Source organism: Trachypithecus francoisi, unplaced genomic scaffold, assembly GCF_009764315.1.
Source record: "Trachypithecus francoisi isolate TF-2019V2 unplaced genomic scaffold, Tfra_2.0 Lachesis_group20, whole genome shotgun sequence".
Taxonomy (NCBI): Eukaryota; Metazoa; Chordata; class Mammalia; order Primates; family Cercopithecidae; genus Trachypithecus; species Trachypithecus francoisi.
This window is the reverse complement of record NW_022681466.1, coordinates 3,695,499-3,954,039: the sequence shown is the minus strand read 5'-3', so window position 1 is coordinate 3,954,039 and position 258,541 is coordinate 3,695,499. Positions and strand designations below refer to the sequence as shown.

The 258,541-nt window shown below is 47.8% G+C and overlaps 1 long non-coding RNA gene across 1 annotated transcript; it reads left to right on the top strand.

Annotated features, from left to right (window-relative positions):
* Nucleotides 1-15,208: 15,208 nt before the first annotated feature.
* LOC117066611 lies at nt 15,209-203,990 on the top strand. The gene is made up of 3 exons (XR_004430410.1): nt 15,209-15,849; nt 179,029-179,091; nt 202,484-203,990. It is a non-coding gene; the product is annotated as an uncharacterized LOC117066611 (long non-coding RNA).
* The last annotated feature ends 54,551 nt before the right edge of the window (nt 203,991-258,541 follow it).

The window sequence follows — 258,541 nt, the reverse complement described above, 5'->3', positions numbered from 1 at the left end:
ATGTGATTTTTGTCCTTTGTTCAATTAATATGGTGTGTCACATTGATTTTTCTACATTAAACCATCTTTGCATTCCTGAGATAAATTTCACTTGGTCACAGTGTCTGCTCTTTTTATATGTTGCTAGATTTAGTTTGACAATAGTTTGTTGAGCATTTTTGCATCTACTTATAAGGAATATTGGTCTATATTTTTCTTTTCTTGTGGTGTCTTTGTCTTGTCTTTGTCTTGTATCAAGGTAATAATACTGGCCTCATAGAATGAATTGGGAAGTTATCCCTCCTCTTTTATTTTTTTGGAAGAGCTTGTAAGGGATTAGAGTTAATTCCTCTTTAAATGTTTCGTAGCACTCATCCATGAAGCCATCTGGTCCTAGGCTCCCCTTCATGTGGTTTTGTTTTGTTTTAACAGCTTCAGTCTCTTTTTACTTGTTATGGGTCTGTTTAGATATTCTATTTCTTCTTGACTCAAATACTTTTTGAAAATAGGTAGGTTTAAAGTCAACTTGTCAAAGTAATTGAAGAGTTGTCCTTTTCATTTGAAATGATTGTTGTTAGTAACGTTGAACTTCCAGTGTGGTTTCGAGTGGTAAAACCATGGAATGAGAGCCCCCTGCACTTCAGGGCCTGGCATGATGCTCCTCATTAATATCATGCTAGAAAGCTCACTGTCTGTCTCTGAATCCCAGTTTCCTCATCTGCAAGATGGGCTTAATCACATCATCCTTAAAGGGTGTCAAGGGGATCAGGTGGAGACATCCATCTCATGCCTAGCATACAGTAGACCCTCAATAATGATGATCTGTTTTCTCTAGCAATATATATCTGATACTCACCCACTGGGTGCTGGGGACCCTTCTAGGGACTAAGGGTATGGAGGTAAGCAAAAGCAGAGACTCTAGTGGTTACATTCTAATGGAGGAGAGATCAAAATAAACAAACACATAGAAAGGGTCTAAGGAGGTCTCTGCTTGATTTTAAGCCAACAGAGACGTGGGCACAGCAGTTAGGCAGGTGTAGCTTCCATGTGTGATTTTTAATGGTCAGAGCTAGGCTGGAGGACCTGACTGACCTGGGACCAGGTGGACTTGCCTGAGCTCTTGGTTCCCCTTTCAGTCTAGCTCTAGGGATAGTCTTCTGAGGCCAAGATAGGATCTGTAGAGCAGGACTACTTCTGAGACTCAGTGTCCAGTCCTTACAGACTTTAGATGAATTATTAGCTGACTCCAGAAATCTGGGCCCGTGGTTCTTGCCCACCAGTCAGTGGCTTGTTCTCAGGACAAGGTGGGGAAAGTGGCCAAGAGCATGACTTTGTTGGGGGCTTTTCCTGTGCTCAGTGGGGGCCTCTTCCCCTATTCGGGAAGGGGCTCTTATAATCAGTGGGGGGCTCTTCCTATACTCAGTGAGGTTCTTCCCCTTTTCAGTGGGGGCCTCTTCCCCTATTCAGTAGAGATTTCTTCTCACACTTGGTGACGGGGGTGGAGGGGCAGGTTCTTCCCATAGTCAGTGTAGGGCTCGTCCCATGGTCAGTGGGGGGCTCTTCCCGTAGTCAGTGGGGGGCTCTTCCCGTAGTCAGTGGGGGGCTCTCCCGATAGTCAGTGGGGGGCTCTTCCCATAGTCAGTTGGGGGCTCTTCTCATAGTCAAAGGGAGGCTCTTCCCATATTCACTGAGGGGCTCTTCCCATAGTCAGTGGGGCCTCTTCCTATATTCACTGGGGGGCTCTTCCCAAAGTCAGTGGGAGGCTCTCCCCATATTCACTGGGGGGCTCTTCCCGTAGTCAGTGGGGGCTCTTCCTATATTCAGTGGGGGCCTCTTCCCATGGTCAGAGGGAGGCTCTTCACATAGTCAGTGGGGGGCTCTTTCTATGGTCCCTGGGGAGCTCTTCCCATGGTCAGTGGGGGATTCTTCCCCTTTTCAGTGAGGGTTTCTTTCTCTCTTCAGTGGAGGTCTCTTCCTATACGCAGTGGGGGGCTCTTCTCCTGTTTCTCCTCTACCCCAGTTCACAGGGCACTGCATTAGAAGGTGACAGGGAAGTGGGAGGCACTTTTTACAGCATTCTGGGAGAAGGCTCTTCTAGGGAGGTGACATTGGGCAGAGAACTGAGTGGTAGGAGTGAGCCAGACATGCAAAGCTCCTGGGCACAGGAGGATGTCCCAGGCAGAAGTGACTGCCTCATTGGTACATATGAGAAGCAGAAATGGCCTTTTCTGCCTCCTTTTCTCCCTCCCTGTGTCTTTTTTGTTTGTTTTTGAGACGGAGGCCTACTCTGTCACCCAGGCTGGAGTACAGTGGTGCTATCCCAGCTCACTGCAAACTCAGCCTCCCGGGCTCAAGTGATTTCCTGCCTCAGTCTCCTGGGTAGCTGGGATTACAGGTGCCCTCCATCCCACCTGGCTAGTTTTTGTATTTTAGTAGAGACAGGGTTTCACCATGTTGGCCAGGCTGGTTTTGAACTCCAGACCTCAAGTGATCCACCTGCCTCAGCCTCCCAAAGTACTGGGATTACAGGGGTGAGCCACCCTGCCCGGCCTCTCCCTGTGTCTTTTTACTCAACCTTTCTAAATCTCATGCAGACTCCATCTTCCTTAGAGCCTGCTGGTGCTGGGAGAAACAAAACGGCCTGTGCTTTCCAGCCTGTGGCTCCTTAGAGACAAAATCTCTTAGTCAGGTGTGAAGCCCCGAGTCCTGGAGCTCCACTGCCGGTTGTCCAAGACAAAAAGCTTTAGAGGCATCAAAGACCACTTCTTTGCTGAGATAGATCAGAATTGGCCTGAAAACCTATTTGCCTTTCCAGAGAGTTTTCTTTTTGGTTTGTTTAGTGGCTAGCAGCAGTCTCTCCAATGGAAACCACTGGATTTATTAATGAGAAAATGAAGGCTTGTGTTTAAGCCTAGTCTCTGGTAAGTTGCGTGATGCTGAGGGTCAGATGTTTACAGTGGTTCCTCGGGGGTGCAGGCCTTGCCCTGGCAGGTGGCTGGGTTTCTGCCACGCTATGGTCCTGGGTTTCTGCCATGCTACGGTCCTATGCTCACCTGCCATGTCCTCTGAGGTCATCAGATGTGGCTTAACCTCAGCTTTCAAGGACAGAAGGCAACTCTTCTAGCACCTGCCATGACCCTGATATTTCCTGCTTCCCGGAATCTTCTGTGCTTCTTTACCAGAAGAGCTGTCTACCCAGGGACATGTCAGCCAGGTGGAGGGGTCAGGCAGCACTCTGCAGGGCAAGAGGGTTAGTCCCTGGGATATCAGGTCCTATTCCTGGATAATCCAACTAAAGTCTTATTTTCTTTGGATGCAAAAATCTCACCTGGGCTAGGACAGATTAGCTTGAAGATCTGTGGAGGTGCAGCTTCTGGCACAAGAACTTTAGATGCTGGATGACTATTGACAGGGACTTAGTGTGGAGGGAGGCGTGTTATCTTTAATGCTGGGCTTAGGACCTGGGCTCACTAAAGTGAGGGCTTCAGCAACAAATTGGGCTCGTCATCTCTGTAGGACATCTCCTGCAGGGTGACTGATTTCTGTCAAAAGATCAGTGACTGATTCCTCTTCCCAGGGAGACCCGCAGTGGGGCCCCGTAAGCAGGTTTTGGCTTCCTGGCTTAGTTGATTTAGAATAGGTCTATTAGATTGAACTGAATGACGTGTCCTACCTTCTTCGGATAGCCTGGGCTGCTGACAGGCCCACTGTCAGGCAGGCTACCCTATGTCTTGGTGGTTGCTGCTGCCTTGCTGTGTGACCTTGGGTGAGTTACTTTCCCTCTCTGGGCTTCACTTTATACCTCTGTAAAATGAAGGGTTGAATAGACTTCCTAAGAATGTGCCTTTCACTTCTAGGCTGAAGGATCAGATCCTTATTATTTCTCCCTGCCCTGGGCCTGACACCTAGAAACCTCTCAATAAATATTTCATTGAATGAGTGAATGAATAAATGAATAACAATGTGGTGGTTTGTTATTTTTTTTCATCAGCTGTGTTTTTCTACAGAGCCCATGGAAAAGACTTACGGCGTATGACCTCATCGGAGACTTGTACATGGGGCCAACCCCTCATTTTCCCACAGGAAACCCACACTCTAATTAAGGGCTGACCCTGAACTTGAATCTGAGTTTCCTTTTTCTTTCCACCTGAGATTTCTTCAACAGAGAGCCATCTCTCCAGCCCGGCTGGCAAGGAGACAGGTGATGTTACAGGAAAAATACACAGCTTGTGCCCTTGGAATTACCGGAGTTCAAAGCCTGTTCAGCGTCTACCCACCATCTGACCCGGGTCAAATTCTTCAGTTTCTCTAAGCCAATTTTCTCATCTGTAAGATGGGGAAGTGTGACCAGTTCTGAACCTACATGTACCTCACTGGGCTTGAACAGCCCTGAATAGGCATGTGGGGCTTAACTAGCTACCCATCCTTTCTGCCGCTCTCCCCCATTCTCCTTCTAGCCCCCAAAGTCCTTGGTGGAGGAGGAAGTGGAGACAGAACCTTTGGTGTTGGGTGAGGTACGTGAGGAGGCTGATTTCAGAACCTCCAGGAAACAAAGCTTTAGTGTTCCAAGGGCAGTGCCCGCCTGTGCCTCCTCCTCACGGGGGGTAGTAGGAGAGGGGTGGGGCCGAGGCATTTCCCAGCACAGCTCAATCACATCTCCCGCGCCTGCCCTTGTGACCTGCTCCCTGGAAAGGAAGAAATGACCCAGGAAGAAGGGAGGGCTTTTGAGATGAGTACCTGAACTGATGGCTTAGGGAATATTTGCATGACAAAGCTTCTTGCAAAATCTGGGTGGGACTTCCAGTTAACCCCCTGCAGGAGGCTTGGGGAAGCGGTGCTCTGAACCCATACATACTAGGTCCCCTTTCTGTTTTGCCCTATTTGTTTTTGCTAGTTCTGCCACAGGGAGAAGGTGTCCTCTGGATAGGTCCTCTCCCTCTGTCACCTGATGCCGGCACTTCTGGGTGTCTGGGTCTTTCTGAAGCCATTTCATTCACGTTTCCCCTGGATGTGAGACTGTGTTGCGTTTGTTCTGACCGTCCTCTTGTAGAAGAGAGGGTAGCTTTGCTTTTCTCTCCATCATACCTCTGGAATGCACTTTTTTTCCACACTCCAGCCTTTGACTCAGTCACCTCCACATCACCCTTTCACCAAACTTCTCTGTCTGCTTTTAAAGCCAAAGTCAACTTCACTAGACCCTTTGCTCACACTGCCATTTGCTGAACTAGCTTTGAATTCCAGTTATTCCAAGGCACAACCTGTGGATTTTCCTTTTCTTTTTTTCTTTTTGTGATACAGAGTCTCTCTTTGTCATCCAGGCTGGAGTGCAGTGGCACCATCATGGCTCACCGCAGCCTCGACCGCCTGGGCCCAAGCAATCCTCCCGCCTCAGCCTCCCAAGTAGCTGGGACTACAGGCACGTGCCACCATGCCCAGCTAATTTTTGTATTTTTTTTTGGTAGACACGGGGTTTTGCCAGGTTACCCAGGTTGGCCTCAAATGCCTGGGCTCAAGCGATCTGCCCTTCTTGGCCTCCCAAAGTGCTGGGATTACAGGCGTGAGCCACCACGTCTGGCCAGACTTTCCTTTAACATCACCTGCCTCTCCATCACTGATCTGGGTGTGATGGGTGTGTATGTACCAGTGCTGGATGATCTAGTTTTGATCAGTTTCATAACTTATCCCTTCTTCAAGAAGCCTCTTTTCCCTCTAATATAACATAGGTTTGTGTCTTCCCTTGTTTTTATCACACTCTGTAAGAATTTAATTTAGTTGTTCACTTATTTATTCCATCTCCCCACAAAAAAGGGACTTTGACTGTCACCTTCGTTATTATATCCCCAGCGCCTAGCACAGTACCTGGAGCTTACCAGGTGCTAAATAGACGTTTGTTGAACGAATGAATGAATGGTCACCACTGCTTAATCTAAAGACAGAAAGCTACCAATTCACATTCTTCCTAGCGCCTCTAGGACAGGCACTTTCCTTTTTATACCACAGACCATCAAGAGTATTGACGGGTAGAATGATGTTGGCGCGTAGGTGCAGGCTAATTAATTCCACCAGCTTGGGCGGCTTGCTGTAATACCAGGCTTTTGCTTAGGGCTTTGTGGGTGAGCTGTCTGGAAATTGATTCAGCACAGTTTGGGGAAGGAGTCCGTCTGCCCACCTTCAAGAGCACTGTTTACCTGCATTTACTTTGTTGGCAGTTTAACATTATCCATCAAATTAAACCAGCCAATGTTGACTGAGCCCCTGTTGAGAGGACTGAAAAATAAAAAAAAGCAAGAAAGCATGTGATATACTCCTTGATCCCAGAACACTTAAAATTAATGGGAGGAGCCAGAAATGTACACATCTTAATAACCACTGGTGAAAGACAGTATGTCTCAGTGTCAGATGAGTGGAGTGCATGATAATGTAAGGAAAGTTTTGAGAAGACAGCCATCGCGGGGATGGGGTGGGAGGGAAGGTCATCCCAGGAGCCTGAAGTAATTGCCTGGCACAAGGCAGGGCACACAAGAGGCGCTCTGCAAGGACAAGCCCAGCAAAGTCCAAAGAGCATTTCTGGCAGATGGGATGGTGTGAGCAATGGTGGTGGTGGTGGGGTCATCACAGTGCGAGGTTGTAAGGACCTGGACCAGGCTGGGAAGAATGGAATAATGGAAATATTAGACATTTGAAAGCCATGAGTCACAAACACTCAGAGGGGTAAATGGGACAGAGCAAAAGAATAAAAGATGTGTCTAAGCTTTGAACCCTGATGTCTAGGAGACAGAAAAATCACAGGCCTCAGCAAAGAATCCAGCAGGAAAAAAATGATTTGTGCTTGGTATTTTATTTTGGATTCTTCTCAAGGCAGAGAAGTGTTTGTGTACAACCGGATTTGTGAGTTTATCTTTAGAAGCACAAAGAGTGAATTGGGAGGGAAAAAAGTCATTAAGTGGTAGCGAATGAGAAGTTATGCTGTGGGCATATGGGGCTGAATCTCACTGGGGACCCTCTGGACAACTCAATAAAATAAACTTCAGAACTGCCAAATCAGGCCAGGTGCAGTGGCTCACACCTGTAATCCCAGCACTTTGAGAGGTTGAGCTGGGAAGATCCCCTGAAGCCAGGGGTTAGAGACCAACCTGGGCAACATAGCAAGACCTCATCTCTACAAGACAAATTTTGAAGTTAGCCAAGTGTGGTGGCATGTGCCTGTAGTCACTGGTCCTACTACTTGGGAGACTGAGGTGGGAGGATCACTTGAGCCCAGAAATTCAAGGTTTCAGTGAGCTAAGATTGCACCACTGCACTCCAGCCTGGGTGATGGGTGACAGAGACCCTGTCTCAAAACGAAAACAAAAGCAAAAACAAAATTGCCCAATCAAAGGATGAAAAAGATGGAATATTTATCTAATAACTCCCTTCCTTGAGGGTTGTCCTTAGAGAGGGTAAATCCCTGGCACTTCTGAGATGCTTCTGCAAAGAACTAAACAAGCCCAAAGAACAGCAAGAAAAATAAAAGAAAGAAAAAAACAAGAGTCACAGGTGGCTGAAGCAGGAGGTGGCCACTTGCTAGAATTGTCCACTGTGGCTGCAGGGCAATTTGGCAGCAAGGGGCGGTTGGGTGGGGCGTCATCAGTGGGTGGTTATAGATGCTTGTTCTTAGACAGCCTGGGGTTCAGCTGATGTAGACATATCTAATGGGCAGGCAGGAAGGCAGACCTGGAATCGAGCCAACCACTTCGTTGGCAGGATTGGGTATGAGAGGGAGCAAGGTACTGAAGAAAGGAGACCAGGGGACAGCTCAGAACTAGAGCCTGGGATGCATCCTACAGGTAGGGGGTGGGAAGTGAGCGTAGTCAGTGGGCAGAGACCTTGTGCGTGGCACACGATGGCAAAAGCCAAGGGAAAAGGGGATTCCAAGAAAAGAAGCTGCAGAGAGGGCAAAACTAAGAAGGCTAGTACCAGCACCCTGGATTCGGTGGTTAGTGGCTAGCAGGTTCCTGGGGCCCTGGAGAAGACACTGTTTTTTGTTTTGTTTTGTTTTATTTTTGACATGGAGGCTCGCTCTGTCACCCAGGCTGGAGTGCAATGGTACCATCTCAGCTTACTGCAACCTCTGCCTCCCGGATTTAAGTGATTCTTCTGCCTCAGCCTCCCAAGTAGCTGGGACTATAGACATGCACCACCATGCCCAGCTAATTGTTGTATTTTTAGTAGAGACTGGGTTTCATCATGTTGACCAGGCTGGTCTCAAACTCCTGACCTCAAGTGATCCACCCTCCTCAGCCTCCTAAAGTGTTGGGATTACAGGCGTGAGCCACTGTGCCCAGCCGAGAGGACACTTTTAAGGGCATGGTAGAGATAAGAGTCAGAATGTAGGGACTCAAGAGATGAGATGTCCCCCGGAGGCAAAGAAGGATGAGTTCATTTGGTGAAGCCAGGAGGAAGGAAGGAGGAAGATGGTGGAAAGGGCTACGTGACCCTGTGCAAGTTACTCTGAGCCTCTGCTGTCTCGTCTGTAACACAGCAATAATCGTATTTCCTGTCTCTTAGGGTTTCAGTGAGTGTTAAAGGTTTATAAGTGCTTAGCACAGAGATGGACATTTAGTAAGTGCTCAGTGAATGCTTTTTATCATTTATTATTGAGGGGAGAAGAAGAGGATGGAGAAAAAACTGGAGCATCTCGTGACATGGAAAGAAAGGTCTGAGCTCTGACGATCCCCTCACGTGATAATATGCATGAGGACTCACTCTTCCAATTGTTTGAAAATTGAATGGACTGGCTCACACCTGCTGAAATTTCTTGGTAACCCTGGAGTAGTCATTCCGTTAAAGAATAGCGTGTTATTGGCTGAAATCTGTGACTGCTTGTTTTTGAGTTATTTTAATCTCTGTGTCAAGCATGAAAACCTTAGCAGCCTGGGATTTAGAATTAGATCCCACTGGCACGCCCTCTCACCTCTCAAACATGCCACAGTGCTTTGATTCTCTCCTTGTGCAAACCTCCCTTTGATATTTTTGGATATCGATACCAAGTGTATCTGCATATTTTAACCAACTGTAGATATCTGCATATCCTGTGATCTGAGGCATTCGCTCAATGTGGGGCATCAGGCCAGCCATGAACTTCCTTTAAAATTTCCTTTGTGTCAAATGATTCCCTAATACTATAGCTCCCCTGAACTGCTAGATTTATGAAAATTCTGCACAACATACAGCTCACAGAAAAAAAAAGAATATTGCAAGACCAGATATAGGATATCATTTGATTTATTTAAAACACTCTGTCCAAGGGGTTTTGACTTGCTAATTTAAAAATAATCCTAAAATTATGTACAGTTGACGCTTAATATCCATGGGTGATTGGTTCCAGGACCCCCTGAGGATGCCAGAATCCAAGGATGCTCAAGTCCCTGACATAAAATGGCTTAGTGTTTGCATATGACCTACTCACTTCTTCCCATATACTTTAAATCATCTCTAGATTACTTATAATACCTAACACAATGCTTGTGCATCACTTTATTCGTGTGGATTCAATGTAGTACTTGGTGCGAAGAAAATTTAAGTTTTGCTTTTTGGAACTTTGTGGATTTTTTTTTCTGGAATATTTTTGATCTGCAGTTGGTTGAATCCACAGGTGCGGAACCATGGACACAGGGGGCTGACTATGCATATTTATATCCACTTGCAAAATTAAGAATAAAAATAAGGCACATCAGCGGTGCAGATTCTGATGTTCGGTGAACAGTATGAAATCTTCCATTTTTAATGAAGTCTCAGGTGATGCTGATGTTGCAGCCCTGTCCAATAGAATGTTCCATGATGGGCCGGGCACGGTGGCTCAAGCCTGTAATCCCAGCACTTTGGGAGGCCGAGACGGGCGGATCACGAGGTCAGGAGATCGAAACCATCCTGGCTAACACGGTGAAACCCCGTCTCTACTAAAAAATATGAAAAACTAGCCGGGCGAGGTGGCGGGCGCCTGTAGTCCCAGCTACTCGGGAGGCTGAGGCAGGAGAATGGCATGAACCCGGGAGGCGGAGCTTGCAGTGAGCCGAGATCGCCCACTGCACTCCAGCCTGGGCGACAGAGCGAGACTCTGTCTCAAAAAAAAAAAAAAAGAATGTTCCACGATGGTGGAAAGATTCTCTATCTGCTCTGTCCAATACGTAAGCCACACCTTTCAAACAAGGGGGAGTGGGATGGGCAATGGAAGAGCCCAGGCAGAGTAGGGAGGGGGCAGAAGGAAGGACAACAGAACAGGTAGGCTCATTAAGATCTCTAACATTTATTTAGTGCTTGTAATGGGCAAGGCAGTGTGCTGGGTGCTTTACACCTGTTCAGTCACATTATTACATCAGCTTGTGCAGAGCATCTACTCTTCTTGGAAAGATCCTCAGTGCAGCGGGTACAACGATGTAAAAAGATCCAGTCCTTGCTGCTGGGAAATGTACAGACACATTATCTGAAACTATGGAGGAGGGTGAAGTTTCTGAGAGAGGAGTCTACATTTGAACCCTGGCCCTTCTATTTTCTCTGCAACATTAAGCAAGGTGCTTCATTGCTCTCAGTTTTGATTTCTTTGTTTCTAAAATAGGGTTAATCATGGCACCTACTGTTGGCTTCTTGGAGATTACATGATGGGATACATTGTAAAGGTTCAGGACAGTGTCTGGCACCCAGCAAGCTCTCTGACAAGACCAGCGCCTATGATGGTGTTGGTCCTACCGGTGAAGACAAGTGTATGCTGGCACCAAGAACTCTGATCCAAGCGCCACAGTTAATTTCCAAATACCTAATAAGCCTCAACTATGTGCAGTACTTTAAATGGTGGGGACAGGAGGATCATGACAAAGAGGAATAAAATGCAAGACCTCAAGAAACTCAGTTTAGAAAGGGACTCAAAGTGCTTGGTGGTTTAATGGCGTTCTCTCAGTTACTGGGGATCTGGGAAGACTGCACGGAAGAGGTGATGTGTGAGCTGCCTTCAAAAAGCAGGTGGAAGAAGAGTACAAAGCTCCAAAAGCAGAAGCAAAGGGTCTTCTTGGTAGAGGAGGCTCTAGAAGCCACAGTAAGGACTAGAGAAGTTGAGGTCTTTTTGGAAATATTAAAGATTCCAGTTTTCCTGGAGCATGGGACACGGGTTATTGGGGAGCACAGGAGAAAAGACTGAAAAAGTAGATTAAGGTTAGGCCGTGGAAGGCATTGATGCCAGGCTGTTGAGTTTACATGTGAATTTGTGGGCAACGAGGGGCTTCTGAAGTTTTTCCTCTGCAGTTTTCATTTATTTTCACCTAAAATGTAATATGCTAATTCTAAATTTCATTGTAAATGCAGAGGTCTAAGAATAGTCAAAAACTCTTGAAGAATACAAAGTGAGAGAAGTTCAAAATTAAAATTAAGGGGTGAGAAATAAAGGGGCATTGCACGGCAGCTCACACCTGTAATCCCAGCACTTTGGGATGCCAAGGTGGGTGGATCACCTGAGGTCAGGAGTTCCAGACCAGCCTGGCCAACATGGCAAAACCCCATCTCTACTAAAAATATAAATATTAGCCAGGCACAGTGGCACGCATCTGTAGTCCCAGCTATTCGGGAGGCTGAGGCAGGAGAATTGCTTGAGCCTGAGAGGCAGAGGTTTCAGTGAACTGAGATTGCGGCACTGCACTGCAGCCTGGGGGACAGAGTGAGATTCTATCAAAAAAAAAAAAAAAAGAAAAAAAAACAAAGAAAACAAGGTATTATTAGAATTAAGACATCATGATAATGGAGTTAGAAAAACTGACCAGTGGAACAGAATAGAGAGCCATGAATCTACTCAAAAAAGGACAAAATTTGATACACGAGAGAGAGTTGATATTGCAGTTGTTTTTATCACCATATATCCATATATATGCATATTTATATTAAATACATATGTAACTTTTAAAATAACATCTCAATTTTAGAATAGATTTACAGAACCATTGCAAAGATAGTACAGAGAGTTCCCATATACCCACTGATATGGTCTGGCTGTGTCCCCACCCACATCTCATCTTGAACTGTAGCTCCCATAATTCCCATGTGTTGTGGGAGGGACCCAGTGGGAGATAATTGAATCATGGGGGTGGTTCCCCCATACTGTCCTCCTGGTGGTGAATAAGTCTCTGATGGTTTTATAAGGGGTTTCCTCTTCCACTTGGCTCTCATTTTTTCTTGCCTGCTGCCATGTAAGATGTGACCTTGCTCTTCCTTTGCCTTCCACCATGATTGTGAGGCCTCCCCAGCCACCTGGAACTGTGAGTCCATTAAACTTTGTTTTCTTTATAAATTACCCAGTCTTGGGTATGTCTTGATGAGCAGCATGAGAACAAATTAATACTAATACAACCACACTCAATTTCCCTTATTATTATATCTTACATTAACATGGCACATTTGTAACAATTATGAATCAATATTGGTACATTACTATTGACTAAAGTCCACACTTTATCAGATTTCCTTAGTTTTACCTAATGTCCCTTTTCTGGTCCAGGATTCCATCCAGAAGACCACATTCAGTCATCAAGCCACCTCAGCCTTCTCTGAGCTGTGGCAGTTTCTCAGACTCTCCTGGGTTTTGGTGAACTTGACAGTTTTGAGGGTTATTGATCAGGCGTTTTGTAGACCATCCCTCAGTTGGTCACTGTGTCCAGCCATCGCTTAAGAAGTGGGGAGTTATACTCCACTTCCTGGAGGGCAGAGTATTTACATACATTTTTTGAAATTCTTCTGCACAGATTTCTTTTCCCCTGTGTATTTATTTATCCAATCACCTAATTATGTCAATACGAACTCAGGAATTTTTTTAATACTTTGGTTATAATTTGATACCACTTTACTTCAATTGTTGCTCAAATGTTTCCCCCACTTTGGCAATTAAGAGCTCTTTCAGTTGGTTTCTGTGTCCCTCTGTCATGGCCCCACCATTCTGTGGTGTGTGTGCTTGTGTGTCAGTGTGTTTTAGCACTTTCTTACTTTCTGACACTACAAGGTGCTCCAGGCTCATCTTGCGTATTTCCTGCTCCAGTCCTAGAATCAACTGTTTCTCTAATGAGCTCTGGTTCCTTCTGTTGGACAACGGTATAAGAAACAAACCTAGGTGCTAAATGATTGCTTCTGGACCCTCTCAGCAGAGAGAGAAAGGAAATATATGTGTGTATGCTAATGCATGTACATATACATTTCTTATTTTTACCTCTATCTAGCTATGTATGTATGTATGTTCGTATCTGTCATCTCTATGTTAAGCTAAACCTGAGTTTATACCTCTCTGGATGTTTTAGGAGCAAGGAAGAGACATGATTCCAGCTTTACCTGGGGAAAATCAATCTCACAGCAATGAGAAGAAAGAAATGACTAGTTAAAATTAATTTCTGTATTTTTCTAATTATTCAAGTGGCTAATGTTTGCTGTGCAGAAATTTAAGAAGATTGAAGACTAGAATGAAGTACAATGCAGGAGAAAACAATAACCATGCAGAGTCAGCGATAGGCACCCAGACCATTTTGAGACAGCTGGATACCCTTTTGCATGCTAGGAACATGCATGTTCTGGGAAGTGGGGAGAAGGTCAGGCAACTCCTAGCAGCAAAGCTGCTTTATCCTCAACATCCTGTAGGGGAGGGTTTAGGGAGGTCGGATATCCCTGCCTTTGACGTTCACCTTGGCCTCAGTTTTTCTCTTACCTGGAAGCGGGAGAGGAGTTGATTTTGAGTTCAGAGTGGAAATGGTGGCCAATCCAGACCCTGCACTGCCACTGACTCTCCGGGAATGTCAGCACCAGTGAAAGCCAGGATTCCAGGGCCAGACCTGAGCTTGCCTGTAGCCTGGGACTTGAATGGGGGAAAACTTGGGCACAGTGGCAAGTGAAAAATCAAGTCTGTGCTTCAGGAGCATCTAGAAACGCCCTGTCTACCTTCTACCCTCCCCAACCCCATTTACCCAGGTGCCTCCTGTTACTTCCAATACTAATGACTTCTTTTATTTTTTTTGAGACAGAGTCTCACTCTGTTGCCCAGGCTGGAGTGCAGTGACACGATCTCGGCTCACTGCAACCTCTGCCTCCCGAGTCCAAGCAATTCTCATACCTCCCCTCCCTAGTAGCTGGGACTACAGGTGTGCACCACCACACCCACCTATTTGTTTGTATTTTCAGTAGAGATGGGGTTTTGCCATGTTGGCCAGTCTGGTCTCGAACTCCTGACCTCAGCGGTGGGATTACAGGCATGAGCCACCACGCCCAACCTGATGCCTTCTTTTTTTGACAATTTCCTCTCCAGCAATCCCACGGTGGCCACAGGGAAACCTGGCCCAGGAGATTCCAATGTTCTTGGCTTCCTCTCCTGTCACAGCCTCAGTGATTTTGTGATTTCACCTTGCTTCTCAGGGCTTGTTTTTATCAAAAGGGTTGGTTAGTCACAATAGCTGTTAACAGGTGCAACAAGGCATAGAAGACCTGTTAAGGGTTGAATTGTTCCACCCCCCCCAACTCCAGAATATTAATATGTTGCAGTCCTAATCTTCAGGACTTCCAAGAACATAACCTTATTTGGAAATAGGGTTGTTGAAGATGTCATTGGTTAAGATGAGGTCGTACTGGATCAGGGTGGGCCCCTTATCCAATATGACTGGCATCCTTGTGGAAACACCACAGTGTGAAGAGACAGAGATTCACGCAGAGGGAAAACTATGTGAAAAGATACACGGAGAAGACCGTGTAAAAGGTGGAGGATGAAGGTAAGGCAGCTGCAAGCCAAGGAACACCTAAGACAGCCAGTGACAACCAGGTCTCAGAGAGGCACGGGGCAGATTCTCCCTCACGGCCCCTAGAAGCAAGCAACCCTGCTGACCCCTTGATTTCGGACCTCTCGTCTCCAGAACTGGGGCCCAGCTGGGATAGCCTGACTCTAGGGCTACCAAGGTTTGCCATCCTGGGCGGCATGCAGGGCTGGTGTGACCCACCTTATGCACAAAGGCCAGAATAGACCTAGCGGCACTGACAATAGGAGCGGAATGTCAGCTTTGTCTGTGAAGGAAGGGTGCAAGGGAGGACAGCTGTGGTGGGCAAACCCCCACCGTTTCCATTCTTGTTTAACTTTTGTCCTGACTACGACAGGACTACGTAGCGGAACTACGACTCCCAGGAAGCCGTTCGGCCTCCCCCGCCCCCTCCCTACGCACCCCGCTCCGCCCCGCCCCGTCGCGGGTCCGCCTGGTATATAAAGGCCGAATGGCCAGGCCGGCTACAGAGCGCGCAGCCGGCGCGGGTGCGCGGTGCGGAGCGGGTAGCCTGAGGACCGGGCCACCGAGGCTGGCATTTCTTGTTCTGCGCTTCTGCCTAAGGACCCTATGCTAGGCAGGCGCCCACCGTAAGCCTCCCAGGCCTTGTGAACCTGCAAACCCAAGTCCGAGAGACGATCCGCCTTCGGCGCTTTCCAGCTTGGCAGAGGGGTTTTCCTGGCGGGGATCTTTGGTTTGCGCTGGCGATGCGTGGGGAAGGCGAGGAGCGGCGTCCAGGCTGGGTGCTGTCCCAGCGCAAGGAGGCGGGATGCGCTCGCGGGGTCCGCGGGGCGCCTGGTCCCCGCCGGCGTCGCGCGCCCACCCTTGGGGAAGAGAATGCGGCCGCTTGGGGACCCCCGCCCGCGACCTCCTCGAGTCTGGAGCGCACAGGACAGGGTCTGGACCAGGCGCTTTGGCCTTGGATGGAAAGTGGGGAATTGGGTGGGGGGCTGCGGATCCCTTAACGTGGATTACTTGGTGTGTATCAGCTGGGCTCAGAAGACCCACGACCTCCTCTCCGTCCGTGGATTGATTGGTTCTACTTAACAGCTGGGTCGCCAAGCTGGAGGTAAGTTTCCCTGCGGTTCGGGGAAGGGATCTGATTTACTTTCTTTTCTTTCTTTTTTTCCTCCGCGTCGTTTTCCGAAGGTCCGGAGATTCTGGGTTTAAATTTTTGTTCTTGCAATTGACATCTTCTTGGAGGTCATTTTAGTCATCCCCCTGCCTCCAAGCGGAGCTGATTTGCCTGGGACACGGTGGTCAGCGACCACCCCATCCTGGGCGTTCTCGGCCGTCGTCCTTCTGCCTCTAGCGCTGCCGAGCCTTGGCTGCCTGGAGGGACCGAACCTCAGTTGGGGGAGACGCCCGCGCGTCCTCGGCGAACCCGCTCGGCCCCTTGTACTTGCCTTAAAGCCTGGGCACCCTCCGGGCTCCGTTACTTCGGGAGCGGTGCCGCCTCCGTGAGCTCCTGGCGTCCGCCCACTGGCAACCGGGGACGCTGCTGGGGCGCAGCGCTTGGAGAACGCGACGCGGCCAAGCCCTTCTCACCGTTGGGGCTGGGGGGTGAGCGGGGCATTTGGCGAGCAGCTTTCGGGCGAGGACTGGGCCACCCGTCAGGCGGACGCGGGGATGCATCTGGCCAGGGTGTGAACGGGCTTTCTGAATAAGTGGGAGGTGGCAGGAATTCAGTCCAGTGAGCCCACTCGCCACCTCCCCTTTCTGGCGCAACTTGCTAGTGGAAGTGGTTTCTTGGCCAATGTGGGGAGAGGGCTTACGTCTTGAGTCCGGAACTGAAAGCACACCGCTTCTGTATCCATAGCTTCCTCCTGCCCTTATTCTTTTGTGTCTGCCCTGTTTGGGGGCAGTGCGGTGCCTGTCACTGAGTGGGCATTGAATAGATGTTTGTTGAATGAATGAATGAGTGACTCCGCCCTTGGCGTGCAGATTAACCAGGGTCCTCCTTTTCCTTCTCCCTCCTTGGTACTTGTCCTCACCTCCAGGACCTATCCAGGGTTCCTGAGGATGCTTTCCCAGAGGTGGGATTCCCTCCTCCGCCCCTCAATCCTCTCCTGTAGCCTGTAGGTTCTCATTTAGAACCTGTCGGTGATCCATTTCCCAGCCAGTCCCTTCTGCATAGAAATCTAGACGCTGTCAGGGATCGCTCTTGGTCATCGCTCAGGGTCCCAGTGTCTCCAGTGAGCACTGCTCCAGGAGCAAGAGAAGGTAAAGCAGCACTGGAAGAAGAAAAGGCAGTGCATAGTGGCACGACCTCCTACCCGGGGAGCTGGGGCCCTCAGTGCCCCTGGCCCCATGCAGGTCCTGGAACTGCCCAGGTTGACGCAGCACCTTCCCTGCGGCCCTTCCCCACCCTCTGCTCCCACCCCAGTTCTGTGCTCAGACTGACCAGGGAGAGGAAAAGTTGAAACCTTCAGGCAAACTGATAATCAACCCCACCACCCCTCCTCCCTGTCTGATTTTAAAAAGTAATCTATGCTCTTTCTCTTTCTTTTATAGAAAACTACACAAAAGTGCCCAAAGCAGGAAAAACATCTAATTCACACTGTAATGCTGGCAATTTGATCTGTTTCCTCACTGGTGAAATCCTGCAAGATATACAACGTTTTCTCCTCCTCTTTTTTTGTGTAATTTTATTTGAACATTTCCCCCATGTCATGACGGCATGGTAACTGTATTCTGCTGCAGGCATTGCCTCATACTTTGCTTGACAATTTCCCTATTGTTGGACACTAAGTTGTTTCCAAATTTTTACCCTTAGAAGTAATACAGTGAGCATTTTTTGTACATAAAGATTTGTCCACATTTCGTATTATCTTCTTTGGAAAATTCCCAGAAATTGCTATATTTGCTTTAAGCTAGAGTTATGTCTAAAGCAAAGGAATAACTCTATTTCTGGACATTGTTGAGATGGGCTTGGATGAAAAGATGCCACTTACCCATCAGATAATACGGCATCTTGGAGCGGGGACGCAGAAGCGGCACAGAGTGACTGGCTGCTGAGCAAATGTTTTGTTTTGTTTCTTTTTGTATCAAAGAATTGATCAGCATTGGTATGAGAATAACTTAAAATTTGCCGTCGGGATTATGATGTACATTTTTTTAAGCAATACCATAAAGTAAGATATATCAGGCAGCTAGATTTAACATGCTGTCTTTTTTAAAAAATTAACTTTTGATTCTGACATAAATCTAGATTTGCAGGAGTTACAAAAATAATGCCAAAGGCTCCACTATATCCTTTACCCCGCTTCCCCAAATGCTAACGTCTGATATATCCATGGTGCAATGATCAGACCTGGGACACTGACATTGACACACACTTTCAACTAATCTACAGGCCTTATTCAGATTTCTCCGTTTGTCCCACTCATGTCTTTTTTCTGGTCCAGGATCCAATTTGGGATCCTATAATGGGACCTTGTAAAAAGCGGGAACCTAGAGTGGGACAGAAGACAGGCTTTGTTCAGGAGGAGGTTTGAAATTGGGATGTCATTTCCATTTTCCTCCCCAAGTGAATTTGCCCTTCCTCTACTGACGGTAGCAGAGCTGTATCAGGCTTCCAGGGCCTATGGGAGCCTGCCCGTAAGTGGGGAAAGCATCTCTGTGTACCCTCTCCCTCCTTTCCTCTCCCCAAACCTATAGCGGGAATATGTGTGTCATTGAGTGAAATTGGGTTATTACCCAGTCTGCCCTGACACGTCTTCTGGGGGGTAGACAGTTGCCATCCGGTGTGCGTGAGAGCAAGCTGCTGAGCCGCTGAATCCGTAGTTGACAAGTACACCGTGCAATGCCTGTGTGGGTGACTCATGCCGGCTGCAGTAGCAGGTGTGTCGGGAGCTAAACGTGCAGACCCAGCAGGTACAGCATTTCCTGATTATCTGAACAGATTGGAAGCAACACGTATTTCTGCTCTGAACTCAGAACAGATTTAGGGTATTGTTAGGCAATTTTGGGCTAGGAAGTGATTCTCCTTTTCTTTAAGGGACTTTCTTCCAGGAGAAGATTTGGGGTGAGGAGAGCTAGCCCGAAGGGATTTTTGGAGGTGGCTGATATGGATGGAGGCTAGCCCAGGTTCTTTGCGTAAGAGTCCACTTGTGTGAATTTGAAGAAACCCAGGAAAGGGTCCCTTCTCCTGTCCTTACAATAAAGCGACCGCGTGGTCAGCCAGGAACGCATGCGTGAATTGAGGCTGTCTGCTTTGAGTATCACTGTCTGTTTTCTGACTTGGAATGGTTGCCTGCGTTGAGCGAAGGCGATGTTTGTTTGGGATAAGGAAATTTTGCTGTTGCTTAAATCTCAACAAAACATTTCTGTTTTCTAGACAGAGTTTCTGTGTTGATGTTAGGGTCTGGTTGCCGAGACTCGATTTTTCTTTTCCTTTTTGAAATACTCCCAGCCTTCCTACCGTAGCTTGTAAACTGAAGGATACCCATGTCTTTCTCGCTCCTTGTGAACTGGTACAGACGTTTTCTGTAACTAGCCAGCTCCAATGAGGATCATAACAAGAAGGCTCGCGGGGAGAGGGGTTGTGGGTGTTGTGACTAAACAGTTCTGGAAGGCACCTCTGTCTACACCTGCCTGTCCCTGTCCTCAGCGTCTCCTGGTAGGTCCTCCCTATTCAGACGCTGCAGCTTTTCTAGAATCTACTCCAGTGCAGTACAGACTGTTCATGTTGAGATTGCCCCACCTATCCCCTGGTGTTCAAATTGTGGTTTGAATAAGAATGAATTGAGGCCGGGCGCGGTGGCTCAAGCCTGTAATCCCAGAACTTTGGGAGGCCGAGACGGGTGGATCACGAGGTCAGGAGATCGAGACCATCCTGGCTAACACGGTGAAACCCCGTCTCTACTAAAAAATACAAAAAAAAAAAAAAAAAAAAACTTGGCGGGTGCCTGTAGTCCCAGCTACTCTGGAGGCTGAGGCAGGAGAATGGCGTAAACCCGGGAGGCGGAGCTTGCAGTGAGCTGAGATCCGGCCACTGCACTCCAGCCTGGGCCACAGAGCCAGACTCCATCTCAAAAAAAAAAAAAAAAAAAAAAAATGAATTGTTTGTGGAACGTGTTAAAAATGAATATTCTTAGCACCCACCCCTGTCCGGCCCCTCACCTTTAGTGCTTAGGAGTTTGCATTTTCAACAAGCCACCCAGGCCATTCTGACACGAACACTTTAAGAAACAGGAAGTTGACTGACTTCTTGGCCAGATAAAGCCTTAATTGAACCTCTTCCCACTGAAGCTTACCCAACTACAGTGTTTTCTTCTTTCTCCTCCTCCTCCTCCAGGAAGCCCTTCTGGTTTACCTCCACTGGTCTGGGCCCCCGCATGTACTTATTTGGTTTGCTGGTACAGGTTTTTACACAGGAGCCTTGAAATCAGATGCCCTTTATACTTGGTTAAGACAGGAGTGGCTGCATTTGGGTGAATGATAAAGGAACTACAGCTCTGGACGTTTTCTCCTGTCAGGTAGGCAAGGTCTTTGGGAGCTTGGAACGTGCCCCTGACCAGGCAGCATCCTGGCACATTTGTTTGTGTACCCACACAGACCACTGCCGCTTCTGTCTGTGGCCACCATTGTTCTAGACAATGTCACTGTCATCAAGGAGCTGGTTGGGGTCCTCCACACCAAGTTAGCATCCCCTGTTCACGTGATTGATGCACCCAGCTCACTTCACAAGAGGACGGGAATGATCCTGGATGAATTCTTTTCAACTATGCCATTGGCAAAAGACCTCCTGTTCAAAGTCAGCTGGGTGTTCCTGCTTTACAGACGAGGTCTGTGCCTGGAAAAACATTTATACAAAACCAATCTTGGTTGATCACATGATATCCAAAAGGCCCGAAGGAATCGTGCAACCTAGAAGAATGCTGAAGTGGCAAGTTTCTGCCCAAGAATTCTTTTTGTAATGTGAATCATCATCATCTCCTCCCATATTTGGTTTGTTGGTACAGGTTTTTGCATGGACGTCTGGAAACCAGGTGCCTTTGTATGTGATTAAACAGACGTGGCTTCATTTAGGGGTATGATCAAGAGACTGCAGTTCTGGAGCTGCAGAAATCAACCAGACCTTCCGACTCCCAGGTCTGTGAGGCTCCCCCGTAGTTTGGAAGATGCCGATTGTTAGGGTCCAGTTTTAACGATTTACAGACTTACCTCGTTTGCTTCAAAAGTGGTCATTTTACTTTAGCAATTTACTTTTTTTTTGTTGTTTACTGGACTGGGAAGTCCCAGTAGGACAGGCCAGGAAAGACCATGCCTGCCGCCCAGCAGTGCCTTCTGATGATTGAGTTGGGATTTCAGGGCATGCTTTTTGAGCTAGCCATGGAGTATTCCTTCTCTAATGATAGGTATATTTCAAATCATTTACCTATGGACTTCCTCTTACCTTAATTCTACAAATATTGAGTGCCTGCTGGATGCTTTTTTAGGCATTGGTGCAACCTCTTTGGTTCTTCAGCATGTGGGCTCTGGTGGTCTTAGGGCCCCATCGGAAGCTGACTTGAAGATTTAGCAGCCTGTGTGGAAGCGGGGGTTCTATTGCGCTTTACAAAGTGAAAGGAAGGTGTCTGAGGTGCTGGTCTTTGGGGACAATTTCACTATGTGAGAAAAACCTTTACTGAGCTTTAAGTGACAATGATGGTTTCTGCAGTTATGCCTTCTTCACTTAACTACTTGAAAACTTTTAAACCATTTTTACTTTTCTCTTTTTTTTTTTTTTTTTTTTTTTTGAGATAGGGCCTTGCTATGTTGCCTAGACTGGAGTGCAGTGTTATGATCTCAGCTCACTGCAACCTCCGTCTCCCGGGTTTAAGCCATCCTCCCACTTCAGCCTCCTGAGTAGCTGGGACTACATGCATCCACCACCATGCCCAGCTAATTTTTGTATTTTTTGTAGACATGAGGTTTTGCCATGTCTCCTAGGCTGGTCTTGAACTCCTGAGCTCCAGCAATCCACCAGCCTCAGCCTCCCAAAGAACTGGGATTATAGGCATGAGCCACTGCACCTGGCCCACCATTTTTATTATGATAAAATATACACGACATAAAAGTTACCATCTTAACCACTTTAACGTACACAGTTCTATGGTATTTGGTACATTCACATTGTTCTGCAACCATCACCACCTATTTCCAGAAAGTTTTTCTTCCCAAACTAAAACTCTGTACCCGTTAAATACAAACTCCCCATTCCCCGATTCCTCCCAGCCCCGGTCAACCACTGTTCTACTTTCTGTCTCTATGAATTTGGCTACTCTGGGTATCGGATAGAAGTGGATCATACAGTATTTGTCCTTTTGTGCCTGGCTCATTTCTTTAGCCTACTTTCTTCAAGGCTCATCCATGTTATAGCATATGTCAGAATTTTCTTTTTAAGGCTAATAATATTGCATTGTATATTTATATTGCATTTTGTTTAACCCCATCTCTACTAAAAATACAAGTGTCTGTGGACACTTGGGTAGCTTCTACATTTTGGCCATTGTGAATAATGTTGCTAGGAACACAGGTGTGCAGTGATCTGTTCAGGTCTCTGTTTTCAGTGCTTTTAGGGATATACCTAGAAGTGAAATTGTTGGACCATATGGTAATTCTATTTTTCATATTTCAAAGAACAACCATACTGTCTTTTTTTTTAATTTTTAATTTTAACTTAAAAAATTTTTTTGGCTGGGCGCGGTGGCTCAAGCCTGTAATCCCAGCACTTTGGGAGGCCAAGACGGGCGGATCACGAGGTCAGGAGATCAAGACTATCCTGGCTAACCCGGTGAAACCCCGTCTCTACTAAAAAATACACAAAAAAAACTAGCCGGGCGAGGTGGCGGGCGCCTGTAGTTCCAGCTACTCGGGAGGCTGAGGCAGGAGAATGGCGTAAACCCGGGAGGTGGAGCTTGCAGTGAGCCAAGATCCGGTCACTGCACTCCAGCCTGGGCGACAAAGTGAGACTCCGTCTCAAAAAAAAAAAAAAAAAAAAAAAAAAAATTTCTCAGCTCACTGCAACCTCTGCCTCCTGGATTCAAGTGATTCTCCTGCCTCAGCCTCCCGAGTAGCTGGGATTACAGGTGACTGCCATCACACCCGGCTAATTTTTGTATTTTTAGTAGAGATGGGGTTTCACCATGTTGGTCAGGCTGGTCTTGAACTCCTGACCTTAGGTGATCCACCTGCCTTTGCCTCCCAAGGTGCTGGGATTACAGGTGTGAGCCACTGCGCCAAGCCTGCCGTACTCTCTTCTATAGCATCTGTATCATTTCACATCCCCACTAATGGTACACAAAGTTTCCATTTTCTTGCCAAGACTTGTTTTCTTATTCTATTATTATTATTATTATATTATTATTTTTAAGAATAGCCATCCTAATGTGTGTGAAGTGCTTTTTGCTTTAAGAAAGCCATCTTCATGAAGACTGAAGTGCCCGGGAAAGTGAGGAGCAGTGGGGGTGGTGCCCAGCTCTGGATCTGCCACAGTTATTCTTTCTAAATGAAAAGGTTTGATGACCCAGCACGTTCCTTAGGCCCTGATTCTTTGAACTGGAGTTTTCCAATTGCTTTTGTGCCCATATCCCATCTGATAGTACCTTCGACCTGGTGAAATGATCAGGTGTCATCCTGTTTTACAGGAGGGGCATTAAAGCACCAGTCAGTGAAATGATGTGGATAGATACTGACCCTGCGGACCAGCCCTCACACTGTAACTCCTGATCTGGCACACATGGTGAAAAGCGAGTGTTTTGGAAGTGTTGGTGTGGAGACGAAGGGCCTGGAGGATAGAGACTGGACTCACTGTTTAGGAGAATTCTAGAGTGAATCCTCTCTGCTGCTTGCCCTGCGGAGTCACGCTTTCATATGTATTTGCTGGAAGTGGACTTTTTTTTTTTTTTTTAAAGTAGAGAACACTTTTCTGCACAGTTTGAGCTGCTTAAGAAGTGCCTTTTGAGGTTGGGTGCGGTGGCTCACTCCTGTAATCCCAGCACTTTGGGAGGTGGAGGCCGGCGGATCAGGAGGTCAGGAGATCGAGACCATCCTGACTAACACGGTGAAACCCCGTCTCTACTAAAAGTACAAAAAATTAGCAGGGCGTGGTGGCGGGTGCCTGTAATCCCAGCTATTCAGGAAACTGAGGCAGGAGAATGGCGTGAACCTGGGAGGCAGAGCTTGCAGTGAGCAGAGATTGCACCACTGCACTCCAGCCTGGGCCACAGAGCGAGACTCCATCTCAAAAAAAAAAAAAAGTGCCTTTTGAGCATCATGGTGGATGTCTGTGGTTTATTCCCCAGGCTAAGTCTGAGCCCCCAAGGCTCCTGTGGGTTCTGGTTTGTGATTGGCTCCTCCATGCCCCATGCGCATGTCCAGCCACCAGGTGGATTAGGCGTTTGTAGTAAGTGATTTCACTGACCCTGGGGGACAGATGGTAGACAATGTTTGATCCCAGCCTTTGCAGGGTTCTACCCCCTCGCAGCCTCAGCACCTTCTCTGCATGGGACGAGAAAGTGGCCTTGTCACCCCAGAGCCACCAAAAATGTGGCTGTTTTCCATTTTAACTTTTTGACGGTGATATTTCCTTTTATTTTTAAAAATTAAGCAGTGGCTGGGCGTGGTGGTTTGCTCCTGTAATCCCAGCACTTTGGGAGGCCAAGGTGGGAGGATCGCTTGAGCCTAGGAGGTCTAGACTGTGGTGAGCTATGATTATCCCACTGCCCTCCAGCCTGGGTGACAGAGCAAGACCCTGTCTCTGAAAAAAAAAAAAAAAAAAAAGAATAAAAAAAATTAAACGTCAAGAAGCAAAGCTGTTGTTCCTGAAGTTGGGGTGACAGAGCAGGGTCGCCCCTGCCTGGAGGCTTTCTTCTCTCTGGGAGGGGTGGGGGTGTCCCCCCAGGACCCATTCTCCATGACCCCAGAACATGATGTCTTCTCTGTGATTCCTGACTGTGACCCCTCCTCCTTTGGTTTCAGACTAAACTTCTTTAGAGGACCCAGGACTAAGCTGAGGGAGGTTTTTCTGAACCTCAGGGAATCTGTGGCCACTGGCAAGCCAGCGGGAAATTCAGGTGTTTGGGTTTTTAATTAAATTTCTAAGTGGAGACCAGGAATGCGGTTAACCAAGGAGCTGAGGTGGTCTGGGTGTCTCATTCCACCCTGACTGCTGGGCTGTTTGGGCTTTCTTGGAATTGCTTTCCTCATCACCTTCGCTGCCTTCTTTTTCTGCTGTCCCCCCATTCCTTGCTCGCACCGTTGTGATTGAACCTGAATGGTTTCCTCAAACCTTTCTGTGGGGTCTTATCATCCTGGGCATCTGTTTGTCAGGTACCAACTTGCGGGGAGGATGCCCATATGCCTGCAGTCAAGGTTCACCGCTCAAACTGGCCATTGGGTGATGCTGCTTGTCATCCAAATAATGACCCGGCCCAGTGGCCCAATTCCTTGTACCAACCCTGTGTAAGGATTCAACAGATATGATCCCTGTATTAGTCCATTCTTATGCTGTTAATAAATACATACCTGGGACTGAGTAATTTATAAAGAAAAGAGGTTTAATTGACTCACAGTTCCACATGGCTGGGGAGGCCTCACAATCATGGCGGAAGGCAAAGGAGGAACAAGTCACGTCTTACATGGCGGCAGGAAAGACAGAACTTGTGCAGGGGAACTCTTCTTTATAAAATCATCAGATCTTCTGAGATGTATTCACTATCATGAGAACAGCATGGGAAAGACCTGCCCCCATGATTCAATTACCTTTCACTTGGTCCCTCCCACGACATGTGGGAATTGTGAGAGCTACAGTTCAAGATGAGATTTGGGTGAGGACACAGCCAAACCCTATCAGTTTCCAACCAGCCCCTGCTGCCTGTCAGCAGGGCAATGTCCAGAAAGAGAGGCAGCCTTGCGGCAGGCTCAGAGAACGTGGTTCCAGAGTCTTTACTTCCCTTAATCCTCAGAGCCCTGGGATGTTATGATCTCTGGCATTTGAGGCTTAGAGGCATGAAGGAATATCCTTAAGGTCTCATAGCTTTGAAGGATGGAGCCACAGTTCAAAATCAGGTCTTGGCCCAGGCCCATCACTGGACCCCTGTCCTGCGCCAGTGCCAAGTGTCTGTATGACTTTGCACACATCCCTGGGCCTCTGTCTGTGGGCCCAATTCCTCATCCACAAAAGGAAGAGTATTTTTAGGTTGGTCATTTTTGTTGGAGGTTACAGAGAAACCAACTGTATCCAATTTAAAACAATGGATGTTTTGGTTGTTCACATAACTGAGAAGTGTGGGGTTGTGCTTTTGGGGTGATTTGTAGGCTCGGTCTCTCTCTCTTTTCATTCTCTCCCCCTCTGTATACAGTTTCATTCTCAGGTTTACTTTTCTCATCTGGGCAGGCCTCCTGACTCTACAGATCCAGAGGGAGAGAATGGCATTGTGGTGGCCTTCCTGAGAGCTGACCCTGTAGCAACGCTCACCCCTAGACCCACACCTCTGGCCAGGAGCTGGGGTCGGGGGGACACATTGATTGACTCTCCCCTGGTCATGTGCGTCACATCTAGCTCTGTCGCGAGGTTCCCCAGAGCCGCCAAGATTCTCCATTTTGTTTATCCACTCATTTGTCTGTGGACACTTGGGTAGCTTCTACCTTTTGGCTATTGTGAATAATGTTGCTAGGAACACGTATGTGCAATGATCTGTTCAAGTCTCTGCTTTCAGTGCTTTTAGGGATATACCTAGAAGTAGAATTGTTGGAACATATGGTAATTCTGTTTTTCATATGGCCTTTGGGAAGCACAGGTATATGCAGGGCAACACCACCAATTGTTCACTATGAATGAATTGGACTCCTGGGATAATAAACCAGAATGTGTGCTTTGCGGGGCAGGGAATTAGTTTTGCTTACCTCTGTATACCTGGTATCTTAGGAGGGTGCTGGGGGCATATTAATACTTAGTAAAAGTTAACAAATGAAGGGACCTCAAAAGTTCTTTCCTCTTCTGAAACTCTGAACCCCAGGGTCTATTTTTGCATGGGACATCATCTTGTTCCAACAGGGAGCTGGCTCCTGGGTCGCTAAATCCAGCCTTGCAGTTGATCACCCATGACTGGGTTCTCGTTGACCTGCATGAAGAGTTGCTACGGGAATAAAAATTGGGTGCTTAGAATGGCACCTGCTGCCTGATATTTCATCACAGAAAGGGAAAGCCTTTCCCTACTTCTGAGCATCTCTAGACTAATGGTGTTGCTCCCAGTCTACCTTGGGAGGCAAGTTCTGTTCTTCTGGTATGAAAAGCCTGACGATATGAGCTAGGGGCAATGGATTTGTGCAGACTTCTCACCAGGCTCCTGTGTTTGGCAGCCCAGTGGGGAAGACTGAGAATACAGGGAGGCCAGACAGAGAGCTTGTCCAGAAGCAGCCACACAAGTGGATTTATGTAGAGGGCTCCATTGTGTTCACACATTCATGTGCCAACTTGGAAGCAGATCTTCTGGGTGCTCCATGTTCGAGAGACAGCTTTGATCTCCAGGCTGTTGAGCTCAAGGTGGGAGACTCTGTTTTGCTTACTTTGTTCGCACGTTACACAGGTAGGCTTTGTTTGAGGAGCAGTGACTCACGCTCATGGGTTGTGTGAGCTTTGAAAAGAAGCCATGCGGCCCTGGCAGGTGCTCCCAGCTGTCCTCGTTTGCCATTGTCAGAAAAAAATCTTATTGTCATGGCAACAGATTTTTTTTTCTACCTATGGCTTGAGTATGAATAGCCTTTTTTGGTAGGTGATGAAATGAGAGGAGAGGGGGTGGGTATCATGTATTAAAGGTGCCGTATGTCCTGTGGAAGTGTAGTTGTTGTTACCCCCACTTAACAGACAAGGATGCTGAGGCTCTCAGAGCTTATGTCGGTTGTCCAAAGTTACCCTGCTGGTCTAAGGCAGAGCTGGAACTTGATCTGCTTCCAACTGGGCACGTGACTGCATCCATCCAGCCTTTAGCTGCAAGCTGGATCCCATTTCTCTTGGAAAGTGCTAGAAGTCACAAATCAAATAGTTTTCACATTACATATTTATTTTGAGACAGAGTCTTACTCTGTTACCCAGGTTGGAGGGCAGTGGCTTGATTGTGGCTCACTGCAGCCTCAACCTCTGGGGTTCAAGCTATCCTCCTTTATCAGCCTCCTGAGTGGCTGAGACTATAGGCATGCACTACCACACCTGGCTAATTTAAAAATTTTTTTTGTAGTGACAAGGTCTCACTATGTTACCCCGGCTGGTTCATGAAGTCCTGGGCTCAAGCAATCCTCCCGCCTCCACCTCCCAAAGTGCTGGGGTCATAGGCGTGAGCCACCGTGCCTGGCCTCATAATGCTTCTATTGCTATGATTCATCCTTCACTTCTTCCTCCTAGTAACCCACTGACAGCTTTAAAACAGTGCGTCTCCTTCCCTCTGCTGATAGAGGTGAGATCTGCATCCTTTTAGGAGTGTAGCTGGAAATAGACTCCATCCTTCCCTACAGATGGCACAGTGAAATCAATGTTAAGGTTATTAATACTAAGACCAACTGAGAGGTTGGTTGACTAGTTTTCCCTGATGAGAAACTCTCATGCAGTGCTCCCCAGGTTCCAGGCTTTTCCTCCAGCTCTGCCTGTTCTCTCTTGCTGTCCTCAGGTTTCTCTTTGCAGACGTAAAATCTGGTTTGGAGAGCTAGAAATGATGGCACATTTCCCAACAGGCAAGCAGGAGGGCCAGGGTCCAGATGCAGTTCTGTTCGTCCTTAAAACCAGTACATTTGCCCACAGTACCATCCTGACTGTATTTGTTTAGGAGATATGCATGTCCAAAGCATGCATCAGCATCACGGATTCCCCTATTGTTGAAATCCCATGATAGATGCTGAGGCCAGGGCATGCTCAGTTGAATTTCTATCACATTTTCCACCTGTGATCGTTGGTGTTTAGAGGGATGATTCTGGGGGGCAGGGGGAAGGGGTGTCCCAGCATCCTTGATGAAGAAGGTATGTGAGGTTGGCTGCACAGTGGGACAATGGAACAGGAGATGGATCCATTATCAAGGCATTCACTGGAAGTGTTGCGCTCGAGGGCTCTAACTTTCGGTTGACCAGGACATTGTTGTGTATACCTTATTCCTTGAGCTCAAAGTTGAGTTTTCAGAGCAGACCTATTGGTAGGCTCACTCTTCGGTTGTTATGCTTGGAAAGCGGGAGTGCTGCCCGGGGCTGTACCTACATCACCTTCCAGTGGGGTAGGGAGCCCTGTGAGAAAGCCTTGCCCCATCTGAGCTGCATGCCCATCAGCTGCCATGCACTCTGTCCTTTGCACAAAGAACCTCTTAATTGACATGATTGGGAGGGTAGAGAATAGAGCCTCTGTGTGGCCTTGAGGTTGGGGGGATGGGAGGATGGGAGCTGGTATATGTCTCATTCACTGGACTAGGTACAGTGAATCTTTCATTCCTCCTTCCACATACTTCCCTCCCTTTCTTGGCTTACATCTTGTGTCTCTCTTAAAGAAATGGACTGGCTCCTTGGTTCTGTGTGTGTAGGCTGTGGTTGCATCTCTGCTTTGATGTTGCTGGATTTAATTATGGAAGGTCCAATTCCCTTTTAACTTTTTTCTCGGAAGTATAGAACTTGGGCTATGGTTTCCATTGGTTTAAGTGAGATGACTTATGTGAAAGCGGTCATATACTGTGCAATGCAAATCTAAGGAATAATCAGCCTAGGAATCTCTGTTAGCTTGAGTGGGCAGACAGGAGAGGAGTCGGGGCAGAGTGGAGGAGAGGAGTGGCAGCAAGGAGGTGCCTCCTCAGTGCTTCCTCCCTGGGGTCTAGAATGGGCTTTGGTCTCAACTGGTTTTTCCCTGTGACCTGCTGAGCACTCCTTTCCTCCTGGGCTGTGTCCTCCTCCTTTCCTTTCCTTACTCTCCCAATACATGGTTAGGGATATCTGACTTGCAGGTGACATGGAATCCAGTATTAGTGTCCAGTGCTTGCCCAGGTTATGCCTGAATAAACTCATCAGTGGGTTGGGTGCTAACTCTGTTTTTGCAAACTTTTGTTTTTCATCCAATTTTTCTCTTCCTTAAACTTCCATAATCCTGACAACTATAATATCATATACTGCCATGATGGTTTCACATACCTGGATCTTTGTTCTTCTGTTTAGTCATAGGTGTGCACTCTGATTTCATAGCACCTGGCCTCATGCTGATGCTAGTAAAGACTTAAGACAGTGGACCCTTGAACAATGCAAGGGTTGGGGTGCTGGCCCTCCATGCAGCTGAAAATCCACACGTAGCTTTCGACTTCCCTATAATTTAACTGCTACTAGCCTCCTGTTGACTAGTAGTCTTACCAATAACATAAACAGTCAATCAACACAAACACATATTTGGTATGTTATATGTATTATGTATTGATACAGTAGATATGTATTATAATACTATACTCTTGCAATAAAGTGAGCTAGAGAAAACGATATTAAGAAAATCATAAGGAAGAGAAAATAGATTTACTGTTCACTAACTCGAAGTGGATCATCATAAAGGTCTTCCCCCTCGTCGTCTTCAGCGAGTAGGCTTGCAGGGAGGAAGAGGAGGGGTTGGTCTTGCTGTCTCATGGGTGGCAGAGGTAGAAGAAAAACCACGTATCGGTCGATCCACACAGTTCAAACCTTGTTCAAGACTCCACTGTGTATACATGGCGACTCGGTGGGTTGAAGGCCCACACTGGTCTGCCATTTGATGTGGCTGTGGTGACAGTGGTGTCTGGTCAATGGGTTCTGGCTTAGTAGCCTAAACATACGGCATTGTAGAAGCAGCTTTCAGAAGGTGGTATTGGTCTTTGCTTGGAGTGGTCCTGAGAATTGCACATTGCACGCTTCTATCCCCTGTGGGTGGTTTTCTGTCCCTAGGAGTCCTGTTTTTTTTCCTAGTCTTGGCCTCCTAATTTGCCTCATGGCTTTGGGCTCGTTACACCACATATTGGGGCCTCAGTTTCCTCTCTGTGTATCTCAGAACTACGTGATATCTTGATTACTTTGAGCAGGGAGGGTGTCTTTTTGTTTTGTTCACTGTGTTCCATAGGTGACCTTGAGGAAGGCAGGTAAGGAGAGATGCCAAGTTGTTCTCAGTGGACACACGGCTTCCAGTTCTTGTTGCAATACAACTCGACTTCTTGGAGAAGAACTCTATTCAACATAAATGAAATAAAAATAGAAAACAGTCTTGCTGAGCAATCTTTAGAGAACATCATTTGTGATAGCTATAGCTGGGAATATCTGTTTTGTTGTGACCTTGCACCCAAATAAATTAGAGGAGTAAATGATCCTTTTTCTCCCTGAAGTTTGAGATCATTTTATTTATTTAAGTGCTTTAGGGCACTCTGCTTGCCCTTTTCCAGAGGGGGACGGTTGGATTCAAACTGCCTTCACAGGATCGATCTTTTAGGGCACTGTGACACAGGCCCCTCACTTAGGTAAAAGTGAGATTCTTTTCTGCATGCTGGTGGGCTCCCATCCTGGATTTGGGAGCTGCAAAGCACACGTCGGTGGGAGATCCGGCTGGGAGGAGAATTCCGCTCTGCGGGGCTGCTCACCGGCTTGTCATTCACTTGCTGTTAAGGCATAGAGACGCCTTGTTGTAACTGGAATTGTTCTGGGGAATGAGGAGTCCTCGCCACTCCCCCTTCTCCTTCCCGCCCTAACCTCCCTCCCCTCCCCTTAGGGGGAAAAAAAAATTCCTTCCCCCTTTCAGCATCTGTGTCTTTAAGAATTCCCTCCACTGTAGCCTCAGGACAGAGACACTTCTGTGAGAGTGTGCTGGAGGCCTGTCCTCAGTGACACCCCGCCCCCCATATTAAAAGACCATCGGAACAAGCTCCCCATTCTCCTCTGGAGAGGGTCCCTCTGTCCCAGGCCAAGCGACTCTTAAGGGAGCGTTTATCCTGGGACACTCAGTTTACAAAGACTGCTGCAGCGTTAGATAAACTCACTCAGCCCTGCAGGGGGGAGGGGGGAGGAGAAGAACAAAGCCCCCTTTATTTTCACCCCTGCAGGAAGACCAATAAGGACTTTGTGCTGGAGAGCGGGGGTCTGAGCAAACAGAAGAGGGGGGTCTGTGTGGTACTGATTTGGGGAGAGCATTATGAGTTGTTATTATCTTATCATTTTATTTCTCGGGGAAACCTTAGCATGAGGGAGTGACTCCCGCATGAGTAAATGGTCCCAAATGACCTCCTCTCTCTGCTGGCCACCGAGATGCTGTATGGCAAGTTTGTCTTGATTTGCCAGAGAGAAGTCAGTCCCTGGTATTTTTTTTTTTTTTTTTTTTTTCCTACCACCTATTTGGATAGGGAAATACTCACCCACTCTGCGGACTGGACTCCAACGGCGTGTGTGTGTTTGATTATTTTTAGTCTAAGGGACTTTGGGTTGGCTCTGCTTCATGGGATGCATTTGGCCATCTGCGTGTGTGCCCCTTTGGAGGGGGGTGTGGGGGACCCTTCTGCCTCCTTATCACTGTCTGGAGCACCCTTTACTGTGAATGGCCTCAAGTTGCCGTAGGTCATGTAAACCAGAGATGCCCTGTGCTTGGCCATTGGTGGGAGGAGGGATGGATGAATGTGGCTCAGTGCAATGAGGTGTGTCAACATCTCATTTAATCCTATGAGGTCTTTGAGAAGGTAAATAGTCTCATCTTACCTGGAATGCAAGGCTCAGAGAGGGAAAGTGAGTTACCTAATGTCTCCCAGAGGTGGGATGCTTGAAGTACCAGCCCGGGGGTGTCTGATTCTAAAGGTCCTGCCTGCTGCAGAGCTGGAGGCCAGGTCAGGGAGCCCAGGGTGGCTAAAGTGGGTGGGCTGGGCTGAGGGGTTGAGGTTACAGCAAGATGAAAGGCATTGCCAGGCCCTTGCCTTCCAGCAGCTGATTAGGGTTTTGTCCTTACACCCTTGCCTTTCCCCTGGGCGCTGCTGGGGCTCTGCCACTCAGGTTCCAGTGAGGGATGGTGTGTGCTTCTGCTGGCCCGTGTCCCTTCTGGTTGTGTGTCTTTGGAGGGCTCAGCGCTCACCTCCAGGGAGGAGATGGCAGAAAGAGGCCGGAGTTTGTAGAGCCCTTCGCTCTGGGCTGGAAGGGAGGTGCCTGGCTGCTTCGGCAAATAAGCAAGATTTAGAAACCTGGCTGGAGCTGTGGTCAAGGGGGACCCTTCCCTGCTGGTGTCCTGGAGAGAGAGGAACCCTGATAAGGTTCCCAGATGCTAATTCCTGACCCTTCTCCCATTTTCTTTCTCCCTGAAGGAGTGTTGGGCCATGGGGATTGATCTGTGTGTGTGTTGGGGCAGGAGACTGGAGACGGACTGGCCCTTGGGTCCCATCTCTGTGCAGCCCAGCTCTTCCTACCCCAGTTGCAAGTGTAAGAGGCCTGGAGAAGGGAGGGTGGGGGGTCTGTGCTGTGGCAGGCGAGAAGGGCCTCCCCAGGCCAGCTTTACCGCTGAGTTCAGAGTCCTTGTTCACAGAGCACAGCTGTGGGGGCTGTTAGGGGCATGGACTCCCTCGATGGGCAGGATGATCTGGGCCTTTCCCCAGCCTGGCTGAGCCCACCTTATCCCATTGGAGGACCTGAGGTCCTTCCAATAAGGCTCTGCCTAGAGTGTGAACCGGGACCATCTGAGGGGTCGGTGAGATTCGTCCTAAAACAATAGAGAGTGGTGGAGGAGAGATGTTGGTGAAACTTGACCTCGTGCAGAAAGGGGAAGATTCTGGGCTCTGTACATGGACAGCCTGCAGGAGGAAGGGGGAACCAGTCTCTGAAGCACAGTGCATTACTTAGAAAAGATGCTTACCTGCCCGTGCAGGCGCCTGGGTGCAGCAGAACAGGCGGAGGAAGAGTGGTTTGGGGAATTCAGGATGCAGCTTAAAGGGGGCTGAGTGGGAAATAAGGCGTGTTGCATTCCACAGTTACATGCAGCCACAGGCACCAGTTACATGGCACAAAGGAGGGTTAGGCTGGAAGGTTCTGGGGGACAGGGCAGAGCAAAAGAGAGAAGCCAGAGGTCTCGATGCCTTGGTGTGGGGGAGGCAGCGGAGGGCAGTGGGAATGGGAACGTGGGATGGGGGTGGTGACGCTAGATTTCTTGGAGAAACAGCAGCAGCCCCATCTCTGACAGTTAGAGGGTGGGCTCCTGGACTGGACCAAGAGAAGGAGAATGACTCTGTCGAGGTCCCTGCCAAGCATGGGATCCGGAATAATCCCTATGGACACTTAGAGCAGATGACGTCCACCCAATGGGGCCGACAGCAGATGGGATGGATGGGGAGGGTTCTCACTGCCAGTTCTCCCTGGAGTCCCTCCACTCCCAGCCACTGCTGGCAGGTGGCTGCCTCTACAGGTGTGTGCTGGCCATTTCCATACCTTTCCATCCTGAGAACCCTCATTTCCTACGGTGAGTGTTTAGGACCCACTTATTGCGTTCTGTAGAGGTTCAGTACTGTTAGTAGTAGATTGGTGATGCACAGGAGGAGGATGAGAAGGCACTGGATCCGGAGTCAGAGAATTTGGGTCTCAGTCATAGCCTATTATTTCCCAGAACAGTGATTACTCACTTACTTATTAAGAATTAATTTATTTTAGAGACAGGGTCTCACCCTGTTGCCCAGGCTGGAGTGCAGTGGTATGATCTCCACTCACTGCAGCCTTGACCTACTGGGGTCAAGTGGTCCTCCCACCTCAGCCTCCTGAGTAGCTGGGGCCACAGGCATGCACCATCATGCCCGACTAATTTTTATTTTTACTTTTTGTAGAGATAGGATCTCTCTCTGCTGCCCAGGCCGGCCTCAAACTTGTGGGCTCAAGTGATCCTCCCACCTTGGCCTCTTGGGATTATAGGCATGAGCCACTGCACCTGACTGAAGATCTTGAGCAAGTTTCTCTACTTCTCTGTGCCTATGTTTATTTCATAGGCAAAATACCAGGGATGAGTATTCTGAGGTGCTCTCCGGCTCTGTAAATGAACAACCATGTGCTGTAGGATGTACATGCCTGTGTCCTTATGAGGGTTTGGGGAGGCACGTGGACTTGTCTCCTGGTTCTTCATTTGTACCTCCCTGTGGCTCAGCTCAATACCCACCTCGTTGTAAGTCATCCTGACTCTTTGCCCTTGCCTGGAGGAGGATGAGACTCTTGCAGCAGTGGCAGTGAAAACTTGGAGAGCCTGTTGCCCCTTACAGCCTCATCGAGGGCAGCATGGGACAGGCAGTCAGACTGGGTTCAGAAGTCATGAGGCCCAGAGGTGGCTGCTTCCCCCCTACACCAGCCCCAAGGGGTGGCTCGTGAGCTGCAGTGCTGAAGGCGAGGTCTGGGCTTGGATCAGTTGGTTGGCGCAGAGGTTGGTGGCTGCTGTCTGTTTCTGGTTTATTTCACCCTGACAAAAGCTAGAGGCTCTGGGGATACTGTTTTGCGATTCACAAGCTCTGGAAGGTCAGAGCAATGCACGAGTCCCTGTTTGGACAGGATGACACGCGTCTCTTGTTGCTCCCGCACACGGGTGCATCTGCATCCCACATCCAAATACTTCAGCAGAGCAAGCCCTTCTTACGGGTGATCAGCCTTCTCAGGTGCCAGCAGTCCCCTCCCGGAGCACATCTGAAGAACCTCATCAACTTGACCAGTGGGAAAAATTCGAACTTTCCAGGCTTAACCCATTTATGCCTGAGGTTGCCATTTTTTTGAATTTGAAAAATCAGACCTTGGTGATGACCTTAAGCAGTAGGACATAAATAACACCCACATGCTTAGCGTTCCAATAATGGAACACTAGGCGTAAATGGCTACTCCCTTTTCTACCCCTTTCATCATTGACTTTTTCAAGGGTTGAGGAGAAACCTTGTTGATGAAAGATGTGTTTTGAGAAACTTACTGAACATCCTTCTGTTTTATCATCAGCACTGTTAATCGCCACCTTGGTACGTTCCCTTCAATTCCAGACCTGAGCCAGAGGAAGAGGCTGGGATTGTTTAAATTGGCCACCTATGATGCTGCCTCTCACTGGATGGAATCTTCACCTGATAACATGCGGAGGGGGAGGCCCCTTCAGACAGACAGGTTTCTCTCTCACCTGTTCTTTCATAGGGAAGGGGGGTGCTTAACACAAGGGAGACTTTAGATGATCCTGGGGGGCTGGGAGGGCTAGTGAGTTAGTGGCAGGAGGTGGGGAGCGATGTCATTTATTAGGTCTATGAAAACAATACAGGGTTTGTCTCCTGGGTACGGTGGTGCCTGGGGGGGCAAAGCCAAGATGGGGCTGAGTAGAAAGAAAACAAGCACAGGTCTGACGAAAATGTAGTGACCTCGAGGAGCTAGGGAAAAAAGCACCTTTGTTTAGGGGGGTCAGGGCAAGCAGAGGCATTTGAGAAGGATTCTGGGAGATTTGCTGCCTCTATTCTGGGAACCTGGGCCCCAAAAAGAGGCTTGAGAAGACCAAGGAACTGAGGCTGATGGAAGTTTCCAGGGTGGCTGATCCAGCTGCCGTGGATTTCTGGGGCAGGTTTAAGGTTTAGAGGAGCCACTTCCTTATCAGCCCTGTTCCTTGAGGATGGCCCAAGAGAGGATCATATTGGAGTGTCCCAGGGGATGGGGAGGGAGGATGATGGAGGGGTCTGTTCTGATGTGGGGGTTCCTCGTGGGCTGTGGTTTTGCTTTCTGCTCAGCCTGCCTGGATGATCTGGCCCTGGGGCAGGAAAGGCCCCAGAGCCTTGAGTCAGGCCCCATGAGATCTGCAGAGAAGGCATTCATGGGGTGTGGTACCCAGGAGCCCCTCCCCTGGTCACACTGTATCCATCGGTGAAGGCATTCACAGGTGTGGTGCCCAGGAGCCTTCCCCTGGTCACCACGGACCCTGCAAGTGAGTGGAGGCTGCATGAGGAGGCAGACACCTTCCTGCTGGAGTGCTTCCTTCCTGAGACCTTCAGAGACCACCTCCTGAAAACACCCCACATTTTCACTTGGACCCTGCTGTCCTCTGTGGATGTGCATCCCCAAACCCAGGGACTCACTTTTACTTCTTTTTACCAGAAGGGCTTATAGATGCATATGTGTATGTGTGCTGTGTGTGCTGGGATGGTGCTTGGAACACGGAATGTGCCCATTGGTGTCTGCCACTTGTCTCTTTTTTTTTTTTTTTTTTTTGAGACGGAGTTTCGCTCTTGTCACCTAGACTGGAGTACAATGGCATTACCTCCACTCACTGTAACCCCCACCTCCCGGGTTCAAATGAATCTCCTGCCTCAGCCTCCCGAGTAGCTGGGATTACAGGTGCCCGCCACCATGCCCAGCTAATTTTTTTGTATTTTTAGTGGAGACGAGGTTTCACCATGTTGGCCAGGCTGGTCTCGAACTCCTGACCTCAGGTGATCCACTTGCCTCGGCCTCCCAAAGTGCTGGGATTACAGGCGTGAGTCACCGTGCCCAGCCTACTTGTCTCTTTTTGGCAGAAGCACTGCCCTCGTTGGCCCAAGTCTGGAGTCCTTGGTGAATTTTTCCTTGGTCACGTGATATACACTGATAAGGATTGTGCCAGGCATGGCACCCCAGGGAAGAGTGGCGCCCCCACCTTCGGTGAGGTTCTCCATGCAGGACAGCGCCCTGAGTGGTGTAGGAGGCCCTGTACCGGGTGAGCCTGCCAGCAGGAGCCATCAGACAATGTGGTTGCTGGGTGTGGCTGCTCAGCTCCAACCAACTCCGCGAACCTGTGTGGTCAGAATCACACAGAACAAACCAGGGGCCTGTTTAGCCCCTTCAGGCTGCCTCTGATGGGAGAGAGGCTGGATGCATATTCTGAGAAAGTGGTTCTGTGTTATTGAGGTTGTTATGACCTTGGCTACAGTTGAAAGTCAACTCTAAGCACTACAGTAGTATTTGCTAATCACAGTATTGCTAACAGAGTAGCCCATTCTGTCTTCCAAGCACCATCCCATCATGGCTCACGTACATACCTACTCGTATGTTTAGTCAGACACACACACACACATAAAACACTCTTTTTTTTTTCTTTTTTTTGAGATTGAGTCTCACTCTATCACCCAGGCTGGAGTGCAGTGGCGTGATCTGGGCTCACTACAACCTCCGCCTCTTGGGTTCAAATGATTCTCATGTCTCAGCCTCCCAAGTAGCTGGGATTAGAGACGCCTGCCACCATGCTCAGCTAGTTTTTGTGTTTTTAGTAGAGACGAGATTTTACCGTATTGGCCAGGCTGGTCTTGAACTCCTGACCTCAAGTGATCCACCCGCTTCGGCCTCTCAAAGTGCTGGGATTACAGGCGTGAACCACGGTGCCCGGCCCTACAACACTCATTTATTCCTCACGAGGACCCTAAGAGGTAGGCATTATTACTATCTCTGATTTACAGATGAGGAAACAGAGAGGGAAAATGACCTGTCACAGAACACGCAGCTATTGAATGGGCCACTGAGCCCCAAACCCAAGCCCTTGGCTCCAAGCTGTGCTCTCAGCCTCATGGTCATGTTGCCTGTGACCATGCAGGGCTGCTCTGGGCCCTGCGTTCCGTGGTCTTGCAGGCGTTCCGTGCCTGCCAGGGGTCGCTGTTGGGATCCTGTTTCACAGTGACAGAGGGGAGGCCTACAGAGTCAAATGACTTGGCTCAAGGTCACTCTCTGACTGACTTGGCTGCATCAGCTCTGCAGCCTGGGACTCCTTTCCACAGCCTAGCGGTGTGGTCCCTGCTACCTGTAAAGGGACAGTCTTGCCAGAGTTTCTGGACCATTCGAGTTGCATTTTGTTGCATTTGCAGGAGAGCCTGGAGAAGTCAGTAGATCCATCCTCATTTCCCAGCCCAGAGGGTGATGGTGGAAGGAGGCTGTTCTTCCCAGGCTGGGGAGGGGGCTCTGTGCGCTGCTGCTTCTCCCCTCTCCCGGGCGGTTCAGGCCCCAAGGCCTCCCTCCCCAGCTGGCCGTGTTGACTCTGGCCGCCCGCCAGCCCCGCCTCCCAGGCATTGTACCACAGGCTGATGTGATTTTCCTTTTCCTTTTTTCCCCTTTTGGTCCTACCTCATTGTTCATGTATGATGACCCTGCAGGTTTGTTTTCAACATCAGGCTCATGAAGACAGCCCACTTAGGCTAAGACAGATTCCAGTGGGACCTTTTTCTTCCCTGAAGGAAACGGCCCTTATCTTCCCTATTAACTGTTTGGGGTCTGCGTCCCTAGCTGGGGCCTCCCGCATTGTTTCCAAGGGGGACTCAGAGCTGAGGAGGGAGGAAGGAGAGTAGGTGTTGCTCTGGGCTAGGCTTGCCATCTTGAGCTGTGGAATCTGGGAGGTTTTCCTTTTCCTTTTCCTTTTTTTTTCTTTTGAGACAGAGTTTCACTCTTGTTGCCCAGGCTGGAGTACAATATCACGATCTCGGCTCACTGCAGCCTCTGCGTCCCGGGTTCAAGCGATTCTCCTGCCTCAGCCTCCTGTGTATCTGAGATTATAGGAACCCACCACCACGTCCAGCTATTTTTTATTTTTATTTTTAGTAGAGACGGGGTTTCGCCACGTTGGCCAGGCTGGTTTCGAACTCCTGGCCTCAGGTGATCCACCTGCTTCGGCCTCCCAAAGTGCTGGGATTACAGGCATCAGCCACCGCGCCCGGCCAGGAGGTTTTCTTAGGGAGATGGAAACATTATCTGCCAGGAGGTCTCTTCAGGCCCCTCTGCGGTCAGTGTTCCTTCTGCGATGCACACTTTGCTTTTTGTTAGGAGTGTTCTCCATCCTGAATGCTCTTCCTCTTCCTCTTGCCCACCTATGCGTGGCTCCACCTCCTCAGGGAGGCCATCACCTAAGGGTGACTGAGTACCTGCTGTGCACCAGCCTCTGTGACACTCGGAAGTTCAAGATTAGCCTGGGCAACTTGGTGAAACCCCATCTCTACTAAAAATTAGCCCAGGCTGGTCTTGAACTTCTGACCTCGGGTGATTGGCCCACCTCGGCCTCCCAAAGTGCTGGGATTACAGGCGTGAGCCACCACCCCCGGCCTGATGTCCTTTCTGTCTCTATAAATGTGTCCTTTCTGGAGATTCCCTAGAAATGGAATCATACGTCTAGTCTTTTGCGTCTGACTTCTTTCGCTTTAGTATAATGCTTCTGAGAAAGTGACCATCACCAGCTTTTTTCATGGAGCCTCCTCTGTGTGTCCAGACTGTTGCATTCTTGGTGGTGAATGGGTTAACCGGAAACAAAGGTGAAGCTCCCGTGTGTGTGTGTGTGTGTGTGTGTGTGTGTGTGTGTGCATGCGTGTGGCGAGGGGCCTGTGGGGGTCTTCAGCCCTTCCTGCCCAGACCCCTGACCAGGCTTTTCACTCTGCCTGCTAGTTTTGAAGGACCTGGCCTCCTCCTTCCTGCTGTTGTAGCTTAATTAAGTCATAATGACAGACAGAGAAGGGTTGTTTTCTGGCAATTAAAGTAAGTGGAAGGTTGGAACCTGGTCCAGCCCTCCTCCCAGCCAGGAAGGACTGGACTCTCCACTCTCATTGTTCCTACCCATGCCGCCCCCGCTAGATGGGTTCTGGGGTCTGTGTCGGGCAGTGTTGGGAAGTTCCCTCCCCTCCCCAAGGCTCCCCATGCTGTGGCTGATTTTTCTCTTCCCCAGCTGATTTTTTAGGCTGTTGGTTATTAAAAATGAGATATGCATGCATCTTATTTTGAGTCTTCCTCCTGACCATCCTAACCTCAGTCGAAGGAGATAGGAAGGGAGAAGCCACTTATTCATTCAGCAAACCAGTGTTGAAGGTCTGATGTAGGCAGAGGAGGAGAAAGTGAAATTGACATAGCCCCAGGCATCCAGGGGCTCACAGCCGGGAGTTGGGAGAGAAGGCATGAGGTAAACAATCTGATTCACTAAGGAGAACAGAATGAATGGACCACAGCTCCCAGACAGGGGAGACCATGGTGGTGCATGAGATGATCAAGAAGGTGGACATGGAACCTTGAGGCACAGCTGTGGGGAGGGAGGAGGGGAGCCTCAGAAGAGAGGACTAAGGCTTGGGCAGACGAGTGCACAAGGGTTGCTGGGGGCCAGTGCAGGACTGCAGCCACGGTGTGGCCAGAGAAGCTGGAAAGCTCAGCTCTGGGGCAGGCAGTATTCAGATCACCTATCAGGAGGCTGCAGGGGCTTTGCCTGCTCCTAACCCATGGTCAGGGGCAGGAGGAACATGGCGGGAGATGCTTATTCCATCTAGGTTGATTTGATGATGGGGCTTTGGTTAAGCAGGCTGGACCTTTGAACATGGAGATGCAACGATGTTCTCTGCTGCCATCCTCTGAGGTCCTCTGGGAGGTTTCTCTTTCGATTTTATGTTACTACTGGAGGCATATTTGTTACTCCAAACAACTTTGCATTTAAAAATGCCTGTTGTGCATTTACACATTTGATGATCGCTTTTATCCCTGGTCTGTATTTGAGTTTTGCAGAGTCAAGATCTTAGTTTGCAGTTTGATTCCCAGCTTTTTTTTTGTTTTGTTTTGAGACAGAGTCTCGCTCTGTTGCCCAGGCTGGAGTGCAGTGGCACAGTCTTGGCTTGCTGCAAGCTCTACCTCCCGGGTTCACACCATTCTCCTGCCTCAGCCTCCGGAGTAGCTGGGACTACAGGCACCCACCACCATGCCTGACTAATTTTTTTTTTGTATTTTTAGTAGAGACGAGTTTCACCGTGTCAGCCAGGATGGTCTCAATCTCCTGACCTTGTGATCTGCCCACCTAGGCCTCCCAAAGTGCTGGAATTACAGGCATGAGCCACTGCACCCGACTGATTCCCACCTTTTAACTTAACCTTTTGTTTTTGTTTTTCCACGTGCTTGTGTGCTTGTTTTTGTGTTGATTTTGAATGCCTGTACAATATGCTGCAAAGCAAATATAATTTGCTTAAGATTGCTATTGAGGAGTAGGAGAATGTTGACTTTTAGTTTAATCTTATGTAAGCAATACCATGAAAGTTCTTTTTCCCTTCCATTTTATCTTTTGGCCAAACCGGGGGTTTTTGTAACAGGATAAAAGCCATACTGGCCAGTGGTGTAGCAAGTGAATTCTTTAGCCAATGATTCTCAAGGGTGGCTGGGGCGCCTAACTTATAGGGTAGCAGGGCTTGGCAACAAAACTGTCCTGGTGCAAGGAACTGGTGCTGTGCTGGTGAATTCCTGGCCTCTGATCTCTTCTCTTCCTCCACTGTCAAACTCCACATCCTGGAAATCCTTGAAGACTTTTCTATTCTGCTCTTGGACCTGCCTGGCACACGGCTGCTGCCTACAGATTTGTTCCCTTGAGTGGACTTTCAGGCTGGAGTTCCAGTGAAGAATTTTTGGGAGATACTCAAAGGAAAAACGAATCTCTAGGCTTGCCCAGTGGCCCTGGGGCACCCTCTTTCCATGCCGTCCTCCATCCCCAGTGATGCCTGGCTCTAGTCCATCTTGCTCTTCTCTGCCCCTGCCTTTCCATCCCAGGAGGACCACTGGGTACAAGGAACGTCGGAAACCAGGGAGCAGTCTGCGTTGGGATTCCTTGCAGATACTGAGAGCTGAGAAGTCGTCCTCTTTTCCTAACCTTGCTCAGGCTCAGGAGGTCTCAGTGTTAAGCAAACAGCCCTTGAAAGAGAAAAGCCACATTGTCCTCCCCATGCTGATGGCCTGGCCTCAAGAGCCACCGATTGCTCTGACTTGAGAATGGCTAAGTGGAACTGCAGAGTGTGTGTGTGTGCGTGTGTGCACACGAACACACGTGTGGTGGATGACCCAGCTCTTATTCCAAGAGCTCTTCTTTTTTTTTTTTTTTGAGATGGAGTCTCTCGCTCTGTCACTCAGACTGGAGTGCAGTGGCACGATCTCGGCTCACTGCAACCTCCACCTCCCGGGTTGAAGTGATTCTTCTGCCTCAGCCTCCCGAGTAGGTGGGATTACAGGTGCCCGCCTCCACGCCCAGCTAATTTTTTGTATTTTTAGTACAGATGGGGTTTCACCATGTTGGCCAGGCTGGTCTTGAACTCCTGACCTCAAGTGACCCGCCCACCTCGGCCTCCCAAAGTGCTGGGATTACAGGCGTGAGCCACTGTGCCTGGCCCAAGAGACCTCTTCCAAGTAATTGCTTCTGTAAAGGGAAAGAGGGGATGGGAGATGTCAGGGAGGTGCGCAAGTTGCAAATGCGTAATTCTAAGGCTGTTATGGTGGTCTTGGTGTTAAAACAGTGGTAGAAAATTTGAAAAGTTGACAGAGGCCTAGAGATGAAATACATTTGCTATCTTCTTGAAGCTCTGAACCAGATGTTCATATCACGTTGACAGGATAGAACCATTCCATGGATATTGTATGTATCTTCCTTCTTTCACTTTATGATAAGACCGATGTTCTATGTTGCAGCGTACACTGATAATTATCTTCAGTGGTGCTTGTGGGCCAGTGAGTCAGAGGGCCACTGTTTCCTTAGCCAGTCCTTCAGTCTTGGCCTTTGGGTTCCAGTTTTTCACCACAGATTGCAATAAACATCTTTGTACTTCTGTGCCTTTTTTATTAAAAAAAAAAAAAGAAAGAAACATGTGAAGTGACTTGAGTCTCTGATCTGGCAGCAATAACATAACCCTTATCCCATTCCTTGAGCTCTGGAGGTTGGGAGAAGGGGAAGAACAACAACAACTGTGCTGTCCATCCTGGGTCCTCTTGGCCAGGGGTGTTGAGGCTGGGGAGTGAAGGGTATCTATGGGATTGGTCAGTGGGCAGCTGCTTCCAGCTGCGGCGAGGGAGGTGTCAGCTTGCTGCTCTTGCTGTGGGTCTCACACTCTTCCTTCATCCATCCCCCTGAGCTTCAAAGAAGAGCTCTCATGATTAAAGCTGTCCTTAAAAAGCTCTCTGCTTCTTGAGCATTGAGGAGTGGGCCCAAGCGGGCCATCTTCTCCCTACCTTCTCCCTCTCTGTTCTCTCCCATCTGTGTCTTAGTCTTTCCTTCTTCTTTCCCTACCCGCCCTTCCTGGGTTGTTTACCCCCGTTTCTCACCCTTTCTCATGAAGGAGGGGGAAGCGCCCAGCAGCTGGCGTTTGCCAGAGCAGCAGGTAAAAGGGACCAGGTTAACACCAAGACAGGAGAGACCGGGCTTTCTGGGTGGCGTCTGGATCCCCTGGTCTAAGTGCTGAGTCAGCACTCGTCTCCCTGGGACCCTGAATGATGGAAGAGAGGGAGACAATTAGGGCTGATGCCAGAGAGAATGCACGCTTGCAGGTGGATCTGACTTCGTGTGTTTTGTGGTTTAAAAATGTGCTTGCCTCCTGTCATCGCAGCACTTTGGGAGGCCAAGGTGGGAGGATCATTTGAGATCAGGAGTTTGAGACCAGCCTGGCCAACATGGTGAAACCCCATCTCTACTAAAAATATGAAAAAAATAGCCAGACATGCATGCATACTCATGTGCTCACATACACACACCCCTCACCTTGCCTTTTACAGAGCCACGAGGCAGCAGATTCAACCGCATGCCACGCAGCATGTGCCACAGACGTGTATGGGAATGTTTACGAATGTTCGCCTATAATCACAGCTACTTGGGAGGCTGAGGCAGGAGAATCACTTGAACCTGGGAGGCAGAGGTTGCAGTGAGCCGAGATTGCACTACTGTGCTCCAGCCTGGGTGGTGGAGTGAGACTCTGTCTCGAAATAAATAAATTAATAGGTGGGGCGCAGTGGCTCATGCCTGTAATCCCAGCACTCTGGGAGGCCAAGGCGGGCGGATCGCAAGGTCAGGAGTTCAAGACCAGCTTGGCCAATATGATGAACTCCCCCCTCCCCACCGTTGTCTCTACTAAAAATACAAAAATCACCCAGACATGGTGGTGAGCGCCTGTAATTCCAGCTACTTGGTAGGCTGAGGCAGAAGAATCACCGGAACCCGGGAGGCAGAGGTCACAGTGAGCCGAGATGGTGCCAGCTGTACTCCAATCTGGTTACAGAGTGAGATTCCGTTGCAAAAAAACAAAACAAAAATAAATAATAAAAAAGCACGTGCCTGCTCATTTTCAGTTCTTGGGACCCACATCTCTTACCTAGGTGAGCGCTTGGAGCTAAGTTTTTTTAACATAAGTCGTACAGGCTCCAGCTTTCTTTTATTAGTGCTTTCATGCCCCTAAGGGGAGAAAAACCAATGGAAGTAGTAGGCAGTGGGGCATTATTCAGTCATAGAAAGGACCAAAGCACACGGACATGTACTATCAACATGGAGGAACCTTGAAAACCTGAGGCTGAGAGGAGCCAGACGCATAAGGCCTCCTGTTGCACGATTCCATTGCTATGAAATGTCCAAGACAGGCAAACCCACAGAGATAGGAAGGAGCTTAGTGGTTGGCAGGGGCTGGGCTGGGGTCAGGGAGTGGACAGTGGCTGATGAATGGGGTGGAGTTTCCTTCCAGAGGGGCTGACAGTGCTCTGGAACTAGATCGTGGTGATGCTGACACTGTGCATGTGCTGTCATTGTACACTTGAAACAGGTTAAAATGCCAAGTTGCGTGGTATGTACATATTACCATGGTCAATAGAAATGGAAGGAGACCCAGTGGAGCCTTGCACTAGGTTTTGTCTTAGGAGAATGGGGAGGGTTGCATCTTCCTGGTTTTCTGCTGTTACCCAGCCCTCCACGCCCACTCCTGCCTGGCTCCGGGGTTGGATAAAAATCTTTCCTAAGTGGATACAGTTCTTAGAGTCTCATTGCAGCTGGAAGCACCTTGGGCAATGTAGTTGTGCTTTGGCAGGTGCAGTAGCTCCCCTCTCAGGGCCCATGAGAAGGGACATCTGGCTTTGAGGGGCTGTCTGTGGTGCGGTTGTCAATGGACCTCAGCTGTCCTAGCTCAGGGGTTCTGGAAACTTCTTCCCAGGCCACTTTGGCCATTCTGACTTTTGCAGGTACTGGGCAACTTTGCCCTCTTGGATCCCTTCCTACTTAAAAAATATATAAAAATGTCAAATATTATGATATATTAAAACATTTTCTTTTACCTAAAAGCACGTGTTCTATTTTTTTCCTGATTTTAAAAGAAGTAAAAACATTTTCACGGACCCTTCAAAATATGGCGGGTTCTGGTTTGTGCCTCACGGGTGGTCTGGTGGGGACATCAGCTTGGGGCTATGTTGTCTCAGATCTGTGTGTCCCAAGAACCTCCTCCTGGTTGATTCCATATTTGTGGGCCTCCCTGACCTTCCTCCAAAACAGCTGCAGGGTGGCAGAATCTGCCCTGGTCACCAAGACTGAGCCCTTCAGTCTGAGATAAAAAGTCTCCAAATAATGTTACAGCTCACCCTCAGGAGCTCAGCCCCAGGAGCCCTCTCTCCACCACCATACCCAGTGGGTCTCATGAAGACACCCATGCAAGTGGTCGTGGGAAAGAGGAGTCTCCCCCACACCCTGCTCCAGCACCGGCCCTGCTCAGTCAGATTTTCGATTGAGACAGATGTTCTTCTCTGCAGCAAATAATATCATTCTCTGTATTCCGTATACATCGTTTGAGACTTAAATAGGTTTCAACAGATCCATTCTTCTTGTAGATGTAGGAAAGTTTGACATATGATTGTTCTCTGCCAAATTACCATGTTTGCGGGATTCTTTTTGATGGAGATTATTTATTAGGACAAAAAGGGAATAACAGCAAAAAACTAGAGCAAGACTATAGACAAAAAAAAAAAAAAAAATTGACTGCCCCTGTGGTGCCATTTTTGGATGATGGCTGCATCCAGGGAGTCAGGTTGGGTGTCTGGGAGAGCCACGACACCCTGTGAGCCTGGAGTTTCCTTCCTGATGTCACCCTCTAAGTGTCGTGGATTTGTGCACGTGACCTTGTCTCTCCCTGGCATTTTTCCGGTGGGTCTGGGGCAGGACACTGCTGGGCTGGGGGCAGGGGTAGAGGACTGGCCACTGTGGCCAGAACGAGGTGCGGGGAGGACAGGCAGGTCCCTCGTAGCCCATGGTGCCTCTAGGGGGGTGGGAGCATAAATGCACATACATGTGTACATACACATGTGCATGCATACTCATGCACACACATACGTACAGCACCCCCCCCCACCTTGCCTTTTATAGAGCCACGAAGAAGCAGATGCAACCGAATACTGTGCTGCATGAGCCACAGACGTTTACGGGAAGAACTGGCAGGAGGTGCTGGGAGGCTAAAGGGCTCCAGCTCTCTGAGTGGTGGCTTTGCCCTTGAGGCTGTGCGAGCTCAGCCTCCTGGAAACCCGCCCTGAGCTTGGTTAGCAGCATTCACTCCTGGCTTAGCCCAGCTCCGGGTTATCGCGGGCAGGACTCCTGAGAACAGGTTCATGTTTGCCTTTTGGGAGGTGCTGGGCTAAAGTGGAAAACCACGCTGGGCCGAGTGGGACCTCCCCAGCTGGGCCGCTGCTAGCCAGCCAGGACGTCTGACCCTGAGAAGTCACTGTGCACTCTTGGGACTCATATTTCTCATCGCCGGGATGGCGTGATGGAGCTGGCCTTATTGGGTGCTGGGGATGATATAAAGAGGGGGCGTGTGCATGTGTGTATATCTGTGTGTGGTCGAACATGTTTGGTAAGTGATAGGCTCTGCACACGTGCAGCGGCACCATCATGGTTCCCTCCCTGCAGCACTTGGCACGCAGTGGGGGCTCGGAGCACATGTAGACTGATGGCCTGGGGTTGCAGCCCTGCTCCGTGTGTCTCTGGGTACTTGCTTACTGACCACCCCACAGGTGAACACGGGCAGGTGAGTGTTTGGAGGTGTGAGGCTGAGGAGGGTCTGGATCTCGCAGATCTTGCAGCCTGGATAGTTATGGGGTCTGGAGGGCGGCTTTTACTGTGCCTGGTGCTTCCTGCTCAGGGCCAGGTCTGGGACTGCCTGACTCTTGGGCTCTGGTGTCTTCTAGTGTTCAGGTTATATTATTGCAAGCGCATGTTCACATTTACCAGCAGCCTAACTGGGTCTCCCTTCTTTCACCACAATCAGACATGGATGGATATGGCTTTAGAAAAGTCACATGTCTTTGGCAGACTATTGAACATACCTGGCCTATCGCCAAAAGGATTTAAGGCATTTTATTAAAAATGTTATTTTCATAAGTAAAGGCAATAAAGGCCAGGCGTGGTGGCTCATGGCTGTAATTCCAGCACGTTGGGAGGCCCAGGTAGGAGGATCACTTGAGCCCAGAAGTTTGAGACCAGCCTGGGCAGCATAGTGAGACCCTATCTTAAAAAAAAACAAATTAGCTGGCATGATGGTCCTGGCTACTTCAGAGACTGAACTGGGAGTTTGAAGTTACAGTGAGCTGCGATCACACCACTGCACTCTAGCCTGGGTGACAGAGCAAGACTCTGTATCTAAAAAAATAAAAATAAAGAAAGGAAAAATAGGGAAAAATAACATAAAAGCCACAGGCAAAGCTGGGATAAAATATTCTGCTCTAATCCCTATATAATTAGTGGCTAGGGGTGGCAGGGCTATGGTCCAGTATCGTCTAGCACTTTCTGAGTCAGCTCTGTCAATTCTCATTAGGAGACGCTCTCCACATGCTGCCACTGTGCAGAGAGATGCCTGGGGTCCTCAGGAATGCTCTGTGGTGGAGGCATCCTCTTCCTACAGGAAGTTCTGAGCCTCAAGGATCTTCTAGGTCCTTTCCACTTTCTATTAAGGAGGCCTGTGACATAAATACCAAAGTGCAGGTCTGGGCTGGGTGCGGTGGCTCACGCCTGTAATCCCAGCACTTTGGGAGGCTGAGGTGGGAGGAACTCCTGAGGTCAGAAGTTCTCGACCAACCTGGCCAACATGGTGAAACCCTGTCTCAACTAAAAATAAAAAAAAAATTAGCTGGGTGTGGTGGCAGGCCCTGTAATCCCAGCTACTCAGGATGTTGAGGCAGGAGAATCGCTTGAACCCAGGAGGTGGAGGTTGAATTGAGCCGAGATCGCGCCATTGCACTCCAGCCTCAGCAATGAGAGTGAAACTCTGTCTCAAAAAAACAAAAAACCAACAAAAATCCCAGAGCAGGTCTGTAAAGTTCACTCTGAGAGAGGCCGGAACAGTGCAGTGGCTGCTGGGTGTGATAAACCGCACTCCTCCGAGTATCTGGGGCGGTGCTTCTTCAGCTTGAGCTCCTCTGAGCTCCCTGGGGGGCTGTTAGGACACAGATGTCTGGTCCCACCCACAGTGTTCCGATTCAGTTGCTGTGGTGCAGGGCCTGAGAATTTGTGTTTCTCGTAAGCTCCCTGGCGATGCAGATGCTGCTGGTCGCGGGACTCTTGCTGTAGCCTCCTGGGACCCCTGCTCTAGGACCCCTGCTTTCTGGACCCCCGGTCTAGAAAGAACAGATGGAACTCCCATTTTTCTCTCTCCCTCCATGAAGTGCGTGTTTCCCTCCATGAACCATGTGTTGGCAGTGGAGCTTTTGGTGACGATGAGCTGGCACAATGGGTCGGGGGCGAGGAGTTCTGCTCTGCCAGTCCCCTGGAATGCATCTCTTCTGCACAGGTGGTAAAGGGGAAATCCGGGGACTCATGGGCGCCACCCTTTCCTGGGAGGCTCCATCACCCTGCTCTGCTCCAACGTGACTGTTTCCAGAAAATATTTGAGTCTGTCTCATATAAACACTCGAGGGCCTACAGGAATAGCAGGCTCAGCGCTGGAGTGTGCAAGTCCTCTGTCATTATAGGGCTGTTGCATTTTAGCTTAGAGAAGGTTTTTAACGCAGTTGATCCTAAACATTCACTTTGACCATCAGAAAAACCAAACTCTCAGAAAACATTGCAGCTTTGCCCACGTGACTTTCCTAGCGCATCCTTCAAGGTCTGGGTGCCCTCAAGTCCTCCCTGGGTAACAAGATGGTCCACTATGGTGGATTCTTGGAAACCGGTTAGAGGTGGAGAGCATCTCCCATAAATTGAGTTTGCAGTTTGGAGGAATCTCGAGTCTTTTCTTTCAGAGACTGAGTAGACAGCAGAGCACTTGTTCATTAGGATTCTCTTCTAGGCTTGTCATGCTAAGCCTGTGTTGTCTTCATATACAAGAAGTGTATTCTGTGGAATACAGAGGACTGGGGGTGGGGTAAATACACTCCTTCAAGTGGTAGAAACAACAGCAAAAGGTGCCATTGATGAGGCTCTGATTTAAGTGACTTTCAGCTATACATGAAAAAATCCAGCGGGCTCAGCCCTGCTTCTGTCTCTAGGCCCTAGGTGGGGAAAGTGAGGACCACAGCTAAGCCACCTGCCCAAGGTCACATAAATGGGAAGTGACAGAGCTGGGATTCAAACGCAGGCAGCGGGGATTACAGGCAGGATCCCTCCCAGGAGTGTGTGTCTGAGTGTGCGTATCTGGTGTATCTGACTGTATGTCTGTGTATGAGTGTGTGTTTGGGTGTGTATGTATCTTGGTGTATGAGTGTGTCTGTGTGTGTGTATATGAGTGAGTGTGCATAAGTGTGTGTCTGGGTGTGTGTATGATTGTGTCTGGGTTTGTGCCTGTATGTGTGTTTGAGTCTTGAGGTTTGTGCCTGTATGTGTGTCTGGGTGTGTGTTGTGTGCATGTCTGGGTGTGTGTGTTGTGTGTCTGTGTCTGGGTGTGTGTTGTGTGCATTTCTGGGGTGTGTGTGAGTGGGTGTGAATGTGTGTGAATGAGTGTGTGTGGTGTGTGCATGTCGGGGTGTGTGTGTTGTGTGGGTGTTTGGGTGTGTGGTATGTGTGTCTGGGTGTGTGTGTGTCTGGGTGTGTGTCTGAGTGTGTGTGTGTTGTGTGCGTGCCTGGGGGTGTGGTCCTATGTAAAGAGCTCTGCCGGTTTCTGCCAAAGGCCGGCGAAGGCACAGTCTGCGTTGTTCCTAATGGATGGACCTCCAGAGTTACAACAGTGCTTGAGGGAAGTCGCTCGCTTCTGTCCTCACAAAATTAACTCCTTATAACCAGCTGTGCCCAGCAGGGAAGTCAGGCCAAGAGCAGCACCCGAGCTGAGGCAGCTCCTCTGGGCTTGCTGGCATCCCTCCTTGACATTGCTGGGGCCTGTCGCCACCTCGTGGTTATTCCCTGTATCGGCTTTCAAAAGAACCTCTCACTCCAGCATCTGGGACCGTGGACCCGTAGACAGAGGCCTCCGTGTCTTGAAAGGCGCTGGGGCATGATAGGAAGAGGTGGTCGTTCTCCACGGTTCCGGTCTCGGAGGGGCACAGTGGAGCGTGTGGAAAAGAACATGGGCTTTGGAGCCAGCGCCGGATCAGGTGCACACATGACTGTGACTGTCAAGCGACTGAAGCTCTCTCACTGCCGGCTTTCCATTCACAGGGAGGCTGATCATGGCGGTTTGTGAATTAGCAACATTAAAGCACCTGGTATCTGGTAGCTGCTCTTATTCTAAAAATTAGGGGCAGGATCCAGCTGCCTATCGCCCGTGAAACTGTTACACAGCTTTGTGACAACATCCCATCGTATGACTCAGGTTGCTTTATTGAAGATTTCTACAAATTATGCACTTTCTGAAATAATTTTGGATTTACGGAAAAGTTTACAGAAAATATGTTTACAGAAAATAAGTTTCTATATACCTCTCACTCAGTTTCTCTCAGTATTAACAGCTTCATACTATGTTATGTACATACAACAAGCATGTCAACATCATCACAGTGCATTTGTCAATGCTAAGAAATTAACATTGGAACCATACTATTAACTAAACCATAGAGTTGGTCTCTATTGACTAATTTTTCCACTAATATCATTTTTCTTTTCTCTTCTTTTTTTTTTGAGACAGAGTCTCACTCTGTCACCCAGGCTGGAGTGCAGTGGCACGATCTCAGCTCACTGAAACCTCTGCCTCCCGGGTTCAAGTGATTCTCCTGCCTCAGCCTCCCGAGTAGCTGGGACTACAGGCATGTACCACTACGCCCAGCTAATTTTTTGCATTTTTTGTAGAGACAGGGTTTTGACATGTCGGCGAAGATGGTCTTGATCTCCCAACCTCGTGATCTACCCACCTCGGCCTCCCAAAGTACTGGGATTACAGGTGTGAGCCACCGCGCCTGGCCTAATATCCTTTTTACTGTTTGAGGAACCAGTCTGGATTCTACATTGTATTTAGTCTTTTCTCCTCTGTGATGTTTCTCTCAGTCTTTTCTTGTTTTTTAGTAACGTTGGCAATTTTGGAGAGGGCTAGTCATGTATTTTGAAGGATGTTCTTCCATTTGGTTTTGTCTGACGTTTTCTCATAATAAACCGGGGTTTCGGGGAGCATACAGTGGCAAAGTGTTCTCATTGCATCAGATCAGTGGGTATGTGGTGTCAGCAGGTTCATCACTGGTGACCTTGACCTTGATCACTTGTATAAGGTGGTGTTCGCCAGTTTTCTTCACTATCTATTTGCTGTTTTTCCCTTTCTGTACCCTTCATTAGAAGAGAGTCACCAAGTCCAGCCCCTTTACATGAATGGGAGGGGACATAAGCTCAATTTCCTGGAGGATGAAGTGTCCAAATACACTATTTGGAGTTCTCTCATCAGGAAATTTCGTTCCTTCTCCCTCGCTTATTTATTTGTTCATTCACTCACTCCTTTATATCATTATGGGCTCGTGGATATTATGAAAGTGCACTTTCCTTGTCTTGGTCCTGGAACAATTTCTTTCATGCTTGGAAAGATACCTCCTAGTTTGGGTTTGAGGTGTTGAGTGAATAGTCCTTTGTCATTTCTTTTGGCTCTGCACTCTTGGAGCCTGTAACAATGAGTATGTTGCATTGCTCACCTGGGTTTGGGCTAGCTGGGGGTCTTGGGTATAGTGAGAACTAGGTTTTGTGGTGGGGCTGCACCAGGGCCGTGTCTGTGGTCGGCCACAGTGGTACCTGTGAGCACTTGTCACTGTCTCCTTTGGGAGAAGCAGCCGGGCTTGGCCTCCACTCTGGCGTGGAAATCCTGGTGCTGCCACCCTCAGTGTTCCTTTGGGTGAATCACTGGCCCCGCCCCCAGCTTCATCATCTATAAAGTATTGATTGTCACCTTGACAAGGTGGAGGTCATGCGTGTATTCTCCCCAGCAGAGGTCTTTATCAGTACTTAGCCGTCAGAACGATCTGTAAGGTGGATACAGACACTGGTCTCTTCAACTGCTCAGTACCGTCTCAAGGCCATGGCCAGGATATGGTGGGTTTGGATCTTGGCCATCTGGACCTCACACGGTTCAGCCCAAATGATTTCTGTGGTGTCTGTAGTCGTGGTGTCTTGTGAGAACTGATGACCCCAGATGTGCAGGGCCACCCTCATCCCTTCCCCTCTTCTTCCCCTGTCTTCTCAGCACCCCCAGGGTTATGTGGCGGTTGGGCTGAGAGGCAGGGGTGACAGGATGGGGTGGGAGAGCACCAGAAGGGTCAGAGACCTCACTCTAGTGACTGTCATTCTCCAGGGTCTGGGAATTGGTTTTGGAGGTGCTGACTCATCAGAATTGGAGATGCCCAGGCTCTCTGATGTCAGATGGCTCTGGAGGAGCACAGGAAGGGGTGCGCCCATCAGACATTGATGTGTCTTTCGAGCCGTCCTTCTTCAAGGGGGTACTGCCGGGAGCCTCTGGCTGAGGCACCTGCCTCCCGGTTTCAAGGCATCCAGGGGGCCACTTGATGATATGGGCTCATAGATGATATGAGCTCATAGAAAATGAGCTCCTCTCTGCCGTATGCACATATGCCTGGTGAGTGTGGGATGTGAGGTTAGAGGAGGTGGCTCTGGTCTCTGAGTGTCAGCCCCTTCCTCCTGGATGGAGCTGACTGCACACCGCCCAGGGCTGCTCTCGGAATCGGGGGCGAGTGTGAGGGTGTGTGTATGTGTGTATGTGTGCCCAGGTGTATGAGCGTGAGGATGGGTGCACATATGGAATGTGTACATGAAAGGTGTGCACGTGTGTGTGTATGTGTGCCTAGGTGTATGAGTGTGTGGACGTGTGTGTGGGGGTGTGTGCACGGGTGTGTGCGCTTGTGTGTGTGCATGTGTGACCAGGCATAGGAGTGTGTGAATGGGTGTGTGTGGGATATGTGCTCGTGTGTGTATGTGTGACCAGGTATATGAGTGTGTGGCTAGGTGCACGTGTGGGGCATGTGCATATGTGTGAGTGTGTGCCCAGGTGTATGAGTGTGTGGATGGGTGTGGGGGTGTGTGTGCATGGGGTGTGTGTGCATGTGTGTGTGTATGTATGCCCAGGTATATGAGTGTGTGAATGGGTGTGTGTGGGATATGTGCTCATGTGTGTATGTGTGCCCAGGTATGAGTGTGTGGCTAGGTGCACGTGTGGGATGTGTGCATGGAGTATCTACACATGTGTGACTGTGCGTGTGTGTGCCCGGGCATATGAGTGGGTGGATGTGTGTGGGATGTGTGCATGGGGTGTGTGCACATGTGGGAGTGCATGTGTGCCCAGGTGTAAGAGTGTGTGGATAGGTACACGTGTGGGATGTGTGCATGAAATGTGTGCACATGCATGTGTGCATGTGTGCCAAGGTGTATGAATGTGTGGATAGGTGCATGTGTAGGATGTGTGCACATGTGTGTGTGCATGTGTGTGTGTATGTATGCCCAGGTATATGAATGTGTTGATGGGTATATGGGAATGTGTACATGTAATATGTGCACGTGTGTGTGCATGTGCACCCAGGTGTATGACTGTGTGGATAAATGTGTGGGATCTGTGCACATGTGTGTGTGCATGTGTGCCAAGGTGTATGAATGTGTGGATAGGTGCATGTGTAGGATGTGTGCACATGTGTGTGTGCATGTGTGCCCAGGTATGAGTGTGTGGCTAGGTGCACGTGTGGGATGTGTGCATGGGGTGTGTGTGCATGGGGTGTGTGTGCATGGGGTGTGTGTGCATGTGTGTGTGTATGTGTGACCAGGTATATGAGTGTGTGACTAGGTGCACGTGTGGGGCATGTGCATATGTGTGAGTGTGTGCCCAGGTGTATGAGTGTGTGGATGGGTGTGGGGGGTGTGTGCATGGGGTGTGTGTGCATGTCTGTGTGTATGTATGCCCAGGTATATGAGTGTGTGAATGGGTGTGTGTGGGATATGTGCTCATGTGTGTATGTGTGCCCAGGTATGAGTGTGTGGCTAGGTGCACTTGTGGGATGTGTGCATGGAGTATCTACACATGTGTGACTGTGAGTGTGTGTGCCCAGGCATATGAGTGGGTGGATGTGTGTGGGATGTGTGCATGGGGTGTGTGCACATGTGGGAGTGCATGTGTGCCCGGGTGTAAGAGTGTGCGGATAGGTACACGTGTGGGATGTGTGCATGAAATGTGTGCACATGCATGTGTGCATGTGTGCCAAGGTGTATGAATGTGTGGATAGGTGCATGTGTAGGATGTGTGCACATGTGTGAATGTGTGTGTGCCCAGGTATATGAATATGTTGATGGGTATATGGGAATGTGTACATGTAATATGTGCACGTGTGTGTGCATGTGCACCCAGGTGTATGACTGTGTGGATAAATGTGTGGGATCTGTGCACAGGGTGTGTGCACATGTGTGTGTGCATGTGTGCCCAGGTAAATGAGTGTGTGGCTAGGTGCACGTGTGGGGCATGTGCACATGTGTGAGTGTGTGCCCAGGTGTATGAGTGTGTGGATGGGTGTGTGGGGGTGTGTGCATGGGGTGTGTGTGCATGTGTGTGTGTATGTGTGCCCAGGTATCTGAGTGTGTGGATGTGTGCACGTGTGGGATGTATGCATGGGGTGTGTGCACATGTGTGTGTGTATGTGTGCCCAGGTTTACAGTGTGTGGATAGGTACACGTGTGGGATGTGTGCACGGAGTGTCTGCACGTGTGTGTGTGTGCGCGAGGTGTATGAGTGTGTGGATGGGTGTGTGCATGGGGTGTGTGCACGTGTGACTGTGTGCCCAGGTGTATGAGTGTGTGGATGGGTGTGTGTGTGGGATGTGTGCATGGGGTGTGTGCACATGTGTAACTAGATGTATGAGTGTGTACATGTGCACATGTGTGCATGCATGCATCCACATTTGTGAGTGTGCGTGTGAGTTGTGTGCACAGAGGCTACTGCCTCCACGGGTGTCTTTTTCAGATGCGTCAGCATGACCTGCTAAGACTCACAGTCCCACGCATCTGGGGGAGGGACTTTCTGTCTTTATCTGCTGGTGTAATGAGTTTGACTCCTTATAAGGAACACATTTTCTTATTTTTTTCAAGTGTTTGGTTGGGCATCTGCTGTGACCCCCCCAGGGGTCACTTACACCAAGGTCGACCCTCCCCGTCTTCCCCTCCATGTTTCGCCATGGCTAAGATTTCACTCCACTCAGCACAGATACGAAAGCTGCTCCTGTTTCTTGCGATTGAGTCATAAGTTGGGGGTGAAAAGGAGACAATTTTGACTGGAGTTGAATCTGAGGAGGTGAGGGGAGAACTGGGTTAAGAGGGGGCTTTAGCCATGGAAAGGAGATTCCCTTTTCCTAGGGGTTTCCATGACAACCTGCCCAGAGGTTTATGGGATGGCTGGGTTGATGATGCTGTGGACACGTGGTTGTGCTCTTGGAAGGTTTACTGACACTCACCTCAGGACTTCAGGAATTCTCTGAGAGAAGGGACTTAACCTCACTCAGCAAGGAGGAAAGAAGGAGAAGTGAGCAGTTTACATGTGGGAGTTTTTATGCAGCTGGTGGGAGGGGGAATTGAGGCATGGCTCATTGGTTTATTTAAAAGAAGCTGGCTGGGCGTGGTGGCTCATGCTTGTAATCCCAGCACTTTGGGAGGTCAAGGCGGATGGATCACCTGAGGAGTTCGAGACCAGTCTGACCAACATGATGAAACCCCCCTCTACTAAAAATACAAAAATTAGTTGGGCGTGGTGGCAGGTACCTATAATCCCAGCTACTCAGGAGATTAAAGCAGGAGAATCGCTGGAACTCAGGAGGTGGAGGTTGCAGTGAGTGGAGATCTCACCATTTCACTGCAGTCTGGGTGATAGAGCAAGACTCCATCTCATTAAAAAAAAAAAAAGTTTGTGCACAGGTGGGACTGTGGGAGTGGACCTTAGGGATGGATATCATAGCATCCCATAAGGCTACTTCTCCAGGGTGACACATGAACGTCTGGGCTGAGGAGGTTAGGAGAGTGTTTAGGGATGGATCAGGGCTTGGCTGACAGTGGAAACGCCTCGGGGGGGCCTGCTGGACAAAATGGCATGGAGCCACCTCTCAGATGTCAGTAAGGAATTGCCCTCCTTGTCTCAGTGGGACAAGGCTTGAAGCTAATTGGAGGAGGTGGAGAGAAATTTAGAGGGGGTCCTGGTTAGGGTGCCCATAAAAATAGAGGCCCTTAGGATGTTCTGAGCAGAGGAGCCAGAATGCAGAGAACAGGGCCACAGCCCTAGCTAGCGGGGGAGTTTGAGATGCAGGCTGGGGGTGCCCTGCCTAATTTCAGAGACTTAAGGGCCAGTGTCAGTGACAGGGTCAGGAGGGGTGGGCGAGAGTCTGCTAAGCCAAGGGGAAGAGTGACACTTAGAATCTACACAGCCATATGGTAGTTTATGGGGGGAAGATTTGGTGTACAAAGTAGATTCTTAGGCTCAGCTTCTGCTTAAGGCTAGGCAGGGATTGGGGGTGGTGTTGGGAGGGCCCTCCATGCTGAGTTATGGTTTTGGCTTCGATGTTGCTGGTTTTAGGAGGCACCAAGAAAGCTCTGGACAGGAGGATTCGGGGGAGATTTACTTACCCATGGTATGTAAGAGAAGATTGGGGATGAGGAGTGAAGAGAAGGCTGGAGACCAGTTAGAGGCTACCGTAGCTGAGTAGCGAGGCTGAAAATCTAACTAGGTTGGAAGCAGCCAGGCAGGCTGGTCCTAATGTTGGGAGTTGTTCAGATCTGGTGGAGTGGTCATTACTTATAGAATTGTTAATTTGTTCCCCACCTTAATTGCAAAGAGATTCAAAGCAGTAAGTCATCACTTTAGAATTTAATGTTCTGGGCTGGGCGTGGTGGCTTACACCTATAATCCCAGCACTTTGGGTGGCTGAGGCAGGTGGATCACGAGGTCAGGAGATCGGGACCATCCTGGCTAACACAGAGAAACCCCATCTTTGCTAAAAATACAAAAATTAGCTGGGCATGGTGGTGGGTGCCTGTAGTCCTAGCTACTTGGGAGGCTGAGGCAGGAGAATGGCATGAACCCGGGAGGCGGAGCTTGCAGTGAGCCGATATTGCGCCGCTGCATTCCAGCCTGCGCAACAGAGCGAGACTCTGTCTCAAAAAAAAAAAAAAGAGTTTAATGTTCTGTTTTCCTTTTCATTTACTCGTTCAGTAGCTATTGTAATGCCTGCTGTGTGCCAAGTGCTGTTCTTTGTACTTTACTTGTATGTGTTATCTAATGCTGTGTAACTAATTACTCTCAAACTTAGCAACTCACAACAACATTCTGTGGAGCAGGGATCTAGATGTGGCTTAGTTGGGGTCACTGGCCTGGGGTCTCTCCTAAGGCTGCGGTGAAGGTGGTGGCTGGGCCTGCAGTCATCTGAAGGCTCGAGTGGGGCAGGATCCACTTCCAGGCTCACTCGATGGCTGCTGGCTAGGTTTAGTTCTTTGCAGTCTATTGGATTGGGGCCCCAGTTCCTGACATATGGCCTCTCTATAGGGCAGGTCACCTTGTGGCAGTAGGCACCATCAAAGTCAGTGAGAGAGGGAGAAAGAGGGGCCAGCAAGATGGAAATCACAGCCTTTTATAAGCCAGTCTTGAAAGTGGTAGCTCATCACATTTGTCCTACTCTGTGTGTTACATGTGAATTTCTAAGTCCAGCCCACACTCCAGGGGAGAGGAGGACTATACAAGGCGTGAATGTGTGGTGACCAGTAGAGTCCTCTTAGAAGGCTGCCAGTTACATTTGTATTGACTCATCGAATTCTTGCAACAATGTTAAAAGTGAAGAATATCAGCCCCATTTTACAGAGGAAGAAATTGAGGTAGAGAGGAGTTGAATCAGCTCTCAAGGCCACAGCACCAATGAGTAGCGGAGCTGGGATTCAAACCCAGGCTCCTGGCTCCAGGATTCTACCGTTAGCCATGACCTGAACACTTGTCTGTGGGCCCTTATAAGTCATACTGTGGACCACCTCACTCCTTGAGGCCAGAGCCAATTGAATAGATGGCTCTTGGTGCCTGCGTTCCTGGAATGCTTTGTAGCCAGACTGGATATTGAAGGTTCACCTTTTGATGGCTTTAAATTTATTTTTATTATTTTATTTTTCTTGAGACAGGGTCTTGCTTTGCCTCCCAGGCTGGAGTGCAGTGGTGCAGTCATACCTCACTGCAGCCTCGACCTTCCAGGCTCAAGTGATCATCCAGCCTCAGCCTCCCAAAGTGTTGGGATTACAAGTGTGAGCCACTGTACCTGGCCTGTTTGTTTTTAAATAGGAGTAATTAGTATTTGCCATATAATAAACGTGGCTTGAGCAAGGTGTACTTTCTGAGTGACCCTGGGCAAATTATGTAAGTCATCCATGAAATGGAAAAAATAACACCTATTTCTTAGGGGGGACTAAATAAAAACGCTCTCTTCTGATGCTGTGGTGCTAAAATCCTCTACGTTAGCTCATTGGATCCTCATGTGTAAAGGTACTTAGAATGGACGGTTGTCATAATGAATATGTGGTAAATATTTAATTCCCCTCTAGAGTGATGTGCTGGGCCTTGGGAGGCAGAGATGAATCAAAAGGGAATCCCATGTCTCAGGCTCAGCTCCTGCTGGTGGGGGAGGCAGATATTTTCCTGGATTATTACATTCGAAGGGTGATATGGTTTGGCTGTGTCCCCACCCAAATCTCATCTCAAATTGTAGCTCCCATAATTCCCCTGTGTTGTGGGAGGGACCCAGTTGGAGATAATTGAATCATGGGGGTGGTTTCCCCCATATTGTTCTTAGGGTAGTGAATAAATCTCACGAGATCTGATAGTTTTATAAGGGGAAACCCCTTTCACTTGGCTCTCATTGTCTTCTCTTATCTGCCACCATGTGAGACGTGCCTTTAGCCTTCCACCGTGATTGTGAGTCCTCCCTAGCCACGTGGAACTGTGAATCTAGTAAACCTCTTTCTTTTGTAAATTGCCCAGTCTTGGGTGTGTCTTTAAAATCAGCTGCCTGGAAATGGACTAATACAGTGGGTGCGGGTTAAGACTCAGCTTGGCGTAAGGAATGGGGAGTGCCCAGAGGTGGGAGGGACCAAAACAAAGCCGCCATCCTCAGGACGGTCCCAAATGCAGGGAGATGGCTTGCAGCCTGCGGGGTGCATGGGTGCTCTCTGTCCTGAGAGTCTTGGTCTGAAGAATAAATAGGGCTGCAGCCTCTGGGACCTGCAAGGCTTTTGTAGGGCTTGTGGCTTTCCACTTTGCGGAACAGAAGGAGGACATAGGTTGAAAGACCTATCTTCCTTCTATAAAAATCCTGCCTTACAGGTGAGAACCTCATGTTCTTATCCACGAGTGGTCTTACCCAGGCAGGGTGCAGTGCCCAAGCCCACAACACTTAAAGGCCTATGAAAATTTTTTATTTCCTTTAAAATCAGAAGAAAAAATGAATATAATAATAAAGAATATATAATAATGTATCCAACCCAGATTCTCACTATATTGTCTAAACCAACGCAGTCATAAAATATAATTAAAAAATATTTTTATGAAGGCAGGAGCCCAAAAAGGCAAACGTGTGTCCACAAGCATCAAATGCAGTTCTGTGAATGCATCCTAAGCCATGATATAGTTCCAGCAAGTTTAGAAATTGACAAATTCCAAAATATCGAGAAAGAAGATTCAGACCAATGAGTAGTGGAGCTGGGATTCAAACCCAGGCCCCACTGGCACCCTCAGGGAGGGTCTCGGGGAAGATTTCTCTTTTGGGCTGTTTGGACTGTTACAGCAAAGTCCCTGGGTGGCTTATACATAACAGGAATTTATTTCTTGGCTGGGTGCAGTGGCTCACACCTGTAATCCCAGCCCTTTGGGAGGCCAAGGCGGGAAGATCACTTGAGGTCAGGAGTTCGAGACCAACCTGGCCTACATGGTGAAACCCCATCTCTACTAAAAAATACAAAAATTAGCCAGGCATGGTGGTGCACACTTGTGGTCGCAGCTACTAGGGAGGCTGAGGTGGGAGGATCACCTGAACCTGGGAGGGGGAGGTTGCAGTGAGCTGAGATCGCACCAATGCACTCCAGCCTGGGTGACAGAGCGAGACCCTATCTCAAGAAAAAAAAAAAAAAAAAAAAAAAGGCCCGGGTGCAGTGACTTCTGCCTGCAATCCCAGCACTTTGGGAGGCCAAGGTGGGCAGATCATGAGGTCAGGAGATCGAGACCATCCTCGCCAACATGGTGAAGCCCCATCTCTACTAAAAATACAAAAATCAGCTGGGTGTGGTGGTGCATGCCTGTAGTCCCAGCTACTCAGAAGGCTGAGAATCACTTGAACCAGGGAGTTGGAGGTTTCAGTGAGCCGAGATCACACCACTGCACTCCAGCCGGGGTAACAGAGCAAGACGGTGAGACTCTGTCTCAAAAAAAAAGCAACCTCAGCAAACGGGAAAGGTGCGTGGTGCAGAGTCTGGAGCAGACCAGGTGCACGTCCTGAAAGTCTTTTCCCAGGAGAGTCACACCTCACACACTGTTCAGTACGGCAGCCACAAGCCACACGTGGTCTGAGAGCATTTATTTTAGAAGTGGCTGCTGTGAATCGAGATGCGTTACAAGCATAAAATGCACAGTGGGTTTCAAAGACTTAGTATGAAAACATAACACAGAATAGCTCATGAATAATTTTAAATATATTGGTTGCATGTTGAAATGATGAACAGTGGAATCTATTGGGTTAAATCGACTCTATGATTCAAATTAATTTCAGCTGTTTCTTTTTAACTTTTTTATGTGGCTGTGAGAACACTGAAAACGGCTTTTGGGGCTCACATTAAGCCTCTCTTGGTCAGCGCTGGCTCATGTCAGGCAGTGGACTAAGTTATTTGTTCTCTCTACCCCTCCAAGGGAGATCCCATCATTATCCCATGGTACAGATAAGAAAGTGGAGACACCCAGACGTGATGTAACTTCACCCACAGCTGGTAAAGGATAAATCGATCTGGGATTTGTGCCCAGGGTGTCTGGATCCAGAACCCACTCTTCAGGCCACTGCACATTATTGCTTTTCAAGATATCTGCACTCTCAAAGAGCGCACCACTTAGCCTGGGAGACAGGAAAATAAATAATAATGTCATAGCGTTCAAATAGTGCGGTGACTGGAGTACTCACAGGATGCATAGAGAATTGATCCTGAACCTTGAGGGGACATCCTGGAGGGCTTCCAAGAGGAGGTGACATTTATACTAGCCATTGGAAGTGGTTAGCAGAGAAATGGGTGAGTGTTCCAGGTGGCGGAACATCATTTGTACAGGGGACATGGAAGGGAGAGGGTGCCTAGTGCCATGTTTTGAGGAATGTCTGAGCGGATCCTGCAGGGGGTTGTAGGGGAGATGAGATGGGTGCATGGGCAGCAGGGGTCTGATGACCCCGAGCTTTGTGGCATGGTTTGAACTTCATACCCAGGGAAAGGGGAAGACATCACAGGGTTTTAAGTGGAGAAACTGCATGATCTGAGATGTGTCTGAGGAGCTCACTCTTTTGGCGAGAAGGATGGATTGGGGGCAGTGGGCAGGCGGGGCCGGGATAGACACCCAGAATTTAGGAGGCTGTTCAGGGGCCCAAGAGTGAGATCAGGAACTCCCGGACCCATGTGGGAGAGGAGGGTGTGTGTGGTCTGAGGGAGACTCAGGGGATGATGGATTCCAGGGCCATGTTTCCTGCAGGGAAGGCTGGATTCAGAATGAATCCTGGATGTCTCGATGCTGAACTGCCAGCGGTATCATTCAGAAACTGCCAAAAAAAGGGAGGAAGGCAGGCTTGAGGGTGGTAGGAAGGGCACTCTCAGACAAGATGTGTTCCTCAGAGCGACCCTGGTTGTTCTGATCCTGCAGACAGTGAAGTATTAATCTAGCGTGCAGGACAGACTGATGGATCGGTGCTCAAGGCTGACAGTGACCCTCAGCAGTGATCCGGGAGCCCTGCTCTGGGGCGGGCATCCTATTAAACATACTAAGCACAGGATATCATTTAATCTTCTAAATAACTTCTGATGTATGACCCCAATTACATGGAAGAGAAAAATGGGCTCCGAGAGGGTGACCCGTTTGCTGATGGTTACACGGCTGTTAACCGGGATTCTGGGATCAAACCTTGGGTCTGGCTGGCTGAGAGGCTACGCTCTTTCCTGTTCTGTGCTCACCTGGGGGTTTTAGGAGCAGGCCACAGAAGATCCACTGATGAGGAACACAGAAAAAGAGGGGCTGGATGGTAGGAGGGAAGCCAGGGGATTGTGGTGCTCTGGATGCTGGGAGACGAGGTTTCCAGAAGGCAAATGTCAGGGCTGCAAATTCCTCCTGGAGGGAAACGCTGAGAGCACTCATTGTACTTGGCAGTTGGGCTCTCATTGAGTGACCTTGAGTCAAAGCAGTTTCAGGGACAAGTTGGGCGTGGAAGTCAGTCGCAGAAGCCAGAGAAATGGCTGTGAGGGGCAATGCGGAGGAGCGTTTCCAGAAAGCCAGCTCCTGGGCAGGGGCTGTCTAAACAGCAGGGGTGGATCTACCCTGGAGATGAGGCAGAGCCCCTCCCCTACACAGCCCCCCATGACTGGCCTCAGCTGTGTATTTACAACTTCATGATCTTAAAGAGGCTGCCTCTCCCTCTAGAAAACGTGTATGTTTCAGGTCCCACAAAACCTGGATCCACCCATGGCTGGGGGTTGGGGGATGGATGGTAAGATGGGATCAAGGAAGGTAAGTGAAGGAGCTGGCTCTCAGGCTCTGACTGCAGGCCAGGCAACCTTGAGTGAGTTATTGAACCTCTGGGTGCTCTGTTTCCTTTTCTGTAAAAACAAAACAAACAAACAAAAAACTAAAATCATAAAACAACTCATGTCCTAAGGTGGCGGTAAAGGTTAAAGAAGATAAAGTACAGAAGGAATTCGCACAGAGCAAACGCTCTATGCTTTTCCTATAATTTCCTGTTATAGTGTTCTTATTAATATGTATTTCTTGTTACAGTGTTCTTATTAACATGTATTTCCTGTTACAGTGTTCTTATTAATATGTATATTCCTGGTTGGTGCTCTGAGAACTTTCCTGTTGCTTTGTTGGGTTCCTCCAGTGGTTTGTGGATGGAGATCATGGGATGTGTTAGTCTATTTGCATTGCTATAAAGGACTATCTGAGACTGGGTACTTTGTGATGAAAAGAGGTTTATTTGGCTCAGGGTTCAGCAGGCTGTACAGGAAGCACAGCCCTGGCGTCTGCCTGGCTTCCGGTGAGGCCGCAGGAAGCTTCCAATCATGGCAGAAGGTAAAGGGGAACCAGCATGTCACATGGCAAGAGGGAAAGCAAGAGATGGGGGAAGGTACCAGGCCCTTTTAAACAATCACATCTCACATGAACTCTTTTCTTCTTTTCTTTTCCTTTCGTTCTTTCTTTTCTTCCTTCTTTTTTTTTATTTTTTTGAGATGGGGTCTTGCTGTGTCACCTAGGCTGGAGTGCAGTGGTACAATCTTGGCTCACTGCAACCTCTACCTCCCAAGTTCAACCAATTCTTCTGCCTCAAGCCTCCCATGTAGCTGGGACTACAGGTGCGCACCACCATGCCCAACTAATTTTTTTGTATTTTTAATAGAGATGGGGTTTCACTATGTTGGCCAGGCTGGTTTCGAACTTCTGACCTCCAGTGATCCACCTGACTTGGCCTCCCAAAGTACTGGGATTACAGGTGTGAGCCACCACACCTGGCTCACATGAACTGTTCAAGTGAGAACTCACTCATTACTGTGAAGACAGCACCAAACCATTCATGAGATATCCACCCCATGACTCAAGCACCTCCCACTAGGCCCACCTCCGACACCGGAGATCACATTGCAGGCTGAGATTTGGAGGGGACAAATAGCCAAACCATATCACGTGCTCTCTTCTTGAATCACCCCATAGTTTGTGCCTAAAGACCAGGAGGCCCATGGGATGATGTGCCGTTTCCAGGAGAGATGTGTTGCAGGTTTGTGGGCCTTGAAGGGCTGTGGGCAGTGAGCCCGCCCAGATTCTCTGGACACATGCACCAATGGTGTCCGCTCACAGACATGGACCGCAGACCTGCGCCATCCCCTGCAGGATGCCCCAGAGCAGCGAGATGCCCCCTTTGCTCTGGCTCCACTCTGAGAACCAGACCTTTTAAACTTTGAGCAAGTTGCTAGAGGAGAGAGTGGGCCTGGAATTGCAAAAGTAACTCCTCTTCCAAAGGAGGCGGCAGGATTCCCAAACATCCTCTGGAGCAGTCCTGGGTGGTGGAGTGCGCCTGGACAGCTGGTGTCCGTCTGCACGCTTCTGCCTTAGGCCCTGGAGTGGCAGCTTGGCAGGTCCAGACCCTTCCCCAGGGACAGTTGAGGCTGGGAACCCTGGACCTCTTCCCTGGGCCTGAACCGCTTCCCTGTGCGGCCGTTCGCTGAGTGGCCACTTGATGGCGCTGTGGCTCCACCGGGCGAGGGCGCGGGCGGCGCGGCGTGTCTGCTTCCAGCCGCCGGGCCGGTGCTGCCGCGGTCACCCCCGGTGCCTGGCTGTGCCCGGCGCGTCCGCCCGCCCGGCGCGCGGCTGGTGGGGCGCAGCCCCCGCGGCCAGTTCTGCCCGAAGCACAAAGCCGCTGCTCAGAGCCAGCACCTCCTGCTTGCAGCTCCCCTAGTGAAAGAAGTTTGGGTCCTTGGTGGTGTTTTTTTCTCCCTGGCCTGGATGGCCCTGCAGAGGCCCTTGGCCACCTAATGACTTTATTCTTCTTAAAACATGTTTCTTTCTTTCTTTGCTTCTTGTTTTTGTTTTGATTTGTTTATTGGCCTGTACTCCGTTTCTGCCATCTTACCAATAGCTCCTGACCAAGCCCCGGGCCTGCTAGAGAACTGCAGTTTAATTTAACCTCCACCGGCCAGGCTGGTCTGTTTCCTCTTTTCAAGCTTCCCTGCGGTTCTAACTTTGCTCCAGAAGATTCCTCATGGAGCTTTTGCTTGGGAGAGAAAGGTGTTTGAACGCAGAGTTCAGGCGAGCTGGCCAAAATGGAATGCAAAAGAAGAAAATTTAAGAGAAAAGAAGAAGGCTTCTCAGAAATGAACTTTTCATCTGATTCCAGATACTCTGCAGTGCAGTTTTGTAAAAATACCGGAAAACACAAAGAAGGAAATAAAAAGCATCCATGATTTTGCGTCTAGAAATGGCTTTTGTATTTTAATGTCTTTCCATGATTTATTGTCATTGCACAGATATACGTTCCTTTTCATCACCCGGGTTGGGTCAGTTTACTCAGTTTAGCTGGGTCGCCTGCTTTTTCATTGAATGCACTGGGAGCGCTTTTCCTTGGCAGGCTGGTTTCTGCAAGTTTCCCTCAAGTAGGTCCGCTCTTGAAGTTTCACATGCAGGTCACGCCCAGCCAGGTTGCTGTGTGAGATAGCCTTGCTGTGTGAGATAGCCTCACTGAAGGTGGGATTTGGACATTTGGAGGACAATGACTGAATTGAGCTTCCAGGCAGGGCAGAATTGTGAGCTCTTTCTGGAAGACCAGAGTTGCCCGTATTTGTTTTGCAAAGCGAGCAGGCCCCACTTCAAGTCAGCCGTTCTCAAAGAGCCTGAGCAGGGTGCTGAATTCAGGCCTCTGAGCTTTGAGCGCCCCTCCCGGAACCCCTAGGCATCTGAATGTAGGTCGGAGGCTTCCCAGGCTCCCCAGAGTCTGGGGACTGAGAGGCAGGGCTCAGGGGTCACTAAATCAGGCCCTTCCTTGTCCCTCTGGAGGACCCCAGGATAAATGCAAAAGGCGTGTGTGTGTGTGTGTGTGTGTGTGTGTGAGTGTGTGTGAGTGTGTGTGTGTGGTGGGGGCATTCGGAGGTGGAGAAGGCAGGTCAGGCCGCTTCTCCTAGGTCTGTCTTCCCTTTGGGACAGGAGCCAGTCAGCCAGAGCTGACCGCCTTCCTGCAGCTCCGAGCGTGCAGAGCTCGGCAAGCTTGTGCCTCCACCTAGAGCTGCAAAGGGCAGCGGGCAGAAACTGGGCTGGGGCTGGCATTAGCTTTCCCTCCTCCTCTTCCTTTCCTTCTCTCCAGCGCAGCAGGGCACCTCTGGCCCGGAAAAAGAAAAGTTTCTTTCTCTTCTCTCTGTTTTCTGCTGCTGCTAATCTCCTGAAGGGTTGTGTGGCTTCTTGGGACTGTGGAAAGACACTGCAGGGGAGAAGGACAAAGGAAACAGCTACTGTAGTCACTGCAGCTATGCAGGCACTGTGCTAGCCCAGGAAAGGCCTGGACGTTCCGGTCTGCTGTGCCAGGGGTGGGCCCCGGAACAGAGCGGTGGGCCCGTCTCTCTGCGGCCACAGCCGTCCGGGCTCAAACCTTGGCTCTTCCCTTACCTGGCTTCGTGATCTTGGGGGATGCACAGGACACTCTGTGCCTCAGTTTTCTTATCTGTAAAATGGCGCAAATACCTGCCAAGTCATAGGGTTGATGTGAATTCCAGTTGAGATAATGGAGGGTAATTTCCTTTTTTTTTCCCTTATGCTTACATTTTGGATCCATTTTGTGTTGATTTTCATATATTGGGTGGTAATTTCTTAGAAGCTAGAAAGTTATGAAATGCTGCTTATGAGCCAAATACTGTGCCAAGGGCTCTGTCCAGATCATTCCAGTTAATCCACCCAAGACCCCAACAGCACAGGTGTTGCTGTATTTCCATGGTGAGGAACTGAGACCCAGGGAAGTCATTGTACTTTGCCCAAAGTCGCCCCAATGTCAAGCGTTAGAGCAAGAATTTGAACCCCAGAACTTAACTCTTAACCATTTTGCTAACTGGCTGTCTCTCCAGGCCCCCATCACCCTTTCCGTCACCGTCTCCTGCCCTGTGGGCATCCTGTCAAATGGTAGTTCCCCGCCCACTTGCCTCAGCATCTCCAGTTTAGAGCTTCATGGGTCTCTTCCTCTTGAAGTCTTGGGATGGATTTCCCATCTCAGAAACTGCACGAGAAACAAACTTGGAGTTTTGAACAAAGGATATTCAAGGAGTATTCAAGAATGAATCCAAGCCTGTAATCCCAGCACTTTGGGAGGCCGAGACGGGCGGATCACGAGGTCAGGAGATCGAGACCATCCTGGCTAACACGGTGAAACCCCGTCTCTACTAAAAATACAAAAAACTAGCCGGGCGAGGTGGCGGGCGCCTGTAGTCCCAGCTACTCCGGAGGCTGAGGCAGGAGAATGGCGTAAAACCCGGGAGGCGGAGCTTGCAGTGAGCTGAGATCCGGCCACTGCACTCCAGCCCGGACGAAAGAGCAAGACTCCGTCTCAAAAAAAAAAAAAAAAAAAAAAAAAAAAGAATGAATCTTCATAGTCATGGTCATGAGACATGAGAAAAAAAGGTGTCTACCACGTCTTGTCTCTTACTTATAAAGAACATTGGCTGGGTGCAGTGGCTCACACCTGTAATCCCAGCACTTTGGGAGGGCTAGGTGGGCAGATCACCTGACATCAGAAGTTCGAGACCAGCCTGGCCAACATGACAAAACCCTGTCTCTATAAAAACACAAAAATTAGCTGGGTGTGGTGGCGGGTGCCTGTAATCCCAGCTACTTGGGAGGCCGAGGCAGGAGAATTGCTCGAACCTGGGAGGCGGAGGTTGCAGTGAGCCAAGATCACACCACTGCACTCCAGCCTGGGGTACAAAGGGAGGCTCTGTCAAAAAACAAACAAACAACAACAACAACAAAAAGAACATTCCTTTGAAGGATGTGTGTTTTGCGGGTGCTCGTGTGTGCACATATGTGTGCACATGTGTGTAGAATCCTCACTAGTGGAGGTGAAGAGAACACAGGAGCTAGAAGATACGACTCAGGGCATCTGATGGGGATGATACAGAAGACAGTACCCTCCAGGAAGGCGGGGCTGGGGATGGAGTGGAGAGAAAAGGAGGAGACAGCTGCTGAGGCAGGTGGAAAGATCTGGGGTGACTTCTGAGGCCCCCCACCTAAGTGCCTCTGTCTGGATGCCTCTTCAGTTCCCCAGATTCCTTTAAAGAAGAAAAAAGCCTTTCACTGGACTCCTGGGGGGGGGGGCGAGGCTTAGCAGGGCAATGGCTGAGGTGACACTTCGGTGAGAATGAGTTTCAATGAAAGTCTCATCCATCAGCCGGGGAGCAGCAGGGATCCTCGGGTCCTTTCCATGTCAAAGAGGGTGAAGATGGTGATAAAGGCTTGCTGCCGGGTGGCGTGGCGGCAACGGGAAGGCTGTCACGCAGCAAACTTGGGAACTGATTTTGCTATGGTGACAGCATTTACTTTCTGCTGGGCCTGATGTCTGTAGGGAGGGACTTTGTGATGGACAGCTGTCAGCCGTCAGCCATCTATTTCCTCTTTAAGTCTGGCTGACTTCATTGCAGGGCTGCTGTCCCTAGGATTTGCTCACCGAGATATCTTTCTAGTCTGTATGACAAAGTGTGACAACACAATTTTGGAAGACTTTACACATACACACACACACGCGCACACAGAAGTTGTTAAGGAGTAGACCTCCAGTCGAGATGGGTGCCAGTCATAGCCTGCGAAAGCCAGTAGTGACCCCAGGCAGATGGAGATGACCCGTGTTCCATCCAAGGTGAAGTTATCTGGAAATCTCACAGACCCTGTCCTCCCTCGACGTCCCCACAGATGATCTGTCCCCAGCAAGTGGTGGTATTACCCTAAGTCTTATGATGCTGGTGGCTGGCTTGTGTATTTACTGCCAGGACAGGAGACACCGGCCCTTCATTGAGCTCTAAAAATAACTCCGTAGGGATATTGATATGACATATTTCATCAAGGGGAAGCTTGATGAAAATGGTCCTGGGAGAACCTTGGCGTGTATTGATGTATCGGGGCAATGACCGTCTCGGGTGAGGCTGAGCGACAGGCTGCGTGAGCTCCACCGTCACAGGCAGGCGTCTGTGCTGAGACTTCCGTGCATGCTTGGAAGTGTGCCGTCATATGTGCATCCTGCCTGCAGACAGGGCAAAGTATTCCTGATCATCCTGTTTGTGACAAGCCTGTGCTGAGAACAGCCCTTCACAGGGAACCACGGAAGACTCTGCCTTCGAAGCGTATCGTGGGAATACACAGTGTACACACTAGTTTCCATGTATTGAGTACCTACTATGCCCAGACAGTATTCTGCACGTGTGTTCAGCACCTTCCACGATTCTGGAAGGGAGGTTTCATTTATACTTATGAATGAAGAAACATGTTCAGAGAGGTTAAGCTACATGGCTGAAGTCACACAGCTTATTTACTGGTAGCAAAGCTGGCGACCTGACCAGGTCTGCCTGCCTCCCCAGCTAGTGAGTGCCCTTCCACGTGACACCAAGCTCTGGAGGCATAAAAACCCGCCACTCAGGGGAAGGGTAGGATAGCACGCAGGCATGTCTCAACGAAACCAAAGGACTGACTTGCTCTCTGCCCTCTTGTGAGCCTGACCCAGCTGAAGATGCCCCATTGGAGTGGCAGAGACAGCCTACCTGCCCTGCTCCCTGAGGCTGCCTGAGGATACCCCGGGTTTGAGGATGCCCCGGTTTGAAGAGCTCTCTAGACAGAGAGGCTGGAGGAGATCATAGCTTTCTTCTGAGATTTGACCTCTATTGTCTGGCAGTTTTTGAAGAATCAGCTGGACAAGGTTGTTGTGCTGTGGACAGACCCCTCTGAGGTTTCTGCATCCCCAGTAGGGTTTCCAAGCAGAAGGGCATCCAGGTGACCACACCCTGACCACAGGATGACAGCCACATGCACGCTCCTGTTCATTTATCTCTGGATGGAGCAAGCAAGAGGAGTTCACTGTCCTTGGTTTGAACACACTTAGCCCTTCTTCTCCCACCCTGTTGGCTTGGCCTGGGGTTGTTATTATATTATGCAGACAGTCGATTTTTCTCCTGATTGGGAAGCAGCTGAGGAATCTTTCCTTGGATTGATGGACAAAAGACCAAGATGAACCTGCTTGGGCTTGGGCCTAAGCCTTGGGTGAACATAGTTAGGCCTGCACCCCTGCCTTTTTCTGAGCTTTTTAAAAACTCACTTTCTGAAAATAGAGAAGCAAAATAGTTGTTTGCTTGCGTGGGCAAAAAGGACAGTGGATACATTTGCTTAAGTAAATTGTGGGCTGAACATTTGTTCCCTCCAGCTGCCCTGTGGTTGAGATGTGTGTCTTCTACTTGTAAACATCTGTACCTGAAATAAGTTTTGATACATGTGTATAGTGTTTTTATTTAAGACCTCTTATCTGTATATCTTCATGGGAGAAATTTGTTCATTTGCTCATTTATTCAACAAATATTTGTGTAGCATGTGCTGTTAACCTGGCACTGTCCTCTGTGCTGGGGATGAAAAGATTCAGGTAGCTGAATGCCCTCACCGACAGTTCCCATACAGTAAGCAGATAGACTTGTCAACAAGTAATTATAATAGTATGTGATCCATGGCTGAAGAGAAGTTGACTCTTAGGGATACCCTGGGGGATGTATGGCTCAGTCTGTCTGAGGCTGGTAGGGAGGCTTCGTGAGAGACATTCAATGGCTGTTGAAGGATGAGGGGTTCAAAGAGTGTTGCAGGGTGGGAGAGTAGGGAAGGGCATCCCAGGGAGAGGGAACAGCATGTGCAGAGGCACAGAGGTGTGACAGGATCAATCTGTATAGGAATCTTGGAAGGTGGTGTCTGCTGGAACAGTGGCTTTTTTATGTCAAGGACAAGTTAAGAAGGATCTTGAATAGAGTGTTAAAAGATGTCAGCCTTGTTTTAATGAGAGAAGGAATGGAAAAAGAAATTTCTCTCCAGGGTCTTAGATAGTGAATCTATTAGTCAGGATAGGCTAAGCTATGCTGCAGTAACAAACATCCCCAAATGTCAGTGGCTTAAAGCAAAGGTTGCTTCCTTATTCGTGTTATATGAATAATAATATGGGTTATGGACGTGGGAGGCTGTGCTTCAGGAAATTACGATGACAGTGGCTCCACCATTTTATACCACCTCCATCTGAACCTATGATTTAGGGTCATCGCAGCCGGGAGAGACGGGAGAACTGCTCACAGCCCATTGTCCACAACGTGCTGGGTGTATGACCTTGTCATCCAAGAGGGCCAGGAAGCACAGGTGTTCATGTGGACTATTTGGTTTGCATGGCTGTCACTGCCTGTTTGTGATAGGATAAACTTTTGCAGGGGATGGAAGTGGAAAGGGCCAAAGAGTTAGGTTTCTGGGTCTAAACAGCTTATTTTCTCCTTTCTAGTAGGGAAGCTGCAGTTGTAGCTGGGGAGCTCTGTGTGGTGCTTGCTGGGAGTGGCCAGGGGAGCCTCTGGTCTTAGGCATGTACTGTCGACCATTTGCTCATGGTGAGGATGTGCGCTGACCTTGGATATAACTGAATTTGTGCCTTCTTAGGGCATTCTACATGTAGTTTTTTTTTTTTTTTTTTTTTTTTTGAGATGGAGTCTCGCTCTGTCGCCCAGGCTGGAGTGCAGTGGCTGGATCTCAGCTCACTGCAAGTTCCGCCTCCCGGGTTCACGCCATTCTCCTGCCTCAGCCTCCCAAGTAGCTGGGACTACAGGCGCCCGGCAACTCGCCCGGCTAGTTTTTTGTATTTTTTAGTAGAGACGGGGTTTCGCCGTGTTAGCTAGGTTGGTCTCGATCTCCTGACCTCGCGATCCACCCGTCTCGGCCTCCCAAAGTGCTGGGATTACAGGCTTGAGCCACTGCGCCCGGCCTCTACATGTAGTTTTATTGCCCTTCAAAATGGGGATTTTTTTGTTTGTGTTTTTTTGTTTTTTTTTGTTTTTTGTTTGTTTGTTTGTTTTTGAAACAGTCTTGCTCTGTCGCCAGGCTGGAGTGCAGTGGCGCAATCTTGGCTCAATGCAACCTCCACCTCCTGGGTTCAAGTGATTCTCCTGCCTCAGCCTCTGGAGTAGCTGGGATTACAGGCAAGTACCACCACACCCAGCAAATTTTTGTATTTTTAGTGGAGACGGGGTTTCACCATGTTGGCCAGAATGATCTCCATCTCTTGACCTCATGATCTGCCCACCTCGGCTTCCCAAAGTGCTGGCATTACAGGCGTAAGCCACTGCGCCTGGCCCAAAGCGGGAGATTTTGATAGACCTCTTTTCTGCTGGGCTATTGGGTTATGTATTTGGCGGGCATCGAGTAGCCCCAGGATGGTCCCACAGAAAGCTTTCCTGCAGAATCCAGTAGCGTATTGTACAGTGGATATTTGTGGAGGACTTCAATTCTTTAAGCAGAATTGTTCAAGAATTGGCCTTCAGACCCTCCTGTTTTCTTCCTGTGCAGATAATTTTTCAGCTTCTTCTCTCCAGGCCAAAGGGAGGAGAAAGCTGCCTTGGCCTTGTCAGGTGAGACCTGTCCAGTGCCTCCTTCAGACCACTCCCAAGGAGAAAGGACTGTTTTGGGCCTCTTCTGTTGGGCTTTTCTGCTTGCTAAAGGCTGGGATGTGATTGGGATTGGAGAAATCCTGGCATTGGAAGCTAAGCACTGTGTCCCAGGACATCGGATGAGAAGGCCGTCAAGTTATGGGGTGATGTTAGGGCTTGCCTGTGTCACAATCTATCTCAGAGGCAAAAGTATACTTTTTTTTTTTTTTTTTTGACACAGAGTCTTGCTCTGTCCCAGGCTGGAGTGCAGTGGCATGATCTCAGCGTGGTGCAACCTCTGCCTCCCGGGTTCAAGCTATTCTCCTACCTCAGCCTCCCGAATAGCTGGGATTACAGGTGCACACCACCACACCTGGCTAATTTTTGTATTTTTTGTAGAGATGGGGTTTCACCATGTTGGCCAGACTGGTTTTGAAGAGGCAAAAGTATACTTTTGATTTGCTTTCAGGCCAGTTGGTAGGAGAACTTCCCAAAAGGGTTAAAACTTGAATGTTATAGGTGGATTTGTTTTGGTACATGGGTTTGGGAAAGGCTTGTGGGTACCATTAAATGCCTAGTAGCTGTCCCTGCCTGCGGGCCCATGGTTCTTGAGTTTAGTAGTTCTGAAACCAAATTACTGCCCATCTTCTTCAAACCTATGTTCCTGTTACCAATTTCTATACAGCAGTCCAAACATAATTGTCTTGGCTGGGCGTGGTGGCTCATGCCTGTAATCCCAGCACTTTGGGAGGCCGAGGTGGGTGGATCACTTGAGATCAGGAGTTCGAGACCAGCCTGGTCAACATGGTAAAACCCCGCCTCTATTAAAAATACCAAAATTAGCTGGGCATGTTGGTACACACCTGTAGTCCCAGCTTCTCGGGAGGCTGAGGCAGGAGAATTGCTTGAACCCGGGAGGCAGAGGTTGCAGTGGGCCGAGATCACGCCACTGCACTCCAGCCTGGGTGACAAAGTAAGACTCCATCTCAAAAAATAAACCCCAAAATAAAACAACAACAACAACAACATAATTGTCTTAACTCTCGGCTTTCTCTCATCCCCTGCATTTAAATTCTGTTCAGTCCTGTCATCTGCAACTTCCTTAGCTTCGATCAGATGATTTATTTCTTAGGCTGTTGTAATCGGTCTCTCTTAATCTCTTCTGTTTTATTTATTTCACCTTCCATGCTGACACTGGGATTATTTCACTGTTAAGAACCTCAGTTTCCTCATCTGTAAGATGGGCCTGGCTATATATCCCTCACAGGCTGTGGGGGAAGGGGATATGAGATAGCGGGTGTCAAATGCATAGCTCAGTGTCAGGAAGTAGCACTCAAAAAAGTGTTAGCTCTTACTATCTTTCTGATTACCAATAACGTCACTTCCCTCTTCTCCCCGGCCAGAATGTTCCTTTTTTTCATTTCATATCTTTAATTCCGTATTTCTTCGTGATAAAATGAGAAACTCTATGATGACAATCGTCAAAGGAAAACCTGACCTCAGCATTGTTTTGGTAAAACTTTGGATATTATTGTGGACATACATAATTGTTACTTTGAACTGATATGATATGTTTCCAGAGTGATTGTCACTTAGTGTGGATTGAATTGATGGCTGGAATTTGAGTTTTGGAGATACGGAATTATTAGAATAACCAGTGTGTTTGGTGTTAGAAGGGTACTTGTTTTTTTTTTTTTAATTACTTTTCGTGCCTTCTGTGTTTTTATGTATTCTGCGTTTAAGCTAATGACCCTTCAGAAGGAATTTGGCTACATATCTGGGAGCCTATAGGGGTTGCTTTATTGGGAATGGTGTTGAGGATGGGGGAGGCCAGGGTGGGTGACTCTTAAAGGGGAGGCTGAGGGTGATATTTCTAACCAAGATGCCTACGTCATTGTCTCCCTTTAAGTGCTCTTCAAATTTTAACATAGAACATCCTCTGAGGATGGTTTGTTTTTGTTTTTGAGACGGAGTCTTGCTCTGTTGCCCAGGCTGGAGTGCGGTGGTGCGATCTCGGCTCACTGCAACCTCCACCTCCCGAATTCAAGCCATTCTACTGCCTCAGCCTCCCGAGTAGCTGGGACTACAGGCGTGTACCACCACACCTGGCTCATTTTTGTATTTTCAGTAGAGACGGGGTTTCACTATGTTGGCCAGGCTGATCTTGAACTCCTGACCTCATGATCTGCCTGCTTCAGCCTCCCAAAGTACTAGGATTACAGGCTTGAGCCACCGTGTCCTGGCTGGGGACAGTTTTGACACAGAAGTGAGCTGATACTCCTGAGAGCTCTAGAGCTTTGGCCTGTGCATTTCTTCCCAGCCTGGGAATTTCTTGGAAGTCTCCTTTATTACTACTCAAAATTCCTGGGAATGCTGCAGCCTCTTCCGCCATGAAACGGCAGCATTGCAGACTCTTGCTTCACTGCCCTCTTGTTCTAAACTCAAATATCCCTCCAGAAATTACAAAGCATACTCCCTTTGATGGCTTCCCCTCTGTTAAGCTGTGGGTACAGACATAAACCCTTGCCAGCCAGATGGCATTTTGCATTTTCTCTTTCTCCCAGTTGGCCCCTGTGTGCTCAACAGACATGTTCCCACCCTTTGGATAAAGCATGGGCTGCAACCTGCAACATTATTGCAGGCTTTGTTCTTAGATTGTGTGCCCCAGATAGCTCCAGCCGGGGATTTTTTCATAAAGTGGGTATGTGGGCAGAAGGAGAAGACTTGTGTTTCTTTTGTGAGGACAGAGATAGGAAGAAGGGAGGTGATGTACTGGAAGATCATCAAAATGAAGAAAGAGACAAATATGTGGAGAGACAGTTCCTTGAATATCACATCCATGGTGATTGTTTTCTGTGGATTTTCTCTGGGCGGGCAGGGAGGTGGTATTTTAAAGTACAGAGGATCATCTAACCTGGTGCATCTCTTGGCATATTCTGATGCCTCTGGGTCTACAGCAATAAATCCATCATATCATTAGGAATATTTTCTCTGTCCCTCATCCCCACTCCTGTGAGGTTATCTGAACAAGATGCACGGCCTAACAAGTGGCTACATTTCCTCTTAATGGGTTGCATAGATTGCAGGTGATTCCTAAATAACAGAGCAGAGACCAAGAGAGATATTGTCATGGTTTTAGAGACAGGCTGCTTCGGGAACCAATTTTTGAGGCTAGATGTTCTCGTTTTCCCTCCATTTTCCAAATTCTTAGGTTAATTAAGAGCAAAGGAGTAAGCTATTAGAATTTTTACTATCCACACTAATTTGTGTGACTTTGAAAGTCGATTGAGTTGACGAGCGGTTTATTTTTAGAGTGGTTTTGGAATTGAAAATGTGAAGCTTAATTTTTGTTTTTATTTTAGGGACTGTGAATGGACTTATCTTTAACTGGGCTGTATGTATGTACAAATAAATCCTGATTTTCTGAGAGAGAGAGAGTATGTGTGTGTTTGTGTGTACGTGTGTACCTGGACCTGCACTTCCTGGCTGGTGTATCTATGTGTGCACAAATATATGCAGGACTATAAATAAAAACCACAAATGAATGCCTTAGACTGAAACATGAGGGCTGCTCTTTCTATTTTGTGCAGCAAATGAGGCATGCAGATCTCCTTTGGAGACCAAGTTTTTAGGAGAAATAGCAGCTCCGGGAAGAGCCTGGCACCTTTGCTCTCTGGGTTTCTACACCATGCCATCTTTTGGTTACCAGGGGAGACAGGGCGTTAGGCCTGGGGATATCCTGGTCCCAGCTCCAGGGCTACCCCTGGGCCTCCCTTTCCCCAGTGGGTATCTTTTCCTTGTGCTAACTTTAAGGATAAACCCTGATTTTGATGTTCCAAGGTAATGTGGTATCGGCCTCAAAGACAGACTATTGATCTTTTTTTTTTTTTTGAGACGGAGTCTCGCTCTGCCACCCAGGCTGGAGTGCAGTGGCCGGGTCTCAGCTCACTGTAAGCTCCGCCTCCCGGGTTTATGCCATTCTCCTGCCTCAGCCTCCCAAGTAGCTGGGACTACAGGCGCCCGCTGGGACTACAGGCGCCCGCCACGTCGCCCGGCTAGTTTTTTGTATTTTTTAGTAGAGACGGGGTTTCACCATGTTAGCCAGGATGGTCTCGATCTCCTGACCTCGTGATCCGCCCGTCTCGGCCTCCCAAAGTGCTGGGATTACAGGCTTGAGCCACCGCACCCGGCCGACTATTGATCTTTTTATGTCATTTCCTTATGGATGATACTTGTCGGTTTTTAAGGCCAGCGGAAGGCCTGTGTGTGTGTGTGGGGAAGGCGGATGGAGTTGGGAGTGAGCTTGGTGAGCAGGTATGGCGATACCAGGACAAACTGAGAGGTGGGCCACATCATCACCATTTACAATAGGCTTCTAGGAGAGTGAAAAAGTCATCAGTGTTACCTAGACTGAAACAGAGCCAGGGGTAATAACACAGGATGGTACACTGCAAGCCTACATCTATCCATTGTTCTTTTCCATCCTTCAAGCAAGAATATATACTAGAAGAGAAGTCAAATGAATGCTGATAGAATGAGTGAAATATTATAGAAGATACCTGGAAAAGTCAGAAGACACATACACCCACACCCACACACACATGCACTGTACTCCTCAAGGAGTTGACCATCTAGGCATTTAGCCATGTGTCTTTAGGCAAGTTACTGAACCTCTCTGTGCCTCAGTTTCCTCATCTGTAGAATGGGTAGACTAAAAATAATGAGCACATACACCGGAGAGGATTAAATGAGTTAAGAATTATTAGATGCTCGTGACAGTGTCTGGTACTTCTGTGCGCTCAGGGTATATCAGCTATTATTGGGATGATGGTTGTGATGGGGGCAGAGTAGAAGCCTCTAGGTAGTGCTGGGAGAGACAGCATGCAGTGTGAGTCAAGAATGGCCCCGGGGGATGCTATGGGCATACAAGGAGGGCGTCACCAGCTGATGGGTGGCTGGTGTGGACTGCATCAGGTCTCCAAGGAGGAAGGATGATGCAAGTGACCCATGGGGCCAGGGACAACATGAGGAGGTGACAGGAAGAGATTGGCCTTGACAGAAAGGTCCAGGTGGTAGCCTCCAGGAGAGTGGCCACCCCGGGAATGGGGGACTTGAGATGGCTGCTTCTCCATGAGTTGTCCGGGATGGTGCCAGCCAGGAAAGCATTTGAAAACTTCACTGGGGTTGAGGGTGGCACGCAGGGAAGAGGCAGCAGAGAAGACCAGATAAACATCTCTGAGTTGAAGAGGCAGAGAATGAATGAATAGCATTATAGGTGGTGAGGGGCAGTCAGAGATGACGATAAAACGGAGTGCGGCATGAGGAGAGCTTGGTAGGAACCCACGTCCTGGAGCACTGAGCTTGGTGCCTTCCACGGAAGTGGACATGGGGTGGGAGAAACGCGGAGATGGGAGCACCCTACAGGTTAGAATGGCGAGTCAAGCTGACCAGTGAGACCTGGCAGCCTCTAACAGCAGTGCCAGCCCTAGTGTGCGTTTCCTCTCGGTGCCTACTCACAGCACCAACTCTGAACCTCATCCCAGACTCTGACCCTGTCAGTCACAAGCCAGACCTGGGAATCTGTATCAGACACAAGCTTGCAATGACCCAAGGGCAGGGTTGACCCACCCCAAGGATGATGACTCCATAAATGAAAGTATTAAATTCCTTAGAGGAGGAAGGAACAGGACCAGTGGGGACTAGGGGAAGAAGGGAGGAGGAGAGTGGACAAGACTGAAAAGACACTTCCTAATTGAGTGGCAGGAGGATGGTGGTGACATTGATGGGATGGAGAAGGGGTATCCGCTTACCTTGCTCACACTTTTTTTTCTTTTCTTTCTTTTTTTTTTTTTGAGACGAGTTTCATTCTTGTTGACCAGGCTAGAGTGCAATGGCGTGATCTCGGCTCACTGCAACCTCTGCCTCCCGGGTTCAAGTGATTCTCTTGCCTCAGCCTCCTGAGTAGCTGGGATTACTGACATGCACCATCAGGCCTGGCTAATTTTTTGTATTTTTAGGGGAGAGGGGGTTTCTCCATATTGGTCAGGCTGGTCTCAAACTCCTGACCTTAGGTGATCTGCCCGCCTCAGCCTCCCAAAGTGCTGGGATTAAAGGCATGAGCCACCGCACCCAGCCGTTCACACTTAATGGTTCTTTACAGTGCTATGGTCTGAATGTTTATGTCTCCCCCAAAACTCATGCCTTACAACCTAATCCCCAATGTGATGGTATAAGGAGGTGGGGCCTCCAGGAGGTCATGGGTCATGAGGGTGGTGTCTTCACGAATGCAACAGTGTCCTTATAACAAAGGGCATATTTGGAGCCAGGACAGTGAGACGGTCTGAAAACCCTATGTAGAAATAGTTGTCAGATTTGGTAAATCTTGTATGTCGAATGAATGAATAGCCTGGATGAGAGGTGACTGAGAATATCAACTAATTTCGGTGTCTGAAAGGCTGCCATGGTAAGCGAATGTTTGTTCCATGTTATTCTATAATGCAAGAATGAGACACCCTCATAGAAGCTCTTGAGTGACAGATTTCAGCATGATTCAGGGAGAGCTTGATTGGCAAGAATCTCAGTTACTTCTGTCATTAGTTTCAATCTGCTGCCTTGCAAAACCCCTCCAAACGGGACATAAGCTCCTTGGACTGAGTTTCCATTATTCTCCTTTTTCCAGAGGGCTCGTTGGTGGAGCCAGCTTGGATAACCTTGTGGCGGATTAAGAGGGGAGGCGGGAGTGCAGGTGAATGAACTAACTGTGATCGGGGCCCCTTTTTACAACCAACTTGGCTCCAGCTGGGCACAAAATAAACCTGTGGTAATTTAAAAATTATGTATGTATGTATATATGTATGTATGTGTGTGTGCGTGCACTTTTTGCTGAAGAATAATGTGTATAAAGTACACAAATCTTAGGGACAGCTCAATGAATTGTTATATATGTATACATCCATGTAACCACCATCCAAACCAGGATATTATTGAACATTGCTGTCAGTCTGGAAGGTGCCATCTTGTCACCTGTCAGTCAGCAGTTCCCTCCCGCCACCTTCCCCAGGTAACCACAATATGGAGATGGCTGATGTTGTAAAGGGAAGGTTGACTCTCTCATAGCCAAGGGTCAAAGATAAGCCCATGTGAAAAGAAAATAAGGGATATTTGCTTGTGGAGGTTTTTCTAGGTTTGGTTTGAGTTAAAAACACTGGGCGGGAGTGGTGGTTGACGCGTGTAATCCCAGCACTTTGGGAGGCTGAGGCAGGTGGATCACTTGAGGCAAGGAGTTCAAGATCAACCTGGCCAACATGGTGAAACCCTGTCTCTACTAAAAATACAGGCATGATGGCACATGCCTGTAATCCAAGCTGCTTGGGAGGCTGAGGCAGGAGAATCGCTTGAACTGAGGAGGCAGAGGTTGCAGTGAGCTGAGATCGTGCTACTGCACTCCAGTCTAGGCAACAGAGTGAGACTCTTTCTCAAAAAAAAAAAAAAAAAAAGAAAAAGAAAAACCAACTTGGTAGATCCTAAGATCTTTTTCTCACTGAAATATTTAAGCACTGCATTTTAAGAAAACTTCTTATTCATTCGTAGACTTTTATCTGGCCAGATTTCCACTCTGAGGGCTTTTCTTTCTAGTTATCTGACAAACCATAAATTTTATTTCCTTTAAGGGCAAAACCAACCTCCAAGCACATTTATAGCCCAAGTTTTAAGAGCTGGCCGCCCTTTCTATCCTGTATCTCTGGTTAAACGTGTTTTCTTTTTCTTGGAGCACATTTTTCAAAGAGGGGCTAAAGCTGTTTGTTCCTCTGGAGAGAACTCCTGCCTGCCCAGCAGCAAAGAACATGCCAGAGAAGCCTCTGACTTGGGTTCTGCCCCTGGTAGCCAGGTCTCAGGCTAGAAGCCTTCTTCTTGGTTGCGTTGGAGTCCTTCTCTACCTCACGTTTGTTGTTTCTTCCTTCTTGGTTTTTATGTATTCTCTTCTGCCTCCTTTAAAAGGTGGCAACTTTTTGGACTTTGGACAATTCCTGTGTAGCAATCTGGGCTGATTTTAGAGAGTCCCTCTGCTTCCTGCTTTCCAGTGAGCTGATTGGTTGGTGAATTGATTTTATTTACCTCCCCCTGGAGGAAGTAGAGTCCCAGGATGCTGGGGAGGCCCCCTGGAGACCCCCGAATACCCTTTATGTTGACTTCTTGTCTTTTTGTTTGGGTTCCTGGGGATATGGACTGAGAGGCAGCACAACTTTGAAATGATATCTGTTGAAGGAATCTCTTTCCGCTTCTCATCATATTGAGAAGAAGGTGGATTAAAAACATATTTATTTACTTTTAATTGTGGTAAAATATACATAACATAAAATTTACCATTTTAACTTTTTTTTTTTTTTTTTTCTGAGATGAACTGTAGTTCTATTGCCCAGGCTGGAGTGCAGTGGCACAATCTTGGCTCACTGCAACCTCTCCCTCCCCAGGTTCAAGCAATTCTCCTGCCTCAGCCTCCCGAGTAGCTGGGACTACAGGCGTGCACCACTACACCCGGCGAATTTTTGTATTTTTAGTAGAGACAGGGTTTCACCATGTTGGCCAGGATGGTCTTGATCTCCTGACCTTGTGATCCACTTGCCTCAGCCTCTGAAAGTGCTGGGATTATAGGCATGAGCCACCGCGCCTGGCCTTTTTAAAAATTTTTTTTAAGAGTTAGGGTCTCACCATGTTGCCTAGGCTAGTCTTGAACTCCTGGGCTCAGACAATTCTCCTGCCTAGGCCTCCTCAAGTGCTGGGATGACTGGTGTGAACCACCATTCCTGGCCCCCATGTTAACTATGTTTAAGTGTACAGTTCAGTGGCATAAAGCACATTTACACTGTTGTACAACCATCGTCACTATCCATCCACAAAACTTTTTTTTATCTTGCAAAACTGCAACTCTATCCCCATGAAACAATCATTTCCCATTCTTTTCTCCCCAGCCCCTGGCAACCATCATTCTGCTTTTCATCTCTACAACTCTGACTGTTGTGTGTTCCTCATAGGAAAGATATTATATAGTATTTGTCTTTCGTGACTGACTTATTTCACTTCGTTTAACATCCTCAAGGTTCATCCACATTGTAGCATGTATCAGAATTTCCACCTTTTTTTTTTTTTTTGAAATGGAGTCTCGCTCTGTTGCCCAGGCTGGAGTGCAGTAGTGCGATCTCGGCTTCCTGCAAGCTCCGCCTCCTGGGTTCACATCATTCTCCTCCTGCCTCAGCCTCCCGATGAGCTGGGACTACAGGTGCCCACCACCACGCCTGGCTAATTTATTTTATTTTATTTTTTTTAGTAGAGACGGGGTTTCACCGTGTTAGCCAGGATGATCTTGATCTCCTGACCTCGTGATCCGCCCATCTTGGCCTCCCAAAGTGCTAGAATTACAGGCGTGAGCCCCTGTGCCTGGCCAGGAATTTCCATCCTTTTTAAGGCTGAATAATATTCCACTGTATGAATGGACCACATGCAGAGAGCACAGTTTTTAATGCATGTGTATCATAGACCCTAAGTCTTCTATATTTCACACGTATTGGGCACCTCCTATGTTCCTGGCCAGGGACCTGTTGTCTTGTCTGGGAACTTCCAGGTGTAGTTTGTATTTTAGATGGGGAATTATGAGGGTGGATTCTTTAAGCAGGTAATCTCATACAGTTCCTTATTTCTAGTGTTCACTGCACAGAAAGCTTTGAGGCGTGGTCTAATACTTCAGTGCTTTTGGCAGCCACCATTCCTAGATTTCCAGAAATGTGATTATGATTGTTTAGCCAGGGTTTAAGGCCATGAATGGTGACGTGGTTTAGACATCAGCTTTTGGCAAGGCTGAGGGGACATGGGATGATTTCATTGTCTCCTAAGTTAGCATCTGAAGGCTTTCAGTGCAATGTGTAAGATATATTTTTCGAGAGATTTAAAGCCTTAAAAAACTATCTTAAGAGAAGAGAAAATATCAAATAAGAGAAACAGACTGAGTGCTCGTCTCAGCTTTTCTGTTCATTCATTGCAGACTCTGGAATAGCTTCTCATTATCTCATTTCCTTGGTTTTCTTCTTGGTAACGTGGACAAACCGCCCCCACCTCCACAACACATCACAGAAGTCTTTGTCAGGAAAGATGGTTCAAAGCCTGGAAACGCTTTCACATTTTTATTGTTTTTATTATTATTATTTAAGATGGAGTTTTGCTCTTGTCGCCCAGGCTGGAGTGTGATGGCGTGATCTCGGCTTACTGCAACCTCCGCTTCCCAGGTTCAAGTGATTCTCCTGCCTCAGCCTCCTGAGTAGCTGGGATTACAGGTGCCCATCATCACACTGGGCTAATTTTTTGTGTTTTTAGTAGAGACAGGGTTTTGCCATGTTGGGCAGGCTGGTCTTGAACTCCTGACCTCAGGTGATCCACCTGTCTCGGCTTCCAAAAGTGCTGGGATTACAGGCATGAGTCACCGTGCCTGGCTTATTGTTTTTATTTTTTTGAGGTAAGGTCTTAGCCTGTTTCCCAGGCTGGAGTGCAGTGGTGCGATCTCAGCTCACTGCAACCTCTTGCCTCCTGGGCTCAAGCCATCCTCCCACCTCAGCCTCCTGAGTAGCTGGGACTACAGGCCTGGCTAATTTTTGTATTTTTTTTTTTTTTTTGTAGCGATAGGGTTTTGCCATGTTTCCCAGGCTGAACTAAAGTGATCTGCCCACCTCGGCCTCCCAAAGTGCTGGGGTTACAGGCATGAACCGCTGCGCTCAGCCAAACCTGAAAACTTTTAAAATGAGGTTCCCATCGGTGAGAATGGGATTCCCAACCCATCCCCCATCTCTTGTTTCACATAACAAAGTATGTGCTTATTTTATAGGCATTTACCCATCTACTAGCTTCTTTTAAAAGGCTTGCCTTCCAGATTCATCCCTTTATTTATCAGGTGCTTATTGACTCCTTTCCCTGTGCTAGGTCTTGAATTAAGGTCCTAATTCAGACATGAAATGCATGCTGATCACACTTATTTGGGGGAAAAAGGAGGATTCTGTAAAATCATACCCACATACACAAAAAAAGAAGTAAAGAAAAAAAAAACATTGAGTTTGATTGTTAACAACTTTTCATTGCTCCTGGATGAATTTCTGGCATGTTTTTGGCATTCACAGGCATCCACCTCAAGGTGTTGGACACAAATAACCTTCCTTTGTATCCATATTTTCCTCTGTTGAAGAAGAGGGTCAATGAGCTATTGATACCCAGGGCATGGTGGGTGGTGATGGTGGGAGGGAGGATGGCTTTTGGTAGATCTGATCCAGGGGTTCCTGCTTTCTGAGGAAGAGACTGCCTGAACCCACACATTCCAAGTTCATTTTGCACTTTCCCTGCACGACCAAAACTGTGACAACCACAGGTATTCCTAAACCACCAGTCCCATACTAGGTGAGACTCACATGATGGATAACCAACAGGTAGTCAGAAAAGATGCACTTTTCAAGGCTGAGTCTGGTGGCTCATGCCTATAATCCCAGCACTTTGAGAGGCCAAGGTAGGAGGATTGCTTGAAGCCAAGAGTTCAAGACCAGCCTGGGCAACATAGTGACACCCCCCCCCCTTTTTTTTTTTTTTTGAGATGGTACCTTGCTCTTGCTGCCCAGACTGGAGTGCAGTGGCGCAATCTTGGCTCACTGCAACTTCCACCTCCTGGATTCAAGCAATTCTCCTGCTTCAGCCTTCCACGTGCTGGGATTACAGGCATGCACCACCATGCCGGGCTAATTTTGTATTTTTAGTAGAGATGGGGTTTCACCATGTTGGCCAGGCTGGTCTAAAACTCCTGACCTCAGGTGATCCACCTGCCTTGGCCTCCCAAAGTTGTGGGATTACAGGCATAAGTCACTGCACCCGCTTAGACCCCATCTCTTAAAAAAAAAAATGTACTTTTCTGAGTAGGAAGAATGATTGAATCCTGAAAGTAAAGAAGAAGGGCAGGGATTTATGTAGAGGAACCCTTCCATGAGGTGATTTCTGGACTGAGTGAGTAGGATACAAACCTTATTGATGTGCTACTCATAGAATAAGAAGACCTGATGGGCCTCACAGTGTAACTCAGAGAGTCCTGAATGAAGCTGTGGGGAGACCTGCCTCTTGTCATCTTTCACCGTGGCTGTCTGTACATCTGAGGCAAGTCTCCAACCTCCGTGGGCCTCTGCTTCCCCATTGGTGAAATGAAGGAGGTTGACCAGGTGCCCCGTGATTCCTTGCACGAGCCTCAGTCCCACTTCCTGCTTTTGGCAGTGTTTGCCAGCTCAGCTCTTGGGTGTACCACCCCAGGCCTGTTGCTAGGTCCCTGGTACAAGCCTTTGGGACCAGTTTCAAGAGAGTGTTTAATACACAACCCTGCAGACTCTCACAGACCTTTCTGGGTAACACTTACTTCATTGCACTTTTAAAAATGAAAACGAAAGAAAATGCAGCTTAGCAGACTCACAGTAATCAGGGCTGACAGATGTCACTCAGAATTTTATTATTTAAAGCCACAATGATTTTCCAAATAACCTAAAAATATATAATCCAACCTCAAAATAGTGTCCTGTAACAGAGGCCAGGGAACCCTATAGGAAATGAAGTCAAAATCTTGGCACCTCGTGCTTGCTGGTTCCAGGGCTTTGAACACTTTTATGTCCTCTGAGAAATATAGGAACATGGAACCATATCAAGTTGCTTAGTGAGGCTGCCAAGGTCTCAGAGAGCTGGGGGTGTCTCGGGTGCTTCTCCTGGTACCTAAGCCAGCATGACACCTCTTCTGGTCCCAACAGCATTTCCTCCTCATTCTATGAGACCATGGGTGGAGATATAATAGCCTTCATGTATTTTAAAAATTAAGCATCTTCCTGTCAGTAGGTTGTTCTACTATATTCAGAAGATCACATTCTAAATCTGGCCACGTGCGTGGTAAACACAGTTGCCTAAGGAAACTGAAGTTTATTGAGTAGATATTAGCATCCAGACACCGTGCTAACCCCTCATTTATTTATTCCTTATAATTATTCATTAAATACAGATACTTCTCTACTTACAATGGGATCATGTCTTGATATACCCATCACAAGATGAAAATACTGTAAGTCAAAAATGCAGTTAAGACACTGCACTTAACAAACACTGTAGCTTAGCCTAATGCACCTTAAACATGAGTAGAACACTTACTTTAGCCCACAGTTGGGCAAATCATGTAACACAAAGCCTGTTTTATAATAAAATCTTTTTTTTTTTTTTTTTTTTTTTTGAGGCAGAGTTTCACTCTTGTCACCCCGGCTGGAGTGCAATGGCACAATCTCAGCTCACTGCAACCTCCGTCTTCTGGGTTCAAGTGATTTTCCTGCCTTAGCCTCCTGAGTAGCTCGGACCATAGGCGTGCATCACTATGCCAAGCTAATTTTTTTTTTTTTTTTGTATTTTTAGCAGAGACAGGGTTTCACCATTTTGGCCAGGCTAGTCTCGAACTCCTCACCTCAGATGATCTGCCTGCCTCAGCCTCCCAAAGTGCTGGGATTACAGGCATGAGCCACCACCCGGCCTATAATAAAATCTTGAATATGTCATATAATTTATTGCATTTTTTTTTAGTATCCTGAAAGTGAAAAACAGAATGGTTGTATGGGTATTTGAAGTGTGGTTTTGGTTGAATTTGTTTGCTCTCACACCATCATAAAGCAGGAAAATTGTATGTTGGGGACTATTTGCATTATTTATACTTATATCAATGACATTAACAGATAATTAATAATCAGTGATATATGAATTAAAGAAGCTTGTGAAATTTACTACCCCATTTTACAGATGAGGAAGTTGAGGCCCCGAGAGGCTAAGGAACTTGCCCAGTGTATGAGAGCTAAGAGATGGCAGATCACATTGGGTTTGCATCTGGGTGGGTGGATTGGGGTTTGGGAGCTGGCATGAATTTCATTGCTGGCGAAAGATCCGGAGCCAGCAGCCCCTGGACCAGTGGGTGGAACCAGCAAGGCTGTCTTCCTAGGACTGAGGATCGGAGAACTGGTCTGCCTCAACGTGGGAGGGAAGAGGGCACACTTTGGCCTTGGTGCCCATGCCCCACCTTTTCCGAGGAACTGTCAGATGCTAGGCCCTGTGTTCCCAGTTGGAGGCCCAGCAAGGTACCCGCTGCAAGTTTTATCTCTCCACATCGGCCTCCAGGAAGCATCTCCGTGTGGCTTCCGAGCTGGGGGAGCTGCAGGCCGGGCTGCCAGCATCTGACTGGCTGTTATTTGGTTTTCTCTGACTAGATCTTTGTTTCTGTGAAACCCTTAGCTGCTGAGGCTCTCGTGCCGCGGCTTAATCAGGGCTGCATGGAGTGCTAGCCTGGTTAAGTAAACACCGTTGGAATATTACCTGTCTGTTAACCTGTCAAAATTGCTTTACAGCCCCCTTTTATCTTCCCCCCGACGGAATTTCCCCTGGAGTTTTCTGCCTCCTCTCTGGTTCCTTTCCTCGCCTGCCCTCCTTCTCCTGCAAAGCTTCCCCACCCCCGGAGTCATTAAATATTGTCAGAGTTCCGCCACTTACGGCTGCCTTGTTTGCTCAGTTCAGATAAATTGTTGTTGACTCTGTGATGCAGACCAAGGGCACTGGGCTCCCAGCCCCAAGGAAGGAAGCATGAGGCCTGCCAGGTGGGAAGAGGCGAGGGGGGCTGGGGGAGGATGCACGGGAGGGGGCCCTGTCTCCCTGGCTGCACCTCGCTCCCCCAGGTCTCCTTAGAAGGAGCCAGTGCTCGCTCTGGCCTGGCTGCTTCGCAGGCCTTCTTCCTTCCCTCATTGCCGGCACCACCCTCTCTCTAAACACTGAGTTTATGAATTTGAGGGTCTTAGGGGAACGTCCAGTTCTAACCCTCACAGTCCTTAGAAGCTGAGCCTCAACTCTGTGTTTTGGTTTCATGCTTGATTGGATGAGTTCTAGGATTCTTTGCAGATTCCACCTTAAAAAAACTGTGGTAAAATACATATAACAATATAACATAATTTACCGTTTTAACCAACTTAAAGTATACGGTTCAGTGAGATGAAGAGCATTTACAGTGTTGCGCAATCATCACCACTATTTGTATTCAGAACTTTTTTCCAAGGCCCTGAAAAATCTTTATTGAGTGACAATTGGTATGCATAAATTGCACATTTTGAAGAGTCTGGACATATGCATACACCACCCCAAAAGGAAAGCCTGCGCTCATTAGGCGGTCATGCTCCATTCTCCCCTCCCTCCAGCCCCTGCCAAACATTAGTCTACTTTCTGGCTCTACGGATTTGTCTATTCTGAATATTCTACGTAAACAGAACCTCACAATATGTGGCCTTTCGTGTCTGGCTTCTTTCACAGGGCATGATAGCTTCAAGGTTCTGGAGATCCACTTTTGTCTTCTGCTTAGAGGGTGGAGACTGATCTAAGAAACGAGGGGCAACCACTGGAGACCTGTGGGGTGGTCTTAACTTATTTCTGGCAGCAGTTCCTTGTTCTTGGCAGCCTTGAGCCTCTGATCTCTCCAGCAGTGGCCTGGTACCTGGAGACTTTCTGCTGCATACTTGGGGAGGTCATTTTGACTTTCACTGAAACTGCCAGTCCCTCCCTCTTCCCTGGGCCTCTGCCACCTCCCTGATCCAGTCAGATGCTTCTGTCCTGCCATCTCTGGGTCAGAAATCTGACAACTCATGAAAACAGTTCATCTTTGGGCACTTGGGCTCAGCGCACTGGGTAGAAAAGCCCCTCACTTTTAATCAGAGTCGGGATGGACAAAGTTGGGGTGTGTGTTTTGGGGTTAGCTGGGGGTTTGAGTCTCAGCTCTGCCATCACCTAGCTGTGTGTCCTCAGTGCTCCCACCTGTAAAACAGAAGTGGCAGTGCCCATCTTTTCGGACTATGATAATTGAATGCACTGATAACCGTAAGTTACTTTGTGCAGTGCCTGGTGTTTAGGATTTATATGGTAATTGGTGATTGTTAATGAAATCTAGGTTAAAAAAATAATCAGTGCAATGTCCCATCCTCCTACCACCCTATCAACCTTTGCCATTCTAGAGTTTTTGGCAACTTTTAGAAACTGCACAGGACTTTAGTGCAGCTTGTCACTAGATGCATTTGCTAGTTTTCAGGGTTCTAGAAGGCTCCAAACTCAGATCATGGTTTGGTCTGTGACAAGCAGAAAACCTTGGTTATATGCAAGACCGTAACAAAATTTCCCCATTCCTTCTCTTTTTTTCCTTTTTTTTTTTTAACCCCACCATTTTTGGAATTTCTTATAGTCTAAAATAATTCTTACTATACTCATGTTTCTGTCTCACCAAACCTTGGGGACAGGGAAGCCTGTGAATCCAGTGAGATCCAAATGGACTCTAGAAAGCATGAAAGAGTTAATGTGTCCCTGAGTGCTCAATTTCCTACAGGATTAGGGGAAAAATGACTTTATTTTTATTTGTGGCCCAACTCAAGCTCAGTGTAATTCCACAAACTGTTGAATACCTTCTGCGGGAGTTTACAGGCAGGCCGTGGGGATGGTCACGGGCACGTGATGTCAGGGTCTGTTTTTGGCTGTCTTGAGTGATTAGTGAGTTGCGTAACCTCTTTGTTCATCAGGTCCCTGTCTGGGAATCATTTGCCCTCATCCTGTGTGTTTCTTGTGGGGCGAGAGAGGGAGTGCGCTGCTCACTGCCCTGCACCCGCTGCCCGGCTCTGCTTTCCACTCTTGGCTGGTGCCCCGTGGACCTTTCAGGCAAGCTGGGCGGAAGTAGGTCAGGGACCTTCCAGCTGTGGGATCCTCAGTGGGGTGAGTCCATTGCTTTGCTTGGCTGTTGGAGCTGAACCCACTTTTGTTTCCTAAAGGAGTAGCCTTTTATTTTTAATTGAAAAAGCAAGCACCGTACTTCTGTCAAGCAAAAAGACGTAAATTTCCTTCTCTTTTTTCTTTCTCCCTGATATTATATGTGTATTTTTTCTTTAGGAAGGGTGAGCCTGTGGATTTTCTTCCTAAAGTCAGTTTTATTGAGGAATAATTTACGTACAATAAAATTCACCCTTTTTTACTGTTCAGTGGACTCCATTTTTTTTTTTTTTGAGACAGGATCTTACTCTGTCGTCTAGACTGGAGTACAGTGGTGCCATCAGAGCTCACTGCAGCCTTGATCGCCGAGGCTGAAGCTATCCTCCTGCCTCAGCCTCCAGAGTAAATGAGACCACAGGCATGTACTACCATGCCCAGCTAATTTTTTTCATTTTTTATTTTTTGTAGAGACAGAGGTCTCACTGTGTTGCCCACGGTGATCTTGACCTCCTGGCCTCAAGTGATCCTCCCATCTCGGCCTCCCAAAGTGCTGGGATTACTGGCATGAGCCACCGTGCCTGGCTAGGATTTTAGTTTTTAATGCAAAAGGCTCTCTTCCTAAAATATCCCCATAATCAGATTTGGAGTGCTGTGGCTCCATCCAGGCATGCAGAGTTGAGTACCTGAGAAGGCAGTGCTTGATGTACGGCCCTTGAGAGGAAATGGATTCAGGCGTACTGAGAAAGTGGTACAAGGGAGACACATTAACACGAGTGAAGGGAAAGTTTTTACCCCTCCTTTGTGAGCGTTGAATGACAATTGCTAGACATTTGCCTATGTAGTTTTAGAAAGATTCTAACTGGAGCAATGCTTAGCTGGCGGAGGTCAATTGTATGTCTGCGGAAAGGGTTCAGACAGACTTGTCATCATTTCCTGGCGCTGACCCTGGCTCTTACCTGGAAAGCCCCTAACCCACCCACCCCAGGGATCCATGGCGCAGGGAAGGTGGCCATGCAGAAAACAACCTCTAGTGAGTTGCTCGGCCTCAGGCCCTCTGTAGGTGACCTTGTCTCGCCTCCAAAAGACGGGACCTCCTTTTCTTCTTCAGTGGTAAAAGAAGTTTCTTGGGGCCACTGTGGGCTCTGGGCAGAGACTGTGCCTTCCTCCCTTTTGTGTCTGAGTCGCCCCGCATGCTTTGGTGCAGGGAGTTTGGGCTGGAGCGATCTCCAGGCCCTTCCAGTTCACTGGCTCTGTGATAAGGTTCCTGGGGATTTTGTGTCACGTTGCTTGGAAACCAGATGGAAATAGGCCAATTACCATCGAAGTGGGGCGGCTCCTGAATGTTCCAGGACCAGGAGATTTGAGCGAGGCTTGGGACCTTCTCTTTGCTGGGTCTCTCCCTGGTACTGCCTCCTAAGAAAGAGAAAACAAGCAAATACTCTGTCTGCACTCAGATTAGCTGCCTTACATGAGAGCAAGGGAGCAGGAGGAAACTACTTAGCTGCCTCATTTTCCTCCTGGAGTGGAGGTGGACGATTGTCTTGCCTGCAAACTCTTTAAGAGACTGAAGCCAGTCTCTGACCACCTTGGGGATGGTGCTGGACCCGCTATGTGCCTGTCAGTAGAAGGGAGATTTCGAAGGCTGAAGAGAACAGCTTTGTCTCTTCGCAGCAGCCTGCGGGCTCCCAGCCATATCCTGGCTGAGCGATAGCACATCCAGCTTGCTTGGGGCCAGGGCTGAATCACCATGAATCCCCCACAGCTTGGCAGTGGCTGCTTAAAGAGATCCAGGGCTGAAATAACAGGGGAGGTTAGAGGCTCTCGCTGGAATCAGGCTAAATGAGGGAATGGCAAAGATGAGGGAATCTATCAGAATCTACTAAGATTTAGGGATAGGCCAGGCTTGTCTGCCAGGGAAGAGATGGGTGTGGGCATTGGATCATTGCTATGGAAAGCCCAGGGGCCGACTCTGTGGGCTTAAGCTTGATGCCTTCATTCCAAGAGGCCCTTCTACTAACACAAGTTAACATGTGTTGAGAGTTTTCACTTTGCTAAAGACCTTTGAAGACCTTCCCACGGTTAAGCCTACCCATAGTCACATATATATTGGCCCATTTTACAGATGAGAAAGAGAGGCTTAGAAGGATTAAGTAACTACCCAAAGTCAAGAGCAGATGAGGCCGGGCGCGGTGGCTCAAGCCTGTAATCCCAGCACTTTGGGAGGCCGAGACGGGTGGATCACGAGGTCAGGAGATCGAGACCATCCTGGCTAACACGGTGAAACCCCGTCTCTACTAAAAATACAAAAAATTAGCCGGGCAAGGTGGCGGATGCCTGTAGTCCCAGCTACTTGGTGAGGCTGAGGCAGGAGAATGGTGTAAACCCGGGAGGCGGAGCTTGCAGTGAGCTGAGATCCGGCCACTGCACTCCAGCCTGAGAGACAGAGCCAGACTCCGTCTCAAAAAAAAAAAAAAAAAAAAAAAAAAAAGAGCAGATGAATTATTTCTCCCTCAGGTTGTGTCGCCACCCTTCCAGGCCAATCCTTTGTTAGCTTGCTCGCACAATGGGGTTCCCAAGCATGGAAGAGCCAACCTTTATCTGCAGTCATAGACTCATTTGTGCTTGATTAATGTTGGTCCTGTGTTCGTCTGTTGTCACACTGCTATGAAGAAATACCCGAGACTGGGTAATTTATCAAGAAAAAGAGGTTTCATGGACTCACAATTCCACATGGCTGGGGAGGCCTCACAGTCATGGTGGAAGGAGAAGCAAAGGCACATCTTACATGGTGGTGGCCAAGAGAGTGTGTGCAGGGGAACTGCCCTTTATAAAATCATCCGATCTCATGAGACTTATTCACTATCACGGGAATAGCATAGGAAAACCCCTCCCCATGATTCAGTTACCTCCCACCAGGTCCCTCCCATGACATGTGGGGATTATGGGAGCTACAATTCAAGATGAGATTTGGGTAGGGACACAGCCAAACCCTATCAGGTCCCCTTCCACTGGACGGGGAAGCTGGATGGTTTTACTTGGCAAATTAGGTTCTTTAATTGTTGAATGTGGCCAGGCACAGTGGCTCATGCCTGTAATCTCTGAACTTTGGGAGCCTGAGGTGGGAGGATCGCTTGAGTCCAGGAGTTCGAGACCAGCCTGGGAAATATAGGGAGACCCCATCTCTACAAAAAAAAAAAAAATTGGCCAAGCATGGTGGTGCACACCTGTGATCCTAGCTACTCAAGAGGCTGAGGTGGGAGGATTGCTTGAGCCCAGGAGGTCATAGCTGCTGTGAGCTGAGATTGTGCCACTGCCCTCCAGCCTGGGAGACAGAGTGAGATTCTGTCTCAAAAAAAAAAAAAAGTTGAAGGTGTGAATGAATGAATGACTCCCAAACTCTTATGGCTAACCTTTTTGCCACCTAGTAGACTCCAGCTGCTGCTAGGCTGGGTGTGTGTAGAATAAGGCCCTGTGAACACAGGCATCCCTCTTGGGATGTGGCACAAGAGCTGAGCAGTGCACTTTGCAATCCCCGGGTGGCCCACACCATCTGTTTGCTGCAGCAGGATGGCTTGGGTGGTCCATTCAGGGCCCTGCCCAGAGTCTCCTGGGGCCAAGGCTTTCCCATCCTGTCCCTCTCACTGCCCACCTCCATCTCTAGGTACAGTAAGGAGGGGCTGGCAGGAATGACCCAGGAGTGAAATCAATCCTCCTGTCTTCTGGTGGTAGGATGGAGGGGCCGGGGCAAACCGTGAACCAGCCTTTGGATGGGGTGCCCACCCACTTCGGTGACTCTCCTTGCCCCTCTCTGCTGGGTTCTTTAGGGAGCATCTAGCTCTCATGTTACTTTAGGGGTTGAGGCCGCCCCTGGATTTCCCTCCCGAAGTGTCCCGTGTTGCAAATGGCTCTTTGTTCTTCCTTCTCTAGGGTATGGGAAATGTGGTGGCTGCCCCAGGTCTATGCAGCAGGGGAACCTGAGAGCCTCCTAAGGGAGGAGGGGCAGAGTTTGCTGGAAGCTGGTGTTCGTGTAAATAACCCTGGGTGCTTCTGTGATTGGTCCCAGCTAGGAAAGTAGACCAGACAAACCAGCCCAATCGAGTTGTGAGAAATTGAAAGCACTCCAGCTTTCTTACAGATTTTTTGTGTGTGTGTGGGGCGGGAGGCGGGGGGCAGATGGTGTCTCGCTCTATCGCCCAGGCTGGAGTGCAGTGGCTCGATCTGGGTCCACTGCAACCTCCACCTCCCAGGTTCAAGCAATTCTTCTGTCTCAGCCTCCCAAGTAGCTGGGATTACAGGCGCATGCCACCATGCATGGTTAATTTTTGTATTTTTAGTAGAGGCGTGGTTTCACCATGTTGGCCAGGCTGGTCTCAAACTCCTTACCTCAAGTGATCTGCCCACCCTGGCCTCCCAAAGTGCTGGGATTACAGGCGTGAGCCACTGTGCCTGGCTGATATTTTCTTTAAAATGAAATAAATATATAATTGGATGGCCTTACAGGTGATGTGAGGGCAGCAAGGCAGCTTGTGGTTTTTAAAGGAGGAGGAGTGTGGCTGTCCCTCAGTGACTCCTATAAGTTCAATGACCTGGAGACCAAGAGAAGAGGACATTTGAGGATGTCGACCTTGTCCTTCCAGCAGGTGCTCCCAAGCCACCTCCGGGCCTAAGAATAGGCATCACAGGACTCTGTTTAATCCTCTGACACAGCACAGAGTGGTATTCTGGATCCACAGTGCCTGCCTTTGAGCCCTGGCTGAAGCCTTTCTGTTTCAGCCTCCGGAGGGACTTCCAGGGACTTTGCTACTTTCCTTGGTCCCCTTTCGCCTTCCACTATCTGCCCCCAGAGGTGTGGCTTGAGTCACCTCCTTAGGAAGTTTGTCTTTTATGCTGAATTTCTATGTAGCTCAATTACACCATGGTTATTCCTAAATGTCAGGCTTAATTTGTTGCAAGTTTTACTTGATCCCAACAGCGTGTTTTATTTACAGTAGGGAGATCTATTCGTATAACCTCTCTCTTTTACAGTTTGTGCTTACAGAGTATGCATAACTATTCACAGTTAAAAGAAAACAAACACACACAACACTGTTGGAATATGGCTTACAGCGTGGGGCTTTGGTAAAGGACCACATCAGTGTGGTACCTTTTCTCAAATTCTGCTGCATGACAAAGCCCACATACGTACACTCAGACACTCCTTCAGAACCCTACAGTCTGATCTTGTAATGGCTTGGGTTTCAATGTAAGGTTGGTAGGTTGAATCACCTTAATTTTAGAGAGCTCCAAATAGGCCTAAAAAGGCTCCCGTTTATAGAAATGTGCTTGCTTCACCCTAGAAGATACACGCGGAAGTAATAGTGCTTTGGTTTTTAAGGCTTTACTTTCTCTTTGCGGTAACTTGCTCCTCCTGTACTTAAGCAATACTCCATCAGCTAACAAGAGAAAGCATCTCTTTTGTTTTTCTGTCTCTGCAGTTTTATAGAGGTACAGCTGACAAATAAAAATTGTATTTATATATTCATGGTATGCAACATGATGATTTGATATACATTGTGAAATGAGTTTTACAACTAAATTAATTACAATCAAATTAATCAGTGTATTCACCACCCCACATAATTACCATGTATGTGGGGTTGGGGGTGTAAGGACACTTAAGATCTACTCTCTTGGCAAATTTCAAGCAAGCCATGTTGTATTATTGACTGTTGTCACTATGCTGTGCTTTAGATCCCCAGAACAAATTCATCTTGTAACTGAAAGTAATCAGGTTCTATATGTGGTCCCTGGACTGAAGTCCTCTCCTCCCTGGTGGCCGGGAAACCATGTAGGACAAAGGGCATGAATGTCTTCTGGGCAGATGCTAAGTCCCTGTAACCAATTAGATTTTTCTCTTCTGTGGACTGATCCTCCTGTGGTTTCTGGGTAGAATTCAAAGTGAAATGGGTTCTACTAGCCACTCAACCAGACCACAGAGGCCCCAGGGAGGCAGCAAGCTCGGGATGGGTCCTGGGCATTGTTTTGCTTGGGAAAGTGAAACTGGCATCCTTCGCTTCAAAGGCTTCGTCCCTCCTGACTTAAAGGTGTGGCCTTGACCAGAGTGACAAGATTGCAAACACTGGGGTGAAGAAAATGTCTCAGGTTGCAGCCTTTTTCCTTCCAGAATATTCCCAACTTCCTGCTGCTTTTTCAAATCAGTTACATTTTCAGAAGAGACTCTTAGTTTAAAGCAGTGCCCCTCTTTAAGAGCTTGTGTTGTGTATTAATTCAAGCTGAGCTTGGCATGGAAGAGCATTCCCTCTGACCAGTAGCTTGTTTTTTTCTTTCTTTCTTTTTTTTCTTTTTCTTTTTGCAAGCCAGAATGGCGCTGAAGAATTCCCCAGCATGGGGTAGGGCTCAATTTCTCGAAACCTTCCAAGCCGCCTTTTTTTCCCAGTTATCCTAAATATATAGCGTTTTATAGTGTTTCTAAGCATGGGGACAAAGTGTTTTGCACCAAAGAACAGGAGTCTCAAAATAAAATATGGGCTTCCTTTGGATGAGGCACCATGGCCACAGTTAGCATGCTGGGCAGGTTCCTGGTTCAAGCTCAATTTGAACTATTTCTAGATATGCAAGCAGTTTTATAATCTCCTTCCCCCATTCCTTTCACCATTAAAAAAAAAAAAAAAGGCGTAGTATAACTTTGCTGACTATCAAATCCTTTGTTCTTCCTGTTGCATGCATTACTACAGGAGCCTGCTCAAAGCTTTTCCTTTAGGGAGTTTCAGTAGACACTACAGAGAGATGAGAAGGAAATTAAACTCGGTAGGGGTTGCCCCCGTACCCCGAAAGTAATTCCATGATTGAAATGCTGAAAGCCCGAAGATCTCTTTCGCTGTCAGAACCAGAGAGGAGAGTGAGACAAACTTGAATTGACGAGAATGGAACTTTAACTTCTGGATGGTTCTTCGAAATCATCAGTCTGGTTTTGGGGAACATGACTGTCTCGAAAGTCCTTTAACTCTTTCCACTCCCATAGTTTTTTCTTTCTAGGGTAGTGGACAAGTTAGTTTACCAGAGAAGTCACTTATTGTCCAAAATGAATTTAAGTTAAAGCTACTCATTTATTGGTGGTAAGGCAAATGGGTTCAGGCTTTCTGGAGGAGAAAAGCCAAATGAATGAAAAGCCTTGAATGGCATATTCTTGACATGCTATCAGTGCATTTCTAGAAATTTCTTCTGAGGACACCGTTGATAAGTTTGCCCATCCTGTGTTTATGAGACAGTGAAAAATGCACACCATGGAAACGCCCTTCAGGAGCAGGGTATCCCCATCCATAGAGTGGAATATTAGGGAGCTATTGAAAGTGGTGCTATAGGCCGGGCATGGTGGCTCATGCCTGTAATCCCAGCACTTTGGGATGCTGAGGTGGGCAGATCACCTGAGGTTGGGAGTTTGAGACTAGCCTGACCAACATGGAGAAACCCTACCTCTACTAAAAATACAAAATTAGCCGGGCATGGTGGCGCACACCTGTAGTCCCAGCTACTTGGGAGGCTGAGGCGGGAGAATGGCTTGAACCCAGGAGATGAAGGTTGTGGTGAGCCGAGATTGCGCTATTGCACTCCAGCCTGGGCAACAAGAGCGAAACTCCATCTCACAAAAAAGAAAAAAAAAATGAAAAGAAAAAAAAAATGACAGAAGGTGGTACGTGATGATATAGACTTGTATTGGTTGATAAAGAAATATGTCCATGATATATTGTTGCGTACAATCAATTTGTTTTAAAACCATATGAGTGGCTTACAGTGTGGTATCCTGGAACAGAAAAAAGACATTGGTGGAAAAACAGGAGTACTCTGAATAAAATCTGTAGTTTAGTTAAAAGTAATGTACCAATGTTAATTGCTTAATTTTGACAGATGTGCTGTGGTTATGTAAAATGTTCACATTAGGCGAAGCTGGGTGAAGGAACTCTTTGTACTATCTTTGTCAATTTTCTGTAAATCCAAAATGGTTATAAAATAAATTTTTTTCCGAAAGGCATAAACACATTTAAGACTTTTGGAAGGATTTTAAACAAAAGATTAACAGGTTACCTCTGAATGCTGGGATTATGGGTGATCTTAATTTTGTAGTTTTCAATGATAATTTTGTTAACAAAAGCCAGTAAAGTTCATTTGTTCTGTGAAAAGAAAGTAGCCTATAATTTTGTTGTTCGGATACTAGAGCCCATCGCTCCATCACAATTCACAGGTGTTCTGGGTTGAAGTCTGCCCTTCTGGGTACAGCCAGGCATGGAAGAGAGGTTATGATTAGAACAGGGACTTTGGAATTGGAGAGACCTGGGTTTGAATCCATCACTTGCCAGCTGTGATTTTGGTTAGTTACTTTGTCTGTGGCCATTAAAAAAAAAAAATCCTTAAACTGTGTTTAATGACTCTGATCTCACAAGGCCATTGCAAGAATTAAATGAAGCAATTTAGTGTTACTAATAATGAATGCTTCCGTCACTTACGGGAAGAGCCTGGAGAACTCTGTCGCCAGCAGATTCTGGTGTTGAATGTATCTCACCCTGAACACATCTTTTCTGAAAACTTGTATGCCAGTCGTTACCACTTTTGTGATAGAGGAGAGTGTGAATTCTATTTATTTGTTAATGCACTGAATTATGGGCTGTTAGGGGCTGTTACTGAAACATGGAGTATTTGAGAATCATTTTTATGCCCTTCCTATTCCCATCTCACTATTTCATGCCCTGTGCCCCAAATAATCTTGGTGCAATGTGTTTGTATAGGTTATGTCTAAATTAGGCCAGTGAAGAGAAAATGCTTCATACGTGTTTTTGTTTTTTGTTTTGTTTTGTTTTCTCAGTCCACGTCCTCACATAGAGGTCCATTGACCTCACATATCTTTGCTCTCCTGGATCGCTGAGTACTTGAGAAGTCTGGCGAGTATCCCTGGGGAGATGGTCACTGTCATCATCCCTGATGGATGGTGACTGATAAAATATGTTTCTATAAGCTCTCTTGCGTAGGAAGGGTAGCCCTGGGGTCCTTAACTCAGAGCTAAAGCCCATCGCTTTCCTGCCCAGGGTAGAACATTCTACACGTGGACCTAGAATCCAGGCCGCCTGCATTCTGATCCCAGCTGGGCCACTGCTTACCTCGAGAGAGGTCACTAAAGCCCATCTGAGCCTCCCTCCTCCTTGGTAGCAGAGAGGATGCTTAGGCTTCCTGGGTCTACTGTTGCAATTTCAGAACATTTGGCAAGAAAAAGCGTCATCCTCACTCACCCTTTCGAACACAAAACAAGACAAAACAAAAAATCCCAAACCAACATCAGAGGCCTAAAGGCTTTGAACATACCATTAACAAAAAATGTTTATTTAATATTGGATAAAAATATACTGCCTTACCTTTGAAAAAAATAATTAAATAACTAGTAAGGCTTCAAAGCATTTCCTCTTCCCTCTGCTTTCCAGGAGGAGAAATATTTTTCAAAGTCATTTGAATATTAAAGAGCTGGGCCCAGAAGCCCTCCGTGTCTGGGATGGAGATCCGCAAGTCAATCAAGTATTTTTTAAACGTTGGTTTTATGCACAGTTTGAAGCGGAGACCCTTTCCCTCCCGCCCCATGGTGCCTCCTTCCCCGTTTCTTTTATTTTTGTGTGTGTGTCAATTACGTGTGTATGCTGAGAAACTTAATCCATTTGTTTCTGATTCATTTACACTTAACTCATCAAAATGCTATTTAGTGAGAGGTGTTTCAAATTCGAGGGGCGCTTCATCTCGTGGAACAGGAAATTGCATCTTGCTGTGGGTAACAGAATGCAGACCCAGGCCGCTCTGACTTTGGCCTTAGCTCAGACCCCAAGTGCATCTCTACATCAGGTGGCTTTAAATCCAACCCCAAGTGCCCCAAAGGCCTTCTCTTCCCTTCCTCTCTCCTGACTCCCCTTGATTTATACACCAAGGCTTTGTGTAAACCCCTCTGAAAACTCCGCATGTCAGTGTTCTTTTCACACAATGTTGTTTGGGATGTTCTTTCCTCCTTCCACCCCCAATATATAATTTACAAATATACAGAAAATGGAAAGCATTAGACGCCAGCACCCACATACCCGTCATGTAGATTCTATGGTTGACCTTTTTTTTTTTTTTTTTTTTGAGATTTTTTTTTTGAGATTTTGAGACAGAGCTTCTTTGCTCTGTTGCCCAGACTGGAGTACAGTGGCACCATCTCGGCTCACTGCAAGTTCCGCCTCCCGGGTTCACGCCATTCTCCTGCCTCAGCCTCCCGATTAGCTGGGACTAAAGGTGCCCATCACCACACCCGGCTAATTTTTTGTGTTTTTAGTAGAGATGGGGTTTCACCGTGTTAGCCAGGATGGTCTTGATCTCCTGACCTTGTGATCCACCTGCCTCGGCCTCCCAAAGTTCTGGGATTACAGGTGTGAGCCACTGCACCCAGCCTTTTTTTTTTTTTTTTGAGGCAGAGTCTCGCTCTTGTCCCACAGGCTGGAGTGCAATGGTGCGATCTTGGCTCACTGAAATCTCCACCTCCCAGGTTCAAGCAATTCTCCTGCCTCAGCCTCCCCCCAGTAGCTGGGATTACAGGCATGCGCCACCACACCCGGCTAATTTTTGTATTTTTAGTAGAGATGGTATTTCCTCACGTTGGTCAGGCTGCTCTCAAACTCCTCAGGTGATCCACCCACCTCCGCCTCCCAAAGAGCTGGAATTACAGGCATGAGTCACCGCGTCTGGCCCACAGTTGACTTTTGTGTTCCACAGTTGACTTGCGTTATCATTTACCTGCTCTTCAGGCCCCTTTCTGTCCCATGTTCTTTGATCCATTCCAAGTAAGTTGAGGACTTTAGTATTCTTCTCTCCAAATACTACAGGGTTCAGATCATTCACTAGAGTTTAATATTTGATGGCAGATATTTTTTCTTTTAAAGTAAAATTTGCATGCACTGTACTGCAACAAATCTGAAAAGTACCATAGGTATAGAATAATACCAGTGCCCTACAAAGTGCCTACATGGTCTTTGCCAGTTCACCCTCACCCTTAGACCCTCCATGATGGCAGAATAGTATGGTTTGGCTGTGTCCCCACCCAAATCTCATCTTGAAGTGTAGCTCCCATAATTCCCACGTGTCATGGGAGGGACCCTGTGGGGGGTAATTGAATCATGGGGACAGTTGCCCTCATACTGTTCTCATGGTAGTGAGTAAGCCTCATGAGATCTGATGGTTTAATAAATGGGAGTTCCCCTGCACAAGCTCTCTTCTTGCCTGCTGCCATGTAAGACGTGCCTTTCTCCTCCTTTGCCTTCTGCCATGACTGTGAGGCCTCCCCAGCCACGTGGAACTGTGTGTCCATTAAACCTTTTTCTTTATAATTACCCAGTCTCGGGTATGTGTTTATTAGCCGTGTGAGAACAGACTAATACATCTCCATAGCAACTCTTCTGATGTCTTTCTGCCTAGTCTAATTTTGCCGTTCTAGGAGAACTTCCTATAAATGGAGTCACACGTGATGTGCTCTTTTGCCTAGTTCCTCTTTCACTCAGCATACTGTTTTTGAGATTCCTCTGTGTTACTGCTTGTATCAGAGCTTTGCTCCTCCTGACTGTGCAGCAGTGTTCTATTATGTGACCGTCCCACAGCTGTGTGTCCATTTCTCCTCTAGCTGGGTGCCTGCCCTGCCTCCAGGTTTTGGCTGCTTTGCATAAAGTTGCTATGAGCATTCTTGAGCAAAGCTTCTGGTGGACACATGTTTTCATGTCTCTTGGGTAAATAACTTGGAGTGGAATTGCTGGGTCATAGAGTAGGTATATGTTTAATTTTATAAGAAACTGCCAGACCTTTTCCAAAGTGGCTGTACCTGCTTACACTCCCACCAGCAATGTCTGAGAGTTCCAGTTGCTCCAGTCCTCATGGAGGAGGTGCTGCCACTTTGTAAAACTACAGTCATTCTGCTGGGTATGTAATGGTATCTCACTGTGTCCTTACCATATGTGTGTTACCTCTGTCACTGCTGAGACCCAGAGTCACATAAAATGGCAGGAGAGGAATTCTCACATAAAGTAGGATGTACTGTGCCAAGTTAGCTCGGTTTGACCTCTTTTTTTTTTTTTGGAGTCAGGGTCTTGCTCTGTCACCCAGGCTGGAGGGCAGTGGTGTGATCGTAGCTCACTCAGCCCTGACCTCCTAGGCTCAAATGATCCTCCTGTCTCATCCTTGTGAGTAGCTGGGACCACAGACGTGCGCCACCATGCCTGGCTAATTATTTTATTTTATTTTATTTTTGCAGAGGTTTTCTTTTCTCCCGTATGTTGCCCAGGTTTGGCCTCCCCAAGTGCTGGGCTTACAGGTGTGAGCCACTGCGCCCAGCTAGTTTGACCTCTCAAGGACTTTAGAAACCTCCCTTTCCTTTAGAGTATTAGAGATTTTTAATTCCATGTTTTTCCCTCTCTTGTGGATGTGTTCTCCCCTCAGAGGATAAACAACTCCACGGCAGAGCCTGCTTCATGGTCATGTCCCCAGTGCCTGGTTCTGAAGGGAGCACGTGAGTGCTTTGCAGGGATTGATGTGGGTGTAGCTTGTTTCTGTGACTCTGGGATCAGCCTCACTAGACTTGGCCCATGAGGCCAGGACCTCTGATTGACCACCCGGGTCCCATGTCCAGCAGAGTGAGAGACGTATAGTAGGTGCTCAATAAATATTTGAACAAAGGGATAAGTAGAGTTTCCCTTTTTCTTTCTTACAAGTCATTTATTCAATAAGCGTTGTCTCAAGGTTATACCGTGCAAAGGAAGGCGCTCAGAGCACTTTGGGAGCTCTGATAGAGACGGAAGGTGAATACAAGCTTGATTGCCAGGTAGGAAGAAGGTGGTAAGTGCCGTAAGAGACACAAGGGGATGACATGCACCCTGAATCAAGGTCTGCACGCTGTCACTTCGCAGCTGTAGGACCTGGTCATGTTGCTTGTGCCCTAGGCCTCCATGTGCCCATCTGTGCAGTGGGATAGTAGTGGTTTGCACTGTACAAGGTGGTTGTAGAAGTGAGAGCCTCTGCCTAGAAAGCCCTTAGTATAGTGCCTGGTTCGTAATGACCGCTCAAGGAGGGGGAGTTTTTAGTTACAAGCATGTACAATCTGAAGAAACTAAAGGCATTGAACTTCGGTGGGTAAATTGGGTCTTTTCCAGCCAAGGTATAAATCCTTAAAAGCTAAGATCATATTATCTGATTTATCTGGGCTCTCCGCTGGATATGGTGCCAGGTCCATAAATGTTTCCTCATGGACACTCCATGTTAAATGGAGATTAATGTGTAAGAGCTGGTTTTTTGTTTTGTTTTGTTTTTTTGTTTTTTTTAATTTGGAAAGGAAGCATAAAGACCACAATGGGTGTGGCATTGGCTCGACCCACAGATCTGCTTCGTCGCAGACAGGCGCTTTGAACCAGTCTTTTAAAATTGTGTTACAACAACTGGTGCTTCATAAGGATTTGATGATATTCTTGGACATAGGATGTGGAGTTCTCTTCCAGTCCGGCCTTAGGCTATGAGGACTAACCCCGCTAAGTCTGATCTTTTCTTAGGAAAGTCAGGAAGATTGTAACTAATCACTATGAAATGCTGCAGGGGACTAGCCTGTATAAAAGAGAGCGTCAGAGTCTTATTTCTAAGAATAGGAATGAGGAGGGAAATGGTGAGTGGATGTGATCTAGAAAGGTCACCTGGCAGTCACCTCGTTCTTCCTAGAATGTCCAGTTCATGTTTGTATCGCCTCTGAGGGCTGCGTGGATCCGAATCACCCAACACTGGATCCTCACTTACCTGGCCAAACCAGTCCTGACTTTCCTTCTTGTTCAGGGACCCACAGCACAATGCTAACAGCTGGACCTGATGTCAGAGGCGGAGAACTGTCTGGATTTCCCTCCCAGCCTCCTCCTCCAACGCCCTTTTGATCCAAGATTGAGTAAGAGACATTGGCAAACGCCGAGAAGGACAACTCAATTGTTTTAACTTGCAGGCTGAGGGGGGAGATGGGTTCCAATCTGCACATGACTCATGCGCACAATCCCCCTGCCTCACCCTGACTTAGAAAATTCCAAACCGACTACAAGACCAGAAACAAACCACATGCAAGTCGCCCCCTTGTCTGTATGCGCATGTGGAGTTCAGAGCCACCTTTGGAGACAGGCCGCTCAGGCTCGGCTCCCTGTGGGCTTTCTAGATCTAGCTCTGTTCAGGAGAGTTCTTATCCCGTTTTCATGGGTTGCTGCTGTTTGGATGCAGGGCGTGATTCTTAGACGTTAGGGACAGGGCCACCCTGGTAAAAGCCAGGTTAATGGGACAGTCTTCCATGAAGTTTGGTCTCCTCCATTCCCCTGTAGCTCCTCGCTCAGCCGCACTCTGAGAACAGCTTTTGCTCTGTTTCCTGGACTCTGAATGCAGTAGCTGTGTCCCCGGCCTGCAACGAGGGCATATCGTGTAACTCCTCCCGGCTTCATTCCTATGCAGGACAGGTAGGCTGCAGGCTCTAACAAGCCGCCAGCCAGGCTCCACTGAGGCCTCGGCACCGGTGGAAATTAAAAAAAAAAAAAAAAGCCAGCGGAGGGGAGTAAGCGAGTGAGCGAGAGAGGGATTATTTTGTTTCAACGTGTTTGAAAGCGGGATCTGTGGCCAGTTGGGTTTTTTTTTCCTCCCCCCTTATTTACACAGTCTGTTCGGAGACACACTAGGGCCTGTTTGGATTGGGTGTTTGCTCCGGAGACAGGCCAAGTATTTCAGCACTGCGCGTTGGCACTGCCACCTCGGCGGCACCAGGAGGCCCAGTCGGTCACAAGACCTCACGGGGCCTCCTTGCTCTCTGCTTATCCTCCTTTCACCTCCTCTCCCTTCCTCACCGCTGATCCCAGCCACCTTGGGCAGCTGGGGAGCAAGGCTGACCGCTAAGTGGATCTGACCTTCAGAATGAGGACTTTCTGAGGCAAGGGCAGGGAGGGGTGTGGCACATGGAAGACAGAAGGGTTGGGGTAGGGACCCAGGGTTAGATCTCTAGAAGGGTCTGGATTCCCTGGGGGCCTGTGATGAAACGTGCAGTCTGTGGAATAGTTCCAGGGTTGAGGAGGTAAGCAGAGGCCAGACTGCCCTGGAAGTCTGCATAAAGGCTGTTCTGGGGGTGCTGAGCTGGGAGAAGTCTTGCCTGGGGAGGTGGTGGGGCCAGAGCTAGCCAGAGCTGTGCTGCAGGTCCCTGCCATGCTGAGGGTGATGCAACACCAGCATCTCTTGCTAGAAATGCAGACTCTCTAGCCCCAGCCAGACCTGTGGCATCGGAATCTGCATTTTAACAAGGGTCCCAGGTATTGCATGTGTACGTTAAAGTTTGAGAAGCACTGCCTTGGGCCCATGTTTCCCACAGGCAGTTAGTTTCCTGGCATCCTCATGATGCCTTGAGATGCTTTTGGACAGAGGGATTCTGCAGGCCACGATGTTTGGAGAATGTTACAAAATGCACCACCCCCTACCTTGGAAATTGATTTCCTTATGCTTGCTGGTGAAGTCTGTGAGAAGTTCCACAGGAAGAAATCCATCTAGTTTAGTTTAATTCAGTGTTTCCCACGTTTAACATTTATTTATTTATTTATTTTTCTTTTTTATTTGAGACGGAGTCTCACACTGTCACCCAGGCTGGAGTGTCACCCAGTGTCACGATCTCAGCTCACTGTAACCTCCGCCTCCTGGTTCAAGTGATTCTCCTACCTCACCCTCCCAAGTAGCTGGGATTACAGGTGTGCACCACCATGCCTGGCTAATTTTTTTTTTTGTATTTTTAGTAGAGATGGGGTTTCGCCATGTTGGCCACACTGATCTCAAACTCATGACCTCAGGTGATCCACCTATCTTGGCCTCCCAAAGTGCTGGGATTACAGATGTGAACCAATCTGCCCAACTCTTATTTATTTATTTTTAAATGGACACATAATAATTGTAGATAAATATATGGGGTACCTAGTGATGTTTTGATATATACAATATATATTGATCAGATCAGGGTAATTAGCATATCCATCATCTCAAATGTTTATCCTTTGTCCGTGTTGGGAACATTGAATATTCTCTCTTGTAGCTATTTGAAAATATATATCATTGTTAACTGTAGTCATCCTACAGTGGTATAGAACACTAGAACACATTTCTCCTATCCATCTGTAATTTTATAGCCTTTAACAAATCTTTCTCTATCCTTCTTTTCCCCCTACCCTTTCCATCCTTGAATAACCTCTGTTCTACTCTTGACTTCCTCTGAGATCCACTTTTTTAGCTTCCACGTGAGTGAGAACAAGAGGTGTTTAGCTCTCTGTTCCCAGATTTGACTGAAATCGTCTCCTACCATTTGCCCCCACCCAGTATGCGTTGGTGTTCTCTAGGACTGGTGGTGTGTGGCTTCTGCCTTTTTTTTTTTGGGACGGAGTCTCATTCTGTCCTCCAGGCTGGAGTGCAGTAGTAGCGCGATCTCAGCTCACTGCAAGCTCCACCTCCCGGGTTCATGCCATTCTCCTGCCTCAGCCTCCCAAGTAGCTGGGACTACAGGCGCCCACCACCATGCCTGGCTAATTTTTTTGTATTTTAAATAGGGACGGGGTTTCACCATGTTAGCCAGGATGGTCTTGATCTCCTGATCTCGTGATCCACCTGCCTCGGCCTCCCAAAGTGCTGGGATTGCAGGTGTGAGCCACCGCCCCCGGCCGGCTTCTGCTTTGAAAAGCACTGTTTCTGTCAATCAGTTTTACCCTTGGGATTTTCCAGGGAGCTTATCTTCACTTTAGATAAGATGTCGACAACATAATAGTTAACAGGTGGATTCTGGAAATAAACGCACTGGCCTCTGACCCTTTCTCAGCCCCTTAGTAGGGATGTGACTTTTGCCAAGTTATTTAGCTGCTTTGTGCCTCAGTTTCCCCTCTATAAATTTGGACTTATGATAGCACTTACTAGATGAAATTGTAGTGAAGTTTAAATCGTATGATATGAGGCTGGGCGCAGTGGCTCACGCCTGTAATCCCAGGACTTTGGGAGGCCGAGGCAGGCGGATCACCTGAAGTCAGGAGTTCAAGACCAGTCTGGCCAACATGGTGAAACTTCATCTCTACAAAATACAAAAATTAGCCGGGTGGAGGCTGAGGCAGGAGAAATGCTTGAACCTGGGAGGCGAAGGTTGGGGTGAGCCGAGATCACGCCATTGCACTCCAGCCTGGGCAACAGGAGCAAGACTGTGTCTCAAAAAAAAAAAAAAAAAAAAAAAAAAAAAATCATATGCATTTAAATCAGAATAGTGGCTGGAGCATAGAACCCCCTTAATAAATAAATACTAGTGAGCTAATATTTTTGAGTCTTACTCTCATGGGGTCAGTGCCTCTCTTGTGTTCTAGATGAATAATTTCAAACCCACTGGGCATCAGAATCACCCGTGGAGCTCCTGGGAAAACACACCGTCCCAGGGCCACAGACCAGGTCTATTGAGTCAGTCTCCAGCAGGAAAGCCTGTGAATCTGCATTTTGAGAAGCTTCTTGGATGGTTCCAAGGCAGCCAGCCTGACTTTAGATGGCAAGGGAGCAGCTGCTCTAGAGCCACTCCAACTGAAAAACATCTGCCCTGATTTCCCACACTGCTTTCAGTCACATAACTCAGAAGCGTCTGTGCAATCAGGCCCAGGGCTCTGATGGTGGTGGTAGAGCCTCCCTCACTCTGCACTTCAGGCTCCTCATCTGTAAAATGAGGCAGCCATGCAAAGTGTAGTCCTTGGACCAGCGACATCAGCATCATTTGGGAACTTGTTAGATGGCACAGTCTCTGGCTCCAGGCCAGACCTAGAGAGTCACAGTCTACAGTGTAACAAGATCCCCAGGAGGTTCTTGTTAAACAGAAATAGCACCTCTCTAGAAAAAGTTGAAGAGAATCAAGTTTGCAAGGAAGCAAAGGCCTTAGCCTTCTTTCTGGATGAGAGGAGAACTCAGCAAGGCGGAGGAAGGTGCAGCGTCGGTGGATATTGGAATAGTGACCAGCTGTTCTCCATTCATACTGGACAAGAGGAAATGAGCTTCAGGAGCCTCAGGGAGTATGGTCAGATTTATGAGAACATTTCCTGACATTGAAGGTTACAAGTTTCTGGGAAGGTTTGCGGGAATAAGTAAGCTTTGGATACGCTTCTCTAGAGTCCATTAAAATCAGATGGATTGCTCTGCATCCATTTTACAAATGTTTATTTAGGTGCCAACTATGTGCCAAACTTGGGCACCAGTAGCTTGAGAGAGCACTTGCAGATGGCGGTGGCTCTGTATGGCTTCTCTTTATGTTCATACTACCCATCACCAAGGAAAGACATGTATATTTGCCTGTGCACAGAGCTTTGCATGATCTGATTGTTGGCGTGGACCACCAGAGCACTCCAGCACAACCCATGGCCTGGTGGAAGTGTATCAGTTATTTGTGACTGAGTGACAAACCATCCCAAAACATGGTGGCGTAAAACAGCAACTGTGATATTTGTCCAGGATTCTGGGGTTTGGGTTAGGCCTGGCTGGGTGGTTATTCTGCTAGTCTGGTCAGTGGTTACTCAGAAGGCTTCATTCTGCTGGAGAATTGGTTGGGGACTGGGCTCCGCTGGGCCACTAGGACACTAGACCTTTCTCTCTTTTTCATATCATTTAAGGGCTTCTCTTTCTCCACGTGGTCTCTCAAGCTATCCCAGAGGATAGCTTGCCCTTTTTTTTTTTTTTTTTTTTTGAGATGGGGTCTTGCTCTGTTGCCTAAGCTGGAGTGCAGTGGCGTGATCTCGGCTCACTGCAAGCTCTGCCTCCCGGGTTCATGCCATTCTCCTGCCTCAGCCTCCCAAGTAGCTGGGACTACAGGTGCCCGCCACCATGCGCGGCTAATTTTTTGTGTTTTTAGTAGTGACGGGGTTTCATTGTGTTAGCCAGGGTGGTCTCGATTTCCTGACCCCGTGATCTGCCCACCTTGGCCTCCCAAAGTGCTGGGATTACAGGCGTGAGCCACCGTGCGCGGCCTAGCTTGACTTCTTAGATAGCTGCCAGACAGACTTGATATGGTTTGGCTGTGTCCCCACCCAAATCTCATCTGGAATTGTGGCTCCCATAATTCCCACATGTTGTGGGAGGGACCCAGTGGGAGATGATTGAATCATGGGGGTGGTTTCCTCCATACTGTTCTCGTGGTAATGAATAAGTCTCAGGAGATCTGATGGTTTTATAAGGGAAAACCCCTTTCACTTGGTTTTCATTCTGTCTCTTGACTGCCACCATGTAAGACGTCCCTTTGCTTTTTCTTTGTCTTCTGCTATCATTGTGAGGCCTCCCCAGCGATGTGGAACTGTGAGTCCATTAAACCTCTTTCCTTTACAAATTACCCAATCACAGGTATGTCTTTATTAGCAGCATGAGAACAGACTAATACACAGCAGAAGGCTTAGGCCTAGAACTGACACAGCATCACTTTCTGCCACATTCTGTTGACTGAAACGTGTCACTGGGCCAGCCTAAATTCAAGGGTAGGGGATTAAATGAAGACAGGGATCTCGGGACGTGAGTTTCACTGGGAGCCACCAACATAGCAGATTACCATATGAAGTTGCTACTGCTGCATCTCCTGAAACCTGGCTGATGGGAGGGGTTTTTTTTTGTGTCTGAGAATGTCCAGGTTGTCTGCAGACCACAACACTGATTTCCCGTTAGCAGTTACTATTTCCTGGCCATTTCTTCCTGAAGGTTCTGTGGTTAAATTCCCTGTCCTCAATATTTTATCAGCAGTAGGGCCATCATTCTTCTGGTTATCAGCCTCTACATTATGAAGTAAGGTTCAACCCCTCCCCTTTTCTCAGGTCCCCAAAACGGTTCCTATTCCAATCGAACACAAAAACGGGTATTGAGAAGGAATTGGCAGGGTTCAGTGGCTGTTTCCGTTGCTCCTCACCTCATGGAGACTCTTACTCATGCTGGATTTACTGAGAGAACTTCTAACTGACCACTCACCCCCACCCACTCTTGTGCAGTCTGTTCATTCCTGAAAACACCACTTTCATCCCTCCTGCACTCAACCCGTGAGGGATTCCCACTTCCTACAAGATAGATCGGAATTCCTTGGATCGAGATAAAATCCTTCCTCAATCCTGTGCAAATACCTTTTGAGATTTACCCCATCTGCTATGAAACGGACTCTGTGTTTTACCCAGGGTGGTCCCCTCGGTGCCCCTCAGGCTTGGCAAGCTGATTTCTTACCTCTGCACTCCTGATTTTAATTGTCTTTCTTTCCCTCCTTTCCTGCTGATGGGAGTCAATTCCAGCTTTTGAAACCTAGTTGAAGTCCTCCCTTCTGTATGAAGCCTGCTCTGAACACTTGCATCATGGTGCTGAAATCGTTGAACATGTACTATTTTTTTTTTTTTTTTGGACAGAGTCTCGCTCTGTTGCCCAGGCTGGAGTGCAGTGGTGCAATCTTGGCTTGCTGCAGCCTCCACCTCCTGGCTTCAAGTGATTCTCCAGCCTCAGCCTCCCTAGTAACTGGAACTACAGGCACGGTCCACCATGCCCAGCTAATATTTGTATTGTTGGGTTTCACCATGTTGGCCAGGTTGGTCTCGAACTCCTGACCTCAGGTGATCTGCCCGCCTTGGCTTCCCAAGGTGCTGGGATTACAGGCCTAAGCCACTGTGCCCAGCCACTTATATGATCTTTACTAGGCGTTTGGTGCTACTCACAGTCTGCATTATTCTTTTCCTTTCCTTTTTCTTCTACGAAATTGCAGCCTTTGAAGCAATGTCTCTGTCTTGAAAAAGAAAGAAGCTCTTTCTCACAACACTGAGTTCAGCACTTTGCTTTATATATGGAAGTTACATCTTAAGTATATTTTGCAAGGCTGGGCACGGTGGCTCACACCTGTAATCCCAGCACTTTGGGAGGCCGAGGTGGGCGGATCACGAGGTCAAGTGTTCGAGACCATCCTGGCCAATATGGTGAAACCCTGTCTCCACTAAAAACACAAAAATTGGCTTGGCATGGTGGCGCGTGTCTACTTGGGAGGCTGAGGCAGGAGAATCGCTTGAACCAGGGAGGCAGAGGTTGCAGTGAGCTGAGATTGCGCCACTGCACTCCAGCCTGATGACAGAGTGAGATTCTGTCTAAAAAAAAAAAAAAAACTATGAATATTTTGCTCTGTTGGGGAGAGAACAGATTTTTGTTCTAGATCTGGATCTGTTCTCTAGATTCTGAAGTTTCCATAAGATGTTACTGAAAGGGCAGTTAGTTGTTCTACCATGAAGTAGCTTATGTGACATTAATGGCTTTGAAGCCTCAGAATGGGATGGTAAGGAAGGACAGGGGCTGTTGAGGCAGACTTGCTTGTAGGCAGGTGCATCCTGGCTCTGCGCTTGCTTAAAAACCAGTGTTTCTCAACTGGGCTGCTGATGGCATTTGGGTGGGAAAAGACCTGAGTGATGCAGACCTCTGGCTTCCCTGCCCCCTGCCTACTGAATTTCAGCAGTCACCTGTGTGTTGTGACAACCCCAGATGTTCCCTCGCCTTATTCCTCCACGTTCTCCCTTGGGAACCTCTGAGATTAACTTGATAAACTCCTTGGGCAAGCTCTTTATCCTAAGATTCCTCAGTGAGCCTTGTAGAATTGCTGCAAGAATGACATTTGTGCAAGATGTCAAGTGTCTGGTATGTAGCTAATGCTTATTGAACACAGTAATTTATTGAATAATTGTCATGATCACTGGATGAGATGTAGCCACTGTGGAGGTAGGCATACCAGGGTTTTAGAGGCTTCGGATCTTGCAACAGGATTTTCCTCTTGCCTCTCCAAACTACCCTTTGCCCAGATGGCTTCAGCATCTTTTTGCGTCCCTGTGTCCTTGTCTGGTAAATGCTTGTCTCGACCTGTCTGCAGGGTGTGGTGAGATTCTACATCCTTGGTAAGCCCTCATGTGACTCCAAAACAGCTGTTTGACTCTAATAGCACACGTGAGGTCTTGCAAATTTGTCTGAGGAACTACAGGACATTGGAGAGATATTTATCAAACACCACTACATGCCTGATACTTAACTAGGAGCTAGAAAGTGGGTGGTGAGGACAAGTGGAAGTAAATGCAAACCTGTTCCCATATATGTTTGTTGCTACATTGTTCCTACCAATTTGCTCTTAGAACTGATGAATGGACGTGTGTGTGCGCGTGTGTAAGTGGAGTGTGTATGCGTGTGTGGTATTCTGAGGGCAGTCAGGTAGAGGGAAGGAGGGCAGAGGCAGAGAAATAGTATTTGTGATTACGGGTTGGGGAAGAAGTAGAAAGGAAAAATTAAGTAGCCCATTGACATTCATGTGATTGCAGCCAACTTTGCTGAGTAAAATGTTGAAAACTCAAGCATGGAGACTGTGCTGATTGGAAACAAGGTCTGATTTGCTAAAGAGAGTGTCTTCTCATTGATGACTTCTTGGTGGGTAAATCGTTCTTCAAGTTCTGCTTAACTGCTCCAGGTGTCGTCAACTCAAATGGATTCTGCCTTGAGAAATGAGGACTGGGGGCAGAGCCAGTGACCTGCGGTCATTATAGGACACATAATGGCCAGATGCAAAGGAAAAACAAAAAAAAAGACTCAGTTTTCTTCAAGTGTGAGACACCTTGTCTGAGGTGTTCATGATCTGAAGGGCTCTTTATTTAATGATGAAGTCATCGAGGTAACAAAGCAGGTCATAGTTATGGAGGGAGTTTCTCCATGTAAGAGAGAGAGGGGATTTGGAATAGACTCCAAACATCTGTGCTCTCCAGAGTTGGTGTTCAGTTGCTTTCTTTCATGTGTGCTCTGTGCAGTCGTAGAAGACGTCTCCTTTGAGCCTGAAATGCTGTGTCCTTCCAGATTGGAGATGATCAACCAGTGGTTCCTGGGCCAGATCTGATCCATAGATGTGTTTCATCTGGTTAACAGTAGTCCATGTTTACGTTCTTAAAATTAGTTGCCAACAACACAAATTGCAATATCTTATTTAAAAAACAAAAACAAAAGCAGTTTTCTAGCCTCCCTTGAAAAGCCAGAAAATCTGGCAATAATGGCCTCTTTTTTCCCATCTGGCAAAAATCAACAACCTGAGTGATAAATGTCTCCTTAAGACTGGACATTCACTCTCAATTTATTCAAATCTCCACCAATCCCCACCTCATCCCCTCCACACCTGGCCCTCTTGGCCTAATTTAAGTGACTGCTGATTCTGGAGGCCCATGATAGGACCCCAAATGTAAGCCATCCCCTCTCAGATGCTGGAGAAAGTGGTGATACCGGGTGAGATGCTAGTGTTGGCTGCTGACTCCCTGGGGCTAGTGGTGCTGGCAAAAATGTGTGATTCTCTGCTGCTGGGTCAGAAGGCCAAGAGTTCAAATGTCTTGTCCCAGCTGTGCCCTTGACTTTCACAATGACCTGTCAGCAATTATTTAACCCAGGTCAAGCCGAGTGGCAAAATGCCAAATACCAGGGTCTTTATACATCTTAATACCTCTGCAGTAAAGGGGGGAAATGCCTCCATATGAAGTTTTACCTACATTCATCTCCTTACACTTCTTATTCTTTCCCAGTGTCATGCCTTTGGGGTAAAAATTGTTTTTTCAATTAAAAATTATTGTTGTCAGTTGCTGTAGCTCATGCCTGTAGTCTCAGCACTTTGGGAGGCCAAGGTGGGAGGATCACTTGAGCCAGGGCAACATAGTGAGACCCTATCTCTACCAAAAAAAAGAAAAAATAGCCAGGTGTGGTGATGTGTACCTGTAGTCCTGGCTACTCAGCAGGCTAAAGTGGGATGACAGACTGAGCTCGAGAAGTGAAGGCTACAGTGAGTCATAATGGTGCCACTGCATTCCAACCTGGGTGGCAGAGTGAGACCCTGTCTTAGACAAAGAAACAAATCATGCTAATATATATGGCAGTCTCTGCTAAAGTTGAACATATGCATACTTTAAGAGCATTGATATATACCCAACACAAATGTGTTCATATTTCACCAAAAGATATGTACTAGAATGTTTATAGCAGCATTTTTTAATAGTAGCTCCAAATTAGAGAGTACCCAAATGACTACCAGCAGTAGAATGGATAAATGAACTGTGGTGTATTCCTTTAACAGAATATTATACAGCAATGAAAATAAATAGCTATAGCTACACAAAACAGTATAGAGGAATCTCTCAAACATAATGTTGAGTGACAGATAAACAGATAACAAAGATCACACCTAGACCGGATAAAGACTATATACTGTATAACTATATTTATATAAAGTTCAAAAAATAGGTAAAGTTACTCTGTGATGTCAGAAGTTGGGAGAGTGGTTGTCCTTGTTTGGTGGTAAAGACAAAGTGAGCAGGAGATGGACTTCTGAGTGGATTGGTAATATGTTTCTTGATGTGAGTACCTGTTACATGGTTGTGTGTATTTCATGAAAATTCGATGACCTGTACTGTCATGAAATGTGCATTTTTCTGTTACGTATGTTATTGCCCAACAAGTTAATAACATCAAAACCACACAAAAACAAAGCTGAACAGACGTAGTGCTGTATAACTTCCAAGCACCAGTGCCAGGGTTTTTGTACAGAATCCTTTATCCATCAGGGTTCTTGTTTGCAAGCAACAGAAATCACCTTTGGCTAATTTAAAGCAAAGGGGGGTTTATTATAAGCAGATTGTGGCTGGGTGTGGTGGCTCACACCTGTAATCCCAGCACTTTGGGAGGCTGAGCTGGGAAGATTGCTTAAGGCCAGGAGTTCAAGATCAGCCTAGTCAACATAGTGAGACACCATCTCTTAAAAAAAATGCAGATTGTATAGCTCAGCATCTCCATGACGATAAGGATGCCAGGTTTGGAGGTTCTGCTGCCAAGAACATGTCTTAAGCACAGAAAAGCTGGTCTGATGATGATATCATTCCTACTGCTGGGCTCACCCATAGTAGCCTACACCACAGGCACTGGGTGCAGGAGGCTTCACTGGAATCCCTATCTTAGAGAGAGCAGACCGTGGCTTAGAGAGACACCACTGCTTTGCCAGACTTCCTGTACATCACAGCTCCTGCCACCAGTGTTCTATGAGCTAGAATGTTCATAGTAGCACTTTTTGTAATAGCCTCAAATTAGAAAGTACTCAAATACCTTCTGCTGTTACCCCCACCCTCACCAGAGTGGATCTTTCAGGGCTTCTGCTGATTCTAGCTCAAAGTTGGGCATAGTTGTGACTGACTAGGGGAACCTAAGTCTGGTGTTCTTGCCTTAGATGCAAGGGAGGCTGAGAATAGAAGGGCCTGGCATTGTCAGCCTTTGTAGCAGGTGTCAGCATCTGTTTCATGAGGTGGGGCATTCCCCAAACTCAGGAGGTTGACAAATGTGTGCAAGAGACATGATCTATCTGGTAATGGCTAACTGGTTCTCCTGGATGCTGGTAGGAGAAGCATTTAGTGTGATGATCAGAATTTTGCTGGTCTTTCCTAGACCAGAGGGAAAGTATGCCAACAAAGAGAATCTATAGGATAAATTCTCTTCTTTCCTTGCTGCAGCCCCCAAATTCTCAGCCAGTATGAAAGAGGACATTCAATCTGAGTGTCATGAAGCAGTAGAATGTGAATGGAGATGTTGCTAATGTAAAGCTCATGCCAAAACTTCTCCCCCAAATTTTAGGGGCAGCGGGTGGATTCCAGTGTCAAAGCCGTCAGTTCACCAAAGAGATGTGTTGGCAGGGTTCTTGACAGTCACCTCCCTCAGCCTTCTACCCACTGCAGGAATTTTCTGTGTTTATTTGATCACATTTCATTGTGCCAAAACTTTTCCTGTTGTTTTAAAAATAAATATATGGGTCCCCAATCTTATTTATAGAGAAAAAAGAAGAATATTTCTTCAGTGGTCCTAATTAATCTGCTCTGTATTTTTTTTTTTTAAGACATAGTCTCGCTCTCACTCAGGCTGGAGTGCAGTGGTGCGATCTTGGCTCACTGCAAGCTCTGCCTCCTGGGTTCACACCATTCTCCTGCCTCAGCCTCCCGAGTAGCTGGGACCACAGGTGACCACCACCATACCCGGCTAATTTTTTGTATTTTTAGTAGAGATGGGGTTTCACTGTGTTAGCCAGGATGGTCTCGATCTCCTGACCTTGTGATCCGCCCGTTTCGGCCTCCCAAAGTGCTGGGATTACAGGCGTGAGCCACCACGCCTGGCCTAATCTGCTCTGTATTTGCAGTATCTCTGTTCTAGTGAGTTGAAGTTTGATGTGGTTGGTTTTTTTTGTATTTGTGCTTTATTTTGGCTCATGTAATGGATTCCTTGGGCAAAATAACACACTCTAAGCATCCTTTTCCTCATCTATAAACCGAGTATGATAAGAGTGTTGAGAGAATGAACATGATGAAGCTTGGATGACTGTGAACACTGTGCAACATGGTGCATATTCAAATTAGGGGTGATAATAACTGGATTAATGATCTAGACCTTGGAGAGTCTGAAGATAAAATGAGAGCATGTATTAAAGCATTGGGTATGGATTGTAGTAAACAAATACATTGGGATAACAATAACTGTTATTATTCACAGATGCAGAATACAACTGTCTGATCTGAGTGACAGGGTAATAGAGTCATGGATCAGTGAATGTCAACCCTGACAGACTGGGAGAACATGCCTTCATCCCAAGACTCCTGCCAGCCGAAGGCATATTATACAGATGAGGAAACCTAGGTTTTCAAAAATCTAGTAGCCATGGAGCTAAAACTTGAGATGCAAAATAAATGAACCCACTGAGCTATGTCACAGAGGCCAGGCAAGTAAAACCAAAGCCTCTGACCATTGCAACGTGTGCCTTTCCAGGAGTGTCGCTTTGCAAGCCCTATCTAACCAGAGCAACAGAAGACGAGCAGTTCTGTAGTTTGGTTTCAGGAAATGCATTGACTGTATACTAATTTACATGTGCATAACTTAAAGTCCAAAGTTTGGAAATTGCCCGATTACCCTCTAGCTCTCTAGTAACTGTCCTGACTCTTTCACGTTGGGCAGAGCTGGAGAAGCACCTGGCTGGGCATTACATCTGCACAGCCAGCTCTGCTGGCTGGAAGGATCACTGGAGAGCAGAAGCCTGTGGGTCTTATGGCCACAGTATAAACAGGATGGAAGGCAGGGTGCTTGGGGAATGTGATGTGGTGCTGCTGTTCCTTTCTGTCCCCTCCCTTCGTCTCCTGTCCTGTGGCTTATGCCACACTCCAGACAGGATGACAGCCTCCTGTTTCCAAGGCTGGGCTCCTGGACAGGAAGATGCCTAACTGGAAGAAAAGGCTTTGCCAGCAGTCCTGTACACCTGAGCTGGGCCCAGCAGGGAAAGCTCTGTGACTGCAAGAGGTTAAAACTTGCCCGTGTTTACTTTTGTTGGCTGCCACACTGCATAATAATCTGTCAGCACGTCAGGTGCGGATTTATTTGTGCATTAAAAATTGCCTAGAGCGGGCGGATGCAGACGCTCTACAGCACGCTGGAAAATGTGCCTCCAGCACAAAAACAGCCTCTCCAAATATTTCACCCTTTTAATAAGTGCATTTAATTAAAGTCATATAACTTTTTATTTTGTTATATTTAAAAAAGCCCTTTGCCTGCTGAAGCTGCAAGTAAACTTTCGAACACAGGAGAGGGAATGCTTCGCTCGTCCCTATTCTTTAAAATGGAAAACTCATCAACTCCTGTGTGCTCTCCTGCCCTTTCCAGGTCGACTTGAAGAGGACGTCATGATGGTGTGGGTGGGGAGGAGGAGGCTGTCAGTGTGGTCTAGGGGAGTGTCCCCAGTTAGCACGGAGACAGGTACAGATGGTGTTTGGTTGTACGTTTAATGTTGCTTGTTGAACTTGACTGCATTCACCTGTAGGTTAACTGCCCATGCACCTATACAAAGGAGGAGGCTGTGGCCTCAGCCCTGTAGGCATAGACAGAGCTATTTTTCATGTGTATTTTGAGGACAGCCCTACCCAAAGACAGAGGGACAGACGAAATGACCTCTTAAAACTTTACCTTCTACTAGTGGGATTTGTGATTGTTGCAGGGGCAGGGAGAATGGCGTGGGATGGAGAGGACAGGATCTAGATGATAGACACAGATTTAGTTTGAGCTCTCTGCATTTTCCTTTTTCCCACCATAGCTTGCAAAGTCTCTAAATGAGTTGAGACTAAGTTTGGCTCCGAGGTGGTGACAGCAGGGTTCTGTGGACTTGCTGTGCGTTTGCCAGAGGATTAGGAAACGTGTCAATGTGAGGGATGGCGGCAGCTCTGGAGCCGCCGTGTGGGGACCCACAGTGGGTGAGGTGCGGCTGGGGGAAGAAAGGGTGGGGACGTGTGTGGACTGGCGGTGGAGGTGGCGCCGGTGGGGAGGGGGCTGCAGGGCTGTGTTTGGAGCGGGCAACCACAACCACATGGCGACTCGAATCCTGCTAATTATGCAGCCTAAGGGAGCAATGTCGACCTGCCAGAGCCGCCCGGAGAGGTGGCATGGAAAACCTCAGAAGGGGTCTTGTGTATGCCTTGGGTCTGACCAGGAAATAGCCTCAGGGGCCGTGATGCTGGGCCCCAGGGCTGGGGGAAACAGGACTGGCTGCTCTGCATGTCAACAAGAATGGTTTTCAAAACTGGCCTCCCAGAGGTTCGCCATGCAGGAGGGAGCAGAGATTCAGAATCATTCCTCCTGGGTGTCAGGCTGGAGGTCTCTGGAGCTTCTGAAAGCCAGGATGCCCATTCCAGAAATTCTTCCGAACCAACCACCTTGGTCTTTAGCATTCTGGCGCTCGTTGGCCCCCTGGAAATGCTCATTAGCTTATTTTTACGGCTGCAGAAACAGAAATCTCAGAGTTGGCTACTCAAGGCCACCCAGCACGAACAAGGTGACCAAAGACCAGGCAGTTTCTTTTTTTTTTAAATCATTCTTTTCTTAGCATCTTCTAATGATATGGGAGCATTGCTATTAATGATTATTTTTCCTGTTCGCAGAAAGTAAACAAATTCAAGCTTCCGTTCTCAACCTTCTCTTGGATGTTAGGACTCCTCACCTCCAACCCAGGTTGAGTTTTATGACTTTCCCAGCATCTCCCATGGTTTAAAAAAGAAATGTTTTGGCCGGGCGCGGTGGCTCAAGCCTGTAATCCCAGCACTTTGGGAGGCCGAGGCGGGCGGATCACGGGGTCAGGAGATCGAGACCATCCTGGCTAACACAGTGAAACCCCGTCTCTACTAAAAAAAATACAAAAAACTAGCCAGGCGAGGTGGCGGGCGCCTGTAGTCCCAGCTACTCAGGAGGCTGAGGCAGGAGAATGGTGGGAACCCGGGAGGCGGAGCTTGCAGTGAGCTGAGATCCGGCCACTGCACTCCAGCCTGGGCGATAGAGCGAGACTCCGTCTTAAAAAAAAAAAAAAAAAGAAATGTTTTAATTGAAATCATCGTACGTTATTGTTGTTTGAGAATTTAGTAGCTCCTCCACTTCCCAGAAGAAAATAGATTTTTAGGAATCAGGTTATTCTACATTGAAGCCTAAGTGTACTGTAAATGGTGTTCTTTGCATGGTGGAAAATGATATTAAATATAAGGGTTGATTAAATGCTATATTTGTGTAGGTGATATATATTACATACTTTAAGAGATATATATATATTTTATGCTCAGAAATATATATGCATGTATATTTTAAAGTATGAGGCTTTTTGTTAAGCAAAGAAACCTCCCTCCAGCATGACAGGGAGATGACACTAATGTGAAGCCAATTAGTCATTGCCTGTGTGTGAAAAAATATTTTAGGCCGCCTGAAAGAGCTAAAAGCACCTACTATGTGTTAGGTACTGTCTACAGACTTCGTGAGAGAGTCTAAGTGGGGAAAGACCTGAAATAATTTTGAAAGCGTTTCTTTACTATTCACCTATGCATTGTGTATTCTGGAAAATTAGAAACAGAGGAACCCCCCCCACCCCAAAACATGAAATAAAATCACCTGTATTTGCCAGAGTCTTTTACAGTCTGACTTTCCCCTACTTAGCAATGTCCTGTGGGTATTTCCTCTTGTTGTTAAATATTCTTCTACAATGGTGATTCTGAAACGTTTGGTCTCAGGACTCATTTGCATTTTTTAATTAGAGCCCCAAAGAGCTTTTTTTTTTTTTTTTAATGTTGGTCAGGACTATTCATTTTTACTATATTAGAAATTCAAATTGAAAAATTTTTAAAAAGTTTATTTTAAAATGATAAATCCATTGCATGTGAACATTATCATATTTTTTATGATAAATAGCTATATTTTCCAAAATAAAAATTAATGAGAAGAGTAAGTTTTTAAAATATTCTTGCTAAATTCTATATTGTCTGGCTTAAGAGAAAATAGCTGGATTCTGAAATCTGCATCTACATTCCATCTATAAGAACATATGTTGTTGTAAAGTATATGAAGAAAATCCAGCCTCAGTCAGACATGTATCCGGAAGAAGGAGGAGTATATTCGTAGCCTTTTCAGATAATTATGCATTTTTTTGATATTTCACAAAAATCACTTTGAATGGATCTTTTACCCATGCCAGATTTTGAAACATCATTTATTAGTCATTTGGAAAATGTTGATTCGATTAAGTTATGTAGGTTTTCCAAATATAAACACATTTCATTTTACAATGTCAAAGAATCACATTCTTTAACCTCACCCTTGATATTAGAAAGGTCTGTCAGGACTGGGACTCTGTCAAGTTCCTGGTGATGAAGACAAATTTTTAAAAATTATAATTCTTTATTGAAGCTTAAATTGTGTCATCTTTCACCGTTATTATTTCCCTTGAAATGACAGGCTTTCTTAATTCATTCTCCAGAAAATGTCTGCCAGATACCCAAGTGTGAATACCCAGAATTTGTCTGTCAGTTCTTTCAAGTAAAAATGGTGTTCAGTGAAAAATGCAGCTAGTTTTGCTGGCAGCTTAACACTCCCCTAAGTGCTTTCTCTTGAGACAAACATCATATTCCACTATGTGCCAGGAACATTTTATGCACACTTCCCATTTTGTCGTACAGAGTATTGAAATAAGAGACATACTCAAGGGTTAAGATTTATAAAATTGAGCATTTTTATTGCATCATCAAGGATATTCTTAGGTGAAATTTGCATAAATATATATTTATTGTGAGTGTGTGGTAGCAGTTTGGCACCACTGCCTTCATTCATGCTAAAGTGGTGATAATTATACCTGCCATTTCTTCTGCACCATTGGTGCAGATGTACTCCGTGAATAAGGCAATAGCATCTTTTTGTTGTTGTTGTTGTTGGGGGGTGGGATGGAGTTTCACTCTTGTGCCCAGGCTGGAGTGCAATGCACGATCTTGGCCCACCGCAACCTCTGCCTGCTGGGTTCAAGCGATTCTCTTGCCCCAGCCTCCTGAGTAGCTGGGATTACAGACATTTGCCACCACGCCCGGCTAATTTTGTATTTTTAGTAGAGATGGGGTTTTGTCATGTTGGTCAGGCTGGTCTCGAACTCCTGACCTCAGCATCTTGATATTATTATGAAAATAGTGTTTATATTGTAGACTGCCCTCCCTGCCAGAAGAGGGTGTAGGAAACCCTCAGGGTCTAGGTACCATGCATAGAGAACTGCTGTCCTACAGCATTTTCAGTTGCCCGGTATATTGCATGGTATACTTTAATTAATTTCACTAATCCTCTGTGGTTGGACATTTAGGTTGTTGAAAGTAGCAAAAATTAAAAACGTTGCTGCAATGGCCATCCTTATAACAAAACGTATGAATATATCCATGATTATTTTGTTGAAATAAATTTTTATAAGGATAAATATGTTTTGTTTTGTTTTGTTTTTTTCTTTTTTTCCTGAGATGGAGTCTTGCTCTGTCGCCCAGGCTGGAGTGCAGTGGCATGATCTCGGCTCATTGCAACCTCCACCTCCCGGGTTCACGCCATTCCCCTGCCTCAGCCTCCCGAGTAGCTGGGACTATAGGTGCTTGCCACCTCGCCTGGTTAATGTTTTGTATTTTTAGTAGAGACAGGTTCACCGTGTTAGCCAGGATGGTCTCAATCTCCTGACCTCATGATCCACCCGCCTCGGCCTCCCAAAGTGCTGGGATTACAGGTGTGAGCCACCGCGTCCGGCCATGTATGTTTCAATAGTCCGTGATACAGATAGATGACACCCCAACTAGATAGATGGGCAGACTTCAAAAAGGTTACCCAAAATTTCCCCAGCCATATGTTAACCTTGCACCTACTTTCTCAGCACTCTTTGTATGTTTTATTTTTAAGTTATCAACATTCAATCTAAATTGAATCTCACAATTCTATGGGGTAAATAGTGCTCTTCTCATTTTACAACTCAAGTTCAGGACAATGAAACCACAGTGTATGACTGCTGTGTGGCACAGCTGGCATTTGGATCCAGGTGTATGTGATTCTAAAGCTTCTGTCCTTCCCACTACTCTCTCTTCCCATGTGGATCCCCAGGGAACTTCCTTGCAGGCAGCAGACATTCGCAAAGTCCCTTGTCTAACCAGGACTCTGGACAAAGTCTGAAAAAGATTCAGAGAACTGAAGGACGGAGTCCCTCACCTCAGCCTGCTTACAGTCTAATACAGGGGTTGGCAAACTACAGCTCATGAACCAAATCCAGCCTGCCACCTTTTGTAAATAAACTTTTATTAGAACACGGCCACTTAATTCATTTGCATACTCTCTGTGGCAACTTTTGAGTTACGGCAGCAAAGTTGAGTAGTTTCGACTGAGATCGTGTGGCTGACCAGACCAAACACATTTACTCTCTGGGTTTTCATGGAAAAACTTTGCTGATCCTGGCTTCGTATTTGGACAAACTGACCAGGAATGAAAATAGGGGTGCTAAATCATGGGTCACCAAGGTAGGCTCCTGAATGGGTGTGACTGTCTGGTGGTCCTGCCTACGTTCTGGTTGTATCATCATGATAGCAAGAGAAATACCCCTGGGGAGCTTAGAAACATTGACCACTTTTCATGCCAAAGTGTGGGATTTGGAGAACCTTGGGTTTCAAAACTTTGGTTGCATTAATTCTTTCCCAGAGGATAGGCGTTGCTGGGGATGGGATCTGGCAATGCTGAGAGGTACGGGGAAAAGCTGGGTAATGAGTGGGATCCTCAGAAGAGGTTGTTGAGATTAAAGTGTTTGAGAATGAATGCCTTCAGCTTCAGGATAACTGGGGAGGATAAATATTTGAAGAATCTTGGGATGTCAAAGTTGACACCTGATAGGGTTTGGATACATGTCCCCAACCAGATTTCATATTGAAATGTAATCCCCAGTTCTGGAAGGGGGGCCTGATGGGAGATGATTGGATCATGGGGTTGGTTTCTTATGGCTTAACACCATTCCCCTAGTGCTGTTTTTGTGACAGAGTTCCCACAAGATCTGGTTGTTTAAAAGTGTGTAGCACCCACCCCTTCCTCTCTCTTTCTTCCATCTGCTCTGGCCATGTCAGTAAGATAGGCCTCCTTCCCCTTTGCCTTCTGCCATGATCATAAGTTTCCTGAGGCCTCTCCAGAAGCTGAACAGATGGTAGCACCATGCTTCCTGTACAGCCTGTGAAACTTTGAGCCAGTTAAACCTCTCTCCTCCTCCTTCTTCCTCTTCTTCCTCTTCCTCCTCCTCTTTCTCCTCTTCCTCTTCTTCCTCTTCTTCTTCTTCTTCTTTTTTTCAGATAGAGTCTTGCTCTGTTGCCCAGGCGGGAGGGCAGTGATGCCATCTCAGCTCACTGCAATCTCTGCCTCGCGGGTTCAAGCGGTTCTCCTGCCCCAGCCTCCTGAGTAGCTGGGCTACAGGTGCGTGCTGCCATGCCCAGTTAATTTTTGTATTTTTAATAGAGATGGGGTTTCACCATCTTGGCCAGGCTGGTCTCAAACTCCTGACCTCAAGTGGCCCACCCATCTCCACTTCCCAAAGTGTTAAGATTACAGGCGTAAACTATTGCATCCGGCCTAAACCCCTTTTCTTTATAAATTACCTAGTCTCAGATATTTATTTGTAGCAATGTGAGAACAAATGAATACAGCACCCAACAGTACCAAACAATAATTTCATTGCAAATGGCTGTTCCATTCATCTGAGCCTCAAAGTCCTCATCTCTAGAACCAAGACCATGATGCCCCCTCCTGAGGCTGGCACTGGTGAGTGGGGAGATAAAAGGATGCCTGTGGAGTGTCCAGGGTAGGTGCCCCTCTCGTGGAAGCCTTTTATGACTGTTGTTACTGCTCTTCCTCTTGTTATTAGCAAGGGAGGCACACTAGCTTTTTTTGGAACGGGTAAAGAGTTAAGAAACACATGATCCAACTTTTGTTTTTACTGAGTTTTTTCTTTTTCTTTTTTTTTTTTTTTTTGAGACGGAGTCTCGCTCTGTCGCCCAGGCTGGAGTGCAGTGGCGCAATCTCGGCTCACTGCAAGCTCCGCCTCCCGGGTTCCCGCCATTCTCCCGCCTCAGCCTCCGAGTAGCTGGGACTACAGGCGCCCGCCACCTCGCCCGGCTAGTTTTTTGTATTTTTAGTAGAGACGGGGTTTCACCATGTTAGCCAGGAGGGTCTCGATCTCCTGACCTCGTGATCCACCCGCCTCGGCCTCCCAAAGTGCTGGGATTACAGGCTTGAGCCACCGCGCCCGGCCAAGTTTTTTCTTTTTCATCTGCCTGCCCAGGGAGGGATGCTAGTTGGTCATCTTAACCTTTTCTGACTGTCACGGCAACATTCTGGCTGTCCCTACTCCTGCATCATCATTTTATGCCATTACTGCCCTTTGTGTACAGCTGGGGCAAAACGCACCTCGTAGAACAAAAACAGGTATTTTATAATGGAGATGGCTTTTATAATTGGGATGGCTGTCGGACCAACACCTGAGATGTCACTTCCTTTATTGGCCAAGTTCTCCATGGGTAATGTGATGAGAGATGGTGGATTTCAGTGTGTGCGGAACCATTTCAGCCTAAAGCAGAAGATGTTAAAATGTGCTCCGTTTAGGAGATATCCCTTCGCTAGCAGAGAGGGGCTCATTTTGTTCTTTTCTCTATCTCTGGAAGGAAGAGCTTTTTTTCAGACATTTTCCCCAGGCCAGGAAAACAAAATGGTGAGTCTGCAATTTTTAACTGGAAGCTCAAAAAAAAAAGAAGCCACCACATTAATTAGTTTTGTAAGCATTCCAGACAAATGCAGACTGTAGTACAAATAATATTTTTGGCTTTCTTTGGAAGGACAAAGTTTCTTTAACATTTTCAAATTCTCCTGCTACTCCGAATTCTGTCTCCTGTTAATGTCCCCTGCATCAAAATCTTAAAAGACTTCTGTTTACTTATTATCCCAACTTCCAAAAGGTCCATGATGTTCCTAGCAGATCTAAATCTTAGGAAAGAGTGAAGACGGAGGGCCCCATTTGTACCTTCTGGAAAGACCAGAGCATGCTCTATGGCCAGTTATTGGGGGTCCTGTTGAGCTTATCTGGGCTGAGCTACCCTCGACCAAGGAAGGTCATTCCTTCACACGGAAGTTTCTTTGATCTGGAGTCCCTAAAGAAGAGGTCTTGCTTGTGACGTCAACGTTATAAATATCCCCAGGTGGAGGGATGTTGCAAATCTCTGTTGACCATCCACTTGGCCAACACTGGGGAGCATGTTTGCTCCTCAATATGACCTTCTCCAGATGATCACCTACCGTGCCTCTTAATTTGTGTTTCTTTAAGGAAGTGCTAGCAATGGGAGATGCAATAAAGGATGTTAAAATACTTATTAAAAATTTAGGGGCATTTCAGGCAATGTGCTTTATTTATCCACCAGAAACACAGGAATTTCCCTTCAGAGAAAATTCCCATTTTTTTTTTTTCCCAAAAGACAAATCACAGTAGATTTCTTAGGGGGTCAGTGTGATATGTGTGAAAATCCTTGGTAACCTACAGGGAAGATGCAGGGAGTTTTTTTATTTGCAGAAATGCTCCAGAATTAGGATATAGTAGCATGTTCTAGACTATCTCTGCTTTTGAAAATATAGACTATGACTTTATCCAACCAGATATTTATGTATTTATTTTTCGAGACTGAGTCTCACTCTGTTGCCCAGGCTGGAGTGCAGTGGCACAATACCAGCTCCCTGCATCATCTGCCTCCCGGGTTCAAGTGATTCTCCTGCCTCAACCTCCCAAGTTGCTGGGATTACAGGTACCTGCCACAACACCTGGGTAATTTTTGTATTTTAGTAGAGACACAGTTTTACCATGTTGGCTAGGCTGGTCTCGAATTCCTGACCTCAAGTGATCTGCCCACCTCGGCCTCCCAAAGTGCTGGGATTACAGGCGTAAGCCACCGTGCCTGGCTCCAACCAGATATTTTTAATAGCTAACTATGTGCTAGGCATTCTCCTTGCTGGAGTTTTAGCAGTAAATAAGCAAATATACCCCTGCCCTTAAAGAGCATATATTCAAATGGGAGAGATAGATAATATCCAAGTATACAAATATAGAATTTGAGGAATAATAAAGAAGGAAGAAGTCAAGATAAAGAGGCTGCAGAGGGACACGTGGGAGGTTGAGTAAGGTCAGTTACCAGGTAAAATATGGAACCTGGGAGAATAACTTCAACAGCAGGTATTAAATCAAAATTAAATGTGGTCCCTGAGCGAAGTCCTGGAGGACCTTACCTGCAGCCATGTGGTTGTGGAAAGCTACATTTCAGTGGTGACAAGGAGGAAGCAGCTGTGAGATGCATGGTGCAACAGGGTCTGGTTACTGCACTGTGGTGGTGTGGAGCCACTGAGTGGCTGGGTGAGGCTACCAGCTTAGCAGGCTTCTGGTTAGACTTTGCAGCGGCAGCCTTAGTCCCACTTCCAAGGACGGAAATCGTAGCATCAAGATGCAGGGCTGTGGGTCTTTGTGGGAGCACCTCATAGAACAAATAACAGGTCTTTTATAATTGAGAAACTGAGAAAACACAGACCCAGAGGAACAGAGTAGAGAAGGAGTTCAAGCAGAGTCTGGGGAGAAGAGGCAATCTCATCCTCTTTGCGTATTTCATAAGCATAGGGTGAGCAATACTGATGGACGTGGGAGATCTCCCTGGACTTTTTCATGGAGGTTGTTTGCAGATGTCAGCAGCTTGGGAAACCAGGACCGCAGCTCAAGAGGAGGTGTTACTGCCTTGTGCAATTGTCTCTTCCGGGAATGTCCTCGGTGGGGTGGGCAGGTGCGCCTGATGTGGCTGTGGCATTGAACCTGCCTCCAGAGGGCGGTCACTCTGCTCTAAGTCTTTATTGCTTAGTCTTTTCTCACTCAAAGTCTTTTGCCAGAAGAAGGCAGGGAGGAGCAAGTCAGTATGCCCAGAGCCTGCCCAAGTTGGGGATGATGTTTGCTCAATCTGTGCAACACCAGCTGTTGCTCCAGGTGCTAAGTTAGACACTTGGTAATTAGTGGGACTAATTGATTTAATCATGTTTGTGCTGTTTTTCTTCTTCCAGTTGTTCTTCTTGTCCTGATCCTTCAGGTTTTCCTGGATCCACTCCCAGGTGTGTTGGAAGGTAGTGTTGAACGAGCATGGATACTCCTGATGCCAGAGATTAGAGCAAGCTCTGGCTTGGTGGTGGTGGGGGTTGTGAGAATACTGGTCTCCTTCATATTCTAAATCGGAGTTTCTCAGCCTCGGCACTATGGACATTTTGAGCTAGATAAATTTTTTTTGGTGGGGGGATGTATAGCAGCACCCCTGGTCTGTATGCACTGGGATGCCACTAGTGTACACCTCCCCCATTGTGACAACTAAAAATGTCTCCAGATGCTGCCAAATGCTCGTTGGAGAGGAGTCAAAATTGCTCTGTTGAGAACCCCTCTTCTAGATCCTACTGACCACTGATACATTTAACTGGACATTTTGGATGAAAAATACTCTTCAAAGTCCATACAGTGGGCTGGGATGATGAATGCCCTTCTTGCTTTCTTTTTTTGAGACAGAGTGTCCTTCTGTCACCCAGGCTGGAGTGCAGTGACGCGATCTCACCTCACTGCAAACTCTGCCTCTCAGGCTCAAGCCATCCTCCCATCTCAGCCTCCCGAGTAGCTGGGACTATGGGGACACGCCACTACACCTGGTTAATTTTTGTATTTTTGGTTGGGGGGGGTTTCATTATGTGTCCCAGGCTGTTCTCGAACTCCTGAGCTCAAGTAATCTGCCTGCCTGGGCCTCCCAAAGTGTTGGGATTACAGGCGTGAGCCACTGTGCCTGCCCATGAATGCGCTGCTGCTGCTGCTTTTTTTCTTTTTTCTTTTTTTTTGACAGAGCCTTGCTCTATCGCCCAGTCTGGAGTGCAGTGGCACGATCTTGGCTCACTGCAACCTCCACCTCCTGGGTTCAGGTGATTCTCCTGCCTCAGCCTCCCAAGTAGCTGGGATTACAGGCACCTACCACCATACCCAGCTAATTTTGTATTCTTAGTAGAGACAGGGTTTCACTATGTTGGTCAGGCTGATCTCGAGCTACTGACCTCAAGTGATCCACCCGCCTCAGCCTCCCATAGTGCTGGGAGGATGCCCTACTTAATCACTTCTCATTGCCTTCTTTTGCACCTGCCATAAACCAAAGCTGAAGGCCAGAGAAGGTGCTGGGTCGGGGACCAGGACCTGACACCCCATCTCCTCAAACACAAGCTCTTCTCTCAAAACTGTACAATCCTTTTGTCAGAAGGAGGAAAAAAAAAAAAAGCTGTGATCTATAGAAGGACAACAGGTGGCAGGGTTAGCGTCACCCAGAAGATAAGCAGAACCAGAAAAGCCACTTCTGTGTGGAAGGTGAAATGAAAACTGACCTTCCCCCGGCTGCTCAGTTGGAACCAGTCCAATATGGCAGCCGAGGCCTGGAAGAAGGCTTCGCCTTTTCTCTGTCGGTGGGAGCCCTGGGGCTGGCTCTCTCAGCCTTGCTTCTTAAGGGGCCCTGTCGGGTTCTTTGGAGCCTTGGCCTCCTATCCAAAAGTCTGATTTTCATTTTGGCGTCACCTGCAGATGTCAACGTAGTGCTTTGTGTGCAGAAAAAATTCTGCACACAAATTGTCTTTGGCAAATGAATGAAGATTGATATGCTCATGGAAAAGATCCAGACAGTCTGAGGAGGGTCTGCAACCCAGGACAGGAGGGAGGGTGAGAGGGAGAGACCAGCTACCCATAATCATCCACCTACAGCAGTGCTGTCCCAGAGAAATAAAACACAAACCACGCAGGTGATTTCAGACTTTCTGGTAGCCACATTGAAAGGAGTATAAAGGAAACCGATGAAGTCAATGTCAGTCATATATTTGATCTCTACCCCAGTATATCCCCAATCCTATTCCAACATGCAGTCGATATAAAAAAAAATTATTAGGAAGATCATATGCATTATTGAGAAAATATATGTTATCTAGAAAATGAGGCGTGTATTTCACACGTCACAGCACATCTCAGTTTTAGACTTGCCACCTTTCTAAGGCTCATTACCCAGAGGCTTCTGTCCTGGACCGTGCTGGTCTAGAGAGGAGGTTTAAGTGATTAAATTTTGGAGATGAACTCCTCATGGTAGAATAGGAATGCAAAATGAAGTTAAGGACTTGTGTGGAAAAGATTTCATCCGCAAATGCCCGTGACTGCCCTGACAAGTGCCTGCCAAGGTAGCGCCTCCGTCCCCCCACACAGGGTCTGTTCGCAGGAATCCATTGGCTGCCGCTCTCCCCTCCCCCTGACCCCTTTGTAGTTCCTTCTATTCGCTTTTGTTTCAAACGAATGAGCACACAAAAAAAGGGCTCTGCATTCCACTGGGCAATCTTATTCAAACACGGCATGGTTGCGTTTTTCTCAATTAATCAGCCCGCCCCCGCCCCCGCCCCCCACCTCACTCCTCTCCTCTCCTATTTTCTCTGCATCTTAATCAGAGTCCCAGCTGGACTCCAACTTCAGGATAGTTTCAGAGGCTGCACAGACACCTGCCCAGGTAAATTCAAAGCAGCCCAGGCCTTTCCAGGTTTCTCTTTCCTCTTAGACTGACAAACAGTAGGAAGCTTTTCCTTAGGAAGGACAAACGGACACCTTGGGAGAGGAGGAGTTAACCATGGCGAATAAAGAAGGACTAGAAAATAAAACAGCAGTGGCCGGGCGCGGTGGCTCAAGCCTGTAATCCCAGCACTTTGGGAGGTCGAGACGGGCGGATCACGAGGTCAGGAGATCGAGACCATCCTGGCTAACATGGTGAAACCCCGTCTCTACTAAAAAATTTAAAAAAAAGTTGGCTGGGCAAGGTGGCGGGCACCTGTAGTCCCAGCTACTTGGGAGGCTGAGGCAGGAGAATGGCGTGAACCCGGGAGGCAGAGCTTGCAGTGAGCCCAGATCTGGCCACTGCACTCCTGCCCGGGCGACAGAGCGAGACTCCGTCTCAAAAAAAAAAAAAAGAAAAAAAAAAGAAAATAAAACAGCAGTGAGACAAGCCATCTCCTTTCAAAAGGAAGGACTTTGGAAGTGGCTCTTGGTTTCTCTGAGACGTTTGAGTCCGACTTTCCCTTTGACGTCTCCTTCCCGTGCCCCTGCCAAGGATTGAGAGCTCTGGAAACCTGACGTTGCCTTTGCTTCTGAGGTAGAAGGGCCATTTTGTTCCCTCTGCTGCATCACCTTGAGGTCTCCAAAATGCTCTGTGATCAGAGTCTTGTGGGCAAACCTGGCCGGGCAGCTGCCCGGGTGGTTATCTGATGGGGCTTCAGAAATGGGTCCTCCTGCTCTCAGCTCTGTACCGACTTCTGCCATTAGATCAGTGGTCTCGATCAGGGGCGATTTTGCCCCGCAGAGGACGTTTGGCAATGTCAGGAAACATTTTTGGTAGTGACAGCTTTGCGGGGAGAGGGGTGGCCTGGGCATCTAGTGGGTAGAGGCCAGGGATGCTGCCAACCGTCCTACAGTGCACAGGGCTGGTCCCCTCAACAAAGAACAGTCCACCCTAAAGTAGAGCCTTCTCTTAACCTACAGAGGTCCCTGGGAGGAGTTGGATACACTTAGGCAGATAGACGGTTAAATGACTGCCTTGATTATCAGCTAACACCTTCCGGGGCCTTGTGGGCAGACCTGGATCCAGGCTGGGTACCTGAGGGAGGGTTGAGCAACCCAGAGGGGAGAGAACGGGAGCTGAGAGCCCCCAAACTTAAATGTCTCTACTTGAATCTTTGAAGGGAGAGGATGTGCTTCCCCTATAAGGGTCTCATTTCATTCTCTCCAAAGCCTTCCTCACTGTGTGAGCAAAGCTTGGGTTAGGGTCTAGTTTAGGACCTAGCACTCGTGTCTCTAAGGCTAGTATAATGAACCAGCCTTTCCTGATGTTGCAAGGTAGTTGCCTTGCAACTTCAAGAGGCAAAAGTGAAAACTTGGAATTTCCCATTGCTCTTACTAGGGTCAGAGCCAGTCAGCACATCTGCGTGGAAGTTCCCGTGGAGAAATAGTAAGAAAAAAAAACACCACACAAAAAAAGACCAGCCTACTGATCTACCAGGTCTGAGGTGTGGGTTGGCCTTGAAGTTTATTCAGGGTGGGTGGAGCCCTTTTGCTAGGCCACCTGGTCTCAATTCTATCTGCATACAGGCTCTTGCGGGTACTGTGAGATTCTCACAGGTCACACCAGTTTATACTCTTCAGAAATCCTCATTTCACTTCCAGCAGATTCCGTCAAATGGCCCCAGGTGTCTGTCTGGCAGTGGGGGTGTGTGTCCTGGGTTCACATGAGGCGACACACAGACCCAGTCCACAGAAACCCTTCTTTCTGAGCACCTGGGGGTCTGGAGCCTGAAGACCACAGCACAATCTTGACTTTGCCTTGTCTCACTCAGAGAAAAGTCCCAGAGGAGCCATCTGGGTTACTTGGCCACTGGGGAGTTTGTGCAGAGGGCCTCTGATGAAGTTATGGGCGATCTGGAGTCCATCACGCCTGACAGTCTTCCGCCTCAACTCTCTCCTGCGTGTAGAGTTGTTGCAAACATTAAAAGGCATTTGGGGCCTGAAGGGAAGAGAAACAACATAATTTTGGGATGCAGAGGGGGAAAAATCTCTCTTGTTGTTGAAAAGAAAAATGTGACTTAGCAAGATACATGCGTGGCTGTTTCTCAGTGTTGTCTGAGAAGGACTTGCAAAAATTCCATTTGACCTTTGCATCTTTTATTTTAACCATGGATAGGGCACTTTTCTCTTTTATATATTTTTTTCCTCCTTTCCTTTCCTCTTCTCCGGACCCCAAGCAACCTGGGTAGGTATTGTTAAGTAGGAATAATTCTAGACTTGGAGTAAGAAGATCTGTCACCAGCGAGCTGTGTGACCTGGCCCAAGTCATTAAACCTCTCTGGGTCCTAGTCCTTTGTTCATAAGTTGAAGTCATACTGACCTAGGAGAAGTTGTTAAAAGGACCAAATGGGCTCATGGCAATGAAGGAACTTTGTGAAGTATGACAAAGAAGTGTTTTATTTTTGTAATTTTTATTTCCATAGGTTATTGGGGAATAAGTGGTGTTTGATTATATGAGTGAATTCTTCAGTGGTGATTTGTGAGATTTTATTGCACCATCACCTAAGCAGTATACACTGCACCCGATTTGTAGTCTTTTATCCCTCGCTCCCTTCCTACCCTTTTCCCCTGAGTCCCCAAAGTCCATTGTGTTGTTCTTATGCCTTTGTATCCTCGTAGCTTAGCTCCCACTTACGAGCAAGAACATACGATGTTTGGTTTTCCATTCCTGAGTTACTTTACTTTGAATAATGGTCTTCAGTCTCATCCAGGTTGCTGTGAATGTCCTTAATTCATCCCTTTTTATGGCTGAGTAGTATTCCATCATATATATATATGTGTGTGTGTATATATGTGTATATGTATATATGTGTTTATATATGTATATAGTTATGTGTGTGTGTGTGTGTGTGTGTATATATATAGTTTCTTCATCCACTCGTTGACTGATGGACATTTGAGTTGTTTCCACATTTTTGCAATTGTGAATTGTGCTGCTATAAACATGCATGTGCAAGTATCTTTTTGGATAATGACTTCTTTTCCTCTGGGTAGATACCCAGAAGTGGGATTGCTGGACCAAATGGTAGATCTACTTTTAGTTCTTTAAGGAATCTCACACTGTTTTCCATCGTGGTTGTACCAGTTTACATTCCCACCAGCAGTGTAGAAGTGTTCCCTGTTCACTGCATCCACACTAGGATCTATTATGTTTTGATTTTTTTATTATGACCATTCTTGCAGGAGTAAGGTGGTATCACATTGTGGTTTTGATTTGTATTTCCCTGATCCTTAATGATGTTGAGCATTTTTTCATATGTCCAACAAGTGTTTTTATTATTCGCATTGAGGGATTTTGTACTGTCTTCCAGAGGAGACCTTCTCATAGTCCAAGGCAGGAATCTTGATCAACAGGCGTGTAACTTTCAAGCGCTTCTCTCACTTGCTAACCTCTTGCCTCCAGGGCTGAGGGTGATCACTTATTGGAGAAGACAAGGATGATGTGGGAGCAAGAAAGAGTAAGCATGTGGGGTTATTGCAGCAGTGTCTGATTATAGATCCTGGTCCACATTAGTCCCAAAGCCGTGTGCAAGGAGCAGAAATCATTCGTGTCTCCCTTATGGGAATCCATTCTCCCATCCCCCATTGGCCACTGTGCACTACATTCTGATTCTTCACCAGAGGTGGGATAATTCAAGTTTCTTTCCCCAATAAAAGCCAGGTGGGGCCTAGGAAATCCCACATCTGCCAGTCCAACCTCTTCAGTCTGAAGGTAGCTTCCCTTCCTTCTGCCAACTTCACTTGTTTCTTTTGTTCTTAAACCATTTTATTCTACCAGTAGCATCCTGCCACCTGGACATGCTGACTTTCCCTTGGAGGAGGAGAAAGCAGAGGCAGGAGAGGGTGAGCAAACAAGGGGAGGAAGAGATTAGAAGGAAGGGAGAGGCATGGCAGCTCATTAAAGAGGAATAAATTTTGCAGAGGGGAAGCGAGAGGTCCCTCCCTCTGTATCTGTAAATCATCTTGTTTTATGGACGGGATGCAAAGTGATGTGGAGATGGGCTGGCCCTGATAACTAGGGTCATTTCTCCTACTTATGTCTGTCTGAATTTTAGGATGTTCCATCAGAGAACAACTTCGGGCTGGAAACCGCTAGGACTCCTCTCTTTAATTTATTGTCGTCATTATTGCTCTAAAATCAGAACCGGAGTTACTTAAGGAGGGCACTTTAAGAGTTTTATTAGAAAAACATGACTGGTGTGTTTCTGCTGCCTGTTTTCCCCAGAACACTCTATATCCCAAGCTGCTGTGTGGGCACCATGGATACAAGAACTGGATTTATGTAGGTTGTTTGAAATTACCTCAGTTTTAGAAAAGTTACATTGGCCGGGCACGGTGGCTCATGCCTGTAATCCCAGCACTTTGGGAGGCCGAGGCAGGAGGATCATGAGGTCAGGAAATTGAGACCATCCTGGCTAAAACAGTGAAACCCTGTCTCTACTAAAATTAGCCAGGCATAGTGGCACGTGCCTGTAATCCCAGCTACTCGCGAGGCTGAGGCAGGAGAATCGCTTGAACCTGGGAGGCGGAGGTTGCAGTAAGCCGAGATCATGCCACTGCACTCCAGCTTGGTTGACAGAGACACTCTGTCTCAAAAAAAAAAAAAAAAAAGAGGAAAGTTACATCTTGTGCTAGAAAGCTTCTTGCAGACCCAAGGGTCATCATAACTTCAGGATCTCAGACCTTGCATCTCTGTCTTGTTAACTGATCTCTCAACCAGAAAGACATTCCTTAGGGGCAGAGTTCACAAACCAACAGCCTAGAGGCCTGGGTATGGATGTGTTTATTTTTTACTGATACCTGCCGCTAAAATTGTTTGAGTTAGCTGCCAATTTTGAAATGGTGGATATTCCCTATGAAGTTTTGGATCTCTGGCTTTGATTGAAAAAGTGGGCCCGTTGAGGACACTGAGTCAGGGTTCTCCCTTGGCAATGGACTTTGTGGGTTGCAAAGTGCCTCGGGTTCATCATGGTTTCTCTTACCTTCTAGTTAATTCTTATGCCCAGCCAGCTTCATTCATTTCTGTTTGCTACCTGGTTCCTGAAGCTACCTGAAGCTACATTCCTCTTTGCTACCTGGTCCTGAAGACCACTGAGTTTGAGACCCCTCTACCTTTGAGGAGGTCTTGAATGGTCCCCTGAGGGACATAAGGCAGGTGGTGGAACCTGTGGTTGGAACTGGGGGGAACCCCTGGTTTGTGCAGCTGCTTCTCTTCTCTGTGCTGCAGGGCCCCTCCCTGGGATGTGGCCTTAGGTGGCAGGTGTAAGTGCATTGGCCAGTTTGGAGGGAGATCTGCCCCCTATTAGCTGTGTGACCTTGGGCAAGTTGCCTTCCCTCTCTGGTCCTCTTTCACCTCTTGTATAAGGTAAACTGATTGGAGTACATTGATAGTTTAGTTAAAAAAAAATTGTAGCCACCTATTTGTGTAACCATTTTCACATAAGATTTTGTTTACGTGAAGGGATGGCAAATTGTAGCCATCCCTTCGTATAAACAAAATCTTAGGTAAAAGTGGAATCTGTGGGACGTCTGAATGGGGCAGCTGAAGGGGACTGGAGGGTCCTGAGAGGCATGCCCCGGTTTGCTATCCTTGCCGAAAGCCCCCAAGGGGAAGCCTCCAGACGACACACTGTAAGCCACCAAACTAGATGTTTCCTAAGATAGTATGAGTCTTACCTGATGTGAGCGAAATGGGAGCCCTGTGGTTTGCCAGGTGGTCGCTGGTAAATTGCATAGGGCTTACTCCAGTGGTGACTGGGTGAGGAGAAGGAAACGTACTTACATAGACTCCTGTGTAAATAGATGCTCGTAACCTACGAGTGTCTGCTCTGTGGAAGGTGTTTTTTTCCAGGCCCAGAAGCGTAAGATCCGGTCCCTATCTTCAGGGGGGTGGCAAACAAACGTAACATAAAGGAGAGTGTGTGGCTTGTGTCCTCTGGGTTTGTGATCCCACTGATTTCAGTGTGTGAATGTGGCCAGAGCGTCTGGGGAAGACAGGGAGAGTTGTCAGAGAGGAGTTTTGAGGAGGCCCTGAAGGCTTACTGCTGTTAAGACTGAGCCATAGTGGGGAAGAAGAGATGGCCAGTTCAGACAGGGGAAGCTTGCTTTGAGCTGAAGACGGGAGGTGGATCTGGATAGGGCTTCCCAGGACTGGTAAGTACCTGGGTGGGACTGGAGCCATGAGGGTGAAGGAGGAGATGGGGTTGAAATGGTGGGTGGGGCCAAGAGGGGACAGGGTTTCTATAGCTGGCCTGTGAGTATGGGAGGCTTGGGAAGCTTGTGAGTTAGAAATTGACCTGGACTGGTCCTCTCAGAGCAGATTAGGGAGGCAGAGATGGTGGTGAGGGCTGGTCGCTGGACTGGAGGGGCAGCAATAAGGGTCCAGGCCTTATCAGTGGCAGAGACAAAGCAGGGATGAAAGCAGGTGCCACTGGGGAGGTAGAAGTGACAGTATGGGGTCAGAATGCTTGTGGGGAAAGAGAGGGTGCCAAGATGATGTCAGAAGCGTAAACCTAAGCGAGACAAGTGGTCATTCTTTCCCTAATTATTTAACACACACTTCTTGAGTGTCTCCCCTGTGCTAAGATCTGGGTGCAGTGAATAAGCTGAGATGGAGAACACAGGAGGAGTTCTGATGAGTTCCTGGAATCGCCTGAGTCTAGTGCTTGGGAAAACGTTGACTTGACCTCTAGAGATGGGGCTATGGAGTGAGGTGGAGAGGCCAGGGGTAGTGCTTTGTTTATTTAAATGGCATTGACTGGGTTCCTGCTGCACATCACATAATACCAGGTTGTGGAGATAAACGCAGGTGTGGAGTCTTGCTGCTCACACATATGGGAGACAAGCATATGAAGAAATTACAGGACAGTGTCAGCAGTGCTACAAGACAGGTAGGACCAAAGGGTGGAGCTGGACCCAGGGATGGCCAAAGTCTTTGTGCCAAGGGACTGGGGGTATCCACACCCAGGAAAAGATGGAGTCATGGGCTGGGTCCATAGTGGGAGAGCTGGGAGACTAAGGAGAGATGGATTCCTGGAGAACACTGCAGTGTTTAGGTGGGTGGAGGCCAGTGGGGATCAGGGGACATAGGAGGCACAGTGGGACTGGGGTGTGCAGCATGGTGGAAAAGGGGAGGAGGGAAAGAGTTTTACAAAGAGGATGAGGACTGATCATAATCATGAATATTCATAACAAACTGGTTGAGTGCAGACTGTGTACCATTCAGTCTTCAAATGCATTCTATGCATCACTTATTTTAGTTCAGAAGACAGCAATAGTAGGCATTCTTTTTTATACCATTTTGCAGATTGACACTCAGACTGGCAAGAAGAGGTGGTCGTTGGCTTCTGAGGTCAATGTTTCTCGCACTTTGGAGGCTCCTAATCCAAAGAGTTCCTTTCTGATCTGGGTGGAGGTCATCAGTGTTGGCTGAAATAGAACCAAAGCAAGCGAGCAGCTCTTCTGAGAGTCTTGAACTTAATTGCACCTCCCCTTTTCCACCCGGCCTCCCCAGGCCTTGCTACACAAACAGGGAGAGGTAGGGGAGAGCGCTGTGTTAAAAATGTACTGTCTGTTTGGTTAGAGGACTTGGACTGTTCAGACAAGTCCTGTTCGCCCTGGCATTTCTCACTGTCGGAAAGGTGACTTGGTCTCTGTGCCTTTGGTCTCGGTGGGAGGAGGCGGGGAGGTGGAGTCCTGCAGGTGTGGTCGCCGGCCAGGATTTTATATGTTTTGCTGCCGAGGAGAGAAAGCACACACAGTTCAGGGCTAATGACAGGGCACCGCAGGTAGGAACATGACTGAGCCCTACAGCTTGCACATGTGTGGTTGGGCAAAAGACAATCGCAGATGTTCCTGGAATTCCCAAACCGGATACAAAATCGCTAGCAGGATGCAGAGAAAGAGGAATGAGCCAAGTGTTTTACATAATGAGAAGCTTGCCTCCCGCCTGGTCTTTCTCTCTCTCTCTCTTTCTCTCTCTCTCTCTCTCTCCCTCCGTCCCTCCCTCCCTCCCTCTCTCCCTCTCTTCCTCTCTCCCTCTCTCCCTCTCTCCCTCCCTCTCAGCACCGTGGCAGGTCGGGCCTCCTTTTCCTGAAATCCCAAGGATTAGGAAACCAGCGTGTGTGTCTGGAGGGCGGAGGGCGGCTCCAGCAGACGGCCTTGTCTTGCTTTGGTCGGTTTCTATCCAGGATCCGTGCCTTTCCACCGGGTGTGGTGGGCTCAGAGGCAGCCAAGGAGTGTGCTCTTCTGACCAGATGCGCCTTGGTGCCTGGAATGGAAAAGAAATCAGGCATCGGGCCTAAGAGGAACTGAAAGCAGCCACCCAACTCTTTCCCAGGGCCCTCATTTTGAATAGAAGTCTCTCTGGGTGGCAGCAGACTCAGCTCTGGGCCATTTTGCCTCCAGTCTGGACCTCGGAGGCTGACAGTGGGGAGGGCTGGGTCTAGAGGAAGGGCAGAAACGGGGAATATTTGGAAGCAGAGGCTGCTGGACGCAGAGGCCTCCTGTTGGGGGTAGTACATGGGGTATCCTGGGGTAGTACTCATGGGGCAGGGGGTCCATGCATCTGCCAGAGCCAAAAATAATGAGCCAAGGCTCACATCCCTGCAGTTGACTCCTCAATTACGGTTCCTCCTATCACCCCCAGTACCTTCTATGACCCCCAGTACAAGGTGGCCCTGAACCATTTGTCAAATGCACCCACTCTCCTCCCTCTCCCCATTTCTAAAGGGTTCTTGGAGTCCATCTGAGCTGTGTTTCACTTGAGTGAAATGTTTAGGAGGAGTTGGTTCAGGAAGACTACTCCTTCGTGGTAGCCTTGATGGAAGGCTTTTCTGAACAAGTGATATAAATCCCAAGGGGTGGCTCCCTAGACACCTCCTTCTCATCACCTCCTAACATACGGGAATCTGTGTTTTTAAGGATGCCGAACCCGTGCATCCTGTGTCTCTGTCTGGAATTGCATTTCAGGTTCCAATCCTTGCTACAGTGAACCTGGTGAGTTAACTGTCTTCTCATCAGTTTCAGTGACTACCTCTACAAAAAGCAGAGAACATATTTACCTATCTCATATGTTAATATGAGAATGAAAAACTGTTTTTCCAAAAAAAAAAAACCCAACTGTTTTTCCGTGTCAAGTTCTTTCATGGAACAAGTGCTCCATATGTGGGAACTATTACCATGATTATCATATTTCTTTTCAAAAGAAAGAATTCTCTCAGGGTTTCCATTTAAATATTTGATTCTAGACCAGGGGTTGGCTAACTACAGCCTGTGGGCCAAGACCACCCTGCCACCTGTTTTCGTACAGCTCGTGAGCTAAGAATCGTTCCCACATTAAAAGTTAAAATCAAAAAAAGGAATATTTTGTGACATGTGAAAAGTATATGAAATGTAAATTTCCAGGTCTGTAAATAAAGTTTTATTGGGACTCAGCTATACCTGTTCATTTGCATATTGTCGATGGGTGCTTCATACCACAATGGCAGAGTTGAGTAGCTCCGATGGAGATATCATGGCCCACAAAGTTGAAAATGTTTACTCTCTGGTCCTTTACAGAAAAAGCTTGCCAGTCCCTATTCTAGATGACTGATTATTAAACAGGGAGGGTAGGAGTAGATACCTAGAACAAAAACTGCTGGGCTTAATGCTGATTGGAATAGAGCCCTCTAACAGTTGGAAAAGAAGAAAATGCAGGTATCTTTGGTATTTTAAAATAAGAGAAGTAAAAAGGACACAGGGACTGAGTTTTTGAGAATCCTCTACTGATGATGAAGTCATTTTTTTCAGAAGTAATCTCTAAGTTTCAGTACACAAGCTGTAGGTATTTGCAGAGGGTGTGTGTTCTAAGATTCCCTTAAGCAGGTAACTCCCTAGGCTGTTGAATGGGTCAGGGTGGGGGTTGGCAGTGGGGAGTGGAAGGGGGAGGCTTGACTCATGTCCACCCTCCTCATCCCTCTGCCTTTCCACAAGTGGGAGCCACTCGTAGGAAAACAGAGCATTGCTTAGGAAGCTCAAGTTTTATTTCACCTGTTGGGTGTATTTGTCTGTTTATACTTTGCCTCATTCCACTTTCTTCTAGAAAGGATTTAAGGCAGCCAGGACCCTTCAGGGTCTAAAATCCCAGATCCTAGAAGAAGCAATGCCTGGGGGCTGTGTTTGAGGGGACTATGCAGAGTGAGGTGTCAGTGATGATTTCAAAGAGACCCTGGAGCTGAAGTGTTTTTCAGTGGAGGGAACATTCTTTTCTTGCCTCTATCTCTCTGTCCCCTGTCACCCCGATCTCTGCTCCCACTCCCAACTCCTCAAAGGGCAAATTGTGTTGTGTTGGGTCTAATGGAGTAGAGAAGGCAGGGACAGAGAAGAGGCCGCCCGAAGTAAATGCCGATCCTTGCAAAGTGCCTAGCAAGCTGGGAGCAGCATCGAGCTGGGCTGAGGGGCAGCCCATAGGAACAAGCGCAGGGAGAAGGCTGAGTAATGGACGGGAGGCACAGTGGGCGACAGGGCTGAGAGCGCAATTTATGAGTCACCCCGAGCAGCTGCTCTTTGCTCCAGGGGAGCAACTCACACATTCCCAAGGGAGACAGTGCCTGGGAGACGTGACGTCGTTGTCACTGGGAGAGGAGTTTCAACCACGTGTGGCTTCGGAGGAGCTTGTTCCCATGCGTAACATCCAAGACTCTCAGGATGCAAAATCCCAGCCAAAAGGAGATGGGGCTCTAAGGCTACTTGTGCATGCTTGTATGTATGTGTGCATGTGTGCACAGGTGTGCATATGTGTGTGTGTCCGTGTGTGTGAAAGAGTGTGTCTCCTCCATGCTGAGACCTCATTGTTAACTGCTGATCTGTGCATCCAGGGTGGTGAGAACTCTCATGGTTCGTGGGGAGGCGGCGGCTCTGTGACTAATAGCCCGCCAGTCCGTAGCCATCCCAACATTTTTCTCAAGGATGCTCCCTCCACAAAATCCTGCTCCAAACCCATGATTTGCATGAAACATTCCCTGTTCAACCACCACGGCTCCTCATCTGGCATGTGCATTTGGATCATGGTTAGAGGGGGCAGGACACCTCTGATTGAATTCAGAAAGGCGAGGCCAGCCCTGTGCTGCCCACTGACTGTCTCCCAGGCATCAGCCTTAAAGTTCTGGCGACGATTCCCAGCTAAAGGGGTGCATCAGGCCTTCTTGCTGCATGGATAGTTCATAGGGGAAGAAGGAAGAGTGCTCACTCACAGCCTGTCACTGCTGCAGTTTGTTTTGTCAACCTGAGAGGCACACAGCAAACCCAATGACCAGATACAAGGGAAGCAGCCTTTCCCTTTGCACAGTCACCATCCATGGCTTTATAAAACCATTATTTTTCCTCACCTGGGAAGCCCTTGGCCTGTCCCTTACTTCCTTGATAAGCCAGGCAAGGACATGAAAACCTTTAAAATATTGTATCTCTGTGGATATCTGAGCCCAAGAAAAGGAAGGATCTAGCATATGCCTCCTTAACAATGAAATGAAAACAGAGGGAGCTGAGACCAGGTTTAAATGAGGGTCAGTGGATAACACATGAATTGGGGACACGATTTGGTTGGGGAAGCTCATCAATCCATTAGCTGTTTTCCAGCACACACTAGTACACAACACTTACTTAAAACAGGCTGAGTGCGGTGGCTCACACCTGTAACCCCAGCGCTTCGAGAGGCCGAGGCGGGAGGATCACTTGAGCTCAGGAGCTCAAGACCAGCCTGGGCAATGTAGTGAGACCTCATCTCTACAACAGATTTGAAAATTAGCTGGATGTGTTAGTACACACACCTGTGGTCCCAGCTACGTGGGAGGCTGAGGCAGGAGGATGGCTTGAACCCTGAAGGTCAAGGCTGCAGTGAGCCATGACTGTGCCACTGCACTCCAGCCTGGGAAACAGAGGAAAGCCCTGTCTCAAAATAATAATAATATAAAAAAGAAATAAAACAGACTTCCCCAAGCATAATAAGCCACAGTTACAAGTTCATATTTGTAAGTTTATTGTTTTATTGAATCTATTTTTGGGGGTGCATACTTGTCAATAGTCCCTGTGGATGCCTGGGAAGTTCCTCTTTGCATAGACGGCAAAAATTTCAGTGAATTCCTCATTTCCTCCTGTTTTTTTGTTAACGCCCGTAGCTTTAAGGGCCTCTCACTTCCTCAGAGGCAGAGGAGGTTTGTGGACTGGGTGCTAAGCTAATACCCAGGAACTGAATTTTGTTTTGTTTGCTCCACCCACTCTTGGGTAGAGGTGCTGATAGGATGGCCACACTGTGGGCACAGCAAACAGAAATGACCAGCACTGCCCAGATAGGAGGCACACGTGCCCAGCTGATCCTTCGGTCCTGGGGAGCTACCTAAATCTCATGGGAAACCCACTTTCCTTTTTCCCCACCATGGACTTGGCTTTCTGTTTCTTTTCTGCTCTGCTCTTTCTGAAAATGCAAATGTGTGTCGGGCAGATCTCCTGTGTGGGGAGATTGGCAGAGCCCAGAGGGACACTTGACTGACCAGGACTTCTTCGTGGAGAGCTGTTTTCTGGTTGATTCTGTCTTGTGATCGATAGGAAACACTGGCCAGGCTTCTTATTTTCCAAGGCTGCTGCTTTCTGACAGGCTTTAAGGGATTAAGGGTTGAATACAGGTGGGTTTCTTCCCCCTCCTGCCTCTGTCACCTGGACATTGCCATGGCAATAATCCTCCCTGAAACAAAAATAAAGGGCAGAACCGGTTGGACAGAAAGTGTAGCCGAAAAGTCTTCCAGGGACACTGAGAGGTGAGGGACTTCGAGGCCGCTTGGGGCTCCATCGAGCAGCAATCCCCAACCTTTTTGGCACCAGGGACTGGTTTTCTGGAAGATAATTTTTCCATGGATGTGGTAGAGTGGGGTGGGGATAGTTTCTGGATGATTCAAGCACATTACACTTTTTGGGTACTTTATTTCTATTATTATTACATTGTAATATGAAGTAATTATACAATCCAGCATAACGTAGAATCCGTGGGAGCCCTGAGCTTGTTTTCCTACAACTAGACAGTCCCATCTGGGGGTGATGGGAGACAGTGACAGATCATCAGGCATTAGATTCTCATAAGGAACGCACAACCTAGATTCCTCGCATGTGTGGTTCACAATAGGGTTTGCGCTCCTATGAGAATCTGATGCCCTCACTGATCTGACAGGAGGCGGAGCTCAGGTGGTAATGTGAGCAGTGGGGAGCGGCTGTCAATACAAATGAAACTTTGCTCACTCACCCACTGCTCACCTCCCTCTGTGCAGCCAGGTTCTTAACAGGCCATGGAGCAGTAACCAGGGGGAGTTAGTAACCTGGGAGTTAGGGACTCCTGCTATAGATCATGTCTGCAAGAGCAAGGAGGTTAAAAAAAAAAAAAAAAAAAAAATGAGTGGCCTTGGGGTTAGAGGAACAGTATACATCAAAATTCTATCAGCTGTGCTTTAGAGAAAAGCTGCAGTTTGGTTCCTTCACAGATTAGGTGGAATGATTTTCTTTTTGCATCCAGCAATCCTGTCTGGTCTCCCTCCACCCATGGAGGGTTCAGAGCTGTAGCTCCATAATCTGTCACTGGAGTTGAGCTGGTTTGTGATTCACAAGGAGGAGAGGGAGGCTGGGGATTATAATCTGTTCTGCAAAATCTTGTGGGCTGTGCAGTGGTTGAGGTTTTTGGCTGCTTGAAAAGCCCTGAGGTTTTTTAGGAAGGCAGATTTTACTATGTCAGCACTGAAAGATTAGTTTTGGAATTTAGGGAGGAAAAACCCACAATAGCTAGAAGAAGAGAGGTGAATATTATTCTCTGCTAAAAAGAAAAAATTATTTTATTAGTCTCCTGGAGAGAAGTGGGACTGGCTTTTGGTGGATACAGGGTGGGCTGTCAGGAGTCGCTTTACTTCTCTCTCTCTCTCCTTTTTTTTTCTCTTTTAAAGTTCTCTGTGGAATGTTTGGAAGGGGTTGGCAGATATTAAAAGAAAATGCTGTTGGCTCCTGGAATTGTCTCAATGGCAGCACAGAGCGATGACCTGGGACTAGGTACCAACGAGCATCTCACTGCCCTGTTTCACTGGAGAGAGAGAGAGAGGGGGAGAGAAAGGGAAAGAGAAAGAGAGGGGAAAGGAAGGGGTGGGGAAGGAAGAAGGGAAGGGAGAGGAAGGAAGGAAGGAAAGATAGATTGAGATCTGTGTGGGGTGGTTTTGCATGCAGCCTCCCTCGGGGCAGGGAGGTGGTCTGGCAACCTGGCTGACCTTTCCAGGACTTCTCTAGCCCTGAAAGACGAGGCACATACATTGTTGGGTGACGTGTTCGGATGAACGTGGCAGCTGCTCGTCCATTCACCCAACAGATACTCACTGAGTGCCTACTAAGTGCTGGGCGCTAGTGATGAACAAAGCAGAAAAAACCTTTGCTCTCCCTTGCTAGAGTGAAGACAGACTCTAAGCTGATAGACAAATTAATCTGGAAGTAATAAATGTTGTGGAATAAAAGAGAGGGGTGAGGGATAAAGAGTGATGGAGGATGCAGTTAAGAGTGTGCCCAGGGTTGGGCGTGGTGGCTCACGCCTGTAATCCCAGCACTTTGGGAGGCTGAGGTGGGTAGAACACCTGAGGTCGGGAGTTCAAGACCAGCCAGCCTGTTTTGTTTTGAACAAACAAAACAAAATTAGCTGGGCATGGTGCTGCATGCCTGTAATCCCAGCTACTCGGGAGGCTGAGACAGGAGAATCACTTGAACCTGGGAGGCGGAGGTTGTGGTGAGCCAAGGTCGCATCACTGCACTCCAGCCTGGGAAACAAGAGCGAAACTCTATCGCAAAACAAAAGAATGGGTCGGGTGCGGTGGTTCATGCCTGTAATCCCAGCACTTTGGGAGCCTGAGGCGGGCGGATCACGAGGTCAGGAGATTGAGACCATCCTGCCTAACACAATGAAACCCTGTCTCTACTAAAAATACAAAAAAATTAGCTGGGCGTGGTGGTGGGCACCTGTAGTCTCAGCTACTCGGGCGGCTGAGGCAGGAAAATGGCATGAACCCAGGAGGTAGAGCTTGCAGTGAGCCGAGATTGCACCACTGCACTCCAGCCTGGGCAACAGAGCGAGACTCCGTCTCAAAAAAAAAAAAAGAGTGTGGCCAGGCCAGCCACGGTGGCTCACGCCTGTAATCCTAGCACTTTGGGAGGCAAGGAGGGTAGATCGCTTGAGCTCAGAAGTTTGATACTAGCCTGGGAAACATGGTGAAACCCTTTCTTTGCAAAAAATACAGAAATTAGCCAGGCATGGTGGTGCATGCCTGTAGTCTCGGCTACTTGAGAGGCTGAGGTGGGAGGATCATCTGAGCCTGGGGAGATTGAGGCTGCAGTGAGCCATGATTGCACTACTGCACTCCAGCCTAGGCAACAGAGTGAGACCCTGCCTCAAAAAAAAAAAAAAAAAAAAGAGTGTGGCCACGAAAGGTTTCCTTAGGAGATAACATTTGAACAGAGACTGGGCAGATACTTGGGAGAAGAATGTTCTAGACCAGTGGTCAGCCGACTGTGGCCCTTGAACCAAATCTGGCTGGCCACTTGCTTTTGTAAACAGTGTGACTGGAGCCCAGCCACGCCCATTTGTTTCCCGGTCATCCATGGCTGCTTTCTCACTGTTGTGGCAGAGCTGAGGAATTGTGACGGGGGCCTCCTGGCCCACAAAGCCTAAATAGTATCTGGCCCTGGACAGAGAAAGTTTGCCAGCTTCTGATCCAGGCAGGAGCAGAGTGCATATGCCATTCTTTACCTGTCTATTCCCCCAGTGATGGACACCTACGTTGTCCCAAACTCTTTGGCGCCACGAGAGACAACCCTTCAATAAACATCGTTCCCAAGTCACGGGGTTTACCTGTGTGGGATTCCAGGGGTGGAGCTTCTTTATAGATTTAAGGTGTGCAGGGGAGCGGAAAACTGCCGACAGTCTCTTTTAATCAGATTAGAAAACCTGCCTCGTCCCATCCCACTGTGCAGCACTCTTTTCATACTGGGGCTGTTGATTCTCTCGGGGATGAACATGGCTTTGTTTAGGGCCTATCCTACCTCTGGCTCATTCATTCTCAGGAGTTTGCCTGTGTCATCAAACATGGTGATGCCTGTGTCATCAAACGTGGAGAATGAATGAGCCAGGCATCTGGGACCAGGGACCACATTTACACAGGCACTGGGAAAACCAGAAAGGCCTGGGAAATGTCAGGGGCAAAGAGGGGATGTGGTGCTGTTCTGAACTGCGGTGTTGAACCTCTCTGTAGTATAGAAATTTAGAATTTGTGTTTGTGTTTCATTTTCCTTCAAGGTCCTCTAGTCTAGCCCAGAAGCTTCCTGGGCTTCTGGGAAAGAAAGTCCAGATTTTTCTCTGGACTTTATAGCATGTAGTAACTGTGCCATTCATCAGCAATCAATCACACATCGCCCTATGTCATCTCTTTAAGCTTGTGCGAGAACACAGGGTTCTCGGTTAGACCATGGCGCACATGCCTGGCTGGTCCCTGTATGGCTAACTCTGGAATTTTATGTGACAGGTTCAGTGAATATTGATTGATTGGTTGATGGCGCAGACCATTGATAGGATAGCAATGATAAGTTGCCTTCCAGAGCAAGATCCACATTTTATTCCTCCCTCTATTTCCAGGGCCCAGCAAAGCGCTGACCCGTAATAGGGATGTTGCAGATTCTTTATGAATAAAGAAATACCACCTCCTGTCAAGCTCTCCTAAGCGAAGTAGAAATTTGTTCATTAAAAAACAATCATTTATGTTCTAAAGCTGAGCACAAATGAGTCCAGATGTTGTTTGTGTGTATGTGTGTGTATGTGTTTTTGGAGGAGGTGTGTCACGCTGAATAGACAGTTGAGAGCCTCCTGGACGTGCTTATGGCACAGACCTGACCAGCGTTTCTGTCTGGGCTACAGAGGACATGAATAAGGGCCTGGAATTCCGTGTTCTCACCTGGTGGTCTTGGATCCTCTGTGCAGATCTGTGTCTTTCTCACCATTCCAGGCCCAGCTCCATGTCTCAGCATTTCCACAAAGCAGCTTCAACCCTCAGAGATTTTTCTCTGGACTTTATAGCATGTAGTAACTGTGCCATTCATCAGCAATCAATCATGCATCTCCCTGTGCCATCTCTCTAGGCTTGTGCGAGAACACAGGGTTCTTGTTTAGACCGTGGCTCCCATGCCTGGCTGGTCCCTGCATGGCTGACTCCAGGATTTTATGTGGCAGGTTCAGTGAAGATTGATGGACTGATTGATGGCCCAGACCATTGATAGGATAGCAATGGTAAGTCGCCTTGTTAATATCTGTCCCTAGCCTATCTGGGCTTGGCTTTCCTAACTACAAAGTAAGGATCTCCAGGCAACATCAGCTTTGCTTATAGGGAAGCAGCATGTCGAGGGGATAGCCCTATGGGGTTTGAAACGAGCAAATCTGGTTAAAGCCTCAGTCCACAGTCTTGTCATTTATGGGATGTGTGACCTCCAGGTTTCTCACCTGAACACTGGGAATAATAAAAGCTGATTCTTAGGGTGTCTTTGGAAGTGCACATAGCAGAGTGCACAGAGGGCCTCTACTCCCACTCCAGAGGGGGGATCCCCAGAGACACGGCTGGAGGACAGTGAGCATGTTTTGCTGAAGGTCCCAGAAGCCCCTTTTGTGGTTGTGATTTCATTTAGAAGCCTGATGCTGGTCCCTGAGACAGAGAAGTACTTTGAGCAGTGCTGATACCAAATCTTCAAAACTAGACTTTATTTTCTCTGGCATCTATTTAATTGACAGTCTTAACTTTACGTGAACCAGGAAGTTTGGCAATTTAACTTCCTTGTGATCTCAGGAGAAGGAGGTGAGGAATGAAAATGCCAGAGAGGGCCAGGTGCGGTGACACACACCTGTAATCCCAGCACTTTGGGAGGCCAAGGCAGGCGGATCACGAGGTCAGGAGTTCGAGACCAGCCTGACCAACATGGTGAAACCCCATCTCTACTAAAAGTACAAACATTAGCCAGGCATGGTGGTGTGCGCTTGTAATCCTATCTACTCAGGAGGCTGAGGCAAGAGAATCACTTGAACCCTGGAAGTGGCGGTTGCAGTGAGCTGAGATCATGGCAGTGAGCTGAGATCATGACACTGCATTCCAGCCTGGGCGACAGAGCGAGACTCCATCCCAAAGAAAATGCCAGATAGGAGAGGCAGATGGAAGAAAAACATCCCGTGCAAAGCCCAGTGATAGGCAGACCAAGGAGCCTCTGATAGCGGCATCACCAGTTGGGTGCTGGGGGCTTAGGAGGTAATGGAGCAGGCTCTCCCCCTGCCCACTGGGTGGCTGCCAATGCAGATTTTAATTACTTCCTTTGCGTAGCTTTGCTGCTGCTGATTTTTAAACATCAAAAGCAGCACATGTATAAGCCTTTGCCTCCTACTTTGAGTATTAGGGCAGTGACATTTTCTTTAGCCTGGGGATTGCCATGCACAGTGTGGTGTTGGAGAACATTAATGCTGGAGGAAGCCTTGAGTTCTCGGCCATGTTCTGTTACAGGCTGAATCTGTCCTGGGACACGTCACAGAGCCTTTCTTCCCAGGCCTCAGTTTCTCCTTTGATTAGGTGGAAGAAAGGACTAGATCTTTCTTGTAAAGCCCTTCTGGGACTTAACAACATTCCTGAATGGGCCCACCCTTGTTTTCCATTGACACCCCGTTAGCCTCCTTTCTCTGCCCTCTAGGCAGTTGCTCCAGCCATGACAAGCAGGTGTCCACTGAGATCTCAAGATCTGATAAGCGGGCCCTGACACCAGGGAAGGGGCCTGGAATGAAAATTGTTTCCAAACACCCTTGTTTATGACTTCCAGAAATGGTTACAGCTCTTCTCATCGGGCAGCACAGATTGGACCCCTGCCGTGAACGGAGCCACTGGGATGATGGCATTTGGCTACCAGGGATCCAGAGCACATGCCTGCCCTGGGGACATTAGATCGTGACTCAGGAGCTAGAGCAGACGTGGGCGAGAAGGACTGCTTCTCTGTTACAGGTTTTCCTAAACTGGAGCCATTTTAGTACAACCTTACTATTTAAACCCATTTAAGTGTTTTTTTCTTTTTCTTTTTTTTTTTTTTTAAGTGAACTGATACAAAAGCAGTGGTTCTTAACAGAGGAGGTGTTGTGGGGGTTACCCCCAGGTCGCATTGGGCAGTGTCTAGGGACATTTTTGGCTGTCCCAGTTGGGTGGTGGAGGGATGCTCTGGCATCTCGTGAGAAGAAGAGGCCAGAGATGCTTAGCGTCCTGTAAGGCACAGGACAGCCCCCACCACAAAGAATGATCTGGCCCCAAATACCAATAGGGCTGAGGTTAAGAAACTCCCATTTAAAGAAACAAGATTTTGGCCAGTCACGGTGGCTCACGCCTGTAATCCCAGTGCTTTGGGAGGCCGAGGCGGGTGGATCACCTGAGGTTGGGAGTTTGAGACTATCCTGGCCAACATGGTGAAACCCCGTCTCTACTAAAAATACAAAAATTAGCTGGGTGTGGTGGCAGGCACCTATAATCCCAGCTACTCAGGAGGCTGAGGTGAGAGAATCTCTTGATCCTGGAAAAAGAAAAAAACAAAGAAACATGATTTTAAAATGAAATGTAGTACGTTGGTATCACATAGCATAGATTCAAAGTAATTATACACATCATGAGTGCAACGAAATCGAAACAGTGTTTATAAATTCTAGGTAGCTGCAGTTGTGTGCCGAGCCTTTGAGTTGGAGGGAGGTTATTGCTGTCTCTATAATGAAGGGAAATTGGCATGGGGACAGATGTTACCGACCTGGCAGTGCCAAATGGAGCCTTTCTCCTGAAACGGAATCAGTAGGATTAGAAGAGAATTGACAGACAGGTGGATCACTTGAGGTCAGGAGTTCAAGAACAGCTTGGTCAACACGGTGAAACCCCGTCTCTATTAAAAATACTAAAATTAGCTGGGCGTGGTGGTGCTTGCCTATAATCCCAGCTACTCAGGAGGCTGAGGCAGGAGAATCACTTGAGCCAGGGAGGCAGAGGTTGCAGTGAGCCGAGATGGTGCCAGTGCACTCCAGTGTGAGCAAACAGAGTGAGACTCTGTCTCAAAAAAAAAAAAAAAATGGAAGAAGGAGTCACGTTCTCCTTCGGTGATTACACACTGTTCTGTGCTGTCTGCCCACCCCCTAAAACCAATCCAGGCACCCCCACGATGTTCCCCATCCCAAACTTTGGGAAGCAGTGTCTTAGTGCCAGGCACACAGGTATGAGCTGCTACTAAGTCAGTGCCTCCCTGCCCCTCTGGCTCTGTGAATGTGAGAGCTAATCATTAGACCTAGATGGGAATCTTTTTTCTCTTTTTTCACAGGTAGTTATAATAATAATACCCCTTTAGGCACAGGCTTTTTCATCTTCAAAGCGCTTTATAAACATGAGCTAATCTTCCTGCTCCCCAGTGAGGTCAGAAGTCCTGTCTTTTACGGGATGGTGCCACCAAGGCAAGAGAGATGAGTGAGTCACTGGCAGTCCCGGCTGGGAGTTAGGTGAGTTAGGGTTGGGATTCAAGTTTACAGTTGCTGGACTCCTGGACATGTCCTTCACCGGGCCACACCTTTCTCTTGGCCAGCCCTGTCTTGGTATTTGTGCCAAACCTCAAATTCAGGCGGGTCTGGAGAGAGCAAGGGTGACATTTCTTTTCTGGGCTGCTCTTACAGAAGCTCCTAATGCTTTCCTTTTCTTTTTTAAAAAATTTCCCCTATGGCAGGTAAACCCCCACAAATCAGGGAGTTACTTTAAGAAAATATTTTCCTTGTGGACCCTGGGTCCCAGGATGGCGGTGGGAGCAAAGCTGAAGCAGTGTTTCTTTTCATGGACTCTGTTTGAAGATGTCTGTGGCTGGCAGAGCCAGAGCCGTAAGGACCAAGGGTGTCTGGCGGTGAGCCGTGACCGCTTCGACAGGGACCACCAGGGTGCACGCAGCCTCTGGGTGCCTGTGGGCGCTGGGGCATTTCCTTTGCGCCCATCACACTTCTGAACTTGGCCAGGAGGGGAGCCAAGGGGAGGTGTCAGGGGAGAACCCGTGCAGTGGGCTTGGGAGGCAGATGCTGCAAGGATGACAGCAGCCATTTCATACCTTTTCCCGAAAGTTAAAAAAATAATGAAGTAAAATCCTCAGGATTCAAGCGACATTTAAATCTGCTCCTGGAACACCACGTGTCTCTGGGTCCTGTGGTTTCGTGGGGAGCTGACCCCACTGGAAGTATGTGGGGTCCTTTGGCACTGGGCTCTCACATGCTGTCTACTGCAGGATTGAATACATCAAGGCAGAAAATGTCCTTAAAGCTGGAGCTTGAGAGATGGGCCTGAATGTGTTTTTGTTTACGTTGGTTACGCTAGCCGTCCCCAACCTTTTTGGCACCAATTTCATGGAAGACAATTTTTTTCATGGACCAGGGATGGGGTGGGGTGGAGTTGGGGAGATGGTTTTGGGATGATTCAAGCACATTATACTTACTGTGCACTTTGTTGCTAGTATTATTATGTATTACATTTTAGTAATATGTAATTTATTACATACATTAGTATTATTACATATTACGATTATTTCACTGTATATTACATTGACTATGTAGTGAAATAATTATACAACTCACCATAATGTAAATCAGTGGGAGCGCTGAGCTGCTTTCGTTGCAACTAGATGGCCCTGTGTGGGGATGACGGGAGACAGTGACAGAGCATCAGGCATTAGGTTCTCATAAGGAGCCCACAACCTAGATCCCTCACATGTGTAGTTTGCAATAGGGTTCTCGTGCCTAGGAGAACCCAACGCCGCCACTGATCTGACAGGAAGCGGTCATGCCAGTGATGGGAAGTGGCTGTAAACACAGATGAAGCTTCACTCATTCCCCAACTGCCCATCTCCTATTGTACACCCCAGCTCCTAGCAGACCACGGACCGGTACCAGTCTGTGGCCCCGGGGTGGGGGGGGGGGTGGGGACGCCTGGGTTACACCACCAGTGTGGGTTGAGCCAGTTTTCTGTGGCACCACTGTGTGCCTGCCATCAGCCATGGGACATTCTGAGTTGCTCTAAATCTTGTCCGTGGAGAAGTGGACACTCAGCTCACAGCTGTGCATTTTCCTAAAGTCTTTACTTTCTTGTCCTAGCTTGGGCTGCTATAACAAAATGACCATAGACCGGACAGGTTAAACAACCTTATGCCTCACAGTTCTGGAGGGTGGGAAGTCCAAGATCAGAGTGCCAGCGTGGTCAGATTCTTGGTGAAGGCCCCATTCTTGGTTTATAGATGGCTTTCTTCTTGACTCACAAGGTCAGGGTTGGGGGTGAGGGAGTTGGGGGGCAAGAGGAAACTCTCTCATATCTCTTCTTATAGGGGTACTAATCTCGTCATGGGGACTTCATGACCTGATTATCTCCCAAAGGCCCTATCTCCAAACACCATCGCATTGGGGATTAAAGTTTCATTGTGTGAATTTCGGGAGAAACACAAACATTCAGCCTGTAGCACCTTTCTATGGGATCTTGCTCAATCATAGGTACCATGATGGGGATGGCAGCCATAAAAAAGAATGAGTTCATGTCCTTTGCAGGGACATGGATGAAGCTGGAAGCCATCATTCTCAGCAAACTAACACAGGAACAGAAAACCAAACACTGCATGTTCTCACTCATAAGTGGGAGTTGAACAATGAGAACACATGGACACAGGGAGAGGAACATCACATGTTTGGGCCTTTGGGGGGTTGGAGGGCAAGAGGAGGGAGAGCATTAGGACAAATACAGAATGCAGGTGGGGCTTAAAACCTAGATGACGGGTTGATAGGTGCTGCAAACTAGCACGTCGCATGTATACCTATGTAACAAACCTACACGTTCTGCACATGTATCCCAGAACTTAAAGTAAAATTAAAAAGAAATAAAAATAAAAATAAAGCACTGGGGATGGATGGGGAAAAGAATGCAGAACAATTCACCACTCAGATCCAAGAACAGCAGCAGAGTCTAGGCCAGGTTCCTCCTGCATTTGTCCATGAACTTCATTGCTTCCCACTTGTAGGATGCGCAGAACTGTGAGAGCTGACAGGAGGGGCTCCAAGAGCCCCAGAGCCAGTACAGCACTGGGAATCTAGGCTTCAGTTATCTCCAGTCCCCTGTTTGACCACAGGCAGCTCATTTCTCCCATAAAGGGCAAATCGGTTGTTGGAGCAGACTGCTGTGGGCTACCTGTCATCTCACCCTTTGTTCCTAAGAGATCTGGTTCCCCAGAAAACAGAAGTGTAGCCTCGTGGTGGCCTGGTATCCTCCTAATATTTCAATCATTTCTTCAGGCTTCCTCGTTACCATGGTTTCTAACTACACGCAGGTAAACGATATGCAGATAGAATAGGGTGAGCACAAGGGACAGGGCTCAGATTGGAATAACAATACCCCTCTCAGGGCACTTTACCTGGCTGGTAGCCTCCTCCCTGCCCTTCTCCATGAAGTGCAGGCTCTTCCTGCCTCCCTCTGCTAGCAACTTCTGTGCTGACTTTCCCTTATGCCTCTTAACCCCTTACTCCCCAAATCACAAATAGAGATGAGGTCACCGAGGAGCACAGCCTTTCCAGTTTGTTTGTGCCTCATCCTCTTTTCTGACCTTGATTCTTTTCTGACAATTTCTGACATTGAATTTGCCCACACTCCCCGACCCCATGCCTCCCAAGCAGTTGCTGCTTAGTTCTTGCCCAAGTCTTGGGTTGTGATTCTCTCTGCAGCTGAGCCCAAAGAATTGTGGGTGCAATTGAGAATTGATATGAATCATTACTCCCTCTCTTCTCTCTGACCCTCTGTCTGTGATCCTCTGTAAGGGCCTTTATTAGCTTTAAACTTTTCTTGGACACTGCCCTTTAATATTTTCCTTCATTATACAGGGAGGTCGGGATTTCTGGGAATCCTCTATCTTATTTTAACAGCTCACACATTCCTTCTTCTTGGAAATCCAAGTCCAGCTTTTATGACCCTGTGGTTTGGTACCCAGCAAACCTCATCAGATCTAGTTGCCCCTCCTTGGTCCTTCTTCCCTGTGGTTGCTCACCTCCTGATAGTTCAGTATTGACCACCCCAGGCTCCTGCAGACCCCACCTCCTGCTTTTTGAACAGGAATGAGCTTCGACTCTTGGCCTCTGCTCTGAAGTCCAATCTCCTGCCATGGTTTTGACCACACCCCTCATAAAAATCACTCCCAACCTTGCATCTGAGCCCTTGAGATTTCTCCAAGTGTCAGCTCTGTGTGGCCCCCTGTACGTCCACTTCAAGTCCCGTGATCCTTGAAGTCCAGCGTACCCCTGTCCTCGTTTCCAGGCTGATCTCTGCTCTAGGCTCCTGCATTTCTCATTAGGGTAAATAACGTGTCTGGACATCAACATTGAACTCTATTTTTTTCCTTGACCTTTGGCTCTTCCTCAGCTGGTCACCATGATTTAAATGCCCTACCTGTAACACTAGCTTTTAATTTATTAGTTATTTTTTGAGACAGAGTCTCGCTGTGTTGCCCAGGCTGGAGAGCAGTGGCGTGATCTTGGCTCACTGCAACCTCTACCTCCCAGGTTCAAGCAATTTTCCTGCCTCAGCCTCCAGGTAGCTGGGATTATAGGCGTGCACCACCATACCCGGATAATTTTTGTATTTTTAGTAGAGACGGGGTTTCACCATGTTGGCCAGGCTGGTCTTAAGCTCTTGGCCTCAATTGATCTGCCCAACTTGGCCTCCTAAAGTGCTATGATTACAGGCATGAGCCATAACACTAGCTTTTTACAAATAAGAGCTTTACCTTGTTCTTCTCTGTACTTTCTGGGAGTACCTTACATGCTGCCATCTTTAGATGTGTTCTAAGTGAACCAAAGGCATTGTTCTCCTACCTGGCCAGATCTCCATGGCAATGCCCTGGCCAGCAGGCTAAGACCTCATCTCCAGAGCTTCTTACTCTTTTGAACATTGAAGACCCATTTAATACTACATTGTTTCACAGACTCCTATGGACTAATGATTTAATATTTTATCTGGTAAATATTTGGAAAATAGTGGTCTATAGGAGTTGGAAAATACAACACGTTTGTGTAAGAAGTTACATATTCAATCTTCCAACAATGCTTAGTGTCCTTGGGTCTTGTGGGACCCTAATGTCAGTGCTGTGGCCTCTCAGGAATTTATGGCTGATGTTTGGTGACCACCCACCCACACTTTTGCATCAGTTCCTGATTGCCTGTCACTGCAGTTTAGCCTACATACCTATAGGTTATGTATAACTAGTAGGTTATACATGTGTTGCCTCCTGCTAAGAGGTTTTCTGCTTCCACGCTGGACTCTATCCTGAAAGTGAGCTCTTTGACCTGGTACCTAGGTCCACCCCTGGCTCCTTGTCTCTCCAGCCTTAAAATGAATTCCCTTTTGACATATAGAGTCCATTCTGTGCAAAAATTATTCCCCTGGCAGCCATGGAGGCTCCAGTTGCTTGAGCTGGTTCTTATTATTAGACGTAAAAGCCCAACCCTTTCAACTCTTAAGAGCTCCCTGTCTCTCAGACCCATGTTCAACCTTTCTGACCTCTCCAATCAGTGGTACTTCCTCCTTCACCTCTGAGTGGCTTGTGCCACAGGTTTGTACTTAATGTGTGCTCATGTGCTGTCTTGCTTTTATACACACACGTGCATGTGCACACACTTTTAAAAAAAACTTTTACTTTGGAAATAATTTTAAACATTATCAAAACATCACAAAGAACATTCATAACCCCTTTACCCGGATTCACCTGTTACTAACATTGTACCCCATTCACTTTTTCAATTTATCTTCCTTTATCCCTTTCTGCAGTTTTTTTCCTAAACCATTTGAAGGTAAGCTCATACAACATGGGCCTTTACTTCTAAATACATCCGTGTCTATTTCCTAAGAAGAGAGATTCTCTTATAGAACTGTAACTCTGTTATCGCCTTTATAGATTTACATTGATACGATTATTTTATCTGCTCGCCTTCCATATTCCAGTTTTCTCAGTTGGTTTAATGCCATCCTTTATGACACAATTTCTCTCCAGTACAGAAGCCAGTCTAGACTGGATAAAGAAAATGTGGCACATATACACCATGGAATACTATGCAGTCATAAAAAAGAATGAGTTCATGTTCTTTGCAGGGATATGGATGAAGCTGGAAACCATCATTCTAAGCAGACTAACACAGGAACAGAAAACCGAACTCTGCATGTTCTCACTCATAAGTGGGAGTTGAACAGCGAGAGCACATGAACACAGGGAGGGGAACATCACACACTGGGGCCTGTCAGGGAGTTGGGGTCAAGGGGAGGGAGAGCACTAGGACAAATGTTGAATGCATATGGGGCTTAAAACCTAGACAATGGGTTGGTAAGTGCAGCAAATCACCATGGCACATGTATACTTAATGTAGCAAACCTGTGCTTTCTGCACATGTATCCCAGAACTTAAAGTTTAAAAAAAAATCCAATCTAGAGTCAGATATTGCTTTAAATTGTCATATCTCATTAGCCTCCTTAATCTGGAAGATTTCTATAGCCTTTCTTTGATTTTGATGACATGGATATTTTTGAAGACTATTATAGTTTCCCTCCATTTTTTTTAATGGAAAATTCCCCATTTGTGTTTGAAGTTTGCTTTTGTATAGATTGAAGTTACGAATTCTTGGCTACAATGCTGCATAGGTGATGTGATATTGTTCTCAGCATGCCACATCTGGAGGTACCCAATGCCCATCTCTTTCTGATGGGTGATGTCAGTTTTGTTTATCTATGTAAGATGTTGTCTGATTTCCTCACTGTACAATTAATGTGTTTTTCCTCCCTTGTAGCTAATAAGCAATCAGTAGAGAGACACTTTAAGGATATGCAAAGATTCTCATTCTCAAAGATTGCCTTTCAGATTTAGCATCCGGTGATGATTCTTGCTTGATCAGGTCTTCACCATAATGGTTGTAAATGATTTTCCAACTCCAGTTCTCCCTCAATATGTGCTGTTTGGCTCTTGGCGTTCCACTGTTAGCAAGAGACATTCCTGTATTCCTATTTATTTGTCTGTGTGTCTGTTTATTATTGGTATAGGCTCATGAATTCCTAATTAGTCAATGGTTCACCTATCACTACTTTGCTTAATTATTTTGGTGCCCAAATTGTCCCAGATTTGGCCTCTGGGAGCCCCTTCAAACTGGTTCCCATGCTGTTACACAAACACACCTTTGCTCTACTGTAAGCCCCTCAAAACATTATATGCCTCTTGAGAACACATTAGTATTGTGACCTACATATGGTGGTAACTTGAATGTGTGTGTGTTGGGAGGTAAGATGTGTTTCTTGGATACTTTCTTGGGTTCCTTCTTGCTATTGTTAAGTAACATCTATAATGCAAAGATCTAAACCACATCCAACCAAATTGTTTTATGGTTAGGAACTTCGACATGTCAGAGCACCAAAAAGTTCTACTGATTTGCACTGGGAAATTCTAAGAGTATTGATCTTTGATATTAGATTCTCTCTTATCTGTGAGCCTCTTTTTACCAAGCTGTGTTGCATATTAATATCCATCTTTGATATTCACATGAGAAAGATCAAGAATCTTCAAGTGGAGATGATTTTTTTTTTAAAACCAGGAATTCTAAACTCAGATATCTGCAAGGTTCAGGAAGAAGATCCAAATGAATGAATAAGGCCAATGCTTTAGCATGATGTGGATTGTCGTACACTGGAGAGCACATAACCTTTCTTAAAGAGACAGCAGTTTCTCAGCGTTAGTGATTTATGTCTACGTAGGAACACAGGTGCAGGATTGCCAGATCTTCTCATTTTTTCAAGACCATCCAGAAATCCAGATTTTTATGTAACGTCTTAAAATGTTCTAATCTTTACATCTCATCACCTAATTCCAAAAATATGAAAGCACATTTCATTTCTACAAGCCAAGCCAGCTCGCTGAAGGACTTGTAGCCCATAATTATATCAAAGTACAGAGTCAGAGAATTAAAAGTTGACCTTTCCTGAGTTTGAGGATAGAATCTGATGATTCTGTGATTTCTTATCTAGAAGTGAAAGCGTTTAACATTCCCTTTAAAGTTTCATTAAAAACACAAAACAAGATGTAAAATCCATACATGTAACACCCAAACAATTTTCTTTTCATGGTAAATTGCAAGCATACAGCTAAAGACTACCCCCCCCCCCAAAAAAAGTCACCGTTCCCAGTAGTTTTCCAAGTTTTCACCTGCATGAAAATTGATTTGGACCGCTCTCCAGAACACCATTCATAATCCATCTCTCTTGGCCAGGGAGGTCACAGTGTGTCCTCCAGCAACTCTGGTTAGAACATAAGACTAGAGGAGGAAAGTGCTCAGATTAGAAAAAACTGAAAAATGTCCTATCATGAGATCCACTTCTGGTAGCATTCCTACAGAAACAGGACACAGAGAGATGTTCAGGAAAGAAAGCAAAGGGTCAAGTGTAAACTGATAGGTCTACTTCAAACATGAACCAAGAGGTTTTATTTGATTATATAGGTCAAAAGACTTGTGGAGCTTGAGGGCCCCACAAATCGGAAGCCAGCTTATCTACTCATAGCAAGAAGGAGGACAGAAAATACCATGGGCATCTGAGAAATGTACTGTGTTATAAGTTGGCATTTGTGATTTTTCTTTAGAAGAAAAAAAAAAAAGAGATGGAGCTCTAGGCATAGTGTTTGACTGAAGTGGAATACCGCATATTTTTTTTGGTGTGTATTTGCTTTAGCAAAGTAATAAAACAAAAATTTATAAAGCAAAGGTTTTCTTGGTAAGAATTCAGAGGAAATATTTGTGAAGTCTTGACCAACTGCACATACTGAAGATGATCTCCCTCTGGAAATGACTTCGTAGCAAGGGGGAAAATGACAGTCTGGGCATATGTGTTAACAAGGGGACAGTGGTCCTCACAATCCATCTTTGTTCAGTCCCAGAAAAGAAGGGACTGAACAATAATTTATCTCCAGACATTGGATCAGTAGTTTACCTGATCCAGTCTTCATCTGCATGATGAAAAACGGATCTTATAATTGCAACTTATATACACAGTACATTTCTCAGATGTGCGTGTTATTTTCTGTCCTTCCTCTTGCTATGGATAGATAAGCTGGACTTCCGATTTGAAAGGCCCTCAAGCTCCACAAGTCTTTCGACCTATAAAATCAAATAAAACCTATTGATTCATGTTTGAAGTAGACCTATCAGTTTACACTTGACCCTTTGCTTTCTTTTCTGAACATCTCTCTGTGTCCTGCTTCTGTAGGAATGGTACCGGAAATGGATCTCATGATAAGGCTTTTTCAGTTTTCTTCTGATCTGAGCACTTTCTTCCTATAGGCTTGTGTTCTAGCCAGAGTTGCTGGAGGACACACTGTGACCCACCCTGGCCAAGACGGATGGATTATGAATGGTGCTCTGAAGAGGCGTCCAAATCTCTGCACTCTAATCCTTCACCTACATTTTCTAGTGGACCCCTACATCTCTTTCCTGCACCAAACAGCATCCCTACCTTTAGGAAAACTATCTCCCAGTGTCTCATGGCAAAGGGCAAATGAGTCTCCCCAAGCACTGGTTTTTGCAGACTCAGCCTCACAGGACACAAACCTGAAACACAGTTGCTCACACCCTGTGTTTACTTTTATTTCCAGCCACATCTGGAGTCCAAAATTCATAAGTTTATTGCCAAGCCTTACAACAGTTTACTGAGTTTGTACGTTAAGGGAAGGGGGAAAAAATGCTCTCCTGACTTGTCGAGTGTAAAATGGATGGAGGAATCAATGGGCGAACCCTAAACCCCAACCATGTTTATTAACATCTGTGGCCTGCCGGCAGACGGGGAAGGCGTGAGCGGGCTGTGTTTGTCTTGGAGGTTTTAGCTTAGAGAGCTCCATGGTGTACTCTCTCCATATATATACAGCCAGGCATCTTTTTAACCCACCAGAGACCAGGGGAGGGAAACAAGGGCTGTTCAGAAGCAGAGGAGCCCAGGTCCCATAGGGGAAGAGCAGGGATGGGCACTTGGCCGTGTTTACAATCAGGGCAGTGCAGTGGGTGAGCCGATTCTTGTGACGTACTTGAGGCTTAAAAAACGATCATAAATCTGATGTCTGTCAAACAGGGCTGGCATTTTCTTTTCCTTTCACAACTAGGTTTTGTATGACCAAAAAACAAAAAACAAAAAACTCACTTTTTTTTTTTTTTTTTTTTTTTTTTTTTTAACAAGAAACCCTCAAAACTCTCATGAGGAGTATCCCTCTATTTAGAGTCCACAGTTGGGGTGGACTCAATGGTGCCGGGAACACATTGAGTGTTTTGGTAGAGGCCATAATCTCTCTCTGCTGGAGGAAGGTGTCGCCATTGGTTTTTTTTTTTTTTTTTTTTTGCATTTTTACAGAGACGTTGGAGTGGGAACGGCCACACCGAACGGGCCGAGACCTGAAACTCTGTGTTCAACAACTTGGTTTTTACCAGGGATTTGCCCAGTTTGCTTTGGGTCAGACGGGAGCACCCTGAGCAAGCCAAGAGCTCCTTTAGTTTGCTGTCCTTCTGCCATGAATATAGCAGGAACCAAGGGGCAATTCTGTAAGGCCCCAGCATGGAGGGAGGATGTGCTGTTTGTGGCCGCCAGCCACAGACCCTCTGCCTAGGGAGAAATGTACTGGGGATGTCCTTTTAGCAGACGGTTTGGCTCTCTGGTACCTCACGTCTGAGGTGAGTCCGCCAAAGAAAAGGGCGCTTTTTGTGGTCAGAGCCCAGGGCTTGGACGAAACCCTCGGACAGAGGCGGTATGTGCCCGGGGGAGGCGTGGCCCACCAAGGAGGAGAAAAACCCCCCTGTCTGTGAGGAGCGTGGCTGCCAGGCCTCTCCACTCAAGGAACAGTGAGCGACTGTTGGAAAGCTTGGCCTGCCCCGACGTCCAGGTGTGCCCGGCCAGTCAGGTGTGTCATTGCATGAAAAGCACGAGGCTGTGTGTCCGCCGGCCCCATCGCCACCCACCTCTGCTCACTCTTGCCAGAGCTGTCCAGATACCCTGGGGACTTGACCTTCTGCTCTTACGCAGGCTGGGTGGGGTCAGGGCTTCCCTCCCCCACCACCCTCACTGTACCAGATCTTCACGTTCCATTTTCCACAGTGGGCAGCGTCCCAGCCAAGCTGTGAGCTCTCGGATCTGAAGAGCACACTGCTTTTCAGGGCTTTTTTCCTGGCCCCTGGCCACACTTAGCTGCTAGGTTATTTGGGCAGGATTGTTCAAGGGTGTGAAACCAATGGGGCCAGAGAGGGAGGTTGGGGCTCAACCCAGTGGGGTGAGATTTCCCTGTGGGCTTTGGGTTGGGGGCACTGACGCATCCCCAGCAGGGCCTCCTGGAAGAAACCCAGCCTCTGAGATGCCAGTACTTTTCCATGGGTGGGTGGGGTGGGGAGGAGGAGGACTTTGAGCCCCAGTGACCTGGCCGCCCAGGGATTTTCCAGGCTTGCTTTGGGAAGGTTATCCCAACTAGGGACTAGGAATCAGGAAGCCTTCATTTTATTTTGTAAAATTGTAACCAAGCTTCGCACTTATAATGATAAAATGCTGGGTGGACGTACTGGAGGTCCTCATCAATGCCTTCCCAGAACCCTCCAGACCACAGAGGGTCTTGCCTTAGCAAGATGAGTTATCTGGAAAAGGCAACAGCTCATGATTTTTCCCGTTGCTTCAAAATGTACTGTCATGTTACTGAGCTGGGTGGAAGATGCTAGAACAAGGACTGCTCTCCAGGGCTCTCTGTGTTTCTCACCTTACCTCGAGGTCATGCCTGCAGTTTGTAAAAAGGAGCGTTCCCCAGCCTGTATCCTCATGGGTCTTGTTTTCTCCCAAGTCTAATTATTTTTTTTAAAACATTTTCAGAATTTCCCCTTTCTACAGTGGGACTTTGGAGCTGGGGTCCACCTCAGTTCTGCCTGGGGTGCAGCCAGCAGGCAGTTCCCTGGGTGCATTCTTGCAGCTGACTGTATCTGTGTCAGGCATCTGCTTCATGTCATTTTCTTGGAGGGGCCTTTGCAGTTGCCGTGATGCTGTTCCCACCCCCGTATCATTCTACTTTGCAGAAACGTCATGATTTATAACCGAGTGTTTGTGTTTACTTGTTTTGACCTGTGTGCCTCTGGAATACACACCAGACAGGCAGAGGCGAAGCCCTAGCTCCCAACATAGCATCAGCCACGCCATCGATGCCCCATCAGGATTTGAGTTAACACCTCCAGAGTGGGAGATGTGTGGCAAATTAAACCCCGACGGCTGTTGGGCAGTTCTGCATTTTGGATTCCTACGTCCCTGCAACTCTGGTTTATACTTGGCTGCTTCTAGGGAAAGGGGGATAAAAGGGGATTGTCATTTAACATTGAAACCTGATTATTTACCTCTCAGACTTACAGCATGCTCAGAGCTGTGGGATTATGGAGTATTTATTTTTATTTTTTCTTTTTATAAAAGCTAGAGGCTGGGCGCAGTAGCTCACGCCTGTAATCCCAGCACTTTGGGAGGCTGAGGCGGGCGGATCACGAGGTCAGGAGTTCGAGACCAGCCAGTTTGAGACCAGCCTGGCCAATATGGTGAAACCCCATCTCTACTAAAACTACAGAAATTAGTCGGGTGTGGGTGGTACGCACCTCTAATCCCAGCTACTTGGGAGGCTGAGGCAGGAGAATAGCTTGAAACCCGGAGGCAGAGGTTGCAGTGAGCCAAGATCACACCACTGCACTCCAGACTGGATGACAGAGCGAGCCTCCATCTCAAAAAATAAAAAAGAAATAAGGTAGAGACAGGGTCTTCCTGTGTTGACCAGGCTGGTCTTGAACTCCTGGCCTCAAGCAATTCTCCCACCTCTGCCTCCCAAAGTGCCGAGATTACAGGTGTGAGCAACTGTGCCTGGCCTTATGTATTTTTAAATTTTTATTGGTGGATTTATTTTAGATGGAGAAAAGAAATGTAAACAGGATCATGTGTTCTCACTATTAGTTGTTATTGTTATTGCAGAGATGAATAATTAATTATGGGAGTATTTTTCTTAACCAATAAATTGCAGTCTTCTGCTTCTTGGCAGTATCTAAAAGTAGTGGGTTCTGATTTGGTATTAGTATAAGTCCCCAGTTCCTTCTGCGGTTGCCTGGGTGAGAGGTGGCCCTGGGCACCTCAGAAGCTACTCATTGTGTGACCATGTCAAGTGGACACTTTCTGAAGATGGGCTCAAAAGGCTCACATGTTTCGTCACTCATCACAGTATCCCTTTACACTGAGAGCCTGGTTTTGGTTATGAATTCTCAAATGCCCGGAGGTTGGGAACTTTGGAGTCTTCTCCAAGTATCTTCTGATAGTCAGAACCTTCTGGTTGAAGGGCCTAGTTGGTATGAATGTCTACACAAGAGGCCCGGGACATTTTTTGGGAGGACAGTATGAATCTTGCAGGCCCTGAGGTCTAGACAGTAATGGCTGGGCTTGGAGTTTTAGGCTTGGCTTTGCTTCCACCCCAAGGCTTCTCTTTACCCCAGATTTGGGCACCCATATTTCACTGATCCTATATAACCATAAGCAAACAAAACAAAACAAAACAACCCAAGGTACAAATATCCACTGTATACAATTTGCAAAGATGTAAATAAGGCAAGTGTCTATCTGAGGCTCCTAAGCCATTTAGTGGTCAAAATTACAGCCTTCAGTTCTCTCAACACTTTCTTGACTACATGATGTGAAGTTTTACCTGTTATTTATTGGAAACGGCCTGGCAGAATTGGACTCCTCTACATCTTTCTACATGTAAGACACCGAAATAATCTCCATCCCTATACTAAATGGAGGATGTTTTGGGAAGTGGGATTTCTTTTCTTTTCTTCTTTTGAGATGGAGTTTCGCTCTTGTTGCCCAAGCTGGAGTGCAGTGGCACGGTATCAGTTCACTGCAACCTCTGCCTCCCAGGCTCAAGAGATTCTCCTGCCTCAGCCTCCTGAGTAGCTGGGATTACAGGTGCCTGCCACCACGCCCAGCTAATTTTTTGTATTTTTCGTAGAGACGGGGTTTCACCATGTTGGCCAGGCTGGTCTCGAACTCCTGACCTCAGGTGATCCACCCGTCTCCGCCTCCCAAAGTGCTGGGATTACAGGTGTGAGCCACGGTGCCCGGCCGGAGTAGGATTTCTTAAGGTGAAACTCTGAAATGTTTTACATTCATCTCACAACAGAAAAAGATAGTTGGTTCTGGACCGTGCCTTCAAGAGGCATCCATCTTAACAGAAACATAAGCCTACAAGTTCTTGTAATACAAACCCAGCTAGAAACTTACAAGTCATGAGAGTTGGAGGCAGACGATGTGGGGCTGTGAACAGCCCAGTAGAAAGAGTTGAATGTATACTAAATGATACTGGAAACCAATAGTCCTAAGCTTGTACTGATGCCTACATTAATTTGAAATTCTACCTATTTTTTTTTTCCTGAAACATTTAAGGCAATTGGCATACCCAATCTCCGCCTCTTCAGTTATAAACTTGAACCTTGACTTGCATACGTTGGTAAAACTTTGCTTGCACGTGTCTTGGTTTCATGCATGATTCTACAGCCTGTATAAGTGCACTGTGGAGTTGGGCTATGTTGAGTTTCTGCATTTGACTGTAAGCCCTTGGAGGCAAGGCGTATGTTTATTCTTTGCTCCTTTATACGCATGCCATAGTGTGCAAAGTGATACTCCTCAAGAGGCTGTTTAACCACATGTTTGGGGTTTCTGAGACTTTCAGGAGGAGGGTCAGACCTCTCTTGCTTTGCTCCTCACCTTCTTCCTCCCTGCCTTCCTCTCTGGTTAATCATGTCTGTTGGACTAGCAGGTGTCCGGGGTACTGACAGGTCCCATGTCGGAAGCCTAGAATGGGATGACTGAGGCTCCCATCTCTGTCTTTATCTTAGACTTTGGGTTTAAGTAACTTTCTGAAAATGACACTCCTACCACAGCACAAAAGCCAGTGGGGTGACACGAGGAGCAGGCCTGGGTTCCCCTGGTTGCCTGGTTCCAAGAGGGACCCATCGTCCTGTGCTCTGGGGTGGCCTTGGGATTAGGAGAGCCCAGTTAAACAACCTTCTCATCAGGCTCCTGGTCACAGCACGAGGCTTTAAAATCAGCCGAGCCTGGCAAAGAAGATGCCATATTATGGGGCTTTAGGATTTCAGTTTAGTGTTTCAGAATATCTGCACATTCTTACCTGGTAAATCATTTCTTTTCTGTTAGGATTTTCTGATAAACCCAAAGACACCTTCAACCATTGCCCATACATGGCTTCCGCAAGGAAAAGAATCATCCTTTTACCTCCTAGCTGGCTTTCCTCCTGCAGTCGAAGATCTTCAACCTTTCCCCATCCCTTGACCGCTGCCCCCCAACTTGGTTCTCCTGTGTCTCCAGACACCCCAGAGAGACAGGAAGGAAGAGGAAGGATGGTTCAGATCTTGCCAATGGAGATGATAAAGCAGGGTAAATGCAGGCCCGAGGCCACGCGGTCCCTGCACTCCTGTGAGCTCCTTTCACTTACTCGTCTGACTTTGAGCACAGCCACGTACCTCCCTATGGCCTCATTCACATACCACCTCTGCCAGGCTTTCTCATTTCCTGTCCTTGGCGATTAATTGATCACCTATTATCTGCCTGCCTGGTGGTGTGCGTGCCTTAAAAAGCTATAAAAACCTCGGTGTCCAAGATAGCACAGCTAGAGAATACCAGAGTTGCCATTCATACTCAGATACACCCAACAGCTTTCTTTCCAAGTGAACCCTTTGGCAGATGACCCTGTGGCCATTTCCCTCCTCACCAGCTCAGATGCCCCCGCCCAATAACCCAGGGAGGTGGGAGCCACCTTCTCCCCCAGCCTCAGTGTGCACATGGATCATATTCTATATATTAATGTATATATTATATATACACACAAACATATATAATCCATATCACAAAATATAAGTGTTGGTTGGTATCATCTTTCTTAGTAGATTTCCACTCTGGAAAGCCTGGAAGCTGCCTTCTCTTCTTTGCATTTCTGGTGCCTGGTCTAATCCCTGGCACATAGTAGGTGTTCCATCAATACTGAAATACCTTATGGTGTGTGGGTGATTGTAGAGAGAGGTCTTTGCCCACTAGTTTCTTGTCTTTTGTTGTTATAAGGTTGCCTGAGGGCTTAGTGATGTTTTTTTTTTCTTTAAGAAAACTCCTTCTTCCCTAAGGGCTGTGTGGTCGCTGCTGTCTGTTTCCATTAGGCTGCTTGGCTGCAGTGTGCTCCTGGTGGTGATGCGCTGAGGGGTGAGTGTGAGCCTCCGTGCAAACCTCAGGCCTCCCCTGGCTGCCCATCTGTCATTAGCCATTTGCCGCCAGACACGGGGTCGGGGGACACCTGGAGAGGGAGCCTGGAGGGCTCCGTGTGGCCTTTCCAGGAGAATGCGTTTGGCTTTCCATAAAAGACTTCTTGCCATGGCCAGGCGTGTGTGTCCAGTAGAAAGCTGAAGATGTTCAGTCCTTAGAATAAGCAGTGGCTTTCAAACTGTGTGCTCTGGGACTGGCTGGGCCTTGGAGAGGCATCAGTGGCGCCCTGGGGAAACAGGGCACCAGAGCAATGGGTGAGGTCCAACCTGTCCTGCTCATGTCAGCCAGGGCACATCCAACTTTATTGTCAGTTAACTGTTGGGGTCCTGGATTACAGTTTGGGAGGGACAAGGGAGGTTTTTAAACCTACACAAACGCAGCATTTACTTTACTGCAGATACTGTTTGAAGTGCTGTGTTCGTTCATTTTCACGCTGCTGACAAAGACATACCTGAGCCTGGGAAGAAAAACAGGTTTCATTGGACTTACAGTTCCACATGGCTGAGGAGGCCTCAGAATCATGGTGGGAGGCAAAAGGGACTTCTTATGTGGCGGTGGCAAGAGAAAATGAGGAAGAGGCAAAAGTGGAAACCCCTGATAAGATCACGTGAGACTTATTCACTATCATGAGAATTGCATGGGAAAGACTGGCCCCCACGATTTAATTACCTCCCCCTGGGTCCCTCCCACAACACATGGGAATTCTGGGAGATACAATTCAAGTTGAGATTTGGGTGGGGACACAGCCAAACCACGTCAAGTGCATTACAAATATTAATTGATTTCACCCTCAGGACAGACTTGTAGGTAGATACTATTATTATATCCACTTTTCACAGATGAGGAAACTGAGGCACAGAGAAGTTAAAGCATTTGTCCAAGGATGATAAACAATGGAGATGGGATTCATACTCAGAACTGGCTTGACTGTGGGTTCTGCTGCTTTGAAGAACTAGGTTGGAAAACCACCAAGGGTTTAGTCCACACTGCCCCCGACTCCTGAGTTTGCTGAACCAGCACCACCGCCTTCGGTGTTGGTTCAGGAAGTTGCCCTTGTCTGGTAGGGAGGGTGAGCCTCTGAAATAAGGGTTGGGAGTCATGCAGTGTGGCCCTGGTCCCTGGGGGCTGGGTGTTAAAACTCAAGAGAAGGGGGAGGAAGGGCTGGGGCATGGCCCTGCAGACATTTCTCTCCTCCCCAGCCCAGACACCAACCCAGAGCGGCGGGAGCCACCTTCATCCCCAGCCTCGCTGTACAGCTATTAAGTGGGGATTTGCCAATCAATAAATCAAGGCACCTGAAAAATGAACTGGGGAACCACACTGCCTTTCCCCCCCTTCTTGATTAAAACAAACAACATTGTGAAATGTCAACCTGTCAGTCGTTTGGAAAATTTGCGACATGGAAAGGCGATTACCCAAATGACTTTTTAAAAGTATGAGAATTTGCCTGGCTGAACGTTTTTTAATTAATGCCGTGAGTTAACATTAATAACTATTCATAGCTCAGTGAGCTGGGCTTGGGGTGGGTTTAGGAAACATTTGGTATCTCTGGCAGGGACAGATGTTGACCTGGCCGGTCGGCAGCTTTTACAAACCGAAGGACCTCAGGGTCTGGTTGCGCATGAGGACCGGGGAGGACAGAGCTGTTTGCAATAGGTGTGGGCTTTTGTAGCATTGTGAGCATTTCACGTTAGCATAAGTGTTGCTGCTGTGCAGGTGGTCTCTGGGGCTTACAGTCTTCCCCAGTGTCCTTCCCCACCCCTCCCACTATTCTGGTGAACAAGCCTCTTGGGATTCTTTGAAAAAAAAAAAAAAAATGTTGCTTGGGGTCACACCATTTAAACTTACCTCCCTAATTTTCTGTGATCTCATTTTTCCTTAAAATATCATTGGAAAAGTGTTTTTGAGTGGAGCATTTTATTTTCCATTTAAACATGGTGAAACCGAGACACAGGGGCTAAGGCTTGGCATGAGGTTGGTGGACTTGGGCCTAGGACACCTTCTGTGGTTCCGCCTTCACAGGCTGGGAGCAGCGTTTGACCACAGTGACATCATGATCTCTGCCAGGGGATGCTTGGCCTCTGTGGCCTCTGCTTTGCTGATGGCTACGGACACCGTATTCAGTGGGTATCCCTAGGGGCAAAGATGTGATTTTAAAGCAGAAAACCCCCGATGGGCTCATATACTTTTTTTTTTTTTTTTAAGCACAGTGGGTTGGGCTCCATCTATAAGTTCAAGTTAGTGACTACTCTGCTCTAGGAAGACCTGGGAGAGAGCTGAAAGTTGGACAGTCGTTAGCAGCTCCAGGTGGAGGTGGATTGGGAAAGACTGGAGGGAGAGACAAGCCACCAAGAGCAGAAAGTCCAGCCCTTCTAGTTTAGCAGTCTCCAGAGAGCTCTGCTGTTGCGGAGGTTGTCTGCACAGGTTGGTGGAGGACCACAGACCACAGAGCCAAGGGCATAGCATGCTCTCAGTTAACCAGGGCTACTCCGAAGAATGAGTTGTGCACTGTGCTAGGCTCTAGGAATTCAAACACATGAGGCCTGTTACCCACCCTAAAGGAATTTAAGGTCTTTTTGGAGCAAGAGGATGGATAGCCTGTTTCCCATTATCTTCTTACTATTATTTTGGAGACAGAGTCTTGCTCTGTTGCCCAGGCTGGACTGTAGTGGTGCGATCTCAGCTCACTGCAACCTCCACCCCCAGGGTTCAAGTGATTCTTGTACATCAGCCTCCGGAGTAGCTGGGACTACAGGTACACGCCACCACACCTGGCTAATTTTTTTGTAGTTTAGTAGAGACGGGGTTTCACCATGTTGCCCAGGCTGGTCTCGAACTCCTGAGCTCAGACAATCCACCCACCTTGTCCTCCCAAATTGCTGGGATTATAGGCATGAGCCACCATGCCTGGTCCCCCATTATCTTATGCTTACTGCTAAGCGTGGGACATAGGCAGTGAACCCTATGGCTCAAGCATGAGCCTTCACCAAGGGCCAGAAAATCAGGAGGCTTTTCATGGGTGATGGGACTTGGGGTGGGCTTCAAGGGAAGGTACTGCAGAGAGGCAAAACAGGGAAGGTGTTATAGGTGGTGGGGAGCAGTGAGCTTTAGTGTGTGGGGGGGTAGAGATGAGATAAGGTGCCTATAGGGACATCTTACATAAAGGCTGGAGAGGGAAGAGAAGAGGTCAGAGTATAGATGGCCTCTCATCTCTGGCCTCAGGCAGAGAGGTTGGGTCTGTACGTGGAAAGCAGTAGGGAGCCCTTGACAACTACTTAGCAGAGACTGAAAGAACTAATTGATGTTTTAGAATGATCAGCTGGGAAAACTCTGTAGAAGGGACCAGAACAGGCAAGTCTGAAATCAAGGAGCCACATGGGGAGTTGCTTTAACAGTAGAAGGTCACTCACAGCTTTACCCCTGGATCTAGAGAACCTTGGTGCAAAAGTTGACACAGCCGCTTACCAGCCATAGGACCCTGAGCAAGTCTTAAATCTTCCTGTACCTCCTTGCCGTATCTTTCACCCAGAGATGCTCGTGTTCATTCATTCGTTCAACCCCAAAAGGGCCTGTTTCAGGTGCTGATTATAAAATAGACAATAAAACAGACAAGCTGTCTGCACTCAAGGATCTTAACAGTCTCATGGACAGAGACACAAACCAAAATGAAATAAACAAGAATGATTTTAGATTAGGCTCTGAAGTGTGGTCTGAGTGGAGACTTTGGAAGTTAAGCAAAATGTTTCAAGCTAAGGAAACAGCAAGTGCAAAGACCCTGAGGCATCAAAGATCTTGGAGATTTCCAGCCTGGAAATAGAGATAGCGAATGGAAGAGCAGTGTACAGGGCAAGAAATGAGGGAGGATTTTCGAGGAAATTAAGTAAAGGAACATATGTAAAGAGATGAGGCCAGGTGCGGTGGCTCACACCTGTATTCCTAGCCCTGTGGGAGGCTGAGGTGGGAGGATGGCTTAAGTCAAGAGTTTAAGACCAGCCTGGGCAAAATAGGGAGACCCCATCTCTACAAAAATTTTAAAAATTAGCTGGGCCTGATGGTGCAGGTCTGTAGTCCCAGCTACTCAGGAGGCCAAGGCGTAAGGGTTGCTTGAGCCTACAAGGTTGAGGCTGCAGTGAACCATGATCAGGCCACTGTACTCCAGCCTGGGTGGCAGAGCAAGACTCTGTCTCAAAACTAAAAATGAAAGAAAGAGGGAGAAGGAGTGGTGGTTGGGGTGGGGGGGGGGGCAGCAGAGAAGGGAGCAAGAAAGGAAAGGAAAGGAAGGGAAGGGAAGGAGAGGGAAGGGGACGGGAGGGAAGAGAAAGGAAGGGAAGGAATATATGACATTATTATTATGGGAATATCCCAGACCTGATGGTCATAGGAATAGAAGAGAAGATGGATCACGAACAGCATTAGCAGAGGTGCTTGGATCCAGTGATGAGCTTTATGGGAGGGGAGGGCAGCCCATCTGGGTGACCAAGAGAGTGCGGTTCAGTTCCCTGAAATGGGGAGGTGCTGAGAGGAGCCTGGTTGAGGATATATGGGGATTTGTCTGGATGTGGTGAATTTGAGATCCTGCCTGGAATCAGTCATCAGCCTGCCCTGTAGGCATTTGGCAAAATGGGGCTTAGGAAAAAGGTCCGGAACAGGGGTTTGGGACATCTTCAAGGAAAAGGGGAAGCAACAGGAATTAGGATGGGCTGAGGACTGAGCCTCGGGTTCCCCTTTGTGCTGGACCTGGGAGGAAGAAGGGGAGCCAAGAAAGTAAGGGGGAGCTTCGGAGGTCTGGGCACCTGAGCGAGACCCCCTTGTCACCTGAATTCCCACCTTCTTGGGAGGCCTGAAGAGTTAGCAGAAGGAATCTGAGGATCAACTCTACTCTTGCTTTCCTGGGCTCATGTGGGGCCACAGACCCCGTATTTCTAGCATGGCTTCTGCAGGCTGTGTCATGGAGCTTGCCCTCTGCTCCCAGCCTGGGCTTGTGGAACAGGCGTGGCAAAGTGCAAGGGGCTGGAGGTCCTGAACCGAAAGGTGGGTGTTGTGAGAACCGTCTGTCTATAATGGCACAGGTATTTGGGAAATGCCACAGAGCAGGTCTGTTCAACCCTGTGGCCTGTAGCCTGTCAGCTGGATTAGGATTCTCAGTCACGTTCACATTCAAGCCAATATTGACTGTATCATTCAGTGGAAAGAACTGTCCTCCCATCCCTGTAATTGACAGCAGCACTTGCCATCTGGGTGTGTCTGGCTCTTGTCTCACTTTGGGTCATGTCAGTGGTCCCAAGAGTACCCTTTTGGGGGTATTCTTTATCCTTGATTTCTAATCCATCTCTGATGCAGCAAACAAGTCTGTAGCTTCTGTTTTTACTGTTTTTTCTAAGTACACTTAATAATTTCATTTCTAATTCAAAACAATGAATGTTCATCTTATTTTTACTATCTTTTAAATACCATGACACTTTTGTCTTCATCAAACAATGCCTGTTTATTTTAGACACGTAAAAGTAGGAAAATAAATCACTGTTAAACTGACTACCCAGAGATAACTAATGCTAACCTTTTGCTTCCTTCTTCCAAGTTTGCTTTTGTAACCCATGCAATTCTATAATTTTTTTTTACAGTATTAGCAATAGCTAACATTTATGGATTACTTGCTATGGTGCAGGAAATATGCAAAGCAGTTGAATACACAGTTTAATTTAGAATTAATTGTATAGAGAGAAACAAGCAATATAGAAAAAAGCATAGTCCTATTTTACATCCTCAAATAAAAATAACAGTTATGGTTGTAGAGGGTTTACAAAGGGCAAGACGTAGTCACTACAGCTATCCCCATTTTTCAGTTGAGAAAACGGACACCAAGAAGGTGTCTAGACTAAGCTGGGTGTGGTGGCTCACACCTGTAATCCCAGCACTTTGGGAGGCCGAGGCGGGTGGATCACCTGAGGTCAGGAGTTTGAGACCAGCTTGGCCAACATGGCGAAACCCTGTCTCTACTAAAAATACAAGAAATTAGCCGGGTGTGGTGGTGGACACCTGTAATCCCAGCTACTCCAGAGGCTGAGGCAGGAGAATCACTTGAACCTGGGAGGCGGAGGTGGCAGTGACCTGAGGTTGTGCCATTGAACTCCAGCCTGGGCAACAAGAATGAAATGCCGTGTCAAAAAAAAAAAAAAAAAAATGTCTAGACTAAGATTTTAGTCTGCAACTCTTTGCCTGTAGAACCCATGCATGTGTGACATGATTTTGATCATTTAATAATATGCTGAGATTGTTTTGTCCTTGTGTCTACAGCATTTTTACTGACTCCTTAGCGTTCTCTTACTCCTCATCCATGGCCTCTATTCAAATCTGAATGGATGGCTGTTCAGAATGAAGCCTGCATCTTCCTGTGTTCACCTTCAGGAAGAGGGATATTTTTCTTTGCTGTCTCTCAGCTCCTTGTGAGACTCCTCAATGTAGCCTGCACGGAGTGGGTGTTTATGTCTTGCCAAAAAGTGCACACTTGTCTCACCCAATTTGGAGCTGGAGTTTGTGATTTGGCTAGAACTCTACAAAGATTGCACTCCAGCTGATGGTAAGTTTGCACGTTCCGGTCTCTCTTTCCACCACCTCTCACTGGGTCATCTAGAATCCCTCTGGGTGAGGCACAAGAAAACAACATTTTCATTGCTTTAAGTCATAGGCAGTTGTTTAGGACTGGTTTGTTTTTCCATAAAGTCATTGTCCTTGAAAACAAATATATATATATATGCACACATGTAGGCACACACACATACACACCTCTACTCTTGTATATATATTTGTTTGGGTGAGGTTGCCCACATATGATAAACCTTAGCCCAAAGTGGAAGAGTTTGGTGCCCACGCCAGAGCAAAATACTGTAACCCTCCACTGGTAAGCCTAGAAAAGCAGAGTTTCTCTTTCACCCAGGTCAGTCTCAGAGAGAGGCGCTTTTTAAGAATTTTGTGAGTAGCTCACACGGGTATTAGATGCAGGGAAGCTTGCGTTATTTCTCTGACAGACTCACATTTTCTGTAGGCTGAAAGTGTGAATGCTAACCCTCTATATTGACCGGAGCCTTATCTTTCAGGCTCTGAGTGTGTGGTCATTACAGGGCTGACTTGGGAGGTTGGACAGGGAATGCTCTTCCGCAGGGGAAACCCCCAGGAAGACAGTAAAAGAGAGGAGAAAACTTGCCGGCCTGCCATCAGGTTTGTTTTTGTTAGATGAAAGATAATCCTTGCTTGGTGTCAACTTGTCTTGGCGTTGCGGTAACAATTCTTTGGTGATCTAGCTCTTTAATGAGCATACGAGATGAGCACCGACTCCTGTTAATCACTATCTCCTCTGGAAAGACTCCTTGGAAAGAGAGAGCAAATGAAAGAGAGAAAGAAAGAAAAAGGTGTTTGGAGAAATGTGCATATGTGAGTGTTCTCCAAGTAAACATTTCAGAGCCGGGCCAGAATAATTAGGAGGTACATTGTCATCTGGAAATGTTCATTCTTTTGTTTACCTTGTATTGAGTTTGTTCCAACTAGTGAATCCCTTGATATGGGATACCTGAACTTCTCTTCTTTATGAAAAAAAAAAATCACACGTATCTCCTAGTTGGTGCTTTCTTTGATTTTAGCTGAGCGGGGTGAGGTAGTGCGTGGGAAAGATCACCGGGCAGCTTGCTTACCAAAAAGCCAAGCCTGGATGCGGTGGGGAGGGGCGGGCAGGAGAGAAGGCCTTCCTCTCTCCTGCAACAGGAAAATAAAGGAGATAAATAAACCCCAATCCTGACCTGGGGGCAAATCCCAATAAAGATCCAGGTTAATTTTTCCTGCCGATCCAACCCTGGAATTCATTGTGAGAATTAGACATTCTGCGGCACTAATTTGCCAGATCAGATTGTATAATTATCTTTTATAGGCCTGGGTGTGATGTATGCTCCGTGTTTATGCTGCAGGGGGCTGAGTGTGTGTGTTTGGCCTTCAGAGTTGCTGCTCCGTCCTGCCAGCCTGCACTTCTCACACACAGGCGGGGGTGGCAGCTGTTGGAGCTTCTGCCTGTCCAGAAACAGGCCCAGGGTGCCGGGGCCTGGGATGAACTTGCCTGGAGTGGGTCAGAAAACTTTCAATAGAACCCAGGGTAAAAAGGATGAACCTATGGGAGGCAGATGGGGGTGGGTCCCCTGGCTCAAGTGGGGGTCTCCGAGGAAGAGCATTCAACAAGGGGTTTCAGTAAAGGCTGACAAGTTTGGAGACTGGAAAAAAAAGTAGTAGGTAAATTCAGAACCACATGATGATGTTCATGATCTTTGGCACTTTTGTCTTCCTAGGACCCTTCCTCCATAAAAATAAAACATTAAAAATTGTATTTTATGGGCCAGGTGCGATGGCTCGCGCCTGTAATCCCAGCACTTTGGGAGGCCAAGGTAGGCGGATCACGAGGTCAGGAGATGGAGACCATCCTGGCTAACACGGTGAAACCCTGTCTCTACTACTATAAACACAAAAACTTAGCCGGGCGAGGTGGCGGGCTCCTGTAGTTCCCAGCTACTCGGGAGGCTGAGACAGGAGAATGGCGTGAACCCGGGAGGCGGAGCTTGCGGTGAGCCGAGATCATACCACTGCACTCCAGCCTGGGCGACAGAGCGAGACTCCGTCTCAAACAAAAACAAAAACAAAACCATTGTATTTTACGGCCGGCCGCAGTGGCTCATGCCTGTAATCCCAACACTCTGAGAGGCCAAGTCAGGTGGATCACATGAGATCAGGAGTTTGAGACCAGCCTGGTCAACATAGTGAAACCCCGTTTCTACTAAAAATACAAAACCAGGTGTGGTGGCTCGTGCCAGCTGCTTAGGAGGCTGAGGCAGGAGACTCACTTGAACCTGGGAAGCAGAGGTTGCAGTGAGCCGAGATCGTGCCATTGCACTGCAGCCTAGGGGACAGAGCGAGACTCCATCTCAAAAATAAATAAATAAATAAATAAATAAATATTGTATTTTACAATTACAGTGATACAAGGATGAATAGAATTCAGGCTGGATTCGTTGTTATCTAGGCATTCGTATTACTGTCATTTTATTCATTCTGGTTTTAAAAGGAATTAGAACATTTTCTTGGGCCCCCTAAAAGTATTGGGGGTCCAGTAGATGTGTTGGCCTTGGGTAGGTTTCTAGAATTTGGACCCAGTAGTTTGATTTCTTGACTACTTGGCCTGTTTTGTTGAAATCACTCCACTTTGATTTTGGACCCATCCAGAATATCCAAGAATTCCCCCAACCTGCAACTCCTATTCTGGCCAAAGAGGGGGCTCTAGCTCATAAAGTGTTGACATCCCATTCCCGTTCCAAGTATTTTTCCCTCTCCACCCTGGTCTTCTCCTGTAGCGTGTGGCCACCTTTTCCAGCATGGCCTCCTGCGTTCCTGGTGCACTTTTTGGAGAAGGTGGCGTTTGTGGGACTGGACGTATTCCAGCCTAATGTCTCCTTGTGGCCTCACCTGCTGGGCCTTTTGTTTCTCGGTTCCTCAGTCTAAGGTGTCCTGGAGGAGAGGGCTCTTCCCTCTTGGTTGGAGGTGTTTTGTTGCTGGTGTTGAGCTGGGAACCACTAGGTGGTGTATGGCTCCAGGTATCCCTGGGAATGTCTGGAAGGAACTGGGGGAGGGGTGGGGCGGGGGGTGCGGGAGGCAGGGAGGGACCCTTGGGGGCAGGTTGTGGGTAGCCAGTTGCAGTCTGTGGCCTCCCTCAGAGGTTTGGAGTCGGGTGTGGCATGCTGCTGTTGGCCTCTTTCCGAGGGAGTGCCATCCACTCCCTGTCCCACCGCCGTCCGCGGCAAGGACAGTAAGGGCAGTGCTACGTGGTGGGGAGGTGTGTGTGAAGTCATGGAAGAGCTTCACAGGGCAGATGCCAAGGCCAGTGGGCCCCGGACAGAGTCAGGCTCCCTGGGCAGCCCTGCGTCTTGGTGGCCCTGGTCATCCTGCCAATGCAAAAAGCCAGCAGGCAAGAGACCCCTACTCCCTTTAAGGACCAGAGCAGAAACAAACCATTGTGTTGAATGCAGTGATCTAGGTGCACTTCAGGGTACAAGCTGGACTGCTTTGAACAGGATTACAGGAAAGGGGGAAGGGGGCAGCTGTCTCTTGGGACATGAGTAATGTCTCTTACCCAGTTGGCACTTGAGAAGTCAACGGGCACGTCTCTGGGGCCTCCTGGAAAAGTGGTGTTTTCCAACACAGGGGAGAAAGCTGTGGCTGGAGGTAGGGGTGTGGTCAGTTTGCCTGAGTTTCCTCAGGGGCATAGGAGGGGCAAGAGGGGATACCTCTAAGTCCTTGCAGCTCAGAATGTTCTGAGGACCCCCAGCGCTGGGTTCATCCAGAAGAAGTTTAGAAAGGCAGATTCTCAGGCTGCCACCCCAGACCCCCCAAATGCAAAATTTCAGCAAGACGGCCAGATGATCCTCAGAGTCTGCTACTTATTAAACTTACCTGGGGAACTTTAAAAAAAAAAAAAAAAAAAAAAATTCTAGTGCCCAGGCCTCACCTATAGCAGTCAGAACCTCTGGGGTGGGGCTCAGGCTTCAGAATGATTTTCCAGCTATCCAGGGGAGGGGGCAGGGATTTCCATGAGTAGCCGGGTCTGAGAGCCTCGGTTGTAAGCCTCTGCCTCCCCTCTTTTGCCTATTCCGCACTGTAGGATTTCAAAAGGATCCCTCTCCAGTGTCCCACTACTCTCTCTCCCCAATCTCTGCGATTATTAAATTGGCAGAATTGAAGCTTCACGGGGACAGGGTGAAGAGTTAAGACTGAGTCAGGATAAAGTGTGCATCCCCCATGGAGGGGTAACACTGAAGCTACGTCCATTCAGGTGGGCTTTAGCTTGAATGAGTTTATTGGATGCTTTCCACCTAATAACAAACTGAAAATGGGTTGTGCGTGGGGGTGGCTTTGTATAAAGTAGAAACAGCAACCCATTCCAAATGCCAGGGTTGGAGTTGGTGGGTCTTGTGAAGTTTTGCTTGCTCTGTTTTGATGAGTTTTCTAGCACTTGCAGGGTGGGTCCAGCATTGGCCAGTTAGGTCCCAAGTGTTGCATGATTCATCAGGGCTAAAACTGTCGACCTCCTTTGCCCTGCATTCAAGAGCCTATGCATTCGAGGCTGGTCCTGGGTTAAGTTCATGGGTGTGATAGTGGGAGGCAGGCCCAGCAAGCATGTATTGCTGCTGTGGGGGTTGGGGGTGCTGGAGCCCAGGGGGACCTCCAATCTGATCTGGTGGTAGGTGCTGGTTGATGGAGTTGGCCGCAGGGTACCCGCTCAGCCCTGTCCTCAGTAACTCAGAAACTACCAGAGTGATAATGTATAATGTACACCCAGCAAAAGAACAAACACCAGCCAGAGACAATCCTTTCTCTTGTGTGTGAAGGTTACAAGTTTTCTGTTTCAAATCTGATGGTATTATTTTTCCCTTTTTTCTTTCTTCTCTCTGTTTTCATTTGCCAACCTAAGGGTCTAGAGTGATTTCTTTGAGCCTAATGATGGGGAAAGTTAGAATGGGGCTATTATCTTTAAACACCTTTTGAAATACTACTCTTCCTGGTGTCGGAATTAGATTGAACAGAGGTTGGGTTTAAAGATTAAATATCTATTTTAGCAGCAGAAACTATGCTGATATCTGTGTATGTTTGTTCGGGAATTATATGGGTGGAATGAAAGAGAAACCCACACAGGAACGTATAATTAATAATAGTATAGTTGATATTTATTGAGTGCTTAACAGGGACCAGACATGGTACTAGATGCTCCTCATATGTCATCCCATTAAGTGAATTCAGACATATAATAAATTAGAACGTATAAAAATTCAGAAATAGGATCATAGGCGTAAAAGACCCAATAAAAACAGAACAACTTGGCACTGTGGCATTAGATTGTTTTGTAGTAAACGTCCATTGTAAACTTAAGTATTTTTATAACTTGAAAAAATTACCATCCAGTGTAAATATCCATTTACATCGTAGTTTATTCTAGGTCAAGTTTGTGATCATAATAAACTGTATTTCTTTGAAAATATTCTTCAGTTTGCTGTATCCGTAATTGGCATAGGAAATGAATTACTCCCCTTTTTTCTGATGAATGTAGTTTTAGTCTATATGGAAGAATAAACAGCTATTAAAGTATGTGCTTGTGGGGAGCTGTCTGGTACTGAGGAACCACTCCGTCCACATTTAAGCTTCAAGATGAGTTTCATTATCTTGTTTCCTGGTGTAACTCTTCTCTTATTTTTCTAGGCGGAATCAGAGGTTTCTGGCTGACTCAGTGGGTGCTTTGTACCAGGAAAGGACAAGAAAGAGGTGAGTTGCACTTGGCAGTCATAGTACAGCTGCCTCCCTGTGGCTCTTCTTGCTTCGAGGTTTTGCTCCTTCTTCAGTGCAACTCTTTGCCCAGACATCCCTAAAGCCCCCAGCTCAGAGCAGCAGTTGGCAGGCAGGAGCTTTGCAGTTAGCCATCGGAGAGCCCCAGAGACACGGGCTAATAAGTACAAACAGTCATCACAATTAATTCAGGCCAGGCTGTGTGTTCCTGGCTTTTACTTGAATCAACTCATTTTCACCTCTCACAACTCTAGCAGTCAGGTCCTGTTATGCCCAACCTACAGATGGGGAGACTGAAGCTCAGTCACTTGCCCAAGGTCACACAGTTAACGAGTGAGGAAGCCAGGCCTGGACTGTTGCTGGGATCTATTGCTGTTTCGAGTGACCATGAATTTTCCCAGCTCCCCCGGTCACCATGCAACAGCTCCTGCTACCTGCCCTGAGCACACTGAGTCCACTGCAGGGCACAGAGGTCTTGCAGTTTGCAGGGAGAACATGAGGCAGGTGACTCAAAGCCTGCGGGTCCAGGAGATAAACAGGTGGATTGCACCTGCTGGCCTTCAGAAACACAGAGACTGTCCATGGGGTTAAATGGGGTATCAGGGCTTTCTGGCATGCTGCCAACTGAAGTCTGCTCCCAATAAAACAGGATGTGGAACAAGGGGCCGCTCTCCTACTGCGAGGGCTGGGTTTGCCCGGGATTGTCTAGATTCCACCATCCACAGCGGTTACAGCACTGGTTGTCTCAGTCGTAAGTACTAAGCTGGAAGCTCAGAACATGGTCAGATTTGATTGGAAGCAAATCATCTCAAGTAGCATGAAGCCTAGGAGAGGGTTGTCCCCGCTGCCTACAGAGCCACCAGGGGTCATACTGGCAGATTGCAGGCCCAGCAGCAACAACAACAACAAAAACAACAACAACAACAACAAAGGAAATGGAGTGGGGAAAATGGGTAGGAGGAGAGAGAGTAAATACACCCTTCCTTCTGTTCTCATGGTGTTAGGGCATGAGGGGTACAGAGTGCAGGGAACACCCAATGGGGACATTATGCCATGGGGCAGCTAATACTGCTTGAGTTGCTGTACAATACAAACACATTTTTGGAACTAGACAGATTATGTTGCAAATTTGTCACTATCAGTCTAGTATAGTGGTAGAGTGTAGACCCGGATGCCCTGGGTTCAAATCCCATTTCCACTGCGTCTTTGCTTTGTGACCTGGGGCTGGTGGCCTTCACTTTTCTGAACTATGCTTTCCACATTTATAAAATGGAGATACTAAAAATAATCTCTTCCATGTTTTGAAGTGAAATGGGAGAATACACAGTTCAGTGCCTGGGATGTATTATGCATTTACAATGAATGTCAGTGGTTTTTTCCCTGTGTTTTACAGTCTCCCTAGCTCTGGATATGATCTTGGGTAAATTACAAAGCCTCAATTTCCTCATCTGTAAGATGTTGATGCTAATACCCTGTCCTCAGGGGAGATTGAGAATTGAATGAAATAACCAAATCCAAAGTCTAGGTCATAGTAGATGCCTATTAGTTCCCTTCCTTATTTATCTTTATCTTATTCCACACAGCTCAAGTAGATGGAAGGTGGACATTGGTTTTAACTCCCCCACCCACTAGAATACTAAGTCCTGACAATGACTCCACAGCAATTTTCCATTTGATCCTTCCCCTCCCTTCTCCCAGCCACCCCTCCGGTGTTGGCTTTCATAGAACAAGCTGGGATAACCACAAGGGGCCCCAGCCTTTGGACTCCAAGTCTTTCCTCCCCAAAGTAATCCTATTGGTCTCTTCCCTAAGCCTCTTTCTGAAATCCAGCATTGGACATGGCATTTTCTTATTAGAAAAAACCCATCATGGCTCTCTGTTTATTATCCCAGCAACCAAATCTCACTGGACACTCCACCTCACTTCCCATCACTTCCCATGCACATTTGGATCCTTTCAGCCCAGCTCACCTGGTCTGTATCCCACCCCAAGACTGGACTTGACTGCACCCTGCCACCGTGCTCAGCACACCCCCTCCCTGTGTCACCATCTGTGTACCTCACCTGCTTAAAACCCCACAGCCATGGGACCATGAGACTGGCAGCTCTTTTACCTGCCCACCATCTCACCTTCAGAGCTTCACCTGCAGTACTGGCTCTGCCTTCCCAGCTAGTGCGTTGAGAGTGGCATGAGGGTGGGAGGGAATCTCTTTCATCCCCCACCATCCTTTCTTTACTGGTCATCCTGGGATCCAAGGAGCATGGAGTAGGGGCCCAGATGACGGCATGCACTCACCGGTGGGAGCGCGGGCCTGGAAAGAGTCTATGGTTGAAGTTACTCTTCAGCTACTGTTTGGGTTTGGATGTGTATTGGGGTGGGGGTTGATGAGTGATGCCAAGGGGATTTCCAGGCAAACTGCGGGCCTGCCTTTCTGGAAGCAGCACCTTCTGCCTTTGCCAGCCCTCTCCCCCACTCCCCAGGGAACCCCATCCTGAAGACCAGCTCATTCCATAAAATGCATAGCCCCCTCCCAGTGAGTGGCAGCAATTCCACCCTTCACTTGTTCATCAGTTCATTCATTCATTCACTCACCTAGTAGATATTTACCGGACACTCACTGTTCGCTGGGACTGCTCCAGGCAGAGAACAGGCACTGAACAAAACAGGCTCCATCCTGCTGGCATGGAGCTTGGCTTCTAATGGGGTATATGAGTCCATTTCCATGCTGCTGATACAGACATACCCGAGAATGGGTAATTTATAAAGAAAAAGAGGTTTAATGGACTCATGTTTGCACACGGCTGGGGAGGCCTCACAATCATGGCAGAAGGCAAAAGGCACGTCTTACGTGGTGGCAGGCAATACAGAATGAGAACCAAGCGAAAGGGATTTTCCCTTATAAAACCATCAGATCTCGTGAGGCTTATTCACTACCATGAGAACAGGATACGGGAAACTGTCCCCATGATTCAATTATCTCCCACCAGGTCTCTCCCACAACACTGGGAATTATAGGAGCTACAATTCAAGATGAGATTTGGGTAGGGACACAGCCAAACCATATCATGGGGCCAGGAAAGACGGGAAACATTGGGTCAGCCATCATTGTTCTTTTGTCTTTCCTGTCCTGCAGCCACACTGGCTGTCAAGGAGGGGCAGGCTAAACAGTAAAAAATAGTAAGTATGTAAATTATCTAGTATGTAAGGAGGTGATAGTGTTATGGAAGAAAAAACAAAAACAAAAACAAAAAAAACAGAGGCAGGAAAGGCAGCTTCAGTGTGCAACGCAGGGAGAGAGGTGGAGGGCAGGTTGCAGGGCTGAATGGAGAAGGCGACATTTGAGCACAGACTTGCAGGAGGATGTTTTGGAGCCCTTGGAACAGAGGGAGCAGGTACATCAAGGCCCAAAGCAGGCGTGAGTATATAGTGTGCTTGAGAATCGAGCTCAGTGAGTGCTGAGCGCTGAGGGGGCGGTGACCACCAGACCAGGTCAGGCCCGGAGACCTTGGGCCTTCCCTCTGAGGGACCTGGGAGCCAGGCAGGGTTTTGAGCAAAGCATGCTGTGATCCAACTCAGTGTGAAAAAGACCTGTTTACAGGGAAGCTGAGAGTAACAGGGATACCAGTGGGAGGAGGGAAGGGCGGGGGAAAGGTCCAAGCAGGAGGGATATTGAATGTGCCTGTTTGTGTCCCTGGCACACAGTGGCACACACACGTTACCATAGAATGACATTGATGGTGGTGATGAGGTGACGCGCCACGGTGCCACATCTCAGGGACTGATACTCAACAACTGTGTGACTCCCGGATTCAGGATAGCCTCTTTCATTGGGGTTGTGGCTTCATATGAGGGTCACTCTCCTCACCCTCCTGCCTGCAGAGCCACCAGGGGTCACACTGGCAGATTGCAGCCCCAGCAGCAAAAAAAAAAAGGAAATGAAAGGGAGAGGGGAAGATGGGTAGGGAGAGAGACAGCAAATGCACCCTTCCTCCTGTTCTGATGGTGTTAGGGCATGAGGGGTACAGAGTGCAGGGAACACCCAATGGGGACAGTATCATGCCATGGAGCAGCTAATACTGCTTGAGATCATTCTTCATGGCCCCCCTGAAGCTCTTTACGGGGTCTCCTTGTTGTCTTGCGGCCTCTTAGCTCCCTCCCGTCTTCCTCCTCCCTCCAAGAAAGGACAACTTGACCACGGCAGCAATGAATGGTTCAGCCGTCTTTCCTCTTTTGTCTTTCTCGTCCTCCAGCCACATTGATCCTCCAGGCAGGACACACTAAGGGTGCTTCAGAGCTCACAGAACCAGCATGTCTTTCTCAGAATGCTTCCAGGACGGCCCCGTCTTGGTGGTGATTAGCAACTGTCCTGTAATTGCACGTAACCTGGAAATAGAATCTATAAGGGAATGAATGCCTGGTGCCCTTTGTTGGGGGACCTTGCTGTTTACGCATACTGCGGAGAGCTAGCTGAGGGCTGCACCAGAACCCCCTTCTACCTGATGAAGCCTTAGAATTGTGTACATGTTGCTGTCTGTTGGAAACGCTTAGAGAAAGGAAAAGGCAATGGGAGTGGTGGGGTTTTTCGCTGTGTGTTTCTCCCAAGGTTGAGTGTGTTCCCGAGTGATCCCGCCAGCCTCCTGGGCCGTGTGGACACTTTCCTCCCCAGTGCCTTGCACTCTTCCGCTCCCAGACCAATGGCCCAGGGAGATGGAGCAAGATGGTAGCCTCATGGCTGGGTCCCTGGAGCCACAGTTATAAACAGTGATATTACAATGTTACTGCCCTGTGTGGATTTTGCGTACTTCCTTTTAAAGAACTGTCACATTCCCTACCATATAGCTCCAAAAGTTTCTGTGGTGAGATCATGAGGAGGAAGGACTATTTTTAAAGATGAAAACTCTGACGCTCCAGGAGGACACTCTCTCTATCCCCAGGTCCATCCATCATGTGTGTGTGTGGTGGGTAGGGGAGAGGTGCTGCGGCTCGAATGTTGGTTTCTGCCATAACCATAATTGAGAGTGAAAAACCCGGGCCCTGGGAGAAAGAAGCCAGTCCTGGTTCTGAGTGTCAGCGGCAGTGGGGATGAGCTCACCCGGGGACCAGAGCCATTTAGAGGACTTGCAGATGGAACTTCCCCTCAGGGTCCAACTGTGAGTCACTGTGGTTCCTGTCCCTGCGCAGGCTTCATCTCCAGGCCTCCCACTTCACCCTGGGACATTATAGTTACTGGTCAGACCTCATGACTCACTTGGACTCTCGAGCCGCCTCCGGGGGTGGAGTCTCCCTCCTGGCATCTGGACCCTTGGTGCTATCGACGAAGCTTGGCTGGCGCTCTTAGCTGCTATGTGCAAGACGTGTGTCCCAGGGAAAGCCCCTCTCTCTCTCTGCAGAGGTCAAGTGAAAGCCACGGCCGCAGCCAACAGAGTTCAAAATGCAGGCTTGGAAAGTCCAGGGGGGCTCTGTGGAGGTGAAACAGCCACAGGCGGAGCTTTCCGAGCCCCCAGGGTGAGTTTGGCTGTGACACCTGAGAGATGGGGGAGCTAACAGGCGCCGGGTTGCAGTGTCGTCCTATGGAGAGGAGTGAGTGGAGTTCACCCAAAAGGCCAACGGCTGGCAGGGTGTCACGTTTCCCACCACACCCGGGGCTCAGCCTCTGCTGTCATTTCTCCTCCTCGGTTTTCATCTTCTAAGGGAAGAAATAGTGTCATCCTTTCTCAACCTGTCAGTCTCACACCTGCCTGGAGCCCCTGGCAGTGAGACACCCAGTGCTGTTTAATCTGATGTCATCTCTGTTGATTGTCTGTTTTAGAAACCAGGTAGCAAGAGGGACTTTCTGAGGATTAAGAAAAAAAAAAAGTAAATCCCCAAACTATTTTGGGGAGGTTTTTTTTTTTTTTAACCTCCTGTTTTTTAGTTTCATTATTTCTTTTTCTCTTAAATACACTCTCTTTTTAAATTAAGAAGAATAAATTTTTAAATTAAAAAAGAGGGGCCAAATGCACCCCTTGGGTTGAGGAGTTTTCAGAGCAGTGTTTAGGGTAAAGGTCAAAGGTGAGGTGGATGTCACTGGGTCTTGGGCATGGGTACCCACCTGCTGGCAAACATAAGAGAGGCCATATTAGAGTGGGAAAGAAGGGTTCCTGAAAAATGCATATGAGCTTGTTTTTTCGAATGACATTTATTTATTGTCTATCAAGAGATTACTCCTGAGAAATTAACACCAGAGTCACCTGAGGAGTGTGGGTGCCCGGAGCCTTGGACTCGGTGACCTATCCTGCCTCCCACCTGACTCCTGAAGTAGGCGAGAGTATTAACAGTCATGGACCTCAGTTTACCTGCTTTCAGCCTCTGCCCTTCCCGAGAGGGACAAAGCTGACTGATTGCATCGCAGTTTTGTCCTTTAGTCCATCAGCTCTGGAACTTTCCACTTCTGGTATTTTTGGTTTCCAAACAAAGGGTTGAGGACGCACGAGAGCAATGTTTAGAATAAGGTCAAAGATAAGGTGGATCTAACTGGGCCTCGGGCATGGGTGCCCACCTGTCAGACTCTGTCCTTCTCAGACAGCTGCCCAGGCAGGAGCTGCCTCTTGGGACGCTGAGTGGGCCATCTCCATTGAGAGAGTTGGGGGACAAAGGGAGAAGGCAGGGACTGGGTCACTCCTGGGGATGCTGTTTGACATAGGCCATGAAGGTCAGCCCCACGGGGCCCGGCTGACCTGGTAGATGGGTAGGTCTAGGGTATGAACGTGGATATTAGTTGGCCAGGGTGTGAGAACTTGTGTGAAACGGTCGGCCCCTGGGTGACTCAGTCTCCTAGCAAACTATAAAAGGGAAGTGACTCATTTCCAGCCCTGAACAAGAACTCCTAAGGCTAGGCCGCCAGCACCTGTCTGGGACGTGGTTAGTTATTAACGCTGCCAGTAAGAGTGTCATGGGAACCAAACGCAGGCCTAGATGCCTGGAGGCAGCTTGGCTTTTCACAGTTTGCAACTGTCCACTCACCTTCCCTTGCTGTGGCTCCTCTCTGCCTGACCCCAAATGCAGAGGAGGCCCTTGAACTCTTAGCTGCTGCTGGCTCCCCAGGTGCCTCTTGAGGGTGCAGATTGCACAGGGGTTTGGAAAGAGGGAAGAAGAAGTGTGTTGGTCAGGGGAAATCACAACGACATTTTTTTTTTGTCCTGTTTAGGAGATCAGGTTCAAGGAGCCAGCCAGACTCTGGGCTTCCAGGAGGAGTGGGCTGTGGAGGGGCTGGCCCCATCTGCATGTCTCTCTCCTCCTGGCCCTGCAGGTGCCACCTCCTGAGTCCTGGTTCCTGCAGCTCCATCAAATCTGCAGTGAAGGCCTTTGGGAAGCGTGGGTTATGTGGGTCCAGGGGCCCCACCCTCCCGTGGAGGCCCTTGGCCTAAGGATCACTAACTCACACCACACTGACCTCTGGCCCCCAACAAGGGCAGTGTTCCTCTTGCTCCGTTCTGCTCTGAAGTTCCCCAAACCACTTCCTGGGGCTGCTTAGTAAAACACAGGGCTCATCTCTGAGGACCTCTGCAGGGCTCATGAGTTGAGCCAGGAGTTCAAATCAGCTCTGCGTTCTCCTTTCTTTCTCCACGTCTGGAAAAGTACAGAATGGGCAGCTTCTCCTCCCAGATCCCAAAAGGCATGTTTTACTGCTCCTGGGGGAGGCTCAGCCTGGGCACAAGCTATGCCTACTTCTGCCAGGGCCCTGCCCCTCCACTTCCAAACTGTCAAGCAGGAGGAGGGAGGATGATTGAACAGAAAGACACAGGAGTTTTAGTGAGTCAGGCTCTCCAGCATCCAAAAAGGGACCCAGGGCCCAGGGGGAAGAGACATCCCTGGTATTTGTTGCCACCTTTGTAAAACCCTCAAGCGCTGGCGGGCAGCACAGAGGGAGTGGGGATGCCACTTGCCTGCCTAGTCTATGGGAGGAATTGGGACATGCGCTCCCTGGGTGGCCCTGAGCAAACCATCGAACTGCTCCCCCAGAGTTTCCCCATCTGTAAAGTGGGAATAATAACAACACCTGTCCTGCTTACTTGACAGAGTTTCTGTGAGGCCGGCTGAGATCACCGAGCATGTGACAGGGCTTTGGGAGTGGTTAAGGGCCACCCAGATCGGGGTTGAGGCACCGGGGTGCTTATGGTGATTAGCAGCAGAGCAAGGCCTGAGGTCTGTGCTCCCCAGGGAGGGTGGCTTTACAGGCACCCACCTGCGGCTTAAGAGCTTCTTGGGCCTCCCACGGCTGATAAATCACCACCGGGTGGGTGTGCTTTGTCTGAGCTCCAGGATGAGCAGACAGCCTGCCCTTGGCTGCTGCAGAAAGCAGCTCCTCTGCCTTCTCTCCCTTCCTTAGTGGGTTGGGCAGGCGCAAAAATAGATCCCAGAACCCCATCTCTTAGGTTGAGCCAAGGGACCCTCCAGCTGCTGATCTAGACACTCTGGTGGCATTGAGTTCCTTTCTCAGGTCACGTAACCATTGGGGGTGCTGATTTAGGTGTCTCCTGGCATGAGATTTGCCCTGGTTTATCACCTTCTGCTGCTGCTGCTTTTTTAAAAAATCGAAGATGGGGTCTCATCATGTTGTCCAGGCTGGTTTTGAACTCCCAAGCTCAAATGATTCTCACACTTCAGCCTCCTAAGTAGCTGGGATTACAGGCTCATGTCACCATGCCCTGCTTGTCACCTTGCCATCAAAGAAGAGAGACTCGCATAAGAGTGTCAGATTCTATCCCATAGTGCAGTATACCAAGGAGGTGGTCTGCAAATGGCCATTGAATATACAAATAGTCTCAGTCTTAGCGTTTTCTTTCTCATGGTTTATTTTGCTTTGTAGAGTTTCATGCATTTGTTGAAAGGAGGAAGACTGAGATTTAAGGGAGCATCCCTAGTGGGGTAACACCCATCTGCTTAGTGCCTTTTCAGTGCTCAACACTGTGCTAAGTTATTTGAGTATAGTCTTTGCTCTCATATTTAATAAAATCAGACTCTTTTTGACCACCTAATTCCATCTCCCATTCAGACCCACAGCATCCTCCCAGCCTGTCCAGATAGGTGCTTTCTGCTTGGACACTTTAATGATGGAGAATTTTCTCTCTCCTGAGGCTACCCATTCTAACATTGGCACCTGCAGTTGGTGGGAAGTTCATCCGTTTAGGGAGTGTCCATCTACCTTTGGATACTTCCATCTGTAGGTCCTAGGCAATGAACAGGGGATGGGAGTATGGCAGTATGGCTGAATTGTGGAACGCAGACTACAGAAAAGTTCTGTGAAGGGATGGGACCTGGAAGAATCAGAGAAGACCTTGTGGAATTACTGAAACTTAGAGAAAAAAATGAACTGAACTAGAGAGAGAGCAGGGAGGTGGGCTATGGTCTCTCATACCTGTAATCCCAGCACTTTGGGAGGCAGAGGTGGGCGGGTTCCTTGAGCCCAGGAGTTCAAGACCAGTCTGGGTAACATGGGGGACTCTGTCTCTACAAAAATTAGTCATGCATGGTGGCTAATTTTTGTATTTTTTGTAGAGGATCCAGGTGGGAGGATCACTTAAGCCTGGGAGATGGAGGTTGCAGTGAGCCAAGATGGCACCATTTTACTCCAGCCAGGGCTACAGAGTGAGACCCTGTCTCCAAAGAGAAAGAGAAGTTGAAGGCTTTCTGTAATAGTTTGAGTAGTGATCTCCCAAAATTCATGTCCATCTAGAATCTCAGAATCTAACCTTATTTGGAAATAGTGCCTTTGCACATGTAATTAGCTAAGGATCTTGAGATGAAATCATCCTGGATTCAGGTCCTAAATCCAGTGACACATCCTTAGAAGAGAAGAAGACAGAAAGGAAGGCACTATGAAGATGGAGCAGAGATTGGAGTGGTGCATCCACAAGTAAAGGAATGCTGAGGATTGACTGCAGAAGTCAGGAGAGAGGCAGGGGACAGATTCTCCCCTAAAACTACCAGAAGGAATCAACCCTCTCCATACTTTGATTTTGGCCCTCTGGCCTCTGGAACTGTGAGAGAATAAGTTCTCTCATAGTTTTAAGCCATCAGTTTGTACTGACTTGAAATGGCAGCCCTAGTAAACTAATACACCACCCAACCTTGAGAGACAGATATGAGTAAGGAGGCAAAAATAACCATGCTTTGAGGGTTATTTTTGCAGCCCAATCCCCAACCCCCCACCTCAAGTCTGTTTCTCCCGTGTTTCTCGGGAGAAACAGACTTGAGGTGGGGGGTTGGGGAATTGCGCTGCATGGTAAGGAGATTGGACTCGTTCATTTGTTAGTGGGCAGGGTCTGCAGGCCAGCTGCCCCATGGTGCCAGGATGAGTTGTGTATAGAGTCTTTTTGCCAGGAACCTTGGGGGTTCTCAGAGCCCAGAAGGATGCCAGCTCTGGACCCCCTGCTCTGTTTGACCTCCTCTACTAAATTTCCACCAGTTACTGCATCTTTATTCATAGAAAGGGATCAAACCATCCTTAACACTCATACCACTCTGCAAATAAATGTGTAACTTATACAATGACAGAAGGAATTATAAGATGCTTACTATTAGAAAAATGTATAAAAGCAATGGAAATACTTAGGAACCATACTTAGTTATAGGATGTTAATCTTTTATCATTAAGTAATAGTTCAATATTTTCTTGATTGTTTAGTATTTCATTGTAGGAACATGACATGGTTATTTTTTAAGTTTTTTATGTTTCCAACATTTTTTTCCCTTTTGCTGTAAAGTAAGGCTCTGATGACAATCCTTGCAGCAAAAATGTTATTTTTATCTGTACTAGCTTCCTGAAGCTAATGTAGTAAGTTACCACAAACTTGGTGGTTTAGAGCAACACAGATTTTTCTCTTGTAGCTCTGGAGGCCAGAAGTCTGACTGAGACTTCTGGAGCTAAAACCAAGTCATTGTCAGTAGGGCAGGTTTCTTTTGGAGGCTTTAGGGGATAATTGTTTTTTTGCTTCTGATGACTGCTGGCATTCTTTGGCTTGGAGCCACATCACTCCATCTCTGCCTTTGTGGAGTTCTCCTCTCTGTAGTCAAGTCTCCCTCTGCCTTCTTCTTATATGAACTCTTGTAGCTACATTTAGGGTCCATCTGGATAATCCAGGATAATCTCCCCATCTCAAGACCTTTAACTTAATTCCATCTGCCAAGTTCCTTTTACCGTATACCATAAGGTAACATTCATACATAGCAGGGATTAGAACATGGCTGTCTTTTATTAGGGAGTGGAGGGGAGCAAGAGCTTGTGCCATTATTCAGCTCATCACCATATTCATGACTATTTTCTCACAATAAATTCCTAAAAGTGGACCTAGAAGGAGAAAGGGCCATCCTTAGGTTGCATGACATATTCAGTGGTCAGTAGATAGTACTCGTGTCTTTTTGTTGCTGTTCCTTTAAGAGCCTTTCTTAGCTCTCCTAAGAGTCAGATCGGATGGGGAGGTGGAGTGTACATTGAAACCCCCATTACAGGAATCATTTAAAGTTAGCCTCTAGGAAGCTCGGGGCTAATGAGATAATTCCCATTAGGAGAGGAAGGAAATGAAGGTAGCCTGACATCCTTTCTGTCTCTAATTTATATGATTCACTGAAACCTCCCCCTCTTCCCCCGCAACCCCCTCCTTCGGCCGCCCCTTTGAATTCTGGTTCCCTGTCCACCGCCTCTGCCAGCCAGGGCTCTGGTTTTTAGCAAGCCCCAGCATGCCTGGGAGCCCAGGAGGGTTGCCTTCCGCTGAGACGAGGCATTCGGGCTCTTTTCTTGGCAGCTGTGCCAGAGAATCTACTCTTTGCCTCCTTCCTCTCTTTTCCCAGAGCCTTGCCCAGCTCTCCCCACCCCCACCCCTGCCCCAACAGGGATGGAACTCTTGCCTATAGGACCACAGAAAGAGAAAGGCTCTCAGCAGAACACTGGCAGGCTCAGGGGACTTAGGGGCCAAAGCTGCAGAGAGGTTTTGTTTGCTTCCTTCCCCTAACCCCCAGTACTTTTTAGGGGGAGGAGAAAGAGAGAGAGAGAGAGAAACAAGAAAACAAGAGAACAAGAGAGAGATCATTCTCTTCCTGTTTTGCTCTGCTGCCTACACTTTTGGTCAAAGTTCTCTGCAAACATGAAAATCCAGTTTGGGTCTTTAATTAGAAAAGTGTGAAGTCTCCCAAAAACTTTAGGGTTTTGAAGTTCAGATTAAACCCTGTAAACACATTTAGGGGCTGGAGAGAGAGAGAGAGAGAGAACCCGAGAAGAGCAGAAAGGAGAGCCCAGTCTCATCTGCTCATCTATCATATTGCTATCAGCTGTTACCCATTTCATTTATTGGACACCCCCTTTCTTGTCTCAGACCTGCTGGGAGCAAATCTAATACCCACCAACCCCATGCCCAAGAAGGGTCTCTGGCATTCAGAGGGCAGCATGGCTCTTCCTAGCCCCTGGTTTACTTCTTTTCTTCCTCTCACCCTCCCAGAGGGAGGCCATATGGTGGAGTCTTCCGAGTCAGGGCCAAGGGCCAGAGCGGCTCTGGCCCTGGGGACAGTCCAGCAGCCCTGATGTGCCGTGTGGGTGGCCTGTTCTGTGAACTTGCTGCCTGACCTCCCCGTGCCTCTGAGAGTCCAGCTGCAGCCTTGGGTAAGAGCCTGGCCCCGCCGTGATGGGAGGGTGCCGAGGCCCAGCTCCCCTGCTCACCTTGGCACAGATACCACAAGCTGGCCAGGCCATGCGGGGCCAGGACCAGGCAGAACAGACAGAGCCCCCATAAGCATTGTTTCCAGTTGAGTTGGCCTATCTTGGCTCATAAGACTGTGGTGTCTTTAATGAGAGTGAGACAGACAGACAAACCAGGGGTTCAAGGAAGAGAGAACACAAATTAGAAAGATGAAAGATACAAGGGAAAGATATAGGAGTTGGATTTCCATGTAAGGTAGCATGAAATAATAGGCAAGCTAGAGTTTGGATTAGTCTTAGCTGTTTTGGAATCATGTCTTTACCAGTAGCTGAGCTAAATCATTCATGGTGAGGGCGTTTTAGGGCCCTGATCATGACTCCTGCCTTCATTACCTCCTTCCTCCCTGCTCATGGACACAAGTTCTCAGAACTTTTAGGGGTGGTTGAGGGAATATGGAAGGAGGCAAGGTAAGGGTTAATCTAAATGTTACAAACAATTTATTGATTTAAAAAGGAAAAGAAAAAGAGTAATGGAAGATGGATCTGGGCTTTATTGTACATTTTTTAGGAATGGTTTATAGCAGAAAAATAACCATGGAAGTGGCTTAATGTCCTTCCTCTTCAGAAAGGTGCTGACTGTATTTTTGAAATGGAGATAATGCCATAGGGAAATAGAGTAATAAGAACAAATAGGCCAGGCATGGTGGCTCACGCCTGCAATCCCAGCACTTTGGGAGGCTGAGGCAGGCGGATCGTGAGGTCAAGAGATCGAGACTATTCTGGCCAACATGGTGAAACCCTGTCTCTACTAAAAATACAAAAATTAGCTGGGCGAGGTGGTGAGTGCCTGTAGTAACAGCTACTTGGGAGGCTGAGGCAGGAGAATTACTTGAACCCGGGAGGTAGAGGTTGCAGTGAGCCGAGATCATGCTATTGCACTCCAGCCTGGCAACAGAAAGAGACTCCATCTCAAAAAAAGAAAAAAATTGAGTCTTTCGTACTTAACTCAGTCCTCACAACAAGCCTAGAAATTATCCCTGTTTTACAGATGGGCTCAAGAGATTTGAGGTAACTTGCCCAGGAGCCTACCACTGCTAAGAGGCTAACTAACCCAGGACTGGAACCCTGATCTGACTTCGTATCAGTAAGCTGTGGGATCTCTGAGGATTACCACCTGAAGTGTTTTCCCATTGGCAGGAATGAGTGGGTTCGTGTTCTAAGGGCCTCCCATGCTTTAAGATGACTAGCTTGTGTTGCTCACGATCCATTCATTTGTTCATTTGTTCATTCATTCATTCGTTTGCCTCTTCATTGCCAGACAGTGAGCTTGGTACCCTCAGTACAAGAAGGAAAACATGGCTGCTACTGCAGCCTGCAGCTGACCACATCGACTTGCACTACCGGGCTGGGGAACATCAGGAGGTGAGCAGACTGCCAGCACCCACAGTCTGAGGATACATGCTCTTTCTCTCCCATATCAATGGGCAGTCCTGCTCGGTGACCCAGATCCAAACAACTTAGAGGTCCCACTGTGTCCTCACTGCAGACTGACCGCTGGCTCTCAAACATCTCGGTGGGCAGTAGAGGCCAACAGGGAACTTTAGGGACCAAGGGAAGAGGACCTGGCAGTTTATGCCTCATGAGGAGAGAGTGGAACCAGCGACCTTCTCTCTGGACTCTTACTCCTGGCCTGATTCCCAAAGGGGAGAAGAGCTCCTGCCTGGTCTCAAAGTCACTGTTTCTCTCTCTCCCTCGACCCTCATTGTTGCAGTAGGGCCAGGACTCTGTCTGGCCAGGTCCCCCACTTGCTGTTAAATGGGTCATCTGAAGAAAGAGAAGGAAAGGCTTTATGATTGGCTGTTGGATGGCCCCTGAGGGACATAGTGCATGATAAGGAGAGGGCAGAAGGGAGTCTGGGACCAGGGTACCTATTATCTTTAAAGTCCATCTTTTGGCACAGTCCACCGGGACAAACAAGGGATCCAGGTCGGCTGGTTCGGGAGGGTCTTTGATCTACCTATAAGTTAATGCTTTTCAATGGAGAACCGCAAAGCAGCCCCACCCAGGGCCTCGGAGATAACAGGCTGGTGCAATCACAAACCACCGGCCTCTTGATAATGCCGGGTTTTATTGAGGCCTGGTTTTTGCCCAATGGGAACACATCCGGCAAGCATCAAAGGGAGCAGGCGTCACCCTGTGCAAAGAATCGTGGGCCCTCAGGTGCGTGCACCTTGGGTTGTGTGTGTGGCTGTGTGTGCACAAGCTGGCCCGTTGGCAATTACCTTTCTGTAGATCAGAGGCCACCAGCCCCAGAGGGGCCTCGACAACCCATGAACTCTGTTCCCTCATTCTGGATGGTCCAGCTCCTAAGATATTCTTGAAAATGGTAACTTAGCATCTTAAGTAGGAGGGTTACTCTTGTGTCGTTGAGTCCCTGACTCGACATCCCAAAGGCAGTTGGTGTGAGAAGTTTAGGGGTGAGGTGAAGTGGACACTCAGAGGAGGCAAAACCTAAAAGCTTAGTTCCTTTGCAGCCCTTTGAAGGTTTTTGCGTGGAAAGTTGCCCTTTGACAATGGAAGAGTTAACGGGTGAACTGGGGAAGCTGTGGTCCTGGGGGAAGGGTCATCCTCACTCACCCCCAGGCTGTGCCTCTTGGCTGCCTCATATTTTATCTGGGCAGTCAGGATGCTGTGCACTGCGTATTGGCCTCTGGAGACCAGAGCAGAGAAGCACCACAATACAAACAGAACATCTGGAAGCTTTTTAAGGTTTGTTTTTTTAACACGTTTGCAAGAGTCAGGACATTTGCACACGAGGTTTACTGGCTGGAGGGAACCCAGGGACTTGAGTAAAGTGGGAGATCTCTTTGACTTTGTGAGGAGGGGGTGGTGAGGGTAAGGAAAGGAAGGTGGGCTGGGTGCAGTGGCTCACACCTGTAATCCCAACACTTTGGGAGGCTGAGGCAGGTGGATCACAAGGTCAGGAGTTCGAGACCAGCCTGGCCAACATGGTGGAACCCCCGTCTCTACTAAAAATATAAAAATTAGCCGGGCGTGGTGGCACGTGCCTGTAATCCCAGCTACTCAGGAGGCTGAGGCAGGAGAATCGCTTGAACTCAGGAGGTGGAGGTTGCAGTGAGCCTGGGTGACAAGAGCGAAACAACGTCTCGAAAAAAGAAAGAAAAAGGAAGGTGGGAACACTGGAAGCAACAAGGCCCTATATTCTTCAGACTCACTTGTTGTAGTGACCTGTTGGAAATCCTTAGGCACAGAAGAGGAACCTGGAACAGAATCCTGGGTTCCTTGTCTTTCTGGTCTTGCTGGTATGGAGCAATTGGATTTCTTCTTCCTTGTCCCAATCAGCTGCAGTAAAAGGACTGAAAGAATAGAAAGCAAATCCCTTGGGAAAGAATGGACATGCTGGCGCTAAGGCCTCTGGGAGATACATTGGGAGTTGGCTTTTTCTGTATGCTTTATACACTGGTACCTGTTCCTTTGTCTTTCCATCTGGGCTAGCCAGGTGGGGCTGAAAATGCAGAGTGCAGGGAAGCCGTTGATCCTGGTCCTGCAGTGACTTGGTGCACCTGAGAGAGTGAGAGTCCGCTTCTTCCTTTTCTTCTCCTCTTCTCGATACCCTCCTTGCCTCCCCCTACTGACATCCTGGACTTAATGATTTAGGCCAAGGGAAACAAGGAAAAGCTCGGCTCAGCATTTTAGCAGAGCAGGCTGGGAATGAAATCATGAAGAAAAAAGTCAGTCCTGGCAGGAGAAAGAATTTATATGGGACTTAATCTTTCTTTTTAAGGAGAGGGCATCTGCTTATTCATCCCTCCCTCATTCTTGGTCGCTGGTTTCTCATTTAATTCTTCCTTCTCCACTCTACCTCCATTATGGCCCCATTGCCAAGCTTATTGTCAGGGCTCCATGAAATACATGTGAACTCTGTGCTTGCTCAGAGAGTATCCTTGTGCCCATGGAGTTTATCTTGAAAGAGGCTCACAGTCACATGGCTGCCTTTATTAAGACAGTTCTTTTCGTGGGATGAGCTAATGCTTAGTACCTTGTGGGAGCTGGCTTATTGTGTGCTGTTTATTAGGGGAGGAAACTGAGGCTTTGTGTGGTTATTTATGTGAGAGACTGAAAGGTGTCCACCCTGTTCTTATGGGAAATGAGGTGACACAGCTGCCAGGAATTCCACCCCGTCTAGTCACCCATCTGGCAGGTACAACATTGGTTCCCAAGTCTACCCCAGCCACTCTTATTACAGTTTTTGCTTTGGAACCTCTTATGTCCTGCTCACAATCAGGGTTCAGTACCTTCACCAGCTCGGAGCACACAGTTCCTCTTGTGGTTGGCTTGCTCTCTGCAATGAGCAATTCTTAACGTTGGCTCATCATTGCACTCAGCCAGGGAGTTTTCACTGCTGTCCCCGTCCTGCCCTCATAGATTCTGCCTTAACTGGGTTGGGATGAGGCTGAGACAGTGGAATTTTGAAGAGCTTGCTAGGTGATTCTATAGCATAGCCAAGATGAAGAAAGAATCACTCCTCTGAGACAGTGTTTCTACACTGAGGACAATTTTGCTCCCCGCTCTCCCTATCCCAGGCATACCCCAATGTCTGAGACATTTTTGATGATCACGCCTAGGATTGGGTTGGGGGTGTGGCTCTGGCATCTAGTGAGTAGAGGCTGGGGATGGCACTGAATATCGCACAATGCACAGGACAGTCTCCCACAACCAAGAATTGTCCAGCCCCGAGCATGCCTAGTTGAGAAATCTTGCTCTAGACTAGTCGTTCTCACACTTGAGCTTGCATCAGAATCACCTGGAGAGCTTATTAAAGCAAATTGCTGGGCTGCACTCTCAGAGTTTTTTATTCAGTAAATCTGGAGTGGAGTTCAGGAATTTGCATTCCTAACAAGTTCCCAGGTGATGTCAAGTTTGTTGATCAGGGTTATAGTTTGAGAACCGTTGTCTCTGAGTGACTCTGAATCCTACTTACCTTGATCTGTGATATATTGTACCCATGATGATTACTAAAAATCCAAGACAACGGACTGAGCACGGTGGTTCATGCCTGTAATCCTAGCACCTTGGGAGGCCGAGGCAGGTGGATCACTTGAGGCCAGAAGTTCGAGACCAGCCTGGCCAATATGGTGAAACCCCATGTCTACTAAGAATTGAAAAAATTAGCTGGGCATGGTTTTACACACCTGTAATTCCAGATACTCGGGAGGCTGAGGCAGGAGAATCACTTGAACCTGGGAGGCAGAGGTTGTAGTGAGCTGAGATCGTGCCACTGCACTCCAGCCTGGGTGAGACTCTGTCTAAAAAAAAAAAAAAAAAGGAAAATCCAAGACAACACAACAATGACTAAACTAAGACAGAAGAGCATTTCTCTCTCACATAGAAATCCAGAGGGAGTCCACTGAAGGCTAGTGTGATAGCTGTGAAATGGTCAGACATCCGGACTCCCATCTTTTTGTTAGACCATCTGACTGCATGCCTTTCATTTTCCATGTCCCTCAGAGTCCAAGATGATTGCTGGAGTGCCAGCCATCATGTCCTCATTGCAAGCAGAAGATAGTAAAGGCAGGCAAGTAAAAACTGGGCTCCTTCCAGCACCTTTTGAAGCAGCCTCCCCAGAAGTCCTGCAACACTTCTGTTTACGTCTCCTTGGCCAGATCTTGGTCATGTGGTCATAGCTAACTGTGAGGAAGGCTGGGAAATGTAGTCTTTTTTTTTTTTTTTTTTTTACTGTGGGCTGCAACGTGTGAACTCCAAATTAGAGTTCTGTTACTAAGAGGAAAAGGTAGAATAGATACGGCAATGGGCAACTAACAGATTATGCTCATCCGTGCACACCTACTCTTTCCTAAGGGTTGTGGTGTATTTGGCATCTACCATGGGCCAGCTGCTTTTCACGTATTATCTCATTTAATCCTAAGAGCTTTGCAAGGTGGATGATAATATCTCTATTTTGCAATGATGAAACTGAGGCTTTCAGAGATGAAGCCACCTGCCCAAGTTACAGTCAGCAAATGGTTTAATTTAACATCCCACTTCTTGCCGATGCTCTCACAGACCTGCTCTTTTCTTGCTGAGGCTGCAGGGTGTTGGTTTGACCTTTCTAAGCTAAATTCCGGATCCCACCCCTTTTGCCCAGCTCCCCTTCACTGTTACCCATATCCCTCCTGTGATACTCTCTTCAAAAGACTCTGGGAAAATACAGACACTGTATTGACAAGATTAGTTTCTTATTGCTGGTGTGATAAATGACCACAAACTCAGTGCTCAGAATTGAATTGGAGGATACCCAGCAGGTGTCCACAGCTCCATGTTGGGGGAGAAATTCCCACACATTTGGTCACCAGCATCTTCCGTGTTGATTGTCGTAGGGTGAGAGCAGAGGAAGAGCACGGTTGGAGAGAGTTTTCCCTGCACGGTCACGATGAGGGTCCAGAGGGACTGACAAGAAGATGGTTCTCCAGCTCACAGATCTCAGGGAAACACGTTTAGTGGTTTATTTTAAAGGCTGTTACAAAGGCTACAGGTGAAGAGATGCATGGGGTGAGGTGTGGAGGAAGGGGTGTGGAGCTTCCATGCTGCTCCTGGATGTTCCACCCTCTAGGAACCTCCATGTACTCAGCTATCTGGAAGCTTCCCAGAGAACCCTGTCCTCTTGGGGTTTAATGGAAGCTTCATGACATCAGCATTCCTTCCCCCAGGGTATAGGGCGGGTCCCTCTCTGGGGAGGGTCTCAAGACCTATAGTCAGAAAGGTGGGGAAGATTAGTCCTGCCCTGGGGAAGGATAGTGGCTTAAAACAACACAAATTCATTCTTTACAGTTCTGGAGACCAGCTTCACTGAGCAAAAGTCCAGGCATCTGTGGGGCTTCCTTCTGGAAGTTCTAGGGGAGAATCTGTTTTCTTCGACCCCTTCCTTGAATCCTGCCAACCTCTTGCTTCCATTATCACACTGCCTACTACCTCTCCGGGATCAGATCTCCCTCTGCCTCCCTCTTACAAAGACCATTGGGATCACAGTTAGGGCCTACCTGGATAGTCCAGGCCAACTTCTCAAGATCCTTACTCACATCTGCACAGGTCCTTTTGCTGTACGAGGTAGGATTCACCGCTTGCAGGGATCAGGATGTGGACATCTTTGGGGGCTACTATTCAGCCCCTCACAGGAGCCCTCTTGCTACTATTCTTCCATTTCTTGTCCCCATCTTTTTTTCCAAACACAGAATGTACATAGATTTCACTTCTGTCTGGGTTTTTTTTTTTTTTAAAGAGGCCAGAAACGTGGTCTACAGGGCAAGGCAAAGTGTTGGGAGGGTTTGTCTAATCAGCTTCCAGTGGCCACAGCAACAGACATGAAAACATTCAAGTGGAAACGACCTAGGGGTGGAGGGGAGTGGAGGGAAGGATCCTGCCCTAGAGGGGCCTGTGTCACCTCAGCCAGGTGGCTTAACCTGTGGAGTGATGTATGATGGAGAAGCATAATCAGTAGTTATGGTAGTTCCGTAGCGAGCTTTGCAAAGCTTCCCTGTAATTCTAGGGGATCAGATCTCTAGATGCCTTCTAATTCCTGTGCCTCCTATGGTCTTTCTCTAGGCTAATAGAGGTGTGTCTTTAGTGGAATACAAATGCTATATCTAGAAGAGCTAGATTTGTGAGGAGGAGGGAGAGTTAGGTTCTGCTTATGGCCTAACCTCGTTTTCCTCCCCTGTGTGGATTTCCTCATCACCCCCACACTCCCCTTGGTTGGGCCAGCCCTGCTGGGACGAGAGTCTGGGGTGTTGTATGTTTTGCTTTTTATTTTATTTTGCAAATGCCTCACAGCATTCCCCTCTGTGTTTAATGTCCCACTGCCAAGTGCATGCAGTTGCCCGGCAACAAGAAGGAAGTCCCTATGTGATTCACCCGACTGTTGCCAATTAATTTGCGAGCTGCATGCGTCTCCCAGGGGAAAAGCGCTCTCTCTGAGATAGCTCAGAGGGCCACTGCACAAGCGGAGAAATGAAACCAGAGGAAGGTCAGCAGAACTTTGGGTTTGTGTGGGGTGTTTTCAGGTCCACATGAAAGGGTGTGTCCAGAGGACCCTGGCAACACCTGTGGCAAAGGCTCCTGGCTTCCTTCTTGGCCACCAATCAGAGAGCTGCCCAGAGCGAACAAACACTTCTGTGTCTGAGGTGCACGTTGGTTGCCTTTTTGGATTTTCATCCTTTTATTTTTTAATCGACTCTAAAATGCAGACTCTCCTGTCCCAGTTCATCTGCAGAGAAATATCTTGGACCATTGTCTTCTCGTCAGTCCCTCCTGGGCTCTCATCATGACTGTGCAGGGAAAACTCTTTCCAACCATGCTTTTCCTCTGCTCTCACACTGCAACAACCAACACGGACGATGTCGGTGACTGAATGTGTGCAGGTTTTTCCCTGACACCAATTCAACTCTGATACCATCTGCCTGGACATAGCATCAGATCCCATGGTTGAGGACTCAGTACCTAAGACTGCCCCCTCCTCCCCAGACACCAGTTGCCAGTCCGGGCCTCTGGAACTTCTCACCGACCAGCTTCAAGTTGGGGTTCCCATGACTCCCCTCTTTGGGTTCAATTAATTTGCTGGAGCAGCTCACAGAACTCAGGGAAACCCATTTAGTGGTTTATTCTAAAAGCTGTTACAAAGGATACAGGTGAAGAGATGCATAGGATGAGGTGTGGGGGAAGGGGCGCGGGGCTTCCCTGTGCTCCCTGGATGCTTCACCCTCCAGGAGCTTCCACGTGCCCAGCTGTCTGGACGCTCCCTGAAGAACCCTGACCTCTTGAGGTTTCATGGAAGCTTCATGACATCAGCATTCCTTCCCCAAGGTATAGGGCAGGTCCCTCTCTGGGGAGGGCCTCAAGACCCATAGTCAGAAAGGTGGGAAAGATTAGAGTTCTGTCTTGGAGCAGGTGTAAGGAGTGCAGGAGAGGAGGGATACTGTTTCCTGAGGCCCAACGTTATAGCAAAAGACTGTAACAAGGGCTATGGGAGTTATGAGCTAGCAACTTTGGATGAAAACCCGTGTGTGTGTGTGTGTGTGTATAAAATAACACCACAGTGTCACTGTCTCATCTCTGGTCACTAGCCCTTCTCTGTGGGTTTCCTGGCCGTTGAACACATCTCCACCAGGGCCTCAGCTAGAGCCCTTGTGAAGGAGAGTTCCTTTGCACCAGGTTAAGCAGGGCCCCCAGGTCTTTTGAGGGACAGAAGGGGGCCTGTTGGTTTCCGAATGTCCCCAGAATCTGTGGTGCATTTCCCTCAAGGCCTTGCTGTCCTCTGGCCCCATGCTTGCCTAAGGAAACCTTCGATCCATGCTATGTCTCTGTTATGACCTGTGAGGGTGGGGTTTGCCTGTCTGTTTGATTCCTGTATCCACAGCATCTAATCCAATATGGTACTTCTGAATGCATGGATTTGTGGTTGCCCAGGTATTCCTTGTGGATTGATAGTGATTGCTAGAATCAGAGACCCAGAGGGCAGTCTCTTTCGTAAGGCCTGTGTTATCTAGATCGTGAATAGGCCTGACATGGCTTGGCTTTGTGTCCCCACCCAAATCTTATCTTGAATTGTAATCCCCATAATCCCCAGGTGTGGAGGGAGGAATCTGGTGGGAAGTGATTGGATCATGGGGTCTGGTTCCCCCATGCTGTTCTCATGATAGTGAGTGAGTTCTTATGACATCTGATGGTTTTATAAGTGTCTGGCATTTCCCCTGCTTGCTCGTCTCTCTCCTGCCACCATGTGAGGAAGGTCCTTGCTTCCTCTTTGCCTTCTGCCACCATTGTAAGTTTCCTGAGGCCTCCCAAGCCACGTGGAACTGAGAGTCAATTTAACCTCTCTCCTTTGCAAATCACCTAGTCTTAGGTATTTCTTTATAGTGGTGTGAAAACAGACTAATACAAGGCCCCTCACTTGCATTACTGAGACTCATCAGTTTTAAAATAGGGCAGTCTCCTGAGGGCATTTGGTGCTATTCAATATATTTGTTACTCAGTAATGGAAGATTAGTAATGCTGGGGGGTGAACATCAAGGAAAGTATCATGAGTCCAAGTCCATCTTAATTTATTTGCTATCAGAATTAGGGAAGAAGAAATATATTTACTGGTGTCTTCGCATTTCCTCTGAGCTATCCACTCTGGGTAAGTTCCTAATTTATTATTAAGGGTGTTTCAGAAGCACAGAGAAGTTCCTAGTAAATCCTAAACGTTAGGATTAGGAACCAGAACCCTGCTGTTCTGTAGCAAGAACACCGGCACCCTCTGTGCCTTGGCTTTCCACTGTAAAGTAGGTGATCTGCCACCCCCATGCTCCCTGCCCCGTAAATCACATAATGGTGACCGGCTGAAAAACAGAATTTTCCACTTCCTCAGGACTGGCTGTGCTCAGTGGCATTTTAAAAAATCAGCTCTGGATATCATGGTGGGATTTGTGTAGGAGGGTTCCTGGTGATGATTCAGGGGATGGATCGTTCCTTGAGAGGTGTAAATAGTCTTCCCCACCAGCACCCCACTTAACTAAAATACTGCTTTTTGAAGTATATGTTCTGTTCAACAGCTAAAACATTATGAACCAAAGACAGTAATGTGATGTTAGCCCCTGAAAAGGCAGAAGCTAGAATATATCTCTCATGCTGTTTTTTGATCCACAGGATGGGAAGGAGGACTGATCCACGTTCCCACCAGGAAGCTTAGTGGAACCCCCTGTATGCCACCTGGACCCCCTGGAAGGACCTGGCCAAAGCTGAACCACCTCTTGAGAGGCAAGAGCTCCGGATTTGATCAAAAATTCTTGGCTGGGCATGGTGCCTCATGCCTATAATCCCAACACTTTGGGAAACCGAGGTGGGAGGATCGCTTGAGCCTGGGAGTTCAAGACCAGCCTGGGCAACATAAGGAGACCCCATCTCTAAAAAATAGTAATAATAAAATAAAAAATTAGCAGGGCATGGTGGCATGTGCCTCTAGTCCCAGCTACCCAGAAGGCTGAGGCAAGAGGATGGCTGGAGCCTGGGACATTGAGGCTGCAATGAACTGTGATTACCCCACTGCACTCCAGCCTGGGCAACAGAGCGAGAGACCCTGTCTCAAAATAATAATAATAATAATCTTATTTTGGAGAACAAAGAAACCTCTGGATTTGAGGAGCCATTTGGGTAGAAAGCAAAGACCTTCACAATGAGAAATAGTCTGTGTTGACCTGAAGGAACAGAGGGATGCATCGCTGGAGGTGACCTACAGTTGGAGAAGACTCATTATGCCAGACCTTGTCCTTCTTCCTTGTGGAAAATGTTTCCTCTGCTGCTACTGCTCATGAGACTCTTCCCCCTCCCTGTCTCAGGCAACCAAAGGGCTTTCTACCACACCCTTTCTTGCCCCCCGCCTCCCATGTCTGCTGTGCCTTTGTACTCAGCAATTCTTGTTTGCTCCATTATCTTCCAGCCGGATACAGAGTGAATAGTTAACCACACTTAGGTCAAATAGGATCTGAATTTTTGTTCCTGCTCCGTCTAAAGAGGCCAGTGTTTGTGCGTTGCAAGCAGCCTTGGAATAGTAACTCTTCTCATTTGTTTGGGATCTCATTGTATTCCTCAGCCATCAAGTTCCAGAATGATACATGGATCAGTGCAGAAGTTCATCAGGCTCTCGGACCTTAGGGCCATTGGAGAAGCCTTCAGCAGGGGAACTGATAGTGAAGGCTGGTATTCTCCATCCTCAACTTTCTTTGCTTGGATCACACATAAGTATACATTTGGAAGGGCAAAAAAATGAACACTGTTGTTCATTGCAGCCATGTTTTGTGACACAGATGCACAGTCTGCTGTGAAGACCTTCTCGCAAGTGGCAGTTGGGGGTCCATGCCAGATCATGGTGCTTCATGACAGACTAACAGCTACCAGGGATGGTGGCACTTAGTGAGGACCCTCCTCCCCCACTGTGTGCTGATGACACATACACACCTGACAATAGCTTGAGTCTTCTCTGTTCTTTTTACTCTGTGGCCACCATACACATGATTTAAAACCCTTCCTAAATATCTGTCATGGTTTACCCTTGTCCAAATGCAGAGTCAAAGCTACTTGTACTTTATTATTATTTCCAAGGCAAATAGATGGCTTGTTTTACAAAAAGAATTAAAGCTTTTGTATGTTGCAGTTGATGTGCTTGTATGAACATTTAGTGAATTCGGTGTCTTCTAAGTAGAACAATGGAGTCTTTGTGGACATCTCAGATTCATCACAAAAATGATTGAGGAGAACCTCTTGACAATGTTTAGAGCTATTGAAATTTACAGATTGTTGATGGGCTTTCACCTTTTCCTTCCTTGCTTGACACACAGTTACAGGCATTGTATTTCTTGGATTCCTACAAGTGTCAAGGAACAGAGATCCACTTACATTACTTTCATAAATGCTGGTTTATTCAAAAGTCACAGTGATAGTAAGGTAGACAGGAAACAGTCCCAACCACTGACTAGCTAAGCCTTTTCAAAAAGCTCAAGGTCATTCAGCAGACGCAGAAGCACTAGTTGGTTTCCAAGGATAACAAGAGCAATCCCATCATGGTCATCTTGATCCTCTGTTCAGCAGCAGGGTTTGCTGTCCCTGACACTAGAATTCTGCTGTGGTGATGAGCTGAGGGTAACCAACGGTCCCAGTTTGCCCAGGACTAAAGGGTTTCTTGGGATGTAGGACATTCAGTACTAAACCTGGGACAGTCCTGGGCAAACTGGGACAACTGGTCACCCTCCTGGGTGACTCAACGACTCTGCCTCTACTTTGTTACTTACTATAAACTGACTGATGCTGTTGACTGGTTTAGCCAATCTGCATTCAGAGCTCTTGTATCTGGTTACTTCATTGGCCCTCAGGCAGCCACAGACGGATGCTATTGGATCAGGCACCAATGCTGACCAAATCAATTGTTTCCAGGATGGTAGGGTTGTATGAAGAACCAACTGAGACCATGTCCTTCTGAGTGTTGTAGATGGTGGGCATGGCAGGCCTTCAGAGTATCAGGGTTTCCTCTCCAATACAACCTTACTTACAAAGGAGAAACTAACTTTCTCATGAAAAACAAAATAGTTCATTAAGAAACAAAACTAACACAGTCACTGGGAACTGAGGAAGAGAGCCTGTAATGTGCGTGCAAGCACACACACACACACGCATGCACATGCTCTCTGTAGAATAATGAGCCAAGATTCCAAATCTGCATCTTTGCTAGACAGAGATCAAGAACTAAAATCTTTGGGATGGTGTTTGTCTGGGAAGCAAAGGAGTTGGCTAGAGGACTTCCTGAAATTCCTTTGAACTCTAGAATCCTTTAAAATATCAAGGGTGTGTAAACTGGGGCTAAGTATGTACATTCTCTCTAAAGTCTCCTAGATAACCTTTGAGTTCCATTCAGTGTGGAGTGGGGCCTCCCACTTTATACTTAGCTTTCTAGACACTGACTTTATCTGGGATGAGGGAGCAGAACTTGGAGGTGGTGGTTGGGGCAGGGGCAGGGGGAGTGGGTAAGGGAGAGTTGCACCAGCCCAACTTTTTTGGTCTTCATAACAAGTAAGAACAATCTGAAGGCAAATTACAGGTTCTTTTGTGGACTAGAAAAAGCCAGGTTTTCAGGATCGCGTGGCATCCTGAAGTTGTTGCTGCTTGTCAGAGCATCTGGCCTCCATCTTTTCTGCTGAAAGACAGGCATGAGTGTTTGCAGTGCTGGAACAGGGGCCTTCAGATAATTTCATTCATCTGGCATGGCAAGACCACAGGGAGGGATTTACATGCTAGGGTAGGGATGGACATATGGACATACCACGCACCTTGGTGTTTGCCCTGTAGCGATTCTCACTCACTACCTTCACTACCATTGGAGGGATGCTCACCCACCTCTTTGGGTGCCATTTTTCTTTTTTAAAAGATGAAGGCATTTCAGATGATCCCTTCATTTATGTTCCACTTTCATTCTTTGGTTTCAAAAGAAGTCCTGATCTTATGTCAAAGGCAACAATCTCTTCTCTCAATCTCTCTCTCTCTCTGTCTCTCTCTCTGGCTCACTCTGTCACCCAGGCTGGAGTGCAGTGGCATGATCTCAGCTTACTGCAGCCTCGACCTCCTGGGCTCAAGAAATCCTCCGGTCTCTGCCTTCTGAGTAACTGTGACCACAGCTGTATGCCATCACGCCCAGCTAATTTCTTTATTTTTATTTTTTTGTAGAGACAGCATCTACACCATCTTGCCCAGGCTCGTCTTGAACTCCTGAGATCACGGGATCCTCCTGCCTTGGCCTCCTGAAGTATGTGAGCCAATGTGCCTGGCCTTCTCTTTTCTTATCTCCTTATCCACATGCAATCACAGAACCCGGGAGGCTGAAGTGGTCTGCAGCATCACTCTTCTCTAGGTTTATCTCTGACTCATGCAGGAATCCCCTTTCAAATCTGGCAAGGGATCGTTCAGCCCAGGGCAGAAAGGACTATGAGAGAGGCTGAGTGATACTCAGCCTGATGGGGAAGCAGTTGAATTTTAAAGAGTGTTTCATGTACTGCCAAGTGGCCACGAATGTCAATTTCTTAATGAGATTTTGTGGTAAATGCATTTTGCCCTCTCCCCCATGTTTATGCTGATAAAACAAACAAACAAACAAATGCAGTGCAGGGAGGCAGAGACCTAAGTTTTTGTCTCAGAAAGCCCCTCATCATCTTAATTTCTTCCATATAAAATGAGGGATTTGGGCCACATGATCCCTGGAGCCTATTCTATTAATAGTTCTGACATCCACAATGTTGGCGTATTTGATGGATAAGCTATCAGCCTTCTAGGAGTCCATGTCTTAAAGATTGGCTGGGGTTTTAGGTCTCATCTTAGAATAGGACATTAGATATTGTCCAAGGTACAATGTAAAGGGTTTTCATCTTGCCTTAATTTCATTATGAACATAACAATTTCAAATTAGCTCCCCGACACCGCCCCAGCCCCCCAATTTTGTTCAGCCTTGCCTGTGAGATTTTCCATGGTATTGGAACTTGATCCACAGGAGAACTTTGATCCTCTTCAAATGGCCCTGGAAACCCATGTGGGAAAATACTAGTCATGTTGACAAGAGAGATAGGAGGTTCTCGTGGTGAAACAAGTCCCTCTGCTCAGGAGGCTGCAGTTTAAAGGATTTCAAGGTGACCTTGGAAGTGGCCGCTGACCTTGGATAAGACACTTCTATGCCACGCTGGTGGAGAACAGGTGGAGGGAGGCCTGAAGACAGCTCTGAACTGAGGGGTCTGGAAACCTGGACACTGGCCCTGCCTTTGGCTTCAGCTAAGTCCGGGTCACATGTCAGTCACTCCAGCCTTTTCTCTGGGTCTCTGTTTTCTCATCTATAAAAGGGACAGAGAAGGGGCAGGGGTTGGTCTGACGATCCTCTGAGGTTCCTGCCATGCATCAAGTTCTCAGCCTTGCCTGGCCCAGCTGGTTCCTGACAAGCAGTAGCCCTTTCTCCCTTTGCCTTTGGCTGTGCAAGTCAAAAACAGGGCTGTCCGGGAAGTCCATTTCCCAAGAATACTTCAAAGCTGTTTGCACGCATTGTCAGTTGCACTGCACATGAGTTTGTTGAGGGAGAAGGTAAATAGGCATATAGGCCGATGACAGGAGGGGTGGAAGGGGGACCACTATTTACCCCCAGGGTGGCTGGGAGGGAAAAAAAGAAACCCTGCCTGCCGTTTTGACCAATAAATAAAAACTGGGAGCTCTGCGTGGCTAAAACCATAGGGGATTTATTAGTTTGCTTAGTGAAAGGCAAATATTAAATCTTAAGTTGACCCGTCCTGGGACCTGCCTTTTGGCTTTTGTATGCCATGCGGCGCCGATCACTGGGCCCTCGGGTTATCGAGTTTTGTTGAAGTTTTTTTTTTTTTTAATTGTTTTCCGTCTCCGTCTTCTCTTCCTCTTTGACCTGCCCCTTCCCACTATGTCCCACCTTTTTTGGTAACTTAGATCGGGGTTTTGGAGGGGTGAGAAGGGCAAGGGTGAAAAACATGTTCTGATTGTAGAACCATCTCTGCCCAGGGCTCTGGCTAACCTGGGAATTGCCGATGCCAGTGATGTGGTGACTCCGGGGAGTGACCCCAGCAGGTGGTCCTCGCGGGTCCCTTCCATTCTCTCTCCTGGACTCTTAATGTTAGGTCCCAGGTGTAAGGCAAAGGCCTTGTCCCTTACAAAAATCAGCATAATGACAAGCACTGGAGAAGAACAGAGTATGCCTATTTCTAAGTTTTAACTTCCCTATCTGAATCTTCATACCCAGCCATGGCAGATGATTTCAGCCTGAAAGAGGAACTGTTCAAGGTGGGGCTGTGCCCATTAGGGTCTGACCAGGGCTTGTGACTCACCATGGAGTGAAATATTGGGACAAGAGGGGCTGGATGGCCACTGAGTCTATTCAGTTTTCAAGTAGGAGCTGCAGTGAAACTAAACTAGATGGAGCATTATTTATCCTTTGCTTTAAACATCCACAGTGTAATCCAGGCTATTCTAAAACACTGCAGTTTGTGGGTGCTAAGGTCTCCTGGGTGGTACTTGCTAACAGCCACCCACTGTTGGGTACAGCACAGCAGGACACACTGCTCCATGCCAGACCCTAAGTGCCCGTTTCCTGGTCCACCCCAGTGGCTGTCCAGCATGCATCTTACTCATCTACCTGGGGCACTATGGCTTCCCAAATCACTACTCACATTCTAGAAGTGCTTACTTCAGAAAGTTTCTTGCACATTCCAGTAATGATTTTTTTTTTTTTTTTGAGATGGGGTCTCACTGTGTTGCCCAGGCTGGTCTGGAACTCCTCCACTCAAACAGTCCTCCCACCTCAGCCTCCCAAAGTGCTGGGATTACAGGTGTGAGCCACCATGCCTGGCCCAGTAATGATTTTTTATTGAATTCAACATGATTGTTAATCCTTTGGCAGTTCTTCACAGAAGAGTCTATTTTTTAAAGGATACACATTGGGCACTCAGGGTACTGAAATCCTACAAATGCTTCAAGGCTCATCTCAAATGCTTCCTTCTCTCAGAAGCCTTCCTGGATTTCTCCTTCCCTCTCAACCAGTTGTGGCCTCTCCCTCGCATATTCTGACATAGGTACTCAAAAAAAATGCCAATCTTCCTTCCTTAACCATAGCACTTTAGTATCTCATGTACTGCACTTATAATGGACTTGTTTCAGCACCTCTTCTCTCCCAACTCTCTTTCTCTCTCTTTTATAAGAACAGGAACTGAGTCATTTTTTACTCACTAAGATTTATCCTTGAAATGCTCCCAAATGCCCAGCATCACATGGGAAGCACTGTGATGGGCATTTCATGTACTTCTCATTTAATCATCAGCAAACAAGACTTTACAGGAATCGATTGCTTTGACCAAGTCTTTTATGTGTACTTTGAGATTCAAAACCAGGGTCATGGACAATCTCAAATTCAGAGCTTGTGAAGTTTCAGCATGATGGCTTTTACATGGTAGGATGTACAAGAATGATGTTGAGTTGACTTTTCCTATTACCAACCCGTTATTGTGTGTACCACCAAATTTGCTCTTTTTTTTTTTTTTGCTTGCTCAGGAGTAATCAATAAAGTGTTTTATTGATTGGGAGGCCAAGACAGGAGGATCACTTAAGCCCAGGAGTTTCAGACCAGCCTGGGCAACATAGGGAGACCCCTATCTCTACAAAATTAAAAATACAAAAACAAAAGCAAACATAGCCAAGTGTGGTGGTGCATGCCTATAGTCTCAGCTACTTGGGAGGCTGAGGTGGGAGAATTGGTTGAGCCTGGGAGATCAAGGCTGCAGTGAACTATGATTCAGTCACTGCACTCCAGCCTGGGTGACAGAGTAAAACCCTGACTCAAAAAATCAATAAAGGAAGAAAGTGTTTTCCAAACAGCAGAGAAATTCTGTTTGTTGCCTGATTGCTTGGTTTCCATGTAGAAACTCTTCCTGAAAATAGAATCGTGTCTGATTTTTGCCAGTTACCCCATGAACTCGTTTCATTTTTAAGGTGGGAAATAAAAATATCAGTTCAAAAGTTTAGATAAAAATTTCTAAAGAGTTTCATTCACCCTAATAAGGAGAACTAAAAAACAAAACCAAACAACACAAAAACAATGGACCTGCCCAATAATATCCAAATAATTTCACTCTAATAGGGAGAACTACACAAAAAACAAACCAAAGGGACCTGCCCATTAATATCCAGCCTCACAGGTAGAGGCGTTGGGTATTAATGGGCAGATCCCTTGCCATGTGAACTGGACCTGGGTTCAAGGTCTTACCACCTGGGGACCAAAGGCCAAGGGAGAAAAGGCACCACTCAGGGGCAAGCAGGCCCTGGGAGGAAGAGCCTGTCTCCCTTGACTCCTGATTTCTCCTCCTGGGGGTTTGCTGGGCTGGGGGTAGGGGGATGGGGGTGTGTGGAGCAGATAAAGGAGGATTGAGGAGAACAGAAATGTAGGGCAGAAGCTTTGCCTGTTTTGGAGAAGAGAGATACTGAAAGTTCACCCCATTCTTCATACACACCCGTAAAATAAGAGTTTGAACCAAGAGGATGTCATCTGTGAACCGCAGTCACTAGGCACGGTTTCAGACATGAGAGAAATGATATAACATTCAGCCAAGAAAGATCAGGCCATTCAGGAAATAATGAAGTTCAGTGGTTTTATGGGACTTTCCAGTTTTCAAGCTCTTTGTAAAGCTTCTCCTTGGAATCTCTCAAAGGCTTTGGTGGCAGGATGGAGACCTTGTTTTGCAGGCTGAGGGAGGTGTACTGACTTGCTGTAGAGACCACCCATAGGCCCCTGTCCCTAAGGGCAGTATCGTGGTTCTGTATGTATCAGTCACCATAGGCTGCTGTAACAAAACACCTCCATATATCAGTTCCTTCACCTGATGAGTTTTTCTCATTTGCACATTAGTCAAATGTGACTTAGCAGTAGTGGGGGGTGGAGGCTGTTTTTCATGCAGAAATTCAGGGACCCAGGTTCCCTCTGTTTTAGGATATCACTACCTTCAGAGGCATCCTCTTCTATCAGTGAACATAGAGAAAGTGCTGTGAGAGGATATGCACCTGTTTGACCATCTTGGCCAGAAGAAACACCCATCACTTCTGCTCACTTTTCATTGACAGGAATTGATCCCAAGGCTCTATCTGGATGCAAGAGAGCTGGGAAATGTCCAACTCCATGGAAGGAAGGGGTGGAGAGCAGGAGTGTTGGGGAGGACTTGCAGCTCCTGCCATGCAAACTGAACCCCCTTGTGGGGCTGCCGAGGTGCAGCTTATTGGCTTCTGTTGCGGTGGTCATTGAGGCCCATGGGTCTGGCCTTCTGGATGCCCCATTGTCACAGGCCTGGGTGTGTAGGCTTAGTGCTTTTCTACTACCAGGCTCAGAGAGTTGAGGACTCCTGCCCAGGCTTATTGACTCTCAGACGGAAGCAGGATGGAGTCGTGGTAGAGGACAACGGCTCTGGCGCAGAGTGCCCGGGCCTGAGCTTCTTCACCAACCCCTAGCCGTGTGACCTTGGGTGAGTAACGTAGCCCCTCTGTACCTCAGTTTCCTTCCTTTAAACTGCTTCCTTGGGTGGTTGCAAAGTTTGGCCGAAGTATTACAGGTGCAGCTCCCAAGACGGTGCCAGGAGCACAGCACCCAAGCAGTGTGGCGTTGGAGCTCTCTCTCTATACGCTGAACATGGCGCGCCATCAGGGCCCGTCTGCCATAACTCTGCCTCAGATGATCTCTGTGCTCAGACGGGAAGAGGAAACATCAACTGTGAATTTCTGCCATTGCGTCTGTGTTGTCCAGCCGTGGGAAGGTGTCTCTGACTCTTACTGGCTGTGGCGGTTTTGTTTGGTATTGGGGACAGAGCTGAGCTGCAGACACTGCTCAGTGGTCTCTCCTGGCCATTCTGCACACCACATCAGTCTCGCGTGACTCTAACATCAGTCAGGCATTTTCCTAAAGGCCAAGTTCTCTCCAGAATCTGTCAGTTTCATCTACCGACTGCAGAGACCCTGCAAAACACTCATGAGACATATACATTGGGTCCATGAAGCCCTTCCTGTTTCTCCCTCTACTGGGGCAGAGAGAGAGCTGATTTCCAAGCCTTGGGGGAGCCCACGAGGCAGAGAATCTTCTCCCTGTTTCCACACCTAGATTTCAAATCACACCCTTCCCTGCATACTGCAGAGGCCAGCAAGGCCCCCTCCCAGAGCCCCCGGCCTGGGCCTGGGCTCTTGTAACTGTGGGACCTCAGTGGCCCGGGATCCTGGCATCAGCTCTGCCTGTTTGGTCTTTGGCTCTCCTGGCACTGCCAGAGAATGGAAAAGCTGGTCTGTTTACAGGACATGGAGCCAGAAGCGCATTAAAAAATAAGGAGCAAATAAAATGTCATAAACAAATTTCCTTTCCAGTAAGGAACGTTCCTTTCCCTGTCCTCCAACATGAACCATTTTTTCTCCTGTGTTTGGATAAACTTCCATCCTGTGTAATTACCATTCCCAGGGAGGGGCTGCCTATTTCCGCTGGCTATTTATTTTGATTTTGATCATTCCTCTCTCTTCTGAGTATAACACACCTAATAGTAAAGGAAATATGTTTCCTATTGGGGCATGGGGCACAGCTCTTTCCTTCTCTCCCGTGTCTTCTCCCCACTACCCTTCACCTTCCAACTTCCCAGAAGCATGTGGACACAGCGCCCCGGGTGCGTTGGCCGGGGGTTGCTCCCCTCCAGCATGCAGGAGAGCTTGGAGTATTGGTTGACTGAGAACCAAGAGGCAAAGTGGTAAAGCAGAAGAGAGAAATTGTTTCCAATAAAAGGCGGCACAGATCCAGAGGGGTTGTATATGGGTGACCATCTCTCTGTGGGGGGTCGAAGGGGCTGTCTTCAGCCTGACCCCCTTCATGAGTTTTTGTGTGAGCAGAAAACCACTGATCTAACGTTTCCTGACCCCAGCAGGTAGCTTATTGTAAAGCAGTTCATCCAGAGGGGGAGAAATACCTTGTTTCAGCATTTTAAGTTTTCTTCTTGCTCTGAACCAGACTGGAGAGGAAGGGAATAGAGAAGAATAGATATTTCCTAGCTCAGAAGTGCATGACGAGAGGCAAAAAACAAAACCAAAAAAACAGTCTTTGAATAAGTGTTATTCTTGTTTATGAATGCATTGTATAATCCAGGATTCCTGTTTACACACTTGAAGCTATCCCTCCGGTCCCCTCCTTCCCCTCTTCTATTTTCTTTCTGTGTTGGGATGGCGAAGGAAGGAAGTGTACACCACAGTTAATTTCACTTTCTAAACTCCTTGCCTCTGCCTGGTTGGGTGAATGGATATCCTGGAGGTGCTGACCTCAGAGAGGCCATGAAGAGCAGGGTGATACTGACTCATTGACTGGTCATATAATCAGTTTGGCTTCAGATTCCTTATGCTTTAACTCAGTGGAGGCCCCAAGAAGTGGGGATGGAGAGGGGGGACTCATGACTTCCCCTTGAGTCCTCCCACCTCTGCTTGCCTACCGCTTCCCTTCCAGATTGCCACCCACCCCCCACCCTTCTTCCAAAGATGGTCCAGGGCTGTCACAGGTTCACCTGGCCTAGGCTTGGTACCTGGGTTATGAGTTGGTGTCATGGTGGTAAGAGAAACCAGCAGTCACTGGCCGGGTGCGGTGGCTCAAGCCTGTAATCCCAGCACTTTGGGAGGCTGAGACGGGCGGATCACGAGGTCAGGAGATCGAGACCATCCTGGCTAACACGGTGAAACCCCGTCTCTACTAAAAAATACAAAAAACTAGTCAGGCGAGGTGGCGGGCGCCTGTAGTCCCAGCTACTCGGGAGGCTGAGGCAGGAGAATGGCGTAAACCCAGGAGGCGGAGCTTGCGGTGAGCTGAGATCCAGCCACTGCACTCGAGCCTGGGCGATAGAGCGAGACTCCGTCTCAAAAAAAAAAAAAAAAAGAGAAACCACCAATCACTCTCCCCTTTGAGAGCCCTGTCTTTTGAGTACTGAAGGATAGGATGCTTATTCCAGAGGGTGTGAGAACCTCATTAATAAACCTGGCTGGCACTGGAATGATTCTTGATGTGTGTGTTAATGGGTGAAATGCACAGAACCATGTGTGTGCCATGGCTGGTTCCAAAAAGCTGCTGCTGGCTCTGCACCTGGTGGGTATGAGCTTTGGGTAGACTTTTCCAGAATCAAGGAGGAATGTCAAGGGACCCACCCCCGGACTGGTGCTCAGGCCTCCTTGAGAGCAACAGGAGACTCTAACTTAAAAATTATAACTCAACCCTCTAATTCTGTGAGAGAGAGCTGGTGGTCCTAGTTCTCAGGCCTCCGTCTTGGGAATGCTGAGGTCCAGGGGGGTTAATTGAGCCATCCGGTCTCACTAGGCAAGTTATTGGAGAACTCTGACTGCTGCAGAACTCTGAGTCCTCACCTGGAATAGGATCCCCTAGATGCCTGTAAGGGCAGATGCAAGGAGAGGAGACCAGAGAAGGCATCTGGGATGCCTGGGAGGGAGGAAGGCTCCAGCCCAGGCAAAATGCTGCAGAAGCAAAATCCATTTGTGGTAGCTTTGTGCACTCAGTCAAGGTCGGGTGCTCCTGGGTCAAAAATGCTTTGAGTAAGAGGCACTGGGGGTGGACCAGCCTCCATGTGAGGCGCTGGGCTCTCCAGGGAGGGGACGACTTCATCCGGGCTGTGGCCCCATCCTCAGTTCCGCTCTATTTAGAACACTTTTTTTTTTTTTTTTTTTTTTTTTGGAGAAAGCAGATTGTTGGGGAGGAATGCACCAGGGCAGCTGGGGGAAGCCAATTCTGCTGCAGCTTTCTGAATCGTGGGTTGGGGAGATGGAGAGGGAAAGGTAAGGGCTTTGAGCAAGACAGAGTAGGCGGTCTGGTCTCACCTTTCCCTGTCTCTCCACTGCCCACAACCATCCCCCACGTCCCGACCAGCTCTGCTCAGCAAAGCTGGGGAAAACTTAAATGGGGCAAGGCAGAAACATCTGAAACCATTTTTACTTGTTCAAGGTGAGATAGGCAACTGAGATTTTAAATTCCGCAAGTCTACCCAATAAAAAGCCCCGGTGCAGTGAACACCTGCCATCGTAGCGTGCATTGTTGAGTGAGACTCAGGACACAGCAGGTCAGGCTTCCTGGGTGCACAGTGGCATACGATGTGATTCTCCTGATTCCTGGATAGCACAGTGGCGTGTGTCAGTGAAGACAGCATAGGATGTGGTTGATGCTTTGCTTACAGGATTTGGGTAATCGTTACCCTCCTCCACCAAAGGGATAGCATTGCTAAATACAGATTAGGTCACTGCAAACTCTGTAAGCCAAGGCCGTTGTGGGTGGTCAGAGGATTTCTGGAAACAGTGTCTTTTACAACTCTTCCCTACATTAGCCTTTGTCTTGCAAGAGAAATTTGATGTCTGAGGAGTGGCTTCCATTGGCCCTATGTCAGGCTCACTCTGGAGCTCCTGGGACAGGTGGCTCTGTCTCTTGGACCCCAGTTGGCATCCTGGATGTCTCTTCGCCTCCTTAAAATGGACCATAGTCAATGACCCCCCTGGCCAAGGCAACTTTGAGACCAATGGAAGCAGCCAGAGAGCTCTGTACTTGCACATTGACGAGCTCTGTTTTTCTGGCCCTCCTAACAGATAAGATCCTGGTAGTGTTGGTCCAGGGGCCAGTGGATGGCTTCCTGCTGGGGTCCTTTTTGTGCACAGCCATTAGTGACCTGTACATGTTCAAATGCATGAGATGCCGCATTGCTTTCCAGCTGGCTGGCTGTCTAGGCTTTCTGAGCCCCTACGGAGAGCCCATGGATGCCTTTCCAGCTCGGGATTAGACCCTTCCTAGATGCCTTTCTAATACTCAGAGGAAGGGGATGGGATAGCATCTCAATTCCAGCCCCACCTCGTGTTGGTTATGTGATTTAAGCCCGTTACTTCATATCTCTGCATCTCAGCATCCTCCTATATAATTTGAAGATTGTAGTAGTACTGACCTCACTGATTTTCTTTTCTTTTTTTGTGGGAGAGGGAGGTATGCATTAATATATGTAACTCTCAGAGCACAGGGCCTGAGTCACACATCCAGTTCATGTGTTAGCTATTGCTAGTGTCACTATCTCCCTGATAAACATTCCCCTAAGCTTCCCCAGGTAGAAGTAATCACCTCTACCCCTGAGGAAGCACTTCCTGCATATCTTCTATAGAGTGGGTCCTGATATGGTTTGGCTGTGTCCTCACTCAAATCTCATCTTGAATTGTAGTTCCTGTGGGAGAGACCCAGTGGGAAGTGATTGGATCTTGGGGGCGATTTCCCCCATGCTGTTCTCGTGCTAGTTAGTGAGTTATCACAAGATCTGATGGTTTTATAAGCCTGTGACATTTCCCCTGCTGGCTCTCATTCTCTCTCCTGCCACCCTGCAAAGAGGTGCCTTCTGCCGTGATTGTAAGTTTCCTGAGACCTCCCCAGCCACATGGAACTGTGAGTCAATTAAACCTCTTTTCTTCATAAATTACCCAGTCTCGGGTATTTCTTCATAGCAGCGTGAGAATGGACTAATACAGGTCCCATGGAATTCCAGATAGTGACGCAGTTAAGAGTCAAATTGTAGGGTTAGGCAGGTCTGAGTTTAATTCTGACTCCTTTGCTCTTGCCCTTGTGATCTAAGTCTGTTTCTTCACTTGTAAAGTGAAGACAATGAGAGCAACACCCACCGCCCCAGGTTGTGAGGCCCAGGGCTGAGAGGGCTGTTCTTACTTCTCCCTTACATTCTGTGCCTAGGTCAGAGTCTGAAAGAACGTTTGTTGAACTATTGGAGTTGACTCATTCAAGTGTTCCTCCCTCCTTCAGTAGACAAATCCTCCATTGAATAAAACCCCATCATGTTACAGCTCACACCATGGAGGTTCCTGGCTAGCCCATCTGGATTGTGGTGGGCCTTGCTGGCAACAATTGCTTTCATGACCGACGGCCTTAGTAGACATCTACAAGTTTCAGCCTCTGTCTTCGTGGTAAGAAGGCTCAGGGCCAGGCATGGTGGTTCACATCTGTAATCCCAGTACTTTGGGAGGCTGAGGCAGATGGATCATTTGAGCTCAGGAGTTCAAGACCAGCCTGGGCAACATAGCAAAACCCATCTCTACTGAAAAAAAAAAAAAATTTAGCTGGCCTTGGTGGCACATGCCTGTAGTCCAAGCTACTTGGGAGGCGGAGGTGGGAGGATCGCTTGAGCCCACGAGGCTGGGGTTGCAGTGAGCTGAGATCGTGCCATTGAACTCTAGTCTGGGCAACAGAGTGAGAGTCTGTCTCAAAAAAAAAAAAAAAAAGAGAAAGCTCTTGTATTTATTTCTGATTCTTATTGGAGTTGTTTAAGGAGGACCACTGAGAAGACCCCTCCCATAAAAGCCAAAATGCCAGCTTTTCTGTGCAATCCTGTGCATAATGGTCTTGCTCTTGGTGCAGTCCCAAGCAGAAAACCCACTGGACTTGAAACCTGAGCTGAATATTGGCTTTGTCCATGTGATAGACAGAAGAATGGTCCCCAAAGATACCCACGTCCTGCTCCCTGGAATCCATGAACATGTGATCAAGTTAAGGTTCTCGAGACAGGGAGATAATTCTGGGTTAAGCCCAGGGTAATTTCAACAGTCCCTTTAAGAGAGAGGCAGGAGAGTCAGAGATTTGTAGATGCTGTAGTCCTGGCTTTGAAGATGGTGGAAGGGGCCATGAGGCCAGGAATGCAGGTGGCCTTTAGAAAAAGCTGGAAAAGGCAGGGAAACGGATCGTCCTCTAGAGCCTCTGTAAGAGTGCAGCCCTGTTGATGCCTTGATTTCGACTCAGTGAGACCCATTTTGAAATTCGAATCTCCAGAATTGAAGATAATAGGTTTGTCCCAATTTAAGCTGCTAAGTTTATGGCCATTTGTTGCAGCAGTAAGAGAAACTCATCCTGACCCAAATAGCTAGCTGCTGTAAACTTTCTCTTCACCTCTCTGGTCTTCTGTTCTTCAGTGACATGAAGACAGAGGATGAGGACAACTGCAAAGGGTACATTCTAGCTGAGTCATCGTACAGTCAGGGCTGCGGTTTACATAATGCCCACAGGTGCCAGGCCAGATGGGGTGAGTGGGGGTTGAAATCCATCCCCAGGGGTCACGATACTAGACTTGTGACCTCACACGGGGCTGCAGCTTCCAGGTAGATATGGTGTTTCCTGCTCTCTCTCCACTCCCCTGCACTCACCCATCCTGCACCCACAGAGCTAGGTCTGTCCCACAGAGCCATACATGCCAGAGGTGGGCATGGGGGCTCTGGCGCATCTTTTCATTGTTTCTTCCCCAACTGCCAGGAGTGCAGAGCGGCTAGAGGCCTTGGAGAGGGAAAACTGGCTACAGTGAGAAGTGCTGCAGAAGGACAAATTCTAGGCCTGCAGTGCAGATGCTGAATTAGCCTCAAATTTTGCTTAGGCCGAGCCCTATGTCGTGGTAAGCCATCTCTCACTGAGAGGAGCTATGCCCCATATTATAAATCAGTGGTTCTCAACTAGGGGTGATTTTGTCCCCCCTACACCCATCCAGGGGTTGTTTGCATGTCTGGAGACATTTTTGGTTGTCCCAGCTAGGGGCAAGGGTCCTACTGGCATCTGGTACGTAAAGGCCAGGGATGCTATTAAAAATCCTACAGTGGCTAGGTGCGGTAGCTCATGCCTGTAATCCTAGCACTTTGGGAGGCTGTGGCAGGTGAATCACTTGAGCCCCGGAGTTCAAAATCAGCCTGGGCAACATGGCAAGACCCCATCTCTATGAAAAATACAAAAAATTGGCCGGTGTGGTGGCATGCACCTGTAGTCCCAGCCACTTGGGAGGTTGAGGTGGGAGAATGGCTTGAGCCTGGGAAGCTGAGGCTACAGTGAACTCTGATCACACCACTGCACTCCAGCTTGGGTGACAGAGTGAGACCCTGTCTCAAAAAAAAAAAAAAATCTTACAAGGCACAAGGCAAGCCCCCACAACAAAGTCTGGATCAAGCCTTAAAAGTTGGTAGCGCTAAGGTTGAGAAATTGTGTCTTAAACCTCTGCTGCAGCGTTGAATCAAGTCCGAACCCTAATCCCCCCACCTTCTCCCCAACACTTTATTTAACAAAAATTCGGGGAAGGGGGGGATCTGTTATTTTTTCCGAGAACCACCAAGTTCAGCACACCCTTGATTAGTCACTTCCATTAACAGTGTTTATTTTGGGGTTTGTGTTTATTTTTGAAACGTGGTCTCCTTTTTCCTCACTTCCTTACACACTAGGGGGGTGGGGCCAGCTTTCTAGTACAATCTAGTTCACACTTTCCTTGCTCATCTATAAACCGACTAGGCCAATCGTTGAGAGCATCTCTTCTACTTTTCCTTCATAGGAAGCTGTCCAGAGCTCTGAAGCAGGCCATTGTCATCTTCTTCCTTAGGCTTTAAAATCCCTTTTAGGATTTTAAAATATCCTAAATAATATAGTAGCAACTCCATTGACCAACTGACTCGTGACAAAGCGACTTTATTCCTAGCTGTCCACATTCCATGAAACCAAGACATTTCAGTGGTTCTCACCACTGAGCCAGAGACAAGGAGATTTTTGGATGTGTGGGTCCCTCTCCTACTTCTCTCCACCCCTCCCCTTCTCACTGCAGGAGTGAGAACTGCAGTCTCAGAACTACATTTAAGTGTTTCTGACTCATCAAATAACTGATCCCTGTTCCTCTCCACCTACCAAATGGTTCTTAGCTCTCCCTCCCTGGCCAGAGGAATTTAGAGGCTTATGGTTGAGTAACTGGGAGTTACAGAGAATCTCTGCACGTGTTTCAGAGATTTTCATCTTTTTCTTTTTTTTTGAGACAAAGTCTCACTCTGTCGCCCAGGGCTGGAGTGCAGTGGCGTGATCTCGGCTCGCTGCAATCCCTGCCTCCCAGGCTCAAGCAATTCTCCTGCCTCAGTCTCCCGAGTAGCTGGGATTACAGGCACTGACTACCATGCCTGGCTAATTTTTGTATTTTTGGTAGAGACAGGGATTCACCATGTTGGCCAGGCTGGTCTCAAACTCCTGACCTGAAGTGGTCCACCCACCTCGGCCTTCCAAAGTGCTGGGATTACAGGCATGAGCCACCTTGCTGGGCCAGAGCTTCATCTTTGATTGGACACCACCCATCTCTCTGCCTCCTCTTTCCTGAATTCCAGTGACGGCAAATTCTCCCCTTACCTATGTTGTCCCTCTGCATGGCCCTGTGCATAGCAGTGGCCCAAGGATGCTCTGTGGCAGGCCAGTGGCATAGGAGGCCCAGGAGTCCCCCTCCCCCCATCCTTCTTCCTGGGCCATTTATTTGAATACCATCAGGGAGTGGGTTACTTTGGGGTATTTATTTGTTTAAACATGGGTGGCTCCTGAAAGGAGGGTGTCAGGTTTCAAGGTTAGAGGCCCCATGCAAACAGAGAGTGGGTGGTCTGCAAAATAGTGAGTAAGGTTGGAAGTGGGGAGCCTGTGTGTCTTTTCATGGTTGTAGGTGGAAATGCTGATGTATGACACTATTTGTGACCCAGCTGTCTCTATCTGTGACATAGAGCATCTTGGGGCTTGTGTGTGTTCAGACTCTGCGACAGCCCTCTCCTAGGCTGTTGGAAGAGAGCATTTGGAAGTGGTTAGGCAATTCTTTAGGGCAGTAACTCCTATTAATTTATCCCATGAGCGTTGGCGGCTATCCAAGTACCTTGGGGAGGAGCAGAAGAATACAGACTGAACTGGTACTAACTGTAGCCCCACCTCAGGGATTCTGGAAGATTCCTAAAAAGCTGGGTGCAGGCTGGGCACAGTGGCTCACGCCTATAATCCCAGCACTTTTGTAGGTCAAGGAGGGAGGATTGCTTGATGCCAGCAGTTTGAGATCAGCCTGGGCAACATAGTGAGATCCCATCTCTAAAAACATAATTAGTTGGGTATGGTGGCCTGCACCTGTAGGCCCAGCTACTTGGGAGGCTGAGGCTTCAGTGAGTTATGATTGCATCACTGAACTCCAGCCTGGAAGACAGAGCAAGAACCTGTCTCAAAAAAAAAAAAAAAAAAAAAAATCTGGGTACAGTAGTAGAATGGTAAGCCTCTTTTCCAAAAGATCTTGAACTGAGGATCAGAATGAGTGATCCTGCCTTGTGTCCTAGGGTCAGCCTCCTTTTTGGGTTGACGTAGCTAGAAAAATATCTCTTATTAGAGTTCACATCAGCCCTGACAGGGCTTGGATTTTTGTATTAGGCAGGCGCTTGTCAAAAGAAAACCCAAGATGGAGGGAAAGCCAGATGTGTAGGTGAAATTGCTGCACTCTGACCGATGATATGCCAAAATCCAGAAGCAAAGATGATACAGCCCCTCTAAGGTTGTTGGCTGCAGAATTGATAACTGCAGTAGGAGGCTCCGCTTAGTCTCTACAAATGGAATATGGAAAGGCTGTAGGGTGTTTTGCCTGGAGATATTTCTTTGGAGGAAAATCACCAGGGAAGGTTTAGGAGACACTAAAGACACTTAATGCCATTGTTAACTAAATACTAAGAGATAGAATGCAGACAGTGATGAGTGACTGTTCTCTAATGTCTTAGCTACTGTCCCCTCAGGACAGAGGGATTGTCACTAGATTAATAACTCCTGAATGCCCAAGGTAGGATGTTGGGTTCACAGCCCAGGAATCAATTACAGACCTTGTTAAAAATTAATGATGTGCATACTGAAGTGTTTAGAGATGAAGTGTCCTAATGCCTGCAATTTACTTTAACATGCATTGAAAAAATGAGTTGGATTGATGGATAGATAAACGAAGGATAAACGCATAGATTTGTGATGAAGCACATGTAGCAAAATCTCGACAATCACAGGATGTGGGTGGTAAGTATGTGGGTACAACATTTCTGTATGTCTGAAATTTTTCAGATAAAATGTTGGGGAAAAGGACCAATCCCTGAGCTATCCAACAGTGATTTCGATTCAGTGAGTTGGTAATGAAGTCTAGAAATTATTTTATTTTACTTTTTCTTTTGTCTTATTTATTTATTTTTTGAGATAGCATCTTGCTCTGTTGCCCAGGCTGGAGTGCAGTGGCGTGATCACGGTTCACTGTAGCCTCAACTTCTTGGGCTCTAGTGATCCTCCCACCTCAGCCTCCCTGGTGGCTGGGACCACAGGCACGTGCCACTACACCTGGCTAATTAATGTTTTTTTTTTTTTACAGACCAGATTTCACCAGGTTGCCCAAGCTAGTCTTTGAACTCCTGGGCTCAAGTGATCCGCCTGCCTCGGCCTCCCAAAATGCCAGGATTATAGATGTGAGCCACTGTGCCTGGCCTGAAGTCTAGTAATTTTTTAAACTTTGCATGTGATTCTGCTCATGAGCCAAGTTCAGACACCTGTGGAACAGCTATATTCCTCAAACTAGAGATGCACACCAGTCCCTGGGGATTCTGTCAAAAGGCAGATTCACATTTAGCAGGTCTGGGGCAGGAGGCCTGACATTCTGCACATCTCACAAGCTCCCAGGCGATGCTGATGGTGCTGGTCCCTGGACCCACCCTTGAGTAGTAAGGAACAAGAGGACTCTCCCCTGTTCTTTTCAGCTATGTAGCCCAGGGGGTCTCCACTTAGGCTTCACATTGGAATCATCTAGGGAGCTTTAAACTATATTGATGCCTGGAGGTGTCTTACTCACAGAGCTTCTGGTTTAATTGGTCTAGGTTGCAGCCTGGGCAATGAGATTTAAAAGCTTCTCAGATGGGCCGGGTGTGGTGGCTCATGCCTGTAATCCCAGTACTTGGGGAGGCTGAGGCAGGCGGATCACGAGGTCAGGAGATGGAGACCATCCTGACTAGCACAGTGAAACTCCGTCTCTACTAAAAATACAAAAAATTAGCCAGCGTGGTGGCTGGCGCCTGTGGTCGCAGCTGCTCGGGAGGCTGGCAGGAGAATGGCCTGAACCTGGGAGGTGGAGCTTGCAGTGAGCCAAGATCGCGCCACTGCATTCCAGCCTGGGCGACAGAGCGAGACGCCATCTCAAAAAAAAAAAAAAAAAACTTCTCAGATGATGCTAATATACAACCACTGACTTAATAGCATGCAGTGAATCTGCGGAATATTAAATTGTAGGAAATAAATTTTTGCACAGAAAGACACTGCCGGCCCTCATTACCCAGGTGTGCACGAGCTTTCCAGTAACAATAGCTTTTCTAACAACAGTAAAAGGCTCAAAATTACCTCCCCTCAATTCTACTTAATTCTCCTCATAATGAGAATGATTAACAGCCAGCATTTATTGAGTGTCAAGCACTTTACATTCATTAGATCATTTAATCATCACAGTAACCTGGTGAGGCAGGCATTATTATCCTATTTTACAGATGAGGAAATTGAGCTTGAGTTAAGTGACTTGCCCAAGATGACAGCAGTAATAAGTCTTGGACAGAGATTTGAACTAGGTTTGCCTGACTTCAAAGCCCATATCCTTGAACCATTATATCATTCTGTTGTCTTCATGATCTACGCCAGGCATTGGTAAAATAAAGCCCACAAACCAAATCTGAACAGCTGTCTGTTTTTATAAATAAAGTTTCATAGGAACACAGCTATAACCATTGATTTATGTATGGTCTGTGGCTGCTTTCATGCTATGGGTAGAGCTGCATAGTGGCAACAGAGATGGTTCACAGTGCCTGAAATATTTACTCTCAAGCCCTCTACAGAGACAGCTTGATGGACTGTTGAGGCAGAATGCACCGAGCAAGGGTTCAATCCTCCATAGAACTCAGAGCAAAAGGAATGACCCAGCCGGGATGAACTTGAACCTATGGCCACCGTAGCTCTGATTTCTGCTTGGACATTTTATTTCAATCTTATGGCCTGTGTTGCACTCCAAGGGTTACTTATTTCCTCTGCACATATTTTATTTTGATGCCAGAATTTCAGATCTGTTTTCTTAAGAGCAGAAGGTCTTGACCTCAAAGCTGGGGCCATCACACAGCTCTCTGTGGAGTGGGGTGAGGGAGGCCAGCTGCCGGTCACCTTCTGCTCCAGCACCGTGGGAGGCCTCAGTGGCAAAGCTCCAGCCCCTCTGCTCCTGGGCGGTGTCCTCAACGAGAGGCTTCCGTCCCATCCCATCAGCCATCCACGGAGAAGCCCTCTCCAGAGGTCAGGAGGGAAGCGGGGGAAGGAAATGCCAATCAATCCATCAAAGCCCCGCCCTCCCGGAGCTCTTAGGCCCCAGGAGCTGCGTCTGAGCATCCTTGACCCACTCCTGGGGGCCGAGAGCTGGGTGAGCCGGGGAAGTGCATTTGGTAATGATTCTCCATTTCCTGTTTGGTTTCTGTCCAGGGGGCTTTGGAATAGGCTAACTCGTATTATATGTGTACACATGCACATTTCATTCCTCCTTGTCTGGTTTTTTTTTTCCTTTGCTACTTTTCCTCCTCTATGGCTTCTGGTTTTTTGTTGTTATTGTTGTTGTTAATTGGTGTGGCACAGCAGTGGAGCAAGTTCCCAGCCTCCTTTGGGAAAATGTGTAGAAAAGCAGAGGCAAGAGGTAGGAAGAGGCCTGGAGGCTCTGTCTGGACTCCTGGGATTTGGCCTGTCAGCCAGGGTGATTCTCCTCGCAGACATGCATCATGATAAAGCTGTAAAGAATCTATTTAGGTAAGCAAACATTTAGTGCTTACTGTCTACATGGGATACAACGGCACGAAAGAAAGCTCAGTCTTGCCCTCTAAGAGGTGAAAAAGCGAGAAGAAGAAGGGCAAGGAAAGATAGGATGTCAAAGTAGTTTGGTAAATGCAATGGCAGAAATAGGCTTGGATAGAGATGGGGGTGCATTGTGTGGTCTCATAATCTTTGGTTCAGCTCTCCCTTCCACGCAGGACCCAGCCTTAGTTATCCAAGATGTTGAGGGCACCTCTCACCAAAATAACAATCTAAGAAATAAGCCCAGGCATCACTGCCAAGCCCCTCCCCAACCTCTCAACACACCGTCGTGCTGCCTGTCTCTATAACCTTATGTGGTCTGACAAGGTTGGGCTACCTCCGGCAGCCACTGTTTGCTCCCTAGGATGCAATCTTAGCCTCCATGGGGCTGGCCTGCTGGAATCTGGGACCACGTGAGCCTGTGAGCCTCAGGGAGGCTGGGATGCCAGGGAGGAGCCAGCACTCCTGGAGGCCCTGTGATCTGCTCTGGCCACATTAAATAAAGCCTTTGATCCCTCCAATGGGGAGAAGGGAGAACTCTCCCTTTTCAGCACCTTCCAATATCTTTCCTCCTGGCTGTGCCCGGCCCCACTGTCACCGAGGAGGAGACAGGATGTGTTTCCAGCTGGGCCCTTTTTCTTCCCAATTTAGACTGGGAGTGAATGAAGTTCATTAAACTGATTGTGGTTGTAGCCACATGGCTCAGGTTTCACCTGAAAGCATCAGGTGGTGGTGGGGCGGAGAGGACAAAAGTGTGGAGGACAGCCAGAAGGCCTTCATTGCACCTCCCCTTACCCCTTGCTGAGCTGGTGGCTTGCACCTACAGACCCTGGAGCCCAGGCTGGGGTGGGTTGTGGTGGAATCAGGTTAGGGTCTCAGCTTGGCCTGCTCCACGTGATTCTATTGCTTCTGAAGATCCCCCACCAGACCAAGCTGCCTGAATTATTCACCCGTTGCATCTGAGTTTTGAAGCTGGGGGAATGGGGAGGGTATTGCGATCTTTTTGTCGTCTTCCTTTGCCTCCTATTCCCTGTCACCTGTTGTTCCAAGAACTAGATGGTTTAAAAAAAAAAAAAAAAAACTCCAGCAAGATAATATGATGTTGGTGTTTTTTATTTGTGCATGAACTCCCAACCTGAAGCTTTTCTAGAGTTGATAAAACCGGGGCAACCTGAACCCTCTGAACCAAGAGGAAAGTAGAAAAATAAACAGAGGGCCAGGCGCGGTGGCTCACGCTTGTAATCCCAGCACTTTGGAAGGCCAAGGCGGGCAGATCACTGGAGATCGAGAGTTTGAGACCAGCCTGACCAACATGGAGAAACCCCGTTTCTACTAAAAATACAAAATTAGCCAGGCGTGGTGGCCGGTGCCTGTAATCCCAGCTACTTGGGAGGCTGAGGCGGGAGAATCGCTTGAACTCAGGAGGCGGAGGTTGCAGCAAGCTGAAATCGTGCCATTGCACTCTACCCTGGGCAACAAGAGTGAAACTCTGTCTCAAAAAAAAAAAAGAAAGAAAAATAAACAGAGTTCTCCTGTGATCAAAAGCAAGGCCAAGTTAGAACTTGAAGCACATCGTGGAGCCTTTTGACCCTCTCCTCTCACCCCCAGCGTGACAGCACTTCCCTAGACCAATGCCTGCTGGCATCTCCTGCCAATGCACAAAGGAGCCATGTTACAGGTGCACTGGGCTCTGTAGCTAGAGAGAGTCCAGCAAAGCTTCACTTTCAGAGAATCTTCTGAAAGTGCTGGGGTTTTCCCCCAGAAATCAAAGGCTCTCAGAAATGATTTCTCATTGCTTTCCAATCCACCAGCTTATTATCTCTGAATTTTCCATCACGCACAGTCTCTTTCTCTGCCTCAATCTTGTACAGAAGGATGCTGCATTTTATTTTGCCAGGTGGAGGTTTTTTTTGAAATGCAAATAATTGCCTCCCAGTTTATCTCTGGAAAGTTCATGTATATGGATGTGTGTATGTATATATACTTTTTGCACTTACGTACACAGAATGTGTCAAGAATTTTACAAAGGAGTAAGACCCCAACATAAAATAGCTGCCCTCCACCCACCCCCGCCAGTTCATGCATACTCAGTATTTGGTAGGGTGGCCACCTTGTCCCGTTCACCTGGGACTGCCTGACATTAAACCTGAAAGTCCTGGGAACCCGTCCGACCTAGACAAATTGGGATGACTTGTTACCCTAAAGCCAGGTATTTTAAGTCCATTATTTCAAGCCTTCACGATGACACTGTAAATTAGATGATACTTTTATAGATAAGGAAACATGTTGAATGAGTTGCCGAAGGTCACGTGGAATCCAGTGGCTAAGTCTTGTACTTAGGCCAAACTCTAAGACCATGTGTTTTCCATCAGGACACCTCAGACCTTGCACATATAAATAGGAAAAGCTCTCTTGAAGGCCCCAAACAACCGACAGTGGCTACCTAAGGTTGGAAATCATCAGTTTTCAAAAGGGACGGGAGGCTAGGAAGAGACTGTCCCTAAATGTCATCTCCTGGCTGGGCTTAGGCAGCTCAGAGATCTCCAGCTTTGGGCTCTGAGGGGGACTTGCCTCCGGTACAGTTCACCTTCCGCATGGAAGGCTCACCTGGTTTCACCTGAAACTCCTCTGGTGTACTGGGTCTGGTGTTTCTAGGCCTCTCTCTGCTGTTAGCCTCTCTAAGGTCGTACCAGAGGAGATGAGACTGGGGACGTGGGAATTTGCCAAGAACCCCCCGGAAGCTTGGAGACTGGATTCCTCTTCCTCCTGTCCCTTCCCCTCTCACCCCTCCTCTTCTCCCCCAGTGGTTTCCAAACAGGTTCTCCTCGCCGGTCTGCCAAACGTGCTCGGGACTGCTGAGACAAGCAGAAAGATGGAGAACTAATTACTGTTTTCTCTTTCGCAGGCCTGTAGCTCTGCCAGACCGGGATTCCCGTTCCGTGGAGACCCCAGTCCCGTGCTGGTGCCTGGAGGTGTCCCAGGCACAGATTCCATCTTGCTCATTATCATGGGCCTACTTCCAAAACGTTTTCACTCCCCCAGCTCTCCTGCCCCTCCCGCCGCGCACACCTCTTGTGCTTTGTATTCCAACTTGCTTCGAGGCCACCTAGAAAAAGGGATGGTTGGTTTCACCTGCGGCTCGGAATGGCCAGAGTTGAACTGATAGGAAACCAGGCCGGGCCATTTCCACCCGTGAAGCCGGGAGAGCGGGGGTCCTCTTGGGAGTTTCCTGTTTTAAAAAGAAAGGGATCACAGAGGTCTGGGGTTTGAACTCCCTGGAGGACAGAGGGCCATCTACTAAGTGTTTCATGGGATAAGTAACAATTACAGAGAACAGGAGAGCCAGCAGGAATCACCCTGGGGAGCATTTTCCCTGGCTGCTGAGTCCCATTCTGAGGGCAGAGCACAGCTCTCACCCCTGCAGCTGGGTATGTGGGTCTCCAGCACCCCCTATCCCAGCCCCACTCAGCCCCCATCCTGCTGTTCCCATTGAAATAATCACAGGGTAGGCCCAGCCTGGCTGCGTTGCCAAGACAACCGCTCTAATTTCTTTTAGTCCCAGTGTTCCTTCCTAAAGGGACCTCCCCCAGCCCTTACTCCCCCCTGCAACGTGTTTTAATTGTAATAACTCCTGGGTTTTCGGGAGGTAATGACCATGTGTGGGGAGCCGGCGCTGGCCTGGCTCCATCCCTGAAGTTGCTCGCCCAGCGGCGCCAGGCAGCCCTCTGGCCCCCAGCAGGGGTCCTCTAGGAGCCCAGGGCAGGCGTGGGCAGGGTCTGCCAAGGGGGTCTGCGGCCTCAGTGCTAATGAACGCAAGCAGCGAGTGGGGGGCTGGGCCCTGCAAGGTTTATGTCATCAGGACATTTTATGACACACCACCCCTTGCCCCCATCTTTCCGCCCTCCCCCTGCCTGCACACTCACCTTTAAGAGAATCCACACCCCGTTGCCCTGCTCCAGGCCCCAGGCAGCTGCTGCTTCAGGGATGTGACCTTTCTTCTGCCGACTTCCAGCAGGTTCCTGTGTCCGTGGCATGGATGCTGGCTCTTACATTAACTGCAGGCAGGGAGTTTGTATTACTGGTAGAACAACATTTTGCAAAACCATGGTATTAGTAAAATAACTTTCTTAGGCTGGCCGGCCTTCCTTCCTTCCTTCCTTCCTTCCTTCCTTCCTTCCTTCTTCCCTTCCTCCCTTCCTTCCTTCCTTCTTTCCTTTCTCTCTTTCTCTCTTTTCAAAGTCTTGCTTTTTTGCCCAGGCTGCAGTGCAGTGGCATGATTATAGTTCACTGTAGCCTCAACCTCCTGAGCTCAAGTGATGATCCTCCTGCCTCAGCCTCCTAAGTAGCTGGGACAACAGGCACACACCACCACACTTGGCAATTTTTCAAAACTTTTTTTGGAGAGAAGGGGGTTCTTGCTATGTTTCCCAGGCTGGGCTCCAACTCCTGGCCTTCAAGGATCCTCCTGTCTTGGCCTCTCAAAGTGCTGGGATTACAGGCATGAGCCACTGTGCCTGGCCAGGCTTTCTTTTTTGAGAAAGTAAAGGTAACTGCAGAAATCCCGAAGATACAAACAAGCTTAAAGAGGAGGAATTGACCATAATCCCCCAACCCAGAGGGTCACATGCAGTCTGCAAATTGAAAGGGTTCTTCCAGGCTACAGGATGGGGGAACCTCTGAGACTTTCATCCTCACGAGCCAGCGGGACACATGCTATGTGTGCTTGGATCACTGGGGGTCTAGTTACCATGCAGATTCTGAGTCAGCAAGCCTGGATCTGGCATTTCTAACCAGCTCCTGGGGGATGCCCAAGCTGCCTAGCCACCGACCACACTTTCCATAGCAAGGGTCTAGGGCATCCCAGTCCAATAGAACTTTCCTTGGTGATGGAAATGTCGCCTATCTGTGCTATTGGATATATTATGTCGCCACTCGCCTCCTGAGGCTATTGAGCTGTTGAAATGTGGCTCATGCAACCGAGGAAGATAATTTTAAATTGTATTTAATGTTCATTCATGTACATTTAAATAGCCACATGTATGCTGGTGGCTACCATGTTGGATAGCACAGAAGATTCCATTGGCTCATACAAGTCCAGGTGCAAGTCCTCTCTCCCTGCAAGGAAGATGCAGACGGTCACCTGGTTCTTCATCGTGTGCCCTGAATCTGCTGCCCTGACTCTCCCCTCATTTGAACTCTGCACCGGGGAGACCCATCTGCTTTGTATTCTCCACACAGTGCTTCTTTCTGGTTGCTGTCCTGCTTAAAAGGGACTGCTGAGAAGTGACCATGAGATCCGATGGCCCGGCTTAAAAATAAGAACTTATAACCTGACCAAAGCCTGTAAAACTCTGCACATAGCCATTCTAGGAAACTAGCTGCATTCAAAGCAGTGCTGAACATCCAGGGGCCACCATGGCCCATCAGATACTGTCTCCTGACTGCTCTTTCTCTCCTCGTAACATTAAGAGACAGTTTTGGGTCGATGCAACAATGCTGCAGAAGCCCTTGGGTCCACGTCTGCTCCTTCCAAAGCCCTCCCGGGCAGTGCCTTCCCATTCGCACGCTGAAATATTAGATGTTCAGTCGAGAGTCCAACAGCAAAATAGTTTTGAAATTGTGTGTGCTTTTTTTTCTTCTAATTTAATGTGCCAGACAAGCCTCCCTGTAATTAAAACCAGAAACAAGGACCAGACTTAGACAGAGATTTGAAGGCTGTAAAATTCTAGGACAGGTTTATGTAAAGCAATTAAAAAGGGAGTTAAAAATTGTTAAAAAATTAAACACTAATTACTTTTTTTTCTCCTCTCATTTCTGCTGAGCTGTTCTGGCCATGGAGCTCAGAGAAAGATATAAAAAGGAGAAAGTTTTGCCTCCTTGCTGTAAATCATGTTCAACAAATGCTTCTCTGCATTTTGCAGCCGAACCCATCTGCTGTCAATTAGTCTAAATCATGCCTTTTCAATTAAAGTGGCTTAGGGAAGTCTGGTAGCGAAACGGGTGTGTGTGAGTGTGTGAGTGCGTGTGTGCATGTGTGCATGCGCGTGTGTGAGGGGAGGGGGCCGGCCTGGTGGTTGTGGGGAATGGGAGAAAGGTGAAGTCTGATTTCAGGCTGCGAGGTGGAAATATCTTTTAAAAGGTGTGATCTTATTTTAGTGTTTTCCATATAAAATGCGGTATTATTTGCATGCTGTGGAGAGTGGTGAAGGGTGGAAACAAAGCTGAAGAGGTGAGGCTTGAGAATTGGAAGTAAATTCTTTCTGGTGAGCCCCAGCTTGAGTGGAGCTTGCTGCCTGGATGGCACCCACGGGTGTTGGTTGGGAGCTGCTGGAGAGGGGGTGTTCCGAGACCACCGTGTTATGAACATCTAAGGGGGAGCAGGAATCGTGGCTGCAACACGGGGTCTTCGGAGTACGTAGACAGAGGCTTCCATGGAGAGAGAGTGGGTTCAGTATTAAAACTGAGACACCTGGCAGGGCATGGTGGCTTAACGCCTGTAATCCCAGTAATCCCAGCACTTTGGGAGGCTGAGGCAGACGGATCACCTGAGGTCAGGAGTTCGAGACCAGCCTGGCCAACATGGTGAAACCACGTCTCTACTAAAAATACAAAAATAAGCCAGGCGTGGTGACACTTGCCTGTAATCCCAGCTGCTTGGGAGGCTGAGGCAGGAGAATTGCTCGAACCTGGGAGGTGGAGGTTGCAGTGAGCTGAGATCACGTCACTGCACTCCAGCCTGGGCAACAGAGCAAGACTCCCTCTCAAAACAAAAACAAAAACAACAAAAACGGAGAGACCTGCAGAAACTCTGCATTCTGACTGAGGCCAGTGAGGGATGAAAGAGGAAAAGGTGCTGTTGTCTTTCCAAATACAATGGATTTTCCACATCCCAAGATGGTCTGGGTGTGATGCAGGCAGGAGCTATAAGAAAGTTGCAGACTCTAGGGACCTGGAAAGGATCTGATGCCAAGTTGCTTTTTAGAGTCCCCCAGGCCGTGTGGGCCCTGTCCTTGGGGGGAAGGTCAGATGGTGGTGTGGCTCACCCACAGGCCAGGACATTTGAGCTGAGGACCATCGGACAGGAGTGTGTGTGTGTCTTTGCATGGAGAAACCCTCTGTGTGCTCTGTGCCCACCTCTGGCTTCCCAGCCTGTGACGATCTCAGTTTCCCAGCTCCTAACTCCTCCCCAGGTACATCAGGTGGGGCTGCACCTGAGAGATGGGGCGCGGTGGTAGTTTGGGGTGCTTGTGTTTGACTTCACGTGGCCTCCTGTCCCCTGAAGAAGAGAAACATGCTTGCCTTGACTCAACTTAGATGGAGGAATCTGTTCTCTCCTCACTGCCCTGTTCACAGTGGGAGGGGTGGGAGGTGAAGTGGGTGGTCTGCTGAGGAGTGTTTATTTTCAATCACTGAGCTCCTCCTCTCCTGCGGGTCTCACTCCCTCTGCAGAACTGCCCTGAGGGATCTGCAACCTGCTGGAAAACCTGCTCCTTGGTTGGGGTTTAGAGGGAGGGGATTTGGTAAGGGAAGGCCTGGTGCCACCAGCTGGGTCTTTGAGATTCAATATCCATATTAATGATAATAATAAGAGCTAAATGTGCGAAACACTTGCCATGTTCCTAAACATTATGCAGAATCCCTCATTTCAGACACTTGCCCAGTGTCACACAGCTCATAGGTGCAGACACAGGACTCAAAGCTGGGTTGCATGCTTTTGACCCCCAGACTACACCACCTCGTATAGAGAGGGCCCTCCAAGAGCTTCCGTGCTCTCTGCTGCTATGCTCCTAAGTTGGGGTTTGGAGGAGGGTGCTGGTGAGGGAGGCCACCTCAGCATTATTAATGGGTGGGCTTGGGTGTGACTGATGGTGTACTGATCAATCTTTGAGTGGGGCACACCTGGATTTGCATCCCAGCTATGCCACCTGCTGCTTATTTAAACCACCCCCAAATCACTTAACTGTCTTGGCCCATCTGCAAAATGAGGTTCAGCCCGACCTCCCTGGACAAGGGCCACGTTGCATTGGCTGAGTGTGCCCAGCAGGGAGAAGACACTCCATAAACGTTGGGCTCCTTGCCTTCCTTCCTGGTGGCCTGATTCCATGAAGCTTGACCTGGTTTCTTTCTGGCTTCCAGCCTGTGATTTCCTGCAGGATACAGTTACAGGTCTCTTTCCAAGTGATTCACTCTAAACAAGACCCGGGTGGGACGCTGTCCGCCAAGCAGGGCAACACCCCAATGGGTTGGGCCAGAACACCCCGTCCAGGGGCTCCAACCCCTGGGAAAGGCCACCTCCAGTCCCTGAGGGGCCCTGCCCTATGTGGCAGCTGGATGGAAAGGTTGAGGCCAACTCAGCTTCTGTTTTCTGTCCACAGCTCCTTCAAGCTGCCTGGTGCCCCACCGGCCTGCCCAGAGGAAGGAAGGGCTGCCTGGCTTTGCTCCAGGGGAGCCCAGCAGGCCCAGCCATGCAGGCTGTCCTCACTCTGAGCCCCTTTAATCCGATGACTGAGTGCAGTGAGCCATAACCAGGGCTTCCAGGAGCCTCCCTGAGCCAGGCACCGGTGTTCCCAGCCACCTCCAAGGGGGGGGAGGGGGTAGAGAGGCTGCTGCCTGGCTCCAGGAGCTGGCAGGATGTGGGATATGGAACCTGGGGGCCAGAGCCTTTAGTTGGGTGCACCAAGGTGCTTGCCCCCTGGGAGGTCCTTTCTGCATCTCAGAAAGGAGGTTCTGGTGAAGACAACTGGCTGAGCTTGGGAGCTGTATTAGTTTATTTTCACACTGCTATAAAGAAATACCTGAGACTGGGCCATTTATAAAGGAAAGAGGTTTAATTGACTCACCGTTCCACATGGCTGGGGAGGCCTCAGGAAACTTACAGTCATGGCGGAAGGGGAAGCAAGGACCTTCTTCACATGGCAGCAGGAGAGAGAAGAGAGTGAAGGGGGAAGAGCCCCCTTTAAAACCATCAGCTCTTGTGAGAAGTCACTATCATAAGAACAGTATGGGGGAAACCACTCCTATGATTCAATCACCTTGCACCAGGTCTCTCCCTCAACACCTGGGAATTACAGCTCAAGATGAGATTTGGGTGGGGACACAGAGCCAAACCATATCAGCAGTCCACCCTGCAGGTACCACTTTCTTCTTGTGGGCCCTCCATCATCTTCCCCGTACTCCAAGCATGGTGTCCTATGGTTGAGCCGAACTGACTGCATTGATGAGCCTTGTCCCAGCTCTCAGCTTCCTGTCCCTGTCCTCTCTCAAGCTCTGTCCCTAGGACAATTGGAAAAGCTTTCCTTTTTTCTTTTTTTTTGAGGAGTCTCACTTTGTTGCCAGGCTGGAGTGCAGTGGTGCTATCTCGGCTCACTGCAACCTCCACCTCTCAGGTTCAAGCCTGAGAGGCCTCCTGCTTCAGCCTCCCAAGTAGCTAGGACTACAGGTGCATGCCACCATGCCCAGCTAATTTTTGTATTTTTACTAGAGATGGGGTTTCACCATGTTGGCCAGGATGATCTCGATCTCTTGACCTCGTGATCCGCCCGTCTTGGCCTCCCAAAGTGCTGGGATTACAGACATGAGTCACTGCTCCCAGCTGGAAAAGCTTTTCTATCTAATTGAAATGGAGTAAGTTGGAAGAGGTGCTCTCATTCAGGCCAGATTATGTCTCAGGAGAGCAGGGATGCTGCGGTCAGACACACCAGCCTCTGAACTCAGTGCTATCACTTGGGCTGGGTGGCCTTAGGCAGGTGACTGAGCCTCTCTAGGTCTCAGTTCCTCCATCTGAAAACTGAGGACAAATCATACTTTTCAGTGTGATTCAGAGGATCTGAACTAAACCATGGGAAGTACCTAGTAAAGCATCTGCCGATCTGCCGCATGTAACAAGCAAGGAGTAAATTGTCTCATGTCCTACAGATCCTCCCCCTCCCACCAACAAATTCTGTGCTTTGCATCCATGCACCCCCAGGCAGTTATCACAGACTCTCTTCCATAAGACCCTATTCCACAGGACCCTTTGGAGCCAAGTGACCAAGTTGTGTCTGGTCTTCCCCTGGGAGAAGTCTGGCCTGGGCCTACATTTAGTCACAGGATCAGGTTGAAAGTCAAACCTGTTGCTCCTGGGTGGCTGGCTGGGGCTGGGAGGTGGCCCTCTTCCCCATGTGCAGACACATTCTCTGGGCACAGCTGAGCCTTAATGTGATGGTGAAGGGAAGCTCAACCTGGCGTCTGGAATAACGCCACCGGCCTTGAGGTTTGCACTGTTTCATCCCTTGGGAAGGTCGCCAAGCCGAGTTGGCATCTCGCTCTTTGCAGGCCTGGAGAGCTATCCTTTGGTGGCTTACTTGCTGGTCCTCATGCACCTGCTTGCTGAAGGCCACTATGGCTCGAGCGGCCTGCCTCTAGGGTTCACCCTTCCAGCCACCACACTGCCTTCAGTGAGGAAGGCTTTCATCAGAATTCTCCCTGCTCCCCTAGCTCCCTGGTTCTAGGGAAACCTGCATCCCTACCCACACCCCCAGCCCCAGGAGAAAGCCACTTACTTGGGAATGGGGTCTCTGGAGGTCCTCGTAGTACTCCTAGGAGCCTGTGCCTACTGTACCTAAAGAACATGGACAAGAGTTTCTGTCCCTGAGGCTGACTCAAACTGACCTAGCAGAGCCCTGGTTGGACACAGGATGTGAGCCAGGTTTTAAGTCTCTGTTCCCACATCACCTCCTTTCTAATGTGTGGATCGGAGGGGGCTTAGTTTGGCGAGAACTCAGGAGGGCAGGAATGGCTGTGGGTGGAAGGAGTGGATGGGCTATACGAGTTAAACACATATAAACCCAGGCTGGATTTTATGTGTTTTTAACATTTTTTTCCCCCTGGGTTTACAGTTTTACCCCATGCTTTCCCTAATCATATGAATCAGTTTGAATGGTAATTGTTTCCTTGACTGTCTAGCCCACCAGCCCATGAGCTCCTTAAAGGCGCAGACTCTGTCCCAGATGCCAAAAACAGCCCTTGGCTGCTGGGGAGAGGATGATGGGGGTCGGGGGAGGGGATGGACAAATGCCTGCTGAATAGATAACATGGAGAGGTCATGGTGAGTGGTCACCTCGGTGGACATGGCATTTTAGAGATGAACCAGGTCCTCTGAATGTCCTCAAGATGCTCCCCATCTAGCAGGCAGAGTCCTGTGTTTGCTGCGTGGGTCTCAGGTGTCTGGGGGGGCTTCCCTGTGCTGGGAAGCATCAGGTGAGTGGAGCCAGATGCAGTCCGCAGCATCTGGCTCTAAGAGATGCTGCAAACTGCCCCTACATGAGACGCCCCAAACTGGTGGAGGGTCAGAGGCCGCATGGCAGCACCAAGGCCCAGTTTCTATGTGTGGAGAGAAGGGGAGAAGGGGGCTTAGCCTGTCTTCACGGCCCTTGGCCCGCCCTGTCGGGAGCTCAGGAGGGCAGGACTGGTTGTGGGTGGGAGGAGCGGATGGGTGGGTGGCCACACCTTCCAGCCCAGCTAGCCATGACTCAGGCTCCCGGTCTACTTTAAAGGGCAAAAATGAGAAGCATAGTTCAAGTTACCAGGTCTTAGACACACAAACACTATTTTGGAGTCAAGAGCTTGGGTAATTTGGGGCCTCCTGCCAGCAGGCCTGGGTCCCTGGTTTTTGTATCCTGAAGTGGAGGATGTGAGCTGGTAACTGTCTTGCAAGGCTCAGTCCATGGTGTGGGAGAGCCAGAGCCTTCAGTGGAGTTAAGAGGGGACCTGGATTCAGAGGCCTGGGGCTAGTGAAGGCTTTGCCCCTACTCACTGTGTGGCTTTGAGGCAGTTCCTTAACTTTTTTGAACCTCACTTATTTTTTATGTTTTTTAAATTTTTTAAAAAAAATTTCACTTTAAGTTCTGGGATACATGTGCAGAATGTGCAGGTTTGTTACACAGGGATACATGTGCCATGGTGGTTTGCTGTACCTATCAACCAGTCATCCAGGTTTTAAGCCCTGCATGCATTAGGTATTCGTCCTAATGGTCTCCCTCCCCTTGCCCTCTACCCCCTGACAGGCCCCGGTGTGTGATGTTCCCCTCCCTGTGTCCATGTGTTCTCACTGTTCAACTCCCACTTAGGAGTGAGAACATGCGGTGTTTGGTTTTCTGTTCTTGTGTTAGTTTGCTGAGAATGATGACTTCCAGCTTCACCCATGTCCCTGCAAAGGACATGAACTCATCCTTTTTTATGGCTGCATAGTATTCCATGGTGTATATGTGCCACATTTTCTTTATCCAGTCTCTTATTGATGGGCATTTAGGTTGGTTCCAAGTCTTTGCTATTGTAAATAGTGCTGCAATAAACCTTACTTACTTATTGCAATTAAAGTATTCTGCCTCATGTAGCTTCCAGAATCAGAATGACAATCAAGTCAGGTGAGATCTAGTTAAAAGTGTCTTCTGAAAAATACTCTAAAAGTGTCAGGTGCTGTTGGTGTTTGTTTCAGGGGGTGCTCAGTCGGGCTCACATGAGCTCAACCCTGAGATACCCCACTTTCCCCCTTTAGCTGGGTTCTCTGGAACTTTGGGGCAGTGGCTCATGCCTGTAATCCCAGCACTTTGGGAGACCAAGGCGTGTGGATCATGTGAGGTCAAGAGTTCAAGACCAGCCTGGCCAACATGGTGAAACCCCCGTCTCTACTAAAAATACTAGAAATTAGCTGGGTGTGGTGGTGGGCGCCTGTAATTCCAGCTATTCTGGAGGCTGAGGCAGGAGAATCGCTTGAACCCAGGAGGTGAAGGTTGCAGTGAGCTGAGATCCCACCACTGTACTCCAGCCTTGGTGACAGAGCAAGACTCCATCTCAAAAAAAAAGAAAGAAAGAAAGAAAGAAAGAAAGAAATTGGTTTTGCTTGTTTGTTTTATCTTCTGATAAAGACAAAAGGCCTCCTGAGAGGTAGAGTCTCCTGACAGCCAGGCCAGTGCCCAAAACTTCTGACCTAGATGCTGCTTTCTGGATGCCAGGCCTCCGGTGATCAGCAACACTGCATGTGGTTTCTCTGCAGAAAGTGGGGGCACGTGAAGTTTGGCAAACTGTGCTACTGACCCTTCCAGCTCCTCCTAGAAAAAGCCTGCTCCATACTTCCAGGGGCAATCTGGTCCCTTTGAGCTGGGCCAATTTCTAGTTTTACCCGTGACAAAGTCCATTTCCTAGCTTGTGCCGTCCTAACCCTGCTCATCATGCAACACCACATAAGCCAATGGCGTGTCTCTCCAGGGCTCTCTGACTTATCCCAAATCCTTAATTTTAGAGTTCTGTCAACTGTTTATAAAGAAATCTTGTTTTATACATTTCATTTGAGTGTCCACTATAAGCAAAGATACAGAAAAGGTTGATGGGTGAGTTAATGGAAAAGTTATGTAAAACAACAGGCCTATGTTCCATTGCAGGGATTAAGAGATATGAGCTTGAACGCAAAGTGTAGTGAAGCAGAGGGCTTGTAAGGCAAGGCTTGTAAGGACCCATTTTGTCCAAACTCATTTTCAGAAATGAGTAGCCCCCACTTTGGGAAGCCGAGGCGGACGGATCACCTGAGGTCAGGAGTTTGAAACTAGCTTGGCCAACAGGTGAAACCCTGTCTCTACTAAAAATACAAAAATTAGCCAGGCATGGTGGCACGTGCCTGTAATTCCAGCTACTAGGAGGCTGAGGCAGGAGAATCACTTGAACCCGGGAGGCAGAGATTGCAGTAAGCGGAGATTGCACCACTGCACTCCAGCCTGGGTGACAGAGTGAGACTCCACTTAAAAAAAAAAAAAAAAGGGAGGCAGAGAGGGGGGATCACGAGGTCAGGAGATTGAGACCATCCTGGCTAACACGGTGAAACCCCGTCTCTACTAAAAAATACAAAAAAACTAGCCGGGCGAGGTGGTGGGCGCCTGTAGTCCCAGCTACTCGGAAGGCTGAGGCAGGAGAATGGCGTAAACCCGGGAGGCAGAGCTTGCAGTGAACCGAGATCCAGCCACTGTACTCCAGCCTGGGCGACAGAGCGAGACTCCATCTCAAAAAAAAAAAAAAAAAAAAAAAAAAAAAAAGGAAAGAAAAGAAAGGAGTAGCCCCGAAGGCTTCTTATTTTTGGAGGACTCACCCTTCATTTTATCAAAAGCATTAAAATGCACCCACAGTTTTAAAAATTTCATCTTATGGGGATGCAGAAATGAGGGGGTCTTCATAATTTTTGTAACTTTGAGATTTAAGAAAAAAGATCTATGGTTGGCCTTCTCTATCCGTGAGTTCTGTATCTTCAGATTCTACCAAACTCATACTGCAGATAGGGAGGGCCAACTGTATTCTTAATTGAAATTTTATATTCACTGGTAGCTACTTGAGGATTGAGTTAAATTACCATTGGCTAGTTAACAGTGTTATTTTGTAAATATTTAACTAAATATTGGTAAAAATAGGTTTTTTTTTTTTTTTTTTTTTTTTTTCTTCTGAGACAGTCTCGCTCTGTTGCTCAGTCTGGAGTGCAGTGGCTTGTGATCTCAGCTCACTGCAACCTCTGCCTCCCAGGTTCAAGCGAGTCTCATGCCTCAGCCTCCCGAGTAGCTAGGACTACAAGTGTGTGCCACCAAGCCCTGCTAATTTTTTTTTGTTTCTTTTCTTTTTTTTTTTTTTTTTTGAGACGGAGTCTCGCTCTGTCCACCAGGCTGGAGTGCAGTGGCGCGATCTCTGCTCACTGCAAGCTCCGCCTCCCGGGTTCCCGCCATTCTCCTGCCTCAGCCTCCCGAGTAGCTGGGACTACAGGCGCCCGCCACGGTGCCCGGCTTTTTTTTTGTATTTTTAGTAGAGACGGGGTTTCACCGTTTTGTTTCTTTTTTAGTAGAGACAAGGTTTAGACATGATGTCCACGCTGGTCTCGACCTCCTGAGCTCAGGCGATCTGCCCCCTTCGGCCTCCCAAAGGGCTAGGATTATAGACTTGTGTAGTTCTTTATGTCCTGGAGTCAGTCCCTTTTTTTTTTTTTTTTTTAAATTTCATTTTTTTAAGGGTTCAGATGTTTTCAGGGCCCTTGAGAAATCTATAGGCTTTAGTCACTGCCTATATCACCATAAGTCTTGCTGGAGGCAGAGGCGTGAGTTTGATTGCTGGTTTTTTCCAGACCAGGTGTTCACTGTGGGATCACCTGCAGTCTCACTTCCTCCATCTGTAAATGGGGCTAACTTGCTCGCACTGCTCATATAATTGTTGTGAAGATCATCTGAGGTAATGAATGAATGGTACACAGCCCAGTGCCTCACTCGTACGTATAACGTTATCTGGATAAATACATTCACATTAAAAAGCAAATTAACAAAAGACATATGATTCTAGAGTGTGAAAAAAGAAATTACCTGAATTTGGATGATTTTCTCTTATACCCAAGTAAGAGCCTGCAAGCTCAGATTTTCTTTTTTTAAAGATTGTAATTATCAAGGATTTTATTCATTAAGAATTTGGAATAATTTCACTCTGTCTTAGGTTCACCTTTATATTTTTTTGTGATAAAAGAGTTTGTCCAGGGAACTAACGATGTAAACAATATTCAACGGAGAGATGGGGAGGTTTTTGGTCTACTTAAGCAAATGAGCTCTTCAAGCCCTTAGAAACACCTACTTGGAAACAGTTAGTGTGTTAATTAGGGTGGATTCTTATCAGATCCCACAGAACCTCTTCTTGGCCACGCTCTTTCAGCCGAGGTACTGTGTACTTGGAAATCATACAAACATCCCTCTCTTCCGTAGCTTTCTGTAGCTAAGGGTTTTACCAGTTCATACTGGCCCTCCTCACTGAGTTTGACCTCCGGAGCCATGTGGAGGTGGGGTTTGATGGTTGTCATGAGAGTCCCCAGGAGGCCTTTCCCCAAGTAAGTGATGAACATGAACACACATGTGACGTGAGTCATGCCTGAATGACTTCAGGTAGTTTTTCCAACACAATATTTGGCAGTCATATTTCTTGTCTTTCTAATTGGAGGGGCAAAGAAGTGGACTGATGAATGGCAAGTTGCAAGCTGGAAAATATGTGGGCATTTCAGAGGAGGTGCTAACAGCCACATGGCTCCACTTTAGTGGAGTCAGTTTCTGCTTCAAGGCCATGTGCTGTGGTTGTCTCTTGGTTCACTGTGCACACATTAGATTCTTGATGATGGGAAAGCTTTGAGATTCAAAACATCTACATTCCAGCTTGGGTTCTGTTAATAATAAACCGTGTGACTTCAGATACATCGCTATGACCATGGATTAGTTAGGGTTTATAGCATATTGAATTCAACAAGAATGATATATTGGGGGAAATTAGATGCTTTCAAAGAGTAAGCACTAAATGAATGAGGTTTTACTTGACTTTATCGTCTGGTTAACAGAGTAAATGTGAGCTGATAAATGGTCTTGTTCGACAGATTCCCAGATGGCTAAACAACCATACCCAAAGTATCAATCAAAGGCTCATTTCAAATCGTAGTTGTGCTATCAGCCTTCATCCTGGTCTAAATCTGTATCGGTAACTTGCCCGAAGATCAGGAAAGGCCAAAGATGCCACTGGGCTAGGAGCGAAGCCGATATGATGGATGTAACATCAGGATCCCTGATAATCTCTGCAGACCCAAATGCCCAGCCAAACCCAGCAAGAGGGAAGACTTTCAACAACTGTTGTTCAGTTTCATGTGGTTTCAAATTCAGAAGCAGAAGAACTAGATTAGAGAGTCCTCCATTGGCAGCAGTTCACATGAAAGAAATCTGGAAGTTTTAGTTGACCACAAGCATAATACGATCCAACAGTGTGACTGTTGCTAAAAATGCTAAAGTATATGTAGGCTGTCTTCATAGACATGTGGTGTCCAGATCCAGGGAGGTGATGTTGCTGGGTCTTCTGGCATGAGCAGGCCATGTCTAGCGGGTAGGTTTGGTCCTCCTGAGCATCACGTTTGGGGAGAACAAGCATGACCCCTGGGGGCATGTCATGGAGGAGCAGTTGAAGATATTGAAGTGGATTAACTGGTCTGGTGGAGACCAGCCGGATGCTCAGCATCGCATATTGACTTCCTGGGCACGCTAGAAGTCGGCATCCCCCAGCCTTTCCAGGGGTTAGCTCGGACCATTGGACTAGCTTCTGGCTGATGGAATGTGGGCAGAGCTGGTCCCGGTCCACTCTGTTTCCAGTGATGCCTCATGCTGCCCTTTTCCTGAGAGTCTGACAGGACAAGATGGATGGAACAGGGGCACCTTGAATCATTTGAAATCCCGCTTGGAAGGCTCCCTCCCAAATATCCACTTAGACTGAGACAAGAATGAAAAATAAACCTTTATTGTGTGAAACCACTGGAATTTTGTCATGGCAGGTGGCATGAATGACTCTCATACAACGGTGGAAGAGAAAACCCAAGGAAGATGGATAGTTAAGTAATAATTATATATACTAATTATATATGTGGCTGATTAATCCGCTGAGATACTGCCTTGGTCTCACAACGACTGCGCACTGAAGAGAATAGAATGGTGATTTTATCCTCCTGGAAAGATTCTTGGGAAAATGGCTACTATTGGGCAACTATAACCCCTCCCTAAATACCCCCTTCATTGCTAGTTTTTGATAGTTTTTGTTTTTGTTTTCAGTGGTCTAATCAGACCTCTCTCGCTTGCTAGTTATGTGACCTTGAGCGAGTTACTTGACTGCTCTGTGCCTCAGTTTCCCTATCCATGAAAAGGGTATAATACCAGCACCTGCTTCACGGAGTCTTTGTGATGATTAAATGAGTTTATCATACAACATACAACGGTGCCAATATGTGTTCACTTTTTTGGATTTTTGTTTTTCTTTTCTTAAGGGACTGTCCTCAAGGAACTTGTCACTTAGGTCTTTGTTTGGAAGGTGAGCTGCTGCACTGTCCAAGTTCCCCACAACTGGGACAGAAATAAGAATTTTTTTTCTTTTTTCCGTAGATGATGAATTCCTAGTTTGGCCTGACGTTTCGTGCCTAGTTGAGGGTCGGGGGCGTATGTGACTGCAGGGATTCTTGCAGAGGACAGTGGTGGCAGGAAGAGGCTAGATGTTCAGATGCAGAGGTGGAGCCAGGGAAGGACCGAGCAGAAGAGGCAGTATCTAACCCTGGGGAGAGACCAACCCTGAACCTAGTGTTATGGAAACTAAAGATGGAGGCTGTGATCTGGAACACAGCAACCAGACTGTCCCCTCTGTGGCAGAGGCCACAGGAACCCTGGGGTTTGGAGAGAATGTCTGTAAAGGGCACTCCTAAAAGAGGCTGGGGATTATCTGGCATGGGGCAGATCAGTCCACAGTTTATAGGGAGACTGCTGTTGAGGAGCCCTGTGTTCCCTTTGTCTCTGCCTCGTGATTGCTGTGTGCCCTTGGAAGGGCCACTTAACCTCTCTGCATTTTGCCTTTTCCACCTGTAAAATGGGAATAACAGTATCTTCTCTGTCATCTTCAAGAGGAGATGAAGGCAAGCAGGGCTATAGAGGTGAAAGATTTTTGCACACTCAGTCACAGAGAGCTACCCAAACGCCGATGTCTTTAGCTCCGTTTTGGCTAAGAAGGAACTTTCTAACCTCTAAAATAGGACTGAGGTGTTTCATGAGGCAAAAGGCACCTGGGAATCAGATGTGAGGCCAAGAATGCAGGAGAAATGGTCTTACACAAGTGAAGATGGAACTAGACACATGCCACGGGGACTGTTTTCAGGGCAAGAGCCCCCGAAAGAGGTCGTGGTTCTGGGAGGACAATGCCCGTGCAGCTCTGTAGCTCTTGGATTTTCCCAGCGTTCACCTGAAAGTGGAATTGAGACACCATCCAGCAAACAGTGGTGTGGGCCAGGGGGATGGGGGAGAGGAAAGCCTGACGCCTGAGCATCTCACTCAATAATTCAGGGCTGGTTACAGCCCAGTGAGGTGTTTCACACTCTGCAAAGGCAGATAATGAAGCATTCTTCCAAAATGAGAGAATGTGCCTTTTCTTTGCTTACCCCCTCTTTACTAATAAAATCATTAAACCAGGATTTCCAGAGGCCTGCCACCCCACCCACCTTGGCGGTTTCTGTGGGGAGGGAAGGGTACTTAAGCTTTGGTGGGGATGGGGAAACTGAGCTAGGGAGGGGGCTAGGCTGGTGACAGAAGGAGAGCAGTCCTACTGAGAAGGGTGTTGGGGTCTCAGAGGGCAGGGGGAGGGGGTCTGCTGATTTCTCACCACCCCAGATGACATATGACTTAGCACGTCCCCAGGTCTCCAGGGCTGCAGCCGGCGCTATGCTTTCCACATGTGTTTAGTATTATCGGTGTTTTTACAATAATAACTGTGGTCTTGAAAGGGACTAAAATTAATTAAAATGCCTGGCTGGAGAGAACCTCCTTGGGGTAAGTGCAGGGGGTGTGGGCGGTCATCTTGTCCATCCCCCTGTCTCTGGTTGAGTCTATGCCCCCATTGGCCCAATCAGCCGGTCTTAGAAGATGCCAGTGCAGGAACATCTGCAGTCTTAGAGGTTAAAATTCTTTTAGAGTAATGTTTCTTGGTATTTAAACTACAGCAAGAAAGGAAGAGCTAACACTTAGATGTTGTGTTTGCCATTTGCAGAACTGCACTGAGAAAGCCCCCACTGGTTGTATTTATCAAACTCTGCTGCGTGCCCTCATCCAAAGACCCCGTCTGAGAGCAACCCTTGGTTCAGAGATGAACAGTTTGGCTCTTGATTTAGGGCAGGGTTTCTCAAGCTCATTGCAGCACTGTTGACATTTGGAGCTGAATCATTCTTTGTGGGCGGGGGCTATTCTGTTCACTGTAGGATGTTTAGCAGTGCCCTTGACCTCTACCCACCAGATGCCAGTAGCATTCCCACCCTCAAAAGTGTAAAAACCAAAAATGTCCTCAGACATTGCCAGATATCCCCTGGGGAACCAAATCGCCTCCAGTTGAGAGCCACTGATTTAGGGCAAGGCTCTCTGGCATCCCAACCACCTTCCCCCGTTCCCACCCACCTGCTCCCCTACTCCAGGGAAGCAGTGCTCATCTAGGTTGTCATGACATGCAAATGTGTCACCATCACACAGGGGAACAAGTGACGGGCTAATGAATAACACCCTGAGGTTTGGGAGTGATTCACTTTTTAAAAACAAATCAGAACAGGTACTAACCTAGCAACATCCCTTTCACTCCCTTGCAGTCCAAGATGATTTTCCGAGTGGCCAGAGTTGCCCATCGCTCCTAGCCTGTCTCATGGAGGTCACAGCCAGGATGAGGTTAGCCGCTTTTGCTAATCAGCTGTGAGTAGTGCGGCGATGACAAATTATTGCCCTGTTTTATTGCCTCCTCACATTTGGGTTCATCTGTGGGATCATGCTGCACACAGATCACGCTGCTGTTCTCGAAGTTCACTTGGAGGAGAACTGGACATCCAAGGCTCTGTTGGCCCTGTTGGCCTCATCTCCTTTCCCTTGCCCATCTCTCAACACTGTGCTCCATTCAGTCACTCCTTCCTGGACCTCCAATGCAAGTCTTCCTTCTTACACTGCCTGGAGCCCTTTCCCGGCTCCTCTGAGCATGGCTGGCTCCTCCTCCTCATGTCTCAGCGCACACATGCCCTTCTCAGAGGCTGGGTGCACCCGACGTCGAGCAAACCTGGCCCTCTTCTAGGAGTGAGTCAGCCTCTGTCCAGGGGCTCTGTTCTTTTTCCATAGCATGTGTCACTACCGACACTCATGCTGGTTTGTATGTCCCCCACATACCAGTTGGGTTTGCAGGAAGCCAATGCAGAGATGGAGTTAGGGGTTTGTTGGGGGAATAAGCATCCTATGAAGGAAAAGGGGAGGGAGCTGGATTGGGCAGAGGGAACCATCAGAATGTGAAGGTGACCTGGGCAGTCTCCAGCAGCCCATGGGAAGCTTTGGAGCAGAGACTGCCCAATGGTTTCTACCCATGTGGGTAGAAACGGGTTGGCTCTTGTTCCACCACCTTGTATTGTCATTAGCTAGGGCTGCCTCCAGAATAGCATGACCTCAGCCTGAAAGCTGACGAGGACTTCGAAGGCAACAGTGCAGTGGCTGTCAGCCAGTCAAACTCCTCTCAGCCAGGCAATGAGTCCTTTTTGAAGGATCGGAGCCATGCATCTCCATGTCTACCCTTCTGGGCTGGAATGGACACTTCCTGAGAGCGGGAACCTTGTAGATCTTGCTTGTGCCTGATCCCATTCCCTACAGCAGAGCCTGGTGCACGGTAGGAGATCAAACCTGAGCTGATTTTAGTTTTCAGAGAGTGATTTGGTTGCCTTGGTTGCCCTAAACTCAGATTTCTGAGTTTATAAACTCAGAAATAGAAATGTTATAGACCGGGTGCGGTGGCTCACACCTGTAATCCCAACACTTTGGGGCGGATCATGAGGTCAAGAGATTGAAACCATCCTGGCCAACATGGGAAACCCTTGTCTCTACTAAAAATACAAAAATTAGCTGGGTGTGGTGGCATGCGCCTGTAGTCCCAGCTACTTGGGAGGCTGAGGCAAAAGAATCGCTTGAACCTGGAAGGCGGAGGTTGCAGTGAGCCGAGATCGCACCACTGCACTCCAGCCTGGTGACAAGTGAGACTCTGTCAAAAAAAAAAAAAAAGAAATATTTTAGAAAGACAAACGTGTGCTGCAGGGAGAAATGGCAAAGAACCACTGCTGCAAGGTATCTCAAACTGTGGTTCACCCTGCAGTACTTCCAAGTTTTGAAAGCTGAAAAAAAAGAAAAAAAAAATCCTGATGTTGGGGCATCCTGTAACTTGCCTCTTGCAGGGTTAAAAGACGTTAGCTGGGTGACATCTCTCTAGCCAGGTGAGGAGGGGGGAACAGAAGCTCGGGGATCCCAGAAGAAAAGAAAAACAGAACTATCAGGTGGGTCAAAGACACATACCAGGGGGCAGTGGGTGCCTGTCAAACTAGAATTGTTATCTGGTCTGGCAGAGCCCAGCATCTTGGGTGGCCAAGCAAACCTCAGATACAGCGTTCCCAGAGATTGGGAGTTGGAGGATATTATACTTTCCCTTTAGCCTGTCTCTTGCCTCAGTATCTGCCTCTGCCGGAGGATCTGAGCTGGGATGGGCTTGTCACCTTGGCTGCTGTCCTTTGATGGGGCAGGTCAAAGCCCGAGGCTCCAAGAGAACAGGTCGGGCTGTGCAGAAGCCCTCATGGGTGCAGTGGGCAGGGAGGTGGAGGAGTCTTCTGGGTGGCAGACATGCCCATGGGGCAGGTGCCCAGCAGCCTTGCAGTGAGGAGGGGAGGGAGCAAACTCTATGCACTGTGTGGAGAGGGAGTGGGTGGCAGAGATCTGTCTCGGGGAGGTGCCTAACTCAGAGAGGCGGTGTGAACCTCAGTTTACAAACTCAGAAATGCAAGAAATAGAACTCATGTTATCTGATAACTCAATTGCACCAGAGCATTTCAGATCCTTCCTACCCTTTTCGTGGGTGTTGCCTCTAAATTCAGGGAACAGGGAAGGCTAACAGAGTGCTCTGGCAATTCGGGGGTGGGACAGTGTACTCTCCATATCACGTGTCTGCAGTGGGCTCATCTGAGACCTCCGACAGGCTACTATGGCCTGCCTCAGCCATTCATTCACCCTGGGCGCTGCCGAGCAGCCTTTTGATCCCAACCAGAGGACATGCCTCTGTCCACTTATTCACAGCACCCTGGTAGTACCCCTGAATCAGTACCTGGCATATCATCTCAGTACTCGGTAGTACCCCTGACTCAGTACCTGGCATATCATCTCAGTACTCGGTAGTACCCCTGACTCAGTACCTGGCATATCATCTCAGTACTCTGTAGTACCCCTGACTCAGTACCTGGCATATCATCTCAGTACTCTGTAGTACCCCTGACTCAGTACCTGGCATGTCGTCTCAGTACTCGGTAGTACCCCAACTCAGTACCTGGCATGTCATCTCAGTACTTGGTAGTACCCCAACTCAGTACCTGGCATGTCATCTCAGTACTTGGTAGTACCCCAACTCAGTACCTGGCATGTCATCTCAGTACTTGGTAGTACCCCAACTCAGTACCTGGCATGTCATCTCAGTACTTGGTAGTACCCCTGACTCAGTACCTGGCATGTCATCTCAGTACTCGGTAGTACCCCTGACTTAGTACCTGGTATATCATCTCAGTACTCAGTAGTACCCCTGACTTAGTACTCGGCATATCATCTCACTCTCTGCTTTGAGCCTGGCTCCCTTTGCTCCCCCAACACGGAATCTCTCAGCTTTTATCGAAGGGCCACTTCAGTCCACCTCAGCACATGTTCTCCCAAATCTGTTGTATTTGTGATACCTTTCAAAAGCCTTCTTTGAAACTCAAAAACCAGGGTGTATTATGCTATTTCTTTGATTTGGGGGTGTTATCCACACTCTAATGCAGCAAATTCAATCGGGCCTCACTAACTAGGTGAGGAAAGACCAAGTAGTGCAAGGAAATATTGTGTGGGGGAGACAGACGTGAACACTGGTTAAAATACAAAACACATCCTCCAGCACACTTGCTTTGGGGAGCTTTTCTGCCCAGAGCCCTGCTCCTCTCCTGCCTCACTTCAAGGCTCTTCCCCCTTGTCATACAGGTTGCGCTGGCCCAGCCAGGAGAACTAAGCAGTTGGCACTGTCTTCCATTTCCAATGGCAGCAAAAAATGTATTAATAATCAGGCACCAATGGGAGGTGAGAGAGGCTGGGTCTCTCCATTTCTTTCCATTAGCAAGTCCTTCCTCTGCAATGTGGCCGGACTTCCGTGCACGGAGTCAGGAGGGCAGGGAAGCAGACCCAGCTCTGGGAGGAACGGCACAGCCCACAGAAAAGAAACATACCTAACGACTGCCATTTGGGGACCTCAAAAGTCATTAAACCTAGACTGAAGTAAGTTTATCTGAATCCTCACCTAGGTGGTGGCCTCCAAGGCCACCAAAGTCAGAGTGACCCAGGTTTAAATATTAGTCCTGCAGGTTATTGATCCTGAAAAACATACTTGATTTCCTTTGCCTCCGTTTCCACATCTTTAAATGGGCATGATATTTGCAATGATTCAATACAGTAATGTTTATAGAACCCTGAGAATCCTGCTTGGCCTGTCTATTCATTCTCAATTACTGTGAATTCTATTCCTTTCTCTTAGGAGGTCCACAGATGAAGAACAGCTATCATCTCCACAGTTCCGAGTCTTTATTTAAAGCTGAGAATTCACAGGTCAACCCAATCACTCCCTGAAAACTAAAATCAACGAAACACAGAGGAAGAATCACTGAGACCCTCCTAGCATGTCTTTCTTAACTGTCATACCTGGAAGGATGGGTAATTGGGTGTTTCATCTTGGCACGGATCCTAACATGGTGCGACTCAATCTCTTGCAATGCTCTGCATTGCAAGGGCACTGATTTCATTGTTGAGAGTCTCTCACTGGTAAGAAATATTTCCTTATTCAGTATCAATTTCTTCAGCGGATTGGCTCTATTCCACATCTCATTGTTAGGGCTCCTCACCTAAGTACAGCTGCAATGCCTTAGAAAGAAATGCCCAGGAAAATTCTTGCCTGTGAGTGGGCCCACCATATATTGAAACCAAAAGTCTGCAGGAAGAATGATAGGGAATGACCTTTAAGCCTTGGAGGAAGCATTTATGAGTACAACCATAGCTGCTTCTAGGCATAAAGCTGTGTTCTGCATTCTTCCAGATTCTCAGATTTTGGGCACTGTTGGTTCATGGTCACAACAAAAAGCCCCTCTGCTCTAAAGACAGAGGCATGCTGGGATTTCAAAGGCATGGCCCGATTTGAGAGAAAGGAGAGCTCAGAGCTTGTGACTTGGAAAGGCAGAGTCCAATGACAATGGGTCATTCTCCTGTTTAGGATAAGGGCATGTAAATAGCATGTGTATTGCACATTACATTTCTCAGATGGGAGTATTTGGTTGAGGAATGGGGGTTGTTGGCAACACTTCTGGAAACTGAACTATCTTTATCCTGATTCACAGAGTTGGAGCTGAGCAGGGCATAGAGGAGAAAACAGGGCACTGATATAGGTGGGAAAAAAAAAAAAAAGCTTGGTTACTTACTACATTTCGCCACTTACCTGCCCCTTGTCAGGAGATGATGAATCAGCAATACTACTCATCAATTCAATAGGGTGGATTTTACTTCTTTTCCTTGGGTTCTTCCAGTGGGGAGCCCAGGCAGAGGCAGTGTTAAGAACTGGCCCACTTTTGCAGACCTGTTTTGCCTTCCTTGTGCCAAGTAGAAGAGGCAGGATCTGCACAAAGACCCCTGCACACTCATGACCTGTCACCAGCAGTTTCCAACCATAAAAAGGCTCAAGGCTCAGGTAGAGGGCTAGACTCAAGAGTTATGACTGTTAGAGCTGGAAAGAATCCCAGAAATAATTAGATTCACCCAGTACCCTCATCTTACGGATCAAAAAATTAGGGGCCTGGGACTGGAGTGGGAGGGTGCCCAAGAGCACAAAACCAGTTTGAGATGGAAGTAGAGTGCAAACAAAATACATATGCATAGCCAGATGGGAGCATAATATTTCAGGCAAAAATCTAACTGTGATTGTGCATGGTTTTTCTCATTAGAATGGCCACTGTGCATGTGGATTTCTCTGCTTGCCCCTTTCCACTCTGCCCCACCCTGCTCTGTGCTCCGGGAGGCTAACCTGTATGAACTGTATCAACACTCTTCCTGCCCCCTAGGGCTTCTGGTTGGTTTTGGAAAATGGTGAACTTTGGTGGGAGATGGGAGAGAGTGAGGAGAGTGAGGCTGGGGTGTTCCTTGTATTAGGGTTCTCTAGAGGGACGGAACTGATTGGATAGATGTAGATAGGAAGGGGAGTTTATTAAGGAGTATTGACTCAGACGATCACAAGGTGAGGTCCCACAATAGGCCGTATGCAAGCTGAAGAGCAAGGAAGCCAGCCCGAGTCCCAAAATCTCAAAAGTAGGGAAGCCGACAGTGCATGCAGCCTTCAGTCTGTGGTCGAAGGTCCAAGAGTCCCGCAGCTGAAGAACTTGGAGTTCGATGTTTAAGGGCAGGAAGCATCGAGCACAGGAGAAAGATTAAGGCCAGAAGACTAAGTCAGTCTAGTCCTTCCACGCTCCTCTGCCTGCTTTTATTCTGGCCGTACTGGCAGCTAATTAGATGGTGCCCACCCAGATTGAGGGTGGGTCTGCCTTTCCCAGCCCACTGACTCAAAGGTTAATCTCCTTTGACAACACCCTCACAGACACACCCAGGAACAATACTTTGCATTCTTCAGTCTGATCAAGTTGACACTCAGTATTAACCATCACACTGACCCCTCCCCATTCTTTTTTATTTTTTTTAAACGGAGTCTCGCTCCAACGCCCAGGCTGGAGTGCAATGGTGCGATCTCGGCTCACTGCCACCTCCATCTCCTGGGTTCAAGCGATTTTTCTGTCTCAGCCTCCTAAGTAGCTGGGACTACAGGTGCCTGCCACCACGCCTAGCTAATTTTTGTATTTTTAGTAGAGATGAGGTTTCACCATGTTGGCCAGGCTGGTCTCGAACTCCTGACCTCAGGTGATCTCTCGCCTCAGCCTCCCAAAGTGCTAGGATTACAGGCATGAGCCACTGCACCCGACTGTCCCCTCCCCATTCTATCCCTCTGTGTGGTCACTTGCAGCTGCTCCCTCGAGGGCAGTACTAGAGCCCTATGGGTGGCACTATCCTTCATGACACACCTTATATGACAACCCCTTTACTAACTTGCCTCAGAATCACCTAACTTGAGTGTGTCATTTATTTCCTGCCAAGACCCCCAAATGATACCATAACTGAGGGTTCAATGGAAACATTTGAGCATTATGATGGCATTTGCTAACAATTTTGCTTACACACTCCTTAATAGTAAGCTAAACTTTGAGAGGCCCCACCCAGGAGAATTTGGGGACTAGAGAAGATGGGACAATTCTGAAATAATGACAGGAACTAGCCTAAGTTTACCCACTTTCTCTGCTTGTTGCTATTGTTGTTGTTACTGTTATCTAAAATCATATAGATGACATGTGACTACATTCTGGTTGGAAACAACAGCATCGGTATATGTAGGTTGACTAATTCTGTCTCTCTTGCCCCACCACCCATCTCATCTCACTTTCCTCCTCTGGGTAACCACTAGAGCAGCCTTGTGTACTTTATTCTGGTCTTCTTTCTGGACACACATACACACAGTGCACACAAACACACAAATGAAGACAGAGCTTATAGATTTGGCTTATAGAATGCTATAGTCTGGATGTGTCCTCCCATAATTCATATGTTGAAATTCTAACCCCCGGCCGGGCGCGGTGGCTCAAGCCTGTAATCCCAGCACTTTGGGAGGCCGAGACGGGCGGATCACGAGGTCAGGAGATCGAGACCATCCTGGCTAACACGGTGAAACCCCGTCTCTACTAAAAAAAATACAAAAAACTAGCCGGGCGAGGTGGCGGCGCCTGTAGTCCCAGCTACTCAGGAGGCTGAGGCAGGAGAATGGCGTGAACCCAGGAGGCGGAGCTTGCAGTGAGCTGAGATCTGGCCACTGCACTCCAGCCTGGGTGACAGAGTGAGACTCTGTCTCAAAAAAAAAAAAAAAAGAAATTCTAACCCCCAAGGTGATGTATTGGGGGTGGGGCCTTTGGGAGGTGATTAGGTTGTGAGGATGACACCCTTGTACATGGGATTAGTGCCCTTATAAAAGAAGTCTCAGGAAGCTGTTTTCCCCTTTTGCCATGTGAGGGCATCACAAGGGGTCAGCAGTCTGCAACCCAGAAAAGGACCCTCACTAGAACCTGACCATGCTGGTGCTCCGACCTTAAATCTCCAACTTCCAGAACTGTGAGAAGTAAATTTCTGTCATATATAAGCCACTCAGGCTATGATATTTTGTTATAGTAGCCTGAACAGACAAAGACATAGTATAGGCATAGTTCTGCCATTTCCCCATCAGTGTATATGGATACTTTATTCTTTTGTAACTACAGTATGATTCCATAGCATGGATATGTGATAAGTGATTTAACCATTTGCTACAAGTGGATAGCCTGTGGTTCAACTTCCACATACGGTTGACCCTTGAACAATGTAGGAGTTAGGGGTGCTGAGCCACCATGTAGTTGAAAATCTGTGTATAATTTTGATTCCCTATTGACCGGAAGACTTACCAGTAACATAGATGTTATTTTAACACATATTTGGTATGTTATATGTACTATATACTGTATTACTACAGTAAAGTAAGGTAGAGAAAATACAATGGCATTAAGAAAATCATAAGGAGAATTACCATTTGACCCAGCAATCCCATTACTGGGTATATACCCAAAGGATTATAAATCATTCTACTATAAAGAGACATGCACATGTATGTTTATTGCAGCACTATTTACAATAGCAAAGACTTGGAACCAACCCAAATGCCCATCAGTGATAGACTGGATAAAGAAAATGTAGCACATATACACCATGGAATACTATGCAGCCATAAAAAAGAATGAGTTTATGTCCTTTGCAGGGACATGGCTGAAGCTGGAAGCCATCATTCTCAGCAAACTAACACAGGAACAGAAAACCAGACACCGCATGTTCTCACTCCTAAGTGGGAGTTGAACAGTGAGAACACATGGACACAGGGAGGGGAACATCACACACCGGGGCCTGTCAGGGGGTAGAGGAAAAGGAGAGGGAGAGCATTAGGACAAATACGTAATGCAAGCAGGGCTTGAAACCTAGATGATGTGTTGATAGGTGCAGCAAACCACCATGGCACGTGTATACCTATGTAACAAACCTGCATATTCTGCGCGTGTATCCCAGAACTTAAAATTTTAAAAAATCATAAGGAAGAGAAAACATATTTACTATTCATTAAGTGGGAGTGCATCATCATAAAGGTCTTCATCCTCATCATCTTCACATTGAGTAGGCTGAGGAAGAGGAGGAAGAGGAGGGGTTAGTTTTGCTGTCTCGGAGTGGTGTAGGTAGGAGAGGTGGAGGGGGTGGAAGGGGAGGCAGGAGAGGCAGACACACTCAGTGTAGCTTTGATTGAAAATCCCATATAGGGAGAACTTTGCATTTCAAACCACGTTGTTCAAGGATCAGCTGTATACTACACACACACACACACACACACACACACACACAGGCACAATGGAGGCCCAGATAGGAAAAATGACCTGCCCAAGGGACCACCACACCCAACTAATGGTGGCGCTAGAACTTGAACCCACATCTCCTAAGTCTCAGGCCTGTTAATTTCCCAAATGTAGTTCAGTTCAACTTGAGAGGCATCACTGAGTGCTGACTCACACTAGCGGCTCATGGTGGGTGGTGATTTCGAGAGAATATAGTCCCTCTATCAAAAGGCTGTCAACTGAGGGTAAAACCTACTTCTTGGGCTCTCATATGGGAGGATGGCAGAGCCCATCAAATGACCTTGGAGCCTCTCATCAGTGAGATTGTGATAGTTTTCTCTTTACACTTAGCCAGACTATTGCGCCTAAGTATTTGATCAAACATGGATCGAGACATTGCTGTGAAGGCATTTTGTGGATGTCGTTAACATCAACAATCAGTTGACCTTGAGTAAAGGAGATTCTCCTTGGGAATGTGGGTGGGCTTCATCCAACAAGCTGAAGGCCTTAAAAGCAAAATTCGAGGTTTTCTAGGGAAGAAGAAATTCTGCTTTAAGATTATAGCATCAACTCCTGGCTGGGTTTCCAGCCTGCCAGCTTGCCCTATGGATTTTGACCTCAAGATTGCAACATCCACAGTTGCCACCCTGTTGGCCTGCCCTACAGATTTCAGACCTCCCAGTACCTATAATTTCTTGAACTAATTTATTAAAATAGATTATCTATCTATCTATCTATCTACCATCTATTATTAGTTCTGATTCTCTGGAGGACCCTGACTGATACAGAGATTTAGTACCTTGCCCGTGTTTCAACTTTAAGAATTGAGACTGTAAGACTCAGAGGCTGCTGAGGCTGCAAAACAGAATCTCACAAAGCCATTCTGGCCCAGGTCCTGCCTGCTGCTTCCAGACATACCTCACTGCTCCGGCTCCTAAGCTCAGACATATCTGGCCCCTGGGTTTCCTAGCTGGCTGGTCCCTGTACTCTGTCAGCAAGAGAGATCTTCTCTAATCCTTCCTGGTATCTGTTCATACCATCCCCACGACAAGTAAATGTCATTGTTTTGTGATCCCTGTCATCCGCGGACAGGCATACCTCCATGGGGCTGCCACTTCTGACTCCCTCCTTCACAAGCCATCAGCTCCAGGAGCCTGCCCAGCTGTCTCGATTGGGTCACCTGCTGGAATTCCCCACTCGTGACGACTTCTTCTCGCAGGTGCTTGAGGAAGGCAAGACCTGCACAGGTTGCATGTCGGGGAAAATTACTCATGATCGATCCCCATTTCCCCATTGAACGGTCAGAACACACACAGTTCCCTATCACAGCAGCAAAATGAAAAGAAAAAGAAAAGTGCCTTGGAAAAGATTTGTCCTCTTAAAAAAAGTAATAAAAGTAAGACCTCTCAGGCTATTCAGCTTTGGGGTGAGGAAGAGGTGGAAACCTTGCCAGAACAGGTCTCCAAAGTTTCCTGTTTTCAGGCAAGCGAGGAGCAGAGTGCAAACATCCTTCTTCATTTACGGTCTTTGTTCTTGCTCAGTCAGTGTGCTGTGCGGCAGGGTGGCCTTCCAGGCGCATGCTCCCGTCTGCGTTATCTGCCTCAGATCAAAAGAGAAAATGCATGAGAATGTGCTCGGAAGGCCTGGATAACGCATACATGCCAGCTATAATCATAATCATGAGTGCGTGGGCTGGGACCTCTTGGGGAATCTAAGACTGTGTCTCTTTCGCTTTCATCTGTCTGTCTCCTCTGGTCTAACACTCATTGCATGGTAATGGGTCAGCACTAGGCTGAGCACTGGGTGAGGGGCTCCTCCCCGATGGGTTCGTTTATGAACCAAATTGAAGGATGAGAGTTTCCATTTCTCCCAGACAGCACGATGACTAAAGAACTCATTCATTCAACACCTTTGAGCATCCACTCTTTGGATTCTATCTGTGAAGCTGCCTCTGCCTTCTCCCCAAAGATCTAAGAAATCCATAGTCATTTGCCCAAGACAGTCCTAGCTGGAGAGTACACCCTACGGTCTCACTGTTGATTGCCCCTCTGGGCAGCCCAGAAACAGCCAAGGACCTCTCCTAGGTGCTAGGATGAGGCTTGGCACTGAGAAGCATACTTGCAAAGAAATGTTATCAAGTGAATTTCGCTATTCAATTATCTTGGGAATTTGAAACTGACGTAAAGTACAAGGCAGGGATCTGGGAAGGGCTGTGTTTGGCTTCCCAGTGGTGGGAGTGGTTGAATGTTCAGGAAGAGTAAGCAACCAGTGGTAGATGGGGTGGAGTTGGGGACGATGTTCTTACACCATGAAAAATTAGCCCCAGCTTTTAGACCCTAGCAGCGAGGTGCTGGGGATTCAGGTTAAGGTCTTCATGGAAGAAATTGGGCTTCAGGTCAGTGGCCGAGTTAAGTGAATAAACAAGTGTGGAAAGAATCAGTCTCTGAGCCTGCTATTTTGGGGAAGATGTTGCCACACACCTAGTGGGCTGGACGGCTAGGAATACGTGTCATTTGTTTAGAATTTGGCACACTAGGAAGTATATTTGCATATGTTCCCGCTTAGGGCTCACAGCAATGGGAGGTAGGAAGGGTTGGTACTCTTATCCATGCTCTGTTATTTTTGAGGATGAGGAAACTTTTCTAAGACTGCACAGCTAAAAGGCAGCAGAATTAGGAGTGTTGGTGAGCTCGACGCGAAGCCCAGTGCTCTTTTTACCTCGTTATCGCGGAGGCTGTTTTTGAGGACTGGCAAAAGCACTTCGCATTCTGATAGGGGCTTAGCACTCTCTGCAAAGTGAGTTTGCTCATAGAACCAAGGTTGGGGTTTTGCTGCTACTAGTAGTATTGTACTGTGCATTGGGAGATGGGGGCAAAGCGGCTGTCACAGAACTGATGTTCTAAAGGATGGTGCTGGCTGATATTCATTTCCAGTTTGCAGGACTCCTGCCCAGCACACAGCCAGGGGCAGGAACCCGGCCCTGGATGCGGGGAGCAGAGGCCAGCCGTGCAGGCGGTGTGCAGTGTGGCGAGAGCGCGGCAGGGCTGGCTTCCCACTACGTGATTGGGAGCATGCGGAGGCAGGACGGTTGAACTGCGGGTGACCCCGCGAAGCAAGGAGGCTAATTAAAGCTTCTCTTCCCCACACTTCAGTCACAAGCCCCTCCTGCCCTTCCTCCTGATGGTGCGGCTGATAAGGAGGGATTGAATTTATGAAAAGCGATGAAGATGTTTGGATAAGCCCTGGTACCAAGGCAAGCGGCCGAACGAGTTAGGGCCTGACAGAGCAGCAGGGTGGCTGAGAGCGTCCTTAGGGGCAGGCGAGGCAAGGAGCAGAGGGAAAGAGAGAACCAAATGCTAAACGTGACAGCCCGCAGGCCTGGCCTCGGACTGCACACCTTGGCAGTTCAGGTGGAAAAGGGTTTGCTGAGAGCTGGCTCTGCTGAGATCGCTGGGCTTGCGGCCGACAGCTCTCAGACCTGCCACCGACTCTCCTGAGAGTAAACAGGAGGATGTGAGGCTGATGACTGGGAAAGTGGGGAGACTAGAACCTCCTGTCCAGAGGCACAATAACCATCTTTTATGAGCACTTACCACCTGCCAGGTGCTGTGCAAAGGGCTTTCTATGTAGTATCTTACTTAACCCCCTTCTCATGAGTGGTGTGGTTGTTCTCATGCCCATTGCATGGATGTGGAAAGTAAAGCTCAGAGAGGTTAGGTAACTTGGCCAAGGCCACACAGCTATAAGGGATCTAGGAATCAAAGAGAAACAGCAAATTGAAAAAAAAATTAAAAATCAAGCAGTGAGACTCTGGAGTCTTTTAACACAAAAGTTAACTTGCTTCAAGTCAGTCCACAGTGCCACATGGCGAGGTGGGTGTCCTGATGTGTCTACCAGGACTGCAGGGTGAGATCTAACTTTTATCCCAGGCAGCCTTGATGGAGCCATTGTCCAGGTGGCTCATTACCTGCCCAACTCTATTGGCCCCTCTGGCCTTCTGCAAGGGGTTATAAGGAGCAGGGAGCAGGGAGCAGGGAGCAGGTGCTATCTACAGACCCAGAATTCTCCCACCCCAAACTCTCAATGCTGGCTGTGAAAGCACCAGTTTCCAAGGTCTTTAGAAGGTAAATGCCCAAACACCCATGCCTTCTGTCCCAGAGGAGCCCTGGGGTTCTTATGGTCGCCTGGTATCCCGGCCTGGCCCACCTGGCCCCATTCAGGGCTCCTTGCAGCTTCGCTCCTCCTAGGGGCTGCCCACTCCCGATCCTGCCCACGATTCCTGGTTAGATGATGGAGGCAAGTGGCTGCCTTTGGTGTCCCTGAAGCTGGGGGTGGGAACACGAGGAAGGCAGGCTAGCTGTCACAAGTATAATGTCCCATGAGATGAATGTGTCACTAACCTCTAAATTAAAAGGGACACCCCCAACCCCAGTGCTTGAGAAGAAGGTAAGGGCAGAGGCAGGAGTGGCTGTCCTCAGCAGAGTTTCCCTAACTCGAGTCTCCTGGGTCGTGACTCTCTCCTGCCTCCTAGAAACCAGCCTTGGAGTGAGGCTGGTAAGCCGCACGTGCAGATGGGCTCTCCCAACACGGAGTTGTCTTCCTCCCCAGCTTGCTCCCCTTCCTCCCCAGCTTGCTCCCCTTCCTCCCCAGCATTGCTCATTCATAAAATGAGTACTCAAACCATTTGAATTAGCCAAATTTCATAGCATGCTCATTTCAGCCAACTCCAAAGTCCAAGTCAAACGTACTCATTAATACATTATTTTGAATGCCAGATTTT